This window comes from Amblyomma mixtum, chromosome 1, assembly GCF_055824585.1.
Source record: "Amblyomma mixtum isolate Tamu chromosome 1, ASM5582458v1, whole genome shotgun sequence".
Classification (NCBI taxonomy): domain Eukaryota; kingdom Metazoa; phylum Arthropoda; class Arachnida; order Ixodida; family Ixodidae; genus Amblyomma; species Amblyomma mixtum.
The window spans coordinates 46,564,845-46,781,842 of NC_143012.1; the positions used below are offsets into that span (position 1 = coordinate 46,564,845).

The 216,998-nt window shown below is 46.7% G+C and overlaps 7 protein-coding genes across 8 annotated transcripts in view; 2 read left to right on the plus strand and 5 right to left on the minus strand.

The window, feature by feature from the left end:
- The window catches only part of LOC149366216 (uncharacterized), a 5,269-nt gene extending 3,677 nt beyond the window's left edge, over positions 1 to 1,592 (minus strand). The window contains exon 1 of the mRNA XM_089569905.1: positions 1 to 1,592. This exon is cut by the window's left edge and continues 3,677 nt beyond it. Within this exon, the coding sequence (XP_089426031.1) occupies positions 1 to 1,551 (1,551 nt within the window). The 5' untranslated portion in view covers positions 1,552 to 1,592.
- Positions 1,593 to 37,986: 36,394 nt separating this feature from the next.
- LOC149366217 (ATP-binding cassette sub-family C member 1-like) lies at positions 37,987 to 64,644 on the minus strand. Its single transcript, XM_089554730.1, has 15 exons — positions 64,514 to 64,644; positions 62,740 to 62,860; positions 60,467 to 60,696; positions 59,446 to 59,581; positions 58,122 to 58,217; positions 55,391 to 55,514; positions 54,476 to 54,620; positions 53,862 to 54,027; positions 52,191 to 52,517; positions 49,696 to 49,797; positions 48,389 to 48,532; positions 43,221 to 43,379; positions 41,593 to 41,759; positions 39,980 to 40,174; positions 37,987 to 38,199 (listed from the first exon to the last, which is right to left on the minus strand). The coding sequence occupies exons 2-15, from the start codon at positions 62,827 to 62,829 to the stop codon at positions 38,028 to 38,030; spliced, it is 2,253 nt and encodes a 750-aa protein (XP_089410856.1). The 5' UTR covers positions 62,830 to 62,860; positions 64,514 to 64,644; the 3' UTR covers positions 37,987 to 38,027.
- Positions 64,510 to 95,406, minus strand: LOC149366218 (ATP-binding cassette sub-family C member 1-like). Its single transcript, XM_089569917.1, has 15 exons — positions 95,127 to 95,406; positions 85,446 to 85,550; positions 82,946 to 83,077; positions 82,200 to 82,313; positions 78,546 to 78,610; positions 77,356 to 77,469; positions 75,593 to 75,751; positions 74,388 to 74,562; positions 72,417 to 72,671; positions 72,282 to 72,347; positions 70,731 to 70,868; positions 69,717 to 69,860; positions 67,674 to 67,758; positions 65,433 to 65,626; positions 64,510 to 64,737 (listed from the first exon to the last, which is right to left on the minus strand). The coding sequence occupies exons 1-15, from the start codon at positions 95,331 to 95,333 to the stop codon at positions 64,510 to 64,512; spliced, it is 2,181 nt and encodes a 726-aa protein (XP_089426043.1). The 5' UTR covers positions 95,334 to 95,406.
- Positions 95,407 to 97,407: 2,001 nt separating this feature from the next.
- LOC149366219 (tRNA (cytidine(32)/guanosine(34)-2'-O)-methyltransferase-like) lies at positions 97,408 to 107,815 on the minus strand. 2 transcript variants are annotated; one of them, XM_089549454.1, is made up of 11 exons: positions 107,597 to 107,815; positions 107,313 to 107,382; positions 106,976 to 107,078; positions 105,929 to 106,007; positions 104,297 to 104,349; positions 104,157 to 104,210; positions 103,731 to 103,833; positions 101,605 to 101,682; positions 98,996 to 99,058; positions 98,815 to 98,912; positions 97,408 to 97,969 (listed from the first exon to the last, which is right to left on the minus strand). In XM_089549454.1, exons 1-11 carry the CDS (start codon positions 107,715 to 107,717, stop codon positions 97,487 to 97,489), a joined length of 1,305 nt encoding a protein of 434 aa, XP_089405580.1. In that variant the 5' UTR covers positions 107,718 to 107,815; the 3' UTR covers positions 97,408 to 97,486. The 2 variants fall into 2 exon arrangements, with proteins under 2 accessions (XP_089405580.1, XP_089405590.1); XM_089549464.1 differs by lacking the exon at positions 98,996 to 99,058.
- A 296-nt stretch (positions 107,816 to 108,111) lies between these two features.
- Positions 108,112 to 122,479, plus strand: LOC149366220 (trimeric intracellular cation channel type 1B.1). The gene is made up of 6 exons (XM_089549476.1): positions 108,112 to 108,342; positions 110,882 to 111,038; positions 114,458 to 114,642; positions 115,316 to 115,403; positions 116,907 to 117,353; positions 119,482 to 122,479. The coding sequence occupies exons 1-5, from the start codon at positions 108,222 to 108,224 to the stop codon at positions 117,208 to 117,210; spliced, it is 855 nt and encodes a 284-aa protein (XP_089405602.1). The 5' UTR covers positions 108,112 to 108,221; the 3' UTR covers positions 117,211 to 117,353; positions 119,482 to 122,479.
- Positions 122,480 to 124,403: 1,924 nt separating this feature from the next.
- On the minus strand, positions 124,404 to 148,891 carry LOC149366221 (actin-binding protein IPP-like). Its single transcript, XM_089549488.1, has 9 exons — positions 148,773 to 148,891; positions 145,517 to 145,899; positions 142,831 to 142,959; positions 141,950 to 142,125; positions 141,025 to 141,246; positions 137,691 to 138,024; positions 136,703 to 136,861; positions 135,595 to 135,815; positions 124,404 to 131,821 (listed from the first exon to the last, which is right to left on the minus strand). The coding sequence occupies exons 2-9, from the start codon at positions 145,872 to 145,874 to the stop codon at positions 131,597 to 131,599; spliced, it is 1,824 nt and encodes a 607-aa protein (XP_089405614.1). The 5' UTR covers positions 145,875 to 145,899; positions 148,773 to 148,891; the 3' UTR covers positions 124,404 to 131,596.
- Positions 148,892 to 156,228: 7,337 nt separating this feature from the next.
- LOC149366222 (uncharacterized) lies at positions 156,229 to 197,979 on the plus strand. The gene is made up of 11 exons (XM_089549586.1): positions 156,229 to 156,296; positions 159,158 to 159,264; positions 161,834 to 161,869; positions 173,026 to 173,055; positions 177,029 to 177,166; positions 177,818 to 178,056; positions 179,751 to 179,854; positions 180,438 to 180,525; positions 181,341 to 181,475; positions 195,966 to 196,079; positions 197,824 to 197,979. Exons 1-11 carry the CDS (start codon positions 156,229 to 156,231, stop codon positions 197,947 to 197,949), a joined length of 1,185 nt encoding a protein of 394 aa, XP_089405712.1. The 3' UTR covers positions 197,950 to 197,979.
- Positions 197,980 to 216,998: the final 19,019 nt, after the last annotated feature.

A 216,998-nucleotide genomic window follows, 5' to 3' on the forward strand; every position in this document is an offset into this window, starting at 1 on the left:
GTCTTCATCGTCACGCGTTGAGCGCCGGACTTCGGCGGGGCACCCGTCACTACCTTCTTCATGTTGCTCGCCTGATGTGACGGCCAACTCTTTGTTCTCCGGTTCGCCTGCCTGCGAATCGTTCGCGTGGGTCGCGCCTGTCGTTGAGACCGGCTCTAAAGTCTCCCTGACAACGGTGAAAGATGCTGTAGTAGGGCCAGCTGTAACGTGTGCGTCGCTCCGGGCGACCGCTTCGTTGCTGTGTTCGCACTGTGCTAGCAGCTCCCAGTCTTCTCGCGAGAGCAAGCAGTCCACTCCCTCCGCGAGCTTGCCCGTAATTGCGCACACGACACGTACTGCCTCTGGACGAGCTACAAGCGTGGGGCGCCGCCTCATACTGATTGCGAGCGTAACTAGCTTCGCTTCTACTGTTTCCCCGAAAGCTGAGCCAAGCTTTATCTTCCCGGACGGCTCATGAGACGCGTCTGGCACAAGGCTTTCTCGGACTACCGTTATTTCACTACCGGTGTCTATAATCGCCGTTGTCGGTACTCCGCCGCATTCGATCTCTACCTGCTGCAGCTTCGATTTGCGCGCTTCTTCTGGCGATCTCGGGGATTTAATTTCTGCAACCAGAGTCCTGTGGGAGTAGGCCGACCCAGCGGTTTCGGGAGCGTCCGCGCTGGCGACGGCTACCTTCTGAGCCCGGGCGCGCTTATCATTTCTCTGCGCGTTCTGCGCAGCGCGGGGGCAGTCTTTAGCGCGGTGACCCCCTGCGCGGCACACATAACACTGTGCCTGCCGCTTGATGTCACTGCTTGAAGGTGGGCATGGGGACCTTTCTTTCTCCGCGTGTACGGTCGTTGGTCGCACCGCGCGCCCCTTTCCTTTCGCTTGCTCGAAAGTCTGAAGCATCTGCGATAACTCATCCGGTTTCGCCCACTTTTCCCCCTCGCGGAGGCGCACATACTCCAGACCCTCGGTGCTTAGGCTAGCTTTCATGCGATCGGCTACGACGAGAGCCACCACATCTTCCTTAGTGTCTGCCTCCCTCGAACGAAGGTAATAGTGAAAGTATGTCTTCACGCGAGAGGCAAATTGGGCCCAAGTTTCCTCCTTACGCTTTGCGGCGCGTTCGAACCGATCCAAGTACTCGACGGGGGTCAGCTTTAGCTCGCTTAATACGGCCGCCTTCACTGACTCGTAGTCGCTGCACTCGTCGTCCTTAAGACCGCGAAGCAAATACCGCACACGCTCGGTCAGCGTCGGCATGATCAAGTGTACGCGGCTGTTTTCCGGCACATCGTACGTCGTGAAAACTCTTTCCACCTCGTCAAACCAAAGCGGTACGTCCGCGTCGCCCGGCAACTTGAGTCCCTTTAGGACTTTGGCGCATTGGGAGACTGGGTCGAGGCCCGTTCGCCGTTGTTCCCCTGATTCCGATATCAAGGGGGTCTGCCGGCCACCTGTCATCGCTATCCCAAGTTTCTGCAATTCGATGCGCTCTCGAGATTCGACTTCGAGCTTATGCTTCGCAAGCTCGAAATCCAGTTCCATGCGGCGGATTGCCATAGCATCGGAACCCGCCGTTGCAGCTACCCTTTGTAGCGTTTCTGCTATCGGCTCTGATGTCGCTGCGTCCTGCTGCGACGTTTCGCCTAACTGATCATCGCCCTCTGACGTTTCGCCTGGCTGATCATAGCCCTCTGTAGCCATCCCCTTTAATGCACTCGCATTTTCCTGTCTGCGATCTGAGCTCGCCATCATGCTCCTTGTCAACACCATACGCCCGTTTACACATGAGCCATAACCACCTCAGAAGTACGCAAGGAATCCCGCTCACCCGTGCTGGTGTCGCTAGTGGGATCCGTTGCCTCTCTGTTGCCGCTGCCTCGTCCCGAGATGCAGGATGAAGGACGCCTCAGGGTCGGCGCTCTGGACTACCTTGTTCCCTTGGCTGGACCTGAAGATCGGCTCCTTCCCGGGTTCCCGGACGGTCGTTGCCTGACGCTGCTGGCTTGACGGTGGTGTCGGCTCACGGTCGACGATTGCCGAATTCTGTCGTGACTGCGCCAGTAAATTCTCTTCCTTCTTCAGGTTCGTTTGCTTTTCTTCGGGGGAGTTCAGCCTCCTCCAAACGTGAGTTGTTCGGTGGTGTTTTGAAGCACAGGAGTCCAGAAGCAGAAGGTACGAAAGGGAAATTATATTTACAGAGTACAAGGCAAACTCAGTTGCAGAAGCGTGAAGTCACACAGACGTTCAAGTACTGTAACTTAGAAGGCACTTATCTCACACAGAGATACTATCTCACACAGAGATACAACTTCGGGAAAATCTTACTCATCGACCGGCGGTCTCGGTTAGAGCCTAGAAGTTTTCCTTACGTGCTAAGCACGGGGCCTGGTTGGGACTTATCTCACACAGAGATACAACTTCGGAAAATCTTACTCATCGACCGGCGGTCTCGGTTAGAGCCTAGAAGTTTTCCGTACGTGCTAAGCACGGAGCCTCGTTGCGACTGCCATACCTGGCTTTTCCTTCCGTTTTTATTACGTACATAAACAAAGGCGCTGGGGCGGTCATTTCTCTTGACCCGCCCCAGTCTTTGATCAACCAATCGCTACTTAATTTCGCAGTAGCCACGGCCCTGTGGGTTGGGCATAGCCTCGAAACCAGGGCTCGAATAAATAAATAAACAAATCAAGAAAACATTCGTAAAACGCTCTCCACGCAACACCCTCGCCTTCCCCCAAGAACGCACTTTTCATCTTAAGTGCATGCACGTGCGTAACTGCCTCAAGGCGGCCACCCTCTCGTGCTGCGTCCAACCGGAAGACCTTTGTCTACCTCCCCGCATGGCTACAACGCTATCAGTCAGCGGATCAGTCCTTTGATCAGTCGCGGTGGGAGCGAGACCACCCCTTTCGGGACGGCAACGCCACGCCGCACGTGCGCCCTCTGCCCGAGGCGTCACGGCTGCGTTCCAAAGTGGCGTCCTCCCCATGCCGGTAATTGCTTCCGCATTTGTTGCTGCACTGCGCGAGCCACGCGGGAAGTACAAAGGGGAGAGCCAGCGAGGTCGTGTACGAGGCGCGATCTTACACTATGGAATAAAAGTGCACAGTGTCGGTACCATTAAATGTGGCTGTTCTTTAGTGTTCTTTAGTGTCGCTAACTTAATTGAAAATCCCTCAAATTACACAACACGATGCCGTGAACACTGGCACGTTCCGCATCCGCGCACAAACTATGGCTTTGAAGCACTTTACTATGCTTTTCCATGCACATTAAATAAATTTAAAGTTACATAACGAAATATTACCAGCTATTATTTTTCTTTTAAAAGGTTAAAAGAAGTTTTTTTCTAATGCACCTGTACATCTATTGCATGAGTACCATTATAAAGTGAACATATAATAATGTCTTGTATTGTTGTATTTGCACAATTTTGGTTGTACTGCACTGTTTCTGGCTGATTTTTGTTATCTGTTATCTTTTTAGTGTAATCTGTGTTTTCTGTCCTGCACTGCCGAGTATAGAAGGGTGATGGGAGCTTTGTCAAGCTGCTCTTGAGCGGCTTTTACTCCCATACACCTCAAACATGTATGTAAACATGCTTGTTTGAAATAAACTCATACTCATACTCATACTCGGAATTTAAAGATATCCCGAGTCCATGATTTCTTACTTCGACAAATTCACCCTGAATCTTGAGCTAGCAGCACAAAAGTGTCGCTTCTTTGTCGCCCTGTTATACGCCGGTATGGGTGCAGAAGATTCACCGCATCACCCCGCCTATCTTGCGTGCGCTGTGATGTTCTGGGTTGTGTGAACCCGCAACCTGCGTTTCCTTGGACGGCGTACCCTGAGGGCTCCTGAACTGAGCGGTGATCAGTGTCATGATCACTCTTGAACTTTTCTGACGACGCTGATATTATGGAAGAATCGTAGAGACGCAATCACTTAAATCAGTGTCTCAGGCGGAGCAATGGCCGACAGGCCACTGTAAGCCTAACCCCGCCTATACATGTACAGCCGGCCAGATCTTTAGCTGACGTGCGCGATGGCCGCATTTTCTGCGCTCCTGCGCTTTGCGACGAAGCAAACATGGGCAAAGCTTAATATTAATTAGGGGCTTAGTGAACTTGTGCTTAGATTTGATATCTAAGAAAGTTTGCGCTGTCATCAGCTGCAGAAGTACGGAAACTGCGGCCGTCACGCACGCCAGCTAAAGATTTGGCCGGCTGTACACCACCATCACCACCAGCTTCTTTGTCTGCCTGTTCAGAGAAGTTTATTTTAGTGTTTCCTTACCCGAAAGCATTTGTATGTAAAAGCATTTCTGCGACCTATTGGCTCGATCTACTGAAAAAAAAAAAAGTTGTATTATGCAATAACCTTATACAAGCTTCGTCATGAAAATGTCACAGAATTTGTATATTTTTGCATGACGTTTGTCTGACAAATGTGTGATTTCGAAAAAAAAAATGAATGACATTTTTATGACAAACGCACGATAATTGCACAAGATTTTTATGACAAATCGTCTGAGGTCATAGCATCGTACAGCTCTTTTCATTAGGCTACCATCGCATTGATCTAGTGTCCGGCTTTCATCTGTATGCAAGGTATACTTGTGCACGGTAGACCTTCCACTCTTAACAGCCTAATTCACATTTATGGCAAAATCTTCATTTGCGTCACAATGAGTCCTCTTTGACCTCCTCAGCAAGCCTCCGATCTACCTTTTTACACTTTTTCTTGTTTTTTTTTGTCACAGCATGCATGTTCTGTAAGCTTAACAAGCAATTAGAAGTACAGAAAGGTGGGCAAGTTGGTTATTACTATCCATGGTAAAACAGCGCGGAAAAAACAGCGCTCGTGTTGTCGTGTTTGTTCCGTCCTCGTGTTTTTTCCGCGCTGTTTTACCATGGATAACAAGCAAGCCGCATTACTTTTTAGAATTACAAAACTAGAAAATTTGGATATGTTCACAGCATGGAATAATTCTTAATGACAACTTGAGTATATCTAAGTCAATCGGCATGAATGGCGAATGTCAGCAATCAGCGCAACTTCTCTTGATTATTATTACCTATAGCAAAATGTTGTTTCTTTCTGGTTGTGTTCCCATCTGATCTCTCTGCTCTGCTCCGCCTAGGCGATGATAACTCCCCATTCTGAAACACGAAGTGGCGGTTTATCAGAAAATCCTAAAAGGCTTAAAATACGAACGAAGTATGTGAGTACAAAGAATATCTGCGAAAGAAAAGCTTTTCAAAGAAACAACTAACAAATCATGCTTAGGCTAGGCCAAAACTTTTCTTTTTAGTGTACGGTCCGTCGTTCATGCCAGGAGCGCTTTCTTTACCTTCCAGTGCACTTCGCTAAATCACGCATCAACAGCCCCTTTTTATCGAGAGTACGTGCTTCGGTTTGAATTAGAGGGAAAAAAATAAAATAGCGCCAAACCAGGCAAACCAAAAGAAATAAACGAGGACGAGACCCAAAACGAGGTCTCGTCCTCATTTCTTTCTTGTGATTTGCATGGTTTGGCGCTATTTTATTTTTTTCCCTCTAATTCAAATATGCACCAACTAGCCCAAAAAGAGGTGTTAATGGTGCTTCGGCTTATTCAAATGTTTTCGTCTGGCTTCTGTTTTCAACTTTTCCAGCTCAGTCGGATTCCTAAACCACTGAAGGCGCAGTTTTCCGGTTACAGAAGGAGCACCATCAAGACTTTGCAGGAAAATTTCACGAATGTAAGTTGTTCACTGCATACTTCCTAGATGCTAAGAAAAACAGCCTCAAGTTAAAAAGAAGTTGCTTTGCACTGAAGTTCGTTCGTGGTCATATTTTTATGCTTTCTAGGTGTTAAATTTAATTTCAAAGCGCTTCGCAGTTATAAATGAAATCTATCTCTTATGAGGACCCGCGAATTTCGCATCTGGTCCTGTCTTTCGTCTGCAAAGTTGGTACATCGGGTGCTTCTGCGAAACGAGGCGCAATTTTTTAAAACCAGGTGTTTTGAGGTGTGAAGACAGCTTGTACTGCATAATGAGAGAGAAAGAAACTTTATTGTGACACAGCCTTAAGCGTCCAGAGTATACTGCGCCAGAGTCACTCCCTTCCAAAAATTTCTTTAGACAGTCAATAGCCTATACATATACTTCTGTCTATAACATCTATGGACTCTGTATAGACCAATCCTAGAGAACAGTCTATAGGCAAAACAAATGCTGTAGACAGTCTATAGGCACTCTACATATTTATGGCCATACACTTTTAGTAGAATTTTGTCTGTAGACAGTCTATAGGCTTTGAATAGACAAAAAGAAACATTTATAGGCAGGCAATAGGGTCTATAAGAAGTCTCTAGACTGTCTTTAGGCCATTTTTATTAGGATAAGGCAACTGGTCTGTCAGCTGGTGAAAGGCTCGGGAAATATGACAAAACAAGCCTTAATTAGCATGCCTACTTGCAAGGGTGACACTGGCGCTCTGAAGAATGCAGGCATGCCGCTTGCGTGTTCAACCTAGAAGTGGGCGACCAGTACCTTCCTAGTTCACCTGAACCCGGTATTAGAATGGATGTATCAGTAAATTAAACAGAATGCCGAATAATGAATAGCAGTCAGGATGGGTGTGCACAGTGCTGAGAAATGTTCCCCCGCAACTGTAAGGAGCTTCTTGCAGAACACCTAATTTTTGCCAGCAATCTCATTTAGAAGCAGCAGCTATAGTACTGACATTCTACGACAAGCTGTCATTCATTAGACAAGCGGCAATGAGCAAGCTATGATCGACCCGAACTGTTGTTTCATCATTGAAGTATGGCCCCGGTGTCGTATCGCGGTGTTCTAATAGTTGGCTACTAATAGTTGGTTGCTGGGAACTGAAGAATCAAACGCGGGGGCTCAGTGGTTACGGCGCTCGGCTGCTGGCCCGAAAGACGCGGGTTCGATCCCGGCCGCGGCGGCTGAATTTCTTGCAGGCGAAATTCTAGAGGCCCGTGTGCTGTGCGATGTCACTGCACGTTAAAGAACCCCAGGTGGTCGAAATTTCCGGAGCCCTCCACTACGGCGTCTCTCATAGCCTCAGTCGCTTTGGGACGTTAAACCCCAATAAACCAAACCAAAAAGGCCTTATCCAGAAGGTGTAGCTTTCGTCCAAAAAAAAAAGGCCAATGGGTTTGCTTCTCAGGTATGTAGCAGCTCTTGCAGCAACCGTTGATTGGGTAAACTACTGAAGATTAAGAGAGTCGCTCTCACCTTCGAGAGTTTCGGAGCGCTGATGATGACAAGCAAGCCTCACTGAATGGCGCAGAAACAAAACGACAAATGCTGCATACAGAACTTTCCTTAAAGTCGCCTGTTTACTATAGACTAGTATCGGTTGTTTCAGACGTTTTCACCTGTTCGCCATTTTCTTCAAGTGAACAAAGCACAAAGGCCTCGTCGCGAGGAGAGGCGCAGCTCTCGCGGTGGCTACGAATTTCTTTGAAAATCCTTTTTTTTTTAGCGATGTATCAACAAATTACCATAAAAAGGCAATAGCAATCACCATCCAGATATTCCTCAGAGATAGGAAGTCTCTCTGTGCTTTCCTTATGCGAACAGCAAAAAGAATTGAGCCTCATTGTGTTCCTTACATTACATTACTGAAAATCATATCAACATGCATCTGCATGCCATCCTGATATCAAAAAATTGATAGTGGTTTAACGTAGTTAAACCGAGTAGACATGTGAAAGCAGGTGTTCATTCTTCACATTCTTCAATTGAGGGAGAGCGGCACTTAAACTCTTCCTTAGGGGTGTGGCATGGTATCTTTAGTCGGTTAATGCCCATGTATGCTGAATTGGTAATTCCTACTTAAGATCCATAGATGGCGGCGAGTCCTCATATACCACTACCAGCGCAGTGGCGCAGCGGTTAAGCGATGCGCCCCTGCACTGGCAGCTGGCTGTTTCTATCCCAGCCGCCCGTCAGGATTTTGCGCCCCATGTTGCTCTTCCCGAGCAACCTCTCGCGCAGATGGCACGACACTCGTCCGAACTTAACCGAACTTACCCGATTTACTACCCGAGCTTTCCTGAGTTACTACCCGAGCTTACCCGAGTAACTCGTGTAAACTCGGGTAGTAACTCGGGTTGCTAGGCAACGGCACAAGATCGTTTGGTAGCCGCACCACCACGAGCATACGCGACGAGCCGAGCTGGGCTCCAGTAGTGCTGCTTTCGCGACAAAAGGAGTAGAAGGAGCAGTGGGGTCCACAGGCCACGGACCACGCGACGAGCGGTTAGACCTGGCGTAGTATTGCTTTCGCAATAAAATGGCTGAGGCTTAACTTGGTTAAGCCTGGAGAATGCGAAGCATCATCGTGTCGCCTAATTTGGAGGCGCACAACCACAGCGACGGCGCGAGGTGGGCCCCCGTTTCTGCACTGTCGTGACGTCATCGTGTCACGTGGTGTGACGTCATGTATCACGTGATTTGGAGGCGCACAATTACAGCGACGGCGCGAGGTGGGCCCCCGTTTCTCCACTGCCGTGACGTCATCGTGTCACGTGGTGTGACGTCATGTATCACGTGATTTGGAGGCGCATAACCACGGTGAAGGGCTGAAGTGGTAGCTAAAGTAGTATGCTTGGCATAAAAAGTTCCCTTACAGTTCAAGTTGATAAAGCAGGCGTTTCTTATTACACATCTTTCACAGTTGCTCCCAAAAACGGACATAAGCAAATACGTTGAAAATTAGAATTTTATTCTCCTTCAAGGCTGCTGCCCTCAGCATCAGAAGCTCATAAACTGCAACACACTCGCGCTGCGCATTGCACATCGCCTTTTTCATCAACTAATACTGCTATCAAACTAATATTCGTGCTTTGAGCAATTCGGCGGTAGTGGCAGAGAGAAGCGTGCTGCATGCGTTAGAGTGGTCAACGCTGCGGCAGAACAATGACACTAGAGCAATACTCGAGAGTGTTGAGAACATTGCTGCATTAACGCGGCAATGGCACGCAGGCCGCTGGTGTAGATTGAGCTAATTGGCATTGACGACGAAAAAGTTCAATACGCGCATAACTGTTTCCCTGGGTCAGCAGACACCTCAATCGCGCTTTGAGCTACGTGGCAGTGGTATCCACCTGCAAAAAAAAACTGATTTCTCACTACATTTCGTGCTTAGCAATGCTAAACCACCAGCCAGTTTTTAACATCGCGTAGATATCTAGGGATGGTTTATTCTTGAATACCGCTATTGCACAAGTATTTAGTTTTCTTCGGGACAATATTTGTTCGTGTAAAACTGGGATAAGCAGGTTTCCTACGGAGAACGTTTAAACGCAAGTGTAAAATCTTAAAACCAGCCAATTATTCTCATTTACGGCTTGATCTGAATGTGCCACATAATTCCAAGAGTGATTGCAATTGCTGCAATGGCGAAACCTGTTTCAGCTTTGCAACGCGAAGGTCGCCTTAAATTAGTAACACTTGAATTTAAAACTGATGGAAAATTATTCACATGTATCTTTTCCTATTTCCAGATCCCACTTCTTTCTATGATCAACAAAGAATTCAACAAAGTAGGCCTTAATATAACTGAAGAAGAGACTGTGGAATTTTACACGTTATATTATTACAAACAACTCAACGAATTTCTGCAGCGAGCAAATCCGTAAGACCAACTACTGTCCATGTCATATGTGCTGAAGAAGTAGCAATTTCTGAAAAATTGGCAAGCTGAATTTTTTTCTTGATGAACTGCACCACTTGAGCAGAAAGAGGAGCGTTTATGTGTGCCTGTCATTGTACGACTGTACCTATAGAGCAGATTTTTTTAACCGCGCAGTAAGGCTGAGGCCGCTATCCCATCAAGATAGCCATCGCCTATACCCTAGCCCATGTAAAGGCCTCAAGAAGGAAAATGAGCGGCTCCTTCTCCGCCTCTTCACCAATACATTGCTGTGCCCGGCAGCCCTAAAACATTTCAACCCCTCCTTTAGCGGCAACTGCCCGCACTGTAGTGCGGTGTCTTCGGACACCTATCACATGGTGGGGGCCTGCCCCTCCAACCCGGCCGTTCCCCCCTCCCCAACCCAACCCGGGAGGACTGGGAGGCGACCCTGCTCGGCTGCCACGACTTGGCCCAACAAGCCTTAGTCGAGCGCGCCCGGGCGGCGGCTACCGCCACTGGGGTCCCAAACTAGGGACCTCCACCTAGTGTTTGTAAGGATCGGTCCCTTACATGCTGATCCAAACACCTCCTGCCCGTTCTGAATAAATGTTTTCACCACCACCATCCCATTCTCGACAACAGGTGCCACCCGTCGGTCACGTGGTCGGCGGGCGCAGAATGAAAAAAAAATTGTTTTTGAGGAAAAGAAATGGCACACCAATTGTCTCACATCTCCGTGGACACCCGAACCACGCCCTAAGGGAAGAGATAAAGATGGGAGTGAAAGAAGAAAGGAAGAAAGAGGTGCCGGAATAATTTCGACAACCTGGGGATGTTTAATCTGCACTGACATCGCACAGCACACGGGCGCCTTGCGTTCCGCCTCCATCGAAACGCGGCCGCCACGGGAGGTTTCGAACCCGGGAACTCCGGCTCAGTAGCCGAGCACGCTAACCAATAAGTCACCGCGGCGGGTGCCTAGAATGCATGTTTGCATGGAAGCGAGCTTCGTTCCTGTCGTTGAAGCGCACTACCATCTAATGTATGTTGATGTGTGTTGTGCATATTTTCCTCTCACCAGACAGTCCTACAGTTATTTGACGGGTATTGTTACTAGTCGACGTGATATCCGAGGAAAGCCGACAAGGCAGGCTACCAACCGGAAACCATCATATACAAACATATTTTTACGTTAATGTGAGGTTTGTTGCCAACTTTTACGTGCGCTACCATCTATGATAAATGCGTGTCTGCTCTGTTTTTGACCTGTTGATAGTTTTATGTATTAGATTGCAGATTGATTTTATTCGATAGTGCAGTGATGTATACAAGGTAACCAGATCGCCGAGCTGCGCTCGATGGAGACGATGTGCTAGAGGCCCGTGTACTGTGCGATGTCAGTGCACGTTAAAGAACCCCAGGTGGTCGAAATTTCCGCAGCCCTCCACTACGGCGTCCCTCATAGCCTGAGTCACTTTGGGACGTAAAACTACATGAAGCAAACAAAAAATCGTTACCGCCATAACCATCACCATGCCCAAACGAGACACCATTTTGGATCGCAACCTCTGTCCTCACGCGATAAAAATATCAACAAAATCATAAAAAAAGAACACGCATTTAAACTGAACCTCTCATCAATTGCTCCAAACAGTTCCCGAAACTCCACTCTGAAGGCGTTTTATCTTTTCTTAGACATCCTGCGTAAGCTCAAAATCAGCTAAAAAGACCTGAAAAGTAGCGAATGCAACAAAGAGCAATCAGTATTACACTTTTTTCCACAATGCCACAAAGTTCACATGGCAGACTTTTTGATGTAATTGCTTTGTGTATCACCACAGTTTTTGAGGAGGAGCTGCGTTAATTTGAATTTCTGTTGTTGTTTTTTCTCCCCAAGGACTATGCTGTACAACTATGGTGGACTCCGGGCAATTTCCCTGTACGCAGACCAGGCATTCAGGAGATTAGAGTTAGCGGAGTACAATGATCGCCCCAGTACGGAAAGCAATTGGTGGCAGCAGTGCCTTATAATGCTGCAAAATTACATGACAGATGTGACAGACTACCTTTATGTCAATCACAGCCTCAATCATGAGGTGAAAACTGAGGTAACAAACTTTCTATTGCGCCACTTTGCGATCTCCAGTCACTATTTCTAAATCTTTATAGAAAGTGTCAAATCTAGGAAAGACAAAGCGGATGTTTATAAATGCTTTTAGTAGCAGGTTTTACATAAATACCAGAACCTTCAAGAAATGTGTGGTATTCTTTTTTGTTGACAGTATTTTCTCGCGATGAACTATATTCGTCAGACGTTAAAATTTCTTTACTTTCTTTATTAATGCTTCCTAGGCTTAAAACAATTGTCCTCGGCCTCTTTTCTCATCACATGAGTTTCATGGTTTCATAAAATTTTTCCAACTGAAAGTAGCCGTGGTGCAATTAGAGTAAATTCATAACCTCCAACTAACTGTCTATATGACACAGTTTTGTGTGCTGTAACGTGAAAAAACAGCCAGTTATAGCTTTTTATCTTCCCTCTCTCAAATCTTGTATACACTCGGCTCATGATTGGAGTTGTTAAGTGCATTCTTGCAAAAGAGGGAAGAAAGACCATGCAGTGATCAGGCGCGTTCAACCCGTTTGGCTTATTAAGAAATAGCGGAAGTGTCATTGTGTCATCGCAATTTACAGACACTTTCTGCCTGAATTACCTGCTGAGCACTTCAATAAGTATAGTTAATTTCTTTGCAGTGCTAACAGAAACACAAAAACAGCCTTATCTGTCATGTAACAAGAAGCGCGCTACTGATCTCAGAAAGTTCTGACACGTTTTCATCGTTATGCAACCGCAGAAGAAAATACTCATTTCTGCAACAAACCGAATGCCTCATATTTCAGGTTGAAGATATTACGAAGAAGTTAAAAGCAGCGTTTACTGAAAGAATTCAGAACAGCACATGGATTGATGACAGCACCAAAACGCGTTTAAAGAAAAAGGTGAGAAGAAATATTTTGTCTTATCATGTAACTTTCCTCAGTTTAAAATTGTGTATTATTTTGTTAGTTAATATTCAGTCAAAATAACGAATTGATTAGAATATTCAGAGGTGAATAAATTTCCCTCTTAATATCTTTTCATGGAAACCCCTTTTTTAACTACTGGTAAACATCCCGTGTTCAAAAAAGAGAACACCCGGAAGAGATGTCATCTGCAGGAAACTTATGCCTTAGTATCAAAAGATAATGTCTCTACGTAGCTACAGCAATTGAAACTGCATGGTGCATGGTCCGTCGACCTTAATTAAGATAAGCTGATCTCATGTTAATCGTTTTATCTTTAAAAGAAAAAAAGGAAGGACTCTGCGTGCTTGGTTGCAGCCATAAGAAATTGCTTACCTTACCCTAACTAAGCTTTTCATAACAACACAGTTTGGAAGAAACGTAGCATATATGCTATGGGGTTAAATGTATTTTCTTGATTTTAATTAGGACCGAGGCTAACAAGGCTGTTTATGCGCCTGAAGTCGCATTCCGACGTGCCTTAAAATTATTTAACTTCTTCCCGTGATTATGCGAACTTAACCAGTTAAAAATATTTGTACTATGATTATGCATAAGGAGCTGCTACAGCAGGCACATAATATGTATTCGTACCACTCAGCTGCGTTAACGTTCAACCGCTTACATTGCTACCAAAATATTACAGAAAAGCTTTCTTCAAGCTACCGTAACCTAACGCAACGCTGGGCCTGTCTTTCTGAAGCCTAAAAGCTTTCTGAACACATGTGAAACATCATATTCAAAGTAATGCGAGCATATCGAAGGATTTGAGGCAACCAGATAATAACTGCCATCAAGAATAAAAATCAGACCCTCGTGAACTTGACCACGGCTGAGCGCACACTTGAATAACTCAAAAGCGTATTGAGCGAGGTGACAAAGGGAATGGCAGGAACAAATTGGACCGCACAAAATAAAGAACCTTTGCACATGTTTTTGCCGAAACTAAGAACAGGATACATGTCCTTGCAGGCTAGCGCAGAACAAATGCTCTGCGGTCTTACCTAGTGAAAAAAGTGCACATCAGGGAAAAGTGATGTAATAGAATCGACAGAAGTTGCAGAAAAGGGGCAAGGTTAACACGTTAACTGGGATAAGCAGATTGTGACTCTCTCAGGACAGGGCTAATGGAAGCTAAGGTGGGAAGGCATGTTCCTCAAACAGGTAAACTTAATTCAAAAAGCTAAACGTGAACTGTTATTCACAGGTGGAAGAAATGAAAGCGAAGATTGGATATTCGGATAACCTATTCAACGTAACTTTCCTGGAAAGTCGCTACGAATACGTGAGTACAATATTCTATAAATGGTCTTAAACACGGATATCACTGCGCGACAGCGAGGCATCGTAGAAACCTCTTCTTGTTACCTGTGATTAGTAGGCCGCTGCGGTGGTTCAGTGGTTATGGCGCTCGGCTGCGGGCCCGAAAGACGCGGGCTCGATCCAGACCGCAGCGGTCGAGTTTCGATGGAGGCCAAATTCTAGAGGCCCGTGTACTGGGCCATGTCAGTGCACGTTAAAGAACCCCAGGCGGTAGAAATTTCCGGAGCCATTCACTACGGCGTCCCTCATAACCTGAGTCGCTTTTCATTTCTGTTTTGTTTCCCCAAATATTGCTTCAGTCTATCGTCAGTCCGAAATTTCTGGTATGCTATCAATGAAGCTCTGGTTCAACACACCCTGCGCGCACTAACGGACTCTTTGCTTTCAAATACCTTTCTACAGATACCAAACCTTGACGTCGGCAGCTCATTCGCGAAAATGTGGTACACAGTGAAAGAGAACCTACACAGGATGGAGCTGAAGAAAGTGCATCAAACATACAATAAGAACGAGTGAGTAGGATAAGATACCATTCTTTAAGAGTGAAATTTTATCAAATGATTATTTTTGAGCGCTCAGTGTAATGAATGACCTTTCCGTAGATCTGACCAAGTAGAGGTCACAGCGAAGATGGCAATGGAACAATGGCTTAGGCTGTCACATAGGGCTCTTCAGAGACACATATTCTCTTGAGCAAAGCGAAGAAGCTACCACGAATCCCATATGCCCCCATGTGTGATTGGGCTGTTACGAGAGCTGGGATGCGGTACACTTGTCGCAGACGCTTTAATGCCGTAGGATGACGCAAAAGATCAGAAAATGGAAAAAAAGTCTCTAACATGCAGAAAGCATTCAGGTTCCTTCATTTTTATTTATACTCATTCTTTAGGTGTCCTTTGCTGTATCCCATATTGTCTTTGACCCATTTGTATTTCATTGAACCAGGCGTTTTTCCTACGCCACCTTTTTACATCGCAACTTTCCAGACAGTCTCAGGATCAATTTCTTACGTTTCACTCCTTGTTGGTAATATCACTAACGATGTGTATTGTTTCATGCATTACACAGTTGGGTTATGTCAGCAGCGGATTCAAGCTCTTCTTATATTTCATCATGGGACCAGATGGGTGAGATTAACATTTTATAGTTTTGTAATTTCCACTTATTTTCACAGTTTTCTTTACGTGCTCTCAAACTAGTCGTAATTCAGTGCATTTTGAAACTTCAGTGAGCGGAACCGTCCAGAAAACAAGCTTTGGGGGCCATCTGAGGGTATAGCGTGGCCGTATAGGAGATTGAACAACAAAAAAATTGACGTTTACACTTTTATTTAGATAGTGTTACTTATTTATTTATTTATTTATTTATTTATTTATTTATTTATTTATTTATTTCTTCATTCATTCATTCATTCATTCATTCATTCATTTACTTTACCCTCAAACCTCGGGCATTACGGGGGGGGGGGGGGAGTGGTCGTTGCAACAACAAAAATAAACAAAAAGATATAATCGAAAATTCGACAACGCGGTCATCTATTCCGGTTGTTTCAGGAAAGATTTTAAGCAATTTCCCAAAACAGGATTTTTGAGGTAAAAATATGGCTTTCGCGGCATGGCATTGCCAGGTTGGCGGACACCAGAAAACCGGTGACCCATCTTAACTAGTAACCTGGGTAACTAATTTCTAATAATTAACTTTTAACTATTAGAGTTAGGCGCCTGGTTGCAATTACAGATTTGTAGACGAAGCCGGGGTTAGTAACCTCCGTACCAACCTTTAGAATTTCGAAAACGCGATTAGCCTCGGCGCTGTGGGTCGAAAAATTTGGCTATTTCGACTAGTTACCTGCACTGGAGGGTTGCTTTGCCTGCATACTCCTCGAATGCACATGTATTTTGTCATAATGTAGCCAAAATTTGTTGGCCCATAGCGCCGAGGGTAATCGCATTTTAGAAATTCTAAAAACTGACATGTTAGTCACCAACGACCGACTACAAATCTCTAATTACAATATAACAGCTAACTATTAGGCGGCCAAGCAAGCGCCTAATAGTTAAAAAGTTTGTTATTAAAAATTTGTTAACCAGCTTGCTAGTTGAGACTATTCACCGGTTTTCTTGTGTCCACCAGCCCTGGGAATACTATACCAGAAAAGCCATATTTTTACCTCAGAAATCATATTCTTGAAAATTACTCATAGACTTCACTGAAACACCTGATATATTACCGCGACAAAAGTACATAGACCCCAATTAAGTGAATACAGTTTCTTCCTACCCATTTTCCGAAGAACGAGTTCATTTGTTGACGAGGCGTAAGTACATTAAAACATTTAATCCTACAAAAAGTTTTCATAATTTGAGACGTCCACCTTAACGGGGCTCGTATCAACGACAAGGGGCTGTATATATACATGGTCTGTTGTGAAAGTAGTAGTACTGGTTTTTTCCTGGGCGAACGGGCGGACGAGAGGTGGCCTGCTCATGCTGGATCGTTGAAGGGGGATATTGGGAATGCAGGGGAAAATCGGCAGTCGGCTCTCGACCGTTGAAGAGAGGAGGTCGCTTGTATTGTGAACCCCTGTCGAAACGTCTCGTCACGCAGAATCGTCGAGCGTTTACTGGATCAGCGATACGCGATCAAATTTTGAGTAAATCTTGGTAAAACGGGCAAAGAGACTCACAACATGATTAAGGAAGTCTACGGTGACGCTTCCATGGGTAGATCAGGTGTTTTTGAGTGGCACAAGCTTTTCCGAGAAGGTAAGGAAAGAGTGGAGGAAGACGACCGCTTCAGACGCCCTTCGACAGCAAGACCAACGAAAATGTGTAGCGAGGGAAACATTTACTTAACAGTGATCGTAGAATGAGTATCCGAATTATTGCTGATGACTTCAGCATTCCTCAAACCCAAGTTTTTGGGATCGTGACAGAAAACTTACCCATGAGGAAAGCGTGCGCGAAGTTGGTGCCGGGAGTGTTGTCAGAGGAGGAAAAGGCCAACCGGTAGGATCATCTTCATCATCTGAATTAGGACCCCCATTTTTTGTCCAGCAGAAGGCGGCAACGCTGCCTCAGCCCCCCTACAGCCTCGACTTGGCCCTGCCAGACTTTTTTCTATTCCCGAGAATAAAATCGACGCTGGAGGGGAAGCATCACGGATCGGTAGAGGTGGTTCAACAGGCCGTGACGAGGGAGCTAAACAGCATTCCGGTCCAGGCGTTCCTGGAGGCGTACGAAAACTGTAAAACTCATTGGCAGCAGCGTGTAGGTGCGGAAGGGTGCTACCTTGAAAAATTGTAGTCGTTTGTACTATTCCCTTGAATAACTTTTGTTTAAAAAAATCAGTCCTACTACTTTCAGAACAGACCATGTATATCAGTGTGCGAAACAACTTACTGACATACGTAATCAACTAAACGTTCGTTTCTTCCCCTATACCTCTAACTATTCCTGTTTCACTTTAGTCAGTGCCACTGGTGGTAACAGCACATATATCGGACCCCTCTAACCATGCTTCACTTGCAGAAATCCCTTGGGGAGTTCTTCAACCACCATTCTACGCACGTGGACTTCCACAGTAAGCCTCTGAATTCAGTCGCGCCTTTCTTTAAATGCTCCGATGGCTCCCTGAGAGGGCACTGAACATTTTAACAAAGCGTATTGAATCCACAAGTTGCATAAGATTTTTTCAGCAATTACTTTGTTATTAACTATTAAAGCGTTATGTATATTCCACGCAATGCGTTTTTTTGCGCGAAATAATCAATCTAACGGACTGCAAGCTGCACACAGAGTGCTGGAGAAAGAATGACTAGGTCGCTGCTGAAACAAATTTGTGCACGTCAACGGAATCCGCTGCCCTTTTATTGGAAGATTAATTCTCTTTCATGCTGAATCATGTGTACGAGTCAGAGTTCTGTCTTTGAGTAAGTTTTAGAATAAATTGTAGAGAGAGGACAGGTGGATAAGATTCTTGCAAGACACTCAGTGAACACGGGAGGAGGAAGGCTATCGGGAGCTTGCTGACGTTACGGCAAGAGGATTTGTTTTCCTCTGGGCAAAGCGTTAGTCACTGACAAGGTTTAAATATGGGCTTCGTTTCGAGTTGGAAAACTCGGTAAAACGGGGAAGGGGGGGGGGGGGGGGGGATTGAAGTGGGAAGGGTGTTAGGATGGGGAGCGTGCATTTCGTCCATGCATGATGGCGGACGATATGATGGCATGATTAGCAGCCAACATGCGTCGAGAAGACTCACGCCCCCCATCCTAACGCACGCCCTTCCCACTTCACGCCCTCCTCCCCCTTACCCGGCCTTCCACTTCGAAGTAAAGGCCATATTTAAACCTCGCCAATAATTAACGTTTTGCCCAGACGAAGGCGAGTCCTTTGGTCGAAACGTAGTAAAGCTCGCTGAAGTCTTTCCCGGCCTTCCAAATGGGCACTGAAATTCCCTGGGACGTCTCTCGGACGTTTAGGACATCTGAGGGACGTCCAAGGATGTTTCAGTGCCCATTGGTTTTTCACTTAGTTTTAGAATGAGATATTAAAAATGAAATAGCTTGTGTGTATAGTTTTTCAAAGTTTTGGTATTACTAATTATAAAAACGTATGCTTTTATAAATATAAAGTAGGTTTAACGTCCTGAAGCTACACATTGGCTATGGGGTACTCTGTAGTGGAGGGCTCTGGAATAAATGCAATATGCGCAATACAATAGCCCGCACCTCAACTCTTGTAAAATTCGACCACGTTGGTTCCTAAAAGCACACTGATTTCTTCTGAAGCAGGAGTAGAATTTTTAGGGGATAGGTTCGGGTTTTGGCAAGAAACGTGATTTTAAAATTTTCAATCTGACGTCCCTTTTTAATTTCCGACATAAAAATCAAGTATTTCATTTTACAGCTCTCTGAACTACGGGGCAATTGGAACAATTATGGCTCATGTACTAACCCACACCTTGGACACAGAAGGTAAGAGCCAGAGCAGCAATAAAATGATTGTAAACTACGCATGAGGTCGGCAGGCCTATCACAAAAAATGAAAACAACGGCCAATGTTTTGACAGCCTGCATTTTTTAAACTCTCTCCGATAAAATTAGGTTTACAGGTCCGTTTTTGGATCTCAAAGGCAAGTTCTCTAATGCAAACAGTCCAGCGGGATGTAAAAATAATTTATCTCAGTTGCGTGCCTATTTCAACAAAGTGTCTATTGCTCTCATAAAGTTCCTATGAAACTGTGTTCAGCTCAATGTCTTCTTCTGAACAGCTTTATTACGTACAAATAATTTGAACCCGAATGCATGTTAGTTTTTCGGCTCTTAGCAGTTACGTCTTTTACAGGACAATGTGGCCTTTCAATGATATGCTCTTTTAATCTGCCGGTTCCGGCGCTATGTCTGGGCAAACTTCAGCCTGACGCCTGCCCACCTGACTCTTGACTATTCTTACAATTTACCCTGTTACATTGTCGAAGCATCGGTCATCGCTTATCCGCATGAGAAGTTCTGCCCATGGTTATTTCCTTTTATGGATTTAAAGGTGCTCTGAAAGGAGTTCTCAATACTGTTTGAATATGCCTGGAATGTTAAACGACGTCGCTTCATGAATTTCCTCAAGCAAGAAGTTTCTAGGGTTCTTTTGTTAGTTGCTGAGTTACCTGAATGCAAAATTTACATTTCAGTTTTCGCACCCTTCCCTCTCTCGTCACTTTCTGCACGCTGACCGACAGGCACGGGAATTCCCGGCGGGATGGGGGGGAGCTTCTTCACTTACCGGAGCTACGAGGATGAGAGGATGACTGGTCGCGGCCGCGGTAGCTGCGTGACGTCACAAAGAATCTAACTAATCGCCATCTTTTAACCGACATGCGCAGAAACGTAAAATAGATCAGGGCGCGAGATTGCAAAAGTCGCCGGAAACGGCCCGTCAACTTTTTCCAGCGTGTTCATGACAACACAATGTAGTGACTGAGCAAGTTTATGGACTCTTCTCAGATGATGCTTGAGCATGCCTTTAACCACAGATAAAAGTGAATGCATCACTGTGACCACAGCCTTTGAACTTTCACATGAGAATAGTGCCAACTCTATCAGAACTATCACGAGTTTCCTGGTTACATGAATGATTAGGCCCGCGCTGAAATGCGATTTTATTTACTAAAGCCTTTTTGTGCAGTATGAAACGCAATATGCATCCACAGTTACTTCGTTTTGTGGCTCTAGGTGTCGGGACAGACGCGGATGGTGCTGAACGGGACCTGCTCAGCAGCCATACTCGCTCTGAGTTTGAAAAGAGGGCTCTATGCTTTTTGGAACAGTGCCGCAATGTTTCGGACCCGGTGAGCATCTCAGTTTTTTTGTTATTCACGAAAAGCAGCCCTTATAAAGAGCGCTTTGTAGAGGTGTTGGCTATGCCAGCCATACTTACTGCAGACTTGCTGTTGTACGTACGTTTTGTATTTCCGAGTTTCTCATCTGCTCCGACGACGGTGAGACCTGTCCTGGCCCTGATCAGTATGTAGAAAACTTCAGAAAGAACTTCTCAACAGTACGGAAGGTATTTCTACAGGCATATCCGCCGTTAAAAAAAAACAGAAGCCTTAAACTTGCAAGGAACATTTGAACAGCTGCTCAGGAAAAGCGAATATAGAGCAGCTGTTCTGAGCAGCTGTTTTATTTTACATCTAACATAACGTGGACGAGGCAAGTTGAGTATATTACAGCCAAAGCTTGCAGAATGCTTAATTTCTTAAAACTAAATTTCAATAAAGCGCAGTCTAATGTAAATAACTCCTGTATTTCACTTGCATACAACCAATTCTTGAATATGTCTGCTCTGCATGGGACCCCCAGTTTTCTTACTTATCTGACATGCTCGAGCGTGTCCAGAATAATGCTGCGAGATTTGCGTCCAACAATTACAGATTCTCAACTAGTGTCCCGTCTCTTAAAAATCACCTTGGTTGGGGATGTCTAGCTAACCGTAGGAAACATTTGAGATTGCAAATCATGCATCGCATCTATTTCGGAAAGCTAAGCATTGACAAAGACCGGTACCTGCTTCAACCTCTTTTTTTTCTAGACGACTTGATCATCAGTGCAAGTTCAGGGAGATTAAATGTAGGACAGATATTTACAAAGCCTCGTTCTTTCCACGGACGATCAATGAGTGGAACAGGATGACAGCCGGTGTCACTGAGTGCTGCACGGGAGATCAATTCCGCTGAGTCTTATCTGATGTGTGACATGGCTCGCAGTTCTCTTGCGGGTGTCTTTCATTTCATTAGTGTCATTGTATTTATGATGCGCGGTTGTCGTCCTTCAGTGCATGCTTTTCCTCATCTATTATTAGTTGTGTCACTCTATTTTTGTTGTCCTGTGGTACTTCCGGCTGAACGAGGAGATGTTATTATGTTTTCCCCTCTGCAGTAATGCCTTCAGGCGCTGCAGGTCTCTGGAATAAAAATATAAATGTCAAAGGTCAACGGAGGTGTAGGCGGCATCAAAATGGTCAAGACAGCATTATCATGCAGGAACGAAGCGCAAGATCCAGGGAAACTAGTCGATGACGTTAATAATCGCATGCGACAAAAGAAAATTGATATTCAAAGTCTAGCCAGCGAACGGTAAAGAAAGTTATGAGGTCATAAGAGTCTACTGTCATCAGTTTCTACAAAAAGAAGGTTGTCTTTAGTATTGCATCTACTACCAACCATTCTATATATCACGTGTGCTTTGTTTATATCTCACCCTTGACGCTTTCGAATTCGAAGAACTGCGACCCTACAAAAGATGGAATACATAGTGTTAACATTGTAAAACCAACTTAATTGTTTCAGAGTACTTACATTTAATAAATAAATGCTAAACGATAAACAAGTCGATGTTGCAGCAGAGCTCTGAAGAAGGGCCGGTTTGAGTATATTTAGTTTATGGTTTATGGGGCTTTAACGACCCAAAGCAACTAGGTTTGAGCATGTAATAATAAGCAAAGGTACGAGTCTTCAGCAGAGAAATGCCAGCAAACTTGCGTTACCTCGGCAGACTACCTCAGGTTCGTTATCTGAAGCCACCTTTACTTTTACAGTTCGTGGACATCTCACCGCGAACATATTTTTATACTTGGCACCACTGTTTTGGACCCTCATTAAAATTTTATTCCGTCACTCATGTACATTTTATGAAAACATCCAGATTAACCGCAAGGACATCTATGTCTCCTAAGTAAATACCGTTATTGGTGATTTTCAGTTGCTGGAATAGACCTCCTGAGAACCCTTCTATATACTGAGGCAAGCCAAAGTGATCGCGTTATCTTAAGCATTTTTTTTTTGCTTACGTTTGTAAACAGTACTCGAGAAAAAAAACAGCCGCTTTCACTCCGCCTCCGGTAGAATTTATTCTTTGCAAAATAGCAAATGACAAGCTATCAGTTGCGTGAAAAATTTCCGCTGCAGTTATTAATTTGCCGCTGTCGTTCTCAAATGGTCACTGGCGATCGCGATTGTGCACATAATTTATGAGCACCTCCACTTAAGATAACTAATTGCTCTCTGGGTACGGAGGGAAAGCCCTTGGCTCCTCAAAACGGACTACTCATGTTGTTACGCCATTACTAAGTTACGGCTTCATTTGTGTGCGCCAGAATCCTGCTGAATAAAACTTTCGAAGTAGTTTTAATTGCTTCCTGCTAACCTGAGCGGCACCCCCTACACGTGAAGGTGTTACCATGTGTCTTAGCGTTTTGCTGAAAAGTTCTTTAACTCATCATTTAACTTTCTACATTTTGAGTGCGTTCTCTTTTTTGCCTATTCTTTACGCATCCTGCAGTTCATTTTAGGAGCGCGCTTACATATTGACAATGACTGTGTTTCAGCGCATGTCGGATAATTTCAGCGGAAACCATTCGTTAGACCAAAACATCGCAGACAACGGCGGTCTCAGGATGGCCTACCAGGTAGGTTTTCCTCCGATAACTACTTTACACTTAGTCCACATAGCCTCCATCCACAAGTAAAGTTGTGTATTTAAAAACGAACTAATTTTTCGATATATCATTTTAAAAAAAAACACTCGACATCAGCGGCAACTGAACATTTATAGAAAGCAAAAAAAATGCTGCGCCATTTCTAAGCGATTTTAGGCTGTCATACACGTTAACACTGCCGCTGAAGACAGCATTCCTCAGACTCCAAACATACAATGTCTATCGTGACATCCCATCGGTAATTCACTGGTGCAAGAGAGCGGAAAGGTTTCCATTCACCTTCATTTAAGTCTCCATAACAACTTGTCACAACATTTCGCACAGCTTCAGTCAGGCCATAAGCGACCTAAAGCTTCTGAAACCCCATCACGACGTGCGACTAAGCACGTTTAATTTTGTGTTCTCTCGGGTTTAATGGCCCATAAAGGCCATCATGCGCCAAGCCCAGCACGCTTAATTTTGTGTTCTGCACTCTTCTCAAGCTTCGAAGTCATTTAAATGTATTCAATTTTGCTGGTTTTGGGTATCTGGTACTACATTAGAAGTCGAAACAAAGTTACTTCTCACTGACACAAACGTCAGGAACGAAGCCTTTCAGAAGTTTCCCTAAGCTAGCTTATCAATAAGAATTTTCGGTACATTGGCACATGCTCGCTCATTTTCTCTCCCTCTCTCCCCAAATAGCCTAACGTGATCTATTATATGGTTTCATGTCCCCGGAAATACGTTCCCATCTTTTGGTACGGGTGCTGCAGCATCAGCTGCAGTATTAACAAGCAACAAAACCTCTGAGAGGAGCTTTGAAAATCCGCTGCTATGTACTCACAAGCTCAGATGTTTGTTGAGAACTACTCTGCCTACAAAATGGATGGTGCTGACATTTAGGAAACGGAATAGACAATGGCGGCTTGATTCTCTAGGCATTCTTAGTGTGCATGAGTGTAATCAGGGTAGACAGTGGCGTATTTCTTCCTTAGCGCATCGACTGGTTCTTTCATCCCGGTCAGCTCTTGACAGATGTCATTTAATCTGACTCCCGGATTATAATGCCTTTATTTGCAGCATCACGGGTATACTTACGTTCCTGTTATTATTCATGACGAGAAAAATAAATACATAGTTTCATCCAATTTGATGCCGGTTACAGGCAAAATGGGCTGTCAAGCGTCTCAAGCCAAAGTTCTGTTTATTCTTGAAGCGATAGAACTGGACACACTGCTTGCGTGTTCAGTATTAACGATATTCATTGCCCTAGGCGTACACCAGAGTCCTTCGGGAGGAATGCGAGGACACCGACACACGATTGGAAGGCCTCGAGAACTTCTCTGGGCTGCAATTATTCTTCATTGCAAGCGCCATGGTGAGAGCACTTTCGATATTGTATGCTATAATGCACTAGTACATTACAAGACATGTAAAGCGTACGCCTCCCTCTATCTCTCAGACAAAATGTCACTGGAGCGACGATCTGCAGTTCGTGTTCAACTGGCATTCAAATACATGCGGCTTGGCAAAATATAGGTAAGTGTTAATGGGATGCATTTCATTATAATGATAAATTGCGCAATGCAGAACCAGGAAGAAAAGCTTCCTGCCGACCGCAAGAGTTGCCTCGATGCTTGAGCATCCGCCTAGTACGCGGAAGTAACTAAATGTTATGCGATGCTTATCAAACACTTCGTCCATGGTGAGGTTTCAAGCGTGGCAGTGGTTTATCATTCGAAAACCTCGGATGTGTTTCCAGTAGAGTACTAGATGAGAAAGACATCTTGATAATCGAGCTAGATAAGATATAAATATAAGCACAAAATCACAGATTAAAGGAACTAGTTCTACCGCGGCACGATGGGGGTCACCGGCCACGGCACGGCAAAGGCGTGAAAGTGCAAGTAGTATTGCTTTCGCAATAAAAAACAAGGAGTTTGCAAAGGACACATTTAGGATAGGTGGGCGGATTGGATTAAGAACTTTGCGGGAATACGGTGGCCGCAACTTGCAAACGACAGGGTTAATTGGAGAGACATGGGAGAGGTCTTTGCCCTGCAGTGGGCAAATGGGCAAATGCAGTGGGCAAATGATGATATAAAGTAACACCAAACATCTGGACATTCGACCATACGTTCAAAAACAACGATGAAAGGCGAAATCTATGAAAATGAAAAGGCAAACAAGTTTAGCCCGTAATGATGTGAGCGAAAGGCTTCTTGGAAGGAAAGTATTTGCGGATACCAAGAATGTTACGAACACAGAATTAATGCTTGCTGATTGAAATCTAACTCCTGTGTAGGTGCAATACATATACGAAGTGTGCGAATGCGGTGAGATGCAGATAAACTACAGTGTGTGGCCATAAATGAGGACGCTACCTGAAGCCGAATTGGGGGAAAGTAACATAGGTGACTGGTAGCAATACGACTAGGCAGAAAGGAGACAAGCGCGAAAGCAAGAATTTAAATTGAACGAAGGGTGAACTGACCGAGTGTTACGTGGGCCGTCAGGTATTGTACATTCATGACGGACTTGTAAGTAGATAAAGCTCTTGCGGAGGGAGGAGGCATACGTGAGGTAGGCACTGACTATCTCTCGTGGTGGACGGACACCGCAGCGGGCCAGAAATCAGAGCTCGTACTTTCCGAGGCGTCTCCGAGGACCTGAGTCGGCGTACCTGCAAGGACAAGTCGAGAGCACGGATGTTGTGCGCATGCTACAGAGGCTTCCTACGAACACACTGCACACTTTCCGTACTGCCGGGAGCAGATGTGGTGTATGCAATGTCAGCATGTATTCAGTTGCACTTACCACCACGCTCCTGGCGTCTAGAGAGCTTGACACCATCCATTCATCCACGCATGCACGCCTCCATCCATCCATCCATGCCCGCCTTGCGTCGTGCATGAATGGCGGACCGGGGCTACAGATCCGAGCTCGAACTTCCTGAGGCGGCTCCGTGCTGTCCGGGTCCAAGGGAGACCCCGAAGCCGGCATATCTGCAAAAGATAAAAAAAGAACGTTCGCCAAAGGCAACCATGGACGGAAACGAGTGAACAGCGCGAGCAGACGGGACGGAAGAGAAGAAGACAGACATGTTCTGTGTTCTCTTCCATCCCGACTGTTAACGCTGTTGAGTCATTTCCATCGACGTGTACCAACCAGTCCGACCAGGCCCTCCTCTCTCAACCATGGATGCCGTGAGCATTCAAAAGTCATCCAAGGGCCACATTGTACACCGGCTGTACTGTCGGAACCAAGCGTGTCATATGCCACGCGAACTTCGACTGAACTACATCCTCAACCCCTTGAGCGGCGCCTGGTGTCGAACAGCCTCAGGGAGTACTGCTTTCATCTGCAGCCATGCCAGCTTTCTCGTTTCGATAAGTCGAGGTTATGCTTACCGAAAACGCAGAAAACGAAGCTGCGATGCAGTGCAATCGAAGGATCCGACAGTACAGTGTTCGTGACTGGAGGCTGAGGGTGCATGAAAGGAAGCTTGCACGACCCGCGACCGCCATATCGGGCCAGATGTCATCGCGGGCCGAATGCACCAGTGCCGTTGGATAAAGTATGAGTATGCTGAAGCTCGCATATCTGCAAAGAAAAAAGAGGTGACAGAGACGCAAGCATATCGCAGGTGCACTTATACTCACCGTGACAGCAGAGTGAGCGCGACTGAAGCCTTGTGCCGCGGGGCTGAAGCAAGAAAAGCGAACCAACCTTGGCTGCAGCGGAAACACGATGTGCTGCAGACCGCAGGCAGCGTCCGTTCTTCAGAGTTGCTGGAAGAGGCTGGCGAGAATTTCCGAACGCCGTGTAGGCCCCAAGTCACATGTCGCTCAAGAGAATATACGCGCCTGGGGCGTTCGGCTTGCACGACATAGTGGCTTGGTCGCAACGCCGTTCGGAACGAGTTTTTATGCGTGACGAAAACGGCAGCGAGCTCGCATATCTAAACCCCCTCGAGGCAGCGAGAAAAAGGGCGGCGTACACTAAGTTTCCTCGCTGGCTCAATACCTACTGCTGACCTGCCTATTGTGAGCTAAGCCTGAAATACGCGCCGCAAATCCTACAGCTCACCACGCTTCCGTCATGCACAATAAACCCGATAGAGACAGCCCATGTTTACATGCTGCGTGTTGCTTGCTTACTATTAGCCAATGCTCGCGGAACCAGCGCGAGTAAACCTTAAATTCGCTCTAACAGCACACAGCAGGTTTCACGGACACGTCCCCCTCGCCGCGAGGCCTAGCCCCGCACTCACCTTCGACGCCGGCGGCCTGGCTCGTAGGTGTATTCCTCGGCAGTCGTCAGTCGGTCGTGAGTGCAACGGCTCCTACGAGTCTCCGCTGGACGGTCAAGACGACGGCAACCCACTGGCAACGGGCACAAAGCGATGTCTAGAATCACTGCCGCTTGTACGGTGAAAACGAACTCCGCAGCGAGCAGCAACGAAGAAAGAATGGCGGTCTGACGCGTCTGTGGTCGCGTTTTTCGCCCGCGAGAAAGCTGCTTGAGCGTGCGCATTGCTGTCGGTTAGAGAACTTTTCAGGGCGCGGTCGGCGCTGTCGCACTTATCAGCGATAGAAAATATCTTCTCGACGGAGAGGCCTGGAACAGTGACATGTGCACTTTGCCGCGCCGCTGCTTCCATGGGCAGACGGCGCGTCGTCACGTTTCGTGCGGCCATAGGTTTTTCTTTTTGTTTTAGTTGTCTGCCTCAGGCCCGTCTAGATGAAGTGATATCAAGACTGCTTTAGACGCACAAGTTTGGCCATGCGTTCGCATGCCACAGCTTGGGCGATGCTTTCTGTGTTACTGTTTTCTCCGGCACTTTATACGAGTGGACTGAAAGGAGAGGAATAATTTTCACATCCCTTCGTTTTAATTCAACAACCTACTGGGTTCTAACTTCCGCAACTTTCCTGAGGCCGCTTTCAGAGCCCTGTTAACAATAAAAAAAATGAACAACTCTGAAGGTGATAGAGTCATTAATTAAGCACTGCCTTGTTTAAGGCATCTCTGACTGACAGGAAGAACGTTAAATTAGCTTGCTAACCTTGGTCTGCAAGTCCTTTACTTTATGATTACAGCACGTTAGCTAATGCGTCAGCACTGCTGTTTTGTGAAAGAAATTTGCAGCCCAAGAAAAGTCTCGGAGCGGACTAGGCGTCCGGAAAAGAGCTGAGCTGTAACCTGTCTTTGAAGTTATTTGTCTTTAGATGAATTACTCAAATGTCCTGTTATTCTAGTTGTCGATGTGTTGCATAATGTTAAAGCAGGTCAGTATTCTAATTGCAGCTGAAATGCGCTTTAAACAATTTTCAGAAGCGCGCTAGCCCTTAGCCGTAACAACAGCCAATGCCACAGTGCAACAGGTTCTAGTAAGGCTGTAATTAAACTTCAGCAACCGTTCTTCCACTATTCAAATGCACGAGACGTAAGCTTCAGATCAGCGGGCGTACTATGTTTCCTCTTCTGTTGTGCCAGCCTTTCGCGCTGTTTGTTTCAAATGTGTAACTAACTCGCCTGTTTTGCTGTAATCCCTATTATGCACATGAATGGATAAAGGGGGAAAAAACAGTACGCTGGACGGCCTCAGGCTAGCGTGCATGTTACGAAGTTTAGAATTTGAGTGGTAAAAATGGATTTGTTGGTGCTGGTTAGTCTATTTTGGTTCGCTATATCATCGTTTCGCATCGATTGAAAGTGCGAAAGTGGCTGTTGTTAATAAAGAAACGAATTTGAGTGCAAGTATTGCTAAAACGAAAGAAACAGCAGTGAACTGGGCAGAAGCAGACAACTTTTCGCCGCTCCTCCAACGCCGCCGTACACGCTGCATGACCGTAATTTGCTCATGACTGCGCAATGCTAACCTTCACAGCCACCGCTCCATTCAAACCACGCGCGTCATCGAGGCACTCTGCGGAGCGTGGAACGGTGGCGACATCTCGTGGTAGGCAGCAAAGCTGTTTTGCGTTTGAAAGCGAGGCACTAGATGAAGCCAGGGCAGCTATGAAAACGCGTGGAGGAAGGAAAGAACTGTGAAAACGTGAAGCAAGGCGATGGAGAAAACTAGAGGAATGATTTATTTGGCGCGCGGTTTACAGTAGTAGCCGTCGTAGCGCAAACGAGTCCTGACAGCTTTGTAATACAACAGTATTTGTAGGGACCATACTGCTGCTGTGTGTTCCGCAATTAAACGCGAGCCATAGAATGCGACTCATAGCTTAATCGGTGAATTGTTCGAGCTTCAATTTCGCACAGAAATGACATTTGGTAGGCAGAATTGTTTTATACCCCATTTGTTCTGGCTATTTGCCTGAATTATAAGAAAAATTCGGATATCTGCACCGACTGCGGCGACGATGAACGAAACTGCTGGGCGCTTTCTCAGCGATTGCACCGTTGGCGCCATCTCGTTTGTCGGCCGTGTAGATTCGGCAAAGGAGGTGGGAGAGTTTTTTTGGGTTTGACGATGCCCCCGGCCGAGTCACGCACTTTGTCACGTGACTCGAAACGGTAACCACCGAGCAGTGGAAACTTTCCATACGCTCTGAATGCTGCGCATCTGGCACTGCGCCAACCACTCATCTACAGTGCTCTAGAACCTTGCCAAGGTTCTAGAGCACTGTAACTCATCCATCATTGACGTCTGGTGAGCGCGTCTACCTCTCAATGTCTGATTGTGCTGTGACGTCACGAGCTCTTCCAACCAATCGTTAAATAATGCGACAACCCGCATGGCTCCCCTCTGAACGTCCGCTCTTACGCTATCGCGTTAAAACATCGTGATACGTGCGTGTGGGGACCACCCTCGCTTTATGGTACAAGGCGGGAGCTCGATTTATAGAAACACACGCAAACTTTCCAAAATATTTTGAAGCGAAAAGCTTCAACACCAGGTCTGGCGTGCGCCGTGATCAATTTTAGCCACAGCTGCTCATGCGCGAAACGGAGTGACGTCACGCGGAGCGCAAGTGGCCGCTGCTGCCGCAGCCGCAGTCGCCGCCGCGCGCTGACTCCGTCGTCTGAGCGTCTCCGCTTCTCCTCCTTGCCACCGTTTTACCCTTTGCAGCTGCCGTCCCAAGAGGAGAAGGTTCTTTCGCAAGGCGTTGCGAGAACGCGTGAGCGGCGGCCATAGAAGAGGCGGCCATCTTCGCTACCGTTTGACCTTTCGCCGCAGCCATGCGCAGTGCACATCTGAAAGGAGGGGTATATAAGGCGCGCTTGCCCATAGAACAGGCGCCGACACTCGCCATGGAAGGAGAAGAAGCACTCGGACGGCGCAGAAACACCGATCCGGAAGTGGTAGCTTGGGAGTTGGCTGAAAAGCAGCGAGAGCTTTTCGCTTATCCAGGCTTAACCTTAGCTAAGCCACAGCCATTTTTTTGTTTTTTGGCAGAGTACCCATGGATGTGTTTGTTCGTTAACAGTTGGCGAGTACTGTGAAGGAGAGTGTGACAAAGTACGCTGCGTAATTTCGAGGCTCACTCTTTAAAACACCATGATAAATGTACGTTGTCAAGCCGGACATACTTCGAAGAGGTGCTCTATCAACTGGGTGTTTCTCCGAATCACATACGATTCTCGTGTAGTTTGACAATGCTGCCACGTGCACTATACTTAGTCGCAAATACTGCTGTCCAAACTATAGACGCCTCAGATAGGTTTGCATTTAAAATATTCCTCAAACAGAGCGGTGAACGCACCGCGGCAAACAACCGACGCCATTGGCTGGAGGGTGTTCCGTTGACGCAGCAAAGCCGCTCTTTTCTTGAGTTATATTCGACTACGGTTAGTTTGCTGCAAGGGAGCACGACAAATTGACAATCGCTGGACCTTGCTTACCAGCTCATCTCTTTTTGTCATTCACCTGTTATAGACGAATCATCATCGTCAGTGTCATGCATTTCAAATTACCTCCAAAGTACACGCAGAGCGTCTGCTATTCCGTTTTCACACCAGCCGTTTCTAACCACCAAATAATCATTTCTCCTTCACCTCGCTTATTTATTGTAGACCGTGGAGCAAATAGTATATAGACTTGGCTCGCACGAGAACCTCATCGTACACAAATGAGGCCGAGTTTAGAATGATATTTTAAAAACAAGCGCGATTTTACCAAGCCTAACTCAGTAAACCCGCCATATTTTACAAAGCCTAACTCAGTAAACCCGCCATATTGTATCAGCCGAAGGACTTTCCTCTAGACGGTGAAAATCGCCAATGTTGTAACACGCTCTTCCACCTCACTGTCGGAACGCGTGGCGCCATCTGTGAGCAAGAGAAGGCAGCTTCTGAAAGGTGCGAGTTATTTCTCCTCCAACCGGGCCCCGCCGCTTCCGATCGAACTGGATAAAGCATTGCTTCATAGTCGCAAAATTACGTGCTTTCCGCAGTTCTTGCGAGGAACTTTCTCTTTGCTTCGGGAATGTTCGACGGCATGCGCGCTTCTGTTCGCGTAGCGCTGGCTGGTTAAATGTGCGCCTATTTTACTACAAAAGCAGCGCTGCTGCAGTGCCCCCTTCCGGCCCCCGTGAATCTGATGCGTGTTGCAGTGAAACCAAATGCCAGAAGCACCAACCCCCCCAGCGCCACCCTCGATCCACCTGCCCACCTTAGCCCCGCCCACCTTCATTCGCTAGAGGCGCAATCCATCACCCGGCCACGAAACTTAACTCTCCACACTGCTACACCTAATAGAAACCTAAACAGCAGCAAACTCCACTTTATCCGGCTTCTACGTTTTTATAAGCTGCAACGGTTAAAATGACCCCAACTGCATTTTATGACTGTCACAAGACCACTATTTGCTGGATATAACTTAAGGTTTCGTTGAAGGTTGCCAAGAGGAATTTCTGTCTAAGGGCATTGCATTTTGGTCTCAGATTTGTGCCGAGTACTATATCTCAGCTTCATTATTGGCAACATTTTAATGTCTCGACTGAGTCACATGTATTTATCATCTTGATATGAATCTTCATGTAGGCCTTGGTAAGTAACAGATGGAAGCCAGTATTGCTTTGCTTGAAGCCAAGATGTGTTTCGTTTGCATTCATACTACGAAACCTGTCGCCATCTTCTCAGTGCCTAAACTTTGTTAAAGCCCCGCTTTAAATAACAGCACTATCTTTTTAACGTTTCAGAGTGAACTTACCGCTACAGAACTTCGAAGCATTCTCCACGGCATTCAACTGCACCAAAAACTCACCCATGGCCGGGAATCAGAATAAACGCTGCATTTTGTGGTGAATGGTTTCTTAAAGCCAGAAAGAAATAAAACAGCATTTGGGCATAATTCTTCGAAACTCAAAGAGCTGCACAAGTAAATATAGATTTTCGTTTGTTCATTTACTATCGAATAAGGAAATCCAAGAATGTATATCGCATCTTCTTTGAATAAACTCACTAGCCCCTTTCACACGAGTTCGTACTTCACACTCATGTTGAATGGTGTGCGGCTTCCGTACCTATCGTAGAGCGCGTACATTCACATAACTTTGGGCACATTCTTGGACGGACATTCTTAGTTATGTGCTCTTTCTTCCTATGTAATCATTTGTTTGCTTCCTCAGTTCTTTCCCTTTTGTTCTTCAACTTCTTTCAAATTTTTAGCAGCAGTTTATTTCTTTCTTTCTCTGCGTGCCTCCTGCGAAATATCTTCACCAAAAGTGAATTTTGAAAGCTTCGGTCAGGGCCAGAATTGATACAGCCAAGAAGGGAACATATTTCTGAGCGATAACTCTAATGCCATCCTCGCAAAAAAAATGGCCGATAATCAGGCTTCCCAGTAATGCGATTTTTAAGCACTGCTACAATGGTATTTGAACCATAGACGACCGCAAGCAGAACACGGAGTGCTGAACCATGTCCAGCAATTTCGGGCAAAAAATTTTGAAAATTGGAAAATTGTAAGACACTGTTATGTAAATATTGAATCTAATGGTCCATTCTTCTGATATGTAGCAAAACCTTTCTTTTAAAGGGTTTCCAACGATCGCATCGAACAGTTAAGACTGCCATAGAAAACCAGTTGGGAACGCTTCTGAAGACAGCAATAACGTTTATAGAAAAAGGAATACAAGAGTGCCGTCGGGTGATGTACGGATATATTGACTGTTATAGTGAAATCTTAAATATGAAAAATTGTGGTCATAAACAGTTTCCCTCTCAGAAATGCTGGGTATGTCCGCGCAGCAATCCGCCGCAGCTGAGCTTACATGAACCTCTTCTCCTGCGTATCCTAACTGGAAACATTTGCAAATAACATTACGCCTCCCACACGTGACAAGGGTGCAAGAAAAGATGTCAACACAGACCAATGTCATCCATAGGAAAAATAAAATTCGCCACTTGAGAGGGGGCTGTAGCAGTTGCTTGGAATTCAGTAGACCCTGCAGCACAATTCGGTGCCTTATTTGCCGTCTCCCCTCTTCTCATACAGATTCCTAAAGTTTCGAAGGACTGCTTATCAATCGCAGGCATAGTTGCTCACGTGACGCACCATATTACACGCTATTTGCGTTTGCGCTACACCATTTAGCACAAAATGTCACACATCACTGCTTGGGTTTTAAAAACTGTCGCAAACGGGAAAAAGACAATTTCAGCCCATACTACAAATTAAAACTGCCCGGTAATGTCACGAGCAGTTTCGGCATGAAAGGATGGGACGGTGAAGATGACCGTGAGGTTCACAACAGAGGGTGAAAGTGGCTGTCTAATGCTCCGCAAGGAAAGAATTTAGCGGCCATCGAGAAATCTGAAATATGCTCCTTTCGCTCGCCAATCTATCATGGTTATTTGACTCTGTTGCCTTCCAATATATATTTCCTTTTCTCTATTTGTAGTATATAGACTGTCTATAGTCAACAGTCTAATAAAAGTCTATGGCCATAAATCTATAGATTGTCGATCGATTGTCTGTAGTTTGTATTGCCTATAGACTAGACTAAAGGGTTTCTCTACTCATAGCATATAGACTTATGGACAATAGCCTACTACAAGTCTATAACCATAAATATATAAATTGTCTATAAACTGTCTATAGAGTTTGTGTTGCCTATAGACTAGTCTATAGAAAGTCTACAGACTGTATAGACAAAAGTCTAGGGACAGCTTAAAGACTGTCTGAAGAAATTTCTCAAGGGGAGGCTGACATTACCCTACAACTTCCTATTAGGGCGCTTCTTTCGTCGCTTGCTCCATGGCGGTGTTCACCTGTCCACGGAAAAACGAGGCAGCTACTGCACCTTTCCTTCTTTCCAATTAAAAGGGCAAAAAGTTGAGCCTTTTGTTGTGAATAGCCCCAGATCAGGGCACGCTAATCGTGATTATATGTCTGCCACATGGATTGCACTGGGTCTCTGCGTCCATTTTTCCCCCCACCCCGGGATTGTCACATTGATGTCAACTTCAATGAGACTCACCCAAACAGTGCCCGTATATGTCGCGTCCTTGTCCTGAACAACGCCATACACGTGCACGTCCCTCATTTTCGGGGACGTTCAGTGGAGTCGACTCCACGCCCCATCAGCTACCGCTAAGTGCAGGTGGCTCGGCTCCACTGGAACCCATTTCGCCCTGCAAGCAACCTGGGCCTAAACAATCCAGAGGGTGGCAATGGGCTGGAGGGAGACCATCAGCCGCACGGAAAATGGGGTTGTCCAACGCCGTTTCCATTTACCACCTGCCACTTCACGGTCACGATGATCTCGTGGCCACGATGTGGTGGCTGTAAGGTGCCGTAAGCAATATATATAGTTGTGTGGTCCAGTGGTCGAGCATCATGCTGGATTCTTGGTTCCACTTTCTGAACTAGATGTGCCGTTAAGACTGAGGACAACATGGAAGGCGGGTGGGGCTGGAAAATTTCACGTTAACGGAAGAAGTTGGGCTAGTTAGTACGCATTCATGGTTAACGCGCAGAAAAAGACGAAGACGAAGAGGAGAAGACTACAACACGACACAAATTATTATCTAGAGGACAACAACAACAACAAATTTACTGTTTCGCCGTGGCTGGGCTGGGCGCGGGCTTGAACGTGCGGACCCGGGCCCGTACATAGAGGGCTGTGTACCGTTTTGTATTGGTTATCGCAGAGAGAAATAAGCATGGGTCGTACGAGTAGCGAAACGGATGAAACAGAGCCATGGTTTCGCTAATAAAAAAAATTACTCAACGCTTATTTACTGATTTTTGTCTGCTATACTTGCATTTTAATCACGCGAAAAAAATTACAAACAAATCAATTTTTTTGGCGGTGAGGGGCCTTTGGTGGCTGAAAAATCTAAGAAATTGAAGAAATCCGGCGCTAGAATGTTTCCTTTAGTATACTACTACTATTACTTTTTTCTTGACTAGGAATGAGAGAAAGCTCACATGTAGACTAAATGTAATCAGCAGCCCTCACAGTGCAAGGTCCAAGTAACTGTGGAGGCGCGCGCGCGCCTGGCCTCGTTGTACAAGAAAAAAAAATTAGAAATATAAAAATTAGACCTTTTAGCAGGCTTCGGACAAAAGCGAATGAGATGCGCAAGCACGTCAATTTTCACTTATGTTGTGGTTTCGGGTCAAGAGTTGGTTTTCAAGGTCATTCAAGAGCGATGCAAAGATAGAGTAAGTGGCCAACGTGCTAGTTCATCATCATCAGCCTGACTACGCCTGCTGCAGGGCAAAGGCCTCTCCCATGTCTCTCCAATTAGCCCTGTCCTTTGCCAGCTGCGGCCACCGTATCCCCGCCAACTTATCAATCTCTTCCTCCCACCTAACTTTCTGCCACCTCCTGCTACGCTTGCCTTCTTTTGGAATCCACTCCGTTACCCTTAAGGACCATCGGTTGTCTTGATTTCTTATTACTTGTCCTGCCCACGCCCATTTCTAAAACTGGATACGACACTTACGCTCCTCCTGAAAGTACGTGACGCGATAGCGGTAAGGTTTGGTTTGGTTTATGGGGTTTAACGTCCCAAAGCGACTAAGGCTATGAGAGACGCCCTAGTGGAGGGCTCCGGAAATTTCGACCACCTGGGGTTCTTTAACGTGCACTGACATCGCACAGTACACGGGCCTCTAGAATTTCTCCTCCAAAGAAATTCCAGCCGCCGCGGCCGGGATCGAACCCGCGTCTTTTGGGTCAGCAGCCGAGCACCATAGCCGCTGAGCCACCGCGGCGGCGATAGCGGTAAGGGTTAAAGCCCATATATGCTGAAATCGTCACTCTTTTTCTCAGTTTCATTGATCGCTGGAAGTCCTCATGACACTGCTGGCGCAATGGTGCAGAGGTTAAGCGATGCGCCACTGCCCCGGCAGGTGGCAGGTGCTGCCACTGGTAGGCCTTTTGAGACCCAGGTTGTTCCTCCCAAGCAACCACTCACGACTAATCTTAAAGTGAACTCCCACCTGTCAAGGTGCGCAGTTTTCTCACAATCCGGTGGGCAAGTTGTGATGACGTCACAAGGTCACGTGACCTACTTTGGCCACCCAGCTCTTCAAAGTCGCATAGAGATCGCACAGACAACAGCTAAGCGGCTGGTGGTGGGGGTGGTGAAAAACTTTTATTGGGTCAAAAGAAAGTGAAGGAGCCTGAAACCTCAACAGACTAAGTGACATCCCTATTCCAGGACGTCATTGGACGTCCATCGTTCCAATTTATGGCCCCAAAATTTTTACCGCGCTAGCACTAGGGCTTCCATTCAGCCGCTTAGCCGTTGTCTGCGCGGTCCCTCTGCGAACTTGAAGAGCTGGGTGGCAGGTGGGCCACCTAGGTCACGTGACCTTGTGACGTCACCACAACCGCATTTACGAAACGCGCATATTACGGACCATTGCATATAAAGTCGCCACTTTTTTTACCTCACTTTACTACTATCTCGCGGTTTTGGTCTTGCTTTTGTAAGCGACTTGCTTTCTTTGTAATATAACAGATGAGTACCTTAACGGTATTCACCTATGGGGCAGAAACATAGAGGCTAGCAAAAAAGGCTAGAGCTTAAATTGAAGCCAGTGAGCTATGGAAAGAGGCGTGACTGACATGGAGAGAGCAGAGTTGGTGAGTGAACAAACGCAAGTTAATGGCAACCCAGCCTAAATGTAGAAGACATTGGCATGTAATGCAAAGGCAAGATAAATGATGTTCGTTACAGGTCACGGATTACATTCCAAGATAAGCCAAGCGTAGCAGGGGGCGGCAGATAAGTACAGAGGTTTGCGGGGATGCTCTGACCGCAGCAGGTACAGGACAGGGTTAATGGGAAAGATAAGTTGTTGCCTGGCAGTGGACGTAGACAGGCTGATGATTTTGTTAACGATTGGCTTTAGTTTTCACTAATTACAGAAGCGCCCAGAGCATGACCAGGGCTCAGAGTTACACTGTAGTCTCTCCCTCCGCTCTTCTTTGTCGCCGACGCGGCTTTGTGCATGCTTTCCTTCTTTCCCTGTCCACCTTGCGGAAATAGCCAGAGAGATGCGCAGCCTGTTAATCCTGCCGCGAAACTATGCTGTGGAGACCAGTGGGGCAGCAGACAGAGCCGACCCACCAGTGCAGACAAAGCAGACGACAACCATTACCGATGCCACGGTGCATGCGCATGCTGCTAGAAAAAGCATCCGGCACCGTGGAACCAGGACTGGGCGGTGACTTTTTACCAGCGTCAAAACCAGATCCGAGCCCCACCTATCAGATGCTCCTTCAAGCTTTCTGCGATGTGTGAAAATTTATCCCTCTTATCAGCGGAGTAGTTTGCTCCTGTCAGTCTTATTCCTTGCTTTGGACTGAATATTCTTCGGTTAAGCTCGCCATGGTCACAGTCACACGCCACAGTGGACGCGAACGCATGGAGGCTGTGCCTACCCGACCACCGGTACCGCATTGAGTTTGGGAGCTTCTTGAACACGGTTATCATTTTCGTGACGTACCCCACGCAATAATTTAAGTACCCTATTATGTTCTTGTTTTATTTGTGCATTATGTCGGGGGCTGATGGCAGGCCACGGCATATTCAGGTCGTCGCCGCGGACTGCCTGGACGAGCCGCGCTCGAAGCCCACGCTCTGGTCGTCGCCCACTATGCCGGCCTCCTTGCTCATGGCGTAGAAGGCGGACTTGGGGTTCCGCAGGAGGTCTCCAGGGGCGCCGATCTCCTGGATCTTCCCGGAGCTCATGACCACAATCCTGAAGCGAAGAAGCATAGCCCCAATCAGGCGCAGTGTCACCCATATCTGGACGCGACCTGAACACTATCAAACCTAGCAGATACAAGAAGGCGACTCTTACAAACGTGGACGCAAAAAATTAGCGGCAGACTGAAAATCCTTACGCAGGAATATATCGGGCCATCGTGCAAAATAAGCGTAGAAATTTGTTTTTGTAAATGGGTGGCTCAGCGTTTTACGGTAGCTCTCTTATGGCTTCGATGAGCGACAATTTTTTTCGCTTGTTTTGCAAGCTTCAAAGTGCCTAAAATGTGTTCATTTGATTACATAGCAACTCATTTTTGACAGGACTGAGTAAAAAGCAGTATAACTGAGAGTTTGAAGAAAAACTAGGCACGATGTGGTTATTTGAGGACACAAGAAAAAATGAGTAATTACTTATCCAGGAAGACTGCAATTTTTTGCGCAGTACTGGCAAGCTTCTTACGAAAATCTAACATTCTGAAGATATTCCACCCATTGGATCGTAATTCGTGCCTGAAGGACATAGGCCGACATCATGGAAACAGCTTAATTTATCATAGATAGCATTCCCGAAGTAGGCCTAGAAAATACACTTCCAAGAGCAGGCAACCCTGGTATCTTTCTGAGTCCCCAGAAAACCTCACCTGGTCAGTCTTGTAGCTTCGGCTCCGATCTTCTCATATTTCTGATTTTTGTCCCTTTATTTCTCTGCTTTTTTATCTTCTTTAGTGCAGAACTTCCCTTTGGTTTCTGCCTTATCCATTTACATTTGTTCGCCTCTTGTTCGCGCCTTCTGCGGGTAGACGGAACCTCAACCGTAATATTGTCGTAATATAAAACTGGTGCGTTCCCTCCTGGCCAATGAGAAATTTATCCAAATGGATTTGCCAGTGAGCCGTTTCGAGAATGTACAAGGAGCTCAAATATGAAACGGAATGCTTAGTCTACAATCGAGGATCAGGCCTATTTGTTGTACCTAAAGGCCAAATGAATAAGTTTTAGAATTCGACGAATTTCAAGAGGTCGAATGCGTGAAGCTGGCAGGTAAAGGAAGCGAAATTTTGTGGGCCCCGATTATTCAGATTCCGAAACACCTAGGGAAATGTGTGAGCACTGCCTCAATAGTGTTCTGTCTGAGAAGGAACTTCTTTAAACGATAGATAAGAAAAAATGCTCACACTCTTTCATGTGTCACCATTGCCCCGCACAGGGTTCATGTCATCCTTGTGTGTTTTAAGTTGAGATTGTTTGCCACAGCGTATAAGCAGTGGCAGTTTGGCAAAGCATTGATAAAATAAGTTAAACAACGCCCTGTCTGTGTTCACTTTTTCATCTTCCCGTCTTTGTGCTGTTCCAATAATGTTGAACCAACTCTTCCCAGCTTCCACTTCGTCCACACTATCTGCCTGCAGTGCTTTTTATTATGCTATGTAGCTGGCATCAGCTAATAACAGTTAGCAGCAGTCCCCCCCCCCCTCTTGCCATCTTAAAGAGCACCTCTTATCCCCCACACCTGGGAGACACATTCACGACACTTAGAAGCGCTTCTAAATGTCGTGAATGTATCTCCCTGGTGTCCTAACCCTTTCGCGCAGTTAACTCTTTAATTTAGTAACACCTGTGCACCTTTCTTGTGTCTCAGTCTGATCGCGCATTTTACTTTTCCCGCCGTAACTGAGGGTGCCTATACACCGAATGTTTCTTTGAAAGCTCCCTATGGGGACTTGAGCAGAATCAGTGCCCGGCGCATGCGTGGCACATGCGTGTTCTCTCGCCTGTTGGCGTCCAGGATGGTCTGCAGCCGGTGAGCCACGGTGAGCACCGTGCAGTGGGCGAAGTCCCGGCGAATGGTCTGCTGCACCAGGGCGTCCGTGTCCGGGTCCACCGAGGCCGTCGCCTCGTCCAGCACCAGCAGCTTGGTGTTGCGCAGCAGGGCGCGGGCGAGGCAGATCAGCTGGTGCTGGCCCACGCTGAAACGCAACGCCCAGGATATAGTAGAACTTACGACGAGGGAGGAGGAGGAGGATAAACTTTATTTACGCCGACAAAAGTAGCAAGCAGACGGTGTGGGGTTATAGCCCCATCAAGTGGCCATGAGCCCGTGGCGTTCGGCGATTTCTAGGGCTCTTGTCGCAACCCGGATCTGTGTGTCCGAGTCGGAACTGAGCAATGCGATAAGGGAAAACCAGGGTGTGGCGTGCCATGTGGCTTGGAAGGCAGTTACGACTTGAGGATAAAAGCAATAAGTATATCATCTGGATGGCTACTAAAGATTGCTCCAACAGACTCGGCAGGATGGCGAAAATGGAGCTTCCAGATCAAAAGACTCAGATGATGGCAGGTGGCGTTCACTTGGCTGTCAAGAATGACAGGTGCATCTTTTTTATCAAGAATAAACATTTCTACGATTCGTGTGGATTATACTTATGAGTGTTTGCTTGTGCACATCCGAGAGGACGAATTCGACATGGAAAAATATGGAACAAATAAGCAGCTTTCTATTAGCCTGCTCTTTATTGTGGCCAGTCGTTTGTACCTTATAACATAACTCTTGCAAAACCTTTGTTCCTCAAATAGTTGATATAGTTCTTCTGGATTCACCACGAACTGGTCCTTAAATCAAAACTAACAAATAAGTATGCTAGAAAAGAAGGATTTTAGTTTTAGGCATGGTATACTTCATAAGAGCACATGAGCGTAGCATACAAAAGGGAAAAGTAAAGCAAACCACTTTTTGAGAACCCCTGTGAATTATGCCCAAAACACACAACTAAAAGCGGCATACGCTACCCTAATTTTGAGCAACAATTCTGATTTGCCTCCTTAATCGACGCCGTATCAGGCGCTTGTGAACAACTGAATGCAATGCAAACTCACAGCTTTTTCTGAAGTATGCCACATCTAGAAGGGATTCATTTGTTTCAAGTGAAGTTAGCATCGTTCATGTCGCAAATAAGATTGTTTTTTATGCCATATAGCTAACACAGTAAACAATATTACGCAAAACAGTGAGCAGGGTAGCACGCCATCCGCCACTTCTATGCAGACGGTTATGGCCACTTCTTGCAATTTCAAACATAATGTGTATCGTTAAAATGTGAATATTTAAAACTGAAATTTATTCCATCACGCTTTGTCTATTACTTGACAAGTCCTGGCATTTTCATGTTGGGATTACCATCAGTTATGACAATTTCGAAGAAATTTAGCACAACCCTGTAAAAAACTAACTGCTGGTGTTTTGCGCAGGAAACCTGATTGCATGTCTCTCTTGAGAACTAAATATGCTATTTAAGCCGAAAAATAAATATTTGTCTCCAATGCTTCGATGGAAGCAAACAATGTTGCGTGAAGGGATTGTACCAGGCGTAAGCTGCTCGGCGAATACCTGAGGTTCTGGCCATCCTCCTCGACGTGGAAGTCCAGCTTGTCCGCCTTGTTCTGGAAGAAGGCCTTCAGGTGGGCCTTATCCAGTGCCGCCCACACCTCGTCGTCCGTGTGTTCCCCCTTGGGGTCCAGGTTCAGCCGTAGCGAACCGCAGAACAACACCGGGTCCTGCGACAACGGATCGTCAATATGCGACACCATGAATACTGCGTGATCCGTAGTCGTCCGGCCGTCGTGCTTGTGAAGGTCACAAAAGGACACGCGTGAATTACGTTTTGGAAGAGAGAGCTGGAACATCATTAGATACATTCAGCATAGCTCGTATAACTAGATTTAAACGTTCATAATAATCTTAGCTTCCAACGTCTATTCGGCCGAACACTCGCGTTTAATTCTTCTGCTTTGCCTCGTGCTATCAAGCGTTGGAATGGCCTTCCGGATTGCATTGCTACCATACGTGACTCATTAATGTTCAAAAACGAATTGACCACCTTCATGCATCCATGATATTGTACATAAATTGTGTTCGTATGTGTAGTCAAATCCATGCAGTGCCGCTATTTGTTTGCTGTTTTTTTCCTCTGTGTCTATATATTACGGTTTTCTTCAAGTACGGTGTAATAATTGTTCGCAGTCCAATGTATTTAATATTGTTTACTTTTGTTCTTTCCACTTTGTACCATCTTTTGTCTGCTAAATATTGTAACCCCTCCCCTCACACAATGTTCCAGGTGTGGAACCTGTGAGGTATTTGTATAAATAAATAAATAGATTTAAACGTTCTACCTATCTCGGCCCTTTATTTTTACAACATTGGTATCCTATTCTTTAAGATTCTTCATCATCATCTCCCGCTAAGAATATTTTCTCCCGCCACGATCATGAGCAACATCGTCACACGTTTTGCGCTGCTTAATAACTTTTTACTACTTCAAGTCAGAACTAACTACGGGAAACAATGCCTTCATTTTTCATCCATATCATTTTGGAACTCTTTGAACTTAGACATCAAACAAATTAATACGCTTTCTTTGTTCAAGGTCAAACTAAAGATTTTCCTTCTTAATGTATTTTTTTTTTATTGATCCTGTGTATCGCGGCATCTGTGAGTGTTTTATTGTACATTCTCCTGCATTACATTCTTTGTATTTAAATATCTCAGTAACTCATATTACACTATGTACCTATATTTATTCTGAGCGTCGCTAACTAATGTCTTGTGTATTTTGTATTTTGTTGCATATTGAAATTCACTTTCATGGGAGGTCCCGCCCGAGGTCTTGTACCATCGGACCTCACGCTGTATACAATTGTAACTTTGATTTAATTCCTCAATAAACTTTCAACTTCAACTGCCGCGGTGCTACTGGGTACCGTGCCCCACCCCTGTGCAAGCGCTGATTGGCCCCGGCGTGGATTCCGGTAGATCGCGGGTGCTTGTACTCCAGGGGACCACCATGTCGTACATCGCGGGCGCGATCCAGTCACAGACTCTTACGACTAAATCCCTTGACCGCTGGACCCCTGTTTTGTTGTCTCTGGTTAGACTATACTAAAATATCAGTGGACTTTCGAACAGACTAAATATTGGCGGGATATTTCAATCCGAGATAAACCGTCATCTCTCACCTGAGGAATGATGGTGAGCTTGGAGCGCAGGTCGTGTAGGCCGATACGCGATATGGTCACGTCGTCGATAACGATGTCCCCTTCGGCCGCTTCCACGATGCGGAACATGGACAGCGTCAACGTCGACTTGCCCGACCCCGTGCGACCCACCAGCCCGACCTGGAGGGATGGAAGGTAGGCATCATATGTAACACTGAAACACACCAAGATAGCTCTGTTAGTGCTTTGATTTTTTTTCTGAAGAGCACAGTTATACATGTGGCGCAAACAGTGCCTCACAACAGGCAAGAAAGCATTAGTAGCAGCTGTTATTTTGCAAGTAAAATGGAAGAGCATTGGTGCAGCCAACCGTAGCTTTCACCGCGTATGGCGGGCGCCTGCAATATCCCGGGATCGATCATGTAGAGCACAGGACAGTTACAAGGTGGTGCAATGAGATAGATTACGTAAATCATACTTTCTGCAAAGAATTGAGCAGTGCCAGATAAGAAGGAACACATAGATAGCAGGGATTGCACGCCCCTTTTTAATCTGAGTATGCTCACAGCAGCCGTCACACGAACCACGCTAACTTCTATCACCAGGTTACCCAAGGCACCCTGTAAAGAGTGTGCTAACACCAGCCCATACCGATAGCCATATCAGTGACCAGCTGACAAACGAAATGGTTTTTCGTTACAACGACCACGACCGGAACGCGGATGCCATTTACTCTGACAATCTGTTGTGTTACGTCGATTCGGTTGGTTGGCGCATGAAGAACTAGAGCAAATATTCTCAGACCAAGCCCAGGCAATTAAAGCATGCAGATATCTAGAAATGTGTGATGAGAGGCTAGTTGGTAAGGCATTCTGAAGACATAAAACTACGCAGGAGACAGGACACAGAAAAGATGCAGACAGGACGAGCGTAGACAGGACGCAGACAGGATGCAGACAGGACGAGCGACAGGACGCTCGTCCTGTCTAAATCTTTTCTGTGTCCTGTCTCCTGCGTAGTTTTATATCTTCAGAATGCAAATATCAGTGTGAAAATGACTTGGATCCATCATTTAGTTATCGTTGCGTTAACATTAACGTTAATGCCGAATGCGCACGTCCACGACTTCCGAGCGCTGTTTTGCGGATTGCAATTGCTTCATTTTATTTATTTATTTATTGGAAATACCTGCAGCGCCCGAAGGCATTATTGCAGGGGGGATGAGGATACATTTATTTATTTATTTATTTATTTATTAATACTGCAATCCCAGGAAGGGATTTTCGCAGGGTGAGCATACAGAAAATAGGTAAGTACAAATATTAAGAAAAAAAAGTACAAAGGCCACAAATTAATAATAAGCAACAAAAACAACAGCAAAAATGAAAGGCTCAATGACGTAACACAGCAAAAAAGTACAATAACAGGAGATTAGGCCGGAAAAAAAAGAGGAAGAAAAAAAAAGCAATACAACAAGGCATGACACAGCAAGTACAAAATGAATGAAATATGAAACAACAAAAAGACATGACGAAAAAAAAAGAAAGCCAACTGCGCACTCATACATCCGACAGCAACGCGCGGAACATAGACTCTGAACGGCACTCAACAATTTCATGGGGCAGGCGATTCCAGTCATGAATGGTAGATGGAAAAAATGCGTTTTGATAAGTGTTAGTTTTGCATTTAATTTCTCTAATCTTCCACCCATGGTCAAGTCTGTTTGACCTGAAATGCGGTGGAAGTAAATAATCTATTTTTATTTTTCGGTGAAAGATTTTATACAGCATTTCTAACCGGGAGTTGGTACGGCGTTTCCGTAACAGCTCCCATCCCAGCGTTAGTTTAATGTTAGTAACACTGCTGTTAAAATCATAATTACTTGAAACAAACCGAGCGGCAAAGTTCTGAACACGCTCAAGCATGTCTGTTAAATTTAAAGTAGGGGGGTGCCAAACAACATTTTATAGTGGCCTGTGGCTTGAAACGATATTTCATCTTGCATGCGCTTCCATATGCGATCCTGGTTGTCCCTCGTAAATCAAAATCTTGTATCCAGACCGACAGTCAGAGGAAAATGTCGTCAATGCACATCGCTGCTCAGCGTTCGAGCACTCTAAGACCCGTGTGCTGAGGACCCTGTCTATACCTGCGTTTTTTTGTCTTGCTGCGGTCTTGACAATGTGAAGTCATTTATGAAATGCCCTTTAGCGAGTGGGTTATTCTGCACACGCTGGCTGTTGCCATTTTTGCATGCTGTAAGCTTTGAAATAGTAACATGTCGCGCTGACGAAAAGAATTTGCTGATACTATATGTAACTGCACTGTTCGGAGGTAAGGAAAAGAACAGTGCCACCGTAAAACCTTCAAAGCATTACCTCTGGATATTGGGCGATAGACTGAGCTAAGTGATGTCCTCAGGATAGACAATGTGCTCGCGTTAGTGCGGGTTATTTCTTTTAATTCTCCTGAAATCTCAAAAGAAAACATTCGACAGAAGTCTGTCTGGTTGGGAAATTTAATGTTAGGAGAAGGTAAGTGACGCCAACCAAGTAAAATACAGGAAAAACACGACGTTTCGGGACCGGCTCGGCCCCTTCTTCACGGTGTGACTACGGGCGAGCGCAGCTTGGCTTTTTAAGCCCCTGTGTGGAGGACCTGCGGGTCAATGGCCGCAGCCCATGGACGTAGGATGAGGGGAGAGTCCCCAGGGAACGATTAACATTCTCTCGTGTTTGCTGTATGTGCCACGACTCGAGTAGAAGCCTCCTGCGTGGGTTAGCTTCCGTTTCCAATACAATGGTGCTGTCGAAGTCAATTGGGTGGTCACACCCTTCACAGTGTTCGGCCACGGCGCTGCGTTGACGATTCATGTGACGGACGTCCGCTTTGTGTTGGTTCATCCTTTCCGCGAAGTTCTTCGTTTCCCCTATGTACGACGCCGGGCAGACGGAACACGGAATTTTGTACACGACGCCCTGGGCCTTTTCTCTGGGCTGCCGGTTTTTTGGGCGGGGGAGAAGGCGACCGATAGTGCTGGTCGGTTTGTGCGTTGTCAGCACCCCTTCTTTTCCGAGAATGCGACCGAGCGTCTCGCTCACGCCTCTCACGTAGGGGATGCAAACACGTTTCCGCTTCTGGCATGCGTCTGAGGAAATAATAGACCGGATTTTGTTTTGCCTTTCTTGTTTCCTGATAATGCGCCGGATGAATGAGCTTGGGTAGCCGTTCTTTTGGAGGTCAGAAATGACTCGGTTCTTCTCCTTCCTTTTATCTTCACTTGAGGAACATATGGAGTCGGCTCTCTTCAGTAATGACGTCACGACAGATGCTTTGTGACAACGCACAAACCGACCAGCACTATCGGTCGCCTTCTCCCCCGCCCAAAAAACCGGCAGCCCAGAGAAAAGGCCCAGGGCGTCGTGTACAAAATTCCGTGTTCCGTCTGCCCGGCGTCGTACATAGGGGAAACGAAGAACTTCGCGGAAAGGATGAACCAACACAAAGCGGACGTCCGTCACATGAATCGTCAACGCAGCGCCGTGGCCGAACACTGTGAAGGGTGTGACCACCCAATTGACTTCGACAGCACCATTGTATTGGAAACGGAAGCTAACCCACGCAGGAGGCTTCTACTCGAGTCGTGGCACATACAGCAAACACGAGAGAATGTTAATCGTTCCCTGGGGACTCTCCCCTCATCCTACGTCCATGGGCTGCGGCCATTGACCCGCAGGTCCTCCACACAGGGGCTTAAAAAGCCAAGCTGCGCTCGCCCGTAGTCACACCGTGAAGAAGGGGCCGAGCCGGTCCCGAAACGTCGTGTTTTTCCTGTATTTTACTTGGTTGGCGTCACTTACCTTCTCCTAACTCCTGAAATCTGTATGCACTTCCAGCCGATTCTAACGTTGTACCAGTTACGAACTAAATTTCGACCTAAATACCCCCACTTTCAGAGTGACCCGATGTATATCTACAGCGATTCGAATGGTAATTATCGGTACCACATCTACAAGGAGACGCATAAGCAGCCCTAGCAGCGGCACGCAGTAAGGGTTTGATGAAGTGTTATTCTCTTATCTGTTGTAGTGCTTTCCAGCCGTGCGCAGGCGCCTCCCTTCGCCACCATTGAAGGTGTACGAATCCCTTTGTCGCCATGAAGAGCGTAGTACACTTATCACAACGACAAAGAGCAGACCAGGAATTAAGTGGACACTTTACTGGTTAGTTCGCGAACGTACACGCATAAGAGATTAAAGGAATATTGCCCGCATCGAATTTTTTATATTACCCTTACTACATTGCTCACTACAACGTGTAGGTCTCTGAAAAAGCATCGCTCACGTAGTTGGTTTAGATACACGCATTTGACACCATCGGTCTGGTCCTCGAGAGAAGGAACGCGGCCTTGTTTAGAGCAACAGCGTTAATGGCTCACAGATTTATGACATGGCCATCGAGATTGGGCCGAATCCAACTTAACTGAATTAATACATTCCAGTTATTCCCCTTCCAGAATAAAAATTACAGAAGTCGCCACACCACGCCTCTACCGCGTTTGCCAGCATTCCCTGGGCGCTCTCTACGTCGGTCACGCCCGCCGGAACCTGATGACGCAGGAATGTTTTGTGGTCGTATTTGGCTTATTAACGTTAAGCGCCAAATGAACCTGAAAGAAGTTCTTCAAGCCTAATGCAACCGATTTTCATGACATCGCGGTTAGTCCTTGGTTCATCCCGTCCTTGGTTCAACCCATGCCACACCGGTCTGGGAGAGAATTAAGCAGGGATTAAATACAACGTCATGAAAATAGGTCAATGCCATTGGCTGAAGCGCTTCCTTTGAAAGCCATCTGCCGCTTTGTTCTTGGGTTGTATCCTACTTTAGACAGCACCTACTCGCAGCCCTTATGTGGAGGGGGGAGTCCTCCACTATCGGATTCATCTACTACCTGTAGACAGCACTGTCTAATCTTCCCAAGTGGACGGTTCCACCTTGTGATAAAGGCAGTAGTTTTCAGTCAAGGTGCTGTCATACACCGGTGGCGACGCAGTTGGAATTATAAGTGTCTTACATGAATCTACCACGTAAACACCACTGTTCTACTAGATGTGTCTTCGCCTACCACTTCAATACTATTGTTCTATTAGATGTGTATTCGGTACAGAAATATACAGTGGCGCGGTTACCTTCTCCGATGGCTGCACGTCCAGGTTGATATTGTGCAGCACAAAGTCCAGATCCGGGCGGTAGCGAGTACTGAAGTTCACAAAGTTGACGGCGCCATGCTGGGGCCAGTCGGGGCTCGGCGCCGGACTGACACGCCATGGGGCCTGCACAATAGGACGCGATTGCAACACCACTTTTGTGCTGGTGCAGTAGAAAAATGACAAGGGCTTTTCCTCTCAAATTTACAACCTGAACCGATGTTGAAAAAAAAAGCAAGCAACAAAATTTTTTTTTTCTGCCTATAAACGAACAGACCTTTTAATTTTGGTACTCTGGCAGGTGTATCAGCGCAAACAGCGGAGCATAGGCAGGAGAAACGACACACAGAAGCACTGACCGGAAGAAGCAAAGTTCTCTGAATGAGTAGGAGCTTGGTGCCCTCGCGAATATGTAGCATCCGCCTACATGGTTTGAGAGGGCGCTTTAAGAGGTCCCTTATAAAAAATTTTACACAGTCTATAGTGTGTCTATAGACTTCTGTCTATAAAGTCTATAGACTCTATATAGAAAAATCCTAGACAACTGTCTATAGGCAGTACAAATTCTATCGACAGTCTATAGAAAGACTATAGATTTATGGCCATACACTTGTAGTAGACTTATCTATACACAGTATATAGATTATGAATAGACAAAAAGAAATAACTATAGGAAGGCAATAGAGTCTATAAGAAGTCTATAGAGTGTACATAGATCATTTTTATAAGGGGTAGGCGCACACCTGGTATATTAATCGGCGTGGCTTCGTACGTCCTACTACGTACAAGACAGAAAAATTGCAGAATTTATTGGCAGCGTAAGCTGCTCTCATCAGACACCTCCCACATCTCATGGCGTTAGCTCATGAAATGGCGTCGTCAGATAAGCCACGGGACCCAACATCATCACTCATAACCTATACCCCACGTGGAAAATTAAATATCTTGGACTATCCATGGACTATTTGACCTCACCAGAAAAGATTATGACCCCTGACCTCATGTGACATTTAGCGAAAGTCCCTTCAAGTGCTTATGTACTTAGTGGCAGCCCATACACACCCTTTATGCACAAGGATGATGAACTGGGCAAGCTGGAGAGGATGCATGTTTAGAAAAAACCATCGTCCCGTTCTGCTTTCGCACTGTTTTTTTTTTTTTCAAACATGCGCACCCTTTATTTCATCTTCCCTCCTAGCCAGGAATACCTTTTGGAGGTTTTCCAGCAAACCCTCCCTCAAATACGAATAAAATGAACAGGCGCACGGTCGTGGCTGCAGATTGCTGACCTCGGTCGGCGTTTTGGTGTATTCGTGAAGGCGCTCCACGGCTATTAGAGAGTTCTCGAGCTCTGCCATGAAGCGCACCAGGTAGTTCAGGGCGTCTGTGACCTGAGAAGATAGTGAAGAGGAGAAAGAAAAGCTAATTGAACAGCCGCTGGAAGCAACACGAAAAGGCACACTGCTTGCACTGCGCGTTCCACACAGGACAAAAGGTGCAGCTGTGCATTTCAACAACTCTACTAAGTACTCCTCTTGCCCACTTTTTAACCCCGTCGTCAATGAGGAATCCTCACCGTCGGTAATCGTAATACTAAACACCTCTCTCAGTGGCCTGCGGCATGTGTTGTCTTCCGCTAACTGCGGTCACAAGGAAATTATGTCTTATTTTTTGTGACCTAGGGTGGAACACGCAGAAACGTCATCAGCAGCCGGCTCCACCTCCAATAAGTCATAGCGGAGAGTACCAAAAAAAAAAATTGGAGGGTACACTTAATCCTCGCGTTAAGGGTGGATAAATTCCCATATATGCAGTAGGTCATTCTCTACTTTACATTCACAGATCCCTGGGAGTCCTCGTACCCCCCTTGGCGCAGTGGTGCAGCGGTTAAACGATGCGCCACTGCCATACGATGGCAGGTGCTAACAGCGGTGGACCTTGTGAGTCCTAGGTTGCTCTTCCCGAGCGGCCAATCATTAATTTAACTGACACCTGCCACAGTGGGCACTTTGCTCACTATCCGATTGGCATTTTGTGATGACGCCACAAGGTCACGTGACCTAAATGACGCCCACCTGCCCCCTAGGTTGCTCTCTGGGCACCACCTGCCAGAGTCATGCTCTTGATTTTTCGCTCACAATGCCAACGCCGGATTTTCTGGTAACGGGGCCTTTAACGCTGTCGCGTTAACAACCATTCATAATGTAACAAATGTATTAAGAGGACATGCAGTGTGCGAGAAACTCACTCATGAGAAAAGTTCTTACCGTTCAATCCAGACAGCTGCGGCCGCATTTCGGTGCAGGCGAAATGCGACCCTGTGCAAAAGTTTCGAAGCACATGAAGAAACCCTAAGTACTAACCAGCAACCCACTGTTACCGCGTATCCCCTGTGCTTCTTTGGGCCGAAAAACCCATAACTATTAACCAATCATATTCCTCTCAGATCTCGAAATTATCCCTGGGCATACGTCTGCGGCGATACGGTGGCCGCGACGGGCGAAGGACAGAGTTAATTGGAGAGGCATGGGAGAGGCCTTTGCCCTGCAGTGGGCGTAGTCAGGCTGATGATGATGATGATGATGATGAGACGTGAGTATGTCCAACTATCATATCTGAGAGGGCATTACCACCAGCCCGTAAATGCACTGTTCTAAGTGAGTATGCAAGCAGGCGCCCTCTAAACAGGAGCAACCGACCGCATTTCTGCGGAGTGCCGACTCCGTGCCGACGGCGTGCACCCAGCACGCGCCCACCAAGTAGGCTACGGCTGGTCATGTGCGGATCACCCGGCGTCAGATGTGCTGCCATGTGATCGTAAGCGTTGGCAACTGTTCCGGGTGCTCTCTAACCAGCAGCGAAGCTAGGGAATTACCGCATCTGGCAAAAGTAAGTGAGGACTCTTATCTGGAGATACCTCTTTCTCTGCACTTCCCTGTAGATAGTCTTGATTTCTAATAGTCTGAAAATAGCGAAAGCTGCACTACTATAGCTGAGATGCATTTTGCCATGAGCCTCCGAATGACCTTGAAACGACCTTGAGACGTCTCAAGTAATGGCAAGTGTTGCTATGCACATTTACCTAACCATGTGGGGTCCACTGTGGACAACCTTTGACCTAGAACTTTGACCTTGAAATTTAACCTTGACCTTTGACACTGATCTTGAGCCTTAACCTTGGCCTTTCAGTTTGACGCTTGACATTCGGCGACTTTAACCGCAAGAAAGAAGACTTAACTGTACAGATGAACCGAAAGTTTGAATGTCGTCTAGCTCCGGATCATAACATTCAGACTACGCAGAGGGGAACCGCAACTGACTTGGTCTACCAACGAGAAACTCGCACGTCTAATTACGGCGTGTACAAGATAGAAACGGCGGCTAACTACTTTATGGACTATCGATCAGTCTTTCTCCATCAAGCCATTCAATGAAAACGAATAAGCGGCTGTGAAGTGGGGGGAATACCAAAAATAAAACAGTGTTTAATCATGCTTATGTAGCTTTCGCAACGTGAAACTGGGTTCGGCAGAATCGAGCCGCTGCCTAACTTTTAAAAAACTTAATTCCTTCTCCTAAGAAGAACGAAGCTGGGCATTTAGGACTCTTGAAGAGAAGGTACCGGAGCGCCCCTACCTCATTGACACAGAGCAGAGCCGGCAGAAACATCGATAGACTTCGCGGCACGTTTCTCATCCGATTGTCATGGCTGCAGAGCGAGCGCTCCACGTCGCATAATCCAGATTCTGCTCGTCCTCGTACAGTTGCACCACCGCTGCCTCACCTTGAGTGAGTAGAGGAGCGTGAGGCCGATGGCGGCGGGTCCGAAGGTGTCCCTGCCGTGCACCAGCAGGCAGGCAGTGAACAGGGACACGGCCGTGCCCAGGAAGTTTAGGCGCACCGTCAGCCACCGCTCGGCCGCCATCAGGTGGAAAGCGCTGGAGATCCAGCGCTCGAGCAGCGTGTCCGACAGCACGATGAATCCGCGCTGCACGGCGTACGCCCGGATGGTCTGCACGCCGGGCACCGTCTCCGCGATGCAGTTGAACACCGGGGAGCGGGAGACGGACTCCAGGCGCTGAAGCTGACGGAAAGTCCGCACGAACAGCTTCTGCGGTAGACGGCGGCGAGATGTGAGACTTTGCTGCATGTTACTCACGCTGGCGGTTGCAGGAACTTGCAGCTGGGGTCGTTAGAATGAAAAAGTAGTCGGGGTTTAACGTAATTAAACCGAATAGACACGCGACAGCAGGGGACACTTATGTCCCGCCTTGAGAGTATAACGTGACAGCTTTAGTGGGTTAATGCCCGTATATGCAGAATTCGTTATTCTGTGCTTAACATTCGTATATCGCGGCGAGTCCTTATACGACTACCATCGCAGTGGCTTAGTGGTTAAGCGATGTGCCACTGCACTGGCAGGAGGCGCTTTCTACCCCAGCCACCGGTAGGGATTTTGCGACCCATGTTGCTCTTCCCGAGCTACCTCTTGTGACCAATCATTAATTTAACTGTCACCTGTCACCTAAAGGGCTAATAAGATTAAGAAGTTTGCGGGGATACGGTGGTAGCAGCTGACAAAGAACAGGGTTAATTGAAGAGACATGGGAGAGGCCTTTGCCCTGCAGTGGGCGTAGTCAGGCTGATGGTGATGATGCCACCTGCCTCTCATTGGCTAGAGTTGAAGCGACACTCCTCCGAACTTACCCGAGCTTCCTCCCATTTGCTGCAGCTTGCGCGACACTCCTACGAATTTACCCGATCTTATCCAAGCTAACTCGAGTAAGCTCCGGTTAGTTCGGAGCAGAAGACAAGCACAAGACAAGATGACAAGATTCTCGCTCAGGGTTGGTATGTCTTGAGTAGTGATTTCGCTATAAAATTCACAGGGAGACCGATTTCATACAAACGACAGGCTTGGTAGCTATTCCTGCAGCAAAGCAGTAGAATGTTTGCCGAAGTAGAAGGGACATCATCCTCATCGGACTGAGCTCCCTTGTATGAAAACCTAGGTAGTCAGTAGCCGGCTGTGCATTAATGACACTGATGGCGGGCTTGTTCTTAAGCTTGAGCTCCAAAATAACCATGTGCGTTTCGCAACCTGCTTTGGCACCCGTAAGCGATATCTGCTGCGTTATTAAGGCATCTGCGGTGAAAATTGGGGTCACTTGACGGTTCTGCTAATGGAATACAACAATGAAAATATCCTGCTTCGCGCACCCTCTGCCTAGTAATAAAGTTCAGCGACGCTGCTAATCGCACACAACCTGTGAAAGTGCATTGAGTGAGAGGAATAGTTAGGCCTTTAAAAGTTGGTAGCCCAGTGTATTTCACACACAACGTAGCCGTTTGGTTTGTCCGCAGGTCCAACCAAACGCAGCCTTACAGTGGTTTCATAACGGCCGTTCACGCTTTACCAGTTCAGCCAGCAACGTTTCAGTGCAGGCTATGTTACCTGCACGATGAAGTAGATCACAGAGCAGGGAAGGACAGCCACCATAAATGCCGGTATGTAGATCGTGATGAGCAGAAGAATGCCCAGGACGTCAGTGAGCTGCTCGAGGAGGGAGTCCACGACAATTGCGATTTGCATGTCGGCCTGGTCCAAGTCCTTGCTGAACCTGCGCGGGTCGTTGGCGGTGGCAACCCTTCTTAAGCGCTCTTCCCTTAATTGTTTCAGACATGCATTATCAACAGGGATGAAATTTTTTGTTAATTTTCAGATTTTGGAAGGAACACAAGATTTGAATGAAAAAATTATAACCATCACAGATAATGAATTTTTCCGACAATTTTTGTGACGCCCTGAAGTGTACAGGCAGTAGTTTGCTTAAACTTTGGTGGGCAGGTTGCCATGGCGCCACAAGGTTACGTGACCCTGGTGGCCCACTTAAGTTGCTTCACCAGCGGGTGGCCACGTGGGCCACGTACCCTACGTCGCCATATTTTTCGCTCACAGTGCCGACGCCGGATTTTCTGGGTAGCGAGGCCTTTAACGTTATCGCGCTAAAGCTATGCTGTCCCTACCTCTTCCAGTTTATAGTTTAACGCGGCTCTATGCCGGCCCACCTGTTGAGCATGCGACCCAGAGGTGTGGTGTCGAAGAAGGACATGGGCGCGCGGACCAGGCGGTGCAGCGTCTCGTCGTGCAGGCTACTGGAGGCGGCCAGTGCGCACAGTCCCAGGATCAGGGTGCCGAAGAAAATGCACGTGCCTGCAGGAATACTCATGTGGTTAATCCAGTTCTGAATGCTGCAACCAGGAAAAACGGGCGCCGCATAAACTGCCCCAAGTACCAACAACCATAAAAAAGAGAGGCTAAGGACGAAACGGGTTTCACTAAACTTTTTGGCTTTTGATGTATAAAATGTGAACGGCTGCAGAAAACAGAAACGAACAGGTCAGCTTTTTGAAACACGTAGAGTCTAAAATGCCAGCATCTGATGTTGTCTGCTTGTGCCTGTTTCTCTGCGCACCGTCAACTGTAGCGCATCATTACTCTACAGCAGGGTATTTTACTGGGCTAGTTGGTCCTGCTTATTAGCTGACACATTGTTTTCCGTCATGAATCAAAGTACAGTACCCGTACTTTTAAGGAGCATCATCGAGGGGAAAAGTGTGGTCCCAAGCTAAATTCTTTGAGCGGCTGGAGGGAACTGACGCCTCCAGACCGGAGAATTCCCATTGGCTAAAGGAAAGTGACGTCACCAGAGAGGAAGTGAAGTCATTTCCGGTAAAGGCGTCAGGTGCTCCTAATAGCGGTGCATTTCCAGCACATGACGAATTAGGTGTCCCTGTCAATTTCTTGTTTGCCGCGTTCACTCAAGTGAGCCTTAGACCCCTGTCGAACGGTTCATTCGAAGGCTCTCGAACCGATAGTCTGCCGACTGAAATGCCAACTGCGCGCGGCTACACGGGCGGCTCCGATGGTTTCGAGTCAATAGTGCCGTTGCGCACGCCATACAAAGTCTGGAGTATGCTCACCCTGGCATATTCCGAGTAGCCCGTAAACGGTTAGCCTCCAACCGTTGGCGGCGATCGTCGAGTTGGTGGCGCCCTCTTGCAGGACTTCCTCACTCCAGTTGCTGATCCACACGGACGAGAGCACCTTAGAAGAGAGGAAGGAAAGGGCACGACTTTCGCCGCAGTGATTTTGAGATACATACACATTTGTACTCCATCAGAGGAACCTCAATAACTCGGACTTATGGTTATTATAAGAACGAACTATTTAGTCCCGCCCGCGTGAAACATGTTAATATAGCTCCCCGAAGTACAAATTGCAGATTAGTGGAAACAATTTTCGGTACTCTTTGGTTTCGAGTCACGCAGAGTCGGCTGTATAAACGTAATAAACACCAAGTGGACCCAAAAAAAAGGCATGTCATCTTCAGCGCGAAGCCGGCCAGGGCTGTTGCTAATACTTTTTCTTTCTGAACATCCAGGCAGCGGAATGTCCCAAAGAATACGACATGAAGACTTGAACAGGCAGAACAGACAGATCAAGAAAATGTAAGAAAAAAGGGCACTGAGTAGGACCCGCAGCTGCAATCGATTTCATGGAATGAGTAAATTGACAGCAGTGGGGTATTTTTTTCGCCACTCAGTTGTTCGTTTGATTGATATTCAGTGCCGATTGCTTGTTATATGATTTGGTAGCCTACGGTACTAACCTCAACCGAACACGGCAATTGCTAATAATTTTTTTCGCCACACATTTTGAGCCCGGAACTAAACTCATTTCACAAAAGCAAGTCAGAACTACACTTGTACGATGCGCCACCAGCATCCCCATCCCAGCCACCATTCAGGTTAGCGACGAGAGGCCGGTTGTCCCCGGAAACGACCGAGTGCGCTCAGAAGCCGGGCAACAACAACAAATGATACCGCGGGAAGTTCCTGACACGTGATTCTTTCGTTAATTCTTGTCTCTCTGCCGAAAAGGCATAAATTCAGAGAAAATTACGAAAAGGATTCTATTTCACGAGAACGGCCATAAATGCATTTTGAACACACGTCTGCTCCTACGGCGCGATAATGAAACAATTATTTCATGGCAACACTGGTGGTGAGGAGTCCTGCAGTCTTCATGGAATTTTTCGTTGTTAAAAATCGGGTGTCTGAATTTCGGTTTCATAAATATCAAATTGAGAGATTGGTTCGAAATTACGATTCTACCAAAAGTCCAAAACTCACCACCTCGTTATAAGGACATTACCGTAGTTCAGTACCAAATCAGAAACAAAAATTCTCTCTGCGCGTCTATCATCTTCCACAAGAGTAAGATTTAAATCGGAACTAGGGCCTCGTCAAGCTGCTACTTGCGCAGCTTTTTGCCCTAGCCAACTTTTATTGCGAAAGAAATACTACTCCCAAGAACGGCCTTTGGCGTAGCGGCGGCCACTTGGCACGTTTGACCTTTAGAATGACCCCTGGCGTCATACCATGCCTAGTGACGTCACAGCGTGACGTCAATCCAGGAGCGAGAGACGGGCTACCAACTCGGCTCGTCGGGTAACGGCGGCCGCTTGCCAAGGCGCGCCTCGCTCCTCCCGCTAGAGGCGCTAGTGACGTCAAAGCGTGACGTCATACCAGGATCGAGAGACGGGATACCAACTCGGCTCGTCGGGTAACGGCGGTCGCTTGGCATGGCGCGCCGCGCTCTTCCCACTAGAGGCGCTGCATATGCAGTATAAAACACCTGCTTTCGCAACCTACCAGACATAACCAAAGCTAAGCCCCCGCCATTTTTTTCTTGTACAGAACCTAAACAAAGTTCAAACCTCTGTACGGCCTCTAGAAGCAGATCCCGCAAAACCGTTCCGGGATAGCCACTGAGGCGCACGATTACGGTGCACGACGCTTGCTCCAGGCACCTGCCTACAGTGTACTGCACAAAAGAGTGTTGTAATAAATGTCATAACTGAGGAGGAACACAACACACACTATCTTTCATCTCATTCCAAGGGCATCGCCTCCTTTTCTGCTAAGTCAACATCCTGTGCTGAGTGTGAGCCTTATTCTTCTCGCCCTCTCTCCTCCTCGCTTCATTTATAGCAGACTCGCCTTCTCTCCCCCTGGGTTGAAGCTACACCGTACATCAGAGATATGTGCCGATGAATTTACGGCGAAAGCAGTTACTGCGAGCCCATCCTGAGCTATCGTCTAAGTGAAGCCCGTTTTAGATTTTGTGGATCGGTGTCAAGCTGAGATAAGCCAAGCCAAAAGCCAAGTCAAGAAGACAAGAAGTACAAGATGAAGAGAAGAAAAAAACGAAAAAGAACAGAATAAGAAAGAAAGAAAGAAAGAAAGAAAGAAAGAAAGAAAGAAAGAAAGAAAGAAAGAAAGAAAGAAAGAAAGAAAGAAAGAAAGAAAGAAAGAAAGAAAGAAAGAAAGAAAGAAAGAAAGAAAGAAAGAAAGAAAGAAAGAAAGAAAGAAAGAAAGAAAGAAAGAAAGAAGATATGAAGAATGGGGAGCAATTGGCTGGACGTTTGCGTGGGGTATTAATAGGGGGAAGAGAAAAATTACTGGCTAAATTACGCTACGGCTTAGATAAAACAAGATGGCTAGCAGTATGTTGAAGCTGAGCCTTAGCCTAGTTTAGCCAGTATTTTTTTTTAATGTACTGCAATGTAACCAGCTTTTTTCTTGCATCGTAATTGCCAAGTGTCCATCGTAAAGACGCGTTTTGAACCATGTAATATCTGCAACTCACGTCGAACGCCCGGCACGCGCCGTAGCCCAGGAGAACCACGGAGAACATGGCGTGCCCAAAGCGGCCCAAGTAGTCGCGGTAGATCTCGTAATCGACCTGCGAGAAACGCGGCATGTTGTCAGATTGCGCTGTGAGCTCAAGGAAACACAATGTGCTTTTCCACGTCTTCCCTTGGTTCGAAGAAATTTCAAGGAGTGTATTTTGTGAACTGGATGTGGCGCGTGTGGTGCCTTCTTTCTCTGGCGTGTTGTGTCTCATTGGAGCTGCTTGACACTATGAATATTGACCGACTAGCCCAAACTTCCGCTTTAATGGTCGTGAACCATGCATACTCTCCGCGAGGAAAATGCCCCATTGTAACATTTTATTTTCCACGCTCAAACGCAATTTCTCACTTCATTTAATCGTAATTTGTACCGCCATCAGCCGCAATCCTTATTTTTTTCTTAAATCTGTTAAAGAGAAGTCTTCCTGGTTTGGCTATAGTCATTGGTCACTCTTGGGTCACCGTCGAAAAGACTGCCGAGTCATATTAGGTCAATGCACGTGGCGCTTGTTCCGTGTTTCACTCGTTTCGTATTTCATGCTGCGGAAGGCACCACCAGAGCATGTGCTGACGTGCACGGTGCCGACATCAACGCTCCGAATCTTCGTTATGGCACAGCTGAAGCAGCGCAGCGGAAGTACACAACAGCTAAAAGCGAAGAATCATCGAATGCGGCTTCCAAAACAAACTCGCTCGAATTCCTTTATGCCCGTGTAATCCACAAAGCGCAGAACCGCAGAAAACACTCCAAAGTACCTAACACACCCCGGAAGAGTGGAAATTCAAGAGTTTCATTCACAGACCTTAACTCACTCGCGTCTAACCATGATTCGTAAGCCCAACTAAGTCCACTGCAGGACAAAGACCTCTCTCATAACCTTCAAATTACCGCTGCCCCGTGCCAGTTGCGGCCAGGCTTTTCACGCAAACATCCAAATCTCATCCGACCACCTGACACTCTAAGACCTCTGCTATGCTTGCCATCCATTGGAATCGACTCCGTTACCGTTAACGTACCATTGGTCACCTTTCCTTCGCCGTGCATGTCCTGCCCATGCCCGTTCCTTTTTCGTGATGTCAGCTAAAACCTTATAAAATCAACGACGTCACGAAGCTCATTTCTTGGAATCTCTTGGAATCAACTCCGTTACCGTTAACGCACCATTGGTCACCTTTCCTTCGCCGTTCATGTCCTGCACATGCCCGTTCCCTTTTTGTGATGTCAGCTAAGGCCTTATAAAATGAACGACCTCACAAAGCTCATTTTTCGCGACCTACCTTGCCGATGTGGAACCCTTCGTCTTCAACCAGCTGACCCGGCTTAGTATAACCCGGCCGGGCGCACTGCGGGTTCGGTCTTTTGGCCATGGTCACCGACAGGGACGACACCTCGCCGGACGTGACGTCGTAGGATCTGCGGCAAAGAGCGGTCAGGAATTAAAGCACGTACGAACCTCCACCACTACTCACTGTATCGCGCAATAAGTTTGAGCGTTCATAAAGAATAGACGAAATGCCCCATAAATTACAAGTCATTCTCATTACCATTATAGGTAAAGTAGAAGTATAAGTCGAAGGTTAATGGCACAACGCGAACTCGACCCACAATGCGCCAAACTCAAGGTGATATGGTTCAGTTATGGCATGATGTGCGTCCCTCAGCGGCACATGCGTTATGAGAGGCGCCATAGAGAAGGGCACCGGATTAATTTTGGCCAGTTGTCGTTTTTGAAACATGCACTGATTCCGCACAGGTCATACAATTTTTTGCATTTCGTCCCTCTTGGTGAGCTGGTAAATTACGGCTGCCGAGGTTGGGATTTGATCCAGCGTGACTGGATTAAAGACTCGAATGCCGTAACGACTAAGCCACTGAGCAGTAGATAATCTTGAGTTATTTACATGAAGGTTAAAAGTACAAACTAGCTAAATTATGGAAAGTTGGCTCGTATGTGGTTGGTTTCTGAGGTTTAACATCCCAAAGCGACTAAGGCTATGAGAGACGCCGTAGTGGAGGGCTCCGGAAATTTCGACCACCTGGGGTTCTTTAACGTGCACTGACATCGCACAGTACACGGGCCTCTAGAATTTCTCCTCTAAAGAAATTCAACCACCGCGGCCGGGCTCGAACCCGCGTCCTTCAGCAGCCGAGCACCGTAACCAGTGAGCCACCGCGGCGGCTCGTATGTAATAGCTGAAAACCATCAGTGTCTAACAAAATTAGACTTCCTTTACACGATACATGAGGATCGCAACAGCTGCGTGAGACATAGCGCTCGTTGAAGGTGCGCGGGCTCACTTCTCGTCGTGCGCGGTCCTCGGATGCGCCCTGACCAAGGCCATGTCCGTGGTTCCCTGCAGCTGGGACATCGGCGGTGGCGAGCGTAGCGCGTTAAGCGCTAGCGCCTTGTCGAACAGGCGCTGGACGAACGGCGCCCGGTGGACCTCCTTGATACGACCGTCTTGCAGCACAATCACCATGTTCGTGAGAGGCAGCACAGACAGCGTGTTGGTCGCCAGCACGCGTGTCTGCACCGCAAAGAACAGAGTCGGTCTGGACCCAGTTCCGTACCTAACTGGTGGACACAGCCCAGAAAATTCTTTTTCTGGTACGGAAAGCCACAAGCATAGACATAGAAATTTGAGAGAGATCACTCTAAACTTCATTTACAACCTTATTGAAAAAATTATGCAGGTTTGAATGAGTCATCAAATAGGGTTAAGGTACATTTGCTTTGGCTTTATAGGATTAACGTCTTAACGCGACCCAAGCTATTAGGGACGCCTTAGTGGAGGACTTTGAGGAATTTCGACCACCTGAAGTTCTTAACATGCACCGAAATCGCACAGTACATGGGCCTCTAGAATTTCGTCTCAACAGAAATGCGTTGCGATTTTCGTTACTGCGCGATGACAGTGCGCGTTAAGAACCCCAGGTGATCGAAATTATATGGAGCCATCCACTACTGCGGCCCTCATAGCCTTAGTCGCTTTGAGGCTTCAATACTATAAAGCGAGACCAAATGTATTAGGACCATATTTTCTGACCTTTCAAACCTATACACATTTTTAGTAGGGAAAGACCAAAGTCCTCAGAGAAAGCTATTTTTGAAAGACCGAACTTGAAATAGCCGTTTGATCAATATATTATGCACCGCCTCTTCTATTGGACACTAAGTAACGATCACTCCCGGAAATGTTTTTTGTTCCGGTTCGGCCAAAACGACAGCAATAACCTACAAATCCCGTCAGGCCGAACGAAGCTCTGTTTCATCCACAGGGCTGTGCGCTGATCCTTATCTTCTTTTGTGTTGCCTTGCTCTTGCCTCATGTATTCCACGCTGGTAGTTTGCAAAGATGCAATACCAATTTGTCTAAATGCTGGCTCATCATACCCCATTGACAAAAATACAATGCCTAGGGTCCGAGGCGTGGTCTCATTGCTGAAACCTAGTCGAAGTTTCTTTCCCCAAGTAAGCTTGATGCACTGCTTAGTGATAATACTGTTATGTTATAATCATAAGATGAAAAAGGCCCACATTACTGCTGAAGGACGTGCTACCAAGCTGCCTCTATCAAAAAACACAACAGAAAATTTTCTGTTGTGTTCTGTTGTGACAACAGATTTCTCTGTAGTACTCTGAGACCTGACAACAAAAACTCTTGTAGTAACAACTGGACTTTCAGTAATATTGGGCAATCTCCAGTCGTAACGACAGAGCCAGTTCTGTAGGAACAACAGACAACCTCGCAACACTACAGAAAAATTTGTTCGAACGATGTTGTATTTTAAAAATGGAATGGTTCATATGGTCTCTAAAAGTTCCCCTGGAAAGAACGTCTCGCTGAAATTAACCAAAACCGCAAGTTATATCGCACATCCCAAAATCCGCGTTTTCATTTAACGAAGAAAGAAAACGGTGAACCACCATCAACGCAAATTTTTCTCTGCTAAAGGTGCACTGAAGAGAAACCTGAACTTGTCTTTTTGCCACGGGAACTCGATCTACACGCTGCTAGCATTCTTAGAAACTGCGACTAATTGCCCTGTGTGACCGATTTTCCTAATAAAATCCAATTAACGTCCGGCTCCCACCTTTATTTCTTTAATTCTCCCCGTACGGTGGGCGGAGTCGACCAACGCATGAAGTGCCTTTCAGCCAGCTCCGTGGAGGCTTTGCTTTCGCTTTATTTTGTTTTTTAGGTTTCCATGAATAAATAGTTTCATTCGCAGATAATATAGGCGCAAAATAAGCCCGCATAAATAAAAATACGCGCGTACTATTTGCTACTACGGACTACTACGTATTACTCCGCCGCCACGGGACTGGCTGAAAGGCACTCCACGCGATGGTCGACTCCGCCCACCGTACGGGGGAGAATTAAAAAAAAAAGGCGGGAGCCGGACGTTAATTCGATTTAATTAGGGAAATCGGCCGCACAGGGCAATAAATAGAAGTTTCTAAGAATGCTCGGAACATGTAGATTGAGTTCCCGCGGCGGAAAAATGAGTTCAGATTCCTCTTCACTGCACCTTTAAAGAAGGTGTCCGTAGTATGAAAGATACGATACCTTCTTCCTGAGCAGTCCCCGTGGTCCTATGACGCCGTGGAAGAGAGCCGAGCCAACCTGGGCGTCGACGGCGCTCAGAGGGTCGTCCATGATGTACAGGTCGGCATTCTGGTACACGGCCCTGCGGTTACCACAGCACCAAACAGCATAAGCGATAAGCACGCAGTAGATTCCACATGTGCTCGTTCAAACGTCAACGGCAACAACAGATAAATGTCAAGTATTCTCTTTCATGTTGATCTAGCCGGTATCTGACGCACAGTTCTTCCATTGAACGACTGATGTACTGTTTCAAACTAAGCATGGCCGAGTTCACTGGGCTCGTTTAATTATTCAAACACATTTCACATTACATCAACACAGACAATACTAGATTGTTGCGTTCGTTCCATCCTTGCTTGCACGCACGTACACGTTGTTATGTGGTGTCTACGCATTCCTGTTAAAGTTTATCACATCTTTGTTAGTATCGAAACGAAGCAACAATGGTAGCCAAATTTTGCCGTCAAGAAGGCCGAAACATCCGGTCATTTATGATTGTTCTTGAACCATAAATGATGACCGGCTAGTTTGGGTGAGATTGACACTGGAAGATCTTGTGCAAGCCTCAATGCAGGACACTCTTGAACGGCGGAACCTCAAGACACAACGACTTACAGGTGCACTGAAAAGGAATCTGAACTCGTCTTTTTACCGCGGGAACTCGATCTACACGTTCCGTGTATCCTTAGAAACTTCAAATTATTGTCCTGTGCGGCCGATTTTTCTCATTTAAATGGGATTAAACGTACCGGCTTCCGCCTTTTTTTTTTTTTTTTTTTTGTAGGAGGAGTCAACCAAGGCGTGGAGTGCCTCTCAGCCAGTCCCGTGTCGGCTTGCGGCTCAGCCATCGGTGGAGTGATACGTAGTGCTCGGCGAAATCAAAAGGCTAAGCGTATTTTTATTTCCGTGGGCGTAATTTGCAACTGTCTGGTCTGTGACTTCATTTATTTATTGATGGAAACCTAAGAAACAAAAATCAAAAGCGAAAGCGAAAGTGAAGCTGCCAAGCGACTGCCTGAAAGGCGCTCTGCGCGTTAGTTGACCTCCTACCTTCAGCGGCGAGTTCAAAAAAGTCGGGAGCCGGAACGTTTAATCCGATTTGGTGGTGGTTTGTGGGGTTTAACGCCCCGAAGCGACTCAGGCTATGAGAGACGCCGTAGTGAAGGGCTCCGGAAATTTCGACCACCTGGGGTTCTTTAACGTGCACTAACATCGCACAGCACACGGGCCTCTAGAATTTCGCCTCCATCGAAATTCGACCGCCGCGGCCGGGATCGAACGCGCGTCTTTCGGGTCAGCAGCCGAGCACCATAACCACTGAGCCACCGCTGCGGCTTATTCCGATTTAAGGTAAGGAAATCGGCCTCTGAGGACAATTATTCGAAGTTTCTAAGAATGCTCGGAACGTGTATATCGAGTTCCCGCGGTAAAAAGACGGGCTCAGATTCCTCTTTAAAGGACCTTTAAGAGCAGCCAGCAACCGCAATGGTAACGAGAACATACTAGTACAAGTTGATAGTTTCCCTCAAGGCTTCGTATCTTTGTTTTTCTCTCCAAGTCTTCCTGTTGAGGTTCCTCGCAAGGTTGCCACCCGGCCACATATATTGTTATCACTGAGATTCAGTTTCTATTGTGTACCACTCCTTCTCAAAGCACTCCTTGATTTTCTCTACCTAGGCGCATAGTACGCGGAAGTGTAAGCGTGGCTGCTGCAGCAGCGTCCCCTCCTCACCGGGCGAGGTTGATGCGCTGCTTCTGTCCCCCGCTGAGGTTGACGCCCCTGAGGCCCACCTCGGTCTGGTCTCCGGCGGGCAGCTCGGCCAGGTCGGTCTGCAGCTGGCAGGACTGCACCACGCGCTCGTAGAAGCACGAGTGGTGCTGCCGCTTCAGGAGGATGTTCTGCCGCACCGTGGCGTTCTGTATCCACGCCTGCTGGGCCACATACGCAACCTTCCCCTGGGAAGGGCGTCGGCAGAATGAATGAAGCACGCGCGCATGCCACATTATAAGCCTTTTCGTTAACAACACTATAAGACCGGGGATATAAGTTCTGTCTCTATTATGTTGTCAATATTGCTTCTTTTCGCTCTGGTTATGCGGTGGAAGCACTATTCAGCTGCACCCAACGGCCTTAAGGCAGGCTGACGAGAACCCACGACATCGCTTTCACTGGTACTGGTCCCTCCAGCTGCCAGAGTCGTTAAAGACTACATCCAATTTTATTGCTTATTTTTTTTCTGTAGCGAAAAACTACACTAGGCTAGCAGGAGCACATTTCGCGGTGCGTGCAAAAGACCACTACTGCGCATGTGCCGTTGCCATGACAACCAGTTGCCCCGGAGCCACAGGTGCGTCGCGCGCGTCGCCGCCGCGCTGCGCGTGACGTCATATCGCGAAGCGACGCCGCCATGCTGCTGAACGACAACGACGTCGTGTCGCTACCAAAATGTAGACGAAACAGCTTTCGCTACGCATATCCTGGCCTAGCTGTGCAAAGTCACTGCCAATTTTTTTTTTCAAGTGATGATTTAGACATCCGAATACATGGATCACCGCGTGGTTTATAATTATGTTAAACGTTGTCTGCTTTGGAAAAGAAGCGTACAGCATCAATGTGGGTACTTCTTTCGGCCTCCCAGCCGAGTACCAACCTTTCGGTCCAGTGATCCCTTGACGCACCGCAGCTCGCCCAGGATGGCGGACAGGAAGGAGGTCTTGCCGCAGCCCACGTGGCCGACCACGGCCACCAGGTGTCCCTGGGGTATGTGCAGGTCCACGTCACGCAGCACCAGCCGCTGCTCGCGGTGCCAGCTGAACGACGCCTGGCGCATGGTCACCGCGTCGCCTGGTGGTCCGTGCAAATAGGGGTCACAGCACCGCGCACTCGCATTAGCTTTGCAAATAAAACGATATCTAGCAATAGCATTTGGTTAAAAATGGTCTGGATGTAAGCATGTGCAGCTAAACGCATAGTATTTCATCTTAATTTCTTGCCTTCCTGGCTGCAGCAACTTTGGGATCTGCGGAATGCACAGCTCGGTCGTTCTAGACATGTGTTTTGCCCTCTGTACAGTTTCTCGGAAGTGGCAAAATTGCATGTCACGTCCAGCAGAAAAATGCCACACACATCAAATGTGCTCGAAATAAATTACATAATTTCAAGTAAGTAAATTTAGGCGTCGTCAGAATGCTTAGTATCTGATATCAAACTAAACCGCGTTTGTATTGCAAAAATCTGTGTATATGCGAGTCACAAAAAAGAAAAAGCCCCATGAATTCTCTTATACACTTAATGGGGCTCAAGTTTCCTCAGTATCAGAATACAAATATCTCGGCGTATTCATAACCTCCAACTTAAGCTGGAGACGACATGTCGACTATGTAACAGGAAAGGCGTGTCGCGTTCTTGGTTTTTTAAGGCGTAACACCAAGCAATTCCCTTTAGAAACAAAAGAGTTACTGTTCATGACAAACGTTCGCTCGGTTCTCGAATATGCCTGCGCAGTATGGGACCCTTGGCATAAAAAACTTCAGAGGGTACAAAACTTGGGTATCCGATATGTCTTTAACAACTATACCAGGAGCTTTAGCGTTTCACGTGCAAAAAACTTGATGGGATGGAAGACGCTTGAAAAACGTAGATATTGTTCGAGGTTAAAAATTTTTCATAGTATTTACTATTCCAATACTGGCATAAACCGTGACCTGTACATCCATTCACCAAACTATATTTCGCTACATCGTGACCATCGATTAAAAGTTAAGGAAATTAACTGTAAATCAGAGATGTACAAATATGTTTTTTTCCCTAGGTCTATAAGAGATTGGAACCGGCTCTCTGAAGAGGTGGTATTAATTACGTCAGGTGATTTATTCTCTTCATCTCTGTGAATGCTGTTTTTAGGCTGTATTATTGTTGCATCATGGTTGCATTGTATGTGCTGCACTTCGTTACCTTTTTTTTCGTTTGTATGATGTGTTATTCCCCCCACTGTAATGCCACTTGTGGCTCTGTGGGTATTACAATAAACAAATAAACAAATAAACTTTCCTTTTTAGCGAACATTTCCTCAATGCCAACAAGTGCTTTGTGCTTAGGCTGACCAGCAGACTTATGTGTATGAAAAAGTGTTAAATAGATTGTATTGTATTGTATTGTATTGTATTGTATTGTATTGTATTGTATTGTATTGTATTGTATTGTATTGTATTGTATTGCTCAGAATTCGACAGAGCGGTATTTCCCCATATAATACGTTAAGTAAGCCCCTTAATAGCGACAACTAGGTAAATGGCCCTCTGCGGTACAAATGGAGGCTGCGTCCTAGAATGTAAGGATCCAAAGCTCCAGTATTCGGCTGCTACTGAAAGACGTCGTTACCCTGTTGGGAGTAAGCAATAAGGAACACGCAAGACGGGAAATGGGTTCCTTTCAAAATCTGCACAACAACGGTATTGACCGCGCGGAACCTCGAAAGAGGAACTTTAGAGCACTGAAGCACTGCGATGAATTCCTTATTACTGTTAAAACTGGCGACGTTCTGACGACAGCTAACTTTTTCAAGAGGCAGAAAGCCTTGCTTTTTAACTCTGCGCATAGTTCACCTATATCTCGCAACTGTTTTGACGTTCCGTGTAAAACACTGCCTTTTAGGTATAAACACAGTCTCTCTTTTTCCTTGCAGCATCTGGATCAATTCAAAATGCCCACCCATGAAGAACGTATCTCTCTTTTTCGAGTTCTCAAGTCACGTACACTGTAATGTGAAGAGCCATAGATTCAGCGGTAGAAGAAACTTTGTATGTTGGTCACCTCAATACAAAGAACTGGCATTGCCGAGCACTGCTCAGATAATGCCACCGCAAATGTATACAGCAGTACCGTTCCATACCTTGGTCCGGTTCGCTTCCCACTTGCTTGGGGTCGACGTCCTCGCTCTGCATGAACTCCTTGATGCGCCTCATGGCCACCTTGCACTGCGCCAAAGGAAGTGAGACCATTTCGGCAGCTCTCGGGGACTAAATTGCAGTCCCACGTGATTGTTGTTCCCGATCCAGGCCGCATGCGAAACTATTACTAACCAGCACTAGCCTGCATTCCGACCTAGAGGAAAGTAGGGCTCGGGTGATAGTTATATTGTCATTAACCAATTCGGAACCCCACAGCGCATCACCTGTCGCTGGTATTTTGTTCCCGTGACCAGCGGGAGAAGTCGTACTGACCAAATTTAATTTACTATTGCACAGGCAGCGGCAGTATAAAAGGGAACACGGGTGCGCGTGGTCTCTGCGCGTCGCGAAGGCTTGCCTCTGAGATCCGGCGACAATCGGCGCAAAGGCGCATGCGCAGCAAGCACGAGCGGCTGCTTTTACCACGCATGCGCCTGATGCCGCCCATTTTCGCAAGCTCTCAGTGCCAGCGCATCGCGACGCGCAGAGGCCAGGCGCTCTCGTGTTACCTTTCAAACTGCTGTTCCCTGTACATTGCGGACTTCCGAGCAGAAACGTTACGAGAGAAACCTGTAGCGGTGTAGCTAATAACAGAGACATTGGGCACGACTCCTACATAATAAAAACAAAATGAAGTAAAACCCCGTTCAACCAATACAAGTAGCGACTAAATTCCGCCAACTTGAAAACCGAGGACGACAAAAAAAAAGGCAAGAGAAAAAGCGCACACAGGACCGTCATGCATAAGGTTATATGCTAGTCAACAAGTGGTAGAAACATGGTTCAAGTAATGAAAAAGAAGGCGTAAAAATATAAGAGATCACGGTCACCATCGCCACCGAAGGGGAGCCTACAGCAAAACTAAGGCCTGTCAAATGACCAAATTTTTATTTTCCGCCCGCCGCGAGAACGTTATTTTGCAAAGCGTCAAAGTTCTTCCCTGCATCTAATCCCCGGCCACTCTCGGTTACGTTTTCATCGCTTGGTATACAGCGTACATTTATTTCATTTCTACACAAATATGAGTCACAAGAGTAAACATTTTACGGAACGCTAATCCAGAGATGAATAGTTCGAAACAGAGCTAGTCAATTTAACACGTTTCTGCGGCACAAAATGCATTTGAAGCGTCAATAATTGCGTAAGCAATACGATAATCAAAGTCCTTATGAAATGGAGAGAATAGTAATGTGCAGGCTGCAGGTTATTTGTGAGCTAAGCATCAAAGAATGATTCCTCGAAAGGTTGATACGGGACATCGATAGAGAACGCCATTAAGCGGTTTCTTTTTGTCCGCTTATTAGTGTACTGTGTAGCAGAAATTGTAATATGGACTTAGAGAAGATGTTACAAGTTTTTCTTCACCTTAAGCTAGTCGAGTAGATGTCTCATACCTGTTCGATAATTTTATTTCATGGGCAACTGAATCACTCAGGTGCCTAGCAGCTTTTTTTCTATTCCTGGTTACGAAGTCCAACAACCTATTTTTTTGTCATTATATGCTTAACCTGATATCGCGAGCATTTATTTATTACCGAGAGTTACGCAGTAATATAAAAGGATTTTATGCATTACTTATGCAGTTTTTTTTTCTGTAATGTCGTGATACACTGCTTGCTATTTGATTGGGTTTCACTTCACACGCAATTTTCCCCACCGACAGTCCTGTACTTTGAGGCCTCCTCATGCAATTATTATGTTCACGTTTACTGTGTGTCAACGAATAAGCGTAACCATATATCACTGTAAACTTCAGCACAAATTATCAGGTGGAACGGCCATTTCACAGACACAGCCACATATAAGCCCCATCGGCTATCTTCGACCAAGACGATTCCAGTTCAAATGCAGCCTGCATAAACGAGGAAAGCTAACCGTTCACAGGACGCGTAATTAAGAAGCCATGGTTTGTCATGTCTATACAGGTGTAAAAGTGACGCAGTGAAACTCTGGCGAAATCAGCCTGCCGGTCACCTTCAACGTACCACCACAGCCCCCACGATGAGGTCCGGGATGAGCAGGAGGGAAAAGCGCAGCGTGTTGAACAGCGCCAGCGACACGAACGCCGTGACGGGGTCCAGGCTGTGGCTGCCCACCATCAGGAACGTCATGAACGTCACCAGCGACACCTGGAGACGTTGACAGTAACCGCGCATCAATAATTAGCCGGTGAATTCTGGCAGTCATGCAGTTACCAAGGCAGCGCTAGTTGTGCCCGTTAGAGAAATCATTGCAGATTACAATTAATGAACAGATTCACAACAGCGCTACGGAACGAGGACAGAAGGAACACGAAAAACACAGGACGGGCGCTGTTTTTCGTGTTCCTTCTGTCCTCGTTCCGTAGCGCTGTTGTGAATCTGTTTATTAAGCATGAACCAACTAGCCCACACCAGAATCCTCTTAGTACAATTAGTGATTACAATAAATGAGCCGCACGTCACCACTCGGACGCAAACTAAAACGCAATGTATGCGGGATGCTACACAGTATGTGAAAGTTTGACAGACACGAAAACTACTGCCCGCGATGGCTTAGCGGATACGACGTTCGGCTACTGAGGACAACGGCGCAGGATGAAATCCCGGTAAGGCGGCCCCGCTTTTATGGAGGTGAAATGCAAAAACTCCCCTGCACTGTGAAATGTTATTGCAGGTTAAATAAAAGTCCCGCACACCTCATGTGCAGTCCTGAGACGTTAAAACCAGCATGCCGTAACATAACAGACACTAAAACCAGTGAAGCGGGATCCCAGGCGCTCTCTGTAACATAAAGGAAACACATTTCCCTTTGTGCGAAAAGTTCCTCAACAGCAATGAAACAGCGCAGAGAAGAGACGCTAATAAGTTAAAGACGCAAATGCATAACTGGCCCGTCTATTGACCCATTTGGGACCTTCAAGATCATTGTACAGGTGGCAGACTTCTACTACCTTTCGTATGTGTTTCTGCATTGCGGGAGCACACTGCGTTCACGCCCATCTCGCTGCGGAAGCTCACCAGGAAGGATATGCAGTTCCAGACGAAGTTCATGAGGCTGAAGTAGACGGCGATCTTCCGCAGCAGCTCCACCTCGTTGCGGCGCACGTCCGACACCCGCTGCTGAAAGGGCTCCTCCCAGGCGTACAGCTTCAGGATCTGCAGTTCGCAGTTCGAGCAGCACAAAAGAATTGAGACTAATGACAGTGTAAGGGTCACGATGCTCCAAAGTAATCATACTGTTGAGTTCCAACAAACAAATGAAAGGATGGAACTCCCTCTCAACGACAGTTACTATTGCTTGAGTGAAATGTAACACATTCTAAACACGAAATGAGTGCAAAGGGGGTAGGTTGTCCTCTACCCACTCCGTTTAATGTGGAGGGTATGCTGCCCAAGCACTGGGGTAGACTTCTATAGGTAAAAATACGGAACACTTACGGTTGTCGAAACAAACTTCCCTCTTCAAAACATGCCAAGTTCTAACAGGAAGACTTAAAACCGAGGTTTCAACCTCCTCCATCCGCTAACCTAATGACTTCCGGTACTGCGTTTAAAAGCCTCTTCCCATTGCTAACGGCATCAAGCCCCTGTGCCTTGCAGTGGGGTATACCTCCGTTGCCAAGACTAAGCATACCGTATATTTAGTGATCGAAAGCAAGTACGAAACTTTGGCAGCATACCATGCCCCTAAAAGAGAGTGCGCTAGAGCACAGCTTACTCCGTTTCTACTCCCACGTAGCCTTGTTTGTGTTCCGAGTGTGTGCACAAGCGCTTCACATGGTCTTTGCATATGCTGGAAAAAATAACGCCATCGAGGCAGATGAAGCACGATTGTAATTTCGGTCCAGTCGGACAGCTTCCACCATTCTTTTAACGGTGGCAGGACGATACGGCAAGCCGAAAGGCAGGTGGTGGTGGTGGTGTAAACATTTATTTGGTAGGGACAGGAGGTATGCTTGGATCAGCCCGTAAGGGACCGATCCTAACAAGCGCTAGGTGGAGGTCCCTAGTTTGGGACCCCAGGGGCGGTGGCCGCCGCCCGGGCGCGCCCGACTAAGGCTTGTTGCGCCTGTAAGTCGTGGCAGCCGAGCAGGGTCGCCTCCCAGTCCTCCCGGGTTGGATTGGGGATGGCGGGAATGGCCGGGTTGGAGGGGCAGGCCCACACCATGTGATAGGTGTCCGAAGACACCACACTACAGTGCGGGCAGCACCTTGAACTCATACAAACCGTCGGGAGTAATGAATGCGTTCTGCGCACGGTCACGTTCATCTATATCGATTTGTCGGTACACATCGCGTTGATCTATCAGTGAAAAGTAGCTGGCATGACGTAGCCGTTCTAACGAGTTGTCACTAAGAGGCAAAGGGTGAAGGTCCTTTTCACCGCGTTAGCAGTAAAGCCTTTTTTCGGCGAAAAAGCCGTGCACGGTGCAAGGAGCGCCCACAAGATGCGTTTGAATTCTACGTCCGAGAGGTCCTGCAGAATTCCACGCATATTTTAAAAGACAGCTTTATATTCAACGAAGTAGTTGGTGACAACGATGAGGCACAGCGCCGGAGGTGGCTTACCTTGATGCCGTTGAACAGCTCGTGGACGTACTTGACGCGTTTGTCTTTCTTCTCCATTTGGGTGGTCTGTGCCAAGAAATTGAAAGTTTTTTTTTAGAACACTGCCTACGAATGACACGTGGCAGCCGGACGCACCTGAACCAACTGGACCCGGCGCGCGAAGAAGTAGGAGATGAACAACACGATGACGACGACAGCCACAGCCACCAGGCAGGAGGGCCCCAGGTACTGCCAGAGCATGATCATGGTGATCAGCAAGCGCAGCGGCGCGCCCAGCAGGTCGCCGGCGAATAGCACCGCCTGGTACACCTTATCCGTGTCCAGCGTGATGCTGTTGATCACCTCGCCAGCCGAACGCTGCTCGCCGCCAGTCGACCAGGCGGTTAGGACCTGCGAGTAATGGTCTTTGTCGCTCAGAGTTTCATACCCACTAATCCTGGACAGAAGCATTTTTGAACGGGAACCAGTTTAAGAGCAAGCGCTGACTAACAACTGAGGTTTACTGGAAAAACACAGGTATTAATACTCTCCCCAAAAACAGCCAAGACGCATGCTTCTCCGCAGACACTTCTAATCATGGGAATCACGTGTGAGGCGTATCACATCCACATGAATGGTGACACGTGTGTACGCACAGCTTCGGTGCTTCTTCATGACTGAGATTAAGTATCTTGATTCCCATGATTACAAGTGTCTGAGGAGAAGCATGCGTCCTGGTTGTTTTTACGAGAGTATTAATACCTGTGTTTTTCCAATAAACTTCAGTTGTTAGTCAGCGCTTGTCCTTCTTCTTTGTTCTTCTCCGTCGTCGCTGCGCTGTTTTTTACCTCTTCAATATGCACCAACTCGCTCAGTTTTCGGTCCTTCTGCGGAACCAGTTTATGAACGCAGTTTTTTTTTTCATAGTGTGTGAGATTTCACTATAACAATGAATATATCAGCAGATCTCCCTTCGACAGGCTTGCGTTTTTCTGCTATTAGCGTTCTTGCTATTTTCAAAAGCGCCCCCCATTGGTTTTCTACGGCTGTCTTAACTGCTCGATGCGAGCTATGAAAAGAACTTAAAAGCAAGATTTTGCTACGCATCGGAAGAATGGAATATTACCTTCAAGATTTCTATACCAATACCTAACAGTTTTCCAGTATTTCAAATTTTGTCCAAGAATATTGGACATGTGAGGGGAGTGCTCTGTAACACCTCTTCGTCGGTGAAGAGGAACGCCTCGAAATTGACACAACACATTTAAATGACCAATTGTGGTCCACATAAAAGTTCACTGAATTCCAAAAAGAATGGATCAATGTAGAAATTTTTTTCTATCACATGCGACCTTGTGTTAAGCACATGAAAACCACGTGGTAGGCGCGTGTTGACCATGCGTGGACTGCGTGGTTGAGAACGTCATCGGCCCCGCTCCGGCTGGTCAGATGGCCCTAGATGTCTCGCCGCATATGTTGGATGGCCCTATCATAACACTCGCCAATTTCAAATCAAATCAAAGCTTTATTCAGCATTCTTCCGCATATAAAAAAGGAATGCTGGCACGAAAGGAAAAAAAGCTGCAACAAGCAGCTTGACGAGGCCCTCGCCCCTGTTTTATTGGCAGCGTGAAGGTTGTATACTCACTGTAAATGCATATTGTTTGCATATATGTGTTCAACCTCACAGACAAAAGCAAGAAAAATGTATTCGCGTACAATAGCATCCCACATACAGGCCAACATGTTTGAAAACATATACAGCAAAGGGGAAAGAAAAAACGCATTTCTGGTCCAATTTAGACCATTTTCACTCAGGACGTAGAGCCTTTGTCAGAAGTTTAGAGCCCAGGGGGTTCAGTTCCAAGCTTTATATTGGGACTCCAGGAGCATTCATGGAAGTCCTACCTATTGCAGGAGGCAGTACCAGAAATCTTTTCATGTTCATGAAATTTTGAGCGCTAGAGATACATTAAGAACGACACAGTGTGGCTCAAAAGAAAACCCCCTGGGCTCCAAACTTTTGACAAAGGCTGTACATACATACAAAAGAATCATACAAACCAACTGATATCTGTAAAAATAAACCCAGCAGTGGACGGCGAGTGCAGCAACTGGCAAACGTACCTTCCGGTAGAGGCAGGCGATGAGCGTGGTCTTGATGCGTAACCCAAGGAAGCTGCTGAAGTAGTAGACCTGCGAGTAGAGGAGGTTCACCGCCACGCTGGCCACGGCCATGAGCACGGCGTACAGGTAGCCCTTCCACGCGGGTTCACTGGAGCCGCCGAACTGGATGAGCACACTGCGAGCACAACGACGCGGGCCGAGACCCATGGTGCGGTGTGAGCGCACGTTGATTGCCAGACTACCCAAGTCGTCGAAATAAATACAGAGCCCCGCACTTTCTCATCTCTTTCCCTCTTACTCATTTTACTCCTTCCTCCATTCCTCAACCTCACGCCGTGGCTCGGGTGTCGACCGAGAGTGCGACAATAATTGCGCCTTTCTTTTCCTCGCAGAATATTTCCACTTTTATTAGTGAGCATGGGGTGCTGGGGAAAGAAACGATTATCAAAGAAGACAGTCTCCAATTTAAAGAATTCGCTGGATAGTGACTTTATACGGTCAACAAACTATACAGTCATATTTACAAACCGCTGCTAATAACTATAGTACTTAGAACTTGTTCAAATTATATAAGGAAAGGAACCGCTGCCAAATTTTAGACATTAATCACTAAATTACGCCTCAAAAATCGATTATCCACCACGCACGATATTATGACAACTTGCAAACAAGCTCTTACCCTCCGAAGAGGACTAAAAATACTCTTTTGTACAGTTGCTTTTAACTGAAAGCATTCGGCCTAAATATCCAGGTCGAAGTATGTACCTCGTAAAATAATATTACCCTTTGTCTTACTATGGCCATCGTCACAAAGCAGCCGGGTTGGTTTTTCAAAGGGAAATTTTACAAAGAAAGAAAGATGTTTTGCTTCCCAGATATTGCGAACACATTCCCTGCACAGGACAAACGCTTATCTAATGTTCGATGTTGGTCATAGGAGAACAAAACCTTTCCCATTTTAGCGACCTCGCTAGCGTGAGTTGGGGAATGAATTTTTTTTCCGTAATGCTCATGTACTGTATGTCTCACAAAAAACTACTTTTTCTGCATCACTATGCGGCCACATTTACAGTCGTTCTCCTCTGCGCTTTTGCAAGCCTTTTCCAGAAGGCCTTTTGGTAGACTGTACCCTCCGTCGTTTGCACACCAGCCCGCAAGTCAAATCATGTCGGCACACGCCAGCGTAAGAGAGGGACCATGCTCACTCCATCAGGTAGATGGGCACGAACATGCTCATGCAGAAGACAGTCTCCAGAAAAGCTATCTGGCACAGGGGCCCCCCGAACGCTTTGACCAGTGCCAACAGAAGGGAGCCTCGGTGGATGTGCTCAATGACAGCATCTCCTTTCTTCACCGTAGTCAACCTGCAGTACATACACAAAAAACAACGCCAGCCAGTACTCTTCCGCATCTGTACCCTTTCAAAAGGCCCATGTTATGCAAAACCCTTAGAAGGGAGTTTCGCGCTTTGTCCCCTGCTGTCAAAGTCTCTCAACAAACGGAAGGAGGAGAGAAATTCGGAGTAACGTAGGAACATTCATAAATTATGATGGCGATGTCGTTTTAATGGCTTTAAGGTAGCTTGGCCACAGAGCGTCAAGGCTGGCTGGATGCTCTGCAGCACGTGGTGTCAAAGACCATCTCATACATTTCACCCCAGAGGGAAACTGAGCACCAGACCAGTTAAAGTGTTGTACTAATTGGAGAACCCCGGCGGCCGTGGGCATCGAACCCTTCCACTGTCGCATCCGAGGCGTATGTTCAAACCAGTAGGCCCCCACTGCAGAACCCTAATAAACTGAAAACAGCACGCACACATGAGACAGGTGGAAGACCGAGACACAGCTCTCGGCTTAAGGACGTGAATGCACTGCACAAAAATTTCGTATCACGTGAGGCGACGGGTAGCCAACAACCTTGAGGGATTAGGGCGAGGGCGAAGGAATACGCAACCTAAGAATGGTTCCGCATCAGAATGCAGGGCTATGTTGGCGGCACCAAAAGCTGTAACAGCCTTCGCTGGTTCTTGCGCGCTAAGCCGGTAAGCCAAGCTCTGCAATTTTTTTTTTTTGGCCTTAGCAAGGATACCATTAAATGGCGTTTCTTCACTAACCAACTCTGCTCACTTCCAGCCTCTTAACGTACCACCCATCATTTTTCCCACCGGTTCATCGAGCCTGCGCGTTTAATCGGTGTCATCGGACAAGGCACCAAATATGCGGCCGGCCATCGTCAAAAATAAAATTTCAGCCGATTTGGGCAATTAGGTGAACTTTGGATAGCTGCTTTAGTATAACGTCAATTGTTGGTTGGAGCTATGTCCTACTAGATGGTAATAGGCTACCACCTACCGTATTTTGCCGCGCATAAGTCGACTTTTTTTAAAATGTCCATCCAAAGTTGGGGTTCAACTTGCGGCAGCGTCGACCTAAATTCGGAGTAAACTTTTTTTGCCCAAAGAAGGTCGCGAGTTGGGGGGTCGACTTACAATCGGCAATATACGGTAATTACCACCGCAACTACTTCTTCCGTTTAGCTACTACATGTGCAAGCATCGTTCGAATCACGTTCCCCTTCTAACAGATGCTGCTCATTCCGCCTAGCTCGGTGCGCTTAGGGGCGGTACCGCCTAATCAGCGCCCCAAGTTCTCGTCTGGTTACCACCGGCTACACCTTGGCAAATAAGCCACTCAGTTCACAGGTCAGTAGTGGCGCAGTGGCACATGACAGGTGCTATGGCAGGCGCAGCTATCGGTGGGACTTTGGTCGCTTGGGTTGGGTTGCGACCAAGGTTGCTCATCCCGAGCAGCACCTCACGATTAAATGGGCTACCGCCTGACACGGTGGGCAGGTGAGCAGCCGGCCACAAAACTGTCTTCAGACAGACACAGACAAACAGAAAAACCCACAATGCCCAAGTGCGAGGAATGGCCACTATAAGAGCTATCGCACTAGAAGCTCTGCTCACCGAGGACTCCAACTTTCCAGCAGGATCTGAGCACAAGAAGCGGGGTTCATCTCGTCCACGAGCGGAGGGATGTCCTCTTCGGTGAGGGTTTTGCGAAATCCTTTCAATATCAGCCTGTGTGAAATGAACAGAGTGGAGAGTAAATACAGAGGTTAGTAGCCGTATTAGTACCAATCATAAGCACAGACAGCTGCACTACGCTTAAGAGTAGCCAGCAACTCCAGTATACCACTACATATTGACCTGGTCATGAGTAACTCTACTATTGTGCTATGTTGCTGAATGGCGTCTGCTCTAGAGAATATGTCTCTTCCTTGTCCACTGATGCCCTCCTCACTTTTCTGAGCGCTGTTTTATGAACAAGCCGTTTCATCAAAAGAGCGCTGTTTAATTTCACAGAAACAGCGACAAACGCGACGATTGCAGGTTGATGCATCGTGCGCTAAAATTAGGCGCATCAAGGATAATGACAGTTCTAAGATCTGCTTCTTCCCTCTTCTTTTCCGTTACCGCTTTCTTTTAACTATTAAGCCTGCAAAGTGAACGCTAGAGCTGCTTGGTGATATCGCTTATAAAAATAGTCTTAGACTGCCCATAGAGCGCATGTAAAGTGCATTGCCATCTCATAAGTATTTCCTTTGTCTATTCGATCATGATCTGTAGGCTGTGTAAAGATATAAGTCTACCTAACTGTATGGTCATAAATCTACAGGTTGTCTACACACTGTCAATAAGATTTGTATTGTCTACGGATTATAGTGCATAATATTCTCGTGTACTTTATTCACAAAGGTCCACGTACAGTCTATACACGGTCTAAAGAAATTTTTGTAAGGGATGATCTGAAGTATGCGGCTGACAACTGCACACAATAATGCATACTCAAATGGTACCCACTTAAGAGCGACATACACCTAGCACAAAAAGCAGTGTGACAAAGAAATAACCCAACAGCGGGCATCGTCTTTACAAAATGCGAAAAGCGCATTCTAGCGTCGCGGATTGCACCTTGTTTTGTTCCGAAACCTACAATCCAAGGAACCCATTTCTGTGAGGTTTTCTAAACACGTGAAGAGTCCCACAGGAATATATCGGCTTACTCAGACCGACCGGTTCATGACCTGGAGTCAAACCCAGTAAAGAACTAGGCTTAAGCATCTTAGTTTCTAAATAAGGAAGCCTTCGCTTACGGGTTCATCCACTGGAACGTCATTCTCGACGGGAACGAACTCTCCGCCACCGGCGCCCTGATTTTCTGCAAAAGGCAAACGAGGAATGAGTTTTTTTTTTTTCCGACAACTTCGAGCTCTTGCTTACTCATACAGACCTAGAACTGGAAATAGCGATTTGTGGGGTTTAACGTCCCGGAGCTACAGAAGGGCTACGAAGGACGCCTAAGTGGGGGTCTCCGGAATAATTCGGGTCACCACGAGTTCTTTAATGTGCGCTCGTGGCGCACAGCACACGGGCACTTTTTGCGTTTCGCCTCCATCGAAACTCGGCTTAGGAAGCAGCCCGGTGAAAGCACCTGCAAATATTGCCGAACAAATCTCTCTCCCTTAAGAGTAAACAGTGCACTAAATTTCCGTTCATTTATTTACCTTTATCAGATTTTATTCTCTAAAGCATATACATATAGAAAATTGGATGATAAATTTATTTTATGGACATCAATTGGCTGGTTGGTGCAGCAATGCAATAAGTGCTCAAAATATTACAGCCAGATGCAATTAATAAACAACTGCACAAATTTTTCGCACTTATGGATGCCGTATGCACTACTGTAAGGCCCGCTCCACCCGAGTTGGCGCGCAAAAATTATAAACAAAAAGTTTGGTTTGATTTATTTGGGTTTAACGTCGCAAAGCGACTCCGACTATGAGGGACGCCGTAGTGAAGGGCTCCGGAAATTTCGACCACCTGGGGTTCTTTAACGTGCACTGACATATCGTACTGTACACGGGCCTCTAGAATTCTGCCTCCATTGAAATTCGACCGCCGAGGCCGGGATCGAACCCGCGTATTTCGGGCCAGCAGCCGAGCGCCGTAACCACTGAAAGTGCGCATAGCGCTATTCCGTTTCAAGTGCGTGGAAATTTGCTTGCGCGCCTCAGTTTCCACATTAACATGTAACCACCATTCATTTCTGCAGCGCTTTCGATAGCAAAGCGAACTCTAAAGAAGGCCAGGTGAGAGCCGCTTCAAACTGACGGCCATTGGCTACACGCGCTAGCCGCCATTTCGAACCGTCAGCCAAACAGTTATCGTAGGTATGTCGAGACATCACTGTGATCACATGTCGCAATCTTAATTCTCATTCAGAGAAATGGCCATGCCCATGCAAGTTCGTTTTAAAATATGGGTCATCGCACTAAAGAGGGTCATAATGGAGGGGCGCTGCAGTTTGAACAGCTTTCGTGTAAAAGCCGCACTCTGTCGAAATCTCAGAAACGAAGGGTGGCCCTTGCAAAGGTGTATACACGGTTTTGTCGAAGTAGATACCAAGTGGGATACACAACACCAACCAATATCATCTAGAAAACCAAAAACACGTAGTACCGACTATGGTGAGATTGCATTAAAAGTCCGTAAAAATGGCACAGTTTGCAAGGCAGCACGCATGCACTCAGCTGATTTTAAGAAACAGCCGAAGACTTTTGTACAAAGTTAAATTGGGCGTATATTCTATTCTGCCCTGCTTTTATCGGGTTATGTCGGTCATAGTTCCAGAAGGTGGTCGGCTGTAATCGAACATACAGACACTTTAAAGGGTCCGTTGCACTCCTTCACAGATGTTTATGGTTTATGGTTTATTGGGGTTTAACGTCCCAAAGCGACTACTTAGGCTATGAGGGACGCCGTAGTGGAGGGCTCCGGAAATTTAAGACCACCTGGGGTTCTTTAACGTGCACTGACATCGCACAGTACACGGGCCTCTAGAATTTCGCCTCCATCGAAATTCAGCCGCCGCAGATGTTTTGCGCGCTTGTGTCACTGCTGTTATCCCAAAGCAGGAATAGTGTGACGACGAGGAGGAGTACACGGGCGAGGGAAATGGTTTATGGGTTTTAACGTCCCAAAGCGACTACTTAGGCTATGAGGGACGCCGTAGTGGAGGGCTCCGGAAATTTCGACCACATGGGGTTCTTTAACGTGCACTGACATCGCACAGTACACGGGCCTCCAGAATTTAACTTCCATCGAAATTCAGCCGCCGCAGATGTTTTGCGCGCTTGTGTCAATGCTTTTGTCCCAAAGGAGGACGTAGAGAGGAATAGGGTGAGGACGAGGAGGAGGACACGGGCGAGGGAAATGGTTTATGGGTTTTAACGTCCAAAAGCGACTACTTAGGCTATGAGGGACGCCGTAGTGGAGAGCTCCGGAAATTTCGACCGCCTGGGGTTCTTTAACGTGCACTGACATCGCACAGTACACGGGCCTCTAGAATTTCACTTCCATCGAAATTCAGCCGCCGCAGATGTTTTGCGCGCTTGTGTCAATGCTTTTGTCCCAAAGGAGGACGTAGAGAGGAATAGGGTGAGGACGAGGAGGAGTACACGGGCGAGGGAAATGGTTTATGGGTTTTAACGTCCCAAAGCGACTACTTAGGCTATGAGGGACGCCGTAGTGGAGGGCTCCGGAAATTTCGACCACATGGGGTCCTTTAACGTGCACTGACATCGCACAGTACACGGGCCTCTAGAATTTCACTTCCATCGAAATTCAGGCGCCGCAGATGTTTTGCGCGCTTGTGTCAATGCTATTGTCCCAACGGAGGACGTAGAGAGGAATAGGGTGAGGACGAGGAGGAGTACACGGGCGAGGGAAATGGTTTATGGGTTTTAACGTCCCAAAGCGACTACTTAGGCTATGAGGGACGCCGTAGTGGAGGGCTCCGGAAATTTCGACCATATGGGGTTCTTTAACGTGCACTGACATCGCACAATACACGGGCCTCTAGAATTTCGCTTCCATCGAAATTCAGCCGCCGCAGATGTTTTGCGCGCTTGTGTCAATGCTTTTGTCCCAACGGAGGACGTAGAGAGTAATAGGGTGAGGGAAATGGTTTATGGGTTTTAACGTCCCAAAGCGACTACTTAGGCTATGAGGGACGCCGTAGTGGAGGGCTCCGGAAATTTCGACCGCCTGGGGTTGTTTAACGTGCACTGACATCGCACAGTACACGGGCCTCTAGAATTTCACTTCCATCGAAATCACAGCCGCCGCAGATGTTTTGCACGCTTGTGTCAATGCTTTTGTCCCAACGGAGGACGTAGAGAGGAATAGGGTGAGGACGAGGAGGAGTACACGGGCGAGGGAAATGGTTTATGGGTTTTAACGTCCCAAAGCCACTACTTAGGCTATGAGGGACGCCGTAGTGAAGGGCTCCGGAAATTTCGACCGCCTGGGGTTCTTTAACGTGCACTGACATCGCACAGTACACGGGCCTCTAGAATTTCACTTCCATCGAAATTCAGCCGCCGCAGATGTTTTGCGCGCTTGTGTCAAAGCTTTTGTCCCAAAGGAGGACGTAGAGAGGTATAGGGTGAGGACGAGGAGGAGTACACGGGCGAGGGAAATGGTTTATGGGCTTTAACGTCCCAAAGCGACTACTTAGGCTATGAGGGACGCCGTAGTGGAGGGCTCCGGAAATTTCGACCACCTGGGGTTCTTTAACGTGCACTGATATCTTCGCCACCCATCATTACACGCCCTTTAATGCCCTGGGGCAATAAACATCGCCTTAAAAAAAACAAGGGATCTCCTCGTTATGTCTTCTTAATTGGCCTGTGATTAGGCACCATTCTCGTTGCGCTGTAAGCTGTCCACCCTTAATCGCTCACCAACTTCTCCCGGCGACTGAGATCCGCGAAGGAGTTCATCACGAGCAGGATGGCAGACAGGGAGACGACGAAGAAGTGCATGTAGCAACCAGCCCTGGACCACGATCGGAACTCCTGCACGGAAAGCAAGGCAAGTGATGGTATCCCGCCGTTGAAACGTATGGGATCCGCGGCTACTGGTTTTCGCTTGCCGCGAATACCTGCTTCTGTGTTCACTGCTTTCGCAAAGTGTTCAAATCAATGGCGCCTGTTTATCGTTACCTCAAAAGTAAAGTGGAGAATAATGAAACGCAAAAATACACGCAGAATCGATACGCTTCATCTCGAAAGAAACCGTGCTTATACTTTTTGTTTTTTAAACCGGCCACAGCGAAAGTTCTAGAGGATCCATTCGGAATTGGTTTATGCTACACAACACTGGTATGCAGGGATGATCGAATAGTATTACGAGACAACAGTGTTTTGTTATGTCTTCGGCAAGCCATTTCGACAAAAAAGTACCGATAAGAAAATAGAGGTACATTTTTCATGCCATCATCCTGTTATTTCCAGAAATAGTCTCACACCGTAACACTTTACAATGTAAGAATTCTCCCTAGTTCTGGTAAAGATGGCGCGAATAATTTCAAAAAGAACAGGTTACATCTAATCAGGCACACTGCAGTTACTCCGACCAGAAGTTCCGTAAATCAGATCACTGCCTAGTATTCTCGATTTAAAAAAAATGCTCAAAAATGCGTCAGTACCGTAGCGTCCGTATAGATGCTCGCTGACGTGATGGCGGAGCTTGTGAAGAAGAGCATCCAGAAACCAAACTGCACTACCGACGAGCTCAAGCCGGCCACTCTTGTCAGTGACTGCAGAACGCAGGCGAGGACCTGCGGGCACCAAAGTTAACTTGACTGAGTATTCTCCAAACAGGACGCGCCCATTACGATATACTTCTTTAGCCAGTCACGTGTAGCCAGTCAGCCGTGCAAGTCAGCCGTGCAAGCCGTACTTGTCATGTCAGTCTGTAGTATATATCAGGTGCCGTTTGAATCGAAAGTAATTCCAGGCCCAGCGAGACACGACAAAGTGAGCCCGGTGAAAAATCCCTAGTGCAATGTCAGCGCACGTTAAAGATCCCCAGGTGGTCGTAATTATTTGCCGGAGACAGCGGAGCCCTGGACTGAGGGCAACCGACCATTGATTAGAAGTGGACGACTTCGACAGAGAATACTCCTGGGTGTAGAACCAAGGAGAGAACGTCTCTACCCGTAGGAAAAAGCACTAGAGTAAAATGGTTTTCCCATCCATTCGTCCCGGAAACCTCCACTAAGGCACCTCTTTCTCCTTTCACCCCCGCCTCCCTCCCTTCTCTTACGGCGCGGTTGAGGTGTCCACCGAGGTAAGCAAGACAAATACTGCGCCACCTCCTTTCCTCAAGAACCAATTTTATGTTAAGTTGCGAATGAGGAGGAGGAGGCAAAAGAGAAGGAAAGGCAGGGAGGTTAACCTGAAGAAGAAACCGTTCTATCCTTGCAGACGTTTGAGGCGACGGAACCCAGCCGCCGGGTATTGATACCAGTGGACGAAGCTTGCACGGTAAGTGCAGGCATTTGGGGTGATTTTATTATAGTGTGTTTCAATGGATCCTGTTAAATAAATAGAAAGTTACTGCTCCTAACGTTCACCTGACTATAGGATAACTCCTCTTCCACAAGAGTGGAGCTATCTAGTTATATTCCATCTTCGTAGTTTTAGAAAAACTTGGTCCGGATTTGAGCGTCGGTGTCGTAACCACCCCTTACTTTGGCAAAAACAAAACCGAATTATCCAGTAAAAGTGAAGTGCATAACAATTGGGGCGCGACAGCTCGTTCTTAACGTTGGCCTAATTAATGCCGCGGCTTTGCCGTGGCAGCCAAAGGAGCCGAGGTGCAACATCAACTTACGAGACAAATTTATTACAATTTTTTATAAAATGGCGTCGCAGCGCGTGATATCAACGTGGAGTAGGTGTTCAACTTGAAATATTGACTTGAGTGTAGCCCTGCAATGCAGCTGTGAAAGTAATATATCCATAGTTTATTCAGTACTACTAGTCACAGCGAAATTTTGTTCCAATCTGTGTTGTTGTTGTCGTGACTGAGAGAAGAATGAAAAGGAAATTGCACGGGCCTGCCTACTGGCTCGAGCTAAGCCACCACCGCTGCCACGTGCAGATAGAGAAATAAAACATCAGAGGAAAGAGAAAAAGGAAAGAAACGACGCGCGTCGCAGCAACAACTGCGTCCAGTCCGCCGGAGCGGACGCTGCTGAAAAAAACAGATAAGCGACCGAAGCCGCGCTCGCCCGTTCCAATCTGTGGGCCGGCCTTGGAAGTTTAATATTAAGGTCACGCTAACTCTAACCGCCTTTCCGGACCGAACTAGACAGGCTCTACACCAAAGATCGGTTAAATATACTCTTTAAACGCAAACAAAGCCGAGAATTCGGCTCACTGCAGCCGCTTGCAAGTAGATTAATCGGTATTCACACATTACTTGTGATGCCTGACGTTCAAGCTAGCAAAACTAAACCACACTCTTTTATTGCGTAAGCAATACTGCGCCAGGTTTCGAGCCGTCGCGTAGCTCCCGGCGGTGGCCGAGGTCAAATAGATGGAGCGCCGTTGCCATAGCAACCGTTTCAGGCGCGCTCCACCAGGCGGCAGGACCGTCGCTGCGCCGCCTCCGCTGCCGCGCGCCTATTATAGTCGCGCGCTCTCGACGCAAGTGTCGAATGAAGATAGAGAAAGCGAGAGGGAAACGGGAAACAAATACGCGCGTTCGTCTCGGGCAAACAGTTGCTGCTTGCTTACGCAACTTGCCCGGTTTAACCAGAGCTAAACCTCAGCTAACTTTCTGCTGCCTTATTTATCCTCAACTATCTGAGAAAAATCTGTGGCCGAAGACTAAATATTGCCTGACAGGGTCCCACCTTTCAATTTTACACCACTGAAAGATAGGACCATTCTTGCGTTGTTCTGTCAATCTCCCATTTAATGACGGGCAAGTATTCACTACTATAGCGTATGAACAACGCCTGTATTAATACAACGCGAAAGTAACAATGCAGCAGAGACATACATAGGAAGTCCGGGGTGAAGATTCTATATGGCCTCTAGCCTCCAGCAAACATCTCTAGGGTAAGAACAACGCGTACCGTCCGTGAGGGAGCACCTTTTCATTAAACCCTTCAGCACAAGTGCTGTAGGACTCACTAGCGTAAGCAACTTGAAGGCAGTGCCGCTGAACTCTTCCTTCAGCAGGGCGTCCTCGGAGAGCAGCAGGGATAGGTGCGCTGTTGCTGTTCCCACAGCCAGGATCTGTCACGACAAAGGGAGATGCGTCTTAACATGAGCGTCTCCTTTCACAGGGCGTAGTTACCGATGCTTTATGTCATCAATCTCTCATGACACAAGCCCAGGTGAGGCCCAGTCTTTCCATGAATTCTTCAGCCGGTGTATAACGGTTTATAACGAAATATCGGATATAACGAAGTAATTGTCGGGCCCCCTGAAACTTTGTTATAATGAGGTTCAACTCTATAAAGCCAGCGTGCGGGCTGGGACACATTGTTCTTGTTTCTTTTTCTTGTCCCAATAAACCGATGCAGGAACACAAATAAGCAGGACAATAGCTGGACTTACATTACTCGTAAACGCCTGTAACTATTATACAACGTTAGAAAATTGCACTGCCCAGTTATAGCACGCAGGAACATTTCGGAAGATTCAAAAAGCGCTGTTTCAAAACCACGCACAAGCTTTCAGATCCAAGGTGGCTCAGTGGCTATGGATGGATGGATGGAAACAACTTTATTATACAAAAAAAAAATCTTCCAGGGTGGTCCCCTACTGGTCCAGGAGTCCACGGGCTAGTGCATCACGTAAAGCCCGATCCACTAGCCATTTCTGGCCGGCGGGCTGAGCGGTCCGTAAAGCAGCCTCCCAGGAAGAATGAGTGGGATTGGGGATGGGGGATACTGCCTTTGGGGAAGGACATTCCCAAAGGTAATGGAAATGATGCTCGGCTGCTGGCCCGAAAGACGCGGGTTCGATCCCGGCCGCGGCGGCTGAATTTCTTTGGAGGAGAAATTCGAGGCCCGTGTACTGTGCGACGTCAGTGCACGTTAAAGAACCCCAGGTGGTCGAAATTTCCGGAGCCCTCCACTACGGCGTCTCTCATAGCCTTAGTCGCTTTGGGACGTTAAACCCCATAAAACAAACCATTTCAGTACACTGGGATAAAAAAAGCTGGCAACGGAAACCCTGGCTCACCGTGTTCTGTGTTTCCCCACAAATCAGCCACACCTGCTAACGAGCTCAGAGTTCGGATTCCGCTCCCTGAACAAGTCAAGGCATAAACATTCTTGCATGTATATTTCATCACGTGATTAGCTCTTTCATCAGGTAAGCAGGGAAGATTTCACAGCGGAGGAACAATGCCAATAATGGATCCAGGAGTAGCTCAACTCCTGACATAATACATCCAGCTATCAAAGCTCCGAGAACACAAAGTTGATTGTTGGGCTATACCATTCTGCAAAATTTAAAACTCAAAATCAGGCAAGCGAAGTCTCTTCACAATCGGGACATTTTTATTTCATACGAGACCCGAAAGGGGCGGATGTAAAAAAAAGATGTTTGAATACGGCTTGACAGCGCTCTAAACTCCCAAAAGGCAACCGTAAAGCTTGCATATTTAAAGTTATAAGAGAAAAAGAGAGAAAAAAAACTTTATTTCAAGGGGAATTCGGGGCACGCCCTAGGGTCCCCGCACGACCCCACTGCACTCAAGTGTTTATGTTCCTAAGGTCCATAACACTGACAGCCCGGCCGGTGGCGATAGTCTGCACGGCCGAATCCTCCGAGCGCAGCAGGGTCTCCCAGTCCTCCCAGGTCTTGAGGTTCTCTAGGTCCCGCGGGAGAGGGTCCGCCGGGCTGAGGGAAAGGATGGGAGGGAAGAAGCGAAGAGTTCTGTGGATAGGGCGCAAGCCGGAGTGGGGAAGGATGGATGATAGTGGGCTAGGGTAAGGGGTGAAGGAAGAGAGTGTGTCTGTAGTCTGCACCAGAGTGTTGCTTGTTTGTTATCTATGGAGGGGTGGGGTGGGAGGTAGAGCTGACGTGAGACTCTGCAAGCCTGCGTCAGCTCGCTGAATGAGTGCATGCGCTCCTTCGTGAACCCCCGATCCGAGGCCACCTGAGCCCGGTTTAAAGAACCTTGGGGTAAAAGGCTGGCGGCCTCGTTTTCGGGATTCCCGTAGTGCGCAGGCACCCATATCAGCTCCACTTGGCGGGGTGGGCGTGCATCGGGCGAGCTCAGTATGCTAAAAGCAGGGACATGGACTCGGCCTCGAGCAAAATTTAGAATCGCAGTTTTTGAATCACTTAAAATGTACCGGGCTTCCGTGCGGGTGATAGCAAGTGCAATGGCGGCTTCCTCTGCAGCTTCTTGGGAGGTGTCTGGAGGGAGAGGTAGTGTGAGGAAGGCGGATAAAGAGGAGTCCACCACAGCTGCTGTCGCTTCATCACCCGTGCAGGCAGCGCCCACCCATACGGCGTCCGGCTCGGAGCCGTACGCTCGATGGAGTGCCTTCGCACGGGCTCTGCGGCGCTGCTCATGGGTGCATATTCCTCGAGAGCCGCCTGATGAGGAACTCCCGATGAAGGGGTCGTGGGATGGCGAGGAGGGTTGGGTCGTTGGCCGGTATTCTGATTCCGAGCGAGTCCAGGATATACCGACCTGTGGAGGTTTGTGTGAGCCTGATGTATTGGGCCTGTCGGTGGGCCTCCACCAGTTCCCCGATCGTGTTGTGGAGGCCCAGGCCTGGTAATCTGTCTGTGGGTGTGTTGAGGGGAAGATGAAGTGCTACCTTGAATGCCTTGCGAATCAAAGCATCCAAAGCGTTTATGTCATGTTTGGATAGTTGTATGGGGTAGTGTACAGCACAGGGCTGAGGACAAAGGCATGAATGAGGCGACATAGGTCGCGCTCCTTCACGTCTCTATGATATCCCGAAGAAACATTAACAGGTTACAGGACAATGAGTTCTCTAAGAATCAGGATAATAATAAAAAAAATTGAGGGGGGCACTTTGTTGACCTAAACTGCGGTGAGGCGAAAGCCTTAAGCGCAGTGTTGCTGCTTTTGTCACTGTGTGCGGTTGAGATGTTAAGCTTCGCCTCTGAGTGTGGAACGCGACAGCGTCTTGCAACGCTACCAGGGAGTCTACAGAACGCCATCGCCCATTCGGCTCTACGCCTTGCTCGACGTTAATTTGGTTTTTGAGGAAAGGAAATGTATCTCTCTCGCATATCTCGATGGACACCTGAACCTCGCGTAAGGGAAAGGAGGAAGATGATACACTGTGATACACTACAAATTGATATTGCACAACTAGCCATAAACGTATTACCGAAATATTCATACAAAAGTCGTTTATTACCATCATTACATAATGTATTAATGTCTTATCCCAAGTTTGTTTTCCAGTTATGGTATTTCTGATGTGTTTTTTTGTTTGTTTCCTCTGTATTTAGCATGTATATTTTTCTCACCACTGTGTGCAAAACCAGTTTTGTTTCTGCATGCAAGTGGATCGTTCGTTGCTGCTAATGGGTGATGGGTGACTGGAGCTCAGTCAAGCCGCAACGAAGTGGCTTTTTCTCCTGTCACCTTTTTTCGCTGTACAATATATGCGAAAATAAAGATTGATTGATTGATTGATTGATTGATTGATTGATTGATTGATTGATTGATTGATTGATTGATTGATTGATTGATTGATTGATTGATTGATTGATTGATGAGAGAGAACGAAGATGCCGTATTAGCTAGACGCGCCTTTGTTCATTCCAAACCATGGAGCTGGCATGGCGGAGTGGTTAGCGTGCTCGTCTCGCACTCGGGACACCCTGGTTCCATTCCCAACTCGAGCAATTTCCTACTCGGTTTTATTTATCTGGCCTGAGTCTGACTAGAAAGGTTAATTAGGCTAATTGGTTTTTACCATTCTTCTAATGCCATCCATCATGTCCTGTCACTCACCTGTCAAGTGATGGAACTCTCCAGAATGTTCGACACAATGTCTATGAAACGTCTAGGAGCGTCTAACTTTTAATGATGGTTAATGATAGTCCAGCATTACTTGCACATTTCGTGATACTAGTTAATTTGTAGTTACTACGTCACACCTGCGGTTACTCAGGACGTTCTACGTCCGCCGCTTATGAACGTGGGTGGCGCTGATGGACACTCTCAAGGTTAGGTTACTTGTAAGCATAAATAGCCCCGAAAGCAGAAGGTTTGACAGCCGTCGCCGTAGCTCAGAGGTAGAGCACCGGACGCGTAATTCGGAGGTCGTGGGTTCGGATCCCACCGGCGGCACATGGTTGTTTTTTCTTCTGCTTTTCTAATCAATTAGCTTTAAGCGATAACGTTTTGAGTAATATTCTAAATTGATCAACACGACAAAATAAATAAATTAGTTAAAAAAAAAATCCCCTGTGCCCCTTGGTTTCTGTGGCTGTTGGCTTCTGTCATATTTATAACGAGCCCCTCACTGCCCTTCCCTTGTTTGCTTAATTGCTTAGCGAGGGCCTCGGTTCTGGCAGCCTTGATGCCATAGGAAGCATAAGAGGGTTCTCACGCAGCTTCCACCCTCTCCGTTCGATGACGTTCTACGTCACACCTGTGGTTACTCAGGACGTTCTACGTCCGCCGCTTATGAACGTGGGTGGCGCTGATGGACACTCTCAAGGTTAGGTTACTTGTAAACATAAATACCCCCGAAAGCAGAAGGTTTGACAGCCGTCGCCGTAGCTCAGAGGTAGAGCACCGGACGCGTAATTCGGAGGTCGTGGGTTCGGATCCCACCGGCGGCACATGGTTGTTTTTTCTTCTGCTTTTCTAATCAATTAGCTTTAAGCGATAACGTTTTCAGTAATATTCTAAGTTGATCAACACCACAAAATAAATAAATTAGTTAAAAAAAATTCCCCTGTGCCCCTTGGTTTCTGTGGCTGTTGGCTTCTGTCATATTTATAACGAGCCCCTCACTGCCCTTCCCTTGTTTGCTTAATTGCTTAGCGAGGGCCTCGGTTCTGGCAGCCTTGATGCCATAGGAAGCATAAGAGGGTTCTCACGCAGCTTCCACCCTCTCCGTTCGATGACGTTCTACGTCACACCTGCGGTTACTCAGGATGTTCTACGTCCGCCGCTTATGAACGTGGGTGGCGCTGATGGACACTCTCAAGGTTAGGTTACTTGTAAACATAAATACCCCCGAAAGCAGAAGGTTTGACAGCCGTCGCCGTAGCTCAGAGGTAGAGCACCGGACGCGTAATTCGGAGGTCGTGGGTTCGGATCCCACCGGCGGCACATGGTTGTTTTTTCTTCTGCTTTTCTAATCAATTAGCTTTAAGCGATAACGTTTTCAGTAATATCCTAAATTGATCAACACCACAAAATAAATAAATTAGTTAAAAAAAAAATTCCCCTGTGCCCCTTGGTTTCTGTGGCTGTTGGCTTCTGTCATAGTTAATATATGGTTAGTGATAGTTAACGTGACCTTAACTAGTACACTGAATATTTAGTGTTAGTTAAGGTACAGGCGCAATGCAGTCTTACATGCCACTTCTTAACTACTACTAATTACTAATTAGTCATTTAGTTATGAACTACAATGATATAAACATGAAATCCCTTTATATCATGTTCCGATGTCTTTCGATCGCACCCGATTAAGTATCGATTGGCTATTGATTGGCATATGTCCATATAAGGCATGCATCCGAAACGCGGACACATTTGCTAACACGTCTTGGTTAGGACAGTATGAGGCATTAAAGGCTTTCGCCTTAAAAGTTTTAAAGAACGAAAGCGCAGGAACGCGAAGCAGGGGTATGACAATGAAAGGAACATTAGAACGGCGGAGGGGGCACTGCGAAAAACGCTGGTATGAAAGCACTTATGCGCGCTCTCAGGGCTCAAACAACTGGATGTAAACGCTGACCCCAATCCACAAACATTTCTTTTGCAGAAAAGAGCACCTTCATGCTGACTGCTATCTATGACGACACAGTCAAATTTCTTTACTGTACTTTGTTGACATCATTTGATTCTTGAGAGCATCACTTTTAAGGCGAAAGCCTTTAATGTCTCATCATTGTAAGCAGAAGTTGTCGACAGAAATGTCACGCTTTTCAGTTGGTCGAAACGGTCGTGACGTCACAGTGCGCCAACTTCAAACGGGGCCAATTGTACTTTGGCTAGTAACCATGCAACCAATTGAAGGGATCATAGAGTGATGCTCCAAGTAAGTGGGACTGCGCTTAGTTAATCGCTTAATTACCCAATCAGCCTAATTAACTTCCCTAGTCAGGCCATATAAATAAATAAAACCGAGTAGGAAATTGGTCGAGCTCGGGAATCGAACCCCGGTCTTTGGAGTGCGAGACGAGCATGCTATCCACTCTGCCATGCCAGCTCGATGGTTTGGAATGAACAAAGGCGCGTCTAGTGAATACGGTGTCTTCGCTCACTGCCATCCTCCTCATTTCCCTTCCGGCGAGGTGTAGGTGTCCACCGAGATATGAAAGACAGATACATTTCCTTTCCTCAAAAACCAATTTACCGACGAGCGAGGCGTAGAACCGAATGGGCGATGGCGTTCTATGGACCCCCTGGCAACGTGGCAAGACGCTGTCGCGTTCCACTCCTAAAGGCGAAGCTTAAGCGTCATTAATTAGCAGTTAATTAGTATTCAGGCATTAATCAGTAATTAACCATTAGTTAGTGATTTTGACATCACTTAGTAATTAGTACTCAATTAAATGTGACGCCACCAGTGCCACAGAAGCAGTCAAAGTGGTGCGAAAAACGCTTTCGCCTCTACCCACTTTAGGCAGTCAAAGTGCCCCCTGAATTTTATGTTGGAAAGTAAGTAAGCGCAAGTTTCGCAGTACTTTAATTAAAAAGTTTTAAAGAGCGAAAGCACAGGAACGCGAAGCAAGGGTATGACGACGAAAGGAACATTGGAATGGCGGAGGGGGCACTGCGAAAAACGCTGGTATGAAAGCACTTTTGCGCGCTCTCAGGGCTCGAACAACTGGATGTAAACGCTGACTCCATTCCATAAACATTTCTCTTGCCCAAAAGAGCACCTTCATGCTGACTGCTATCTATGACGACACAGTCAAATTTGTTTACTGTACCTTGTTGACTACATCATTTGATTCTTGAGAGCAACACTTTTATGTTGGAAAGTAAGTAAGCGCAAGTTTCTCAATACTTTAATTAAAAAGTTTTAAAGAGCGAAAGCGCAGGAACGCGAAGCAAGCTAGGTATGACGATGAAAGGAACATTGGAATGGCGGAGGGGGCACTGCGAAAAACGCTGGTATGAAAGCACTTTTGCGCGCTCTCAGGGCTCAAACAACTGGATGTAAACGCTGACCCCAATCCACAAACATTTCTTTTGCAGAAAAGAGCACCTTCATGCTGACTGCTATCTATGACGACACAGTCAAATTTGTTTACTGTACCTTGTTGACTACATCATTTGATTCTTGAGAGCATCACTTTTATGTTGGAAAGTAAGTAAGCGCAAGTTTCTCAATACTTTAATTAAAAAGTTTTAAAGAGCGAAAGCGCAGGAACGCGAAGCAAGCTAGGTATGACGATGAAAGGAACATTGGAATGGCGGAGGGGGCACTGCGAAAAACGCTGGTATGAAAGCACTTTTGCGCGCTCTCAGGGCTCAAACAACTGGATGTAAACGCTGACCCCATTCTACAAACATTTCTTTTGCCCAAAAGAGCACCTTCATGCTGACTGCTATCTATGACGACACAGTCAAATTTGTTTACTGTACCTTGTTGACTACATCATTTGATTCTTGAGAGCATCACTTTTATGTTGGAAAGTAAGTAAGCGCAAGTTTCGCAATACTTTAATTAAAAAGTTTTAAAGAACGAAAGCGCAGGAACGCGAAGCAAGGGTATGACGACGAAAGGAACATTGGAACGGCGAAGGGGGCACTGCGAAAAACGCTGGTATGAAAGCACTTTTGCGCGCTCTCAGGGCTCAAACAACTGGATGTAAACGCTGACCCCATTCTACAAACATTTCTTTTGCCCAAAGGAGCCCCTTCATGCTGACTGCTATCTATGACGACACAGTCAAATTTCTTTACTGTACTTTGTTGACGACATCATTTGATTCTTGAGAGCATCACTTTTATGTTGGAAAGTAAGTAAGCGCAAGTTTCGCAATACTTTAATTAAAAAGTTTTAAAGAACGAAAGCGCAGGAACGCGAAGCAAGGGTATGACGACGAAAGGAACATTGGAACGGCGAAGGGGGCACTGCGAAAAACGCTGGTATGAAAGCACTTTTGCGCGCTCTCAGGGCTCAAACAACTTGACGTTATAAACGCTGACCGCATTCCACAAACATTTCTGTTGCCTGTGTAAGAGCATCCCGCAAACACGGAAGTGCTCATACACAGCCAAATGGCAGAGCGGTTGCTAGCCTACTAGGTGGGAATTCGCATAAATCAACTAAACTAACGTGATATAATGGGACGCACTAGTAGTTATCGATTTAAAATTGTTTTAAAACTCATTCATATCAGAAAGCATCAAGGCAGTGAAATTTGACGCAGTTGCTAAGTCAGGAAAGGAGGTCAAGGAAAATGATTTTTATTAATGCGAAAGTATTAGGCTATGTTGGCGCCGGAAGTGTCCGCAAAATGTCTTCGGAAGTTAGTCCCTTGTGACGTCATCGGTCATATGGTGTCATGAGAAAATAAAAATTGGCGGGGGCTTAGCTTTGGTTAAGCCTGGTAGGTTGCGAAAGCAAAAGCGCAACGCCTCCAATAGAAGGAACGTAGTGCGCTGCGTCTACAGGTCACGCGTGGCTACCGGCCGCCGCTGCGCGACGACTCGACTTGGTAGCCCATCTCTCACCCTGGTATGACGTCACGATGTGACGTCACTAGGTATGGCATGACGTCAGAGGTCATGCATGGCTACCGGCCGCCGCTGCACGACGACTCGACTTGGTAGCCCATCTCTCACCTTGGTATGACGTCAGAGGTCATTATAAAGGTCAAACGTGGCTACCGGTCGTCGCTACGCGAAAGGCCGTTCATGAGCGTAGTATTGCTTTCGCAATAATAACGATCTGTATTCCCGTCATAGCGTAGAGAAATGGTGGAGGTGGAAACGTGAACCGATGGCATATGTTACATGTGAAAAAAAAATCATTCACATGCTACATATTTGTTTGTTTATAATACATAATTGATTTCACATGCATGCAGAACACACCTGCAATTTCAAAATGCATATTTAAAATGGAAACAAACAAAACGTCACCTTAGTTGGTCGATTATACTTGGACGGGCTCGAACCCGGACACGGCGGCCGCGTCGCGATGGAGGCGAAACGCCAAAGGCGCCCGTGTGCTGTGCGATGTCATTACACGTTAAAGATCTCCAGGTCGAGCAAAATTATTCCGGAGACCTTCACTTCAGGACCTCTTTCTTCCTTTCTTCTTTCACTCCCTTTTTTATCCCCTTCCTTACTGCGCGGTTAGAGACACTTACTGTGCAGTTTTCTTTCCTCAAAACCAATTTTCATTTTTTCCATGTGCTGTGCGATGTTAGTGCACGTTAAAAATCCCCAGGTGGTCTAAATTATTCTGCAACCCTCCACTACGGCACCCGGCTCTCTTCCGTTCTTCTTTCACTTCTGATTCTTCCTTTCCCATCACCGAGATGCGAGACAGTTACTGCGCCATTTCCTTTCCTCAAAAACCAATTTTTCCTTTCTAATCTCATCGCAATAATAAAGCACGGCGGCTTTGCAAAGCGACCCCTCCCCTAGTCATGGCGTACCATCTTGATGGAGCTGGTGACCGTCCATTGCAGCGGCCGGGCCTCGTTGCAAGCCATGCGGTAGAACTCGAAGGGCGCCGCCAGCCACAGGAATGCGCAGGGCACCCACGCGAGCAGGGTGCCGCGAAGACAGGGAGACAGCGGGGGCAACGCGCCCCTCGCTAAAGACGCGTTGATGCCCTCGATGCCGACGCCGTGGGCGGCCATGAATTCGTCGTCGAGCTGGGAACCCACCGGAAGGCTCCATCAGGGTCCCAAGACAGCGTTTAACGGCCGTACAAGTACCTTCGAAATGAGAAGCTCGGTCGCAAAAAAAAACGACGAGACCAAAGAGGCTTAGACACAGGAGAGGATACGACATTAGTTTCTTAAAGACGTCTTGCCACACTTGTTGTTGCTCTCAAAATAATGGCGCGTAGCCACTGCGGGGGATTGGCCAAGACACAGGCGGCGACTTACACGCCATCGTCGTCTTCAGCTTCCACCCGTGCGCAAAAAATCTCAGTGGTTATGGCGCTCGGCTACTCACCCAAAAGACGCGGGTTCGATCCCGGTCGCGGCGGTCGAATTTTCATGGAGCGAAATTCTAGAGGCCCGTCTACTGTGCGACGTCAGTGCACGTTAAAAAACACCAGGTGGTCGAAATTTCTGGAGCCCTTCACTACGGCGTCCCTCATAGCCCGAGTCGCTTGGGGACGTTAAACCCCCATAAATCATAAAAATTGGCTGTGGCTTAGCTCTGCTATGCCAGGATGTATACGTGAGGGGGGGGGGGGGGGGGGGGGGGCGAGGTGCCCACATCTCGGTGGTCACCTGAACCAGAGGGAAGGCCCATAACTGCCCTCTTGGAATAGTGTACACCTCAACCGTGCTTTAAGCTGCCGGGATCAGTGGACACCTCAATTGCGCTTTGAGCTATGTGGCTGGAGGCAGTGAGAGAGATGAGAGCTACATGTGTTCGGAAACGCACCCAGAGTGGCGTCTCGCAGAGCCCATGGCTGCGGCCAGGAACACTGGACGTGGCAGAAGAGTAGCTGGTCATCCTCAGAAGACAGCGCCGAACGAATGAGCGAGCCTTGCACGCGGAGATTGTCTTCTTCTTTGCTTCTTAACGAAGGCTCGTGAGGAAGTGTTGTGGCGGCTATGGGTGGTCCATCCACATGGTTAAAAAAAATTTCAAATCTAGGTTGTTGTTTTTCTTACCCTTATAAAAATGATCTATAGACAGTCTATAGACTTCTTATAGACTCCTTTGCCTTCCTAGATATTTTTTGTCAATTCAGTCTACAGACTGTCTATAGAAATCTACTAAAAGCGTATGGCCATAAATCTATAGATTGTCTACAGACTGTCTATAGCATCTGTATTGCCTATAGACTGTTCTTATAATAGTCTATAGACTTTATAGACAGAAGTCTACAAGTACGGGAAAGTCAGGTGTAGGGTCTTTTCATTTTTTGCTGCTATTTTTACCTGGACTCTGGCAAGGCACACTACTTTTATAAAGGATTTCCTGCATTCTTCTGAGATGGTTATTCCTGTTGTCTGTAGTAAAAAATTTTGTGAGGGTAGTGACATGGCACATTACCATGTAGGGCCATAGGCCAGAGTTCAGAGAGGTGTCTACTCCTAGAAACTTCGTTTTTCCTCCTCCTTTGGTTTATGTAAATTGGTCTCCAGAATTATTTCGACCACCTGGGGATCTTTAACGTGCACTGACATCGCGCGCAGCCCACCGGTGCCTTTTGCGTTCCGCCTCCATCGAAACGCGGCCACTGCGGTCAGGTTCGAACCTGGGCACTCCGGCTAGCTCGGTAGATGGGCACCTTAACCACTGATGTCCCTTTTCTATGGGATATGGCTGTTTCTAATTAGTGCGCTTCACTCCTTCCTTTCCTGAAATGTATCTGCAAACAAATTTTCCCTACGATCTATTCTAAGACCAGTTCTCAGCGCCTTCACTTTAATCGTGCCCCAGCCCTCTGCTCCACGGTGTCCATCTCTAACACCTTGTATGCAAAATGTTCTTCAGTCGTTCTTATTACATCTACACACACGATAAAAGAAATGCATCAACATAAAAAATGTTCAAAGATTTTGCGGTGTTCTCCCGGACTTCATTCAGGCACATTAAGGCGCCCAAGATGTTGATGGCCTGCTGCACAAGCAGACGCTGTTCACCTTCAGCTCCAAGCCAGTCCAGCCAGGTCCTGACAGTGTAATTAGGGGTAGGAAAGAAACCAAAACATTGCCTTAAAGGAATAATGTTCATGGAAAATAATTTATTGCAGTTTAAATGACTTTTATTATAAGTAAAAAATAAAGAGAGAGACAATTCCACACAGAATGTCACTGCACATTCAGTCATGATCAAGGTCTAATTCAGTGATACCTGAGCACAACGTTTCCACAACCCGGTCGCCACCTTCATCTGGTCCCAATTTTGACGCCCCAGCATTCATCACAGCCTCAGCCAGTTCGCTACCCTTCTCCCCACAGACATCATTACCCTGGCCTAGTTCTTTGATTCCCGTACATACAGCCTCTGCTAGCCTGTCACCAGCCTCATCTGTCCTCGAGGTCGATGCTCCAGCATTTACGACCGATTCGGCCAATCCAGTTCGCTTCTCCACATCGGGGCTACGGTCCAGCTCAGTAATTCCGGAGCACGCAGCCTCTGCCACGCCGTCGCCAGCTTCGCCGAGCGCCACATCCGAGGTCCCATCATTGAGCACAGTCTTGGCCAATTCATTTCGCTTCTTCATGGAGTTGGCCAGTTTGTAGGGAGGGTCGATCGGCGGTTGCACGGGTTCACAGAACTCGTAGCTTTTGCCTTTGTCCAGCTACATTAAAGAAGAAATTTGGTCACATTTTAAAACCAGAAATTTGGATCGCGTATGTGCAGCATAAAAGCCTACTTTACACACCTCGCAAACCATGTCTTTCAAGAATATATGCGACGAGCAAAAGTCAACGCAAGGTTGAAAGATGAAGGTTGTATAGTAAGAATTTAACCTTCATGATTAATGTAATGCACAAGGAGAGAACGAGTAAAACGAAAGACATTACTAATTAGCCTAGACCCATAAAGTACTGTTTGCCATCATTAAATGATAACTGGCTATAGACAAAAATAAACCAAGCATATGAAGTCCACAAGGTGGCAGAAGGCTGCCAGTAAAGGGATGTGACCTACGGTACCTTGATGTCATCTTTTGACTAATACATTTTTTGTAAACCTCATTAACATCATTACCACTGTAACAGGCATTACACAAACAGGTGGCCTGTGCTTTAGTGGCTAAGAGGTGTTATCACTGAACGAGTCACAGTTCGTAATGCTGTCGATTGTATAAACAGGGGAAATTTAAGATAAACTAAGCCGTGATGCAATGGCAAGTTTACTATAATGCAAAAAGTGTTCGGACAGAAACAAAGCTTTCATAATGTATTGACGTAAAAGTTCTCGTGTGCTGCATGATGTCAGCACACATTGCAAGAACTCCAGGTGGTCTAAATTAATCCAGTCTTCCACTACAGTGTCCCTCATAACCCATATGTTGCACCGAGACTGTAAACCACTGCAACTCCCCTCCCTTTCTACAACTGTCGCCCACAAATCCACCAGCACACTAGCAACCACCAAGCATACACTGAGCACGCAGACTAACAACAAACAGTCACTTACTTCGAGGGGGTATGTCCTATCCGAGTCAAATCCGTCCAGGTCTCCACAGATGAGAAAGGGCACCATGGCTCTGTTGGGCTCATCAATTGTGCCTCTCACTGGAAACCACAACAATGTGAAGGACATCAAAAACGGCCGAGCACGAGTGCAACGAATTCTGGCACCCAATTCTGTCACTCACTGGTAATAAGGCCGGGACATTTTAATCTTTTGACAGGTGGCTTCGAGTACTGCTGAGGGGCACCTGAAAAGCCACTCAAGTAAGATTACAAATGCGCTCTTGCAAGATTACAAAGGGGAGCTTTAGTTCTTTGCAATCAATTTTGTTCCTTTAAAGGGACACTGAGGAGAGCACTATTAATATTTTTTTAAAATTAAATCTGATAGTTCGGCATGTCATGGCTTTGTTTGCCACTTGGCCGGCAGCGAAAGATGCATTTACTTCTAAGAAATTTGGATTCGAAGTTGAAAAAGTTGTTCCCGCCGCTCTGATTCAAACCTGGGATTCTCCTATGACGACACAGGACTAAGTGACTTGAAACATGACGTGCGCATGATGTACCGCAGACTCCGTGATTTCTGGCGGCCAGCAGTGCGGCCTAGCAGCAACCGAAAAGAAAGCTACCGCCTGCCGCACGTTGAAGGCATCTATCGGCTATTGCGGCTGTCGCTACAGTCGCTTCGATTACGTTTGCACTGGCGTTTTGCCAGCGTTACGATGGATCTCGTTCTCGAAGTCGTCAACAAAATTCTCGCAAATAGACACCTTTAGCATACCGTGTACCTTGCTACCGCTAGCGGAATACCGGGAGCCCGCCTACCGCCGGAAAACAGGTGCTGATTGGTCCCGATGCTTCAGGAGCGCGCGTAGCTGCCGGGCACGTGGCGCCATCTGGCGACGTCAAGGACATTTGCGCATGCATTGGCTGCGCCTCAGGGATTTGTGGCCTATCGGGTTCTAGCAACACTGCTTTGTCCTATGACGTCATCACGCTTGTACTTGCGAGTTTGGCCTGTGGCGGCGATACCTGTATTTTGGTTCTTGCTCTTTTCTACGCTACAAGAGCTTTGTTGTCAGTATGAGTGGCGTTTTTGTACTCAGGAGCTGGTATTCTGTCGATACAAGCCAACTTCAATTTCTCCTCAGTGTCCCTTTAACACACTTGACTTTCTAACCTCCAACTTCAAGACGTTCGAAGGAAAACAGCAACGACGGCTAAAATCTGCCCAACAACCAATGGCTGTAACTTCCAGCTATGGCTGGTTCACAAGAGCACCCTTCAGAAACAACAGGCTTAGCCTGTAACCCACCAACACTGCAGCCACCGATGCGCACCTGTTCAGACTGCTATCTGCAGAACACTCCTCAGTTTACAAAAAAGCAATGCCTTGGCCAAAGACATACTCAGGCAGAGACAATGGTTTGGTCATAGACATCATCATCCTCATCAGCCTGACTACGCCCACTACAGGGCAAAGCCCTCTCCCACGTCTCTCCAATTAACCCTGTCCTTTGCCAGTTGCCGCCACCATATCCCTGCAAACTTCTTAATCTCATCCGCCCAACTTTCTGCTGCCCCTGCAGCACTTGCCTTCTCTTGGAATCCACTCCGTTACCCTTAACCCTTTCAGACGCCTTTTTTTGTTTTGGTTGAAATCAATTATTTTTTCGCCTAAGTAGTATATTCAGGCCTCAAGAAAGGGAATTTGTTAGTTTTTGAGCCTGAAAGACCAGCGGGTAAGCTTTTGTAACAATGTGGAGAATATCTTACAAAGTGTGAGATTTGTTAGAAATAGTAAATCGAAATGTTCTCATGTGTCAGCTAAGCACCCTATGGGTCGTGGAATCACTTTGTGTTTCGAAGATGCCCATTACGCTCTAAATTTAGCAAAAACAATCAATGTTTTCAGCCGTGGCACAATCTGTCAGCACAAAAATGGTAGAGAAAGTGCTATGTAGCTCACTTTTACATGAAATATTATTTACTGCGTTCACTACATCACACAAAAAACCAAGTTATTTGCGACAAGAAGGGTGTTCAATTCGGCTGAAACAATGAAATCACTGCTAGCTGCACCAGCCTCTTAGAAAAAGCTATGAGTTTGCTGTCTACACAATTGTGTACAAAGCGCCTGAAAGGGTTAAGGAACAGCGGTTATCGTGCCTTCGCATTACATGCCCTGCCCAAGCCCATTTCTTCCTCTTGATTTTGACCAGGATGTCATTAACCCGCGTTCTCTCACCCACTCCGCCTGCTTCCGATCTCTCAGATCAGAGACATGCTTAGGTAAAAGGTCATCATCATCAGCCTCACTATGTTCACTGCAGGACAGAGGCCTCTCCCCTAACTTAGCGTTACACCTATCATTTTCCTCTCCATAGCTCACTGCACTGCCCTGAATTTAGGTTGAACCCCTTTCGTTAGCCTCCACGTTTCTTCCCCATAGATGAGCACCGGCAAGAGAGAGCTGTCATATACTTTTCTCTGAGATGTTTATGTTCCAACTTTGTTCTTTGTGACTTGATTACTGTTCGCCCCCCCCCCCCCCCCCCCCTTATGTAATGCCCCCTGGGGCCCTTAAGGGTAAATAAATGATGATGATGATGATGATGAGATGAATGAGTTTCAAGGTATGCTTAGGTAAAAGGAATTCTCAGGTCAAAGATCAAAAGGGGAACGAAACGTGCCCAAAGTGGGTTATGGTTTTGGCTCACGGTTTGGGTGGTTTAACGCCCCAAAGCAACTAAAGTTATGAGGGACACAAAGCTGAGGAAGAAAATGTACATACGGTCCTTCATGCAGCCCAAAAACATGAACGGCTGGTAGCCCTCGGGCGGGGAGTAGCGACGGCAGACAACAAAGGACTCTGCAAATGCAAGGAACTAATCAGCAACATACACCACGTGGCACTCAATGCAGGCAGCATTCAGCATTTCTGTTCAACAAAAAGCGCCCGACGACGGCACTGCTTCACGAGCTGAAAGCTGAAGCCAGACTGTATGAGCACAATCCTGCTCCAGAGCTATTTCCTCATATCAAGTGTTGCAACACGGTGCCACATTGCATACAAGCAAATGGAAGGTTTTAGCATTTTACCCAATTAAAATGTACCGTATTTACTCCCATAATATGCGCACTTTCTTTTTTAAAAAAATCCGGCTCAATGTTCGGGGTGCACCTATTACGCGGGGTAAAATTTCCTGAAATTTTTCGACTAGCAAAATTGAACATACCGCATAAACGCACCTGTGTACAAGCCACACCGTCTTCCCGAAGGAAACATTAAAAAAAAAAAAAAGAACCGTGTAATAGCCTTTGAAATGCACGCACCGTGGCCTCCGCGATCGGCTCCGGCTGAGAGCAACGGGTGCTTGATCACGGAGGCCTCACGCGCGCACAGGAGCTTCCAGGTGCCACCCACAGATGGCGCCAATGACCAAGGTCATCATCATCAACTTTACCTGCCATGAGCTTTCGCTATTCATATCGGCATCAGCATCACCAGCTCCAGTTTTCTGGGGCTGTGAAAAGCCCGGGATCTGTGGTAGCCTGTAAGTTCATCGTAGCTGTGGCTTTCGTGTGCTGCTGCCGAGTGTTGCTATGTTAGCACGACGGCAAGCACCTTAACAGCTACACGGCTGGGAGTTTGCTCTCGAACATGGCAAGCATGCGGCAGGCCGGAAATTCGACGTGGCCAAGAAGTGCGGTAGTTGCGAGTGCGGCGTGCCATATTTTTCGACTCCTATCGCCAAGGTTTTCTTGGGCCTAAGTCGGGAACGTTTCCGGCTGGAGATGAAGCTTTCCAAACAGACGTTTAAAGTGAGCATCCCCTGAAAACTCTGTGCGGCTGTTCCACGCGATGTTGCATGTGCTGTGGGTCCGCAACAGCAATAGTGAGGACTAGTAGTCAGTTCAGCAAAAAATTTGTTAATAAAAAATTAAAATCATCATCATCAGCCTGACTACACCCACTGCAGGGCAAAGACCGATCAGCTCACTGTCCATTGTCTGCAAAGCATTTACTAAGGTAATCACCAATAGAGTCGGGACAACTTTAGACTTCAATCAACCAAATGATCAGGCAGGCTTTCGTAAAGGATACTCGACAATAGACCATATTCACGCTATCAGTCAGGTGATAGAGAAATGTGCAGAATATAACCAACCCCTATATATAGCCTTCACCGATTACAAGAAAGCATTTGACTGAGGAAATAAAAAGTATACCGCGACACAATTAAGGCTGCAGTTAAACAAAGAAGAATGACAAGAAGTTTTCATCAAGTAACAAGAACAAAAAAACAAAACTACAGGTCAGCAACAATGCAGTGCCGAAACTTTGAAAGGCTGCCTTTGTTATGCTTTGTAATGCCAAGTAGGCTTCTTTGAACTAAAGTATGAGCTTCCCATCTGTGCCCTGATTTAAAGCAGAGCTACAGCAAATGGAGCACTGGTCCTACAGCACTGCATCCAAATCTGGAAGCAACCCGAGTAAGAAAAAGAAACAGCACAAGTAAACAAAACCACTTGTTTATTAACTATAACTTTTAAGAGCTGTTTTCTTTAGTTTTATGGAAAAAAAAAAGCGAGAAACGAGAGAAAACTTTTATGAGAAGACTGTTGCTAAAATTGCAATTAAGACAAAAGCATATAATTCAGCTGTGCCTACACAGCTCCCCTCAATACCAAAAATGGGTCTGCAAAGCATGCGCCATTATTTTATGACCCATAAACTTACATCACCGTTTACACTGTGTCCACAAAGAAGAGAGAACACAGAGCACACAGAATGATAAAAGAATAAGCAAGAAAACTGCTCAAAAACACTACTGTCATAAAAACGACGACTCAACTACATCAGCAAAACCTACTATGACATGCAGGATGACAGACTACCACTTTTAGGGAGCGTACCTATGCTGGAATTCCGACTGCTTCGAGGCTTCGCAACAGTCACGTGCTCAAACAAAAGTTTCAACTGAGCGTACAGCAGGGTCACATCTTTGCCACGAAAAATCTGGACAAGAAAAAAAAAGAGAGAGAAATGGCATTAGGGCTGAGGTTCACACTCCAGTGACAATACATCACGTGATCTTTTACAGAGCACGCCAGATCACCCCACGTGTAACAAACATTCCTGTCGCTTCCCATGTGCCCCGAATCACCGCACCAATTACTGTGACATGTAACAAGCATGTTGAGTACAAACTTCCTCTGGGGAATCGGGATCATGTCCTATTTCATGCTCGTCATCCAGTAAACTAAGCAAGGAATACCGATGCAGTTGACAGAACAGAAAAGCATTGAGTACGACGCTTGCCAAGCCAACAAACTTCTCACCTTGGCTATGTAAGTGCCACCAATCTTCAAAAGATGAGTGGTGATGTTTAGGGCCTGCGGAAAGGCAAAAACAAGCTCCGATATCAATAGCTCAATTCTTATCACCACACAATACGCTAGGAAGACGGGCAACGCCATACCGATAAGAGCAGCTCGCCCTGAATATACTCGTCAATGTCATGAAGGCCAGTCACTGCAAGACATCAGAGGACAAAGTAAAGGATGAACCAACACCTGTGCACGGAGTAACACTCGTTATTTAAGGCATATTTCCAACATAACTGCACATTTTTAACATTAGTTGCGTCAGAAACATTTCTCAGATTGCTATGAATTGTTTAGCCACATTTAGTAATGAGACTCTTTCACAGATGGCACCAGCTGCACTATAAAAAGAGTAAAAAGGGAGTACTTCAAAGGAAGTACTCCCTTTTTACAAAAAAGGAGTACTCCCCTTTACTTAAGGGATTACTCCCTTTTTCACTCCCTTTTTAGTAAAAAGGGAGTACTCTCTTTTTAGGGAGTACTCCCTTTTTATTCCCAGATAGGCGTATTCATGTTTAGAGTGTAAATCAGCAACCCAACAAAGCAACCGCGCAGCGAGCAACATGCCAGGCAGTGGTCCTGCGGACGAACTATTGGTGGCGTGAAACAGTTAACAATACTCCGCCCCTCTAGCTTTCTCCTCATTGGCAAAACAAAGCTGCCCCTGAGTACAGCAAAGGTCCAAGCAGGCACTGATAGCAAGATACAAATGCCTCAGCAACTTTTGCCGATTTCTCATTGTACGTACAGTAATGCGTTGAAGAAGGATGGACAGTTGGGAAAGTTGGTAACGGTCCATATTGGAAGGTACGTATTGCGTCTCTTTTGCGCTGTACCTTCCAATATGAACACACAGTAATATTTCCAAATACATAAAACAGGAAAATAACACTCCACGGCTCCCAACAACCATTTCAAAATTAATTACGCATCTTAAATTATGCACTAAATTATACATAAAGGTTTGTCCTTTCTGAAGTTTGATGTCCCAAAGCAACTCAGGCTATGGAGGACACCGTAGTGGAGGACTCCGGATAATTTCGACCACCTGGGGTTCTTTAACGTGCACTGACCTCGCACAGAACACGGCCCTCTAGCATTTTGCTGCCAACACAATGTGACCGCCGCGCCCAGGATCGAACCCGCATCTTCCGGGTCAGCAGCCGAGCACCATAACCACCGAGGATACAAAGCACCTAATCTCCTAATCTGCTGTTTACAATAAACAGCGACTAATTTGAGCTGATGTCCAGAGCTACTAATTTTAACATCCATTTGTGACTACCTTTCCTGTGCTGTGAACAGACCTTACCTGCCAAGCCACGAACCAGCTTGGCTCTATGTACTATTGCACTCGGTATGAGCTACACCAAACTAGCGCTTGCTTGGGGGCTTGCGCAATGTAGCTCATGCTGAACACGATAATACACCACCATATGTGACTCATATAAATCATAAAGCGGCCACTGAGCAACACACCCCGTGAAACTAGTGACAGCACACGACACAAAGCATGCAGCATGACCTTGCATAATAGCCTGTTGACATTAAGCAGCTACAGAAATATTAGCATCAGATGAGGCACCAAATAATTGAAATACTATGCCTCATCCTTATTTACACTCAGATCAAGCACCCATCCAAAGAAAAAAATAAATGTCATTCTTTTTTTTACTGCCAATCACCTTCACTCATACAAAACTGCATTACGAGTTGATTTTACTCACCATCCGGAGCACCATCACACACAACCAAGTCTGCGTATTCACCTTCAAAGTGTTCGATGATCTTCCTAGCTGTAGAAGCCTGAGTCAAAATAAAGGACAATGTCAAGTGTGATGCTAAAATAGCTGCACAGGTTGAGCGAAGTGTGCACAAGCCAACCAGCAGCATTCACCAGCGCGCTAGGTAAAGCATAAGAGAAGTCTGACTGCTGAAACATGTTCCGTATTATAACAGTTATGGCTCGCGCTCTAAGTAATCTAGAAATTTTTTGTGCCCTGTCCTCATTATTTAACGAAGCTGCACACTTCATTTCTTGATTCCTGGCCAAGACGGTCGAGGATGAAGAAAAGAGCGGTGCCTGCGCTACCACTTCCCCCCATGACAGAAAAGAAATGCAGATATGTATGCGTTGCTTATTTTACAGCGACGGCTGTTATGGGCACGTTTCCTGGTTCTGTGTCGTTGGCGTACCACTGTCTTCACACTGGTCAATCAGCATGCAGAGGTGTCGCATGCATGACATCGCAATGCACCACACTGACTGCTCTGCATGCAGTGACATCGCGCATGACGTCACTATGAAGCGCCCCCGACAACGCACTACACTGAGTGGTCCAAGCACAGTCACATCACAAGTGACAGCACAGCAATGTCACACGCACTTTGCCAGAGAGGAAGACAAATAATGACGCAAAGATGATATATTCGGCACCAAAAACAGTTGCCGCTGAATATCGTGTTGCAGTGTTAAGCGTCCTGTCAGTTTATGGTGTCCTATTGGCGTTGCACGTAAGAAGAGATGATGCAAAGCTACGCCATAAACCAGAAATGAAATCCTAGCCCTCAGAGGTGGCCCACACAACTTTAGTTGCCAAGAGCCTCCATCATGTGTAATGTAAATAGTTTGTTCTGATGCCTGCACTTAGTTTCACTTGATATGTTTTGCATGGATACCAACTAGCTTTTAGCTAGGGATCCAGATGTTTCAAACATGCGTTGTATAAATGTTCCGAAATAAACTTCAATTCAATTCAATTCCACCTCCTGACCTCGGTAATGTCTCCTTGAAGCTGGATGACCCCCGGCAGTGGGGCCATGGCCTGCAAGTCCACAGCCACAATTTTCACATCTTCTGGATTCTCGGCATTGCCCCTACGATGGGATGAGCAGAAAAGAGAAAATGCAAAAAGAAAACAAGACATAACCACGCAGTTCCCAAGCACCGTAATGACACTGAATGTGACAGCGTGTAACCACAGATGGTCTGTACGTTACATCACACCAGGCATCAGAGAATTTAGAAACAATAAGGAACAGCCAGAACATGCCGTTCTGGCAACCGTCCGAAAAGGAACGAGGAAGCAGCAGTGCACACAAGACACCCACCGGAGCTTTCTTGAGAGGACTTGGCTCCAGCTTCCGGGCGCAGCGCACAGATCAACCGCTTTTGTGACACCTGCGATACAAAAGCGCAGCGGCTGTCACACATCGTCGAAACATGCAGCACGTCACCAAGCAGTCGCAAACTCAAACCCCAGAGATACAGACGGAACGTTTTCAGCAGGACAGCACGTTTTTCCACTCTCGAGGTCCCCACGAGATTCAAACGCACAGCTCTCTCGTCAATAAACACTTCCGTCGCGAGTGAAGACATGAATGATTGTACTCACCGGTGAAGATATCGAACTCCTCGTTGATCTGAAGCAGCTTGAAAGCGCTTCGCGCCCGCCACCCTTCCTCCTTGGCCAAACGATAGTAGACGTCGCGCTTGTCCTTCGAAGAGCGTCCCATTTTCAAAAGTTAAGCAGTGCGCTGCGGGACCTGAACACGAACCACGTTCGTCAAATCGCGGCGACACACATCAACATGCACAACAAACACCGCACGTGGTCGCCATTTTGTACACCACCGGTTGACAGCAGGATCAATGATACTAGTTTCTTCTTTGCTTCAAGCGTCTTTACCCCAGCTCAGGGATCGCAGTTCAGAATTGTTGGTTAATTTTGTTTCGACGGCTAAGCTTCATAATCATTTCAAGGACAAGTTAGCGGCTCATGAATTAAATATGTCCTTTCAGGGAAGAGAAAGATCTCCACTTTAACGACGCTTAGCGTCTCTACTAGACACACTGAACCTTACCCTCCACCACCACGCACCTTGCTCTCATCTTCCGCGCATGCGCAATGGAGGAGACTGTCCGCTAGAGACCCGCTGCGCGCGTGCTATTTACGATTCCGCACGATTCCCGAACAGCGAGCGGGCGCTCCGGCACCCTCGAAGGCAAAGGACTTAAAAATGGATCCCGAAATGTTTCTCGATGTCGCCAACCAGGTGACAAAGCTCAAGATGTACCCGTACTTCGACCTTGCCCACTGCGTGATCACATGCCTGTACCTGCGCGAGGATTTGGGACCCGGTAAGAACGAAACCTCCGGCCGCCTCGGCTCCCGGGTCGAGTGTACCCTTGAGGGTGCTCAAAAACGAACAAACAAGCACTAAACGAAACGATCAAGGGTCTTGAGAGGGGCTTTTCTAAGCCTCGCTCTAGGAGGCGATGCTGCCAGATTTGTTTTCTCCCTTCTTGCGTCGTGCGATCGGAAAAACTAAGCGCAGGGCGCTTATTCCACGTAGAGCTAGTTTTTTTCTTTCTCTTTATTTCTTGCTCTTTCGCTCTCGCGGGAGCGCCGTCTCCAGATGCTGCGGCTAAGGGTAGCGAAAGCTGCGTGCTTGAAGTAAACTTTCGAGGAGCGCCGCGATCCTTTTTTGGGGCACGCTCTGTGGAGCGTTTTGTTCGCCCCTGCTCTTTTCTGTACACAACAGTGCTTGCGTGATTGGCACCGCTGTAGCGTGGCGCGTTAAAACACGTACCGTTCTCGGCATGCGGGCTTTACGCTTGAGAACCCGCGTGATGTGTTCGAGAAAAGCAAAAATAAAAACGAGAATGCAGCTCTGAAGCCGTGCGCTCACAGTGCTTTGATCGTGAGCAATGTGAACAGCACAATGTCCTTTTTTCGAACTGTTATAGTGTTTATTTTGTGTATATGTTGTAACTGTGTTCCTGAAGTAAAATCTGCTAGGGTGCCTTCCATTAGAGTGAGCCGGCTTGAGAATAAACAGTCTCAAATAGCTAGCGTAAATTCCTGCCAAGTGCTATTAAAACCAACACCACTTCGTTCTCCAGTTTGCTTAGGTTTATTCGCAGCCTTGTACAAGCAATACAGATGTAGGTCTGCGAAATAAAATATAAACTGGTTTTCGACAGCTTGACGAACCCAGCACCTGACAATTGCTATAGCTGCCCTGCAGCTGTTGTTTTTGCGTTCACCATGGTCGCATTCCTCACATAGCTTTGTTGTTTTCCCATGAAGTGTACACAGCGACTAGAATTTAATCGACCAAAGAATGTGCCTGCTACTGCACTTGCCGTGAAAGCATAGCAGAATGAAATTGCATTCCATAGTCAACGGAACTGTACTATCACTTGCAAATAGATGTAGTTTTCTTGAGGCTGACGATGGAATGGAAATGAAATAAATGTTACAGCGTATGATGCAGCGTATGATATAGCATATGATACAGAATAGGACAGCAGCAGAAAAATCTCTCGAGAATGGCATGGCAGTATTACCGTGAGGGTGGCTGACACTGCATGAATGTGAAAACAAGCCTGCAGCCTCTTGAAGTTAATGTAAATAAAGGACACATATTTGAAGCAAATAGAGATGCACATAGCTTCACTGCTGGCATTGTGCTTTGTAACGTTGGGTGCATCATTGAATGTGTTTTCTTATTTTGCATCCACATTGTTCTGAAATAAGAGCAGTGAAATAGGTGACGTGTACAGTTCTTGAAAATTGGCCAAAGCACCCTGAAGTCGTAATCCAACAATTTGTGTTGGGTTGTTTCTTGATTTGGCCACCCTCGTGTAGTACTTGGCCACAACCTTCTGTGAACAAAACTATTAACCTTCGGCCCTCAGTCCCCAGTGGCTGCGGAGCAACTGATCAAAGGGCGGTCAGACCTGTGATGCAGCGGAGGGGGCTAAGAATCTCTGGCTTTGGACAGGCCGCCATTGGAAACTGAATCTGTCAACGTTTATCGCTAGAACCTTATCTAGTGAGGCTAGCATAGCAGTAACGTTAAGAGACCGGAAGCGGGCGGAGTAAGTGAGGGAACAAACGCGGGTTAATGACATCCTAGTTGAAATCAAGAGGAAGAAATGGGCTTGGGCAGAGCATGTAGTGCGATGGCAAAATAACCGGTGGTCCTTCAAGATAACGGAGTGGATTCCAAGAGAAGGCAAGCGTAGCAGGGGGCAGCAGAAGGTTAGGTGGGCGGATGAGAGTAAGAAGTTTGTGGGGATACGGTGGCCGCAGTTGGCAAAGGACAGAGTTAATTGGAGAGACATGGGAGAGACTTTGCCCTTCAATAGGCATAGTCGGGCTGATGATGATGATGATGTTTCTTGTTTCTCCGTGTTACCATTGGATGTGCGATTGTGGGTAATATATTTAATATCAGACTGCAATTAATTTTCAAATGTGGTTTTTATGTAAGGAGAAGTAATTAGTATCGTGCCAATCAATGGGATCTGCAACTTTCAGATGACATTAAGTGCTGCTGTTCAGTGAAGAAAAACTGCTTCCTTGCGGTGCCAAAATGTTTCCCATCTTGGCAACTAAGGGATTAAGAATGTAAGCTGTCTTGTCACTAAAAAATATGCATGCTCAGTGCTTAGAGAATTGTAATTAAAATAAGAGGACGTACTGATCCTCAGGGAATAAGAGGTCTTGTGATTCAACAGAAAGCAGCACATAAGAAAGGTATGATGACTGCATGTGAGCTCTTATTTTTTTGCAGTCGCTACACCTTTCTTATGTGCTGTTTTCTGTTAGCTCACCTTTCAGCACATAAGCTGGAGCACATATGTAGGTGAGTTGACAAATTCTGTGCAGGTTCCCAGCTGTTCTCCAGGAAGCACCCCATGTCATGCTGGATATCGAGCATGTTCTCCATCTTTGCCGGTGGGATCCTGTCAGCGTTCCTGCTGGGCGAGCCCATTCTGGGAGCCCTAAAGAACAACCAGCAGCTGCTGCTTGCCACTGCAGTGTGGTACGTGCTGCTGGCGATATGCTATCACTTTAACGAAGCAAATGCTTTCCCTCAGTCATTCTCTAATCTATTTAACACTGTAGAATCCAAAGAGAGCCAAAGTATGTCGCAAACATCCTGGTAGGGTATAAGACACTCCCAAACCTTTGACACCACACCGAGCTTGGAATTCAAAATGACTAGGGGTACCATAATAGGCAGGAAGGTAGCAGAGTGGGTCAGAAAACAAACAGAGTTAATGATAACCTAGCTGATGGTGGTAAAAAGGTTTATTTACAGTTATTTATAGTCATGCGTGATGGGTGGAGTCCTCAGTCCAGGACCCCAATGGCTGACGTGATCCGGCGCGCCCGCTCGATCAGTGATAGCTGGTCGCTCGAGTCCGAGCTTGGCAGAGCAGCTTGCTAGGAGGAGAATGAAGGGTGGGAGATGGGTGTTAAGTTTCCTGCTGGCTTCGGGCATTCTTAGACGGTGTGACAGAGTGTTAGATAACCTAGCTCAGATCAGGAAAAGGAATCTGAGCATGGGCAGGGCATGTACTGCTAGGGCAGGGTAACCAATGGTTCCTTAGGATAACGATGTGTACTTCAAGAGAGGGCAAGCGTAACAGAGGGTAGCAGAGGGTCAGATGGGCATTTGGGATGAAGTTTGCGAGGATAAGGTTAGTTAAGCTGGCACAGGGCAGGGTTGGTCGGAAGGGTGGGATAGAGGCCTTTGTTCTGCAGTGGACGTAGGTTAATGATTATTTATTTATTTATTTATTTATTTATTTATTTATTTATTTAATTTATTTACTCTCAGGGCCGAAGCATTACAGAGAGGAGTGGGTGATGCACAGCAAGAACAGAACAGGTAACGCAGCACTACAATGTAAAATCAATTACAGCATTCTTAAACAAGTCGGCGTCTGTAATGGAGGCGATGGAAGCGGGAAGGTGGTTCCATTCCTTAGCAGTCTTGGGGATAAAAGAGGCGAAGTGTAAGTTGGTGCGACTGCTGGGTACGCCAACTTTGAACTGGTGGTCGCTGCGGGATGAAATGTAAGATGGTGGTACAAGCAACGTATCTCTGAGACGATGGTTTGAATGGTAGATTTTGTGAAATAGGCATAGACGGGAAATTCTTCGACGAATTGAAAGATCCGGTAAGTTTAAATTTGCTTTCATTTGAGTTACACTTGCAGTTCTATGATAGTTAGAAAAAAATTAAATGGACAGCCCGATTTTAAATGGCTTCGATTTTCAGAATTAGTGAGTTAAGAGGAGGGTCCCATACAGACGACGCATATTCAAGTTTTGGCCTGACTAGTGTTTTGTACAGTACATGGACGGAAAAACTTTATTTTCGTCAGAGAGCATGTGTGGACGATTCCGTGTTAGATGGCCATCAACCCATGGCTGACGGCGACCTGGGTGGCCCACTCCACGGCCCTGGTCTGGACGACCGGGTCTGAGCTGGCCAGCACGGCCTCCCACTGCTCGAGGGAAGGATCACGCATAATGTCCGCCGGTGGCGGTGCTATGCTACAGCTCCATAATATGTGGTCATAGGTTGCCAATTCGTGACACCATTTGCACTCCGGCTGAATGTCCGGGTAGATTTTGCTCAACACGTATGGGTTGAAGAAACATCTGGTCTGCAATCGTCACCAGACGCATTCCTTGCGCCTTCACCAATTGCTTGTCCGGGGGTGGGTAAATCCTCCGCTCAAGTCTGAAATTGTTAGTAATGTCATGAAAGGATACCAGCCCATCTCTCGTGGACCTTCCCGGGACGTCCGGCTCACCTACTCGGCTGACGAAACCTCGAGCATTCATGTGAGCCGTCTCGTTCCCAGGGTTCCCAGAGTGTGCAGGTACCCAGACAATTTCCGCCTCCGAAGTCCCTTGCTCCGTGGCCCGATTCAGCAATCGTGCCGCTGTGACAGATATTCTGCCCCTCGCCAAATTTCGGATGGCTGTTTTTGAATCGCTGAAGATCAGGTCAGCATTACTACTAGTTATAGAAAGTGCTATCGCCGCTTCCTCTACAGTAGAAGTTTCAAGTTAGTGGGCGCCATAGAAAAGTTGCGACGTAAGTAACCAAGAGTACGGTTAGCGTTACTTGTGACATAGTCCACATGAGCTTGCCAGGAAAGGTTACTGCAAATATGCATACCAAGGTACTTGTATGTGGAAATATGGGTTAAAGGAGTATCAAATAGTAAATAGGCACAGGAAACTTGAGTAGATTAGTGGCGGGAAATTCTCATAAACTTGCATTTATTTACATTCAGCTTCATTAGCCAAGTGTTACACCAAGAGGAAATCTGATTAAGGTCCGACTGGAGGGTAAGGCAGTCAGCAGAGCTTTTAATTTGACGGTAAATAACACAATCATCAGCAAAGAGTTTTATGGAAGAAGAAATGTTATTAGGTAAGTCGTTAATATAGATTAGAAAGAGCAACGGCCCCAGAACTGATCCCTGTGGAACACCAGAGGCTACACCGCAAGGATCAGAGCTATGATGGTGAAATTTTGCTTGACTCTCTTTAGTGAAAAGTTGGTGTACTAGCTTAGTGTAGATGAAAGCTGAGATTGTGGAGATGTAAAAATACGAACCACTTATTTGGTGACAAAACTGGTTCGTAATGATAGCTCCTATGCGTTGATGCTAAGCAAAAGAAGAAAGACAACGAAATTGCAATGTCTGATGGTGTGATGAAGTGGGTTGGCTTTTGAGCTCTTCTGTTCATCCACTAGAATGTATCACTTTACAAAATGCTTGATTAGTAATAGTTATTGGTGGTATCAGTTCAGTACAGCAATACTCAGTGGCATTCATAATGTGAACAGTAATACTCACAGTTGAATACTAATTATGTGTTTTCTGTGGTATTTGTTTGTATTATATGTTCGCAACCCTTCATGCTTGCTTACCTGGTACCCACTTAATGGCATTGCAGTGCTGTGAAGCGCACTGCAAGAACTCTGTCTACGGGCTCTCTGAGGCCTTTTCCTATATTTTCTTAAGATTGCAATTGTCGCGGAGTGGGTGAGGGAACAAACGCGGGTTAATGACATCCTAGTTGAAATCAAGAGGAAGAAGTGGGCTTGGGCAGGGCATGTCATGCAAAGGCAGGATAACCGCTGGTCCTTAAGGGTAACGGAGTGGATTCCAAGAGAAGGCAAGCATAGCAGGGGGCGGTGGAAAGTTAGGTGGGCAGATGAGATCAAGAAGTTTGCGGGGATACGGTGGCCGCAACTGGCGAAGGACAGTGTTAATTGGAGAGACATGGGAGAGGCCTTTGCCCTGCAGTGGGCGTAGTCAGGCTGATGATGATGATGATGTTGCTGTGAGTTCAGCAGACTGGCTAAATTGTGAAAAACCATAACACGTTGCACTGTTGCATATTCCAGTGTTATTTCTCTTCCAACAGGTATGCCATCTTCTACTCGCCCTTCGACATCGTGTACAAGATCTGCAAGTTCTTCCCTTGCAAGTTGGTGATAGCGTTAATGAAGGAAGTCACGCGGTGCAAGAAAGTGCACGATGGGGTCATGCATGCTGCCAAGGTGTACCCCAACGGCTACCTCATTATGATCATCATCGGCGTTGTCAAAGGTCTGGTACCCTTTCCTGTCATTTTTAGTGTGAAAGCTGTCATAGCCCTCCCTGGGAGCCTTAGATCGCAACTGCTGCAAAAGTTCTGACATGGTCAAACTTAAATTTAGTGTCTTGAAACTTGGAATAAAACCTATGCTAAACCAACTAGCGCGGCAACATGCCTTACTAAGCTAAATTTAGTGTGTCTAAAAGAATTTGCACGTCTGCATTCGTGGATTTTTCTGGTGCAAGGATTCTGGTGTGTTAAGAGTGGAACATTTGGCATGGAAAATGTTGAAAGAGGGTAGCTGTCCCCTGACTACTCTTACAGAAACGTCTCTTAAAATGCTCCCTCCGTCTCCTGACATTACCTAAGCATGATGTTAGGTGTTGGTGGATGCGTTTAAAAAAACACTGTCGAAAACTTTTGTTGCAAATGTTTTTGGCGTGAAGTTCAAATAATCTCACTTCCCTCGTGAGGTCCAAGTAACTACTTAATTATTTTTATGCATTAGAAAGTACAACTAGAGGCCCGTGCACTGTGCGCTGTCAGTGCACGTTACAGACCACCAGGTGGTCGAAATCTCCGGAGCCCTTCACTACGGCGTCCCTCATAGCCTGAGTCACTCTGGGACTTTGAACCCCTTAAACCAAACAAGAAAGTACAGCTGTTTTTCTGTTGTCACTGCAGGTAATGGGTCATCGTTTCTCAAGGTGTTTGAACGGCTACTTCGAGGCTTCTGGACTCCAGGAGCCATGGAGATCATGCAGCCAAGCTTGTGAGTAGATTTCTCTTTTCAGCTGCAGGAGAACCCTGAGTGGATGCTCATGAGGGTTGGGTATTGTAATTATTCATTGCTATATGTGGTGGTGGTGGTAGTAGCGGCATAAAGGCCGGATTAGCTCTATAGTGACCTGTCTGCAACTACTCCACTTGAGTCACTGATTTGAATGATTGTGTTTTTACCACTGTTCCATAAGGCCAGTGTCCTCTAAAAACTTGAGCAGTGATTTTGACTCTGATCGCCGCTCAGTTCGGGAGCCCTCAGGGTACATGATATGAGAGACATCATCCAATGGAACGTTCAGTCTCCTCAGGTTGCCCATGAATGTCTCATGTCCATACACTGAAATATATATGGATACATGGCCACAACTATGAGACCTACTTTGTCATGTTCTCGTAGGCTAAGACAAAAGACCCTTACTGCTTTAGGGTGTTCTGTTGGCTTAAGTTAGATGTGAATATATAAGTTTCGGTATGTTAGGCTTGGTATAGATTGTTGTTTTTTCTAGTGTTGTATCGCACTCGAAAGAATCTTTCATACTTGAAACATGTTGATGGCTTTTCTTTCCGTAAATTGCAGCGGAAATGACGGTGCTGCAGATCTGTTAATTTAAACTCGTTTAATTTAAACTTCCAATTATCTGAAGTTATGCTTTGGCTTCATCAGCCGAGTGTATTTCAGAAGGTTCAGCTTAATTCGGCCTTCACATAACTCAGACGAATAGTCAGTCCACTTTAAGTTAAATTACGAAGAATTTGATTGTATTCCCTCACCTCAAATTATCAGCAAGCTAGCATTAAGACATGGATTGGTTAGTAATGTAATTTAACAAATAATGTAATGCATCGGCGCAAATAATTCCCTTCATTTCATTTTTCTACTGCATCACTAGAGAACAGCCAGTGAAAACCTGTTCCGAAGCCGAGCGCATACGTTCCAAATCACGGCAATTCAGAGGGGACGCTGTCACAATCCATCCACCCAGGATCTTGTAAAACAGTCCTGTCTCCCCAACAGCCACTTGCCTGTGCATTTTGTTTCACAGCAGTGTCAATATGTGGCACATCGACCTTTGCATATCTGTAGGAAGGTTGCAGGAGAAAGTGGGCACAAATGTATGTTAGTGAGATAATGGAGCAGAGTAGAGAGAACTCAGGTAAACCGTGAGCGTATGATATGAGTGCAGAATTATCAGTGTGCGTTGAATGCACTGCAGCGCTCTTGTGTTCATTTTTCTCTGTGACCACATTTAAAAAACTCAACGCCGACGGCCTATGGCTTCAACGCCACGTTTCTGGTACAACGTTGTCAATGCTAATGCATGCAGTGCACATCTGTCACTACCGCCACGTGGCTTAAAGCACTGCCCCATTTACGGAGCTGGTTACGAGGGACAACGGTGGCGGCAATGCCGCGAAACGGGCACCAAAAAGCTGTGCTCTAAAAAAAGAAATCGGGGCTGCGACTAATAACTCTGTTGGTTCTGTCGTGCAGTCCCACCAAGGCCTGCCTGGTGGCCTCCATCATCTTTGTGCTGGACAAGAAGACAGAGTTCATATCGGCGCCGCACGCGCTCGTCTACCTGGGCATCGTGGTGTTCCTGCTGTACTTCAAGCTGTCGGCCATGCTGCTGGGTATCCACGACCCGTTCCTGCCCTTCGAGAACCTCTTCTGCGCCGTCTTCCTGGGGGGCGTGTGGGACGCGCTGGGCCGTGCGCTCACCTCGAGCCGCGGCGGCGAGGGCAAGGGGGACACCGCCAAGAACGGAAAGTCCGAGGCCACCAAGAAGAAGGACTGATGATGCTCTTCTCCTTCACCGTCTTCCCCAGGGCCTTCGTCTTCTTCCCCAGCGCATTGTGTTCAGTGTGGGACGTCATCACCGCTTCCTCCCTCTTTCCCTTTCTGGTTTTCTCGCCTGGGACGTGCCGGCGGCAAAACAAGGTGAGTGAGGGAGGGAATGAGGGGTTCATTGTGGGGAAACTCCCCAGGGTTCACGGGAGGCTAATGAAAAGCACTTAGATTAAGGAAGATTCAGTGAACTAGGGGAGAATGAGGTGTTCAATGTGGGGGAACTCCCCAGGGTTCACGGAGGGGGGGAGGGGGGGGGGGGAGGGGGGGGGGGGGGGGCTAATGAAAAGCACTTAGGTTAAGGAAGATTCATTGAGCTAGGGAAGTGGAAATGATATCGGTGATGTTAAGATATGCAAAGACCGCAGTGTGAATGAGGGAACAAGCAGTAGTAGGGGTTGTTCAGTAAAATAAGAAAATGGAAGGAAAAGAGGTTGCCGAGGCAACAAGTTCTAGTAGTGGTTTATCAATAAAATTTTAAAAAATGCTAGAAGTTGCTGGCCATGGCAGTTGCTGTTTACCTTCGAACAAAGTCCATTTAATGGCATTCCAGCGGAAATTAAATGACGCAAAATGTGTTTCAGCAACACTTGTATTACTGTAAACATACCCGTGATGGTTTTTTTCAGTAACAGAGTGGATTTTAAAGGAAAGAAACCGTGGAACATAGCATGGGATGGAAGAGATTAAGGTGGGCGGATGATATTAGGAGATTTTCTCAAATAGGTGGTTACGGCTGGTGCAGAAAAGAGATAAATGAAGACCAATATTAATAAAAAAATTGGCTGTGGTTTAGCTCTGGTTAAACCTGGGGGACTGCGAAAATATAGTGTTGCATGAACTACACTGCCCACAGTGTCGCTGTTTCGCATGCTCTTGCATGACCATACTGCGCATGCGCGAGGAGCAAGTGATATCACTAAGCACAGGCTCGCCTTCCTTTCCATAAAATGATCAGAGTGTAAAACGTTGACAATGCCAACCCCAGTGAACACAGTGAACGCGAATGGCTTATGGCTGAAGGCACAACCTTGTCAATGCCTGCAGCTCATGTTGACCCACCGCGGTGGTTCAGTGGTAAGGCGCTCGTCTACCGAGTCGGAGTACCCGGGTTCGAGCCCGACCGCAGCGGCCGCGTTTCGATGGAGGCGAAACGCAAGAGGCGCCCGTGTGCTGTGCGATGTCAGTGCACGTTAAAGATCCCCAGATGGTCGAAATTATTCCGGAGACCTCCATTACGGCACTTCTTCCTCTCTTCCTTCTTTCACTCCCACCTACCTCCCTTCCCTTACAGCGCAGTTCAGGTGTCCTGGATATATGTGGTACAGATACTGCACCATTTCCTTTCCTCAAAAACCAATTTACCAATTTTTGCAGCTGGCATCTCTCTCTCATCACTCCATGTACCTATAAGCATGATTCAGGTATCCACTGACCCAGGGAGCCATTATGCGCACTTCCTTTCCTTAAAATGATCGTGGAAGGTGTTCTGGAAGGTGAATTGGACACTGGAAGTGACCGAAAAACATGTCAATGCCCCAACACAACATTCAGTGTTTCTGGCACAATGTTGCCAATGCATGCAGGGCACACCTGTGCACACCTGTCGCTACCGCCACATGGCTTAAAGCAGCCACATGGCTTAAAGCAAGAGGGCAGTTCGAGATGTATGCAGGGCACGCCTGTCGCTACCGCCACATGGCTTAAAGCAAGAGGGCAGTTCGAGATGTATGCAGGGCACGCCTGTCGCTACCGCCACATGGCTTAAAGCAGCCACATGGCTTAAAGCAAGAGGGCAGTTCGAGATGTATGCAGGGCACGCCTGTCGCTACTGCCACATAGCTTAAAGCAGCCACATGGCTTAAAGCAAGAGGGCAGTTATGTCCTTCCCCGAGGTTCACGTGTCCACCGAGATGTGGACACCTCGCCCTCCCTCACGCTACGTATATCCTGGCATAGCAGAGCTAAGCCACTGCCAATTTTATATACACCACATACCACGCAGATGGCGCAATCCCTAGGGCATCAGAGAGGGAGACTGTCGGGGAGGCGATGGAAAGCGCGCCGCTGCCCCGGTGCACCAGCTGTGTGTCCCACGTCTTCGCGCATGCACAGCTTGGCCTTTCCAGAGCTTCGCGAAATGGCTCGGCGACTAGCGTAGTGTTGCTTGCCTCCTGGGATCACCGCCTGTCTACAGTATCAGTTCTTCATTCCTTTTCAGGTTGCGTGTGTGTGCGAGTGGACTCTCTGCTGTACTACAGGCAAGTTCTCTCTGCTGCCAAGCATCGAAGGAGGACTCCTGGAGAGGGAGAAGACGGACATCCGAGTGAAGTCGCAAGAGTGGTTGCCTTGTTTTGTGTTTATCGTCGGGTTCTTCATTCAGCCACCTCCGTTATTCTGTGTCCCCCCGATCCATCTCTACAGCTGCACAGGCATTTCTTTTGTTTTCACACCAATTTCTTATACGTTGTTTTCTACACAGCTCCGGCTATGTTTATACGAGTCTTCCCTGGCAAAGTAAGCGGCAAGCATTTGTTGTGTGGCATGTCTTGCTGGGAGGCCGAGGGCGGTTTGTCTGTGGGAAAAAGAAGATAATTTTAAACACCGGTGTCGCGCCTTTGTGTGCCCTATTTTCCTCTTTTCTTTTTTTTTTATACTCTCGTGACTCGGAGTGTGATTGCTCTCAGGCTAGTCTAATAAAAAGTTCCATACCAAGTATCATACTTAAGCAAAGTTGCTCAAAGTGATCTTTCCTTCAGTAGCAAAGAAAAAAGTTTCTTTTTATATGCCTAGTTTCCTGCCTGCATCTCTTGCACATTTTCGAAGTACTTTATGTGCATGAACGTGCACATACAGGAAAAGAAGTGTCGTGGGCCTTTGAGACCATAGGAAGTTTCAACTTACTACAGTGTCATATTTGTTGAACTTTATAGAACTGGCAAGAATTCTTAGCTTAAAAAGCTCTGGGCACTATGATAGGTCCTTAGCTCATTTTAACTGGACAGGTGAGCCAAGCCTGCTTTTACGAGTGGAACAAATTGTATTTTTACAGTTTTCTATGTCTGTCTTTCTCTCGAGCGGTGCTATTTTGGTGGCCTCTGGAAAAGTCTTTGCTCATGTGTGTCATTGTGTGGTGGAATTCTGTGTGTGTGGAGGGTACGTCTTGATGGTAATGCATGGGCCTAGAGAGGTTACCTGACACCTTAACCAATTGCTGTCGTTTTAGCTAGCCACCATAACTTGGGAGAAGACGTATTAAGACTGGAGAGACTGCCCGTGTTTGTTCGGTCATTTTACTCTGGTTCACTGATTGAAAGAAGCCTGCAGCATCTTTCCAGAGATGGGGTTAGTCCCCCGAAACTGCAGTTTTACAGATCTAGCTTCAGGTCTCAAAACGTGAAGCTGAGTCTAGATAAGGCCAATTCTATAGCGTAATAAACTTAGTTGTGCTTTCAGATTTATGATGAACACATATGTAATCATTAAACTGACATGTCTCTGTTAGTTGACACACTACAGAGATGGAAGCTTCTGCTTGCTAACACCAGGTAGCAGCTCTCAGCCTGGGGTCATTGTTTCGAAGCATTCGCAAGCTCGGCTCTTTCCATTTTTAAGTCCTTTGGTAACACCACTCGAAATGCCGGCGCCGAAACAGAAAGAAAGAGCAGAGCTCTGCGAAAGCCTGGGCTGAGGTTTGCACGCTTAATTGCTCGGGCGTCATCGTCGTCGTAGTAGCGATTAGCAAGATCTTTTTCATATGTCTCATGTCTTCCTTTTGTAATGCTACAAAATAATTTCACGAGTGTCAGCTGGCTGTCATATGAGCACAAAACTTAGGCTTCCTGGAAAAAAAAATGGCTTCAGTGCTTCAGAACAGTACATCTTCAAATGAATACAAGTATATTTACAAGCGTATGCACTAGTGTACAAAAATTGACAACACTTTAAATGAATACAATTGCAAAAACAATGACAATGCAAGCGGCCAGAAAAGCTTACTGAAACAGGTGTTGTGAAACTAATCAAATTTCATCACTTAACTATCTGTCAGCTCTAGCGCAGATTGCATCTTTCAGTTTCAGAGTGCATGAGCTGGACACAGTGTACTCACTCATTGAGTGTTAGTATAAGTCTGTGCTACTTGTCAGGTGCAGGCGTAAGACACGTTTGACATGTGCATGTGACCTACTGTGTGCCTAAGATTGTTAGTCAGATGAAGTGTTTGTGTTTCAGCATGTGCAGCATATGGTTTTGCTGAGGAAGCTTGCGGGGACCGTGGCTAGAAAGCCTGAACACTACTTTCTCGTGATATACCTTTATCACAAGTTCTTTGTGGTGAGACTGACGTACATTTATTGTGAAAACAATGCCAGCATTGAACAAACACTACTGTAGCCCCTTAGAATAGTTTTTACCATATTGAGATTAAGAATGAAAACCCTCAAAGGGTGTGCAATGTACAGTGTGCAATGTTTTGCATCCGGGAGTTGTTCCGCAAGATGCGCCTTTATGCCTGAAGCCTCTTTTGGGCTCCGATGGTCAGACATTACACATGTAATGTGTACTGCACTGGGTGATTGTAAAACATGCAATACCTCGCTTTGTACCTATAATGGTAGCAGACCATGTAGTATGTGCAGCCCAGTTGTGTCAGCATGGTTGCATATCCCAGTTCAGAGACTGGCCTAATGAACAGAGACGATTTGCGTACACGTTACGAATCTATTGATGTTAGTATACCGGTGAAGTTGCCTATAGCGTTTTTTTGAAAAAGGAAAGCTCGTAAGTGTAATAGATTGTGGAGTTTAATAGATTGTGGCCAAATGGATTACAGAGTTGACGGAGCCTCTTGCTTGAGGTTGCCCTTGACGAGCTATCAGAATAGAGCAAAACAGTTTGCTCAGTGCACAAGCTCATCTGTACTAGGTGTGTTGTCTGAATTACTTTTCACTGCGACCCAGGCAGGCTCAATGTGCTACGAAAGCAACGCATTCGTTTCTGCAGTTGTCTACTCTTGCACTGAGATGGACCGAGCAGAACAAAAGGCACCGTATCAACTGCTCCTTTGACAAGCCTAGCATTGCTAGTCATTTTTCTTTTTATCCTTCCCCTGTTGTTATCCTGAAGAACCCAAAACAAGGGACTGTTTTGTTTGCCGATCACTTTTCATGACTGTAGATTTGAGGAAGCCAATAAAACGAAAACCATTCACCTTCCTACCACAAGACTTGTCATTTCCTGGAGCCATGTTTTTTATCATGTGGCGGAGCCAACATAAAAGAATTTATGGGCGGGTACACATGGTAATTCAAGTAGTTCGGTAATCACTAATTGTTTAATCATTTCCAAAGTCATAGTTACTTAGCACATGAAAAGACTGAGACATGACACAATAACTATTTGCGTCGTATCGTATTTTGTGTTTGTATCCTTTCTTACATTGGTAACCATGAATTTTGAAAGTGTGCCAAAAACCCAATTACTTGCGTCGACATTTGTCCTATGTGCAGCATCCATGTCATTTCTTGTAGATGTAACCACTAGTTTAGGAAGTGGTTACCGACTGCTACTCATGTTTGTCCTGCCTTTTATGTGCCTCCTTGCAGTAATAAGAACTTTGGATCGTACGCTTGTGGGCATTGTGTAGCTGTCGAGTGCAGCAACACTATGGAGAAAAGAATACAACAAAATTTCATACGAGCCTTTCGGAACTGACAGCTGCCTCCAAAGATGGGAAAAAGAAAATTGGCTGTGGTTTTCTTCCTTTCTTTGTTCTTTCGTTGTTGCCTCTCTTTCGCGCTCTCCATAACGACTAGAATCCACTGAGGCGAAGCGCATATACATATACCCTCGCGAAGCGACACCTCCTCTCCCTCTACCCAGCGGAGCACATCTGGTGGAGCGAGCGGCGACGACGGTGGTGCCATCTGTTGGAGCGCGGCTGCGGCGTTGCTAGGCAACGGCGGCTCAAGGTCGTTCGTGGGCCACGGCATACGGCAGAAGTGTGACCACGCGACGAGCCGAGCTAGCTGGCGTAGTGTTGCTTTCGCAACAACATGGGTTCTATTCAGTACAAGTTCCGGGGAAAAATAGGGGTTCTGGTTTTCGGTTCAGTTTCAGTTGACAACTGTGATGAGACCATGCTTGTTTCGAATGCAGCCCATTCTGTACAGCCATAGACCCATCTCGGAGTTACTGTCAGGATGGCACATGGCCTCCGCGTATGTAGTTGAATGTACATGTTTCACATGGTGTTACAGGTCTCTGAAAACGTGGCTTTCACCAACTTACTTTCCTACAGTGAGCCACTGCATGCTTCCCGACGTTCTTGGCGTGGAAAAGTGCTAGTGAACAGAGGAAACCATTGCCGATAATCGATTTACATCGAGAGAGATGTGCAAACATGTTCTGCGGACGTCAACACCAGCATGATCAAATACCGAGTTCCCTATGTACACTACGTCAACTACAGCTTTGTTTAGTGGAATGGTAGCAAATGTAAGGTGCTGCAAGCGATTGAAAAGCGTTTCACACTTGCCTCTTAGAGCGAGAGCTGTACCCCTCGGAGTACAACTTTCGATTTCAATGTGGATGAGACAATGACCTTCAATGTCTCGCGAGGTCAAACCGAACTTCACTATGTGGTGGCATGGCCCAAAGTATGATAGTATGACCACGTGATCATATGACTGTGATCATTGGGTACCTGACCTTGACCTTTAAATTTGATTTGAGACAATGGGCACCACATTGACAATGACCTTCAATGCCTCACAACGTCAAACCAAACTTAACTGCCTGGTAGTATGGCCCAAGCTATGGTGTATGACCATGTGATCATACGACTAGCGACTACTGGTTACCTGACCTTGACGTCTGACCTTGACATTTGATTTGAGACACTGGAGACCATGCTTAACACAGGTTCCGCTCGTATAACTAGGTTCAAACGATGATGAACCCCAGCCATGTTTTGTTTCGATTTCGGATTATTCGAAAACCCGGTTAAATCTAACATTTCAAGCAGTTCCATGGGCTTCTACTTCACTAGGTTTTACTGCATTTTCAAAATGCAGAAAACGGGGTGTTGCAACTAAAAACGGTACGACGATCCAAGTGGTAGTGAAACGAAGAGCCTTTGTTTGTGGCTTTATACAAAGCATTTATTAGACTATTTTATACATTTTTTTACAGGGTAGCTTTTGTACTTTTTTTGCCTTTCTCTCACAGGACACAACACACACCAGTGCACAAAGGCAGTGCAGCAACATTGCATTTTCACATCCTTCAGCAGGCAACATTGAGAACACACAACAAATACAGCAGCAGCTTGCGAGAACAACAAAATATAGAACACATTCAAGGATGAAGTCTGTCACTTCGAAGCGACGATCACTTACTTCCACCATTTCGTGGTTGCCAAACTGCCCTTTTATGAAGCAGTTTTGCCTTTGCATATTGAACCTTTCCAGGCGCACATTTTGAAAATAATGCTCAATAATGACTCTGTTTTGCTCAATCTGCTCTATTTTTTCGTTCCGAACATGACGTACAATCTCAACAACGTTAGCACTAGAAGCAATAAATTTTGTAGCGGATTAATTTCCCATGAAAGCTCAGCAAAAATGCATGCGTAGCTGCCTTGACAGCACATTCATGTCGTGCATCGCACAAGCGTTGTCATAGAAGCAGTCATGTAGCATCAAAACTATCAATAGCCTTCACACAAATCATCAAATGAGATAACATTCAGTGTTCAAGCGATGCACTCGGCATAGTGTTGCGCTGATATCGAATCAAATTGTCTGCATCAAGAATCCTTTCAAAGAGACGAGCACCACGTTTGGGGCGACACACACCCACCCCTTAGAGAATAGTGACATCGTTTAATACAAGAGGAATCGTAGCATAACTAATGCCATATCCAGAACTAGCAATATTACAACAGCTATGAGTGTTGTTCAATACACAAAAAAAAAAGTGCTAATGCCATATGTCTAGTGTTCTCAGTGTACTTGATACCGATCGCTTCAGGAAGCATGACAACAGCAAATGTGGCCCGAGCTTTTGAATACCACCTCAGTAGCACACACCGAGAAATGCACCACGATGTACTAATACCAGAACCAGACAAAACCCTACTCGCGAGACATGATCGGTCCATGGTCATACAAAACTTGCACACAAGTTCACAAAACCTTTTCACCGGCTAACAAAACGGCAAGCTGCTTAGCTGCAATGCACAGTACACAAAACTTAATGGAACTTTTTTTTGTGCGCTTTCAAAGGACCCACCTCACATAACAGGACAAAGAACAAAAATTATCACACTAACAAGGAGGTAGAACTAAGAAAAGGGGAAAAATACATGCCCTGAAACCATGAGAAATAAAATAAGCACAACAGTCAGGAAAATTCTCTAAATACGAGATGAAAGTAGCTCACAACGAACCCATTCTTTTTTTGTTCTTTTTTCATCACAATAAAATGCTTTTCAAGAATGCGCTTTGCATAACATAGATACGTCGAACCTTATCCCCGCAACCATTTAGCACAGGCAGTCGTAATGCTGATAACGAAATATCGCTTTATTATTAGCTTGCAGTCTCAGAAAGCATGTTCAGTTATGCAGAACAGTGCGACACTTAGATGCAATGGCATTCTCCTTTGCTGCAGCTTGCAAGCAGAAGCATCCACTTTTGCAATAACAGTGAAATAAAAAGCGACTCGACTTACGCTAAGACTTTTCCTGCACTTTTTTTCTTGCACGTTCTCTGCAATTATGCAAGCTCCCTTTTTTAAGGACAATATTTTCATGCACCACAGCTCAAATCTGCAACCTTTACAGAACAAACACATACTTTTGTACCCAACAAGAAGCACCACAACACAGCCACAGGTACTATTTACAGTGAAATACAAAGAAACACTTTGAAATAAAAACACTACCCTAACCAAGCTGGTGTACAGTTCAGGCCCTAGCCCAGATGTAGAAGCCGTTTGTACCAAATGCCTCTTTAAAGGATAAAAGCAAGTATATGTCTCTTTTACTGTCTTCTACACTCTAAACAGAAGGGCGTAAAAAGGGAATAAGTTCTCTAGAGCATCCCTATTATAAGAGGGAGTGCATTAGAGGACTTACTCCCTTTTTAATCCCAAATAGGGGTAATAGTGTATAGAGTGCGTGTTTACAAAAAAAAAGAAGATTAACAGAGCACAATTCCTGTCAACATTACTGCCGTTCCAGGCTAGATTCCACTTCCTACCCAAGCTGTCTTTTCTGGGATGCACACAAAAAGGACGATGGACAAAGATAAGAAAGAAAAAATGTCCTTCACATAACTCTCAACGGACCACACAGTGATAAACAAAAATATCAGAAACAATGCGTGCCTTTATCAGATCTCCAAAGAGAAAGTACACTGGGAAGGTATGACCCGATATGAAGGAGCAATATACAACTTGTACAAAAAAAAAAGAAGAAATAGGAAAAAAATTGCACGGTTTTGTTGACAACAAAGAGTACTCATTTGCATTTTGTTTGCATTTGCATTCTGTCTTTGCGACTTGCATCGTGGAAAGACTAGAAGAAGACTGGCTGGCCTGTGAAAATGGAAGATGTGCGTGTGACAGCGGCAATCGTAACAGATTAGTTACAAACAAAAGCAGTGCTAATATTTCGAGAAAACAAAGCACTTGCTGTACACTGCATGCCTGCAGTTTCAAACATAAGCAATAGCTGTGCTTAGAGGTTTGTGCGTTTTTTTTTTCGAACAATAGATCAGACATCAGGTCACAGCACAGATGATACCAGAAACCTCTGCCGTGACACAACTCTGAAGAATGAACAGAAATAACAGACATTGGTTATACACTGGCAAACAAGAAAAAAAAATGGCAATTTCTATACATCACCGGTTAAATGCCCAACCAAAGTGCAATGTCAGACTGAAGAAGAAATCATGTCAATGACGGCAGTGTCGACTGGGTCTGAAGACTGTCAAATGAACGGTTAGCTGCGTCAATGTGGAAATCAAGACGGCGAGACGTCAAAAACCACTATCAAGAGCAATTTCAACAAATGAGCAAAAAGTTCTCCACATTAAGCGCATCAAGCAGGAAGTCAGCAATAAAGTTCAGAGAAAAGCCTTCCTCAATTTGAACTTCGTGATGAAGGCATGAGAATTTTCCTTCTTTCTCGATCTAAATTCACTCTCAGTATGTAATACTACCATTAATAATAGTAACGCAACAATAACAGTCCTAAAGGAACACCGACAAGAAATCCTACCTACAGGATGCACACTGTAAGGCTGTTCTGCTTAAACACACTTGGATTTGCAGAGCAACGCAAAAACAAAGAGAGCCACGAACAATGGCACCAAATCCATCTTCCTGTCATGCATGTTTATTGTTGTTTTGCGTTGTCCTACAAGTTCCAATTTACAGGTTTATACATAGGTAGGTGTGCAGAAATAAATGAGAACTTCATGCTTGAGGTATGCTTTGGGGTCGTGCACTTTGAACTAGCATGTATAGCGGAGATCCTAAAGACTTAAACAAGACATCTATACAGGAGAAGAGACACTCAAGACCATGAAGTCTGGGCAGGCAAAAAATCAATTTCATTGGTGTGAGACAAGCAAAATTCTGAAGTATAGACTAGACATTAGCTTTACTACAGTCACCATGCCACACAGGTGAGAAAAGTGCCAAGAAAAATCAACAAGCGAGTACAATGATGGTGCATGGTATTATATTCTTGAAAGCACTAAAGAGAACTATACAGGCTCACAGTCCTCCTCTTGTACAATGGGTGTATTAAAACAAATCATTTTCACCTTCTTTTTTAATTATATTTTTGTTGTCGATACTCTGGGGCTTCTGTCAGTTCATATGATTTACTTCATCTGCAATCCTACATTCATAAGCTCATGGGTCTAAAGAAACGAACCAGGCCTTCACTCCCTTCCAAAAGCCTTTGCAAATATTACATTAATCTCACAAGCAACAGCCGATCTCTGCAGTAATTGCAACCTTCGTAAAAATTCTCGAACATGCACACCCGCAAGTCTTTAATCTGCACCATACACAAGGCTGAAACTGTTTCATCACACAGTACTCCATCACTAAGCAATGCTGACTAAAGCACAGCCAGTCGCTCGGTCAGTGCTCTGCACCCTACTATCACTTCAGGCTATCACCAAGTAGCCTTAACCACACGCACAACACAGCACAGAGCTGACATTATCACTACTCTCTCACTCTTATCACTCCTGGAAACACTGAAACCATTTGGCACAAACTGTAACAACATGTAGTGTTTCTTCAATGCAACGGTGATCAGGAAGGGAATGAGACAGGTTTCCGAATGCAGCCATGATGTGGACAACAGAAACTGTTATGAGTGAACAAACAGAGGAACAAGAAATTTCAGGTCGGAGTTATGCGTAGAGAAAGAGCCTACACATGCACTCTTCTGTTTTGCCACCATTATTCAGAAGGAACAAGGGCTTAGGTAAGAAAAGTTCAAGAAGGTACTAATTTCTGAAATGCTTGCTCCTGTATGCAGACAGGGCACCTGAGAATTTGAGATATGAGTTTGAAAACAGCCTCTTGTGAGATCTTAAAAGCACTGCTGTTTTATCTTAGTACACTGGTCATTTTTAGAATCTGCTCGCCCACAAGCTTCCAGCCTAAGCCTAAGCTTCCGGTTTTCCTATCTATGTTAGCCTTTCTACCTCGTAGCCATGTCTTATTGGTCTATTACATCTATGCATAGGACGACCAGTGCTAACAGCTTATTAAAGACTTGCAGCTTCCTTCGCAAGCTCGACCTTTAAATGCTCTTTGGCACATCTGAATTCAAGCACACTTGTCAAGCACTACCAGCAGTTCAAAACCCAACATGGAGCCACATCCAAGCCACAACCTTCGCAAGGTATCACTACTACTGTGATTGCCTCGGAATGTTTCCACACGTGAATATCCCCTGCAAAAATTCCTCTCACTCGAGACAGGACACACGCTTATCTGGCTTATACGTTCACTAGTTGCACTTCATTTCGTGCTCGCGACTCTCATATCACCGGTTTTTGCACGTCAACATTGCATATCAGTCAAGAGCTGCGTCTAGAATCAATTAAACATTTGCTTTTGGGAGTCTACGCAAAATATGCGTACAACCGCTATCCGGCATGTTGAAAATATACGCTCACGTCAATGCCGGCATGTCCTTCGAGACATGAGCACTTGAAAAGTGCAGTGATAGTAAGGTTAAGTGAACTGTTGCTATTCACCCAGAAGCTGCAAGATAAGAGCACGATCATGCTCTGCATATCAACCACGAGGTTCGTTACACCAGCAGTAGAGGAGGGCAGTGTTTGGCATACCCAGCCTTTAAAAAGAATGTGTGCTTGAAACAGGAACACACGTCCAATCCACTCAGAAAGGCAAAGAAAAAGAAAGCCAACAGAGAAGGAGCTAACAAAAAAATAAGGAAGTACCAGATTTGATATGTGAATCCCCCGACCTCCAGAATCCAAAATAATCTAAGACATTGCTGTGTTTCTGAGCTACAGCATTGGAACAATGGAAAAGACTGGCCTAGTGCCTTTGAACGACATCTGAAATGCCTTGACTAAGCTAAGTGGTGGTATTGAAAAATGTTCCAGATTTCTGAGTATTGTGTTATCCAGCCCTAAATACAGCGGTAGAATTTCCCCATTTCATTTCCTGCCAGTGATGAGCCAACAAAGATCTTATATTGTGCCCTGCTCATTGAATGAGAAACTTCACCTCTGGTGCTCCCGTGCCCAATTAACTGACAAGCTGTGATGTCGAATACGCCAACTAGGTTGTTTCGCATACCAACAGATCACTGCTGCAGAATACTGCAATGATATAGTGGAACCGTAATCGAGGTTACGGTGAAAGGTATGAAAATGCGAAAGCTTCAAGGCAGTACGTTTCAGCCCAAAGTCGCGCACACCGGTCACTGAAAAGCGCCTTAAAAAAAGAAAAAAAAAAGTGCACACAATGCCAAAGTCAATGCATCAAATAATGTCAAATAGCATTTCCGTTCCCATCCTTTCACTATGCAAGCTGAATCAGAACCGATCTCTGCAAGCTGAATCAGAACCACCTCTTTCCCGGGGGTTTGAAATGACGGAGAACTTCTCCGCGATACGGCAGTTATTCCGTAAATAAGCTCTGCGCTCATGGGTTTGGAGGGAGAGCAGGAATGGAAATGTGCATGCAAATGGATTCAGGAGTACCAAATTCATGAACGCCTAAAGACAATCTGTGCACACTTTTTCCAGCATGCACAATTTGTGGCAACCACAACTAAGGCAGTTCAAATGGCTGCTTACTCAAAACCAAGCGTGAATGAAAAAAAAAAATGCGGCCACAGGCACATAGAAAAAGGCAGTGAGACCGCAAGCTCCTGTTTGGACTCACAGTGACACAGTCATCTAATGAGTACAAAAAGAAATACGTGCACCACCGGGTAGTAATTGCTGACATGACTGTACAGCCAGCCTACCGTAAAAGATTTCGGAATAATGAAGACGCATAAAAGACGATTCTCCTCAGAGCAAATCCGGGAAACTAAAAGCGTAGCTTTACACCTCATGTGAGTACAGCCAGAAAGTACAAGTTGCTCTTGAAAGGATCTTCAACCCATGTTGATTATAATCATCAAAAAACAACCAAAAATTGCAACTGAAAAATGTGCGTCTAACGAGACTGCTCCTTGGGAGCCATATTCGCCCACTTGTATCTCAACAAGCAAGCATAACTAATGAGACTGAAGGACAAAATGCACAAACAGACAGAGACGGTGAGTTTACACTCTTACTCAATTACAGAACACCATACCGTCCATCAATACTTGCACAACATACGCTGAGCACACTAATCAGGCAATAAAAAATTAACGGATTCTCGCATGCGAAAGCCGCAGCTCAGCTGCGAAAGGCCCACCATACGTCAGGGTTGTGCGTTAACATCGTTTACATGCGCAATTTTTTAAATAGGCGCTTATACGTCGATCAATTTCATGTTTTGCCTCCACTGGAACACAACCAGTGCAATGAGGTATCAAGCCCCCAAGCTTGTTGTCAGCAGCAACAGACCACAGCTACCGAGCCTAGGAGATGCATTAGGTCGTCCCTTTGCCGAAAAGCAAGTACAACAAAGGTACAAACAAAACAAAGAAATGAAAAGGAAAACAACAGGATGCAACTGAGATGGAGAGAGAGGGGGGTGAGGAAGTGAGGCAGCCCACGGATTCTCGCAAGAGTTACAACTCCCCGCCCCCTTTTGTACAGCTCTTAGACGACGACAATGGCAGCGTGGCAGCGGCTCAGTGGCATGGGGGTCGCCTTGGACCACATGCTGACCTCGGGGTCATAAGCCTCAGCCGAGTCCAGCGTTAGGGGTGGCCCGCCGTTCACGAACGGCCGCCGGCCGCCCATGACGAACAGCCGACCATTGACTCCGACCACCGACGGACCCACACGGGGCACGCTCATCTGGGGCAACTCTGTCCAGCGGTTCTGCACAAACATCGTCGTCATCGTCAGCCGGGCTAAGTGTCCAAGCGTTCAATGCATGTGTAAGACTGTGCTTGCACTCTACCGTTATTGTTGCTGTTGACGTTGTGGGGACGCCTTCGTCCCCTGCGTTCACTTTCCCGCACTGCACCCCACTGTTGTTAGCTGCCCCCGAAAAGCACTCCCTTTAGTTTGGTTACTCTAGCTAACAGAAGAGGGCGCTCGCGTCGCAGCGACAGCAGCGCCACGGATGGCGTGTTTGGCCGCTCGCGCGCGGGGGAAGGCTAGGTCTCTTCTCTCTGAGATCGGGAAGCGAGCAGACGTTTCGCTCGCAGCTTCGCTCTTCGTCGACGGGCGCCCCTCGGTCGGAACTTACTCCCGCCGAGCCCGTCCCGCTCGACCTCGGAGTTCCCTTTGCCCTACCGTGGGCGGACGTTCGCTCGTAGCCGTGCTGGTGAGTCGGACATCCTATAGTAGGATACAACTTAAAAAAACAGCAGTTGCTAACACTGTGCATCGGTCCGCGGCGTCCTGTATTACTCCGCTGGCCAGACGCAACTGTAAACGAAATCAGCTTTTTAATGTTTGACTATATCAAACAATGCACATATCAGAACTCTAGAGCTCACAGCTCTTTTGTTGTGGTAAGAGTCTTGTTTACGTAACAAGAAACGTTTAGGTAGCGGAATACTTTTTTGTTGTGGAAGAATTCTGTGCGCGGAGGCTGAATGTGGGCAGAGCTTCACTGCAGACTTAAGTTGTATCCGACCATAGATTCCTCAGTGTATTTTGTTGCTAGCTGGCGCTATTGTTGTTATAGCAATAAATGCCTTGTTTGTGTCAGCCAGTGTGTCGTTCCTTTGTTCCCGCAGAGCAAGGCCCGCCGTGGTCGGCGTGCGCTCAGTAGCGTACGCGACCACGGGGTGGGGTCCGCGCGGTTTTGAACTGAGTCAGCCGCGGTTAAACGGGGAATACGTGTTTATCTCCCGAATTTAAACCCCACATCTGGCGCCCAACGTGGGGCCTGCTCTTGGAACGTTGGACGACAGTCTGTTCGGTTCGAGGAACGCTCTTTGTCCGGACTTGACAAGTGCTAGGCCTAGAGTGAATTTTGATCGCTAGGACCTGCGGCATGCTTTCTTGAGTGCGAGGTGTATTGCGCTGCGGCATGTTTGAACTTTTCGACATGCGCAGCATGTTTTTTTGTGAAGTTTTCTTCCTGGAGTTTCTTCAAGAACCACTTGGTCCGCATCGAGGGAGCGCGAGGCCTAGCGCCCGCGGAGTTGCCGAGCCCGAAGCGAGTGAGTACGGAAGCCGCGTGGGTGGTCCGAGTTTTCTGTATATATTTTCTCGCTGTCTCTTTTTCGACTCTGGGAGTCGCGGCTCTGGGAGCCGGGTGGCCTGGGGCCACGGGTGCCGTTACGAGCTCGCTGGTATTGCAGCTCGGCACCGGGCGTTCCGACACCGTCCGATACGGTGGGCGCCGATCACTCAGCAGCTGCTTCGTGCAGTGAGCGGGGAGGACCACCCCACAACGCTGATGTCTCCTCGCGGCTGCGCGCACGAAACCCGTTTCGGGTCTTTCTTTTGTTGGGGGTCGTCGACCTTCACAGTGGCAGTGAGGCCTAAGGCTATTCATAGCTGCCTGCACCTTGTCAAAAGTGACACGACCACCGGACCGTGGTATTGAGAGGGGGCGCACTTTGCTGGCCCACCCGTTTTTTTTAACCTCGCATGAACCGAGCATTCTCGTTCAACTCAAGAAAGGGCTTTGTTCACTCGAACTTTGCGTTGCACAGCCGCCCGACACATTTTGCTAGCGAGTTGAGCATTGAGCCACCAGGCCCTTGTGTACACCGTTTCCCCTCCCGTGACCTACGTTAAAGGCATGCGGAGTGTGTTTCGGAAATTTTACAGATCTGGAGCCACTGCGGCTTGCTGTCCTGTGCACATCGTCTCGCTGCCGCCTGCTGCGACGGAGCGGCCTGTATCCTGTTCGCCGCATCCATCCGGGGCAGCTGTGGCGAGACCAGACAGCAGCCACCTCTGGCTGCTGTTGCCCTGGCGACTACTGCGGAATCTTGGCCTGCAGTGGTCAACCGGCCCTCCTCTTCGCGGGCCTGCGGGCACTTAGCCCGCGGGCCATGCGAGTCGTCCCAGCGGAGACCTTCACGCCGCCTTCGGAATACCGCGGAAGACTGCGTGCACCCTGTCGGCGTGACCTCCGCTGCACGACCTGCCTCAAGTGCATGAAGACCAGGAGACTCCTCCATAGCATGTAACTTGCAGGCGCGTGGGTCTATTTAAGGTTGGGGGGATGTGGGGACGCCTTCGTCCCCTGCGTTCGCTTTCCCGCATTGCACACCCCACTGTTGTTAGCTCCTCCGAAACGCACTCTTCTGTTTTGGTTACTTTAACTAACAGGGGAGGGCGCTCGCGTCGTAGCGACACCAGCGCCACGGATGGCGTTTTGCTGCGCGCGCGCGGGGGATAGCTGGCTCTCTTCTCCCTGGGACAGGATAGCGTGTGGACGTTCACGCGCAAAGCTCCGCTCTGTGCCGCGGGCCTCTCGTGGTTGGAACTTACTCCCGCCACCTCGTCCCGTCGGGCCTCGGAGCTTCCCTTTGCCCTAGCGTGGGCGGACGTTCGCTCGTAGCCGTGCTGGTGAGTCGGACATCCTAGATTCCTCAGTGTATTTTGTTGCTAGCTGGCGTTATTGTTGTTATAGCAATAAATGCCTTGTTTGTGTCAGCCAGTGTGTCGTTCCTTTGTTCCCGCAGAGCAAGGCCCGCCGTGGTCGGCGTGCGCTCAGTAGCGTACGCGACCACGGGGTGGGGTCCGCGCGGTTTTGAACTGTGTCAGCCGCGCTTAAACGGGGAATACGTGTTTATATCCCCCATTTAAACCCCATAACGTGTCATAGTGTAAACTTGTGTGTGCCGTTGTGTTGAGTTTTCTTATGCTGATGCCTGAACTTTATTTTTTCTTTCTGGTCACTCTTGCTTGCAGTGAAAAAAAGAGGCGGTACTTTTAAATAAATTAATGATCAAAAAGCCCACTGCAGCGCACCGGCTTCTCCCATCGATCTCCAACCAGAGCTCTGTACTATGATTGTCATGACCATGTTATTCGTAATTTTTTTTTTTGCACCTTTATTTACATTGCATGCAAATCAGATCGGTGTCAGCACAAGTGCTTGTACGTGCACTCAAGTTGGGATGCAGAAAATGGCAAAAAGAAAAACAAACAAACAAAACACCATCATGCAGCAATTAGAATGATAAAGTATGATTGCAGCAATTACAGTAACAGCAACTTCGTTAAAACTTCCTGTTGGCGAGATGGTAGTTCATCTTGATGTAGAAGGGTTTATAGCGCAAACGAAGACACGGACAAGACAAAGACATGGTGCTTGCTTGTGTGTGTGTTTCATCTCTCTTGTCCGTGTCTTTGTTTGCGCTATAAACCCTTCTACATCAAGAGCAACTTCGTGTGCTCATAAATAATAAACCACTTCTATTTCGGATAATTTTGTAATCTCTGCTCACCAGCAGACTCTTTGCAGGTTCCGGCTACATTTCTCATCCTCAACAATCCTCTTTGTCTGCGAAATTTCGCATAAGCTATTCGGAGACTGACGAGCGCCCGAGCGAAGTTGCGGTACTACGCATGAACCTGAGAAACACCAAATAACTGCCCTTTAAAATCTTCCGTGAGTTATTTCTTTTAAAAAAAGAAATTTAAATCTTCTTTGTGATCCATGCTGGACCACTCACCTCTTCGATGGAGTAGCGCTCCACCGAGCTGAGGCCCGAGGAGGTGTCGCAACTGCCGCCCACTGCGTAGATGTGGTCGTGCAGGACCGCAACACCAACGTAGGCACGACGCCTCCGTAGCGGAGCCAGAGTCTGCCACTCCTTTGTGACTGGGTTGAACGACTCGACCAGTGCCAGCTCGCAGTTGAGCTCGTTGTAGCCCCCAATGACGTAGATGAGCCCTGCGGAGGAGTTGCACATTCCTGTTGTACAGGCCAGGATCACGAAATATTGAACAACACGAAGCCTAACTGCATGCAGCCATGACCTCGCAAAATGACAGTGACACCATTTTCGCTCACTACACAAATGTTCACCTGCGCTTTCCCTATGAGCACAAGCAATATTGGAGTCCTCAAATTCTGTCCCTGTTCTGCACAGTGATTAATGAGTTTGCTGCCTTTTGCTTCTGCATCCTTCGTTAAGTAATTCAATGAAAGTAAGTGGTTATCTCCGTTCAATTTCAAATTTAGTTCAGGCATATACTAACGAAGAACAAACACACTTCACATCCTGTGAGCACAGGCATTATTGGAGTCTTCAAATTCTGTGCGTGTTCTGTACAGTGATTAATAAGTTTGCTGCCTTTTGCTTCTGCATACTCCATTAAGTAATTCAATTAAAGTAAATGGTTAACCCCGTTCAATTTCAAATTTAGTTTGGGCATATACTAACACAGAACAAATGCACTTCACATTCTGGGAGCCTGCCCATAAAACTGGACAAAGATGAAGTGAAAAGGTTCGCGACACCAAGAAAATGACAGGCATTTGCCAGACTCACGGCAGCCATTTGTGACAAAAACAGACGAACATTTGGAAAGCCAACACGACACGAAAGGAATCTCGCCCATACGAGGCATCGAAGGATCAAGATTGAGAACCTATCTCAAGAACGAGCCTCTTCAAAAGAAAGACAGCAGGACGAGGTGTTCCGTCTGTTGCTGCCATTTCTCTACTCCAGGCTAGAACAAGAAGTACGGGAGATCTGTTTTCCCTCAATTTGCAGTCAAAAGTTGAAGCAGAACAAAAAGCTTGTTTTCAAGCGTTGCATTTGCATGGGGCATTACCTTCGTGGGCAAGCACCCCGACGGCGTAGCGCCCGGCCGTCATACGGCTGACGATCTGCCACGTGTCTGCCTCGGGGTCGTACTTCTCCACAGTGTCGCCGAGCTCGGCGCCCACCCAGCCACCCACTGCATACAGGCAGCCATCCAGGGCGCACATGCCTGCACATGCAAAAATGTGGCAGGGAGAAGAAAAACAAAAATAACCATTAGGCCCCATCACCAAATGTGTGGAGAATGAAAGGATTGCTTTCTAAAGAGTCCACACCCCCTGGACACGGCCAGTGCACTAAGCAAAACAGACCAGCAGCTTCTGTGACCACATCTGATAATTATCAACGCTATACCAGTGTGCAAGTAGACTCCCCTTAGATCAACTACTGTGGAAGCTGGACTCTTGCAGAAAGTCGAAATCGCACAATCCACCAGGAAAATGAAACAAACTTCCGGATGGTCCCAAAGTGCTAGCCACGAAAGAGAATAAAAGACACAGCGTAGTTTTCTTTCATAAGTGGCATTTACATGAACCCGACAGCGGCGGTTCCGAGTCAGGGGATCGAGTTGAGCAAGGTCAGCCCAACTCGATGACTGCATGTTTACATGAACTCGATTTTAGCGAGTTGAGACCACTTCAACTCCAGTGATACTAAGCGTCAAACAGCATAAGCGGGAGAGGGCAGTGGCAGCCTCCAAGATGGTGGCACATCACCACTGTCTCGGAGGTGCGACGGCGCAGCCGAAAAACAGAGTCGCTTTTATCCTCTCCCCTCCCGCTAACCCGACTTTTCAACTCGATGCTTTTAGAGAGGCGGGTCGAGCGAATTAGCCTACCCTCTGCAGGCGAGTTAACTCGACTCGCTCTGCCGCTTGTTTTACCCAACCGGACAGTGTTTACATGAACCCAATAACTGGTGTTGTACCCAACAAGCAAACTCGACTCGACTCTATCGAGTTCATGTAAACAGGCCTATAGGTGTCAATCAACGCTCACCCATCATGCAGCGGGGCTGCACCATTGGTGCAATGGCATCCCACCGGTTGGCCACGGGGTCAAACACCTCGGCACAGTCAAGGATGAGGCAGTCACTTTCGCCACCGGCCACGTAGACGAGCTGGTTGAGGGCGGCCGCGCCAAGCCCCGACCGCGGATGCGACATGGGGGCCAGCGCGGTCCACTGCGACCGGGCCGGGTCGAAGCAGTCCACACTGGCCAGGCTGTAGCCTTCACCAAAGCGCATGCCAGGGTGCCGGTGGGAGCCACCCAGCAGGTAGACACTCTTGCGCGCGCACATGCGTGGTTGTTGTTGAACGTCCACCACCTGAACCTGCAGGTGGTTTGGTTGGTTTGGTATATGGGGTTTAACGTCCCAAAGCGACTGAGGCTAGGAGAGACGCCGTAGTGGAGGGCTCCGGAAATTTCGACCACCTGGGGTTCTTTAACGTGCACTGACATCGCACAGTACACGGGCCTCGAATTTCTCCTCCAAAGAAATTCAACCGCCGCGGCCGGGATCGAACCCACGTCTTTCGGGCCAGCGGCCGAGCACCATAGCCACTGAGCCACCGCGGCGGCCTGCAGGTGGAACAGGCACAGCGTGTAGAATTTGGATCATAAGTGATCAGTATGAAAAATGAGAATCAGGACGAGCCATGGGGATGATAGGGATGCCCGATGCGAGCCATGGGGATGATAGGGAGGGATACCCATTTATTCTGGTGTACCTCAAGGAAGCATTCTTGGACCTTTGTTATTTAATATTTACATTAACGACATAATAAATATTGACACCACTACCCAATTCATCATATACGCTGACGACACTAGTCTGTTTTTTACATCTGGTTGTGCAAGGGACCTGTTGGCTCTTGCGAACGCTGCTTTAAGCGAACTCAATCGATGGAGTTCATTGAATTCACTGTTTATAAATAAAAGCAAGACAAAGGCTGTACTTTTTCAACCTAAAAACAAAAATGTCCACATTGACGGCCATTTACAAATGGGTTCCTCGGTTATCAACATTGTGCCATCCATTAAGTGCCTCGGGGTCGTATTTCAAGAGAACTTACTTTGGAATCTTTGTACAGACTCAGTTGCTAACAAAATTGCTCGTGTTGTGGGGATACTAACGAAACTTCGATTTTTTCTTCCCTTGAGCGTGAAAAAGCTGCTTTACAACTGTCTCTTCCTGTCCCATCTGAATTACTGCCATTTAGTGTGGGGCAACACCACAATGTCTAACATCACAAAGCTTTATCTTTTGCAGAAGAAAGCAGTGCGCGCTATCGCTAATTCCTCATATGACGCTCATACGCAGCCTCTTTTCAGTGCCCTTAACTTACAGCCGGTCACCTCCATATATCGTAGTATTTTACTCAAGCGTTTCACTGCTGCGAAAAAACAGAACACCAAATTCTTCGAGCATTTATCTCTATTGACAATGAGTTCTAACATTTACAACACACGTCACAGAGAAACATGGTACGTTCCTAAAACGCGCACTAACTACGGTCAACAAATGTTACGCCACACACTGCCATCTTTGTTAAACTCATTAGAAATTTAATAACAACGTAGCTCTCCTTTTATGGGCTCATTGTGGATTCGTTTTTTTGTTTTGTTCGCTTTGCTGTAGTATACACTGACGCCATGAATGTCTAACCAATTTTCTTTGCTTGCTAGTAACTTATTATTTATGTTTGTGAATTTCAAAGCTATTTTATTTGTATAATTTTATGCTTTATGCTTTCTGCTTTTTAAATCCTTTCAGCATTCTATCATTGATTTTTTTTGGCCGTATGTATTTCTGTTATACCATAGAATGTTATAGAATGTTCACTAATACTTTTTTTTTCGTTTATCCATTATTGTATCTTTTCGTTCTCTTTATTGTGCATAGTGCCATTTCTGTAGGGGGTACAGACCCCGTCAAGCCAAATCCATTTGGCTTTTTGTCTGCACTCCCGTCATCTGTACATGTATAGATGCAAATAAACTTGAATTGAATTGAATTGGGAATGAATTGAAGGGAAGATGGGTATGCACCATTTCATGACTGGGGTGGGAATCACTTTTGCACAAAATGGGGATGGGATGAACCATGGGGATGATAGGGATGGGAATGAAGTGAAGGGAAGATGGGTATGCACCATGTAATGATTGGGGTGGGAATCACTCTTGCGCAAAATGGGGATGGGATAAGCCATGGGTGAACCATGGGGATGATAGGGATGGGAATGAAGTGAAGGGAAGATGGGTGTGCACCATGTAATGGTTGGGGTGGGAATCACTCTTGCGCAAAATGGGGATGGGGTAAGCCATGGGTGAACCATGGGGATGATAGGGATGGGAATGAAGTGAAGGGAAGATGGGCATGCACCATGTAATGATTGGGGTGGGAATCACTCTTGCGCAAAATGGGGATGGGTAAGCCATGGGTGAACCATGGGGATGATAGGGATGGTAATGAAGTGAAGGCAAACTGGGTATGAACCCTGTAATGATTGGGGTTGGAATCACTCTTGCACAAAATGGGGATGGGATGAGCCATGGGTGAACAATGGGGATGCTAGGGATGGGAATGAAGTGAAGGGAAGATGGGTATGCACCATGTAATGATTGGGGTGGGAATCACTCTTGCGCAAAATGGGGATGGGATGAGCCATGGGTGAACCATGGGGATCAGAAAATGGGGATCAGAATAGTTAAGGGAATCATGGGGATGGGATGAGCCATAGTTGAAACATAGGTATGATGGGAACCATCTATGGCAGTGACATGGATGAGAACGAGAGAAGTGAACAATGTGGATAAGATGATATATGGGAATGAGGATGGGAATGAATCATGAGACCAGTGGGGATAGAGGTGAACTTTGGAACGATGAGGATGAACCGTGCAGTTTGGTATGAGCCACAGGAATGGGGGTGGGATGAATGGGATAAGTATAAACCATGCAAACAATGGGGATGGCAGTAAACCTTGATCCCCATTGGGGATTAGGGTGAAGGAAGGGTGAAGCGAACAATGCGGATGAGATGAAATGTGGGAAAGGGAATGGGAATGAATCATGGGACCAATGGGGATAGAGGTGAACTTGGGAACAATGAGGATGAACCGTGCAGTTTAGAATGAGCCATAGGAATGGGGGTGGGATGATCGGGATGAGCATGAACCATGCAAACAATGAGGATGGCAGTAAACCTTCATCCCCATTGGGGACGAGGGTGAACCATATAAACGATGGAGATTAAACAATAGAGATGAGCTATGGGAATGCAATTAAGTAGCAAATAGATTTTCAGTGCCTACACTAGGCTCCACCCACCTGGCTGCTCTTGCTGTCGATGCACAGTCGCCGGTCAGGCTTCAGGTCTTGCATAAGCTTGAGCAGGGCCTCGCGCAGCTCCGCATCAGGGCACGCATCGGCATACTGTTCCAGCTGCTTGCGCGAGATCACTGGGAAGCGGATGGCCTCGAGCACGTCAAAGAAGAGCGGCCTCCGTTGTTCCACATTGTGCAGGATCCACTTCATGGTGGCATCAAATACCTACGCAGAAGGGCTTTCTCAATTCTCCACAACGCCAGTGATCATCAAAACAACAACAACAAAAGTTATGACAAAAGCTCTACCACAAACAGCTTGGTGTAGATTCATTCAAGAATGAAACACAATTATTATTATTATTATTATTATTATTTACAGGTACCTTAAAGGCCTCCAGGGAGGCATTGAGTAAGGGGGGAGCAATATATATGTGCAACAGTAGCTAGAAGAAACCAAAAATGCGTAGAAACAAACACTGTTACATTCTAAAAGCTGATTACAAATTATCACGACAGTACAAAATACATGCAGAAAAACATTGAATAAAAAAATAGAATATAAATACGACATAATAGTAACGGGAAAAAAAGAACATGAGCAAATACACAGGAAGGCAAATGGGCTGATAAACAGGGTGTGACAAAAAAAAACAAAAAAAAACAGGCATGACTCGGGCAAAGAAAACGTGCTAGGTGTTATCTATATAATGTTTGACCAGATGATTATGAAACGTGCCGTGGTTGCACTGCGATGCAATGCAATTTGGAAGATCATTCCATAGACATATAGCAATTAGGTATATATGGCATCACCTTATGCAATCTTTTGGGACAACTTTTATACAAGAATGTTTTCAAGCATGAGGGAGAGAATGCTGCTCACATGTACCGGGTCACCTTACCAAGCATGTACGCCTCACACGCACCTGGAACTCGCTGTCAATGCTGAGCCCCTCGCTCTTGAGGAAATGGCGCAGAGTCTCAGTGGGCAGCTCGTAGAACTCCTCCTCGTTGATGACCTCTGTGAAGCGGCGCTCGATGAAGCGCTTCGCCTCCAGCTTCAGGTTGGTGCAGGCGTGCATCTCGGCAAAGCGGAAGATACCTGGGAGAACATGGCGCCACTGTCACGCCACAAGTGGCTTCATAATCCTATGCTTGGGAACAGGTGTGGACCACAACTCACATCAACACTGTCCATCCCTTTCACACAATTCTGCTTCATACGTGCCATTTTGAACTCTATGTGGCACTGCTTAGCCAGGAAGCATTTGAATCACAGCAAATCACCTCAAGGAAATTTCTCTAGTTAGGATACAAAATGTTTTCTGAAACCTGAACTTGAACCTACACAGCTGAAATGTGACAGCACTACTCCTTTGGCGTTCACAGCACTGCATGCCAGGTGGGAAATGAACTCCACCATAAGTGAACATGTCATGCTCACTGTAACTCCGATCAATGCATGCTAGCATAAAGCGCTCACAAAGGCGAAATTTACAACCAGGTACACACAAGATACAGAACATTTCACAATACAACCCGACAATTCTTGTCACTCAGAACTATAAAAATGCAATCAAGCTACGATAATTCATCACAATGTTATACAAAGTTTGCATTAATATTGTAGCGGGCGCCATTTTCAGGCCCTTAAAGTGAGGCGAAAGCCTGGACGTTTCCCTAATCCACTTATCGCCAACCGGTTCCCACTTACACTTTGGAAGCCAGGCTGTGCACCCAAAGATGGTGCCTGTGATTTCGCGTGCGAAACCATCTACAACCCTGCTGTCACGCACAAACAACTCACCGACGCAGTTGCTGGGATGCAGCTCCCTATGAAGGAAGTCGCAGCAGGCCTGAACCACATCGACCAGCCGAAACATGTTGGAGGCAGCAAGCAGGTCCTGGCAGTTTTCGCGAGTTATCAGGATCTCCCCTGTTGCAAAGCGGAAAGAACAGAACAGTGAGGTAAACGACCACGAAACTCCAAGCATCTGAAAGCCAAGGCTTAACAGAGGCATCACTTGCACAGAGGCCCACTGTCTCTAGAAAATATGAAAGTTTGGTGCGGTGTGTACTATACATTAAGATTTTGCGAGTCACAGAATGGAGTGTGTTCTAAAGGCTTCAAAGTGTATGCCAAGGGAATGGGAAACACTGGTCAGGTTGGAAAGGGTACAGTAGGGTTGGACAGGGTTGTAAAGGCTAATGCAAGATAGAGGTGATGGGTGCCGCTGGGACAGGCCTTTGTACTGCACAGCACTTGACTCTGCTGCTACTGATAACGATTACAATGGTGACGACATTAAGCGGTGAGGGCAAATACTGGAAGTGTGCCTAGGTTCATTCAGGCACTCTGTCAACAACCCATTGCTGACGCATTTGTAATGGTGACTGAAACAAGGCCAACACAGACAAAAAAACCATGACTGAAATGGCTGTTATACTCAAAAAATCGAAGCACACAAAAGTTACACACCCTTCCAATGCAAGTACATATGCGAATTTGAAAAGAAAATTAAGTGAATAGTATGACTGAAATTCATTCAAGAAGTTTCTAAAATTGCCACTACATTTGATTGTTGGCTAAGCCCTAAGCAGCATTCGAAAATCTATTAACCTCTGAAAGGTAATCTACAGTGCATCAAATGCACAGTGGCAGCTCACATTTTAGGTTAAAACTAGCTGAGAAGAAAAATATGTGACAGACACAGTTTCCAGCAATGGCTGTGCTAAATTATAAAGTTTGACAGAAATCTTGCAATCCCTATTATAGTAGGATACAACTTAAAAGAAACAGCAGCTGCTAACACTAGGCCGCGGTCACCGGTGTCCTGTATTACTCCACTGGCCAATCGTAGCTGTAAACGAAATCAGCTTTTTAATGTTTGACTATATCAAGCAATCTGTCTATCAAAATTCTAGAGCTCATAACTTTTTTCTTGTCATAAGCTTCTTAACGTAACAAGAAGCATTTAAGCAGCGGACCCCCAATCATTACAACTTCCCCATCTTCCCTTCACTTCATTCTCATCCCTATCATCCCCATGGTTAACCCATGGCTCATCCCATCCCCATTTTGCGCAAGAATGATTCCCACCCCAATCATTACATGGTGCATACCCATCTTCCCTTCACTTCATTCCCATCCCTATCATCCCCATGGTTCACCCATGGCTCATCCCATCCCCATTTTGCGCAAGAATGATTCCCACCCCAATCATTACATGGTGCATACCCATCTTCCCTTCACTTCATTCCCATCCCTATAATCCCCATGGTTCACCCATGGCTCATCCCATCCCCATTTAAGCAGCGGACTACTTTTTCGTCGTGGAGGAATTCTGTGCGCGGAGGCTGAATGTGGGCGGAGCTTCACTGCAGACATAGGTTGTATCCTACTATAGAACAGATTATCTTTCAGTTGCCATCTAGTAGGTTTACATGCAGCTCAATATGAACACACCTGCTGTGGTCACTCAGCGCTTAGGCGTTCGGCTACCGATCCCAAGGTCACAGGATCGAATCTCGGACACGATAACCGTATTTCGATAAAGATGAAATGCAAGTGATGTCCGTGTGCTGTCTGATGTCAGCTCACACGTTAAGAAAACCCAGGTGGCCTAAATTAATCCACAGCCCTCCACTACAGCGTCATCCCTCATAGCCTATGTGTCGCTTCGGGGCATCAAGTCGTAACAATTTATACTATCTTTCACGATTGTGATACCTTATGCACTGAATGAATAGGATAGCCACAATGATCAATCTGATAATGAAATCAATTCAAGCAATACTGAGTTATCCAAATATCAATCTTTATTTTTTTTTAAACAATCTGGTGCTCAAGTATATTTTCAGTCATTTACCACATAGAAAGTGACTTTCTAGTTTTTCAGTGTTGTTATTGTGTACATATGTCAGCATTTCAGTAGTAATGCTTTCCTTTTATTATTGCGAACTGCCTGCTCTGCTCCCTCGCTGTAATACCATGACCCGCACTGTGTGTATTGGAATAAATAAATTAAGCTTCCAGAAATTACCTCGCCTCCTTTCCTCTTAGGCTGCTACCATCACCAGGGCATGCCCAAGACATTTGCAGAACGCAAACTTCCACAACACCTGCCAGTTAAGCCACCATAAGTTCCACCAAGCCACCAGCACAAGTTAAAAAAGGTGATGACATTAACCGCAAGCGATCTTGGCGTAGACAAATGAATTTCAGAACCAGCTTAGGTGCAGAGCTCGAAACAAGCTGCAGCTTTGGTCTTGATTCACATTTAGGATGAAGTTCCAAATGACGTGCAAACCCAAGCTTTGATACAAACCCTAGCAGAACAGCTATATTGGGCCAATACTGGAAACACACTAGCAAATATCGGTCCTACGAAGGACCGGAGTGAAACCATCAATTTCCAATATTGGGCCAATTACCTGTGCCCAAACGTGAAAGCCGTTTCCTACTTAAGGTTATGTAACCAATGGCGACTTACCCGTGTAGATGAACCCAAGCAGTTGGTTGACAGTGGCCGCCGATGCCCCTTGAATTTCTATCCTGTCCCGGTCAGCCTCCGACAGTCCCGAGTGGAACATGGCCGCAAAGTACGGGCAGCTGGCCGCCAGGACCACGCGGTGCAGCGCAAATTCTCGTCCGCCCACACTCAGAGTCACATCACAGAGCATCCCAGTCTCACGGAGCTCACTCAGACTGCCCAGCACTCGCGAGCCGTACTCGCGGCTGCGGAAGAGCTTCTGCTGACCGTGGCCACCTCCGCCATGCCTGCCGCTGCCGCCACTGCCTCCGCTGTCGCGGTGGTGCCGGCGGCCCTTGGGCCGCCACATGGGATTCATGGGTCGTGGTGCTCAGGTCGACTGCCTGGGAAGGTCACAAATCGGTTTGGTTTGGTTTATTGGGGTGTGACGTCCCAGAGTGACTCAGGCTATGAGGGATGCCATAGTGAAGGGGTCCGGAAATTTCGAACCCTGGGGTTCTTTAACGTCCGCTGACATCGCACAGTACACGGGCCTCTAGAATTTCGCCTTCATCGAAATTCGGCCACCGTGGCTGGGATCGAACCTGCGTCTTTTGGGCCAGCAGCCGAGCACCGTAACCGCTTAACCACCGCGGCGGGGTCAAGGGAAGGTCACTACTCACAAACAGATTTAAGGCCACTGGCCCCTTCAATGCACCACACCCATTTTAATGTACACAGCTGGGCAAGTCTGCTTCTGCGCCCTAAGCCACCATAGTGGCTGAGTGGTTATGGTGCTCAGCTGCTGACCTGAAAGGTGCGCGTTCGATCCCGGCCACAGCGGTTGAATTTTGATGGAGGCGAAATTCTAGAGGCCCGTGTTCTGTGCAATGTCAGTACACGTAAAAGAACCCCAGGTAGCCGAAATTTCCGGAGCCCTCCACTACGGCGTCCCTCATAGCCTGAGTCGCTTTGGGACGTTAAATCCTCTCTCTCTCTCTCTCTCTCTCTCTCTCTATGTATATATATATATATATATATATATATATATATATATATATATATATATATATAAACGTAATTCGGTTGACACACGGTCGAAAAACAACAACTTTATTCTTACGTTTCGACCAGGGTCTGGCCTTCGTCAGAGTGATATATATATATATATATATATATATATATATATATATATATATATATATATATATATATATATATATATATATATATATATATATATATATATATATATATATATATATATATACATACATACACGCACGCACGCACGCACACATGCACATGCACATGCATGCACACACAAGCACACTTCACATATACTACGTAAGAAACAAAGGACAATACCAGAATGCAGAACAAAGCACAAAGGCCAGTTTTCTGCTGTCAGCTATCCTTGGTTTTTTATGCACCTTGCTTAGCATATACAATGTGCTCACGCCCAGACTGTGTGTGAAAAACAACCTTTTTCCTCTGTTCTAGACAGCTTTGATGGATAATGGCCATAAGAAATTTTCATCTTCGGTTTAGCAGTAACAGCAGAGTTTGAGCTCGTGTCCAAACTGATTGTTTCTTTTCACACTAGAGTTTCCTGTACATTACACTTGATAGGCGAGACAAGCAAACAAGCACAAGCAATGTCCTGTCTATATATTCTGCTGCACACATGAGCTTTTTCGCTTGTTTGATATGTAAAATGTAAAGGAGGACTCTGGATTAACTTGAACCTCCTGGGGTTCTTTTAACATGCAGTGACATTGCGCTGCACACGGATGTCCGTTTTTTAATTTCGCTTCCACTGAAATGCAGCCGCCACAGCTGGTATTCAGACATGAAGAATTGAAAGTATGGCACGTTCATAAAAACACATAAGTAAACGTACTGTTTACGTTTCCTACTCCTACTCTGCATTTTCTTTCTAAAGGTAAACCTTCCAAACAGGAGGTCTCAGTGTGTTATCTGGCTTTTCACAACGGCCACAAAGGCGTTTTTTTTTTTTTTTTCGCCAGTAGCATCGCTTCTGCAGTAAACTAAAAAGCTCCCACATTTGCCTCCTATTCAGTCACTTTGTGCCGGCGAAAAACGAGGTCTTAAATGTGTTTACAAGTACAGGGAACAGTTTGAGCATTCATTTACTGATTACTCTATAATCATGTGTGACAAGCACAGTTTTCGCTGTGCTCCAACTAGATTTCCCTCTTGGAGTATAATGTCCAAACGAACTTAGTGGTGAAATGACCACAATATTCGCAATTTTGTGCGAAAGGTTTGTTCCATTCCACACTGCCCACAACTGTGCGTTAACGTGAACGGCGAATGAAAAGTCCACCCAACGGGACTTCAATGCAAATTCGTTATAACGCGATTACACAGTGACATATAGCTTTTGCATGGCGAGTTTCGGATGCGCCACAATATGACAATCGATTAAGAACAAGCAAACTGGACCACTTTATTTCAGGCCCTGCGTCGGCCCACGCAATTCGAGCCAGGCAGCGCCCAGTAACAACCGCGCGCGGTCACACAGGAGCTTAAACAACAACAAAGAAACCGCTGAGAGCCAATAACCTCGACCACACCAGCTGAGCTGTTTACGAAAGCGATGAATAAGGGCAGCACGGTGATGGTTTCGTTTCGTAACGGCGGCAAACTAAAGGCGCTGACGCGTGCTTTCTTAGACCGCTTTCTTTGTGTTGTCGTCTAATTTGAGTTTCACGGCTACTTTAGAAACTGTGCTCCGCTGTTACCATGGGCAGCGCGGGTTTCACAATTGTTACGCGTGGAATATTCATCGAGCGCTCTAAAGAAACGCAAACGCGGAGGAAATAACGCCACAGTACGACCGCCAACAGCTGAGGAAAATAAACAAGAAAAAAGGCATGGCCGACGCAGCTAAACTTAATGAACACTGTTGCTGAGCGGTGTAATAACTACACTGAGAGCATGCACTGCATGAAACGAAAGCAGGTCAAAGTTCTGCAACACCTTTCAGGGAACGATGTTCGCGTAGGTGTTAACCCGAACTAATTTCGAGACTTCCAAGGGCTTAGCGAGCAGGGACGCCGAGGGCTGACAATCACAAAGCAGCGCTGGCAGTCGCTCGCGATTACACAGCTGACTTGAGAGATAAACAATGCAATTCGCGGAAACGCGACGCGAATATAAACAGACCTCGGCGCTCGCTCACTACAGGGGGTACGTCCCCTTGATTGTTTAAATAAAGGCAGGTTAACACAGCCGGAAAAATGTTTGGTACCTTCAGGTCGTTGGAAACTTGCGCTGGAAGTCGCCGCACTCATTCGAAGGGAAAAATCCTAACACGAAACCGCAACCAATTTGTCGCTCACTCACTACACAGCGGGCACCATGGCGGCCTTCAGGTATGTCGGCTCCGTTGATTGGCTGACCTGCAAAGTACTAGGTCACGTGACTTTGTTAATTTTGATTACTTCGTGACTGTTTTATAATTTTACACTAATTCATAAATGTAATTTAGACTAAAAGTAATCAACTTTTTTAATTTTTTAAGTTTAGTTAAGAAGAAGTAATTCATGAAATGAAAGGATGAAAACGAAACCGACCAGTTTCGTAAGTTGCGCGCGCGAAACAAAGGCGTCATTCCCGTGTGCCAAACCACACCAAGCTCTTTCTAACAAATAAAATGCTCTGCAATCAAAAGTACAATGTGACGGTCTAGAAATTAAGACTACACTCATAGCCGAGGCACCACATATTATTCTAACCGCCGTGACAGCTCTTCTTTAGCTCCGGCGATGGCATAGGACAGTGGTGCCGGAAGAACTCAACTCAGCCGTTTCGGATAGCTTTCCGCACTCTTTGCTGCTTGCTTGTTTTGATAGCCATAAATTAACGGAAACAGAAAAGTGCCTCTTGGTCGTTCTAAGCCATAGAAAAACTAAGCGACAGAACAAGGGCACTATAAGAGACACAAAAGCCGTCGACACGTACAGCACTGCAGGAGACGCCTTTATAGGCCTCGCCTCAGTAACAGCACGTGAAGCGTCTCAGTTGATGCCCAAGCCCCGGCTCGAGTAATCACCGTTGTGACCACCTTTGACTACAATAAGGGTTGTTTTTTTTTTTTACAGCACAGCTTCTAAACGCCCGCTCGTGGATTAACCATGGGTTAACTGAGCCGCGTCGGTGTCGGCGTACAGCCGCTCGCCCATTCCCCCCAAAAGGGTGGCAGAAGAGGAGTATATCCCCCCCCCCCCCCTCGCAGTTCTAATTATAGTAGTAAGTACACGTATCCACGCGCTGCCTCGTCGCAGTCGTTGCAGTCGTTGGTGGGTTGTAAAATGTGCTGCACGCGAATGATTGGCCGCTTCGGCCACACCACTCACAGCGTTGTCTTCCTAGTATAAAATTTCTGCTTAATAATACTGCCGCTAATCTTCGCAGTGATTAACCTGACATCTACAGAAGGCTACTGAAGGTTTATGCGAAGATGACATTACTGACAAGAGCAATGGGCTTAGATGCATGATAATAAGCTTAAACAAGGGCTGCGTGCGGTGCAGACAAACCACGCAGTGGGAGAATATCAACTTCGATCACTGACACGAATCGTGAGCGAGTAGACGAATTGGCGCTGGCGCCCAAATGCATCGCGTGTGATGGAGACTGCACTGAGCAGTACCATTGTACTGAGAAAGAGTAGCTCTAAAAGTGTGTAGAATTTGAATTTACTCTTTCTGTACAACCCACGTAAACCTTGGACCCTCCACCACTGCACCTCTTTTATTCTTCTTTCATTCCCTACTCCCATACTTTCCTTCGTGGGCACATTTCAGCAGGAGCGGACTATAGGGGCAGTTCAGCATTTTGCACAACTGGGGGAGTTTAGAAGGATAAGGGTTTCTGGCTAGTGGGTAGTCAACATGAGTATCCATAGCGCACAATATTCAACGGGCACAACACGAGCGCTAAACTTCCACCGAACGATCTTTATTTGGTGCTGATAACCTTATAAAGATCACGTATGGTACAAGTATAGACGACTGTAAGGGTTCGGTAGCGTTCGCGGGGGTCATCGGAACGCGGCTGGGGGTGCTCAAAGCGAAGCGTCTCCTTTCTTGGAACGCGGCCGCTCGCGAACGCGCCGGCAGGTATACGGGTGTCCCCCCACCCGCGGTACTGATTCGCACACGTGCTGGCACGGATGTCTATTTGTGTTTGTTTTTATTTTGTGGTGGAGAGAGTGCTCTACTTTACGGCAGCTGGAGGGCTGGTCATGCCCTTGAAGAGCCAATCATGTTAATAGTGCAACATGATTGGAAGTTACCGAATGTGGGCTGGGCCTTTAGGGCTTTAAAACCGGGCCCCGGAGCTGGAAGCGGGGTTCTGCGCTAATGTGAGATGCAACGCATCTTCGGCAACGCCGAGTAGGGGCCTCCCCTAGTATTAGCCAGTTCCACCTTTTTGTTTGTCTTTTGCTGTTTAATTTGTCTCGAGTGTCAAAACTTCTGTACGCTGTAAATATCTGTACATAAACCTCAGTTATTGCCTTTTTTATCCCTGCATCTCAACTGATCACAAGACCGTCTCTGACGGGGCACCGCTGGTGCGAAGATCGAGCTTCAGTCTTCCAGTTGGAACAAACCGTCTCTGGCGGGGCACCGCTGGTGCAATAAGGAAGACGAAAGAGCCTGTGAAACTTTACTGGCGCAGTCGACAGGATCCTGCGGCCATCGGAAGACGGCGCAGGAAGAAGACAAGGCAGGGAGAAAGGTGACGACAAGGCGACAGGTCAGCGTTCGTGAACGGACCTGCGGAGACACGGCGGCAAGGACGCAAGGACCACGGCAGTAGTCCAACGACGCGGGACTGCTTCCGGGCAAGGAAGCAGCGCGTCGGGAACTCGACGATCACCGGCGGCGGACCAGCGGCGTGCGACAGCTCATCGCAGCGTCCGGGGAAAGTGGCGGTGGACCCCGACGCCAAGGAGCTGGCAATGCGGATCGACGCATCGAAACCGTGAGTTTCCTTGGTCTCATTGTTCACGTCCCTGTGTTCGAGCCGATAGGACATCTGAGGGGTACGGAAGGCGGTATGGAGAGCTATCCAAGCCTGCCCTCACTTGATGTGAGGTACCAAGTGGAATTAGCGAAGGCGCGCTTAGCGTACTTTCAGGCTGAACTTGCGAAAGTGAATGGAGGAAGGGCGCCGCTGTGCGAGGAGAAACCTCAGGATGTTAAGTGCGTCTTGGAGGAATTAGAAGCAAAGCGCCAGCAGCTAGCGCTGGAGCTCGCTGAGCTCAAGGAGTCTAAGAGAGCTAGTGAACTAGCGAGGGACAACTACTCCGAGTCGCGAGAGGAGAGGCCACCTGTGCTGGAAGGTAAAGCGTTATGCTTGTCAAGCACAGGTCAAGAAAACAGCCGGGCAAAAGTACAAAGTGAGCCAGATTTCTGCGAAGCTAGAATCGCAGTTGAAAGTATCGTGACGGAACGCAGCGTCGCGGTATTAGAGGCGGTGAACGCGCACTCCGAGGATCCGGCCGCCCAGCTTAGCTCTACCCCAAATGACACCAGGGACGCTTACGCGAGTTCAGGATTGTTGGAAATCACTCTAATTCCAAAAACTCGGTCTCAAGCGAGCTGCGAAAAAGAGCATTTCGTTCAGCAGGGGGCGGTTGGTGAGGACAGACGTCAGATCGGCGAGCGAGTGAAAGAAGGAAGTCTGGCGTTGCCGCAACCGCACACTGTGTCGGTCATAGGGCATGAAGGGCCTCGTAGCCTTATTGATAGCAATAGCCTTTCATCCGAGGCAGAGAGCGGAGGTGGGCCCGCTGGGCTGACCGGGCAGAGCGCCGCGCAGTGGTCGAACGCACCCGGTGTGTGCCCGGCCAGGTCAGTCGAGGACCCGGAAATGAGTGGCGACTTGCCGCAAGGCAAGCTCGGGTCAAGTGACTGTCAGGGAGCTCATGGAGCCTCGGAGTTAGACGATGCCACGAAGCCGGCAAGCGCCGATCAAGGAGGTTGCGGCAATTCCAGTGTTTACCTGAGCAGGAGCAGGGCAAATGGCTCGAAGAGAGGCAGAGAGAGGCAGGTGCATGGCTTTCACGCTGAAAGTCGACGCGAGGAACAGTATGTTCCGTGCTAAAGGTCGGCATATCAAGTGTAGCGAGACTGACTGTACTGCTATATTTGGACGGGCCAGGGGCTATGCTCTTTACGCACCACGCGTGTCGTACTGGTGCGCCGGAGAGAGAGTGCTCTCAAGTGCGCCGCATGGTCAGAGATTTTCACCTATCGATGACCAGGACGTTTTTGATCCTGGAGGGCACCGTCTTTTCAGTTCACGCCCCGTTGTGGCGCCAGCCTAATGAGTGAGTTACCGTTTAGGCGTTAATTGTGTTACTGACAACACGTGGTGGCTCGAATGTTACTACACAGGGACACTCGGTGCGACTAAGGAGGCTCACGTGGGCATTGGGCGAGTGCTGTGAACGCTCCAGTCGCGAGTGTCTGTGTGCTCATTCGCGAGCAGGACGACGGCGTGCATGCTGGTGAACTGGGTGCAACGCACCAACTTGGACGCTGTGTTACGGCGCACGGCAGGCATGCCACTGTGTGTATTTAAGTGTGCATTTTTTTAATGTTGTGTTGGTGCCCGTGTGCGTTTTTTTTTTGGTTTTGTTCGTGCCAGTGTTTGTGTAGCTGCGGTATGTCACCCACAGGGTGGTTTTGTGACCCGTACCGATCCCTTTGTTATAATTCTAAAAGTGGCATTTGAGCCCTTTGTAGAATCTTGGGAAGGGCGTGTAAGGGTTCGGTAGCGTTCGCGGGGGTCATCGGAACGCGGCTGGGGGTGCTCAAAGCGAAGCGTCTCCTTTCTTGGAACGCGGCCGCTCGCGAACGCGCCGGCAGGTATATGGGTGTCCCCCCACCCGCGGTACTGATTCGCACACGTGCTGGCACGGATGTCTATTTGTGTTTGTTTTTATTTTGTGGTGGAGAGAGTGCTCTACTTTACGGCAGCTGGAGGGCTGGTCATGCCCTTGAAGAGCCAATCATGTTAATAGTGCAACATGATTGGAAGTTACCGAATGTGGGCTGGGCCTTTAGGGCTTTAAAACCGGGCCCCGGAGCTGGAAGCGGGGTTCTGCGCTAATGTGAGATGCAACGCATCTTCGGCAACGCCGAGTAGGGGCCTCCCCTAGTATTAGCCAGTTCCGCCCTTTTTGTTGTTTGTCCTTGTGCCGTTAATTTGTCTCGAGTGCCTTAACTTGTATCTATTGTAAATTGCTGTACATAAAATTTGAAGTGTTCGCCTTATCCCCTGCGTCTCAACTGAACACAAGACCGTCTCTGACGGGCACCCCTGGTGCGAAGAAGAGCTTCAGTCTTCGAGTTGGAACCAACCGTCTCTGGCGGGCCACCGCTGGTGCAATAAGGAAGACGAAAGAACCTGTGAAACTTTACTCGACTAACAACGGTTATCTTGTCAAGGTATGACATGTCAAGGAATGAGAAAAAAAAAGTAAAAAACACCAATCAGTGAGCACGTTTCGCACTGTCGCCCTCTGCCTTGAATCTAAGAAAGCTGAGTCTTTTCTTGATAATGATACCGAAGGATCACTGACAAGATTTCCCAATTCCTCTTTTTCCATTGCCGCAGCTTCAATTATCTCCCTCGTTTCTTGATCACTTTTGACCAGTTTACCTTATGAATAGTTCCTGGATGCAACGTGGTTCCCTGGGGCCCATTAGGGCCAGCAGCTGGTTGTCCAGTCCAAGATAGTTCCAAGTGAAAAATTTAAGTTTTTTTTTTATTTTACGGGATTATATCCTGTCTGCAATCAAGAGAATTAAATGTGGTAAGAACATGTAGTGACAGAAAAACTGATGGTCTTCTCGGGAAACAACCAAAGAAGGGGGCAGAGCCGGAGGAGGCAGCGATTCTGATGTGTTTACAAAAATGGGAAGTTTGGGTGCGGTGATCAGTGGCAGGGTAAACCGGAAATACAAAGATACAGGAAGATAAGAAGAATGAGAAGAAGAGGTAGAAGAAGAAGGAACTCCTTGCAGGCTGACACAGAGAGCTCTTGGCGACGTCGGTGGAACTGTGCAACTGTGCAGACGTCAGCTGGGCACACAGAAGGGCATCTGGCGCGCACCAAAGGCAGCCAAAGACCGTCTTCAGCCCTCTCGACAAGACGTGAGTCTGTGGGTATCTTTTCTTTTTGCACAGACTCACTTGGGCTAAACGCCTGGGCTAAACCGGCTAAGCCCTATACCGGAAGCGGCCTAGGTGGTAAATTTATTGTCGACACTGCCGTCCTTCCTGAAAACAGAGGTCCCGAAAGAGTTTAGTGGAATCTACAAGTGTAAGAACTCTAACATTTGTGAAATCTGCCACCCAACACGTTTATATCAACTGCATTGCATCTACTACATGGACACGTTCTTAATGGACCATGAAGCGATATTTACTGAGGTTAAGAAAAGCGCATGAGTGATCTATATTCCATCACTCGTTACTGCATCGCAGAAAATTTTAAGATAGGTTTGGTTTGGTTTATTGGGGTTTGACGTCCCAAAGCGACTCAGGCCATGAGAGACGCCGTAGTGAAGGGCTCCGGAAATTTCGACCACCTGGGGTTCTTTAACGTGCACTGACATCGCACAGCACACCGGCCTCTAGAATTTCGCCTTCAAGAAATTCAGCCGCCGCGGCCGGGATCGAACCCGCGTCTTTCGGGTCAGCAGCCGAGCACCGTACTGAGCCACCGCGGCGGGGCGAGATAGGTTCATTAACACCGAAAATATCGGCGACTAGAAATGATGCTCATTCCTCTCCACGGTCTACTCATGCAAACCAACGACGAAAAAAAAACTTACATGATCCTGAGCAGCCAAACGCTTGTTATATCTGAGGTTGACGCTATAGTTCGTTATATTCGGGGTGATACATTTAGGTTCACTATATCCGAGGTCCGGACAGGAAAGTTCGTTATATTTGAAGTGGCATATTTGGGTTCGCTATATCCGAGGTAGCACACGGTACATCGTTATATCCGAGGCTACACACACGGAAGTTCGTTATATCCGAGGTAGGCAGGTTGGTACCTGCCATAGACGGCTCTCGCCATTTCAGCTTGCACAAACCCTTCTAATGCTAACGCTTTAAAATAAAATAAAAAAAACTGGGCCTCGCCCCGCCCACGTCACTTCAGCACGTCCAACGAGAAGGTTCTCCCAGACTCCCTGCTCTGCGTCAGAAGACGAATGACGGCTAAGAACTCACGGTGAGGGGTCGAGCTAATCGGTTGCTAGCAGCAATTAAAACGAAATTATGTATAAAATCCAGGGAAAGATTTTAAATTTACTCTCGAATACCATCTCTATACAGATTTGTTACATAAGAATACTATCATCAGTCATTCCAGGGTATCTTAAAAAAGCGCTTTTCTGCTGCTTTTTTTTTTTTCAGGTAATCATTCTGAGAAAGACAGCTCTGGCGGACGAAGGACAAGGACAAGAAGTGGACACAACAGCGCAGCTCTGTCCTCTTCTTATCGTTTTTTGTCGTCCGCTAGCGTTGCTTTCCCACAGTTGAACACGCATGTAGGCCTTTAGAACTGCCGTCGACCTTCAAGAAAGGATGCTATAGAGGCTTCCGTATTTCCAACTCCGTTCTCCAGCAAGCTGCCCTGAAGGACCACTGCCCAGAGCCACCCGGTTGCCGTCATGGAGCAGCAACGGTCCATGATGCTTTCGCGCGCCATGTCGCAGCGCTCCGTCGTCATCCGCCCGGCGTGAGTAAAGTATGCTTGGAAGACCTCTTGGCTATCTCAACTAAGTTCGCATTGTGCTTTTCGCGTTTCGCTTCTTGCCGTTCGCACTTCATTTTCCCGATGGTGAGAGGATGCTCAATAAACTTTTCGCGGTAAGTTTGCCACTGAAAGACAGAATTCAAAAATTTTAATTCCAAACAAGTGTTTGGAATACCCTGCTTCCCGCAGAGCACATCATGTTTATCACATTTCGATATAGCTCGCGTAAGCAGCGATGTTGTTCTTATAATTGCAAGCTACACTTTCTGCATGCCTGGTAGAAGAGTGAGGGAAGTTGTTGGCAAAACGTACAAACTGCGCACTGAGTTGGTGATAACTTCGTAAAACGCGAAGCGCGTAAACCTCATGCATTAATTCAGACTAAGAAGCATACAATACTCTTATAAAACCAAAACTCGAATATGCCGCCATCGTTTGGGACCCGCATGCAAAAAAAGACATAAGAGAATTAGAAAAAATACAGAGGCGCGCAGTACGTTTTATATTTATTAAGTACAACAGAACTGATTCCCCATCCTCGTTAATGGCAGCAAATAATATTAAACCTCTCCACGTCAGACGCAAGGTAGTCTGTCTATCGTTCCTTCACCAACTAATCCACGGAAAACTAGGCATCTCTCCAGCCCCCTACGTGCAGTTTTCTGAAACGCGTAGAACTCGACGTCATCATAATCACACTTTAGCACCATACTTCGCGCATACTAACGCTTTTAAATTGTCTTTTTTCCCGAAAACTATTGACGAATGGAACGCCCTGCCTCTACATGTGATATCGGCTGTTGATTTTGACAACGCACTTTGTGAGCTATTTTAGATTGTGTATGTGCTACACGGTTGTGTGAATGTGTTTTTCTGCCCTCCCTGCCCATGGACCCAAATGAGGGTCTGCAGTATTGTGAAAATAAAAATAAAAATAAGTCCGACAGCGAGCGGCACAGGCTGTGAGACGGACGAGATAGCCGCCGCAATTCTTTTTTTCTTTTTTCGGTAGCATGCACAGACTATAACGCGCCAGTAGCCGAAGTGTGTAGCCCCTGATGGTGAGTACATCATGGAAAAGTGGTGTCCTTCAGTTTGAAGGTACGCAAACCTGGAAAAATCTGGACAAAAGCTCCAGTAGCTTGAGCGGCTGCCATCAGGTGTCCTACGGCACTGAACGCTCGAAATTATGACACGAAATTTTTAAAGTTAGCACAGTTTTCTGTGGCCGTCAGAGTGGGCACGGAAACCCTTATCGACATAAGGAAGAAAACATCAAAGAAAACATGTTCTCGAAGCATCCCACATTACTCTACAGTGTAGTTTACGTGCTGTAAGGCCGCACTTCACTGACGCCCCCACCTTTCTTTAGCTTGAGGCCGCTGCGCGCCTCCGGTCTACGCTAAGATTTCTCTGGAAAAGCGACACGTGGGTGCGGAGGCGAGAGTGTAAAGGGGAGAGAGTGCGGATAGTGTGAGGAGTCCCGCGTGGAGAGGGTCTCCTGAATGTTCTTTTTATATGTTTCTTTTTTTCGTTTTGCCAAGCCCTGGGTTCGAGGTTGTGCCCAACCTTCCAGGGCTGTGGTTACTGTATGTTAGACTTTCATTGGTTAGCGAAGTCTAGGGCGGGCCTTGAAACTTGACCGCCCTAAGTCCTTTGTTTGTACAGCATCTAAAAATGCATGCAAAACTACTGGACAGCAGTCCTAGATGAGCCCTAGACTTGTGTAGTCTCGGGAAGGACACCGTGCTTGGCATGCGTGCTTCTACAAGAACCTAGGCTTTAACCGGAACCCTCCGGTCGATAAGTAAGGTCAGGTAGAGAGTTTTCTCTGTGTGAGAATTTCCCATTAAGTTGCAGTGCATTTGTGACTTTGCTTCTGTAACCCAGTTTACCTCTGTACATACTTGTAAATATAATCCTTCCTTTGACCTTCTACACCTGGCTATCTTGCTTATTGATCACCGAATCGTCAACCATTGGAAGGGTCTGAGCCCTTCCGAAGAACTCAACGGACCATCAAGAAATTACTCGTGCAATTACATGCAAAATTATTTCCATTTAGTCACATGGTGTTAGATACTGACGCCCGACAGATGGCGCCAGTTATAGATGTCCAGAAAGTTCGGCTTCAGCGCTCTCGACCATTATAACTAGCAAGAGATCAAAAATTTGTTCGAGTGATGATGAGTTCGAAATAACGCGAACCTTTTTAGACACTTGAGCTGATAGCGCCCATGCACCAGTTCGAATTAAAAAGATTCCAGTTACCTTTAGTTCCTTCTGCCACTGAATTTGTTTACTGCACACTTTGATTATTTAGTGATAACTTAGAGACGTCCAGGATAGCCCAACCAAACTTTAGATCATTCGAACTCGAAGGGGACCGAAAATTTGCTCGAGGTATGCGAAGTTCGAATTAAAGGAGCCTTTTTATACACTTGAGCTTATAGCACCCATTAGCACCAGTTCGAATTAAAGAGATTCCATTGTATTATCTTTCGTTCCTTCTGCCATTGAATTTCATTTACTGCATGTTTTAGTACTTTGGTGATCCGGTACTTTATTTTGCACAAGAAAGGCAAGTACCATTGGCATTAGACAAAACTCACTACCTATTTTTATTATCATGGGTGAGATTTCAGTTCGAACAAGTATGCCATTCAGCCGCCATTAGAATTTATTTTTAGTGCCTTGAGGGCCCCACAAGAGGGGCTTTACACGAGGAGTGGACTACATGGGGGAATTCAAAACAAACACATCCAACTCACACTCCTTGGAGCTTGCAAAGGGAAGAACGAAGAACCCGGCCTGACTTATCGTACGCATTCGCATGCCTGCAGGACCCAAGAGACGGGTGGCATGATCCAATACCTACTCACCATCGTCTTCCTCCTCTGCGTCTTCTGGGCAATCGTCGGAGTCCTCCTCTACATGTACCGAAAGCCGAGTGAGCATGGGTGATCATTCGAACTAGTGTGATGCATAGAGACTATAGGCAATACATGCTAAAGGTGTTAAAGATTACTCTAAAAGCAGAGTCTGCACAGACGGAGTAAACTGGCTGTTTTACCCTCTCCAGCAGCTTTGCACTCCACCGAAATCGTTAGAGGAGTGAAACAGAGTTCACTTGTGCTTTGGCAGGGAGTAGAACAGCCTGCGAACTCTCATTGAGGACAAAAAGAGTTGGAGCCTAGTTTCAGTCCTTTTACTTGCATAACCAGAGTTACGGTCTCTTGTCACCTGCGTTGCTCTTAGAATTCTTCCATCGCTGATTCCGGTGTCTGCTAGAAGGATATCCTGAGAGGTAAGAAGAAAGTGATGTAATTCAGCGAACACGCTCAATACTTACCGTTCAGATAAGGTATGCACGCATATTTCCAAGAGATTCTGCATCCTCCGTCAGTTTCCTTCCTATTTCCGTACATCTCTTTCGAAACAGCGACCTTTCGGGGAAAAAAATATTTGCGCAAAAGACTGAAATTCGGCTTCAGCGAAACACTTCTGCTGAATGAGGCGCCGCGGTGGCTCAGTGGTTATGGTGCTCGGCTGCTGACCCGAAAGACATGGGTTCGATCCCGGCCGCGCCGGTCGAATTTCAATGGAGGCGAAATTCTACAGGCCCGTGTGCGATGTCAGTGCACGTTAAAGAACCCCAGGTGGTCGAAATTTCCGGAGCCCTTCACTACGGCGTCTCTCATAGCCTGAGTCGCTTTGGGACTTCAAACCCCATAAATCAACTAAACCAAACTTCTGCTGAATGCTTGTAAATCTTCGCAATTTGCTGTGAAGCTTCACGATAAATACTTTATAGTTCAGTTCCCTTACAGTGTGACTCAGTGATAAGTGAAGCGTAGCCTTTTTTGTGGCCCCAGTTATTCAAGATAACATCATTGCTTTCTGGTCACGGAAGTGCAAACTTTCAGTATTTATGCTATGAATTTAATTTCCGCCCCGCCGCGGTGGCTTAGTGGTTACAGCGCTCGGCTACTGGCCCGAAAGACGCGGGTTCGATCCCGGCTGCGGAGGCTGAATTTCGATGAAGGCGAAATTCTAGAGGCCCGTGTACTGTGCGATGTCAGTGCACGTTAAAGAACCCCAGGTGGTCGAAATTTCCGGAGCCCTTCACTACGGCGTCCCTCATAGCATCAGTCGCTTTGGGACGTTAAACCAAACCAAACCCTAATAAACCAAACCAATTTAATTTCCGCCCAATCGGGATTCTCTGCGCTGCGCAGCTCTGTTCAAGACTGCTCGTTCATCTGTCGAGTCATGGAATCCCGAATGCGGCAGCTATCTGTGAATCGCTAGCCAGTTTGATCACTGGATCATTGAGCAAATCCACCACAATGACAGGTGGCAGTTAAGTTAATGATTTGTCGCAAGAGGTTGCTTGGCAAGTGCAACCTGGACCGCACAAGACCCACCGATGGCAGCGCCTGCCATAGAAGGGCAGTGGTGCATTCCTTAACCGCTGCACCATTGCGCAAGGAATAATATGAGGACTCCCAGGGACATATGAATACGAAGTCTAGAATGCCTATTCTGCACATACGGGCACTATCCCATTAACGCTATCGCATCGGTTAAAATTCGTGCTGCTGCAGCGCGAAATACAAACAAAAAACGAGGTAGGACAAATATGGCGCTAACTGAATGCTTTATTCGGAATGAACAGTATTGACGGGCTGTAGAAAACGAGAACAACCGATGAACACTCCCGGAAGTTGACTAACTCCGGTTGTTAACTTCCGGGAGTGTTCATTGATTGTCCTCGTTGTTCTGCAGCCTGTAAATACTGTTCATTCTTAATAAAGCATTCAGTTGTTAGTCAGTGCCGTGTTTGTCTTGCTTCGATCTTTGACTCCGTCTTTCGCGCTGCTGCAGTATGTCCATTCTAGTTTTTATTTATATTCATACGAGCCCCTCATTCCCCTTCCCTTGTTTGCTTAATTGCTTAGCGAGGGCCTCGGTTCTGGCAGCCTTGACGCCATAGGAAGCATAAGAGGGTTCTCACGCAGCTTCCACCCTCTCCGTTCGATGACGTTCTACGTCACACCTGCGGTAACTCAGGACGTTCTACGTCCGCCGCTTATGAACGTGGGTGGCGCTGATGAACACTCTCAAGGTTAGGTTACTTGCAAACATAAATACCCCCGAAAACAAAAGATTTGGCAGCCGTCGCCGTAGCTCAGAGGTAGAGCACCGGACGCGTAATTCGGAGGTCGTGGGTTCGGATCCCACCGGCGGCATGTGGTTGTTTTTTCTTCTGCTTTTCTAATCAATTAGCTTTAAGCGATAACATATTCGGTAATATTCTAAATTGATCAACACCACAAAATAAATTTAAAAAAAACCTGTGCCTGTTGGCTTCTTTCATATTTATAACGAGCCCTTCATTCCCCTTCCCTTGTTTGCTTAATGTCCTGAGTGTCACTCAAGAGGAAGAACACAGCCAAGATTTGGTTTCTCCAGCCTTTCGAGGAAATAACGTCGTTTTTCGTCTTCCTCTTTTACAGAGATTCATCCAGACAGCACGACGGAGCACGGTCCATGTAAGAGCTTCTTCAGAGCTTGCGTGCTCTGTGATTAGCACTCAAGTCGCACGGACACGAGGGCGCAGTCGAGCCCACTTATAACGGCATCAGTTAACGCGAACGCTTGTTTATTACGAATGAGATTTATGCTTCGGGCAAAAAAATTTAGAGGGACGCTTAATTACGTTACCTGTTCATAGTGCGATAGCATCAAAATCTAAAGTCTACTCGGCCTACTCCTCCTCCTCCTCCCTCAGCGCTGCTTACCGTATGCGTTGAACCTCAGCATCCGCGGTTTCGTCGACCGGGCAGTGAGCGCGCCCTCCGACCCGAATTTCACGAGGGACGGGTTAATCTCATTTCATGACATCACCCATCACTTTAGGCTGGAGAGGCGCGCATATCCCCCTCCCAAGGGCGTCCGCAGAATTTTTTGCAGGGGGGGGCCCCATTGGTTGTTGGCGCCGGAGGGGGGGGGGGGGGGGGGGGGGCATGTTCGTAGCAAAAAGGCACTATTTGCGGTATGAATTTATTTATTTATATATAAATAAAAAATAAGTGAAATACACAAATGAAATAAAAATTACAAACAGCAAATTAAAGTCTGGCTAGGAGAGATACATTGCAGTTTATCAACGAAGAAACAATTAAAATTAATAAAAAATCCAAAAATATACTGTCACTTCGTGGAGAAGAGTGCTCAGTATTGCTGCATACGGGTTCTCGACTCACCCGGATTGATGACCAGCACACAGCACAATATGGTCACAAACACGCAACTACAGTCACTCAGTCAGTCTTCCTTGAACAGCAACTGTAGACTCCACGGATTTTTCTGGGCGAATTGCGTGATTACACGGGTGATAAATTCATTTCTGTGCTTCATTACACGCTCTCGGTGCACACTCGTCACACACATTGATTGGAAAAACGGTTGAACGCGTACGTTGAAAACAAAAGATGTCTATACATACAACGAAAACTTACTTACAGGATAAATGCACGCTCGCAGCTTCATACACCTCGCTCCATCTTGCTCGCGCATCCGCACAGTCGAGCAACCGCACGCACACTGCTCGCCGCTCGTAGTTTTCTCGTCCACTGTCTTGGTTGTTCTCAGCTTCGTTGACAAACGGCCGCTAAAAACACCGAAGCACAAATACAGAGGCGCGCACACGTGCAAGGGCTTACTTCCGTGCGACTTCCAAGGGGAAGGGACACTCGCCACTCCGGTAGGAAAATTTGTTTTGTGTGTTTTTATGGGGTTCAGAGCCCCAAAACGACTCAGGTTATGAGGAACGGAGTAGTACAGAGCTCCGGATAATGTCGACCACCTGGGTCTCTTTACCGGGCACTGACCTCGCACAGTACACGGGCGCTGTTGTCATTTGAGGCCCAGCCAGAGGTGACAGGCGAGCCAGGCAGGCGCCATCGGGCTGCGTTGACCAAAGGCGCTGGTTTTCGGAGAAGACGCAAGGGACGCTGGTGTGGGGGCGCCTCTGGAGACTGCGTCGCCGTGAACAAAAGATGCTAATCTCCTTTGCCGAAGATTCTGATAGCGGCGCTTCTACCGCACTGCGCTCTCCCGTGGAACGGAGGCACAGCGAGCGGCGGCGGCGCCAACTGATCGCCCGCTTGCCCATGAGCAGCCCGACAAAGCGGGGGTGGACACGGCTGATTTGTCTTTCCCTCCTGAAGAATTCATCGGTGGCCGGCATAATGAAGGCGAAATCAAGATGCACTGTGCACTGTCTGCCTCCGTGTCGCTATCTGTCTAGAGATCAAAGAAACAGGCACCCATTTCAAGACGGCTTGAAACACATGCTCGCCGGTGCCGCTGTATGTCTGCAACAGGTCGGCCTTCAACAGAGCTAACGATGGCGTGGTTTGAAAACGGCATAAAGACGCGTGCCCGGACGCGGCATTTCGCAGATGTGACCCAAAGCGTGGAAGCGGGGCTGCTTTTACCCTTTTGGCTGAGCCCACCACGGCCCCTGGCGTGCGGCCATCACTCACGGTTCGAGGGAGTGATTTTCCAGGGGGGTGCAGCCGCCCCCCCTTGCCCCCCCCCCCCCCCTCCGGACGCCCATGCCCCCTCCCCACAAGTCGTTAACAAAAGCGCAGGAAGTCACCTGGCGCCGTCTTCAAACACGCTCCCTTCTCAATCCGGCTCTGCTTGCCCTCATGTACCCTGGCCACTACGATCCAAACTGCCATAAATGTGGTGAAAGGGCCACCTACGACCACATTCTGTGGAATTGCGCAGATGATCCGCCTCCGGCGGAGTTGATACAGCTCCCTTCTCCCGAGCGGTGGGAGGCCGTGCTGGTCAGCTCGGACCCCAAGATCCAAGTGCGGGCAATCGAGCGTGCCAACGAGGTCGCCGCTAGCCATGGGCTAGCGGCCATCTAGTACGTGTCTCCGCAACCTGCTCTCGACGCAATAAATGTTTTACAATACAATCAGCATCCTCCAATTCTCCATCTTCAGCGACATACTACCGTGTACGCCCTCTCAGCTTGCAGGGTTTTTGATTATGGCTATATTCCAACTTGATGCACAGAGCTGTGTAGACATGTCTGTACACAACCAAGCATACCTGCCAACTGCTGCCGAGCATGGCCTAGCCCGCCACCAAGCTCGGCCATGTCATGGACTGGCGCACCTGCCAACTGCCAACGCACCTGCAAACTCGTCCATGTCGCGTGGTCTCATGACACCACGCACCTTGTCGACCAATCAGCGTTCGGCCATGTCACGTGGCTCTGTGATGCAATTACTGCCTCGACCGATCAGCGAATTCTATGATAACCACCCGTATTTTTTTTTACGTTCGTGTCGCAGAAAATCCGGCGTCGGCGTCGTTGACCGTGAGCGAAAAATCCACGAAAAATTCCCAGAGAAGCAACCTAGGAGGCAGATGTGCCACCTAGGTCACGTGACATTGCGGCGTCATTGCAACCTATCCACCGGACACTGAGCAAAATGGCCACCGTGAAAGGTGGCAATTAAATTAATGATTGGTCGATCGGAAAGACATCCTGGGCTGCAAAGGCCCACCGCTGGGAGCCCCTGCAGGCCATCGCGGGGCAGTGGCACATCTCTTAAGCTGCATGCACTGACATAGCACAGCATTCTCACATGCCCTACCTTCCCACACCGTCCATCCCCAACCACGGCAGTGTCATACTTGGAGACTCTCCTGGCCAGCTCCGCTGCTGCTGACCAGCGCCGGATAATTACCGACGCCTTGAAGCGGATAGCCCTCCAAGGACTGTCCTTTGCTCTTTAAGGGGAACCCCCTAAGGGTAGCCTCGTGCCACGTAAGGAGAGGCAGGGTTTGCCCCCTCTGCACTGCTTGGCAATAAATGTTTCCACCGCCACCCACGGGCGCCGAAACGCAAAAAGCACCCGTATGCTGTGTGATGTCAGCGCATGTTAAAGATCCCCAGATGGTCGAACTTATTCCGGAGCCCTACATTACGGTACCTCTTTCTTCCTTCCTTCTTTCGCTCCCTCCTTAATCCCTTCCCTTACGGCGCGGTTCGGGTGTCCACCGAGATATGTGAGACAGATACTGCGCCATTTCCTTTCCTCAAAACCAATTTTCCATTGCGCCAGGAGGGGTATGAGGATGGATGGATGGAAAACTTTATTGAGCAAGTGAGTTTGGACCGTACAAGGTCTCAGGGCCACCGCACAGCCCTCACATTACGCGCATGTGTCCAGGCCACGTAGGGCCATGGCACTGGCACCCCGGTTCACACAGCGAAGTTGCGCGTCCGGGTCCTGCGACGCAAGGAGGGCCTCCCATTCCTCCCATGTACCGATGGCGGGCTGTCCCTGCGGGGGAGGATCGGCAGGGCAGCCGAAGAGGATGTGGTCTAGGGTGGCGTGCGGTTCTCCGCAGAGAGTGCACTCGGGGGAAACATGGCGGAAGTGGGATAGAAGCTGAGGGGTAGGAAGAGTTCGGGTCTGGAGTCGCCTCCAGAGGATTTGTTGGGAGTGGGATAGGCGGGGGTGGGGAGGGGGATAGAGTCGACGGGCAAGGCGTGCTTGTTGAGTTAGTTCTGAGAACGTGTGTGCCCGCTCCCTCGAGAAATCCCGGCTGGGGTCGCCATTTGCCCGGCAAATAAGTCCTCTGGCTATGTTATCGGCGGCCTCATTTCCGGGATTGCCAGAGTGAGCCGGCACCCACACGAGCTCAATACGCCTATCGGGATTTAGGGTGCACATTCTCAATATCTGCCACGCAGGGGGATGGACGCGTCCGCGGGCAAAGTTAAGAATGGCTGTTTTGGAATCGCTTAGTATATAAGCCGCATTGGTTTGGGCAATGGCTATTGCTATAGCTGCTTCCTCTGCTTCTTCCGGGGTACAAGGTGGGTCTATGAAATGGGTAAATGGGGGGGCTGCTGGATGATAAGCCACAGCTACTGAACGGTCTGTACCACACGCGGCGTCCACCCAGCGCACATCCTCTAAAGTGCCATATTCTGTATGGAGAGCTTTGGCTCGCGCGACTCGGCGGGATTGATGGTATTCAGGGTGGACATTCTTAGGAAGGGGTTTCAGGATAAGCGCGGAGTGTATGGCGCGAGGGAGAGAGATGAAGTCTGTCGTGTGTGCCGGTATGCGAATTCCCAGAGAATCCAGTATATATCGTCCAGTTTCCGTGCCAGCCAGACGAAGGTACTGTGTGTAGCGATGTGCATCTATAAGTTCTTGTATAGTGTTGTGCATTCCTAATTTTAAGAGTCTGTCCGTGCTAGTGCTCTTTGGTAGGTTTAGCGCTGCTTTGGTAGCCATGCGGATAAGAGTATTGATCTTGTCTTTATCCGAACAGGAGAGGTTTAGGTAAGGAGTGGCATAAAGAATGCGGCTAAGCACAAACGCATGCAGCACCTTGAGATTATCTGCTTCATCTAGACCGGCTCGTGAATGTGAAACCCTTCTAAGAAGATGGATGACGGAGTAGGTGGACTGTTTTAGTGCTTTCAGTGTAAGGTTGTTTTTCCCCGTGTCCTGTAAATGCAGGCCAAGAATGCGGAGGGTAGGTGTTTGCGGTATGGGAGTGTCATGCAGGTAGATAGTGATGGGGGAGGTAGGGACGCGCCGCGGGCGGATTATGAGGAGTGCTGACTTTGTGGGGGAGCATTCAAACCCAATGTTTGCCGCGTGAGTAGCGATAGTTGTAGCGGCTTCCTGAAGGGTCGATTCTATGTCGCCATCCGAGCCGTATGTGGTCCAAACCGTTATATCATCCGCGTAAAGTGTGTGTCCTAAGTGCGGGATGCGGCTGAGAGCCTTGGCCAGGGGGATGAGGGTGAGGTTGAAGAGGAAGGGAGATAACACCGCCCCTTGCGGGGTACCAATGTTACCAAGCGTGAAGGGGGGGGGGTCTGTATATCATCTATATGCAGTGAGGCTGTGCGACCGTTTAAGAAGGCCCGGATATAGTTGTAGGTCTTAGGCCCCAACTGCAGCTCTTGGATGCCCTGCAGGATGGCGCTGTGCGTAACTTTGTCGAATGCTTTGGTGAGGTCGACTGCCAGGATTGCTCTGGTGTGATGTAACATGTCATTGAGGATAGCGTGTGAAATCTGCAGTAGGGCGTCCTGTGCCGAGAGGTGGGATCGAAATCCTACCATAGTATGTGGGTATAGTCCATGGGATTCCATGTGTTGCGTGAGACGGGTGAGGATGACATGCTCAAACAGTTTGCCCAAGCACGAAGTCAGCGAAATGGGACGGAGGTTTTGGGCGTTAATGGGCTTGTTTGGTTTAGGAATGAAAATTATTTTCCCGTGCTTCCATTCAGCAGGTAGCGCCCCCATTTCCCAGCACTCATTGAAGTAGTCGGTGAGAAGGGAAATTGAACGGTCATCTAGATTTCTGAGCATGACATTTGTGATTTGGTCCTCCCCAGGGGTTGAGTTTCGGAGCTTGATAAGGGCTGCTCTGACTTCAACCTCCATAATGGGGGCGTCGAGGGAGGGTTGATCGGGGCCTACATAGTCGGGATATGATACAGCTTGGCCCAGAGTGGTATAAGTTGATTGGAGTTGGCGTAACAGTGCTTGATGATTTTGACGATTTTTATGGGTAAGTCTTTTCAGTGTGAGCCGAGTTTGCTTTTTAGCTTGAGTGGGGTCTATCATATGTCGCAAAAGATGCCAGGCCCTGGTGGAGGAGAGATTACCTCGTAATCCGTCACATAATTGGTGCCAGTTAGATTTACTGAGTGCGGCACTGTGTTCTTCTATTTGTTTCTGTAGTTGCGCTAATTTTAGCTTAAGTTTCCGATTTTGCTTCTGGGTTTTCCAGCGTGTGAGGATACTGTTTTGAGCTTGGAGTAGGTGCGCTAAGCGACTGTCTGCAACGGGAGTCTCGGGGGTGGCGTCTAATGTTTGCGTGAATGCCTGGACATCCTGTTTCAGCTCTGTCATCCATGTGTGGAGGTTAAAGGGGGATTCTAATGTTTTGGCCTCTCTGTGCTTCCGAAGATTATCCCAGCTGGTAATCCTGACACGGTAGTTTTTAGCTTTTTTGGCGAAATCAAGCTGTATAGTTATGATATAATGATCACTGCCCAGGGCCTCATTTAAGTTTGTCCACACCGGTGTGGGAAGGTTGCGACCAAAAGTAAGATCTGGGCTTGTGTCGGCAGTGACACTATTACCGATTCTTGTAGGTGTGCTCAGATCATTATATATGGACAGGCCGTGCATCTGAAGGGTGTTGCGCAATTCCGCTCCTCTCTTGTTAGTGCGTGTGTACCCCCAGTCTACATGTGCGCAGTTGAAATCCCCTAATATAATGAGGGGGTCCTTTTTTGCAGCGTTGGAGGCGGCTTTAATTAGAGAGATTAAATCTGAGACCGGTTGCCTCGGAAGGAGGTAACAGTTGAGGATGAAGAGGGGTTGAGATCTGTGAGTGGAGGGGATTAATTCTAGGAATGTGTGAGCTACCGGCGAGGTTAGTACATGACAAGTGTATGGTACGAAATGTTGGAGATACGTGGTAACCCTGGGGTTTGGAGTGGTGTCGGACGGTACCAGAGCGTATCCTGGCAGCGATAAATTTGTGCCAGCATCCTGAAGTGCTACTATATCAGGGGGTGTGGAGGAAGCAGAGAGAAGCTGCTGCAGGGGGTCTCGTTTGCGACGAAACCCCCTGCAGTTCCATTGTAGGATGCTTAATTGGAGATTATTGCCCGTCAACTGGGCCATGCTGGAGGGTGGGGGGGCGAAGGATGGGAGCAGCTATGGGGTTGCTAGCTGGGATATGTGAAGACATTCCAGCAATTATTTGTGGAATTTGTTGTAGAATAGCAGAGGTTACCTGACTGATAATAGTTTCTGTAAGCTTAGTGATGGCGGCTTCAATGCAATTTTGAGTCTGAGCCAGAATACTGGCTTCAAGCTGTTGGGCAAAGTTTTGTAATTTAGAATCCATGTCTGGAATGTCTTCTGGTCTGCGTTTCTTTTGTGGAGGGGGTGTGGAGGGTTGGGGTGTAGGTGAAGAGGTTTGGGGTGTTGGTGAAGGAGTGGGTGGAGAAACGGTAGGAGGGATGGAATTAATGGCTGCCCTAAGATGCCTTACCTCTTCCCGCAGGAGAGCTATCTCTTCCTCCCGCTGTGAGGTTTGGGGTGTACTGGTGGGTTTGGTCCAGGCTCGCTGGTGATCTTGATGAGGCACTAGCGGTGGAAAGTCCTTTGGCGTGGGCACTGGTTGCTTGGGTTTCGGCGCTGTCTGTCTACGAGGTGGAGGGGTCCTGGCTTTGCACGAGCCGGTACCGGTAAGGTGGGAACCACCACAAAGAATGCAGCTTGGCGTGCATGGGGTCTCTTGAGGGGTGTGCTTCTCGCCACACCGCGGGCAAAGTCCAGCCTTCGGGAGAGGGCACACGTCGTACCTGTGTCCAGGCTTCCTGCAGTTTGTGCAGGCATCGGGGCTTCCCTTGTATTTGGTGCAGCGGTGTACCACACACATATATTTAATTGTGTGAGGCATGGGACCTGAGGCAAAAGTTATTAAGATGGACGTTGTTTTACCCATGCGTCGGGCCGCTATAATGTTAGCGTCCGGGTTTCTGTACTGTAAGTCAGTTAGGATTTGTTCTGGTGTCTCGTTCCAGTAGGCCCGGGAAATGACGCCCTTGACTGCCGCTGGAGGGGCCGCGATGTACGCGGCTACCGGGTATTGTAGTCCATCTAAGGTAATTTGCTGAATTTTCACCAACGCCAGAGCTGTTGCCTCCGCCACCGTCGCCACTGTGAAGGTGTTGTTAGTTGGGTGGATTCTTATGTGCAACTCGCCAATCACTGAGCAGCTGAGCGTCGAGTGAAGTGCCTGCAGGATACTGGGAGCCGGGATCTTCTCCAGGGAGAGGCCGCCTCGCGGGCGAAAGACTACTCTGATGGTACCCGCCGGCAGTGCGGCGAGTTGCTTGCTTCTATGGACGACGGCGCGCGTCATGCGTAGCTGTGGCGTCTCCTTGAACGCGCTTCGGGTGTTCCCAGATGCAGCGTCCGGTGGCGCGCCGGCGTTGCTGGCGTTTGGTTTAGGTTGAACGGTGGCCGATACCGGGTGTTTTGGGGGCGAATTCGAATCCGTGGTCCGATTACGGTATGCGTGGAGCACAGTTTTCCACTCACCAGGGTGGCAGTCCAATGGGTTCAAGGTCTCTCCATCCACGGGCTCCTCCATGGCTGTTGGGGAGTGAGGAACGCGGCGCGCCGGCGAGGCTCGCCTCGATGAGGCGAGGCTTAGCGCAGCGGCGTGGCTGCCAGAGACATTTTCAACAGGTAGCTCACCGAGGTCATTGGGCACATCCAAAAGATGGTAGCGATTGGGGTCCGTGAACCTTCCAGGATCCGTTGAGGGCCTTGGTGGGTCCTAGAAAGGACTTAGCTGGGCACAGGAACCAGAAATTGGCGGAGCCGATAATAAACGCGTCCGCTCACTCGGGCCCCCTAGCGGCCAAAACCCTTTTTGGGTATTGCCCTTATGTTGTGAAATCTGTTCCAAACACACCGGGTATGAGGACTCCTATGGATCGTGAATGTAAGGAAAGCATAGAATGACCTTCTGCATATATTGGAATTAACCAATTAAACTATCGAGTCATGCCCTTAAGGCGGAGTTTAAGTGTCCCCTCCATTTTTTTTTCTGTGATGAGGCTTCTTATGTTGTCGAATTAATATGCATTAGGGCTATGGCACTGGGTCTCAGATGCAACGAACAACTGTGGCCGCATCACTCTGTTAGAGCGAAAGAGGAGGCGCCGTAAATTGGCTCTCGCAGTTGAAAACGTCGCGCTTCCCGCGCGTGAGAGGAGATCGACGCAGGCCCAAGAATAACGTGGAGACAAAAAAAACGATAAAAAGAGGCAGCCTGAAAGTGGCTAAGGGCCGGTCAAGCGTGCGCTAGCAGTCCAAAAGGTCTATCGTGCGTGGTTGTGTTCCGGCTGGGCAAACGCGTCATAGAGGAGACATGGTTCGAGACACGGGCAGCGTTGAAAGCGAAACTACTGCACGCGGTAGGTGATCAATGCCTTTCTGGACTAGCCGGTCGCTTGGAACGTGTCGAATGTTAGCTCATGCAGACACAGCGTACCGACAGCAGACAGTGCAGTTGACGCCAGTGCCTTAAAACCTTCTGCAGGCTGGTGCGCTGCGGCAGCTTCGTCGCTGCATGAGAGAGAGAGAAAGGAATTTTAATGAGGAAAAGGTGGAGAGGTCGGCCGGTGGTCACATGGCCCTGGCCTGCTACTCCACACAGGGGAAAGGGAAGAGGAGGAAAAGGAAAGTGCGAATGAAGGTTGATGATGGCATAATACAATGAGTTTCACGGGTGATGTCTACACACACACACACACACAACACTGGCTGGCACTCGCATCGCGGTTAGTAGACGCACATAAAACTCATAAAACTGGTCTCTGCAACGCAAACACCGACACATGTCATTAACCATGTAGGTTGTGCACAGGCAGTCACAGACGAGTATCCAGGCCTGTTTCACACAAAAAGTTGAGCAGGGTCTTTATCACACGCCACCAATCAGAACGTCTCGTCCTGGCGCCCAGAAGAGTTTCCTCAGAGAGAGGGCGAGAGTCCAGTTGTTTCACGGTCTCCTCCAATGTTCTTCTTTCAGCAGTATAGTTCGGGCACTCGCAAAGAAGGTGTCCAATAGTCTCTGGAGTGTGGCACTGTGCGCAATTTGGGTTACTTTCGATGCCGATCTTGTGAAGATAGTGTTTGGTGTAGGCAACGCCAAGCCGTAACCGGTGGAATAAAGTCCCATGACGTCGCAGCACCATAGATGGCAAATGTAATCGTGAGCCGGCGTCAAGCTTACAGACGCGGTCCTGTTGATGACTCGAATAATTCCAGTGCGACTGCATTGCGGCTTGCATTAAATGCGCCGACAAGGCTCCGATGTCTGATCTAGAAAAGGCTATCTCAATGAAAGCACAACCACTATGTGCCATCCGAGCCTCGGCGTCAGCACGCTCGTTTCCCGCTATGCCACAATGGCTCGGTATCCATTGAAACTTTGATATGGCCGCGGTGGAAAGCATCGGCTAACAAAATCACTATCTGTTAGTCCAGAAACGACATATAACGCTGTCAACAACTCCCTGTTTTCAGTGAGAGTAGTCTCTTCGTAATTTTAACGTAGTACATTATCGACACAGGGCACCTTCGATTATCTTGATCGCCCCTATAACGTTACCCGCATAACTTTCCTTTCCACAGCGCGCTGCGCAGTCTGGGTCAATTTCAAGCCTTTTCGTTAGCCTATAAGTCTCTGCCAATGGCTGGATGCTGGCAAGATAAAGATCAGTGATGTACAAGGAAATACATTTGGGCTAGTTGGTGTAAGTTCATCTTTTAAAAAATCTTTGCGCTGTTTAAGATCAGTGATGTCCCACGCCACGACAAAAAAAAAATCCCCTATTTTGGGCTGTTATTCCCTGCGGCAGCTCGAAAACTCCGTCAGTTTGGAAAAGGACGAATTGGGTTCTTGAAGTTCCCCGAAACTCCGTAAAAATGGGGTTTTCGCTGAATTTTACCGCTCGAATTCCCTGAGAAGGAGAAGATTCCCCAAAATTCAGCGCGGTTTACTGAAGCGTTTCTTTTTTTTATCCGTCCTCTATTTTCCAGGCCCTGGCACAGTGGACGGTGAGAAACCAGGTTAGTTCACTGCCCTTCGTCAGCCTCTCTCTCTCAAATGATGCCCAGATTGCCTCCTGCTCGAAATGCCTGTCTAGAAATTCAATTTTGTGTAGGCTTATTAAAGGTGCGCTATGTAAAGAGGAATCTGAAATCGTCTGTTTACCGCGCGAATTCGGTCTGCGCGTTCTGAGCATCCTTCGAAACTTCAAATTATCGTCCTGTGCTGCCGATTTACCTATGAAATCGAATTAAACGTACCGGTTCCCGCCTTTTTATTCCGTAAGCAATACTGCGCCAGGTTTCGAGCCGTCGCGTAGCTTCCGGCGGTGGCCGAGGTCAAACAGATGGAGCGCCGTTGCCATAGCAACCGCTCCAGCCGCGCTCCGCCAGGCGGCAGGACCGTCGCTGCGCCGCCGCCGCTGCCGCGCGCCTAGTCGCGCGTTCTAGAACGCACAGCGACTGTGGGATTGGGAGACCTGCGAAGCTACACCTTTACCACCCCACGTAAGGGCACGCTGCAAGGATCCGTAATCTCACCAGTGCTTTTCAACCTTGCAATGATCGGACTGGCCAGAAGACTCAGCAAGATCGATGGCATCCAGCACGCGATGTACGCCGACGACATTACGGTCTGGGTGAATCGAGGCTCGCTAGGACAAAAGGAAGAGAGACTGCAAGAAGCAGCAACGTGTGTAGAAGAGTACGTGAGGGAAAGGGGCCTAGTATGCTCCACGGAAAAGTCGGAACTTCTTAGGGTAGGGTCCAACCCTACCAAGGAGGAACTGACAGTAAAGTTAGAAGGCCAAAATATACCAGAAAGGGATATGATACGCATCCTGGGCATGTGGATCCAAGGAAGCAGGAGATGTACCTACACAATTAGCCTACTCAAGAAGTCAACAGAACAAATAAGCCGCATGATAAAGAGGGTATCACAGAACAGAAGCGGGATGAAAGAAAGCGACACGATCAAGCTCGTCAGAAGCCTGATAGTCAGCAGAGTCACGTACTCGCTGCCATACCACCGCATGACCAAGGAAGACAAAGAACAGACGGAGGCGCTGCTAAGAATGGCGTACAAGACGGCACTCCACCTGCCAAGAAACACATCAAATGAAAAGCTGCTACAAATGGGCCTAAACAACACATTCGAAGAACTAACGGAAGCCCAGCTAAGTGCGCAAATAGCCAGGCTCCAGCAGACAGCCACCGGCCGCAAGCTCCTAAAGAGATTAGGGCACAATGTAGAAGGGATCGTAGATAGAACAGCTAGCATTCCAGACGAGGTCCGCCAGACACTGGACATCAGCCCTCTGCCGAGAAACATGGATCCCAACCTCCATGCCGCTAGAAGGCAGGCCAGGGCAGACTATGTGAAGCGGAACCTAGCCACAATGGAAAACACAGTATACACAGACGCGGCCCTCTATCCATGGGACCACAGGACCAGAAAGTTCCGAGTCGCGGCAGCAGTGGTAGATTACATGGGGGAACCAATTAGCAGCGCGACATTAAGAAACTGTACGGTAACGGAGGGGGAGGAAGCTGCCGTAGCTCTAGCGGCGGCCGAAGGTTACCGTAGGAACAAGTCTTTGATAATCCTGACAGACTCCAAAGCAGCATGCAGGAACTACATACAGGGCAAAATAAGCAAGGAAGCGCTGAAGATCCTCCTCGAAGCAAAGCTTCCAAATAAGACCTTAAGACACAGGATTTTCTGGATACCGGCACACACCGGGATAGAGGGTAACTCGAGGGTAGACAGCCTAGTTCGCGAGATCACGAGCCGAGCAGGGCAGTCGGAAACCCTGGAGGACCCCATGACGGTGGAACCAACGTATGCAGAAATATTAAACTATCACAGAGGGCGGAGATTCAAATACCCACCACCGCACACATCATTAACACAGCACGAGGCGGTCTGCTGGCGGAGACTGCAAGCAGGGACTTTCCACAATTTATACATACTACATAAGATGTTCCCTACACAATACAGGGACACATGTCCGTGATGCGGAGCAACCCCCACGCTATATCACATCACATGGGAATGCGAACGTAACAGAACATTTCACAAGCTAAATGACCCGAATGCGGAACAATGGGCGGGCCTGCTGACCAGCAGCGAGCTCACGGCCCAAAGGGCACTGGTGCAGCACGCCTGCGAAGCAGCAAGACTCAGCGGTGCCCTGGAATAGGGGCGCCGACCTTGTGAAGAGGCCGAAGACATGAAGACATCGGCCCACCGCTAAAACCTGATTTTTGGAGCATTAAATGTTTTTCACTCACTCACTCTCGACGCATGTGTCGGAATGTGGAGAGAGGAAGCGGGAGAGAAACGGGGAATAAATACGCGCGTTCGCCTCGGGCAAAACAGTTGCTGCTTGCTTACGCAACTTGCCCGGTTTAACCAGAGCTAAACCTCAGCTATTTTTTTAACTCATCTTCGAAAAGAGGAGGAGTCAGCCAACGCGTGCAGTTCCTTTCAGCCAGTCGCGTGGCGGCTTCGCTTTTGCTTTTATTTTGTTTTTTAGGTTTCCGTGAATAAATTGTTTCAGTCGCAGACTACATAACTGCAAATTATGCTCGCGGAAATAAAATACGCGTGGACTCCTTGCTTTCGTCGATCACTACGTATCACTCCGCCGATGGCAGAGCGGCAAGCTGCCACGCGGTTGGCTGAAAGGCACTCCACGCGTTGGTTGACTCCTCTTTTCGAAAATGAGTTTAAAAAAATTGGGAGCCGGGACATTTAATTCGATTTAATAGGGAATTCGGCCGCACAGGACAATAGTTCGAAGTTGTAAGAAAGCTCGAAGCGTGCAGATCGAGTTCCCGCGGTAATACGAGCTCAGAATCCTCTTTAGCGCACCTTTAAGACTTGAATTGCACCGGTATATTTCAAATCGAAAAAAAAGACATAATCATGCCAAAAATATGGCAAAATGGTTTGTCGATTTTTTTTGTAACGACAGGTATTTCTGTTGTTTTAGTATTTTTCTGTACTACTGTAGTTTTTTCCTGCAGCATCTTCTGTAGTTCGTACTTCTGTGGTGCATTTCAGTAATAACCACAGAAAATTATTTGTTCGTACAAAAATTCGTTACTACAAGTTCATGGACAAAAACGCTGCATAAAATCTGCTATGACGACAAAATTTTCTGTTGTTTTTGACTGGGTTTAATTCTCCCATTCGAACATGTATAATTTTATGTGAAAAATTTACGGGCAAAAAGCCTCTAACGTCTATATCTTCAAATGTCTTCTGCACAAAATGTCCTTCCAAGCGTTTTAAAGCTTTCAAGATTAGTATATATTTCGGTTCATTCTCTCAATTATTTCAAATTAGACAATTTAATCAGTGTTCGAATCAACCGCGGTGGCTCATTGGTTATGGCGTTCAGCTGCTGACCCGAAAGACGCGGGTTTGATCCCGGCCGCAGCTGTCGAATTTTAACGGAGGCGAACTTCTAGAGGCCCATGTGCTGTGTGATGTGAGTGCACGTTAAAGAACCCCAGGTGGTCGAAATTTCCGGAGCCCTTCACTACGGTGTCCCTCATAGCCCCAGACGTTTGGGGACGTTACATATTCCATAAACCAAACAAATTGCGTTGCGACTGTAATGTCTACAAAGAGACCGAGATGATCACACCAAGTAACACAGTAGAAAAAAAACGACAGAACCCTGTCAAAAACACAAAATATTTTGTAGTTTTATGTAACGACCTATTTTTCAGTTGTTTTGTATTTTTTAAGTACCGTAGTTTTTTCCTGTAGTAATTTTCTGTAGTTCTGCAGTACTTTTCTGTTGTACTACAGAGAATTGTGCAGTTACGACAAAAATTTCTTTATTACAACAAGTTCTTGATAAGAAACGTAACAGAAAATCTGTCGTAACGACATAAACCTTGCTGTTGTGTTTTTCTACAGGAAATGTTATTGAAATTGCCTCGAACATGTCTGAGTAAATAACGAGAATTGGCAACGCAGCACTGCTCACCGGCAAGACCATCTACTGCTCGGTGCAGCACGAAAAGGCCATCAACCTGTCGGTGTTTGTCCCCGAAGGCGTCTGCCACGTCTTTGTGGCGCTCGGTCTGACGCAGTCCGACGGTTCCGTCTTGGAAGGTATACAAGACAAGCTTCGTGCTTGCAAAGGAAGGCAGTTTTCTAAAGCACCCTAAGCACCTTTAGCCAGGTTACATTCAGTGCAGGGCCTCTTGCACTTATCTCCGCCTTTCAAACGTTTTGGCTGCGTGTTATATTCTTTGTAATAACGCCTAAGATGTTAGTATATATGAATCACCATTTGGTACCCGCCTACTGCCATTAAATAATTTATGTTTGGAATTAACTTGCGAAAATGGCTGTGTTTAAGCTTTTACCTGTTTTTGCTTTTAAAATCTAAGTTTACACTGACAGTATATATATAACCTCTGTATCGGTAGGAGGTTGTAATCTATCTGTACAGGCCAACTTCCATTTGTCCTGTGTCTCTTTAAAAAAGCCATCCTGCAATTTATTCGCTGCAACGCTACTCGCCCACACAATCAATCAACCAATAAATTAATCTAGATTAATGAATCGGTCGGTCGGTCGGTCGGTCGGTCGGTCGGTCGGTCGGTCGGTCGGTCGGTCGGTCGGTCGGTCGGTCGGTCGGTCGGTGGGCCGGTCGGGCGGTCTGTGGGTCGGTCGCTCGGTCGGTCGGCCAATCAATCAATCACTTTCTTTGGACCTCTCGCTCTGCCCGAGATGACAGCAGGCACGCGTCGATCGCAGGCAACGCCGTAAGCGTGGAGCGGCTGCGCGCAGTCGACCGCGCTCCTGAGGCGTACGTGTCAGTGGGCTACAGCGTGCTGGTCAGCAAAAAGGACGCGTTCAAGGCTAGCCTCAAGGACTTCATGGACCGGTACCCGGCTCCGTGGTCCGACCGCTTCCAGGGCATCGAGGTGCGCGGCGTGACGCTCGCGGACTACCAGAACGACGCCACTATGGACACCCTCAACATCGCTATTGCGGTACGCAGTCTACAGGCAGACTTCTCTGCTCATCGTCCCAGCTACGATTTACCCCGGTTCATGATTCTCTCGCCTTTCGCTGGCAGTTCGCAATGTACTTACAAGCCGAAGTACACCTGTGAGTTTTTGGCCAGCATAGCGATTATTCAGCTACGCCATTGCATCGTCCTCGCCATCAGCCTCACTGCGTCCGCTGCACAGCATCTCAGTCTACCATAAGACACCCACTGATCTTCAATTAAGCTGCGACCATCTAATCCCAGCAAACGTCCTAACCACATCCGTCACTGACTTATGCCGCTTGCTGCTACGTTTGCCTTCTCTTGAAATCCACTCCGTTGCACTAAGGGGTCATAGGGTTACATTCATTTGCCTTAATGGCCTGCCCTTGTGCGTTTCCCCTTCTTGAGCTGCTTTTTAAAGGTGGTACGCATAACTTTTCGCTTTGGGCCGCTACAAAGCAGTACTCTGAGGGGTTTGCCAGAGTGTGCCGCTTATATCCAAGGCGTTAAGCAGGACGTGGTAAGAATTTAGCCTATCAGTGACTCGCGCTTCTTCCCTGCACGCATCTGTCACCAACGTTGCACCTGCCATTTTCCTTTCCATAGTTCGCGCTCTCTCCTATATTAAGCTCAATAAACTTTTTGTTAGCCTCCACGTTTCTGCCCCTTAGGTTATAACCCATAAGATACAGCTGTTATGTACTTTCCTCCTGTTGTGCTTGGGATGCCCCCCCCCCCCCCTCAGCCTAAGTGGATTAAGAGCGGACTCCCTCAACCGGGGTGACCACGGCGGCGGCGGCGAAGGCCGAAGACCAGCGAAGGCCGAAGACCAGCGAAGGCCGAAGACGGCGAAGGCCGAAGACAGCGAAGGCCGAAGGCGAACGCACACCACGCGGGCAACGACCTGCAGACCCGGGGAACGCAAACCCCATGCGCGGCCACTTGCACAGCGGGGAACACCACTCGCGCTGCCTGCGCGACTTAATGGCATTCCTTTCTTCCTCAATCTCATAAGATGACGGGGGAGTGTCCAGTGGTGAGAGAGTGTGTGATCGGAACCAAAATAAACTTTTCGGGACGCCTTCTGCAGCAGGCCCGGCCCCCATCCAGGTATCCTAGGGAATGAACCCAGAAAACCAAAAACCTCTCAGAGACGTCTAGCTAGATGTCTCTGGGAGGTTTTTGGTTTGCTGGGAAGAGCATATAAAATTCGTCAGAGAGTGCGGCCAAGAGTCTCCCGTTGGCGAAGAAGCTCCCTTCCACTGAGAGTCACTCTCAGCTATTTTTTTTTTTGTAAATAGCCTGTATAAAGTTTTTCCTTGTTTTCTTCTTGACCATGTCTCCGATTTCTTCGTCCCCTCCTCCGGCCAGACCACGCTACCCGATCCCAACACTCCTGAGGGAGAGTGGTAAACTACTACGTCACAGCAACCATGGCACCATTTGACTGTGGTATGGCGCTGCTGGCTGAGTTGAGCCCTGCAGCCTCAGCGGTCGCGGTACGGGGTCTAGCTGGCGCCAAGATATATGGAGATGCTTAGTATCGAACTCCTCCATGAGGGCTCCTATATACATGGGGACCTGCTCTGAAAGCATTGATCTACGCTCGTAAACTTTGCATCGATAATTTAGCATCGATAGTTTAACACCCCTGACGTGTTTAATTGCTACTGGGTTATTTTTTCTGTGCAGGACGTCAAGGCTAGCGTCACCAAAGTCCAGAAGGTTATCGCCATCCTGACTCTGCCGATAGTTTCCGGGCTGCCCGCAACCATAGCCGAATCGGCAAAGCTCACGTGAGCACTCTTATAGATACTACAATTATCGGTCGTTATGAATGGGCGTTACCGGTGAGGAACACAGGAGAACAGTATAAACCACCCTGTATGATGGATCAGCGCGTTCGAACGACAAAGACGCTACTTTTCCGGAAAAGGAAGCTTTTATAAGTTTCACAAGCTTTTATAAGCTTACCTCAATGAGTGAATCAGCCTGGCACATTTTGTCAAGCTTGTATGGCAGTCTTCATGCGTGTATTATGCATGCAGGTCTCGCTAGGACTGTGCAAGTTAAACCTTCTTGAACGAAATCTAATTACTCAATATGCTTCGCTCGTTACAACATATGACGGCGCTTGTCTTTACTACAAGTGCTACAGGTGAAAATTAAAGCTTTTTAAAAGTCGTGAACATCGCTAATTTTGCTTAAACAGCTATACAGCAAAGAAACAGGAAATTAGTCGCAAACTTGATCCCGCTCTGGGACACCTCCATGCTTGTGGTGCTTGCTAGGCTTATAGCTGCTACAGCAGCACAATGCGGACTCGTTACCAGGCAGGAACCAACTGCAGCGCATTCTTATTCTTTCTGGGCCTTACAGCAACGTCGACAAAGTGATCGCGCAGACCCACTACATCCCTGACCCAGCGAGCTGCAATGTCCGCCCGGCCAACTCTTTCGCCCTAATGGTAATAATGTATCCTCAGGCGCATTGGACAAGATTTGAATGTTTAGATATATACAGGTGCAAAAAGAAAAACCTTCTAGCGTCAGCTGCATTATGGAACCAGAGATAACGTACAGTTAGAATGCATGTTTTATGCACCTGGAAGTCTTAATTCTGAGCTGTAACAGCGGCAGATTCAGGCGCTTCTACAAGAGAACTAGTTTTCATCCTGCCTTTTGTTTTTTCACGGTACAGATGAGGGCAGGGAAGACGGAATGCAGTAACACAAACTTGAACACATGGTGTGAGGAAAGTCTCAGTCCGCTGATCCAGGTTTTAACGGAAGGAACTGTTTTCATCTGGACGTCTTGCCTGCTTATATACGGTGACACAACAAGAAGTGCACATTACACCAGACAAAATTCAAGAACTTCGGCGTCCTAGCAAGGCTGAATTGTGGACCAGTTGGTAATACATGCACGTTTAAAATGTTCAAAAGGATTTTGATTTTTTAATCATCATACGTAGATTACCTTTCCTGGCTTGGCCCATGTGTGGATGTTACTCGGTAGTCTGTTTTAATACAAATGTCTGCCCTTGTCCTGTGCTATCCCTGATGTGTGTGCATCTGAGCTCTTCTGAACGTTCATCCTTGTAGTACGGACGCCTCATATTCAAGATATAAACAGTGCGTCTCCTCAATGTGCATTGAAACTCCCATGGATGTCCTGCGGATGTCCAGGATGTCTGCAGGACGTCTTTGGGAGGTTTAGAGCCCATTGGGACGTATCCGGCTGTGACTTCGTGAGAGGTTCTTGTTCCCGCCTTCCTGCGCAGGAGCAGGCCAAGAACTCTATGGCAGCCTGGAAAAACAAGCCGTGCCCTTCCATGCTGCTGGGGTCCCTCCGCTACAGAGATGCGGACAGGGAAAACAAGCCCTCGGGAAGCTGCGATGTAAAGACTTTCTGCGAGGTAACTCCTATATGGATATGGCTTGTGCCAACGTCATAGTGACCGCCATGTCGGTGGACCAAGGCCACGGTGAAAAGCTGCGAGTTTACTTAATCCGCTGATATCCACCTGCTTTGGTGTTTGCTGTGGAAACTACATGGTCCACCGCCATGGCGTCAAGGACGGCACAATAATATTCGCATAGGAGGAGTCATATTTTAGGTAGGCATTACGTCTCCCACCCAGACTTCAAATAAAACTGTAAAAAGGAAAATAAAATAGCTCTTATGCGATCCTCGGTGGCTCGTTTGAATACGTTAGCAGCCAAGTGTTCGTTATATCTGAGGTTTAGCGGTCATTATATCAGGAGTGGTACACTTAAGTTCTTAATATCCGAGCTCAACACACTAAGTTGGTTACATCTGAGGTCCAGATACGAAATTTCTTTGTATCTGAGGTGGCATACTTAGGTTTTTTTTATTTATTTATTTATTTATCACCTACTGCGGACCAAGTATGGTCCAAGCAGGAAAGGCACAGTACAAAACACAAAAGGGCAAAACTTCGACCCTAAAAAGAAAAAGAAAAAACACACATAACCACTAAACAAGTACTAAAAAAAAAGACGACCAACACTTATATGACGCTAAATAGGCACAAGAGGAAAGAAGCAACTCAGTGTCAACAATATAGCGCGTCTAAGACAGCGCCAACCGACGGTTGAAATTACTCTGGGGAGGCAAGCAAAGGAGAATCATGAGGCAGTGCGTTCAAATCATTAATCGTATTCGGAAAAAAAGAATACTTATAGGCATTCGTGCGGGCAAAAGTGGGTTCAATGTAGTGTTTATGCTTATGACGAGATTTCTTAGAAGTCTGTTTAATTATGTAATCCTGGGGTTCTATGCCTAGCTTTGAAAAATACAAACGACCAAGAAATTTAATTCGAGCCGTTTTTCTCCGTTCTCTTAAGCTTTCAAGCTTAGCTTCATGCAGCATAGCAGATGGAGAGTCCTGGCGTTTATATAGCGGTTATATATAAGGCGCGCGGCTAGCCTCTGAATTTTTTCAATTTTTTCTACCTACCGTTGTGTGAGGGTCCCACACAATACTGGCGTACTCCAACGAAGGTCTTACAAACGCTTTGTACGCCTTGCTTCTCAGTTCACTTGATGATCTTCCTAATTTGTGTTTTAAGAAGCCTAATTTTTTACGAGCTGAAGAGCATATGTTATTGATGTGCGCCGTCCATTTAAGATTGTTTGTAATTGTAACGCCTAAATACTTATATTCCACTACTTGTTTTATCATACTGCCGCCCATGTTATAAGAAAATTCCAGTTTTTTTTATTTTATTAGTAACACACATATGCACTGTCTTTTCAATGTTAATCATCATATCCCATTTATCACACCATTCTGCTAGTAATTTTAGATTTGCGTTCAGCTCCAGTTGATCCGTAACATAATTTATGGTTTTAAAAATGACGCAGTCGTCTGCAAACAGTTTAACTGATACAACTGTCCTGACAGAGTCGACCAAATCATTAATATAAATATTAAATAAGACTGGTCCTATTACAGATGCTTGGGGCACTCCCGAGTAGACATCTCAATTGTCAGAACAAGAGCCGTCTATGTCTACTTATTGTTTCCTGTTACTCAAGTACGATATAACCCAATTGATTATTTTGGAAGGTATACCAATTGTTTTCATCTTCAGGATTAATTTATTATGAGGCACCCTATCAAAAGCTTTGGAGAAGTCCGAAAATATTATGTCTACCTGGCCATTCATGTCTAGAACTTTAGCGATTTCGTTGATGGTTGCTATTAATTGCGTGTTGGTGGAAAAGCCGTGCCTGAACCCATGTTGCGCTTTATTTAGGATTTTGTTAGTATCTAAGAAGGTATTGAGATATTTCGCAATAATGTGCTCGACCATCTTACAAGAAATACATGTAAGTGAAATAGGTCGGTAGTTACAAATTTCCGCCGGGCTACCTTTCTTGAAAACCGGAACAACACGAGCCAGGAGCCAATCAGTCGGTACTTTACCAGATTTTAAAGGCTTATAACATATTATTTGAAGAAATTTACCTATCAGCTGTGCGTATCTTTTAAGAAAAATGGCTGGAATTTTATCCGGACCTGTCGATTTATTTGCGTCTAGCCGTGAGAGCAGTTCAACTACACCCTTGAAAGTTATGGACAGGGTGTCTGATCCATCAGTTGCTGCTGTGAGTTCACAACCATTCGTTACATATCTGAGGTTAACACACGAAAGTTCGTTATGTCCGAGGCGCAATACATATATAGGTTCGTTATCCGAGGTGGCGTACTGAAGTTCGTTATATCCGAGGTAGTATACTAAATTCGTATGGTATTATACTATGCAATTGTTCCAATGTGCGCCCAAAAACAACTGCCATCAGCCTCTTTGGGCTACGAAAAACGCAAGACCACATTCTGGAAGATCAAGAGGCACTCGTTTGGCTGATTACATTCCTTGCCTAGGTATTCTCGATGTAGCCTAGTTCGCACGCCGCATTTGGCTTCGACAGAACGCGGAAGCCCATCCCTATAAGAGCAGGCAGGTGACGATGAAAATCACGAGTCCATCTAAAAAAATGCTTGCACTCCTCACTGTATTTTGTAGTGCTGTGATCGACACGGCAGACTTTACAGCTTGCTATTTCCATGAATGTTCTCCTTAAATAGAGTCGTTATTTTTGTGTCTCTTTTTGATGGCCCCGGCAAGGATTAGCTCGACACCCTATTTGCGTTCTACACCCTTGCTACTCGTCGAGCAAGACATGTTCAATTTTGCTTTTTCGCATAGCCTACAAAGATAACGTCACGGCAGGGAAAAAAATATCATTGACCTTTAAGTAAAACAGCTCTTTTAACCGACGACGAGAGCGGAATCCGCACTCACACATCGAGAGAAAGAAACTGCCGTATAGCGCTTAAAACGGCTTGATTACGATTTATTTATTTATTTATTTATTTATTTATTTATTTATTTATTTATTTCACATACTTTCAGGGCCCGAAGGCATTACAGAAAGGAGTGGTACAACAAAAAAAAATACAGTGCATAGTTATACAAAACAAGTTATATGATGGCAGAAAACACAGTTTTCTTGAAGTTCTCAACATCGGTAATGGCAGCAATGGAGGGAGGAAGGTCGTTCCAGTCAACGCTGGTTTTAGGAATAAAAGAATCATGACACAATTTGGTTCTCGAAAATGGAACACCGACTTTAAATATATGATCGGAACGGGATGAAATGTATGAAGGGCTCGAAAAAAGATGATCCTTTAACAGGGGGTTATGGTGATACAGTCTGTGGAAAAGACATAGTCGAAAACACTTCCGGCGCGAAGAAAGGTCTGGTAAGGCAAGTGTGTTTTTCATAGAAGTAATGCTGGCGTAACGGGAATAGTTAGTTAAGATGAAACGTGCTGCACGATTTTGAATGGATTCTAGTGTGTTTATCAGTGTGATTATATTAGGATCCCAAACTGCAGATGCATATTCTAACTTTGGTCGTACTAATGTTTTATAAAGGGTTAGTTTTATCGGCAGAGGCGCGGTAGAGAAATTTCGGCGCAAGTATCCAAGAGTCCTGTTGGCGTTATTTGCGACATGTTCGACGTGTCTATGCCATGATAAGTTACGTGAGATATGAACACCTAGGTATTTGTAGGAGTTAACTGATTCAAGTGGAATATCGTGAAGAACATAAGTACGCTTGTTATCAGTGATGTTAGTGCGACGTGACACATGCATCGTTTTACATTTATTAACGTTTAGTCGCATGCACCACTTATCACACCAGTTAGATACGCTTGTGAGATCATCCTGAAAATAAATAGAATCAGTTTGGTTAGATATTTTGTGATAGATGACGCAGTCGTCTGCGAAAAGCCTGATAGAAGAATGAGAAATGCATTCAGGAATATCGTTAATGTAAATTAGGAAGAGAAGAGGTCCAAGTACCGACCCTTGTGGTACACCGGTTGTCCCAGAGGTGTGAGAGGAGGAACAGCCGTTAGCAGAGACATATTGAGTTCGATTCGATAAGAAGCTTTTGATCCAGTTCAGTACGTTAGGGTCAATGTTGAGCATGCTAAGCTTAAGAATTAGGAGATCGTGGGAAACAGTATCAAAAGCTTTCGCGAAGTCCAAAAACACACAGTCTACATCAATGTTCAAGTCAGTGTAAGCAAAAAGGTCATTAGTAAAACATACAAGCTGTGTTTCACATGAAAATGTCTTCCTGAAACCGTGTTGTTCTGCTGAAAAGAAGGAATTAGACTCAAGGAAATCAATCAGATGAGAGTATATGATATGCTCCAAAATTTTACATGGTATACTTGTGAGTGATATAGGACGATAGTTATCGGGAGAATGCGTGTTACCTGATTTTGGTACTGGAACAACCTTGCCAACCCTCCAATCGCCTGGAAGTACTGAGGAACAGAGTGACTGGGAAAAAAGCATTGAAAGCATAATAGAAGAGTAGGGTTCAGAGAGTTTCAGCATTTTAGAGCTGATTGCATCGTCACCGGGCGAAGAAGACATTTTCAAGTTTTCAACCAACTTTTGCACACCGACCCAGTCAATACTGATAGGGTCCATTGGCAAATAAGAGAAAGTAGCTACAGACGGTAAAATATTAGCACTTTTCTGGAAAACGGAAGCAAACACATCATTTAAAACGGAACAACACTGGTTCGGAGGAATGGAAATATTGTCAGAACGGGTTAGTTGAATTACCTTATCTTCTTTGCCCCCAACAATATTCCAGAATTTACGCGGATTAGATTGCAGAAGTGATGGGAGGGTGTTGTCAAAAAAGTTCTGTTTAGCATCTTTAACAGCCATTAAATATTCAGCATGAATGCGATGATATGCTGCCCAGCGTTCAGGAAGGTTAGATGCTTTAGCGCGACGAAAAATACGCTTCTTTTTGTTGCATAAGCGGCGTAGGGTTTTGGTAAACCACGGAGAGGTAGTATTTGAGACAATCCTAATTTTAGGTACGTATCTATCTATTAATTCTATCAGTTTATTTTTGTACAAGGACCAGTTTTCTTCAATAGTAAGTTCGGAAAAGTTCTCAGTGTAGTCGGCAATGAATGATTCTAGTTCAGCTGTGATGGACGTGGTATCGGCGGCATTGTAATCACATATGGTCTTAACTATTTTCTTAGGACAAACATTCTTCCTAATTGTTAAGTGAAGCAGTGAGTGGTCACTCAGTCCTTCTAGGTACGTTGGCGGAGAGACCAAATCTGGAGCTGTAGTAAAACAGAGGTCTAAAATATTAGACGATGTGCTGGTGGTACGTGTGGGTTTGTTAATTAGCTGGGTTAGATTAAAATCGGCGCAGGTGTCTAAAAAATTAGTGCACTCGGAGGATGGCTGCTTAAGGGAGGGAATACAGTTTCGCCACACTATGTTTGGGAAGTTAAAATCACCCAGTATGCACTCTAAACACGGTAACCTTTAGGTAACCTTTGTAAAGGTGCACATTTTCACATTGAAGTATACCTATAATTTAAAGGTTACACAATGTAACCTTTCCACTTGTAACCTTTGTGAAAGTTACACATGGTAAAGGTTACTTCTTTTTACGCATAGGTTACGCAACCTTTTTAGCGCTGTAACCTTTACAAAGGTATACTTCATTGAGTTAGCCATAGGTTACGTGCTCCAAAATGTGTAACCTTTGTACGCAACAATGGCTGGCCTAAAAATGGCAAAAATGTCGCTGCAACTTGCTGAAGGTGACGAAATACAGAGCTCTGCTGGATTTCAATTTGAACGGAACAAAAATTGGCCAAAGAAGAGAATGGTTTAGAAAATGAGAAAAATGACAAACACCGGCATATGATGGGCAGATTTTTCATTGACTCCAACATTTCCAAGACTATAGGAAACACAAAACAACAAAACTTCCCAAATATTGTCTACATTAAAGAAATACTAAGGAATGTAACAGATGCAGGTATGTTCAAGGAACCAATTTTGCAAACTTTTTGCAAAAAAATATATCACAATAAATGGGCATGCAAGGCACTGGAATATGGGCCCATATTGCAGTATTACTGTTGGCATGCCAAACAGAACCACGTTGAACAAGTAACTCAATTAAGCATGCTCAGATGAAGCCTTGCTTCGAGTAGAGCTTGGCTACAGCATATCACTCTTATTGCAATGTAAATAAAAAAATAGGCACTGTAATTGTAATACCAAAAAGAACAAAATAAAAGCTTTATTATTCAAGACCAAGTGCCAAGTCAACTTGACATTGTGTAAGGGATACAACAGACACAAAATATAAACGGCAAAAATATCAGAGAAGGCAATATTTTGTTCACATATCTTAATTATCGCACTTCTTAAAAGAAAGATTAAAAGGACTATACAATTAGAGATCAAGAAAGGAGCTCTAAGCAGTGCAGATAACATGAGTTCTTTTAAAACTTGCGGCCGCATACAAACGCAAACAACAATCAATCGATCTAAACATCTTGGCTAAACAGCAACCAGAGATATACATGTACCTAACAGCTTTCAGAGGTACATAACATCAGCAAATTCAGCACAACTTGCCCAGATTATATAAACAAAAGCCCTTTGTGACTCCTCCAGTCATTTCATTAACAAAGATGCACAATGACGTGACCAATAACTTGTAACATTAACAGTGCTATAAGCCTGACAACACTCGGATAAGTACTTTAACTGGTGTACTGCACTTAAAAAAAACTTGCTCGATTTAGCTGTAGAAAATATACTTGAACATATTAGAAAGTGAACAATTGAAACACATATCTTTCCAGAAAATTAGAACAAATTATTCTTTTTCAAGAGCATGAACCAGCTCTTAAAGTAGTCCACGTGGCACTGAAATGTCTGGCAGGGCAATCTTCTGCAGCAGGATGAGTATGGCGGAAAATGCCGGTGGATAGTTGAGGTTTTTTACGTAATATGTCACCAGGCAGAAGATGAGGGCACGCTCTAGGTTGCCGTTGCTGATGGAGATCACTTCTTTACTACTTCCAGCGTAAACACAAGTGTGTTCAAAGAATATACATGAGGTGCAGTCACTTGCAACTCTTCAGGCACTGGGATCTGTGGAATGTTAAATTAGAGCCAGTGAGCAACCATTCATACTTAAAGCATGGCTGATATTCTCACCAGAGTGAGAATATTCTACTCGGGATGGCCATTGGTCAAACCACAGCCAATTTTTTGAATGGGCGCAGTTGTATTGCCAAAATCGTATGGCGCACCAATCTATTGATAATCAATCAATGAAACGACGTCCAAAGTTCCAGAATTCAGATTCAAAACAAAAGTACCGCCTCATTGTGAAAACAGCGCGGGAAAACGAGACCATTTGTTGTGTCTTTCTTTGCTCGTCTCGTTTTACCCGCGCTGTTTTCGCTATGAATGAATACTTTTAGAGACGACCAAAACGGGAGGGGCAGCGAGTAAGGACACTCGACGCACACACAAATTTGTGAGAATAAACAACGTATATATTGCAGTTACAACTTAATTCTTGTTAGCACACTTCAATAGGGCTCGCACTGTCTTACACACGTCCGCTTAGATCGCCCGCGCACCACACACCCTGCGCTACGCTTCCCGCCGCCAACGCTGATGAGTCGAACCGCCGCAATCGCGAAAAACAACCATCAAAAACACAAACGGTATCCAGACGGAGCCGGGAAGAGAGGAAATGGGATAGGCAGGCAATGCGGTAGGCCCGACCGGCGCACCGAGCCATATTCACGTGAGCGCCACTTGAGTCTTATAGAGACGACTGCGGCCGACTGGGCGAGAGTATAGCGCCGATGTGGAATTGCGTCATAAGATAGCTTACAATACCAACTTGCCCAAATCGCATCCTTAATTAAAAAAGTACCGTCGTGCTTTTTAAGCGTGCTCTTTTGTACGTATGCAAAAAAAAAAACGCGCGCACACGCATGCAAAAGATCAAGAATTAGCGCTAGATTATCCCCGTATTATCGCACTTAATAACCCAAAATGACATACGGCAACAATAGCCTAAAACAAATATTCTGAGTAACCAAACTTATTGGCACAAAACCCCGCGCAATAGGTGAATGAGGCACTCAAACTACTGAACCAGATTTCGCTTCGAAGTGCATTCAACGAGGCTTAGAAATGAAGCTGCTTTGGCAAACAAAGAAAATACGCACTTTGACAAGCATAAAATAAATGACTTCCCAGGTCGTTACTGTGCATATGTTAAAAAAAAAGGACACTCACCCAAGTCCGTTATTCTTCCATGAACCCCTGGAACGTGATTGCAGTAGTCGCAACGAATAGCGCTGGACGCGGAGCTGTCTGCCGAGCACACAACGACGCCGCGTCTACAGTCACATTGAGGTTCGTTGCAGCTGCCGCGCAGCGTACCCCACAGGTCCCTGCTGCTTAGCGACATCACCCCAAACAAACCACTGCAGAAACGCCATCAAAAGACGGCGTGGTTCACGAACGGTTCCAACTCTCGGTTCCAAGAACAAAGCAGCCTCCGCAACGCTGCAACGTCCGAGCCTTCCCGCCGTCCAGATTTGCCGGCGTGCCTGCCGGCGTGCAACGATGTCAAGCGTTTTGAAACAGAAGCGCCGCTTTTCATTGGGTGAAGCGTCGGCCGTCTGCGCATGCGCGTCTCACGCATACTGGAGCGGCCGTCATGCCATGTTTTGAGTAGTTCATTGCCAGTTACTCGTTTCTTATAGGCGCCGCCGTTCGTACCGTGGGCGCATTACGTTTTGATTTGTAATATATATTTGCCATCTGAAATGATACAATGGAGGCGTATGTAGAGAGCCACATGAAGAGAAGTCGAATCGCGCACTCGGCGGCCTGCAAATGCGGTTACGTCCGCTGTCGCCTTCCCAGGTGCTGCCCTTCCATATGTCTGCTTTTTTACTATTAATTGCGACCGTTGTTATCGCGTATCGGTTCGAGAAAGATGAGAAATAGGCTCTATGAGAGATATCGAGAAATTACATGTAATTTGAAATATTTGTTTATTAACGTTTATTCGCGCAATAAAATCGGTGCAGACCATGCTTAGAGAAGTAGCACATTGGGTTTTCTTGCAAAGCTCATCGATAGGAATCGAACATTCAAGATGTGTTCTATATATTGAGACGCTAAATACTGCATTTGCATTGCATTCGCAGCCTCCTGTGGTAAATATGAAGACAGATATCTGATAACACGCGATTGAATGTGGCTGCGACCCAAAACAGCAGTATCGGGCTCATGCGATAGCTTACGTTGATGTCTCCGGCATATTAAAGCATCTCCTTTGCGGTCGAAACCGCAGCCCCATTGCATCCGAAAAGCACATTCCCGCGCGTAAAGCAGCATACGCCCTCTATATGTGCATATCTCCTGGCTTGACGACGCATATAGGTTACCGTGCTGACCAAAAGTTACTGCGCAAAGGTTACTTGGCAATTTTTCCATCGTAACCTTTGAAACGGTTGACTTCTGGCCGTTGTAACCTTTGGGCTCCACAAAAATAAAGAAAACGTAATGAAAACATCAAAAAACATCAATTGTAACCTTTGTGACAAAAGTTACTCACGTCCAAAAGTTACTTTATAGGTTACTGTGTTTAGAGTGTAGGAATAAGTGTGATTTCGGGTGTCGAACAATTAATTTATTCAGGGCATCATGAAGGTCGGCGCAAAAAGTAGTAGGTGAGGATGGGGATCTATAACAAGCGCAAAAGATAAGGTCACCCGTTGGAAAGCTAACATGGATGCAAACGATTTCTAGTGGTGAATCGATAGCTATAGAGATAGCAAAGGAATTGATAGCAGAGCTCACGGCAATCAGTACACCTCCGCCTGTTCGGAAATCGCGGTCGTATTTGTAAAACTTATATGTTTTTTCGCAGTCTAGTATTTCGCTATTCTTTATTTTTGCTGAGAGCCAAGTTTCGATGAGCACAACAATATCAGCCGAGCATGCATCGATATGTGACGATAGTGATGTACGTTTGTTGATGACACTTCGGACATTAGTGAAAAGAAGCGATATGTAGTCTGTTTGCGGTCGATCATGAGATAGCTATGCTGAGCTTGAATGTGCGGTGGGTGAACCTGGTGGTGTGATGTCTCTTTTTGGGGTAATTGCACTCCTGGCTGGTCCGATTTCGCATACTTCGTCAGTAGCTGCACAATAAGCGTAGCATTTTTTACCTATGATCAATTTGTTGTGGCGTAAAGAATAGAATTGGCCGCTAGCCTTGCCGAAATCACTAAGGGCTTTCCGCGATTTACGGGTTGCTTTACAAAAATCTTCGCCGATAGAAACGCCTTCTTCTTTAAACTTTGATTTTTGTGAAAGTATATATTCTCGAGTTTTATAGGACGCAAACTTAGCAATAACAGGTCGTGTTTTGCCATTTCCAAAGCTGCCTAACCTATGAGCCCTGTGAATCGCGACTTCCGAGGAATTCAGATTGAGACACTTCGAAAGAAAGTGTTGGATCTGGGCTTCCGATTGTGCCCACGTTTCTGGCGAATTGTCAGAGATGCCATAGAATATTAAGTTGTCGCGTCTTGACTGGTCCTCCAGCTCGTCCAGTCTGGACGCGAGCGCAACGCTCTCATTTGAAACAGCTTCTTGGACTGCTGCAGTAACACCGCTACTAGAAGGCATGTTTTCGAGACACTCAACCGCGGCTTCCACAGCAGTCATCCTATTAGAAAGGTCTGAAACAGTGTCGGACAGCGCTTCCATGGTTAACCTTGAGTTCAGCTATGGCATTCATCATTTCTTCATGTCGTGTATCAAACTTGGACGACAAAGCAGCTATCGCGGCCATAACTTCACTATGCTGACGGTCCACATCCTTGTTAGGACCAGGATTTAGTTCTACATCGCCGGAAAGTAACAGTAACATTGCAGTGGATACACAATCATTCAAGGTGGCAGCAAGCACTTGTGGGCAAGGGAAGAGCAGCAAACATACATTGCTTGTACGTTTGCAAAATAGCGATTCAGATTGACTAACTTGCACAAGAAAGCAGAATGGAGAACTTAGCGACCGCATGGTAGCCGCTCTCCCATGCCCACTGGAAGCGCCTCGTAGATGCCAGCTGCTTAAATAGGGGCGGTGCAGTGCTTCCACTGACGGATGCGTCGATGTTCCACGAGACTCGGACGTGAAGGTGATGACGTCTACTGTGCTCAGATAAGGCCCGTTGTCAGCTGTTGGTAGTCGCAGATCCAGGCCAAATTCCCAAGCAGATATCGATGCATAACACGTGTCAGTCGGTGAGGACGGGAAGCCATAGACAGCAAGCTGCACAAGAAAGCAGAATGGAGAACTTAGCGACCGCATGGTAGCCGCTCTCCCATGCCCACTCTCATACAATAACTTATTAGTGTACGTATTTTGAAGCTGAGTGAATGTGCGTGTCTGCGAGAGTGAAGAAATGGGCCACAGAGGCTAAGAATAACGTAGCAGCTGTTGGAATAAATTCTGCCTTCGTGATCGAAATATATGTCGTGTGCTTGACTCCAATACAATTCGGCGAAATCCGAAATGTTGCTCGCTTAACCTCCTTGGGTCTATTAAAAAAATTCGCTGTGGCTTAGCTTGGTTAAGCCCGGTAATTGCGAAAGCAATAACCGTACCTACGCCATGGTTTAGCTGGTAGTCTAGCTAATGGTGGCGCTTGTGGTTAGACTTGTGGTGATGCATCGGTTATACAATCCATTCCAATCCAAACCAATCCAGTTCCATCCAATCCAATCCATTCCAATCCAATGCAATCAAATCCAATGCAATCAAATCCAATGCAATCAAATCCAATGTACTCTAATCTAATCTCATCCAATCTAATCCAATGTAATGCAATCAAGGTCAAATGAAGGTCAATGGTGGTAACCGCCGCGGCACGGTAAAGGCGTGAAAGTGCAAGTATAGTATTGCTTTCGCAATAAAAACTGCTGGCGTGTCATTTTGCTGTCGACCAGTTAATATTAGTCGAGTACACAGGACAGGCATTGCTACTACATCAGAACTTTATGAAGCCCTAAAAGTGTAATGCCAGAAACTCAGCGAGCAAAAGCTTGAATCTCGTGTGTGCATATTCCCTAATCCCTTCCTTCATAATGCCGCTGCCGCGCATGCTCTTTCAACTCCACTTTAAGCAGATAGGAGCGAAACGGGAGTAAGCTCTCCTCTAGTGCACATCCCTTTTATTGAGTGCACTGAAGGACGGCTTACATCCCTTTTCACTCCCATTAGGCACATTGGTGTTTAAAGTGTACTTATAACCCCTACACGGATGTGCACAGAGGGCCCCAGAGGCACAGTATACAGTGTTAATAGGAATTTTGATGAGGAGGCGCTCGTCAGCGCGATCCAGTCCCTTACAATGGGCCGGGTAGCGCCGGTGCTCCTCCTTGTAGTAATCGGTGATTTGTTTGAAAGTAAGGGACAGATTGTCTGATTGGGAGTACCCTTCCAAGGACAGGGAGATAGCCCGGGGAGAGAGTGCGCGGGCGGCCTGATCGGCCTGTTCGTTTCCCTGGAGTCCCTGGTGACCGGGGGCCCAAATCAGGTTGCGTGGAGTTGGATCTTCGCATCGACAGCTATATTCCAGTATGCGCCAGGCAAGCGGGGGAGCCCAGCCCAACTCGTAGTTCCGGCAGGCCCCTCGCGAGTCGGTGATGATGTCTTTTGACTTGGGATTCGTGAGAGCCAGAGCAATCGCGCTGACGAGCGCCTCCTCATCAAAATTCTTACTAACACTGTACTGTGCCCGGCGGTGCTTAAACATTTCAATACATCCTTTGATGGCGCGTGCCAGTTCTGTGGGGAGGTGGCTGACACCTTCCACATGGTTTGGGCGTGTCAATCAAACCCATCTATCCCCCCCAACCCCACCAGAGAGGACTGGGAGGCGGCCCTGCTCGGCTGTCAGGACCTAAAGACCCAAAAGGCTTTGGTTCAACGGACGCGGGCGGCGTTGCTTGCCAATGAGGCACCGGAATTGGGGCTCCACCTAATATTGTAATGGGAAAGGGCCAATAGGGTCCTACCCCAATCACCTTTCTGTAAAAATTTAATTGCCCATAAATGTTTTTCACCACCACCACCTAGAGGCATTTCGAAACGATTGGCGGCGTCCTACGTCAGCGCGTCTCACTTCTTGACAACGAAGATTGCACGAGACACGAGGAACGGGTTGTGTGCATGGATGATCACGTGATCGCGGATTTGTTCTTTACTAATGATACAATCTCTTTGACACTGTTTATTATTTTTGTCTGTTCTCGATGGTAATCTCAGTGTAGGTCGCTGTCACTTCCGGATTCCACGCCTACCATGTCCTTATCTACTTGGGCGTTCGCTGTGCTAAATGGCATGTTACCGCATTTTCTATGCATTTTGCTCGCGTTCTTGCGATCCTGTTATACCTGTGGATGCTTTTCTATTTTAAGGCGGAAGCCTTTAATGCCTCATCGTTGTAAGCAGGAGTTGTCGACATAAATGTCACGCTTTTCAATTGGTCGAAACGGTCGTGACGTCACAGTTCGCGAATTTCAAGCGGGGCCAGTTGTACTTTGGCTAGTAACCATGCAACCAATTAAAGGGATGGTATAGTGATGCTCCAAGTAAGTGGGAATGAGTTTAGTTGATTGCTTAATCACTTAATTAGCTTAAATTAACCTTTATAATCAGTCCAGATAACTAAATAAAACCTAGTAGCAAATTAGTCGAGTTCGAGAATCTAACCCCGGTCTCCGGAGTGCGAGACGAGCATGCTAACCACTCCGCCATGCCAGCTCGATGGTTTGGAATGAACAAAGGCGCGTCTAGTGAATACGGTGTCTTCGTGCACAGCTTATGCATAGCTTCGTGTGCAATGTACTATCGCGCTCAATATGAGTTGCAACGCGCGGTTATCGACCGGGGCTCGTTCCGTGGTGTGCCTCCTCCAAACAGTCGCTCGGAATTCCGGGAGAAACTGCTGTTCCAGGAAACAACAGCACCCCCGCTCAGGAAAAAGTTTCTCCCAGAATTCCGAGCGACTGTTTGGAGGAGGCACACTACGGAACGAGCCCCGGTCGATGACCGCGCGTTGCAACTCATATTGAGCGCGATAGTACCTGCAAATTTGTGAAGAGTTGAATGTATTATTCTTCCCCCCTCACTGTAATGTATTGACAAAGGCACTGTGAATAATAAATAAATAAGAGCTACGCTTTATCACGTGTTCACCGGTGAGCGCGCGCTGGCCCCGAAAAAGACGAAGGTGGACACGTGCAGAGGGCGCATAGACTCGTGACTAAAGTACGCGTCGGGATCAGGAAAAGTGGCAGATACTCCTTTAGTTGTAATATACAGGACGAACACCCTCTACAGTGGGTGTCTCAGAGTGCCTCTACACTTTTCAGACAGGCTTCTGCTTTGGCTGTCGCAGGCTGACCAGGCCTCGGAGATTGCCCACGAAACCCTGAACAAAGAATCGGTGCTTCGGAAGAAGTCGTTGCGCGACTGGTTCATCTACGACACGCCCGCCAAAATAAGGCTCAAGGTATGTGGTGCGCACGCTACAGTTAGCTGCACCTGCGCTTTCAACCATCGATGACAAAAAAGTACTACTCGTGTACACACTCAAGAGCTTACGTATGTCTGCAACAATCCAGAGGTGAAATTCAAACTGCCCAGCAAACCAAAAACCTCTCAGAGACGTCTAGCTAGACGTCTCTGAGAGGTTTTTATTTTGCTGGGTGGACAATATGCCCCGATGCATGATTCCGTGGGTACAGGAAGAGGTGGTCTTTGTTATCCAAGACGAACTAGAACTTATTCTTTGGCATATAATTGTGACCGGTAACCACCAATATAAAGAAGTAAGAAATGGTAAGCATACTGGTTAACTAAAATTTAATAGTAGGATCGCGTTAATTCGACCATCTTTAATCTGGAAATGCGGATGCAAATGCACTTCTGGCCGGCAGTCATGCTCTCGACTTCGTTAACGGCGTTACGAATTAAAATAGAGTGGCCGAGAAAAAAAAACATTTTTCGAACTCCGAATAATCAGCAATAATGAGTAGTAATATTCAATATTCAGTTTATTTTTTGGTGGAAAGCATGTATACATCATGAGCAAGAAAGTTTAAAAGAGGAATGACCTACCAAGGAAGGAATATTATGGCGTACGCCAGGAGAAAATATTCCAACTCATCAAACTGATTAAAGGAACAATTCCCAGCTGATTCTATTGCTAGAATCAACTGAGAACTTGTTCCATAAACCAAGTTGAGCCCTTCGAACCAGTCAGGGATTTTCAGCATTCAGAACGAACTTCAGAGCAAAACAGGAATAAAATGACTCGGGCGAATTTTTCTTCAACTAAGAGGTTTCTGTAGCCGCATGGCAGCGCTTAGATGGTTGCTAATGAGTAATTGCCCCCTTATTACTTTTACTCAGGAAAAAAACACCACAGGACAGTTAAGTGAAGTTCAGCGACAACTGTTTGCAATGGAGATTGCACTATTTTTTTTTTCATTATTATTTGCCTTCTCTGGTAGTGTGCACGCGACGTCACTGTGTTCGGACCACTCAGCGTGGCGCGCTACAGTTGAGTCATGTGTACCATCACTGCGTGTTGACCAATCAGCGCGGCGTGCTTATACGCCAACGCCGCAGGACCACGAAGCGTGCTCTTAACACTTTTCGCTGCAAAATTCCATGGATAAAGCTGTCCTCACTGTATAGGGGCATATTATTTTTATTTCATTTTGGTTGCCCCAACCTAACAAATGTATTATCTCTTGGCTAAGCGCGTTGTTCTCTAAGCGGTGCGGGCCGGGCGCTATTATTTTTCGTTCCTTTTAACACGCCCACCCTAATTTTTGTATTACCTCTTGCATGGGCAACATTGTTTTGCTTTCTTTTTCTCTGCCCACACTAATATAACATATGTATTGCCTCTCCTTACAAAAAAAGTTTTAGTCTGTAGAGTGTCTATAGACTTCTGTATATAAAGTCTATAGACTGTTTATAGACAAATCCTAGAGAACAGTCTATAGGCAATACAAATGCCATAGACAGTCTATAGACAATCTATATATTTATGGCCATACACTTTTAGTAGACTTTTATCTATAGACAGTCTATAGACTATGAATAGACAAAGAGCAATATCTATAAGAAGTCAATAGAGTCAATAGGAAGTCTATAGACTGTCTATAACCATTTTTATAAGGGTATGATCCTCGGTGTCCCTTTAGGCGGAGTCCTCCTCACCCTACCCTTGATTGTGCATGCAGGCAACGGCAGGCCGAGACTTCGGTTGCCTGTACGTGGATCGTATCGACCTGGATGATGCACAGTGCAAGTGCCAGTATACTCGGCAATTTCCTCTGCTCACCAATGTCCGCTCGGGCATGGAGTGACCGTATGGTCGCACCACGTGCGATTTTGTAGCTATACGACGAGGTGACGATGCGCGGCCGACAACGTGGACTGGAATGCTGCGGTCACCCAATTGAAATTTGGTTATATGTTGTGTTCCTTTTCTTATTCGATGCTCAAATAGTACATGTGTCAGTTCGCACGAAGTCGCAGCAGCTGTCTTAATTGATCATCACTGAACGAAAAGAAAAAGAATCCCAGTGTTACCCGCCCGCGGGTGAAGTGAGCGACTGCTCCATCGATCCCGCCCCCTTTTAACAAAGCATGCGTCAGATAAGAAGTGAAATGACTGCTGTCGCTTACGTTTATTACTTACGCGTAGGTCTGCCAGCGGTTTATTCACAATCTCAGGTCGTTTATGCACGAAAGCGCTGTCACAACCAACCCTGATGGGTTGGTTCTTGTTGTTGAAGTCAGCTTAAGTAGCTGACTTCGCCCTTCAGTATGGAGCAAAATTGAAGAAAAAGCACAATTTTACTCCCTTAACCGAAGGGGAAGAGGAAGAATTAACCTTATTACAACAAAGTATAAGTTGACTGAATGATATATAGCAAAATTTGAGGATTCTCCTCTTTATAACTTCCATCTAGAAATCGAGTATGAGCCTAAAAGGCTCCATTTTGCGCCGTTCACAGCGCCATCTAGCATCTCGTCTGTTTCTGCTCAGTCGCGTGATAATGGCGGTTATACGGTCGTTCTCGCCATGGAGGAAGAAAAACCTCCTTGGTTCTCGCCCGCCGCTCGTTTCTGCTGCTTCACAGGCGCCTGCCGTGATGCAAGATGTGGGATTGTCATCGTTTTACGCAACAGTACATAAGCTACATTGAACTGTTCCTCTGAAGCCTCCAGCGCACTCGCAAAACGTGTTGGCAGCAGTTGCGGGAAACTATGAGTTATCGTCTAAAAAAAAGTGGTTATAATCGAAGGGGGCTGACATGAGGATGCCGGCCAAAAAATTTGCTGCCAATCGGATCATTAGTTAGAGCCAAAAAAGCGACCAAACGTGAGCGTGGTCGGGCGCGAAATTTGAATAGCCGGGAGTGTCGTACCATGTGGCCTGCCACGTGACTGGAAAGGTGGGCGGAGCCAACGCGCGGCGCGAAATTTTAATGTCCGAAATGAATACGGAGGTGAAACAATTGGGGCTTGGGAGTTGATCGAAATCTAATCAAGTAAATGAAAATGAATTAAGGTGCATTAGAGTGAATTAAGGTAATTATAAATTAAGGTGGATTAATGTGGGTATAATGTGACTTATGATACATGGAATAAATTAAAAGTTAATAAGAATAAATTGTGAATTAAATAAATCAATTCAGTATTAAATGAATTAAGTGTGAGTTAAAATGGTTAATTGTGGATTGTGTCAAAATTCTGCATTAAGTGTGGATGAAATGGATTAATTGTGAATTAAATTCAAATTAATTATAGAGTAAGGTGCATTATCAGTTATAGGGTGATAACACGTGTGTGTGGTGTCAACCCTGCTTGGGGAGGCCATCGGTGTCTAAGTGGTATAGTGTCCTTCCACCAGCATGCCCACTGTCCAGCCACACAGCTCAGTGGTCCATACCTATCAGGAGCCGATTATCACGACGGGGACACTTCTGGAACTCATCACGGGGGGAGAAGATTCTGCTGCATGATCTGGCAGCAGCCTATGTCTTCAATGATGCCAACACGTCCAAGACGCTGCACAAAGTGCAGATTGAGTCCAGATTATTGGCGCCTTTATATTGACGCCTGACTTCAGGTCCTAGTTGCGTTGTAGCTATATGCACTCATTATAGTGCCCGTGGCATGACTGTGTATCCTCTTAATAGTGTGTCTCATTCAAAATCAGCAAACTGATCAGGTAACTAGTCTGTTCGTGTATTGTTATTCCAGTAGAATTTCATCGAATCAGCATTTACTTCTTGCTAAAAGCCTGCCCACTGGACCTTGCAGCTGCTTTAGGCACGAAAGTAAGTTACGAAAGTAAGTTAACTGCTCTGCACTGTATATCTTACAGGGTCAGCTCAAACTTTTAGAAAAGACACAGAACAATCAGACGCATGCAATTTGTGTGTGCCTGTTTGTTCTTCATTAGAAGTCGTATGAACCTATGTATGGAAGTGTCATGTAACAAGATGTATGTGCCCAGCAAATTCGTTAATAATTAAGGAAACTGGTTTGCCTTGACTCTCTAACGTTGAAAGCTGGTGGTTATGTTAGACATATCACTTAAATACCAAGTAATGTACTATGTTTTGAGATTAAACTATTATCAGCAACTGGGGACTATATTCCACTGTGTAGGGATTGAGACAGTGTGTTTTGGGTTTTCTGCTTTTGCTACATTGCCAAGGTAAGTTGTAGCAGAGTATGGCAGAACACTTTTGCACTCCTTTATTCACATGAAAAAGCCTTCAAGGTACAGTTTAACAACTGAATACAACATCATTTCTTGGCATCGTCTCAAGTTTGTTTACAACATTGCTAATGCTCATTGTGTTTAATGCCCATCTCAAAAACAAGAAGGAACATAGAAGGAGTCCAAAACAAACAGTCATAACTCTTCTTCATAATGGTTCTAAAACATCACAAAGTTGGATTACAAGCACTGCTTGTGGCATAGTGTATGAACATCAAATCCCTTAGAGTACATACTGCTTCCAGAAACTACCATGCAGTCTTATACAGAAGAAATCACAGCCAAACTTAATTCAATTAAAATTTATATACTATAATATAAGCATCCTGCCATGAACAATTTAAAATATCAGAGTAACTGCTGATTGACATCCACCAAAGCATACCCTGAAAGGACGAAATACAAAAGAAAGCCGAAAAATAGAAACACAGGTCGGGAGAGACCTTTTAACACCAAGAATAAATCCTGAATTAGTAAAATCTACAGTTGAAAGCGTTAAGGTGTATATAACATTTCTCTTAAATGCATTGTTGCATTTTGTCAGAGGTAAGATACAGAGACAGAATTTAGATGACTGGTGTGTATGCGGACTAAACCATAAGACAGGTGTGTGTGTTTGGGTCTGATAAACAATTAGATCTGTTCACTTTCAAAGCAGCATCTCAGTCAAGATAGTGTACATACCGTAGTGCTTATACGGCAAAGAACAAAACAGGTTTCACCAAAACACCAAACAATCAGGGTTCAAAATGTTAAAGCACTCATATGCAAAGACTTCAGAGTGTTTCTGGGATTGAAACCCTATGCAGTCACATTCTTCAGCAGGTGCTTCATGCAACTGGAGACCAGGCAAAGTCAGAAGCCACCCAGCAAACCAAAAACCTCTCAGAGACGTCTTGCTAGACGTCTCTAAGAAGTTTTTGGTTTGCTGGGCAGGGCTCTAGAATATCGGTCTCATGAAGAAAATTTGGACTTAACATGCATACTGAAAAATACCAAGCATCTGCCCATGCTCAAATAAACGCCCTCCCCCCCTTTTCTTAAGACTGAATTTTCCTAATAAACTGAGCAAGTGCCCATGCGATTATGTCCCATATCTCCGGGAGGAGTTCAAAAATGCACCAATGATGCACACAGAACCTACTGTTTGGTATCTCCAAGACAGTTATCACAGAAGGATGGAGGGGTGAAGGCGTCAATCCAAAGCTTTTTCATGTGATTTTTCATGTCTTATAAACTGTTTGAATTCTCTGCATTTATGCAGTATTGAGACCCTCACCCCCCCCCCCCCCCCGCCCTTCTTTAGTGGTTGCCATGTTGAATGGAATGATCGGTCGTTGAACCAAGCAACATCCCACTCCACCATATTCCCGTTCTGTATTTTCACCTCTGGACCTACTGTGAATATATAGATCTTCAAATTTTAGGTGGGCATTTACTCAGTATCTTACAGTAGGCACAATGTGTGTACTGCCTTTGTGGACTGCACCTAAACAAACATGCAATATTAGGGACTAGCAGTCACAGCTCACAGAAGTGACTGACCTGCCAAATTCACTGGAGGACCAGATATGGAATGCTAGCTGCACAGCACAACTTTGATCCTTTCCACCGACACTTTGATGCCTTTTAACGCTGCCTTTTTCCTCCGACACTGGAACCCGAGACTTCATCAAACGGATGCTCTACCACTAGGTCATTATATGGTATCCCTACCTTGAAGTTTACATGCTGCAAATTCAATGACAACTTATCTGGCTTCTACCAGGTGAATATATATAGCACAAAACAAATTCTTCTGATAATGATAAAGTAACCAAACACTGTATCTGCTACAGCTGTGCCATGTATTCAACTGGTTAAAGTAGCTCACACTTTTGGCTTCTACCAGGTGAATATATAACACAAAACAAATTCTTCTGATAATGATAAAGTAACCATACACTGTATCTGTTACAGCTGTGCCATGTATTCAACTGGTTAAAGTAGCTCACACTTTTGGCTTCTACCAGGTGAATATATAACACAAAACAAATTCTTCTGATAATGATAAAGTAACCAAACACTGTATCTGTTACAGCTGTGCCATGTATTCAACTGGTTAAAGTAGCTCACACTTTTGGCTTCTACCAGGTGAATATATAGCACAAAACAAATTCTTCTGATAATGATAAAGTAACCAAACACTGTATCTGCTACAGCTGTGCCATGTATTCAACCGGTTAAAGTAGCTCACACTTTTGGCTTCTACCAGGTGAATATATAGCACAAAACAAATTCTTCTGATAATGATAAAGTAACCAAACACTGTATCTGCTACAGCTGTGCCATGTATTCAACTGGTTAAAGTAGCTCACACTTTTGGCTTCTACCAGGTGAATATATAGCACAAAACAAATTCTTCTGATAATGATAAAGTAACCAAACACTGTATCTGTTACAGCTGTGCCATGTATTCAAATGGTTAAAGTAGCTCACACTTCTGGCTTCTACCAGGTGAATATATAACACAAAACAAATTCTTCTGATAATGATAAAGTAACCAAACACTATCTGCTACAGCTGTGTCATGTATTCAACTGGTTAAAGTAGCTCACACTTTTGGCTTCTACCAGGTGAATCATCATCATCATCAACCTGACTACACCCACTGCAGGGCAAAGGCCTCTCCCATGTCTCTCCAATTAACCCTGTCCTTTGTCAGTTGCCGCCACTGTATCCCCGCAAACTTCTTAATCTCATCCGCCCACCTAACTTTCTGCCGTCCTCTGCTACGTTTGCTTTCTCTTGGAATCCACTCCGTTACCCTTAAGGACCAGCGGTTATCTTGCCTTCGCATTACATGCCCTGCCCAAGCCCATTTCTTCCTCTTGATTTCAACTAAGATGTCATTAACTCGCGTTTGTTTCCTCACCCACTCCGCCCGCTTTCGATCTCTTAACGTTACACCTATCATTTTCCTTTCCATAGCTCGCTGCGTTGTTCTTAACTTAAGCTGAACCCTCTTTGTTAGCCTCCACGTTTCTGCCCCATAGGTGAGTACCGGTAGGATACAGCTGTTGTATACTTTTCTCTTCAGGGATATTGGTAAGCTACCATTCATGATCTGAATATATAGCACAATATATAGCACCAGGTGAATATATAGCACAAAACAAATTCTTCTGATAATGATAAAGTAACCAAACACTGTATCTGTTACAGCTGTGCCATGTATTCAACTGGTTAAAGTAGCTCACACTTCTGGCTTCTACCAGGTGAATATATATAGCACAAAACAAATTCTTCTGATAATGATAATGTAACCAAACACTATCTGCTACAGCTGTGCCATGTATTCAACTGGTTAAAGTAGCTCACACTTCTGGCTTCTACCAGGTGAATATATATAGCACAAAACAAATTCTTCTGATAATGATAAAGTAACCAAACACTGTATCTCCTGTAGCTGTGCCATGTATTCAACTGGTTAAAGTAGCTCACACTTCACTTCTGTTTCTTTTCTCCCCTATGAACTAAAAACATGTGACGTTTGAAGCTGTCCTTCCTTGAGCACGCATATGAGCACAGATTACACTCAAAACGCTTCTCTTGTATGTGAGTAAGGAGATGGCGTGTTAACCCACCGTGCCACACTGTTTCGAAGGGGCACAGGCTGCATGAAAAGGGTTTTTCCCCTCTGTGGCGATGCACATGCTCCTTACACGTGCACTCAAGAGCAAATTCTGCTGAGCGTAAGTTGCATTTGAAAGGCGGATGATGCGGAGGTTGTTTTTCCATTCCACATGAAGTCTCTCTTTTCCCAGTTCCCCTCATCGCTCTGCCACACTCGCTTTTGACCTTTTCTGCGCTTTCGAGGAAACTCGTTGGAGTGTCGCCAAGACAGTTGGCAGTTTCTGCAATGTCAGCAAAAAAAAAACGGAAACGGAATCAGTATAATGTTAAAAATACACTTTTAAATGTGTCATAAAGCTGCCTGTTCCTTTTCTTTAGCCACATCTTCTTCATAACACATTAGGCAATTACTATAAAGGTAAACAGGCATAAACTTGGATAGCTATAAAAAATTGCATGCATTCACGGTCAGCTTAAACAATCAGCTTTACCACTCCTAGGAGTGAAAGACAGCCTGCAGTTAAAGTTTGACTGCACTGTAGTTGATGAAGCTATACCCAGCAAACCAAAAACCTCTCGGAGACGTCTAGCTAGACGTCTCCGAGAGGTTTTTGGTCTAGCTAGACGTCTCTGAGAGGTTTTTGGTTTGCTGGGTATTGATATATGAGAAAGCAACTGTGTGGCTTTGAACACAGTCCCTGCATTGCAGAAGCTGAATGATATCTACTGAAAAAGAATACTTCGTTTCTCCATAGTTTAGTCAAAAGCAACGCAACACATAAACACTAACAATCTAGAGAGTACAAAATCACCTGAAAAACATTACCAAGAGAAAAAAAACAACCAAGAGCAGAATGAATAACAGAATGGCACGAATTACTCAAGTTGTTATTTTTAAGACAATGTAATTGAAAGGAATGCGATGAGAAACCACATGCCTTCTCACTGCAAAAACAATAAAGCTGCTGGTTTTTCAGCCCCTCCAAATGAAATACTGAATCCATACACGTCGATTCTGTACAAGCGCCCACTGCTGCCATTTGATGCTTCCTAGCGCCAGAAACTGCTCAACTCTATGGAAGCCATTTTTTCATATTACAACAGCCAAAATTTGCATCTTGAAAGTTCTATTTACATAATCGTTTCTATCTAGCCCTATGCAGCAGAATGTATTTATTAGGGGACATTATTAACATTTTTATTTGCAGCTCGTTAGCACAGAAAGACAGTTCACTGAAATTTCAATTTTAGTCTTCCGTTGTAAACACTAACCTAGCATTAATGTAAATAATGGTCTTCCAGCTGAGTTTTCAGAGTAATGTCGAGAGTATCCAAATATTCCAGCAAGTTAAATTTCATTTCACACTCAATATGTAAACAATTCCAGTAGCCTTCAACTGAAAGCAAAAAGGCTAAAATCTACAGTGTGTACCGTTAGTGAATTCTCGACTCACATTAAAGCAAGTAACATAGAAGATAATTCGTGATGCATGTTTATAGACTGCTTATCAAGTTGTCCACATAAGTGTGGCTCTTCTAGGCGATAAAAGCAGCTGTGTAAGGTTCAAGCTGCAAGATTAACGCATATCAATTTATTCTCTTTGTGTAGCACCGACTGCTTGCCACACCTAACCAGCCAGATAACAAGAAGCAGAACTATGTTAATTCTGTCTAGGAACGCTCATTCATTTCACAGTGTGTAAGGCACTGCCTAAGCAACCACTAGTTATTTCAAAATAGATAGCCTATAGCTGCTTATGATAACAGAATGATTCCAAGGGAAGGCAAATATAGCAGGGGGCAACAAGGTGGGGGGATGAGATTCTGAGACTGTGGGGAACGAGTGGTCACGAATGGTACATGACAGGGTTAATTCCTAATCGATGACAGAGGGCTTAGTCTTGCAGTGGATGTAGTTTGGCTGATGATGATGAAGCAGCTGGGCCGTTCAAGCCGAACAGTCAAGCCCCCAATAACACCTGAAGAAAATGGGAAAAAAAATTCTGCATTAATATTTGCACATAAATAAGGATATTGGCCGATAGTGAAATAGAACTTTATCATTAGCTGTCCTCAACACAATACCCACGGACACAAAGTGTCAGATAGTCAGCAAGCAACAATAGAATTATTGAAGACACGAAAATTAATTCAAAAGAACAGCAACTATTCCAAAATTCTCACATTTCTCCATCGTCGTATAACCCTTGAGGTTCCTAGCTACAAATTGCAAATATCTGAAACAACAACAGAAGAACCCTTCTAGTGCCCTTCGTCTGATGCCACTGAACTCTCCTGATTTTCATTATAATTTTACACACTGTAAACCAATAATCTGGTCAAAGTAGGGTAGCCAAATGAAAATGTGCAATAAAACATGAGCAAACATGAGATTCATGTCATTCTCAGGAGCCTTCGGTGCTGGGGCAAGATGAATACTGAAACCTGTTGGTCCCTAAAGGGCGGTATTAATGATTTCATTCAACAACAATCCCAACAGACACTGAAACAACCATGGACGTCATGTGGATGTCAATAAGAGCAACGGCTAGATGAGGTAAAGGTTATAATTACAGCTTATGACCACAATGTAAAGAGTGCCAGAAATTGAAGAGGTGTTTCGTCTTGCAAACTGGATGCACGGTGGTCCACATACTTGTCTAGAACACTCAAACAGCGCACTGGAGAGTACACTTCTGCCATTTATGAGTGGCCTAAGGCTCGAAACATGACCTTATCGGGCATGCAGATTGCCGTGGATCATGTTTAACTGCTACTGTCTTTCAAAGCTGTATTGGGGCCCGCCTAACAGCAGCGATTGCAATAAACGCACAACAAAGCGTGCCGCTCGAGCACTCTAGACAAGTGTGTGGATGACTGCACACTTTTGTACTCTTTTAGCGACGTGAATAGCCACCAGGTCACAATTTTCAGTGAATGAACTGAATATCATTTTTTCACATTTTCCACAGTTGGTACAGCCCCAGTCAAAAGTATATGACCCAAGGGTCTTGCTTGTGAGGCCTGCTACATGCCTCGTTATGTATTAACATAAGAAGTTGGGCTAGTTGGTACGTATTCATGGCTAATGAGCGCAAAAAAGATGAAGAGAAGAACACTACAACACGACACAAGCGGTGTAGTCTTCTTCTCTTCGTCTTTTTTGCGCTCGTTAATCATGAATTCGTTATGTATCCTCAGCGACCCGAACCCCTCGAAAGAGGAATGGCATCGCGTCCTCAATCCTCCCAAGCTTTGGACGGCTAGATATGTTAGGGAGCCCCGCTAGACAGCTTAGAAGCAAACCCCTTGGGTTGTGTACTTTTGACGGGGGCTATACGTCTAAAAAAAAATAGACCATGAAAGCATACAAAGCAAACTCTCCATCTTAGTTACTAGAAATATTGCAGTCGGATTAAAAATGCCATATGGCTGCTTTGAAAAACTAGCACTATCTTTGTACAAGCTAGTAAAGCCAAGCAGAAAATTACCATGAACATTTATATAGTGAAACATTTCTTGCTACAAAAAATCACAAATATCAGTTACGCAGTGCATCCTGCAACAAACCCTGAAAGGAATCAGAAATTAAAAAGTAAAATATCAATACAAATGCACGGCACAAAACCGGCTTTCACAGATGAGTTAAGCTGAAGGTGCAATGAAGTTACTTTACAAACACTACAACTGAAAGAGTTGGGGTGGATAGAGTGTACCTGAAAGCATAAATTACATACTTCCGCTGCTTCAGAGATAGAATATTAAATGTCAGCACAAAAGTAGAGAGTGCAGTTGTACTGATTAAACCACGTATACATGTCTCGGGGCTGATAAAGCTGCTTATTATTTTAGCAGCATTTGAAGCAAGATAGTGTACCACTGTGCTTGCCTGGCAAATCACATCCACACCAAACTCGGGACCAGGTCATCAATGTGTATAAAATCCAGCACTCGTATGTGAAGTAAAGCATCATGATGTACAGTCTTTGTCAAAGGTAACCAGGCTGCATGGTTTGCTTCTAGCTTGTATAGTGGAGCCCTTGTGGCTTTCCTAAAGCTCGAAAGATGTTGGAAGGTAAGAAGACTCCCAGTCCTTACCTTTAACGACCATTTCAGCTTCAGGGAATCTGTAAGGGCTCCACTGTACGAGCTAGAAGCAAACCATGCAGCCTGGTTACTTTTGACAAAGACTCTACATCTGCTATTGCCAATCTGAAGATATACAATCTGTGTGTACTGCCTGTGTGGACCACACCGCACATTAACGAGCATGCAAACAGAGACTCAGTGGCAGGCAATAAGAGTGATATGAGGCACTAGAGGCACGGACATAAGCATGTTAATTACACAGCAGAACAACCTTTGTCAGTGCATAATCTCCAAGCAACAAGAGCTGCACAGTGTTGATGAACTGTTTCCCGGAAGTGAACACGTGAAAGGAACAACGCAATGGCAGTTTACAGTGAAAGCTTTACAGTAAGCACTTTGAAAGGTGTCTGGATGGGTAAGCCAAGCACAGTGCAGATTCAGACTGCGATCTACAACATAAAACAATTCACCAGCTCGTAAATTAACTTGCAAATGGCAAGCTGGGATCTCGGCATCCCCTTCAGTGAAACACTTTGTTCCCAGTGCATGTAAGCAACAGCTGTCACACCTAAAAGGCAAAGTATGAACAACTCTTGGACGATTTGCACTCAACTGGCTCAAAACATCAAACCCAGGTGCACACGGTATGCAGGAGGGTTTTGCAGAAAAATTGTATTCAACACTGTGATAAGTGGAAGACGAGGTTCACTACACAATTAACACAAACAACTCCTTTTTCAGCTAATTTACCTTCCAAAACAGATGTACAGGGTCAATCATACTTAGAGGGAACACGGCTCCGCGTGGCCATGTACCTGCGGAGTGCCATTGCATCTAACCCGTTCATGAATCAATGCAGAGTGGGGCGCAAGAAGAGGCACCTCAACGTGGTGCTTCGTGTCATCTGACCCCTTGCACAGGTTTACCACCGGCTTGGTCGCAATAGTGCTCCACGTGCGAGCAGACACGCGGAGCCGCGTGTTCCCTCTAAGTGTGATTGACCCTGTATGTATAACATCATGAAAGCATGAGTGTGAAACGATTGTTTAAAAAAAAAAAGACAGTGCATTGCCAGTCACTGAGTAAATCGTTCATACAATTAAGTCACTCAGGCAAACAATTTCCAAACATTCAAAAACCTCATCTGTCTTGATCAGGGCTCCGAGAAATCACTTTAGAGGCATTAAACAAAGCACAACCACATACTTCTATGCGAGTCCTTTGGAAGCCAAAAGTGATTTGCCACATCACTGATCAACAAAAAAGAGTGACCAGCAAAACTGCTCAGACTGTTTGGCTGGGCGATATGGGAAAGCAATTCACTGACCAATTTTACTGACAAGAAGCTGTCAACGGGGGTTTTGTTCATTTTATCCATTTACATTTGTTCATCTTATAAAGAAGTATCTCATACTGGCAAAACATCCTGTTTCTACCACAAGAATATCACACAATATAAATTCTGCTTCTCATGACAAAGCAACCAAGCACTACAATGACTGCTATGACTAAGTCACAAGTTCATCGAGCATCATAAATTGGTCACAGTAGTGCACACAGGTACACCACATATTACAAAGACACTTCATTGCTCCTGCAGTGTCGAGACATGTGACGTGCCAAGCTGTCCTTCCTGGTGTACACCAACGAGCACACGTTACATGCGAACTGTTTCTCATGCAAATGTCTTTGGACATGGTTTGCCAACGTAGCACGATAAGCAGCTGCAAAGGTACAATGATTGCATGCATAGGGTTTTTCCCCTGCGTGACGCCGCACGTGATCCTTATAGGTGGCCCTCTGGGCAAATGCCACTGAGCAAAATTCGCATTTGAAGGGCTTTTCGCCACTGTGGATTCGGAAGTGTTGCCTCCGATGCGCCAGATTTCTTGAGGTGTAGGGGCAAAGGTTACAGCTGAAATCTGGCCGTTGTCTGGGAGTGTACTGTTGATGAGAATATTCATCTGATCCAGCTGGTGAGGAGTTCATGCCTTCTCTGGCCCTATTCACTGGCTCTCCATTCTTGCCCTTGGGTTTCTCACATGTGTGGACATAGCACGTCAATACGCTTCTGTGAGCAGCTGCGAAGGGCTTTTTCCCTGTGTGGCGGCGTGCATGCTTCTTACGGGTGCTAGAAAACGCTGCTGAGCACAAGTTGCATTCGAAAGGCTTTTTGCCACTGTGAGCTCGCAAGTGGTCCATTAGACTTGATTTCTTTGAGACATATGGGCAGAGGTGGCAGTGGAACAACCGCTGAGACCTGCGAGTGTTCTGATGCAGAGGATGCTCTTCCGTTCCAGCGGAGAATGAAGAAGACTCGTCTTTCCCAGCTGCCCTCATCGCTTCGCCATACTCGCTCTCATCTTTTTCTGGACTTGCGAGGAAACTCATCAGAGAGCCACTAGGACAGCAGCCAGTTTCTGTAATATCAGCAAAAAAAAAATGAAATCAATATATATAATGCGAACAGTGCAACAAAAAAAACTTTTGAGTGCGTAAAGTTTGGCCTAAAGTTTGCAATGGCCTCCTTTGGCCATGTCTTCATAATATATTAGGCAATTACCACAAAGATAAAAGGACGTAAACTTGGAAGTTATCAAAATAGCATTCATTTTAGCTTAAACTATCAGCTTTAGCGCTCCTGTAGAAGACAATTTACAATCTGAGAATTATGAGCAGCTGGACTGCACAGCTGTTCATGGAGCAGTATGATTATCTGAGAATGTAATGGGATGGCTGTGAATGCAGTCCTTGCACTGCTGAAGTCCAGCGATATCTACTGAAAAATAATTCGTTCCCCCATGGAACCTCCAACACAAGTCAGCCCACAGTCATGAGGACAGTACGCACCTTCTGCAACTTCAGAAAAAGAGAGATGACTTTGCTAAAGTGTTACTAACCTTGCTAAAGTGTAAACCATACATAACTAATGTACAGTACGGTCCACTGTTAAAGGGAACATGAGATCGCGTGCCCTCCGCACTTCACGAAGCCATGCTGCCTAGATGCGGCGAGAATATGCAGCATGAGAGGCATGTGTGGAAAGACCAAACGCTATGCTTACTGCGCATGCGTCTTGTGCCGAGAATTCCCACAAGTTCTCAGCGGCAGCGCTCCGCGAAGCTCTGAGTCCACACGATCGCATGTTCCCTTTAACAGTGGACCGTACTGTACTTTGCAATATGTCCATAGCTTCACAAAAAAATAACAAACAAAAATGAAACAAACAAAAACAAACAAATAACGTTGTAACAGCTTGGTAGCTGCGCTTATGCGCGAACAATAGCAAAACAACTTCTATATCAACAATACTAGACATGTAGCTTTGATGTGCAGTTTGCTACGGAACTCATACACAATGTCACTCTTTATTATGTGCAGCTGCTATGTTCTGGGCTTTTAAAGACCTGTGCTGATGCATTCTTTTGCAAGGACTGCATGCAAGTGACATCAGGGTGCACTCTGCACAGGTTACTCAGGGGAGGTAGTTGAGTTTGCGGGCCGCCGGGCAGCGGGCCATCTCCATATCCCCCCCGGGCGCCGCCGACTTGGTCCTTATCTTAAGATGTTTTAGGCGGCGTAGCTTTTAAGCAGACAGAGGAAACGCTGGGGTCAAAGGGCTGCCGCCCCAAAAGGTAAAAGCAGCAATGGCAGCGAGGGGTGCCGGAAGGGGATCCGTTCCGCGGACAGTGCGTACGAGTCGCGTACCCCGGCTATTGTCGGGGTTAAGTTCAATGACCCTTCGACCGCGGCGTCGAACAGTGCGAAAGAAAACTTCAGGGACACTTGAGGGGGAAGCTTGCGTGGGAGGCAGCTGAGTGTAATAACGAATGGTCGTGAGGCCGGATGGAAGTGGTCATTCGGGTAACGAGTTGTGATTACTCTGCCTCTGGCCAGAGGGCTCAGATGCACCCTATAGTGTTTGGAGCCACAGCTGATGGAAGTGGTCATTCGGGTAACGAGTTGTGATTACTCTGCCTCTGGCCAGAGGGCTCAGATGCACCCTGTAGTGTTTGGAGCCACAGCTGATGGAAGTGGTGCTTGCGTGCTTTTGTGATGTTGTCAAAGTGTTTTCACTGTGTGTGGAAAAGCGCAAAAGCGCTATCGGCTTCTTCAAAGGCATGCGGCCCTAGCGAGCAAACAAGCTCGTCGGTACCGGCGTGTCTTTGGTCTATTGAGTTGCAGAGAAAACGCTCTGATTGGTTGTAAGAAGCCCATCTCTCATTGGTCACTAAGTTGGTCCCCAGAATGCTGGGGAAACTTATTTAAGGAGGCGTTTTGGCGCCAAAGAGGGAGACTTGGGCAGGGACTCTTGGTGGAGAGTCGGAATCGCGAGACGGACAGGGTCTAGCTTTGCGCTGGCCACGTTCCGGAGGACGAGGAGCCGCTACGCGTAGCGCGAGTTCAGTCGGCCAGGCAGGACAGGGTTTCGTAGGGGCGAGCTCTGGCCTGGCGCTCCCGATCGTCCTGAATGCTAGCGACCACCCTGGTCGATGTGTATATGTGTAAATAGTTGTAAATAAACCCAGCTTGTACATATCTGCAAAGAAGTTCGTCTACATCTCATCTCCCTCCTGCAACGTGTCGCGCCCAAACGGACCCCCATCTCCACCACCACAAAAGAGGAAGACCTGAACCCGAGTTCAACTGGCGCAGTCGACAGGATTGGGCAGCGGCTTTCTGCGGAGGGTGAGCGACTTCAACTGCACTGTACAGAAGATTTTAAGCTGGACCAACATCTACGAAGAGGCTCCAGGATCTGCACCTTCAAGCGAACGAGGCTGGAGGTTCAAGTCAGCGAGCTGCTGTGAGAGCCGGGGCTCAACTCAACTCATCCGCATCAAGGAGCCCGCTGTCGTCACTCAGGGCGACGAGATTACCGTGGCAGAGGAAAGCAACCTGCGAGGTAGGAGACCTTTCTGCTTCCTCCGAATTCACCATGTCGGTGTAGGGGTTTCGTGCTATAAATGATAGCACGGAAAATCGAGATGGCTGCCGTGCGGTATGATCGGGAGGTCATGATGCGACGTTTGGAGATTGAGAAGTTGAAGCTTCTAATTGAGCAAGAAAAAACAAAGCTTGCACAGATGCAATCGGAATTAAAGCAGGGTCCAACCGTGTGTGCCGTGCCAGAAGAGATGGCTAAAGGTATAGAGGCGTTAGTCACGCCTGTGATGCACTGCCTGTCAAAGCAGACCCAAGAGGCACATGAGTGTATTGCTCGTGAACAAGAGTTCAGCATTGTGCCAGGGCAGGTAGGTGTTAACTCTGAGGCAGCAGTAACGCTCGACGAAGCGGCAGAGCAGGCGCCAATAGCGAGAACACTCTTCGCAAGCAAGTGTAAGCTAGCTGCCAAAGATGAATCGGTTAGCCAGCCGGAGCTGACACTCTGCGCAGTGACAGAAGATACTACAGCTGAAGGTGTAAGGAAGTTGGCAACACCTAAGACACACTCGCTGCGAGAGCAGCCAGACAGGGAGCAGCTATATGTAGCAAATGAGAGCCAATATTTTGAAGAGGATTTCAAAACTGCGCGTGAGTCTGTTCAAGACAAACCTGAGGCTCCGGTGGAGCGTGAGACAGATCCGGAAGCTGCCAATGCTATTGCAGGTTATCTTAGGCTAACCAGGAAAGATGAGCCTGCATTTGATGCCGAAGGGGTAAGAAATGCGCATTCGATCGCCGTAACGGTGGTCGAGGCAGATAGAGAACTGCAGGATTTGAATAATGCACCCATCTCTTCATGTTTCGATATGGAGCAACATGCTTCATTATCAGCAGTGCGGAAACAAGATGGTGAAGGAAATATTGAGAAGAGAATGAACGAGGGCATTGAAGAGAACATCCGCGGGCAGCCTTGCAAAGAGCTAGCGCTATGCAGAGCTGCGCGTGAGATAGCCGATGACAGGCGTAAACCTAATGGGAAGGTCAAAGGGGCGATCGCAAACGCGATGGCAGCAGTTTTCGTAGAGCGCATGGAACAGGTGACCTCTGTCAATCTTGAGGAAAGTGAAAAGGTAGACCGAATAGCGGCGGTAGCCTTTGCAACCGGCGCTGTGCCGGATCATTCTGAATTCTGGTCCAATTTTGTGGACAAAGCTCAACAGAGACTTGACGTTCTGTTCCGAGATGTAGGCGGCTAGAAGTAATTTCTGCCAGTTTGGGCACCGATCTGACATGGTGGATTCTGGAATGTGCAGATTGGTTTCCAGCCTTGTGGGTGCGGGTTGAAATATCCGCTGTGTGCGCGCATGTGTGCGTGCTGGTGTACTGACTGGACAGCCGGCGCACGTGTGCGTGTGTGGACTGACCGGACAGCCGACGTACGTGTGTGCTTTCGGTTGTTTGCGACTTGGTGATGTTTGTATTATGCTTCGTTCATGTATGCAGGCTATCGTTTGTATAATGTCGGTGCTTGCAGGGATGCTTTGTTTAACCCATGCTTACGTCATGAGTACGCCTGATTTGTTTTTCTGTGTGTTATTTTGCTGTGGATTTGCCACTTTTATTCACTGTTTACCCTCGAGGCGTCAGCTGATGGCAGTGCATGGAATTTGTTGTGCGTACAGCAAGTGTACCCACAACAATCTTGGTTGGGAGGAGTTGAGTTTGCGGGCCGCCGGGCAGCGGGCCATCTCCATATCCCCCCCGGGCGCCGCCGACTTGGTCCTTATCTTAAGATGTTTTAGGCGGCGTAGCTTTTAAGCAGACAGAGGAAACGCTGGGGTCAAAGGGCTGCCGCCCCAAAAGGTAAAAGCAGCAATGGCAGCGAGGGGTGCCGGAAGGGGATCCGTTCCGCGGACAGTGCGTACGAGTCGCGTACCCCGGCTATTGTCGGGGTTAAGTTCAATGACCCTTCGACCGCGGCGTCGAACAGTGCGAAAGAAAACTTCAGGGACACTTGAGGGGGAAGCTTGCGTGGGAGGCAGCTGAGTGTAATAACGAATGGTCGTGAGGCCGGATGGAAGTGGTCATTCGGGTAACGAGTTGTGATTACTCTGCCTCTGGCCAGAGGGCTCAGATGCACCCTATAGTGTTTGGAGCCACAGCTGATGGAAGTGGTCATTCGGGTAACGAGTTGTGATTACTCTGCCTCTGGCCAGAGGGCTCAGATGCACCCTGTAGTGTTTGGAGCCACAGCTGATGGAAGTGGTGCTTGCGTGCTTTTGTGATGTTGTCAAAGTGTTTTCACTGTGTGTGGAAAAGCGCAAAAGCGCTATCGGCTTCTTCAAAGGCATGCGGCCCTAGCGAGCAAACAAGCTCGTCGGTACCGGCGTGTCTTTGGTCTATTGAGTTGCAGAGAAAACGCTCTGATTGGTTGTAAGAAGCCCATCTCTCATTGGTCACTAAGTTGGTCCCCAGAATGCTGGGGAAACTTATTTAAGGAGGCGTTTTGGCGCCAAAGAGGGAGACTTGGGCAGGGACTCTTGGTGGAGAGTCGGAATCGCGAGACGGACAGGGTCTAGCTTTGCGCTGGCCACGTTCCGGAGGACGAGGAGCCGCTACGCGTAGCGCGAGTTCAGTCGGCCAGGCAGGACAGGGTTTCGTAGGGGCGAGCTCTGGCCTGGCGCTCCCGATCGTCCTGAATGCTAGCGACCACCCTGGTCGATGTGTATATGTGTAAATAGTTGTAAATAAACCCAGCTTGTACATATCTGCAAAGAAGTTCGTCTACATCTCATCTCCCTCCTGCAACGTGTCGCGCCCAAACGGACCCCCATCTCCACCACCACAAAAGAGGAAGACCTGAACCCGAGTTCAACTGAGGTGCTCCAGGAAATAAACCTGGATCTTCATATGCACCAGTTCTGCGTATGTGTACTACTCGTGCCAACCACGGTGCAGACACCGAGGCAGACCAAGCACCAAGCTTAAGTGGTAGCTAGCTAAGCAATGTTCACTTTCCTGTATCCAAAGATACACGGTATTACTGTAACGATGTTCATCTCCGTAGCCCTACATAGTCACTCACCTGCAGTGGCGAACATTGCTACACAGGGTGCTCCAAAAGTTCTGCCGCAACCTTAGATTCCTGAAACAATAAATAAACTATATATGACCTGCCCTAAGGTACTGCAAATTATACTTCATGGTAAGACACACCTTCATGAACACAGTGCAAAGAAAAGGGAAACTATGGCCTTTCACTCTTCATCTTGTTTCTCATCCTGCACTATGTGCATACACCGTTAAGTTATGACCTGCTCACCCACAAAAGTATATTGTGCATTGCCACATTGAGGTACAATTGAGAATATAGGTCCATGGATTTTTTTTTTTCAGATAAGGGTACCTCTATCAGTACCCCTCTTCCCTACACCGCCCCCCCCCCCCCCCCCCCCTCGACCATGAAGAAAGGCCCAGCTGCAGCGCTCCGTCCGGTCGCAAAGAACGAATTCCGTGCGGTGCAAAAGCTGGCGCATAGTTTCGGATTTAAGCTAAGCTGACAGATGGCGCACTAATCACTTGTTCTTTATCTATTTGAGAGCTGTATACCTGTATTTTTGCGACGCTCCCGGGGCAATTTCCTCGCTGGCGTCCCAGAACCCTCCTCACAGCGCCGCCTCTCTTCCTCCTGTTTTTCTCCCTTCTCCTCTTTTTTTCTTCTGGCTTCTTGTCCTCGCTTCGGCGAGCGCGGCTTCGGCCGCTTATCTGTTTTTTCAGCAGCGTCCGCTCCGGCGGACGCAGTTGTTGCTGCGACGCGCGTCTTTTCTTTCCTTTTTTCTCTTTCCTCTGATCTTTTAAGCTCCTCTATCTGCAGGTGGCAGCGGTGGTGGAATTGGCTCGAGCCAGTAGGCAGGCCCGTGCAATTTCCTTTTCATCCTTCTCTCAGTCACAACAACAACAACAACATGCATTCTTCTTATTATATAGTTCTAGCATAGTGGCACTCTGTAGAGGAGCGCGTGCGTG

What these genes read in the sequence shown, in the direction of transcription:
- LOC149366222 (XM_089549586.1), top strand. Translation starts at nt 156,229, where the DNA reads ATGGAGCAGCAACGGTCCATGATGCTTTCGCGCGCCATGTCGCAGCGC. An exon ending in CACGACGGAGCACGGTCCAT is followed by an intron (nt 161,870 to 173,025) that starts GTAAGAGCTTCT and finishes TCTATTTTCCAG; the next exon opens with GCCCTGGCACAGTGGACGGT. An exon ending in GCCGAATCGGCAAAGCTCAC is followed by an intron (nt 179,855 to 180,437) that starts GTGAGCACTCTT and finishes TGGGCCTTACAG; the next exon opens with CAACGTCGACAAAGTGATCG.
- LOC149366218 (XM_089569917.1), bottom strand. Translation starts at nt 95,333, where the DNA reads ATGGCCGCCCACGGCGTCGGCATCGAGGGCATCAACGCGTCTTTAGCG. An exon ending in TCATCGTGGGGGCTGTGGTG is followed by an intron (nt 67,759 to 69,716) that starts GTACGTTGAAGG and finishes CCTTTGGCGCAG; the next exon opens with TGCAAGGTGGCCATGAGGCG. An exon ending in GGGAAGCGAACCGGACCAAG is followed by an intron (nt 65,627 to 67,673) that starts GTATGGAACGGT and finishes ACGGACCACCAG; the next exon opens with GCGACGCGGTGACCATGCGC.
- LOC149366220 (XM_089549476.1), top strand. Translation starts at nt 108,222, where the DNA reads ATGGATCCCGAAATGTTTCTCGATGTCGCCAACCAGGTGACAAAGCTC. An exon ending in CTGCTTGCCACTGCAGTGTG is followed by an intron (nt 111,039 to 114,457) that starts GTACGTGCTGCT and finishes CTCTTCCAACAG; the next exon opens with GTATGCCATCTTCTACTCGC. An exon ending in GAGATCATGCAGCCAAGCTT is followed by an intron (nt 115,404 to 116,906) that starts GTGAGTAGATTT and finishes TCTGTCGTGCAG; the next exon opens with TCCCACCAAGGCCTGCCTGG.
- LOC149366221 (XM_089549488.1), bottom strand. Translation starts at nt 145,874, where the DNA reads ATGAATCCCATGTGGCGGCCCAAGGGCCGCCGGCACCACCGCGACAGC. An exon ending in GCTTGGGTTCATCTACACGG is followed by an intron (nt 142,960 to 145,516) that starts GTAAGTCGCCAT and finishes GCTTTGCAACAG; the next exon opens with GGGAGATCCTGATAACTCGC. An exon ending in GCATTGACAGCGAGTTCCAG is followed by an intron (nt 141,247 to 141,949) that starts GTGCGTGTGAGG and finishes CCTTCTGCGTAG; the next exon opens with GTATTTGATGCCACCATGAA.
- LOC149366217 (XM_089554730.1), bottom strand. Translation starts at nt 62,829, where the DNA reads ATGGACGACCCTCTGAGCGCCGTCGACGCCCAGGTTGGCTCGGCTCTC. An exon ending in GCTACTCGGAATATGCCAGG is followed by an intron (nt 54,621 to 55,390) that starts GTGAGCATACTC and finishes GTATTCCTGCAG; the next exon opens with GCACGTGCATTTTCTTCGGC. An exon ending in ACCATCCTGGACGCCAACAG is followed by an intron (nt 38,200 to 39,979) that starts GCGAGAGAACAC and finishes TCTTCGCTTCAG; the next exon opens with GATTGTGGTCATGAGCTCCG.
- LOC149366219 (XM_089549454.1), bottom strand. Translation starts at nt 107,717, where the DNA reads ATGGGACGCTCTTCGAAGGACAAGCGCGACGTCTACTATCGTTTGGCC. An exon ending in GTCCTCTCAAGAAAGCTCCG is followed by an intron (nt 107,079 to 107,312) that starts GTGGGTGTCTTG and finishes ATCCCATCGTAG; the next exon opens with GGGCAATGCCGAGAATCCAG. An exon ending in AGGGCGAGCTGCTCTTATCG is followed by an intron (nt 104,211 to 104,296) that starts GTATGGCGTTGC and finishes GCCTTTCCGCAG; the next exon opens with GCCCTAAACATCACCACTCA.